Source organism: Capsella rubella, unplaced genomic scaffold (assembly GCF_000375325.1).
Source record: "Capsella rubella cultivar Monte Gargano unplaced genomic scaffold, Caprub1_0 scaffold_1, whole genome shotgun sequence".
In the NCBI taxonomy this organism is placed as follows: Eukaryota; Viridiplantae; Streptophyta; class Magnoliopsida; order Brassicales; family Brassicaceae; genus Capsella; species Capsella rubella.
The window spans coordinates 4,570,130-4,788,436 of record NW_006238923.1 but is presented as its reverse complement, the minus strand read 5'-3'; the positions used below and the strand labels follow the sequence as shown (position 1 = coordinate 4,788,436).

At 34.7% G+C, this 218,307-nt stretch overlaps 61 protein-coding genes, 1 non-coding gene and 1 pseudogene across 79 annotated transcripts; 38 read left to right on the top strand and 25 right to left on the bottom strand.

Annotated features, from left to right (window-relative positions):
• Positions 1–4,662: 4,662 nt before the first annotated feature.
• On the top strand, positions 4,663–6,537 carry LOC17898004 (probable 6-phosphogluconolactonase 1). 6 transcript variants are annotated; one of them, XM_006304048.2, is made up of 5 exons: positions 4,793–5,154; positions 5,258–5,289; positions 5,367–5,580; positions 5,670–5,805; positions 6,028–6,537. In XM_006304048.2, exons 3-5 carry the CDS (start codon positions 5,408–5,410, stop codon positions 6,511–6,513), a joined length of 795 nt encoding a protein of 264 aa, XP_006304110.1. In that variant the 5' UTR covers positions 4,793–5,154; positions 5,258–5,289; positions 5,367–5,407; the 3' UTR covers positions 6,514–6,537. The 6 variants fall into 6 exon arrangements, with proteins under 6 accessions (XP_023632791.1, XP_006304110.1, XP_023632790.1 ...); XM_023777023.1 differs by lacking the exons at positions 4,793–5,154; positions 5,258–5,289 and adding an exon at positions 4,663–4,777; XM_023777022.1 differs by lacking the exon at positions 5,258–5,289.
• A 70-nt stretch (positions 6,538–6,607) lies between these two features.
• LOC17898804 (peptidyl-prolyl cis-trans isomerase E) lies at positions 6,608–7,851 on the bottom strand. Its single transcript, XM_006304181.2, has 2 exons — positions 7,476–7,851; positions 6,608–7,036 (listed from the first exon to the last, which is right to left on the bottom strand). Exons 1-2 carry the CDS (start codon positions 7,789–7,791, stop codon positions 6,819–6,821), a joined length of 534 nt encoding a protein of 177 aa, XP_006304243.1. The 5' UTR covers positions 7,792–7,851; the 3' UTR covers positions 6,608–6,818.
• Positions 7,852–9,400: 1,549 nt separating this feature from the next.
• On the top strand, positions 9,401–10,987 carry LOC17897141 (F-box protein At1g11270). The gene is made up of 2 exons (XM_006305031.2): positions 9,401–9,523; positions 9,735–10,987. The coding sequence occupies exon 2, from the start codon at positions 9,797–9,799 to the stop codon at positions 10,928–10,930; it is 1,134 nt and encodes a 377-aa protein (XP_006305093.1). The 5' UTR covers positions 9,401–9,523; positions 9,735–9,796; the 3' UTR covers positions 10,931–10,987.
• Positions 10,988–11,352: 365 nt separating this feature from the next.
• Positions 11,353–13,380, bottom strand: LOC17897849 (PI-PLC X domain-containing protein At5g67130). Its single transcript, XM_006306111.2, has 7 exons — positions 13,288–13,380; positions 12,938–13,054; positions 12,726–12,842; positions 12,540–12,638; positions 12,056–12,359; positions 11,744–11,967; positions 11,353–11,622 (listed from the first exon to the last, which is right to left on the bottom strand). The coding sequence occupies exons 1-7, from the start codon at positions 13,378–13,380 to the stop codon at positions 11,530–11,532; spliced, it is 1,047 nt and encodes a 348-aa protein (XP_006306173.1). The 3' UTR covers positions 11,353–11,529.
• Positions 13,381–14,982: 1,602 nt separating this feature from the next.
• Positions 14,983–15,754, bottom strand: LOC17900848. The gene has a single exon (XM_006304099.2). It carries the CDS (start codon positions 15,750–15,752, stop codon positions 15,054–15,056), a length of 699 nt encoding a protein of 232 aa, XP_006304161.1. The 5' UTR covers positions 15,753–15,754; the 3' UTR covers positions 14,983–15,053.
• A 2,256-nt stretch (positions 15,755–18,010) lies between these two features.
• On the top strand, positions 18,011–19,016 carry LOC17899222 (cytosolic sulfotransferase 1). Its single transcript, XM_006303731.2, has one exon. The coding sequence runs from the start codon at positions 18,011–18,013 to the stop codon at positions 18,992–18,994; it is 984 nt and encodes a 327-aa protein (XP_006303793.1). The 3' UTR covers positions 18,995–19,016.
• Positions 19,017–20,744: 1,728 nt separating this feature from the next.
• Positions 20,745–22,210, top strand: LOC17900901. Its single transcript, XM_006305160.2, has 3 exons — positions 20,745–20,760; positions 20,851–21,775; positions 21,871–22,210. Exons 1-3 carry the CDS (start codon positions 20,745–20,747, stop codon positions 21,983–21,985), a joined length of 1,056 nt encoding a protein of 351 aa, XP_006305222.1. The 3' UTR covers positions 21,986–22,210.
• Positions 22,211–23,343: 1,133 nt separating this feature from the next.
• LOC17898451 (phosphatidylinositol 4-kinase gamma 6) lies at positions 23,344–26,338 on the top strand. 2 transcript variants are annotated; one of them, XM_023789258.1, is made up of 3 exons: positions 23,344–23,751; positions 23,926–24,029; positions 24,109–26,338. In XM_023789258.1, exon 3 carries the CDS (start codon positions 24,237–24,239, stop codon positions 26,097–26,099), a length of 1,863 nt encoding a protein of 620 aa, XP_023645026.1. In that variant the 5' UTR covers positions 23,344–23,751; positions 23,926–24,029; positions 24,109–24,236; the 3' UTR covers positions 26,100–26,338. The 2 variants fall into 2 exon arrangements, with proteins under 2 accessions (XP_023645026.1, XP_006307009.1); XM_006306947.2 differs by lacking the exon at positions 23,926–24,029.
• Positions 26,339–27,139: 801 nt separating this feature from the next.
• Positions 27,140–28,742, bottom strand: LOC17900758 (DNA-3-methyladenine glycosylase). Its single transcript, XM_006303972.2, has 5 exons — positions 28,340–28,742; positions 28,160–28,217; positions 27,927–28,010; positions 27,696–27,837; positions 27,140–27,609 (listed from the first exon to the last, which is right to left on the bottom strand). Exons 1-5 carry the CDS (start codon positions 28,719–28,721, stop codon positions 27,331–27,333), a joined length of 945 nt encoding a protein of 314 aa, XP_006304034.1. The 5' UTR covers positions 28,722–28,742; the 3' UTR covers positions 27,140–27,330.
• Positions 28,743–29,743: 1,001 nt separating this feature from the next.
• Positions 29,744–33,513, top strand: LOC17900161 (putative pentatricopeptide repeat-containing protein At1g13630). Its single transcript, XM_023777272.1, is given in 7 exon segments — positions 29,744–30,329; positions 30,542–32,454; positions 32,546–32,611; positions 32,613–32,650; positions 32,652–32,676; positions 32,781–32,850; positions 33,102–33,513. Coding segments are annotated over 7 exon segments (2,694 nt in total). The 5' UTR covers positions 29,744–29,872; the 3' UTR covers positions 33,227–33,513.
• A 401-nt stretch (positions 33,514–33,914) lies between these two features.
• Positions 33,915–34,674, bottom strand: LOC17899616 (root meristem growth factor 2). Its single transcript, XM_006303446.1, has 3 exons — positions 34,596–34,674; positions 34,297–34,343; positions 33,915–34,121 (listed from the first exon to the last, which is right to left on the bottom strand). Exons 1-3 carry the CDS (start codon positions 34,672–34,674, stop codon positions 33,915–33,917), a joined length of 333 nt encoding a protein of 110 aa, XP_006303508.1.
• Positions 34,675–36,874: 2,200 nt separating this feature from the next.
• On the top strand, positions 36,875–38,988 carry LOC17898392 (protein ABHD17B). Of its 2 annotated transcripts, none has more exons than XM_006305886.2 (6): positions 36,875–37,190; positions 37,543–37,579; positions 37,721–37,957; positions 38,146–38,193; positions 38,287–38,663; positions 38,784–38,988. In XM_006305886.2, the coding sequence occupies exons 1-6, from the start codon at positions 36,880–36,882 to the stop codon at positions 38,848–38,850; spliced, it is 1,077 nt and encodes a 358-aa protein (XP_006305948.1). In that variant the 5' UTR covers positions 36,875–36,879; the 3' UTR covers positions 38,851–38,988. The 2 variants fall into 2 exon arrangements, with proteins under 2 accessions (XP_006305948.1, XP_023646033.1); XM_023790265.1 differs by having other exon boundaries at positions 37,175–37,190; positions 37,726–37,957.
• Positions 38,989–39,251: 263 nt separating this feature from the next.
• LOC17899546 (zinc transporter 7) lies at positions 39,252–40,539 on the top strand. Its single transcript, XM_006303142.1, has 3 exons — positions 39,252–39,857; positions 39,964–40,113; positions 40,234–40,539. Exons 1-3 carry the CDS (start codon positions 39,252–39,254, stop codon positions 40,537–40,539), a joined length of 1,062 nt encoding a protein of 353 aa, XP_006303204.1.
• Positions 40,540–41,819: 1,280 nt separating this feature from the next.
• LOC17900720 (defensin-like protein 287) lies at positions 41,820–42,306 on the bottom strand. Its single transcript, XM_006304646.2, has 2 exons — positions 42,196–42,306; positions 41,820–42,083 (listed from the first exon to the last, which is right to left on the bottom strand). Exons 1-2 carry the CDS (start codon positions 42,257–42,259, stop codon positions 41,890–41,892), a joined length of 258 nt encoding a protein of 85 aa, XP_006304708.1. The 5' UTR covers positions 42,260–42,306; the 3' UTR covers positions 41,820–41,889.
• Positions 42,307–43,245: 939 nt separating this feature from the next.
• Positions 43,246–43,520, bottom strand: LOC111828668 (defensin-like protein 286). The gene has a single exon (XM_023777164.1). It carries the CDS (start codon positions 43,497–43,499, stop codon positions 43,344–43,346), a length of 156 nt encoding a protein of 51 aa, XP_023632932.1. The 5' UTR covers positions 43,500–43,520; the 3' UTR covers positions 43,246–43,343.
• Positions 43,521–44,181: 661 nt separating this feature from the next.
• Positions 44,182–44,657, bottom strand: LOC17899041 (defensin-like protein 268). The gene is made up of 2 exons (XM_006304650.2): positions 44,597–44,657; positions 44,182–44,482 (listed from the first exon to the last, which is right to left on the bottom strand). Exons 1-2 carry the CDS (start codon positions 44,643–44,645, stop codon positions 44,220–44,222), a joined length of 312 nt encoding a protein of 103 aa, XP_006304712.1. The 5' UTR covers positions 44,646–44,657; the 3' UTR covers positions 44,182–44,219.
• Positions 44,658–50,846: 6,189 nt separating this feature from the next.
• LOC17899167 (basic leucine zipper 43) lies at positions 50,847–51,619 on the top strand. Its single transcript, XM_006303655.2, has one exon. It carries the CDS (start codon positions 50,941–50,943, stop codon positions 51,532–51,534), a length of 594 nt encoding a protein of 197 aa, XP_006303717.1. The 5' UTR covers positions 50,847–50,940; the 3' UTR covers positions 51,535–51,619.
• A 1,770-nt stretch (positions 51,620–53,389) lies between these two features.
• LOC17899978 (phytosulfokines 1) lies at positions 53,390–54,123 on the bottom strand. The gene is made up of 2 exons (XM_006303593.2): positions 53,927–54,123; positions 53,390–53,616 (listed from the first exon to the last, which is right to left on the bottom strand). Exons 1-2 carry the CDS (start codon positions 54,050–54,052, stop codon positions 53,473–53,475), a joined length of 270 nt encoding a protein of 89 aa, XP_006303655.1. The 5' UTR covers positions 54,053–54,123; the 3' UTR covers positions 53,390–53,472.
• A 1,146-nt stretch (positions 54,124–55,269) lies between these two features.
• Positions 55,270–57,547, top strand: LOC17900825 (LAG1 longevity assurance homolog 3). Its single transcript, XM_006305801.2, has 6 exons — positions 55,270–55,594; positions 56,043–56,272; positions 56,365–56,520; positions 56,610–56,795; positions 56,876–57,060; positions 57,148–57,547. Exons 1-6 carry the CDS (start codon positions 55,457–55,459, stop codon positions 57,177–57,179), a joined length of 927 nt encoding a protein of 308 aa, XP_006305863.1. The 5' UTR covers positions 55,270–55,456; the 3' UTR covers positions 57,180–57,547.
• A 186-nt stretch (positions 57,548–57,733) lies between these two features.
• Positions 57,734–59,830, top strand: LOC17896760 (F-box/FBD/LRR-repeat protein At1g13570). Its single transcript, XM_006307588.2, has 4 exons — positions 57,734–57,895; positions 58,226–59,026; positions 59,104–59,262; positions 59,347–59,830. Exons 2-4 carry the CDS (start codon positions 58,226–58,228, stop codon positions 59,635–59,637), a joined length of 1,251 nt encoding a protein of 416 aa, XP_006307650.1. The 5' UTR covers positions 57,734–57,895; the 3' UTR covers positions 59,638–59,830.
• A 234-nt stretch (positions 59,831–60,064) lies between these two features.
• LOC17899158 (choline/ethanolaminephosphotransferase 1) lies at positions 60,065–63,696 on the top strand. 2 transcript variants are annotated; one of them, XM_023789383.1, is made up of 19 exons: positions 60,065–60,250; positions 60,519–60,664; positions 60,812–60,821; positions 60,928–60,978; positions 61,093–61,170; positions 61,268–61,343; positions 61,430–61,452; positions 61,537–61,637; positions 61,741–61,835; positions 61,976–62,044; positions 62,131–62,200; positions 62,421–62,484; positions 62,564–62,604; positions 62,696–62,780; positions 62,880–62,942; positions 63,022–63,080; positions 63,160–63,212; positions 63,294–63,366; positions 63,451–63,696. In XM_023789383.1, exons 2-19 carry the CDS (start codon positions 60,528–60,530, stop codon positions 63,470–63,472), a joined length of 1,170 nt encoding a protein of 389 aa, XP_023645151.1. In that variant the 5' UTR covers positions 60,065–60,250; positions 60,519–60,527; the 3' UTR covers positions 63,473–63,696. The 2 variants fall into 2 exon arrangements, with proteins under 2 accessions (XP_023645151.1, XP_023645150.1); XM_023789382.1 differs by having other exon boundaries at positions 60,516–60,664.
• A 272-nt stretch (positions 63,697–63,968) lies between these two features.
• Positions 63,969–65,361, top strand: LOC17898171. Its single transcript, XM_006303584.2, has 2 exons — positions 63,969–64,286; positions 64,414–65,361. The coding sequence occupies exons 1-2, from the start codon at positions 63,970–63,972 to the stop codon at positions 65,276–65,278; spliced, it is 1,182 nt and encodes a 393-aa protein (XP_006303646.1). The 5' UTR covers position 63,969; the 3' UTR covers positions 65,279–65,361.
• A 105-nt stretch (positions 65,362–65,466) lies between these two features.
• On the top strand, positions 65,467–67,909 carry LOC17897035. Of its 4 annotated transcripts, none has more exons than XM_023777305.1 (4): positions 65,467–66,113; positions 66,289–66,621; positions 66,716–67,604; positions 67,819–67,909. In XM_023777305.1, exons 2-3 carry the CDS (start codon positions 66,299–66,301, stop codon positions 67,578–67,580), a joined length of 1,188 nt encoding a protein of 395 aa, XP_023633073.1. In that variant the 5' UTR covers positions 65,467–66,113; positions 66,289–66,298; the 3' UTR covers positions 67,581–67,604; positions 67,819–67,909. The 4 variants fall into 4 exon arrangements, with proteins under 4 accessions (XP_023633073.1, XP_023633075.1, XP_023633074.1 ...); XM_023777307.1 differs by having other exon boundaries at positions 67,824–67,882; XM_023777306.1 differs by lacking the exon at positions 67,819–67,909 and having other exon boundaries at positions 65,467–65,695; positions 65,790–66,113; positions 66,716–67,670.
• On the top strand, positions 67,563–69,405 carry LOC17899828. The gene is made up of 4 exons (XM_006303568.2): positions 67,563–67,604; positions 67,824–68,060; positions 68,159–68,270; positions 68,419–69,405. Exons 2-4 carry the CDS (start codon positions 67,853–67,855, stop codon positions 69,254–69,256), a joined length of 1,158 nt encoding a protein of 385 aa, XP_006303630.1. The 5' UTR covers positions 67,563–67,604; positions 67,824–67,852; the 3' UTR covers positions 69,257–69,405.
• Positions 69,406–69,666: 261 nt separating this feature from the next.
• LOC17900859 lies at positions 69,667–70,927 on the top strand. Its single transcript, XM_023777103.1, is given in 3 exon segments — positions 69,667–69,977; positions 70,076–70,431; positions 70,434–70,927. Coding segments are annotated over 3 exon segments (1,149 nt in total). The 3' UTR covers positions 70,916–70,927.
• A 258-nt stretch (positions 70,928–71,185) lies between these two features.
• Positions 71,186–71,367, top strand: LOC111832649. The gene is given in 3 exon segments (XM_023790194.1): positions 71,186–71,223; positions 71,225–71,285; positions 71,287–71,367. Coding segments are annotated over 3 exon segments (180 nt in total).
• Positions 71,368–71,482: 115 nt separating this feature from the next.
• On the top strand, positions 71,483–72,844 carry LOC17899061. 4 transcript variants are annotated; one of them, XM_023776982.1, is made up of 3 exons: positions 71,483–71,684; positions 71,718–71,820; positions 72,004–72,844. In XM_023776982.1, exons 1-3 carry the CDS (start codon positions 71,483–71,485, stop codon positions 72,842–72,844), a joined length of 1,146 nt encoding a protein of 381 aa, XP_023632750.1. The 4 variants fall into 4 exon arrangements, with proteins under 4 accessions (XP_023632750.1, XP_023632751.1, XP_023632749.1 ...); XM_023776983.1 differs by having other exon boundaries at positions 71,715–71,820; positions 72,061–72,844; XM_023776981.1 differs by having other exon boundaries at positions 71,715–71,820.
• Positions 72,845–73,235: 391 nt separating this feature from the next.
• Positions 73,236–74,650, top strand: LOC17898980. The gene is made up of 2 exons (XM_006305015.2): positions 73,236–73,608; positions 73,732–74,650. The coding sequence occupies exons 1-2, from the start codon at positions 73,292–73,294 to the stop codon at positions 74,555–74,557; spliced, it is 1,143 nt and encodes a 380-aa protein (XP_006305077.1). The 5' UTR covers positions 73,236–73,291; the 3' UTR covers positions 74,558–74,650.
• A 1,494-nt stretch (positions 74,651–76,144) lies between these two features.
• LOC17899654 (putative F-box protein At1g12855) lies at positions 76,145–77,335 on the top strand. The gene has a single exon (XM_006306296.1). It carries the CDS (start codon positions 76,145–76,147, stop codon positions 77,333–77,335), a length of 1,191 nt encoding a protein of 396 aa, XP_006306358.1.
• Positions 77,336–77,524: 189 nt separating this feature from the next.
• LOC17897009 (serine/threonine protein phosphatase 2A 57 kDa regulatory subunit B' theta isoform) lies at positions 77,525–80,198 on the bottom strand. Its single transcript, XM_006307263.2, has 3 exons — positions 79,937–80,198; positions 78,303–79,545; positions 77,525–78,045 (listed from the first exon to the last, which is right to left on the bottom strand). The coding sequence occupies exons 2-3, from the start codon at positions 79,473–79,475 to the stop codon at positions 77,731–77,733; spliced, it is 1,488 nt and encodes a 495-aa protein (XP_006307325.1). The 5' UTR covers positions 79,476–79,545; positions 79,937–80,198; the 3' UTR covers positions 77,525–77,730.
• A 929-nt stretch (positions 80,199–81,127) lies between these two features.
• On the top strand, positions 81,128–83,689 carry LOC17899474 (trihelix transcription factor GT-1). 2 transcript variants are annotated; one of them, XM_006307625.2, is made up of 5 exons: positions 81,128–81,868; positions 82,164–82,202; positions 82,550–82,681; positions 82,896–83,126; positions 83,213–83,689. In XM_006307625.2, exons 1-5 carry the CDS (start codon positions 81,244–81,246, stop codon positions 83,410–83,412), a joined length of 1,227 nt encoding a protein of 408 aa, XP_006307687.1. In that variant the 5' UTR covers positions 81,128–81,243; the 3' UTR covers positions 83,413–83,689. The 2 variants fall into 2 exon arrangements, with proteins under 2 accessions (XP_006307687.1, XP_023645390.1); XM_023789622.1 differs by lacking the exon at positions 82,550–82,681.
• A 1,512-nt stretch (positions 83,690–85,201) lies between these two features.
• On the top strand, positions 85,202–87,720 carry LOC17899687 (glyceraldehyde-3-phosphate dehydrogenase GAPC2, cytosolic). The gene is made up of 11 exons (XM_006305225.2): positions 85,202–85,287; positions 85,410–85,439; positions 85,523–85,623; positions 85,897–86,012; positions 86,110–86,209; positions 86,301–86,447; positions 86,549–86,609; positions 86,712–86,809; positions 86,921–87,063; positions 87,151–87,234; positions 87,326–87,720. Exons 1-11 carry the CDS (start codon positions 85,284–85,286, stop codon positions 87,456–87,458), a joined length of 1,017 nt encoding a protein of 338 aa, XP_006305287.1. The 5' UTR covers positions 85,202–85,283; the 3' UTR covers positions 87,459–87,720.
• Positions 87,721–88,264: 544 nt separating this feature from the next.
• LOC17900898 (cytosolic sulfotransferase 9) lies at positions 88,265–89,366 on the bottom strand. Its single transcript, XM_006306345.2, has one exon. The coding sequence runs from the start codon at positions 89,357–89,359 to the stop codon at positions 88,334–88,336; it is 1,026 nt and encodes a 341-aa protein (XP_006306407.1). The 5' UTR covers positions 89,360–89,366; the 3' UTR covers positions 88,265–88,333.
• Positions 89,367–91,018: 1,652 nt separating this feature from the next.
• On the bottom strand, positions 91,019–93,202 carry LOC17898106 (pentatricopeptide repeat-containing protein At3g29230). Its single transcript, XM_023789621.1, has 2 exons — positions 92,813–93,202; positions 91,019–92,588 (listed from the first exon to the last, which is right to left on the bottom strand). The coding sequence occupies exons 1-2, from the start codon at positions 92,934–92,936 to the stop codon at positions 91,273–91,275; spliced, it is 1,440 nt and encodes a 479-aa protein (XP_023645389.1). The 5' UTR covers positions 92,937–93,202; the 3' UTR covers positions 91,019–91,272.
• Positions 93,203–95,685: 2,483 nt separating this feature from the next.
• Positions 95,686–97,006, bottom strand: LOC17898575 (zinc finger protein JAGGED-like). The gene is made up of 5 exons (XM_023790188.1): positions 96,900–97,006; positions 96,684–96,790; positions 96,339–96,452; positions 96,143–96,230; positions 95,686–96,043 (listed from the first exon to the last, which is right to left on the bottom strand). Coding segments are annotated over exons 1-5 (669 nt in total). The 5' UTR covers positions 96,902–97,006.
• A 3,511-nt stretch (positions 97,007–100,517) lies between these two features.
• Positions 100,518–102,603, top strand: LOC17897183. Its single transcript, XM_023789590.1, has 4 exons — positions 100,518–100,715; positions 101,312–101,482; positions 101,606–101,669; positions 101,772–102,603. The coding sequence occupies exons 2-4, from the start codon at positions 101,328–101,330 to the stop codon at positions 102,066–102,068; spliced, it is 516 nt and encodes a 171-aa protein (XP_023645358.1). The 5' UTR covers positions 100,518–100,715; positions 101,312–101,327; the 3' UTR covers positions 102,069–102,603.
• Positions 102,604–104,429: 1,826 nt separating this feature from the next.
• LOC17900077 lies at positions 104,430–105,842 on the top strand. Its single transcript, XM_006303293.2, has 3 exons — positions 104,430–104,609; positions 104,997–105,202; positions 105,358–105,842. Exons 1-3 carry the CDS (start codon positions 104,508–104,510, stop codon positions 105,617–105,619), a joined length of 570 nt encoding a protein of 189 aa, XP_006303355.2. The 5' UTR covers positions 104,430–104,507; the 3' UTR covers positions 105,620–105,842.
• Positions 105,843–114,214: 8,372 nt separating this feature from the next.
• On the top strand, positions 114,215–115,430 carry LOC17900019. Its single transcript, XM_006304155.2, has one exon. It carries the CDS (start codon positions 114,509–114,511, stop codon positions 115,109–115,111), a length of 603 nt encoding a protein of 200 aa, XP_006304217.1. The 5' UTR covers positions 114,215–114,508; the 3' UTR covers positions 115,112–115,430.
• Positions 115,431–117,228: 1,798 nt separating this feature from the next.
• On the top strand, positions 117,229–119,097 carry LOC17897367. Its single transcript, XM_006307606.2, has 3 exons — positions 117,229–117,909; positions 118,030–118,149; positions 118,233–119,097. Exons 1-3 carry the CDS (start codon positions 117,448–117,450, stop codon positions 118,890–118,892), a joined length of 1,242 nt encoding a protein of 413 aa, XP_006307668.1. The 5' UTR covers positions 117,229–117,447; the 3' UTR covers positions 118,893–119,097.
• On the bottom strand, positions 117,940–120,619 carry LOC17896818 (homologous-pairing protein 2 homolog). Its single transcript, XM_006306143.2, has 7 exons — positions 120,512–120,619; positions 120,332–120,357; positions 119,746–120,013; positions 119,564–119,634; positions 119,281–119,469; positions 119,091–119,196; positions 117,940–118,159 (listed from the first exon to the last, which is right to left on the bottom strand). The coding sequence occupies exons 1-6, from the start codon at positions 120,537–120,539 to the stop codon at positions 119,098–119,100; spliced, it is 681 nt and encodes a 226-aa protein (XP_006306205.1). The 5' UTR covers positions 120,540–120,619; the 3' UTR covers positions 117,940–118,159; positions 119,091–119,097.
• A 193-nt stretch (positions 120,620–120,812) lies between these two features.
• Positions 120,813–125,015, top strand: LOC17900845 (serine/threonine-protein phosphatase 2A 65 kDa regulatory subunit A gamma isoform). 2 transcript variants are annotated; one of them, XM_023789736.1, is made up of 13 exons: positions 120,813–120,909; positions 121,192–121,611; positions 122,018–122,264; positions 122,507–122,619; positions 122,745–122,824; positions 123,016–123,157; positions 123,261–123,341; positions 123,540–123,644; positions 123,796–123,978; positions 124,068–124,160; positions 124,261–124,400; positions 124,502–124,568; positions 124,711–125,015. In XM_023789736.1, the coding sequence occupies exons 2-13, from the start codon at positions 121,219–121,221 to the stop codon at positions 124,828–124,830; spliced, it is 1,764 nt and encodes a 587-aa protein (XP_023645504.1). In that variant the 5' UTR covers positions 120,813–120,909; positions 121,192–121,218; the 3' UTR covers positions 124,831–125,015. The 2 variants fall into 2 exon arrangements, with proteins under 2 accessions (XP_023645504.1, XP_023645505.1); XM_023789737.1 differs by having other exon boundaries at positions 120,814–120,909; positions 121,196–121,611.
• Positions 125,016–125,573: 558 nt separating this feature from the next.
• LOC17897809 lies at positions 125,574–127,754 on the top strand. The gene is made up of 6 exons (XM_006303728.2): positions 125,574–125,688; positions 125,852–126,019; positions 126,119–126,359; positions 126,443–126,609; positions 126,700–126,852; positions 127,186–127,754. The coding sequence occupies exons 1-6, from the start codon at positions 125,641–125,643 to the stop codon at positions 127,534–127,536; spliced, it is 1,128 nt and encodes a 375-aa protein (XP_006303790.1). The 5' UTR covers positions 125,574–125,640; the 3' UTR covers positions 127,537–127,754.
• A 3,074-nt stretch (positions 127,755–130,828) lies between these two features.
• On the bottom strand, positions 130,829–132,767 carry LOC17900726 (transcription factor HRS1). Its single transcript, XM_006303691.2, has 5 exons — positions 132,523–132,767; positions 132,112–132,398; positions 131,755–131,938; positions 131,563–131,639; positions 130,829–131,340 (listed from the first exon to the last, which is right to left on the bottom strand). The coding sequence occupies exons 1-5, from the start codon at positions 132,662–132,664 to the stop codon at positions 130,996–130,998; spliced, it is 1,035 nt and encodes a 344-aa protein (XP_006303753.1). The 5' UTR covers positions 132,665–132,767; the 3' UTR covers positions 130,829–130,995.
• A 4,889-nt stretch (positions 132,768–137,656) lies between these two features.
• On the top strand, positions 137,657–138,946 carry LOC17898923 (zinc finger protein WIP6). Its single transcript, XM_006304656.1, has 2 exons — positions 137,657–138,013; positions 138,386–138,946. The coding sequence occupies exons 1-2, from the start codon at positions 137,657–137,659 to the stop codon at positions 138,944–138,946; spliced, it is 918 nt and encodes a 305-aa protein (XP_006304718.1).
• Positions 138,947–140,482: 1,536 nt separating this feature from the next.
• LOC17897897 (allene oxide cyclase 4, chloroplastic) lies at positions 140,483–141,802 on the bottom strand. Its single transcript, XM_006304078.2, has 2 exons — positions 141,459–141,802; positions 140,483–141,201 (listed from the first exon to the last, which is right to left on the bottom strand). The coding sequence occupies exons 1-2, from the start codon at positions 141,664–141,666 to the stop codon at positions 140,672–140,674; spliced, it is 738 nt and encodes a 245-aa protein (XP_006304140.1). The 5' UTR covers positions 141,667–141,802; the 3' UTR covers positions 140,483–140,671.
• Positions 141,803–142,074: 272 nt separating this feature from the next.
• LOC17898045 (methionine aminopeptidase 1B, chloroplastic) lies at positions 142,075–144,816 on the bottom strand. Its single transcript, XM_006305066.2, has 11 exons — positions 144,633–144,816; positions 144,344–144,428; positions 144,004–144,241; positions 143,753–143,914; positions 143,622–143,663; positions 143,395–143,466; positions 143,216–143,295; positions 143,007–143,104; positions 142,734–142,781; positions 142,407–142,634; positions 142,075–142,315 (listed from the first exon to the last, which is right to left on the bottom strand). Exons 1-10 carry the CDS (start codon positions 144,769–144,771, stop codon positions 142,489–142,491), a joined length of 1,110 nt encoding a protein of 369 aa, XP_006305128.1. The 5' UTR covers positions 144,772–144,816; the 3' UTR covers positions 142,075–142,315; positions 142,407–142,488.
• A 1,610-nt stretch (positions 144,817–146,426) lies between these two features.
• Positions 146,427–147,701, bottom strand: LOC17899983 (AP2/ERF and B3 domain-containing transcription factor RAV1). The gene has a single exon (XM_006305181.2). It carries the CDS (start codon positions 147,533–147,535, stop codon positions 146,492–146,494), a length of 1,044 nt encoding a protein of 347 aa, XP_006305243.1. The 5' UTR covers positions 147,536–147,701; the 3' UTR covers positions 146,427–146,491.
• An 11,164-nt stretch (positions 147,702–158,865) lies between these two features.
• LOC17900202 (probable galacturonosyltransferase-like 3) lies at positions 158,866–160,501 on the top strand. Its single transcript, XM_006305806.2, has one exon. It carries the CDS (start codon positions 159,086–159,088, stop codon positions 160,130–160,132), a length of 1,047 nt encoding a protein of 348 aa, XP_006305868.1. The 5' UTR covers positions 158,866–159,085; the 3' UTR covers positions 160,133–160,501.
• A 2,752-nt stretch (positions 160,502–163,253) lies between these two features.
• Positions 163,254–163,907, top strand: LOC17898150. Its single transcript, XM_023789984.1, has one exon. The coding sequence runs from the start codon at positions 163,370–163,372 to the stop codon at positions 163,511–163,513; it is 144 nt and encodes a 47-aa protein (XP_023645752.1). The 5' UTR covers positions 163,254–163,369; the 3' UTR covers positions 163,514–163,907.
• A 2,592-nt stretch (positions 163,908–166,499) lies between these two features.
• On the top strand, positions 166,500–166,573 carry TRNAI-AAU. The gene has a single exon. It is a non-coding gene; the product is annotated as a tRNA-Ile (tRNA).
• A 63-nt stretch (positions 166,574–166,636) lies between these two features.
• Positions 166,637–168,611, bottom strand: LOC17900781 (piriformospora indica-insensitive protein 2). The gene is made up of 2 exons (XM_006307550.2): positions 168,351–168,611; positions 166,637–167,837 (listed from the first exon to the last, which is right to left on the bottom strand). The coding sequence occupies exons 1-2, from the start codon at positions 168,564–168,566 to the stop codon at positions 166,782–166,784; spliced, it is 1,272 nt and encodes a 423-aa protein (XP_006307612.1). The 5' UTR covers positions 168,567–168,611; the 3' UTR covers positions 166,637–166,781.
• Positions 168,612–168,942: 331 nt separating this feature from the next.
• LOC17897641 (protein CROWDED NUCLEI 2) lies at positions 168,943–174,001 on the bottom strand. The gene is made up of 8 exons (XM_006306073.2): positions 173,587–174,001; positions 173,064–173,273; positions 172,601–172,854; positions 172,246–172,516; positions 172,077–172,160; positions 170,014–171,929; positions 169,623–169,797; positions 168,943–169,495 (listed from the first exon to the last, which is right to left on the bottom strand). Exons 1-8 carry the CDS (start codon positions 173,911–173,913, stop codon positions 169,184–169,186), a joined length of 3,549 nt encoding a protein of 1,182 aa, XP_006306135.2. The 5' UTR covers positions 173,914–174,001; the 3' UTR covers positions 168,943–169,183.
• Positions 174,002–175,876: 1,875 nt separating this feature from the next.
• LOC17899421 (probable phospholipid-transporting ATPase 11) lies at positions 175,877–180,829 on the top strand. The gene is made up of 11 exons (XM_006303077.2): positions 175,877–176,457; positions 176,545–176,994; positions 177,080–177,978; positions 178,057–178,167; positions 178,254–178,530; positions 178,638–178,726; positions 178,822–178,930; positions 179,015–179,230; positions 179,317–179,541; positions 179,637–179,828; positions 179,922–180,829. The coding sequence occupies exons 1-11, from the start codon at positions 176,062–176,064 to the stop codon at positions 180,570–180,572; spliced, it is 3,615 nt and encodes a 1,204-aa protein (XP_006303139.1). The 5' UTR covers positions 175,877–176,061; the 3' UTR covers positions 180,573–180,829.
• A 4,121-nt stretch (positions 180,830–184,950) lies between these two features.
• LOC17897424 lies at positions 184,951–187,045 on the top strand. The gene is made up of 5 exons (XM_023789075.1): positions 184,951–185,333; positions 185,695–185,857; positions 185,992–186,058; positions 186,305–186,545; positions 186,638–187,045. Exons 1-5 carry the CDS (start codon positions 185,227–185,229, stop codon positions 186,852–186,854), a joined length of 795 nt encoding a protein of 264 aa, XP_023644843.1. The 5' UTR covers positions 184,951–185,226; the 3' UTR covers positions 186,855–187,045.
• Positions 187,046–187,107: 62 nt separating this feature from the next.
• On the bottom strand, positions 187,108–189,912 carry LOC17899103 (cleavage and polyadenylation specificity factor subunit 6). 2 transcript variants are annotated; one of them, XM_023789074.1, is made up of 2 exons: positions 189,674–189,912; positions 187,108–189,056 (listed from the first exon to the last, which is right to left on the bottom strand). In XM_023789074.1, the coding sequence occupies exon 2, from the start codon at positions 189,039–189,041 to the stop codon at positions 187,311–187,313; it is 1,731 nt and encodes a 576-aa protein (XP_023644842.1). In that variant the 5' UTR covers positions 189,042–189,056; positions 189,674–189,912; the 3' UTR covers positions 187,108–187,310. The 2 variants fall into 2 exon arrangements, with proteins under 2 accessions (XP_023644842.1, XP_006307110.1); XM_006307048.2 differs by having other exon boundaries at positions 189,684–189,912.
• Positions 189,913–190,040: 128 nt separating this feature from the next.
• LOC17900641 (actin-related protein 3) lies at positions 190,041–193,484 on the bottom strand. Its single transcript, XM_006307531.2, has 9 exons — positions 193,079–193,484; positions 192,501–192,960; positions 192,024–192,170; positions 191,667–191,759; positions 191,397–191,516; positions 190,912–191,022; positions 190,708–190,833; positions 190,521–190,619; positions 190,041–190,341 (listed from the first exon to the last, which is right to left on the bottom strand). Exons 1-9 carry the CDS (start codon positions 193,123–193,125, stop codon positions 190,261–190,263), a joined length of 1,284 nt encoding a protein of 427 aa, XP_006307593.1. The 5' UTR covers positions 193,126–193,484; the 3' UTR covers positions 190,041–190,260.
• A 1,216-nt stretch (positions 193,485–194,700) lies between these two features.
• Positions 194,701–198,652, top strand: LOC17899968 (oxysterol-binding protein-related protein 1D). Its single transcript, XM_006303091.2, has 8 exons — positions 194,701–195,653; positions 195,921–196,274; positions 196,369–196,453; positions 196,587–197,047; positions 197,121–197,276; positions 197,437–197,745; positions 197,820–198,164; positions 198,277–198,652. Exons 1-8 carry the CDS (start codon positions 195,087–195,089, stop codon positions 198,463–198,465), a joined length of 2,466 nt encoding a protein of 821 aa, XP_006303153.1. The 5' UTR covers positions 194,701–195,086; the 3' UTR covers positions 198,466–198,652.
• An 81-nt stretch (positions 198,653–198,733) lies between these two features.
• On the bottom strand, positions 198,734–202,746 carry LOC17899345 (protein SDA1 homolog). Its single transcript, XM_006306723.2, has 14 exons — positions 202,324–202,746; positions 202,011–202,178; positions 201,773–201,906; positions 201,549–201,687; positions 201,184–201,330; positions 201,044–201,106; positions 200,770–200,865; positions 200,637–200,696; positions 200,485–200,559; positions 200,356–200,409; positions 200,142–200,243; positions 199,445–200,059; positions 199,249–199,347; positions 198,734–199,150 (listed from the first exon to the last, which is right to left on the bottom strand). The coding sequence occupies exons 1-14, from the start codon at positions 202,717–202,719 to the stop codon at positions 198,893–198,895; spliced, it is 2,406 nt and encodes an 801-aa protein (XP_006306785.2). The 5' UTR covers positions 202,720–202,746; the 3' UTR covers positions 198,734–198,892.
• Positions 202,747–203,520: 774 nt separating this feature from the next.
• Positions 203,521–205,484, top strand: LOC111828676 (cytochrome P450 86B1-like). Its single transcript, XM_023777189.1, has one exon. It carries the CDS (start codon positions 203,685–203,687, stop codon positions 205,284–205,286), a length of 1,602 nt encoding a protein of 533 aa, XP_023632957.1. The 5' UTR covers positions 203,521–203,684; the 3' UTR covers positions 205,287–205,484.
• Positions 205,485–206,212: 728 nt separating this feature from the next.
• On the bottom strand, positions 206,213–210,049 carry LOC17896823 (major extracellular endoglucanase). Its single transcript, XM_006307106.2, has 4 exons — positions 209,602–210,049; positions 207,849–208,096; positions 206,811–207,331; positions 206,213–206,719 (listed from the first exon to the last, which is right to left on the bottom strand). Exons 1-4 carry the CDS (start codon positions 210,025–210,027, stop codon positions 206,256–206,258), a joined length of 1,659 nt encoding a protein of 552 aa, XP_006307168.1. The 5' UTR covers positions 210,028–210,049; the 3' UTR covers positions 206,213–206,255.
• A 1,965-nt stretch (positions 210,050–212,014) lies between these two features.
• On the top strand, positions 212,015–216,070 carry LOC17898638 (protein GLE1). The gene is made up of 15 exons (XM_006306973.2): positions 212,015–212,451; positions 212,532–212,702; positions 212,898–213,047; positions 213,148–213,259; positions 213,358–213,506; positions 213,634–213,796; positions 213,881–214,064; positions 214,183–214,292; positions 214,379–214,449; positions 214,710–214,791; positions 214,972–215,034; positions 215,129–215,212; positions 215,296–215,364; positions 215,452–215,583; positions 215,675–216,070. Coding segments are annotated over exons 1-15 (1,815 nt in total). The 5' UTR covers positions 212,015–212,449; the 3' UTR covers positions 215,948–216,070.
• Positions 216,071–216,538: 468 nt separating this feature from the next.
• LOC17898351 (putative defensin-like protein 119) lies at positions 216,539–216,938 on the top strand. The gene is made up of 2 exons (XM_006303936.2): positions 216,539–216,617; positions 216,718–216,938. Exons 1-2 carry the CDS (start codon positions 216,566–216,568, stop codon positions 216,879–216,881), a joined length of 216 nt encoding a protein of 71 aa, XP_006303998.1. The 5' UTR covers positions 216,539–216,565; the 3' UTR covers positions 216,882–216,938.
• Positions 216,939–217,191: 253 nt separating this feature from the next.
• LOC111832646 overlaps positions 217,192–218,307 on the bottom strand; it is a 6,016-nt pseudogene continuing 4,900 nt past the window's right edge.

The following is a 218,307-nucleotide window of genomic DNA, read 5'->3' as shown; positions in this document are numbered from 1 at the left end:
TGTTTGTTTAATATGAATGTGTTTTATGTTTAGTTAAAACACATTTTAATACGTTCATGTATTTGGTAATTCGTCTATTACTATTTTTTCAATTGTATTTGTTCGGTGGTTCAGCCGCATAATAACATTAGATAATATATACAACTATGATATTTAGAATCTAGACAAAATAAATTTGAGATAGATGATCTAAAACAACTGAATTGGAATATTAGGAGTGACGTGTTCGTATATCTTTTAAATCATTACAAGATTGAAAATTTTTGAGTATTTCTTAGCGTTCATTAAACGATTAAGTAGCCTTAAGGGTAGCTAGGGTTTATATGCTTTTGGCAAAAGAAAAAGATGTTTGCCTTTTTATGATAAATAAAAGTGTTACATAATTAGTTCAACATGTTTGGGTATATATAGTTTTAGCGGTCCTATATTTCAATTCGATAATAAAATTATGTTTCTGCTCTCTCAGACTAGCGTTACGATCACATGTATAATCAACGGCTGATATCGAACATATAAACAAACATTCTTATCGAAGGTGATAAACTTATCACACGACAAAACGATATGAATACACATTTTAGGGATTTAAGTATCCAACAAATAAAACTTTTCATTAGGCCAAAAATAAGTGCAAGTTGCTTTCTCACATCTCTTTCATTCTTTAAATTTTCCATATTCCCCTACATCGATTCTTGATATCTCTTTCATTATAGATATGATTGATCCATCACAAGCACATTAGAACCAAAGGATCAATGTGAGAAATATGAATAAATAAAATGAAAATTAATTATGTGGTCACAAAAAAATGTATGCTTTCTTATAAGATTCACTAGGTAATTAGCTAATATATTATATATAAGGTCTTACAATCGTCAGATAGATGCTTGATCAATATTTAGGTATATATCTATAGAAAATATATATTTGAAACATGATGCTTAGTTATGACCGCAAAACACATATGCAAAGGAAAAGTTTTAGACAAATTGTACAGTTAAATTGATTGTTGTTATATGTATATAATCATGTAAGTTATAGTCTCCATTTTCATTCCATTAATTACTACCACAGTACTTACTTTGTTTGTTATGTTTAGATTACTTTTTTGGATTGTTTGTTTTAATAGCATTATTTAACTTTCTCAAGAGAGCATGTAATTTATATTATCACTTAAAAGCATTCTAAATTATTTAGGAGAATCTGCCTATAAAAAAAATCACCCTATGTACGAGCATCTAGTATTTGATAGATGTTTTTTTTTGTCCAATGTTTAAATTAAGACTATTCAACTATGACTAGTCTATTTTTGAAATCTGCATTCATTCCAACAACTATCATAATATAAGATTGTATACTTAAGAGCTCTCTTGGATAATCTCTGCCTCTCATTGGACAAAAGAATTGGATCCTTTGTCTTAGGGTTGTAGACACTAATTAGATCATTAATCTTTATTTTATTTTTGCTTTGATGATCTTTCAAGTGGCTCAATTAATGATTACGATTCTTTTTTAAAAGCCGAATTTATATGCTTTTGTTAAAGCCAGATATTCACTTGCAACTTATAACAATCGATGATTACCAAATTTTTAATACTTCAAAGCCCAAAAAGGCTATGTATTTTTCTGCGCCACTCATTACTCAATAGCACTCTCAAGAATAAGTATATAAGTTGTATACAGTATATATATATGGCTAAGTACGTAATTAGAAATCTATAATTATTTAAGCCTTGTTTATCTTACAAACTTACTGTATTCTCGAAATAGATTTGGATTACTTCTCATTAGATTCGCCTCTAGTTCCATAGAGTACAACAAAAAAGTTATATTTAAGTAGTTAAACTTTAAAAAATTTAAAATAAAATAAAATGATGAGTACAGTTGCTAGTGTACATGAGTGTTATTTTTACTCTAAGAGGTTTCAAAGTTATATTTTATTTCATTGTTTTTACCCTAAAATGTTACAATTTCTCAAATTGCCCTTGCAAAAATTCGATGAAGAGTTGAAATGAAAAAGTGATACGGAAGAACCTAAAAAGACAACTTTTTATTTTGCAAGAAAAAATTGGGAAGTCGTCATTTTCCAAATATCATTAAATATAAAAATTGTACGATATATAACAGAATAAAATTTGTTAAGATGTTAATGGGCTCTCTTATGAAAATCAAGGCCTTCAATAAGAGACAATCCATATGCAGCCACATAGCCGATAAATAAACTAATCGAGGTCCTAGCACCTTGCATGGATCTAAGTAATTAATATTCCAGCCTAAGCTTTGTGATGACTTGAACTACAACAACCTTCGTAACGAGTAACGACGACACACTACATAAGACAATGTTTTATTTTTCCTTTAATAACTTTCATTGCGGCGCAATCACCAACATACATACGGAATGAAAAGAAAAATTATAAGTAATTTCTGGTCTTAAACTTGTGATAGGCCTCAATTAATGTGTCTAGAGCCCACTAAGACTATGATTGATCTACCAAAATGAAATTTATAAACTTTTCTAAAACAAATAGCCCTATATTTTCAGCTGCTATAACCAAGAATCCTAGTATTACTAAACGTATATAATATATATATATGTTGGATAGCTATTAAGGTCATGCTATTAAGATCACTATCATGACCTTAATGGTTTAGGTGTGGATCATTAAAAATCCAGATACGGAATGAGTGGTTATTTAAGATGGTTTTATAATTATTTCTTATGTATTCATCATGAATTCATAATCGGTGTTCATATGATTTTGATCTGACAATAACTTTTAAGTCTTTGCCAAAAAAACCATACATCATCACAATCAAATATACTTTTGGATCCATATGTTACCATATACTTTCGTTTACATATCATGTTGCGTCATGAATCTGATAGTATTTACTTATTATCTGAAAGATAATCATTACAGTTTTTTTTTCTTTTTTCAATTCAAAATGGAAAGCTCTAATGTAAGAAGGGGAAGTCATGTGTCCCACAACTTGGGAGTTTGTCTGGTCTCTTTAACATGTCAGGGAAGCAATGCGGTGTTGTTTCCATGTGCTACCAATTTTCTAACCATATTTTTACAATCATTGTACTTTCTTTTTCCTGTTTCCTATATTGTTTTCTTTATATATAAAAAAAAATTGTTATATTTTTCCTTGTTTAATTAGTATAATACTAAAAACAAAGTTATATGATTCATCTTCAATAATTTTAGTTATGCAGTTATGTCTCTAGGAATATAATTGGTTAAACACTTAAACCCATCGGTGAGTGACACAGCATGATTCATTTAGGTGTGTTATCACGACGTGATGGTGACAAGAAGAGTGTGTATTTTTCCCAAAAGATATGATCTTGCTGGTACTAGTCTCCATCTCGCTATCTCAATATTGAGTGGCTCTTTCACATTTGTTCCAAACCATATGTACACACATTTTATTGGGTTGGTTTCTCCTCTTTCAGAATGAACGAATACGGATGTCATACATTGATGAATATAAATATAAGACAAAACTAGGATCGTTGCATTAATTCTTCCTCAAAATTTCTAGATAATGTAAGTAGCAGAGTGGCTTACCCGTTAATATTCAATCCTTTATCACTTCGAAAAGAAAAAGAAAGAATAGTAAAACATTACATTTATGCTAGCATATAATTAATAAAGCTTTACTGGTCCTCTTGATGTAGTTCATACGTAACGATCACGAACTATTCATTTTAGTGGTTCATTAGATATGATTAATTATTATTATGTAAAGTTTAACTTTGATAAATATGGCTTATTATTGTCAACATAAGAAGTGATTGAGGTTCGTAATCACAAACTGACATGATAGAAAAGAAAATTTTAAAATTGAAGATATTGTAGTTTAAGAAGTATAGTGATCTCGATTAACTACTTTACTTTTCCACCAAAATTTTATGTATTACTTAAAATATGTCATTGGTGTTAACAAAAACAAAAGAAAAAGATAGCATAATATATATAATTAAACTATTTAAGCATTAACATGTGTGTTCTCTTGTTTGTTTTCACCAAACAGAAAATGGAATAGTGTAAAAAAAAACAAAGGATACATGGGTGACCTAAACATTACTAGTGCTTTTTGGGTCCTTCGTGTGATTTCAATTCCTAAAATGGTGTAAAATCCAATCCTCACCGGAAAAGATAGTTACCCATTTACCCTTATCAACCACATTCACATCAATCTATTATGGTGGTGTGCCTAAGATTCCTGAAAAGTGGGGCAGCTGATAAGGTTAGTGTTCATATATCAATTTTTGTGGAGCTTTCGATATGCCCGTAATTTCGTTTTTATCATTAGCTTACGTATAAAAATAATACTTCTCTTTATCAACTTTAGTAGGCTAGTAGTAGTCTTGAGTCTTGACGAATTAACTAAACTTGATAAGCGAGATAATTACTATCAGTAAGCAACTCTTAAAGTCTGAAAATTATAGAGAAAAAGAAAGAAGAAAAAACGAAGTTATCCACACAATTACTTTGCTTTTGGACAAGACATAAGAAGAGATTGGTCCATTTGTCTTTTTTATGGAACTGACAGTTGTTTGGTTACTTGTTTTGGATTTCTTATATTTATTGTATTCACATCTACTCTCCTTATTATTATTCCATGAAAAAAAACCCTCCAAAAAAAAAAAAAGAAGATAATATAATGGCACAACTAATCTTCGTCTCAACCCTTTAATTCTTTTAAATACCAAACCAAATCTTCTTCTTCTCAAAAACCTTAAAATTCATCAAAAATTTTGCAGGTAATTCCATTTTCTTAATTATCCTATTGTTTTTAACTAAACCTTTTGTTTTTCTATGTGTGTGTGTTTTTACTTTTATCACGATATGCACGTGGTAACCCAGAAGGTAAAATGAAATCTCTTGATCTCTCTGCTAATTCTTCTTCGCTCCCAAGAGGCATTTTCGTTATTAGTTTATATAAAAGTCCTTTGTTTACACACACAACCCAATATATATAATATCGTGCATATCTATATGAATGTATATAGAGATGTGGCCTATCTGTTGTTGATGATGGTGCAATTATATAATCATTATCATTTGGGTGCTTTTGTACAAATCTTATCTATCTATCATTAACCTGTTTCACTCATATCATCATCTCTCTCACTCCTTTGTAAGAATCCTCTCTTCCCTCTCTTTTTTCATCTTAGGGTTTATTTATTTATTTGAATTTTTACTATGATTTATTGAGTTGGATAGTTTCATTGTTTATGTAGAGCTTTGATGGTATCTCTGTTTCCTTAAAAATGTGAGTGTTAGTACTTCTTACAGTCCAAAGCTGATCTCTTTCTTTTCTTAAGAGTTTAGATTCTTGTTTACATGTAGAGTTGCTGAAAAAACTGAGGTGGAAAAACAGAGGAAGCATAATGGCACTTACTTGGACTCATAAAGACAGAGGAGAAATTAGGGTTCATGAGAATTTGGAGGAACTAAGTATTGACTTGGTAGATTATATAGCTGAGATATCAGAAGCATCAATTAAAGACCATGGTGCTTTCTGCATTGTGTTATCAGGAGGCTCTCTCATTAGCTTGATGGGGTATATATATATTCAATTTTACCTTACAGGTTTTTGAGATTTCATTTTCAGTCTCATTGATTTCATCTTCTTAATGGACTGTTCAACAGAAAATTGATCGAGCCGCCTTACGACAAGATTGTGGATTGGGCGAAATGGTATGTTTTTTGGGCGGATGAGCGCGTAGTAGCTAAGAGTCATGACGATAGCAACTACAAGCTCGCCAAAGACAATCTCCTCTCCAAGGTTAGATGTTTGGATAACTTCTAGGTGGAAGAATCGTGTGGTTATCTGCTTTTCTTGAATCTGCAATCTATTGACTTTTTTTGCACCAATCATCGCTTGTTTGAGAAGAAAACTAATCCAATCATGGTTTTGGTCAATGCAGCTTTGTGTGAGGTTTGTCTTGTTATAATCTTGACTTTGTTTGTTCTGAGAGTGTTCTAACTTTACTTCTTTTTTTTTCAGGTAAATGTGTTTCCAAGACATATATGTTCCATTAACGACACAGTTTCAGCAGAGGAAGCTGCAGCAGAGTATGAGTTCGCCATCAGGCAGATGGTGAGAACACGAACGGTGGCTGCGTCTGATAACAGTGATTGTCCCAAGTTTGATCTGATCTTGCTTGGGATGGGTTCAGATGGGCATGTAGCCTCGCTCTTCCCAAACCACCCTGCACTTGTGGTGAAGGACGATTGGGTCACATTCCTAACTGACTCTCCTAAACCGCCACCAGAGAGAATTACATTCACTTTGCCTGTCATTAACTCAGCTGCTAATGTTGTTGTAATAGCAACAGGCGAATCCAAAGCTAATGCTATCCACTTAGCTATCGATGATTTGCCCATATCAGAGAGCTCTTTGTCCCTGCCTGCAAGGCTAGTCCACCCAAGCAACGGGAATCTGATCTGGTTTATGGATAAACCAGCGGGGTCTAAACTTGACCAGGTTTAAATTTTCCGAGTAGGATTTAGATTTTCTTATTTGTTCCAAAAGAGAATGGTCCTTTTATATCAGTGATGACCCTTTTTGTATGAAGAGCATCCGGTTTAGAAAAATGGTTGTCTTTTTTTTTACTTTTCTAAAGAAGCAAGTTTCTCAGAACTACAAAATCTATTAACTATAACAATCACATGTTCAGCGAGAAACAATCTAACCTCAAAACTCTATGAGGTGATAGTGTGACACACTCAGGCGAAAACACACATCTTATCCTACAGGGCAAGGTGCATTAGAGAATCCGGTAATGCTTACTTTCATTAAGCATTGTCATTGCTTAGAGCATCAGCCTCGGCTCTAGCCATAGGATCGTCTTTGACATCTGTATCTTCTTCCATCTCCCCTTGTCGGTCTTGCGCTAATTTCTTCCTGTGAAGTTCCTCAGCAGTCTCCATGGCAGCCTTATTCTCAGCTTGGATCTTCAGCATTTCCTTTTCCTGTTGCTGCCTCTCAAACCATGTGTCTGCATCTGCCCAAACTGAAAAAAAAGCAACAAAACCAAGCAGTCACAATTGTTAGACAACAAGACTTAAATAAAGAAGTCTCTCTGCCTACCTCATTAGTTTTTTAAAAACGAACTATCAAGAAGCAAACAGATCAATCATGTTGTAAATTTTACATATAGCAAGTAAACCATCATAGACTTTCAAAACATGTGGAGTCATGAACGAAACTAACATCACAATCATAGACATGAAGCTCACCAACTTCTTAACATCGAAGAGCATATTACTAAATCTAATTTCAGAATCTACAAAAAAACAATAATTGCAAACCTAATTTTCAACAAGTCCCCCAATGCCAAACTCATTCATAAACCCCAACGAACACAAATCAAAATCACCAATAGCTCCAAATTTTCACAAAATCCAAGGAGAAATCAAAAGGAGAAGAGGAAAGAGTAATCAGAAACGTACGTGGATGTGCAGCCCAACCCTGTTCACCACCTTTGATTTTCTCAGGAAGAGCATAATTAACAGTGAGAACACGACCATAAAGCTCAGCTCCATCCATATTATCCATGGCAGCAGAAGCGTCTTCTCTCTCAAGAAAAGTAACGAATCCGAAGGATCTATGTTTCTGATTCGCCTGATCCAAAGGCGTCTTCACGTCTTTGATATCACCGAAAGGTATAAACGCAGCGTGAAGTATCGATTCGTTAACCTCATCAGCTAAACCTCCTACATACAACGTGTTCTTCTGCATCGCTTGCTGCTGTTGAACTGCCGCCATTGTTCAACCCTTTTTTCTCCGTAACCTTTTCAGAGAAATTGGAAAAAGTAGAAGACAACAACAATATCGATTTTTTTGTTTCTCTCTCTCTCTGTGATATAAATGGGCTTTTAGGTGGTTCGGCCCAATAATACAGCCCTTCGAGATCCTTGAATCTACAATCTATTGACTTTTTTTCCCCAAATCTTTGTGACGAAATCTAATGTATTGGTCAGTACAGCTTTGTGTGTTTTGTTTAGTTATAATGTTGACTTTGTTCTGAGAGTTGCAAACTGGGAACTTTTTCGGGTAAATTGTGCGTCCGAGACATATGTTCCACGGTTTTTTGTTTTTTACTTTTCTAACCAAGCAAGTTTCACAAAACTACCAAATCTAGTAAGTCTATTACGGTAAAACGGTTGATGTGGAGAAAAAAAAATAAAAAAACAATTCCAAGAAAGCTTCTTGTTATTATTCAACTGTCATCAACTTCAAGAAAAAATCTACCCTCAACCTCTATGAAGATAGCGAGAGGCTACATGCCCATCCCAAGCAAGATCAGAAGTTGGAGGATTGTCTTACTTGGTTAGATTGAAGTTTAATTAAACTAGAGGTTCTGTTCGTTTTGACATTTTGTCAAGCCGAAAGAGAAACTGAAAAAAAGAGGATTGCACATTATTTTCGTTAATTTATATCTTCTGTCTCTTCAAGCCCGCATATGTTTAGACACGTACTAAAATCTGTTTGCCCAACCAAAAAAAACGTATTAAAGAATCTAAAATTATTTGTCAAATATATGATCTGTAAAAATTAGAAAAAATATTATAACCAATCAGAAAGTAAATTCAAAATTCACACAAAAATTGGCACTGGTTCATTAAAAATTCTTATTTTCTTTATTTGTTAAATTTTAGTACTTTAAATAACTAGAAATTCCTAAAATTTACATATAGGGATAATAATTGTTAGGGAAAAAATCTATTTCACCAAAAATAAAGATCTATATAGGAATAATAATTAGGGAAAAACTAGATTAACCCAAATTTAGAAGTTAATTACTAAACTAACTCATAAAATGTATGGGTTAATTGAATTTTTTTCATGACTAAAATATTTTTTTTTTGCTTTGTTAGGAATTTTACCAAAATTATTATACAATATTTACTCTGTAAAAAATAGAAATATCTATATAGGTTTCGGAGGGGAGAAAAAATGCAGAATTTGTGGTTCGTTTCAATTTTTAAAGATATTTATTTTGCTTTATATACCAATTTTTTTTTTATATAGATTTGCTTCAATCCAGTATCCTTTTGATTTGAATCTAAAAATCTATGTTAAGCAAATCTAAAAAATATTGGATTGAAGCAAATCTAAAAAATATTTTGCCGACCAAGTTAATTACTTGTTTCCTCTGTTTTCCCTCTTTCATAAGAAAAAAGGTTTACAATTGTTTCGTAGCACTACATTTTTTGTAAATATAACTAATTTTTTTTATTTTTTTTTGTGTTTTTGTGAAGCCATAGCTATTGGTCTTCAGCCCAAATGCAAAGCAAAGCCCAAATGATAAAAAGGAATAAGACAATATAGGGTTGCAAGAGATGTGTCTGAGTTTCCCGGTAGATATCTCTGTATCTCTCCTCCGCCTCTAAGATCCTGCACCAACATCGAATACAGATTATTCTAATGAGAGGGGGAGAGCCCTCGGGATTGGAAAAGCTGGAGGAAGAAGAGTTTAATACAAACATTTCCTAAGGTACACTCAATGTGATTACAATTAAAATTTTGATTTGATTTGACGAAATCCGTATCATTTTTGCTTTGAGATATTTGAGTTTCGATTTATTTATTTTTAAAAAATAACGATTAAAATCTTCGATAGAGATAATAAAGAGTGGAGATTATATATATTCCTTTTTGAAAGACCAAAACTGACTTGGAAGTTTTCCCTTTTTTCCAATTTCAAGCTCGAGCTCACGTATAAATCCCTCGAGATCATCTCTTTTGATCAGTTAAGAGGCAAGAGACAATGCTGAAAAGACGTCGCTCAAGCTCGAGTTTTGTATTAAAAAGACATCGCTCTAGTGTGGAATTGCTACCACACGATGTTGTAGAGCTCATCCTCGAGAGACTTCCTGTGAAGTCTCTGCTGAGATTCAAGTCAGTATCCAAGCAGTGGAAGTCCACAATCGTATCCAACCGTTTTCAGGAACGACAGTTGATCCGTCGCAAGCAATCACGAGGTCCAGATGTCCTTTTCATCTCCCTTGAAGAAGGTGAACCTCCTAGGAGAATTGACTTTGGTCCGTCCATAGTTTCTACGGTCAAGCTCCCTACTAGTTGCAGTGCAGTTTGCTATGGTAGTTGTGACGGCCTCGTATGTCTCCATTGTGTCAACACACCGGGTGTTGTAATCAACCCTGCAACTAGATGGCAACAAAGTTTACCTCTTTCCAGCTTTCAACAGCTCAAGCTCGACAAGTTCATGAAAAAAGATTTCCCTATCCTACATCATAAGCTTGGATTTGGTAAAGACAAAGTCAGGGGCACATACAAACCCGTTTGGTTATATAATTCATCTGAATATGGCCTAGACAATGTTACTACTTGTGAAGTTTTCGACTTTAGCACCAAAGCTTGGAGGTACCTTTCCCCTGCTTCTCCTCTTCGGGTGCTTTCTTACCATAAACCCGTGTATTTGGATGGGTCACTTTATTGGTACACCGCCTGTGAAGAAGAAACCAAGATATTATCTCTGGATCTTCACACCGAAACTTTTCAAGTCATCTCTAAAACTCCTTTTCCCCATGTATCTAACCCACACAACTACACCATGTGCATCCTCGATAACCGCTTGTGCGTAACGGAGAAAAACTGGTCATCCCAAGTCATATGGTCGTTTGACTCTTCTTTAGGCACATGGAAGCAAATATGTTCGTTAGATCTCACCAAAACCTTTTCTTGGTTGGGGGAACCCGAATGCGCACTCATTCCAATAGCAATTCTGGAGAAGAATAAGCTATTACTTCATGGTCGTGAGAACTTGCAAGCAATGGTGATACATAATCTCCATACCAAATCTTATGATTTTGTCTTTAAACCTACCACTGGCGGAGACAGTGTTTATTATTTCCAAAGTTTATTTTCTGCTCTATCAAATTAATTTATTTAACCATTGTAATCTAACATTAGTGCAGTTTAATTTAAAGATAATTTTCTTCTCATGTTTTCCAAGGCTTCTTATTATATTCAGTTTTTCTTGTGTTTTGTTACTTGAGTAAGTTGCCAATCATACATGTCTTGTAGAGACCTTGTCCCTGTCCTATCTTGAAAACTTGAGGGCTTATGATAAATAACAATAGTATTGACACGATCCAGAAGAATCTCACTTTACTTCAATTCAACGGTCATGCTCTACAATTTTTGATTTAAGTATAACTATTTTTCTCGTATTTTATTATTTTTTTAAAAATCTTTAAAACAGAAAATATATTTTCAAATTGGAGTTTCAAACTTTTGGGGCTAATCTCTTCATTTAGCTAATATCATTTATTTTAATTTATTTTTAAAAATTTCCGCCAATGATAAAAAGATGGCCATACAATATCAAATGTATTATATTGTACATATAGAGATGTGAAAACATTTTATATTTTGAAAAAAAAACTTTGAAAAAAAAATCAAAAACATTTCATATTTTGTAATAGAGATAATCTGTAAACTAATGGGAGCTTAAGATTATTGCGTGTTGTTTAATTACTGTTAAAATGAACAAGCATGCACATCATCACGTCCACATAGAAGCTCTCCGTTTAGTTTATCAACTGCTTGAAATGTTCCTCCTCCATCACTCCTCTGTTTCAAACCCAAGCAAAAATAAAAACATAATTAAAATTCATAACTCCATTATGTTTTTGAACCATATTAATATTAATATATATATATATATATATATACTATAACTAATAACCTTTACCTTGTAAAAGTTGACGGCGACATAATTGGCCCATCGGTTCCCTGCGGCCACGTAACATGTCTTAATCATATCGAGAAGTTGTTCAGAGTTTTCCTCACAAGTCAACAACTTAACCGGAACTGTCTTGAAATGGTTTACCAAAACCAACGCTTTGGTTTTGTCGGTTAACAGTTTAGATTCTCCTCTATTGCTACATTCATCTGGTTTAACTCCATCGTCCCCATCTGACGACAAATAATATCACATTAGGATCAATCAACCGGTTATCTCTATAAAATTAAACCGGATATTTGGTATCTTCATCACACTTACATTGGTTTTCCACCACGTAATTCCACTGGTAAGCTATTCCTTCGGTCACTTGCTTTGATTCAGCTGAAGTAAAGACAATTAACCGGTGGTTATTGGCGACCATGTCTTTAACCAACGGCCAATCTCGGCCACCCAAAGCCATATTTTGAACCGGAAACCAAAATTTCTTCAAACCGGAATCGGTAAACACTTTGGTTAACCCGTTTGGCGATTTGACGTAATCTTCCAAGAACAAAGTCACAATCTCTGAGGGATTCGCTGTCAAGAATGCGAATAGCTCCTTGAATGTGTCTATCGCCCGATTCTATTAAAGTGACATAATAATAATAACAAAACAAATCATTTATACCAAAACATTGCATGTTACGATATTTTTTTCTCTTCCAATGAAAAGACAAATCTTAAAGCTACAATTGTTTTCAAAAGCAAATATATTTGTGTGCCTTCCCTTTTTTGGTTAATGAAATATAGAAATTGGACTTACAAACTTGGTGAGCTCAAAGCATTTTTCGTCAAACGAATGGCAAAACCATACATCTCCTTGGTAATCGTACGTATCTAACATCAATGCTCGAACACCACTCTAAATAAAAATAAACATTAAGATAACATTCACATTATAGAAGTATGATAATAATTAAGAAACAGACATTGAATTATAAAAACGCACGTTGAGTTGTTGAACTATAGTATCTTCTTGGGTCGCAACATGAAGTGGCTTCCCTTCAATGGCATATGAATTGTGGGTCGTCAAAAATGCATATTTATTAAACGGCATTGAATTGTTCTGTTACCCAACAAAAAAAAAGAAAAAAGTAGTGTGTAAATTTATATTGAAGGAAAAAAAAAAAAGCATTGGTCAAAAGTTGTGTGTTTACTTACCACAACGGAGAATGGATCAGTGATGTTTGATCTAACGCATGTTGCAATATCTATGCCGCATTTAAAACAACCAAGTCCAACTTTGCAATCTTCATCCGACGAGCATTGATCGCCGAGCTAAATTGAAGTAAAACCTTAAATTTTGTAGTAACATAAATGACAATATCCCTAGCTATATCCCTAAATTAAATGTGGATATAGATTATATTATGATGATGAATATCTCAGATTTTTTCAGAATTTGCATGACATCTTAGGATCTCAAGATTGATTATGAATCTGGGTGTGGGGGAAATAACCAGATTATTTTAAGAAAATTGTAAAGTAGATAAATATTTGCTATGCCTTACCTCCAATGAGCCACTGGAAGAAACAAAAGAGATTGCTGCCGGATGAACCATAACCAAAACTGCGACAGCGAAGACGAACTTGAAACTGGCCATTGTTACTGACTTTGAAGATTTGACCAAGAAGATAGATGAAACTTTCGTAGCGAAAAGCGTTGCTATAAATTTGACAAAAGAACTGATTAAATATATTTATTACAACTTTGGAAGTCTTTGTCAAAAATTTAGAATACTTTTCCTTAAGGTTTAATTTTTTTTTTGGTGAAATGTTTCCTTAAGGTTTAATAATTCTTCTTTCTTTCTTTCTTTGGGTAACCTCTTAAATAGTGACTAATGTGTTTTTCTCTAAATTGGAAATCAAAATACAATGATCACACTTAGTCAAATTTATCCTTAGAAGGAAATAAACCATATTTGACTAATTTTCAAATCACTGATGTGATAGAGTAAATGATAACAATATATTAATTCATATATAAACATTTTTAATTAGTCTTATAAATTAAATTTTAACTACAGATGATGATATAAAGTTGGTATCAAATACATTTATATTATATATATTTTCTTGCATATTTGTTGGTTTTATTATGGATAAAATTACGGATATAGTGGTATTTATTTAAGATGCAGTATTAATTTAATATATGAGTCCATGACTAAATGTTGAGTATATTTATTTACCAAAAGATTACCAAAAAGAGTAAAAGACGATGGAAAAATCGTAAACATATAGAATCATTTATGGCATCTATGTCATGAAATTCATTGCTTGATTTAGTCAAACTGATTATTATATGTTATACTATGAGTAAAAAAAATATCTCAATTTTTCAATAATGTTTTTTTGGACCATATACTATTATTTAACGCACTCATCAACCAAAAGAAAAAGAAAGCAATGCAATATTGTTTAGAAGTTAACAGTTCGTGGATATCTAAAGGGTTCTTTTCGGTTAATCTCTAAAAGTTGCATAAACCTTAATCAAGATTTTTCTTTTTTTTCTACCTTAAATAAATTACACATTCACAAATTAAGATTACCGAGGACAGAACAAATCCATACGTTTCATTCTTCAACCTTTTTTTTTACAACATGCTCTAAAGCTGCTTTTAAATTATTAGAAGCTATAGTGCTTTTTACAACGTGCTCTGACAACTGTTATGAATATTTAGTCATGTATATAAGAAACTGTTAGGACTACTCATTGCGTATTGTAGAATGTTAGCAGTGGGGATTGGGACATGATTGAATGAAGATTCATGGTTCGGGGAGGTGACCCATCAGCTTAATTCACTAAAAATTTATTTAAGAGTTAGAGAAATTGTATGGTTTATGGTGAAAATATGATTGCTAGGGCTTGAGTCTTTCAGAAAAAAAGAGATGTTGGGTGCCATTGAGTTGTTAGGGCTAAGTATAGAGTTGTAACTTATCTGCTATGTGTTTTTTGTTGACTATTAGTAGATTCCCAACTGACTAAAGTTTCAGAATAAAGTATCCCACGAGTGCTTCCACACGAATTCACCCCTAAAACATATGAATGGACTAATCTATAACTTTGTACTAAGGTGGAAAATAAAAGTGGTCGAGAGTGTTTTCACATAGAAAACACGATTACATTTTTTTTTTTTTGGTTTTCTATCGAGGAGCTAGCAGAAATGTGGTGTAAACTTTTTATTTTATGTCATATATTCTAGAATGAAGTTGTAATAACGATTCATAATAATGTTTTACATTAGAGGATTATTTTTCGGAGACCGTTCTTAATTTAAGGGTTTGATTTAGCAAACAAATCTAACTCAAAAAGATCAGATTCAGAACTTGAATCACTGTCGCAATCACCGTTTACATCAGTCTCATGATCTCCTACATTTCGATCTTTACTCTCACAAAGCCTTACGTTCAACTTCTCATCACTCTTCTTCAAAGCTTTCACGTGTTTCTCATCAAAGCTTCTCCTACGCGCGTTTAAACGCCACACGCCGTTACCTGGAATAGGAGAAGAAGCTACGACGTGTGTGGCCGTCACTACGCAGCTCTTCCTCCTCATCCTTTCTCCTCGTGGAGTCTCTACCTCCGTCGTTGACTTCGACTTTGACTTCTTTAGACCCGCTGAGCGAAGAAGAGAGTTCAAGAAACTTGTTAGCTTCCTAGCGCCGACACTTGTCATCTCCTTCTTCTGCGGCTTTGTGACGACAGCTCTAGGTTTCGAGAGCTCCTCCTCTGTCTCAGGATGTACTCTCTTCTGTCTGTTTTCAAGAACAATGCTTTGTTTCTGGATTTGGATTCTTGGGGACTCGATCGTAGTTGGTTCGTTGAAGTCGGAGAAATATCGAGTGGCTTCAAAGACGTCAAGTTCGCCGGAGACATTCCTCTCGCGGTTTGGTTTATTGATTTTCTCTTCTGATGGTGGAGAATCTCCGGCGATCTCGGACATTGTTGTTTCTTGAGTTTCAAGATTTGACATATATGTGTTTGGTTATTAGAAATTGTTGTTTGAGAAGAAAGATGGTGCGTCAGCTTTATAGAATGAAAGAAACCGGTTAACTGAACCGGTATAAACCCGGTTCATATCTTAGTTATTCATCATCCAAGAATTAGTATCTCACTTGTTTTTGTTCAAGTTATATCTTCAACTAATAGCATTTTTATCTATTTGGAAAATTTTACACCTAAACCAAGAAAACAAAATATCTCATACCATAGACTTATATATGTCCACGTTATAAATGTTAGAGTAAAGATTAACTATTATGAACGAATCATTCAGTTTCATATTAATGTTGTAACTCTTATCAATATTATATATGTTCTTATGTGTTCATAGTGATGCCACGTTACCATCAATGAATATTCACACCTTTTTGGGGGTGTCATGATGCAAATTCTCAAATCCTTTTATGGTCACAAAGGCAAAAGGGAAAAGGCGATAAAGATAAGAGTGACCCATTGATCAAATTTGGTGGGAGAATTTATATAATGATAAACAGTTGGTACCAAAAAAAAAGTAAAGGTCCTAAAATGAAGTTTTTAACGGACTCTATATATATAAATATATAACTCTCTATGCTAATATAGAAAAGAGCTTATGAAATAAATATTTAAAAGCATGCATTATAATATTGGTTCATTATTTCGTAATATCTAACATCCTAGTGTCAAGTTATATTATTTCGTCTATGTAAATATTTCTGAATTAGTTCTAAAATAATACAATGTAAGCTACTTACCAATATTATAACAAACTAATTCACAAACAAATATTATAACAAACTAATTCACAATCAAAGTGTGCATGTAAGTTATATATATATACTCACACACTGGTCACATTTATTATTGATGAACTAAAAACTTAATTATTATTTTATAGTACATGAAATTTTGAGAACAAAATATGTAGGTTCCTTTATCTAGTTGGATTTCAACTGTTTCGACAATTACGTCACAGGCCAACAAACATAAAAATGACCATAATTGATTGATCCAACGCCGTTGGTGTCCAAGTTCAAAGATTAGCAGTCAAAGAATTTATGGTGTACATGAACAAGTGGTGCTGGATCACTTACTTTTTTCTTCTACACTGACGACATCTCTCCAGTGTTTGCAAAAGAAGGAACAAGATGGAACTTGTATGTTTGTGGATTCTTTCTTATCCAAAAATGAAATTTAACCAATTAGAGAAAAACATTTACACACACGAGCGATACTCAATGGGTACGTTACGTAAGTACATACAATTATAGCAATATTTTAAATTAATAAGTTTATTTGTAGTACATGTGAATTATGTTAACACACTCCTTAAACTTAAAAGTATTACGATTTCTGACAATAAATTATAATCTTCCAAAATAAATATTCTTCAAGACGTCTTCTTTTGATGCTTTATTCTTCGATAGTATTACTTGGAGAGACAAAATATGATTGATAAGAGCAATATTATAGGGTATCTTGCACCCCCTATAATGGTGGTCTTACGATCATCTTTATGGACTATAGTCTAGATGGTCTTGAGAGGATGTGCATTATGTGCATACGTATATTTATTTAAATGTGGCGGAATCGTTGGTATTTTAACATCCAATGGGCTTGAGCATACATACCCATTCACCCTTATGGTACGTAGTGTGTGTTTTATTCCCAATAGTATGTTATATCATAATGAGATTTTTACAGAGAGGCCTCAAAGAGTTTTCGAAACTTATAAGAGTTACAAAAAGACAAGCAAACGAGTGATGAGAGGTAGTTGAAGCTTTAAGACAATCGATATCAGTTGAAAATATGAAGAGAATCAAACAGCTTGAACCAAGAAAGGGTTAAGGCTTCTTCCTACTTCGTTCAATCAATTGGCTAGTTTTAACTTGACGACACAATAACACATGATTAGGTTACATTCTTACCTGCAATATTATGATCTTCGATATGGATATCGAGAAACCGATTAGAATTATGGTTTGCCTATACTTTTTTAACTTGGAAAACGTTTACTTAATTAAACAGAAGGCAAATTATATTGTTACTTGGTTTGAAACTACTTTTTGGTGGTTTTATATATGTGTGATAATTTGAAGAGAAAACTTTGCTACTTTAATATAAAACATTCATCAGGTCCATATTACGACATGAAAAACTTGACCCACCACTGCAGAATTAAATAGCGACGTTCTCATATTAAATAGCGACGTTCTCATATTGTAACAAAACACAAAATTAACAAAGGAAATGGCTGAACTTCCAATGAACTTGAGAGATGACAACATAAGTGAAGAAACAAAGACTCTGATCTCCTCACTTCCTAGAGAAAGAGACTCTCAAGGGAAGCTCTGCAAGTACCAAGGATGTTGGTATTACTACAACACTCTCCAAGCACTCATCAATTTCCAGACAAACTTCCAGCCGCGAGACTCGGACATAGTCCTGGCTTCATTCCCCAAATCCGGAACCACTTGGCTCAAGGCACTCGCCATCGCAATCTTGGAGCGATCTAAACAGAATTCTGATGATCCTCTGACACATCCTTTACTATCCGACAATCCTCATGGCATAGTCCCCTTCTTCGAGATCGATATGTATCTCAAAACGGCAACACCAGACCTAACCAAGTTCTCTACGTCTTCTCCGAGTCTATTCTCGACTCACATGCCTTTGCACACCATGAAAGAGGGCCTCAAGGATTCTCCATGCAAGGTTGTGTACTTGTGCCGGGACGTCAAAGACGCGTTGATATCGCGTTGGTATTTCAGGTGCAAGTATCAGAATAAACAAGTGGCTGGAAGCATTCTCGAGTCAATGTTCGAGTCTTTCTGTAGCGGAGTTAGTTTCTACGATCCGTTTTGGGACCATGCTCTTAGCTATTGGAGTGGCAGCTTGGAAAACCCTAAGCAAGTCCTTTTCATGAGGTACGAGGAAATGAAGACAGAGCCTTATGTCCAGGTCAAGAGGCTTGCAGAGTTCCTGGGTTATCCTTTCACTAAGGAAGAAGAAGAGAGTGGATTGGTTAACAAAGTCTTGGAACTATGCTCTCTTCGTAATCTGAGCGGTTTGGAGGTTAACAAAACCGGGAAAACTTGGATGAACGTGGATAACAATAGCTATTTCCGCAAAGGTGAAGTTGGTGATTGGAAGAATTATCTAACTCCCGAGATGGAGACCAAAATCGACATGATCATTGAGGAGAAATTACAAGGTTCAGGCTTGAGACTATGATATAAAAAGTTATGTATGCGTAAGTGGGTTTTAGTTTTGCATCTTAATAAGACCGTTGGTTCTGTTCTGTTGTTATGTTCCTTTGATGCAATATTAATTAATGTGCTTCATTAACCAATGTAAGTTTAAAAACGAGTACAAGACAAGGCTGAATTGTACAAGGTAGTAGCCACATCAACAAGTGTCTCTAAGAAAGCTTTAACCTTGGGAGATTTTCTATCAATGGAGGATTCCCAAACAACGGCAACACTCATGGACTTGAAGAAAACATAGACCGTGAAACAAAACATGAGATAACAGAGGAACCAATGGAAGCAAACTTGAGACATTATCTGCTTTATAAGTGCCTTAAGAAACAATTTACATCACACACAAAAACCTCATATAGCCTTGATGATCAATAATCAGATTTATTATCAATAGAGATTAAACTCTGGAAATACGTAACAAACAGGAAAACCGATGGAGTAAGCATTGAAAGCAACATACAATATGATTTGGTTTCAAGACCATCATTGTTTGACCTAGCCCATGACAGTAAAACAACAACTTCTTCTTCCCATCGATAAACGGGAGCTATTGGTAAAACCATTGACAAGTTACATCCAAATCAATTAAACTCAGAGACACCTCTTCGAACCCTAACTTTGTTTTTTTTTTTTTTTTTTTTTTCTTGTGGGCTTTTGATTTTTTCTTAAGGCCGCTGTCAGAACCCAATACTCGAGTTTAAACCGACGGTCAGGATCTTAGCTTATGTGTTTTTTGTGACTAATTTCTATTTCCATCTTTGGTTCTTTACGAGGTTTCAACCTAATGATTTTTCCATTGTGCCATTTCTTATCAATCAAACCAATCTTTATTTTCATTTTTCACTAATTTATTTCACATATATGTCCTATACTCTTTTGTCCCAATAGACGTTTTAAAAACCATAGTTTAGGCATTCTCCAGACTCAAATTGTATGCATTTGTTGACTTTTGGGACATTACATAAACAAAGCTATGTTTTGTACTTGAAAAACCTGGCTGTTCTTATAGAAGTTGACTTTGTTTGTCTTCTTTTAAAAGTTTTAGGGATCATATGAAACGAACAAGTCAAATCCACACGATATCGTAAAGATCCGATTCTCCAAAAGTTTCTTCATCTGCCAGATTTTATTTCTTTACTTGAAACTTGGAAAGGCCTTGTTTAGCTTTCCCGAGAACTAAAACATATATACTTTCTTTTTTCCCTTCTCATTCAGAAATATTCATATCTATTCATCTGTTGACTTCTGAAGGTTTTAACAAATTTCCGAGAAATTGAAAAGGTAAGATGGAGCAAGATGCATGCTAGATATGATCAAATTCTAGGACTTAGAGACCTTTATATATGTGACTCCATCGTTTAGTATAATGTTTATAATTTAATTTTCTGAGATTCTTCAGTTGCTAGATTCATGGTAACCTTCATGTGAAGTATTTTGATGATTAAATGTTTCTCTGTGCATTTGTTTAATCAAACGGCTGTTTAATCTTTGCTAAAAATAATTGAAGTCACATTCCTTTCCTTAAGTCTTTGGGGCCATTCATCATTGGCTGGATATATCATGAGTTTTGTCATTTATACAGCTTCATTTTTACTCTGTTTCTCTCTCAACGACCCAACTCAGAAAATTCTCAATATACATTTCGTTTATTTTTCCCTGTAGACACCATTCAAATATAGTGGTGGCTGTTTGAAGATATTATAGCCTCTGCTCTGTGAAAGATGGCAATGAGATCAGGTTAGTCCATCCTATTTGTTGTTCAAACCTTTTGAATGTTTTGAAAAAATGAGTACACCAAGTAGTTTTCTTCTCAACTGTGACTGCCAGACAAAGATCAAGTTTTAAAAAACTATACTGAATCAAAGATCTTGGACAATGGGAAAGAAACTGGATGCGAGTGCTATGGCTCAATAAGTGAAGAACAGGACAAAGAGAAGGCTGGAAACATGTCAGGACATCAAAATTCATCTGAATGCAAGATTGGCCCTAAGAATGAGGCCATAAAAGACAACCGTGGTAGTCTAGACGATCATCCGGTTTTCTATATAGACAAGAATGTAATGGCTCGCGAATTGCCTGAGATCGTAGTTAGTAACTTCAAGGATGTTACTTATAATGTCTTCAAGGATGTATGTCAGGATGAGGGTATGCCTATGATGCAGGAGAAGTTATTATCCAACGAGAAAGACTCTGTCAACATCAACTCGAAACCTCAAGAATCCAAATCCTCAGAAGACAGCAAGTTTGAAGAATGTGTTGGCATTCAAGATTCTAGTAAACTCAATCAAGAAAATGTGATTGTGACAGAAAAAGAAGCTAAAGATGATTCAAAAGTGCCACCGTGGGATGTAACAGCTACATCAAGAAGTGTCTCTAAGGAAGCTATAACCTTGCGAGATATTATATTAATGGAGGATTCCCAAAGACCACCCAACACAAACAACATTAATGGACCTGAAGAAAACGTAGACCGTGAAACAGAACAGGAGAAAAAAGATGAACCAGTAGCAGAGAGCTTGAGATATCTTTCCTATGAAATGGCAGAATCAGAGAATCAACGACTAAACGATGTGCTTGAGGACGCTTATGATTACCATCTCTTCTCAAGCAACGGTATTAAGGAAAGGAGTTTCTCTGAAGCAGAGTCAGGTTTAGCTCATATTACTTACTTTGGACCAATCTCAGTCTCCGGAAGCATCTCTGTTCGATCTGAAGGAAGCACAGTCAGCGCAAGCTCCTTCGCTTTTCCAATGTATAGATATGCAGACATCTTCTCACATACATATATATCTTATCAAACTTATTATCTACAAACTCTATAAAACTTTTGTTAAAACTCTGTTTCAGCTTGCAATCGGAATGGAACACTAGTCCTGAACGAATGGTGAAATCTGATAAGACACAACTTCGAAAGGAGAAAGGATGGAGACAATACTCTCTTCTTCTCTGTTGTAGATTCTGATGGAGTACTCTGCCTTTCACAGAGGTTTTTTTTTTTTTTGATAAACTTTTTGGTTCTATTCAGTTTACAGATCATTGAAAAACACAGACGAGTGATTTTCTTTTTTGTGTATTTCAGTAAATAATTATATTGTAAGTTTCAATAACTTCATCGTGGGTTTGTATGTTGTGTTCTCAGTTCTACTTGTTGCTTCTGACACAAGGTACAAAACCTAAATACATTTTGTAATGTGACATTCAATTTAGTAATGGGCTTGAGTTCCAAGGCCCGTTTAGTTGCAACTTGTCTGTCACATACGTCAGTAAGTCGGTCTAAGTGGCCACACATCATCACTTAATCCCTCTACTTGTCATAACGTGGTACTTGTAGACACCCGCCACGTATCATGTAGTAATCAAACAGCTTTCGTTTCATGTAGAGGAGAATCTGTAGATCGGACGGTTCTCTTTGCTTGTTCTAGACCCTTCTCACTCAGAGTTATGGTAACATCTTTCAAATTTTACAATTTTATGTATTCTTTCTTTTTATTTTGTCAGCACTTAATTACAAAAAATTTCATAGATTCCTCGATAAATTTATATACTTTTTCGGTTCCAAATTAGTTTTTTTTTTTGATAAATTGATAATTTGGTATACTCAATTAATATATTAAATTTTTAACATTAATTAAAGAAAATAAAATAACAAAAGGACTTTTTTCTTGTAATATTTTTTTTATCTGACAGTGAAATTTTATGTCACAATCATCTATATATATAAAGTTAGATTTTTCTCTCTTCTCATAATGCCACCTAAGCATCCATATAAGCCACATTTTTTTTTAAAAATTAAAATAAATTTAAAATATTCATTTAGTGCATATTTATATTACTTATTTAATTAATAAAAAGTTTATATAAATAAAAATAAATTATGTAAAAAATATGAAATGTTAAAATAAGAAAAACAATACTTTAATTGTTTTTATTAGTGATAATAATATAATTCAACTGTCATTTTAAATTGATCGTAATTTAATATTTTAAATATGTTACTAAAACGGAAGTAAAATTTAAATTTATGCTAGACTAAAACAACATTTATGTAATTGTATATATAAAATTATAAAGAGGAAAAAAAAAGTGAAATATTAGTTTATAACATGATAAAAAATAAAAAAATGATATTTCATAAATTGAATCAAATGCTTTTAATCCAAATTTGAGTATTGAAAGATAATAATTAAAGAGAAAATAATTATAATATTTTTTGAAAATCAATTAAAATTTTTTTTATCACAATATAAATAAAAAATCAACGAAACAAAATTATAAACCTCCCGCGCGGAGCGTAGGTCAACTGCTAGTATTTCAATAAAATATCTATAATCTCACAAGAGATGGAAGGCAAAAGAAATATTATACCTCGAATTAACTAACATACAGAACATAATTAATGAATTGACAAACAAACAAAAAAAGAATTAAAACTGTAAGGTGACGTGGCACTGGTTAAAAAATGAGATAGCAATGGATATGATGTAACTTTTTTCGCTGAGAAAAAAAAAAGAGCGTCGTTGAGAGGTTGACGAAGGAGGCAGAGCGATAGAGAGATAGAGAGAGAGAGAGCGAGCGAGAGGCTAATGGATCAGTGACTCACTGAGTCAGATTTTTACCGATTCATTGCCCTCCATTGAAGCCTCTTTTCTAAGATTCTTCTACGCTTTCATTGTGTTCTTCTTTCTCTGTCTTCCATGTGCGTGTCTCCTCTTCAGATCTTGCTTTCCGGTGAGTTCTTCTTCAATTCGTTTTCTTCTCTTTCTTTCGAAAAATCTCTCAATCCATGTATTTGATTCATTGTTCGGTTTTGATCTCTTTAGTTTTTTTTTTCCGTTTGGTTTCTCGATTTTGTGTAAAGTGAATAAATTTGCTGTAATCATTTCTTCAAACGATTGTGTAAAGTTTCTTGGATCAAGATGTATGTTATCTCGTGGGAAGTGTGGAGAAAGAAGAAGTTTTTTTCCAAGTATTTTACGGATTCGTGTAAAAAGCCGAGAAAAAAGAAGGTTGCTTTATAAGTTACAACTGTATAAAGTAATCAAATCCTTCTAGATTTCTGATCTTTGTATCCATTTTTTAATGCAGATTTTAATCTTCTTTACTACCTACAAAGCATGGCTTACCTGATGTAGTGCTAAAGGATTAAAAAGTTTCTGTTTTTCACTTCTGCCTTGTTGAGCTTAACCGTGTTGGTTGGCGATTGAGTCTGGAAGATGGCCATGGCTGTGTTTAAGGCTCCTCTTAAAGGGGAATTTCATGGGGCTAGAAAGATGGAAGGGAAACAGTATAAGCATCCTTTGCTTCAACAACAGTCTTCAGGAAGAAGACGTGTTTTCGTGCAAACCGAAACTGGCTGTGTTTTGGGGGTTGAGTTAGACCGTAATGATAATGTTCACACTGTCAAAAAGAGGCTTCAGATAGCCTTTAACTTACCTACTGAGGAAAGCTCTTTGACCTTTGGGGATATGGTGTTGAAGAATGACTTGAGTGCTGTGAGGAATGACTCTCCGCTGCTCCTTAAGCGTAACTTAATGCACAGGAGCTCTTCTACTCCGTGTCTTTCACCTACTGGAAAGGACCTGCAGAGGAAAGATCTGAGTGGTCCTATTGAGATACTCAGTCACTCGTATTGCTTTCTGTCGCTGAAGCAGACGGCGAATGACATTGTCAAGGCGATGAAGATGGGTGTTGAACCAATCCCTGTCAATGGTGGGCTTGGAGGGGCTTACTACTTTAGGAATGAAAAGGGTCAAAGCGTTGTAATTGTCAAGCCTACGGATGAAGAACCATTTGCCCCTAACAATCCTAAAGGCTTCACAGGGAAAACACTTGGGCAGCCTGGTTTAAAGCCTTCTGTGCGAGTTGGGGAAACTGGGTATAGAGAAGTTGCAGCGTACCTTCTTGACTATGACCACTTTGCTAATGTTCCTCCCACGGCTCTTGTTAAGATGACACACTCTGTTTTCAATGTCAATGATGGAATGGACGGGAACAGATCTCGTGAGAAGAAAAAGTTGATCAGCAGCAAGATTGCTTCGTTCCAGAAGTTTGTACCGCATGATTTTGATGCCAGTGATCACGGGACGTCAAGCTTCCCAGTCTCTTCTGTGCACCGCATTGGGATATTGGACATAAGGATTCTCAACACAGATCGGCATGGTGGAAACCTTTTGGTGAAGAAGCTTGATAATGGTGGTGCTGGGAGGTTTGGTCAAGTTGAGCTTATTCCTATAGATCATGGACTTTGCTTGCCAGAAACACTAGAAGATCCTTACTTCGAATGGATTCATTGGCCACAGGCTTCAATACCTTTCTCTGAAGAAGAACTTGACTACATACGAAATCTTGATCCAGTGAAAGACTGTGAAATGCTGCGAAGAGAGCTTCCAATGATTCGAGAGGCTTGTCTCAGGGTCCTAGTTCTGTGCACGGTTTTCCTTAAAGAAGCTGCTGTTAGTGGACTTTGTCTTGCAGAGATTGGTGAGATGATGACTCGGGAATTCCGCGCAGGAGAAGAAGAGCCAAGTGAACTAGAAATGGTGTGTATTGAAGCAAAGAGATTAACAGCGAAACAAGACATTTTATCTCCCAAGTCAGAGTTTGAAGGAGACAGAGAGTTTCAGTTTGATCTCGACTATAGCGACATAGACATGGTCTTTGACTCTGATGAATTACTCATCAAAAACCCGTTTTCAAATGGACAATCTTCACTTGGAAAGCTCAAGGAGAGCATCATTGAAGAAGAGGAGGATGAAGGCGACGAAGAAGAGGCAATACTTACTCGATCTCTCACAAAGCTTTCAGTATCATTGAAGAACCACAATCTAAGCAACAACATGGGATCTGGATTCCTTATTCCTCCTAGAGACAAGACAGACAAAACATTGGTAAGTCACAAGAGTGCAAACGTGCAGCTCCCGGTGAGCGCAAACTTTGTGAAGTTAGCAGAAATGAAAGAAGTAGTATGGGTTGTGTTCTTGGAGAAGTTCCAGGAGCTGCTTGGCTCGGCTTTCACAGAACGTAAGACCATGACGTTGAGGAATAGACAGAGGCTTGGTACGTCGTGCAAGTTTTGAAAGATCATATAAGTAAAAACTTTTAAGAGTTCACATAATAGAAGATCAAAGATTTTACTTTTACGAGTTTGGAAACAGTGACTTGTTAACTACGTTAAGATTAAAGAAATGTTCTTTCGTTTTCTTCTCTGACCTGCTCTGTAAATATTCTTTTACCATTTTCTTTACATTTGTTGTTTTGATACGCTTTTGCCTTCTCTTTACAAGAATAAGCAGATTAAAGAGTAAGGTTTCTTTCATTCATTTGTTTTTTTCTTTTCAAATTGATTGGTCCATGATTTGCTAAAAGCCTAAAACTAGTAGTAGTACGTTCTTTTGCTATTCCTCCAGATTTAAGATTTTAACTTGGTTGATATTTTATATGAAATCGCGACGTATCAATGAAATTATTGTTATAAAAGTAGTATAAACAAGGGGGTATACAACAATCAACATGATGTTTTTTGCTTTTGTGAATTTTCTTTTCTTATGCCAACTTGTTCATCGTTTGGTCTGAAAAGATGAGATGTGTTTGTGATAAACTTATCATTTTAATGGACACCATTCATTCATCAGTGCTACATCAGTGACCCATTACATGTCTTGTTCTCAATGTCTTACATAATCATGCACAACTTGTAAAGCAACTTGTTGAACCTATCAGAAGCTTGGTAAGTTTCCGAAAAAACAATGTTTGTTTTTATCTTTACTTTAAATAATTTGAAGGTTTTTCTTTTTCTTTTTATATAGGCAATTAGGCATATTTGGAGTTACTTTGTTCCTCATTATGTCAGTAGCCGACGGCTTTACAATGATTGATACTTCACAATTTCACAAAAAAAAAAAAAACTTACAAAATTAAACTTGGATAGTCATCCCATAATCAAGAAGACAAGAATAACCATTTTATTGTAGTACTCATCCCTATGATCTAAAAAACTTGGAACAAAAAAAAATCAACTTGGTTTTATTTTTTACATTAGAAACCAAACCAAATCAAAAACAGAAATCGATTTACAAGATATTTGTTAAAATAAGTTAAATCCAAATCAAAACCTGAAAAATATCAAACTAAATAATCCAAAGAAATTTTGACTTCAAATCAAATATATCCTTTGTATAGTCGAAAAAGCACTCAAAAAGGGAAATTCTTAAGCTGAAAACCAAGTTTTGTTGTAAACCGAAAATACTCAAAAACCAGGATAAGAGGGTATGTATATGTTTAAGGATTAGACTTTCTCTCTTCACGTAATCATATATGCCTCCATGGCCTCTCAGCGAGGCTCACACAATCACCATGTCTAAAACAATCAACGAGATGATCGATTGTTAAACCTGCAGCCTGCATGAACGAATGTACGATCACTGGACCGACAAATCGAAACCCTCGTTTGATCATATCTTTGCTAATGATCTCAGCCTTGGGAGATCTCAATGGTACATTTCTTGGATACTTGAATTTGTTAATGATAGGTTTGTAATCCATAAACCCCCACATGAAGCTGCTGAATGATCCAAATTCATTGACCACCTGTAGGTATATATTTTTATTAGGATCCATATTTAGCATTTAATAGAAAATAAAAGTATAAGGAAGAAAAAAAGTTTAAAACTTGCCTTGATTATGCATTTGGCATTGTCGACTACACACCTGACTCTACTCTCTTGTAACATTATTGCTTTGTTTGATGCAATCTCTGTGATCTCTTTCTCTCCCATATTGGCCACCACATTTGGGTCGAACTCACAAAACACCTCTCTAAACAAGTTACATTATGATAACATCCATAAATTTTTATTTTCATGTATAATGTAACAAAATATGAATATTGGTATGAGAGATTTTACCTAAAGAGTTCTTTGCGTTTTAGAATCTCAGTCCAATTATAGTCCATTAACATCCCCGACATGGCAAGGAACTCAAATAGCAGGCTGTTTCAAATTATCAATCACCATGCAATTCGAATGACATTAAGCTAAATATATATAAGCATATATCTAGCATAACATGCATGAGGGTTATCATTTAGATGTATAAATTAATTATGTGGAGTTAATCTCATAAGGTTGCGTAATCATACTTATCATCATAGACAGGGACTCCCCATTGCTGGTCATGAAACTTTACGTAGACTTCATCTACAAACAAAAAATGCAAAAGAAGTTGTATATACTTAACTATATTGAGTTATTGACTATTTAACTTGTATAGATTCTACTTAGCTATAGTCTTATTTTAGGACAACGATCTTGCATCTTACCACTTTTCTTGGTGATCCAATTGCACCTCTTTGGTTCATCACTATTGAAATCCTGACATAGTTCTTGTTCTAGTTGTTGCGGGATACTTTTTGGAACAAATGTTTCTCTTCTGCGGGGAGATGAGATTAAACCAAGTGCTAGAGATATCTTTTGTTCCAACGTCGAGTTTGAATCCGTGGAAACAGAATCGGTTGAGTTCTGAGAGAGTGATAGAGATATAGAAGAGAGTGAGAATGAAGAAGAAGTACTTCGTTGAAGCGTGATTGGGTATATCCTCTTCAAGTGTTTGGCAAAGAAATTAGAGTTTTGCTTAGTCTCCTTTTCCCTTACACTCTTGCTTTTCTCCACAATTTCTCTTCTTTTAGGACTTGATTTGTACATCTTCGATTTTTTTGGGGTAAGCCAAAACAAAGAATAAACCACAAGTACTTATAGGAGAGCATACAATGAGAGGTTTTAAGTTAATTCATGTGGTTACTAGTGATAGAACTAATTATGCCTAAGTTGGTGAAATGTGGACTTCATGTTTGTGAAATTTTACCATATTTGAATAATATCCTTACTATATTACAAAGAAACTGCAAAAAATCATACATCGGTTTTTTTTTTTTTCCAAATATTGAAAAGCTTATTAAAGTTGAAAAGGACATACTACGATTTTGCTGATTAATTTAAGTTGTTTAAAGATCTAATGCATGTATCAAGAAAAGTGACAGATAACCAAATTGGTGAAGTGATGATCCATCTTATTACCTTTTCTAAATCGATTTGCTTTTAATATTCAATTTGTTGGAGTTCTCTTTCTGTACTTGATTTGAAATACTAATTGACAGATATGTATAATCAAATTTTGAGTATTATAACAAGGGCCTATGAATGATGCCCTTGGATTGAAAACCATATGTATATTAGTCCCTAGCTTGTTCGCACTCAACACAACGTTCTTTAGTGGAAAATATGATTACTGATATTGGTTACGATGAATTAAAATAATTGTTAAAACAGATTAGTCTTAGCTTCTACTCTTTGCTGCTGCATGAATGCTCATTTTAAATAGAGAAATGAACGTTTCTCCTATTTTAGACAAAGAACTCTCATCTTTCTTTATGCATGTATTTATCTTTTCTTACGACGTATGTGTTTACTTTGTTAAATTAGGTATTTGTGATGTATGTATACATATTTCAACATCATCAGAAATATTGATTAATTATGTTAACCGGCAAACAAGAAAATAAAAATTTGACACTAGTTTGAGAGTTTCTTCTACTCTTTACTAATTTTTGTAAACCGGTAAGAAAGTTGAACCGGAACAATTGATTTGCTATTTGAAAACCGGAGTTAGGTTTTATATCATAAACCCGAGAAGATTCCTAAAACCCTTTTCTTCTCCGTCTGTTTCTTCAAACTTGCCGGGAAAAGCAAACAAAATTATCTCTCCGACGACCCTCAATTCTCCGCCAATCTCTCAAATTGACGTCAAGGGCATCTCCAGAAATCCCTCAGTTGACAAACCCTAGTCCCCAAATTCCATGATCTGTAGATGGATTGCATCCAATTCAAGCAAAGTATCTCGTATCCTCTCTCCCTTTTCTTCTCTCTTATCCACTAAATCCTCCTTCTCCGTCGCCAAACTCGACGATGAGCCATTACCCACATCCAATTTCACTTCCGATCACAGAGACTTGCATCAAGAGATTCTCCTTGGAATGAAGAAGAATGGGTTCCGTGAGTTTCTTCACGGGAATCACTTTCGAGTTATGGTTTCGGAACTGAGACAGGTTCATGTAGAAGAGATCATGGCTGAATTGATGGCTGAAAGCTCGGATCTTTCGGTTTGGTTTTTCAAAGAGCTAAGAGATATTTATGGGTTTCGTCATTCCAGGTTTTCGACATTGTTGGTTTCACATATTTTTGCTGGTCAAAGACGTTTTAAAGAGCTTCAAGTGATTCTGGAACAACTGCTCCAAGAGAATGAACAATTGCAAGGCAAGTCTTTCTCTTTTCTTTTTTCTTCAGTGATTAAAAGAACAATTGGGATATGATTCTGTTTTACTGAGGGCTTAGAGGTATAACTGAAACTTGTGCCAATTACTTTTGAGGTTACGATATTCTTTGTTTTGTAGGAATATTGTTTTTGGTTTGATTTAGATATTCCTGAGTCTGATTTATTGCATCAATTTTCCACGATTTGCTTTTAGGCTCTGGTTCAGCTTCTTTGCTTTGTGAAGTTCTTTCTAGTAGCTTCAGAAAGTGGGATTCCACGGGAGTAGTTTGGGATATGTTGTTGTTTATTGCGTCGAGATCTAAAATGGTAGATGATTCTCTCTATATCTTGGAAAAGATGAAGGATCTCAACTTGAAAGTGTCAACACAGTCATACAACTCTGTTTTGTATAGTTTTAGAGAAACAGATAAGATGTGGGATGTGTACAAGGAAATCAATGATAAGAATGAGCACACGTACTCGACAGTTGTAGATGGTTTGTGTAGGCAGCAAAAGTTAGAGGATGCAGTTTCGTTCCTCCGAAATTCAGAGTGGAAGGATATTGGTCCCTCTGTAGTTTCTTTTAATAGTATAATGTCAGGTTACTGTAAATTGGGTTTTGTAGATATGGCCAAGTCGTTTATCTGTACAATTTTGAAATGTGGATTGGTTCCCAGTGTATATAGTCACAATATACTCATCAACGGACTCTGTCTAGCTGGTTCTATCACAGAAGCTTTAGCATTGGCTACTGACATGAATAAGCATGGAGTGGAACCTGATTCTGTAACATACCATATTCTTGCCAAAGGGTTTCATCTTCTCGGTATGATTGGTGGGGTTTGGGAGGTTATTCAAGAAATGCTAGATAAAGGTTTGAGTCCTGATGTTATTACATACACAATAGTACTATGTGGGCATTGTCAGTTAGGAAATATTGATATGGGTTTAAGATTGCTGAAGGATATGTTGTCGAGGGGATTTGAGTTTCACAGTATCATCCCCTGCAGTGTAATGCTCAGTGGTTTATGTAAAACAGGACGAATCAATGAAGCGTTGTCGTTATTCTATGATATGGAAGCCAATGGTCTGAGGGCTGATCTTGTGGCATATTCTATTGTGATTCACGGTCTCTGCAGGTTAGGGGAATTTAATATGGCTGTTTGGCTTTACGATGAGATGTGTACCAAAATTCTTCCGAATTCTAGGACAGATGGTGCTATTTTGCTTGGTTTATGTCAGAAAGGGATGTTGCTTGAGGCAAAAGCGCTTCTGGATTCTTTGAAATCAACTAGTAACACACTGGATATTATTCTGTACAATATCGTTATTGACGGGTATGCAAAGTCTGGTTGCATCGAGGAGGCACTAAAATTATTCAATGTAGTAATTGAGAGTGGGATACCTCCTAGCGTTGCAACTTTCAATTCTTTGATTTACGGGTATTGCAAAATCTGGAATATAGCTGAGGCTAGAAGAATCTTAGATGTCATCAAGTTATATGGATTGGTTCCAAGCGCTGTGAGTTATACAACATTGATGAATGCATACGCTAACTGTGGAGATACTGAAAGCATAGATGAATTGTGCTCGGAAATGAAAACAAAAGGAATCTCAGCAACCAATGTCACATACGCAGTGATTATTAAAGGACTTTGTAGCAACTGGAAACTCGAAAAATGCAACCAGTTACTCAGGGACAGGAAACTCGGAAAGTGCAACCAGGTGCTCAGAGACATGGATTCTGAAGGTATAACTCCAGATCAGATCACTTACAATACAATTATTCAGTATCTATGCAGAGTTAAACATTTATCCAAAGCATTTGAGTTATTGAAAGAAATGAAATCCCGACATCTTGATCCTACGCCTGCTACTTATAATATTCTAATCGACAGCCTTTGTGTCAACGGTTACATAAAGGAAGCTGACAGGTTTCTCTATTGGCTCCAGGAGCAGAATGTTAGTCTGTCCAAATTTGCTTATACCACACTGATCAAGGCACATTGTGTAAAGGGTGACCCAAAAATGGCAGAGAAGCTCTTTCATCAGCTGCTGGACAGTGGATTCGATGTTTCCATCAGGGATTACAGTGCAGTGATCAATCGTTTGTGTAGGAGACATTTAGTGAATGAGAGCAAATTCTTCTTCCGTCTAATGTTATGCCGGGGTATTTCGCCTGACTTAGATATTTGTGAAATGATGATCAAGTCATCAGATGAATTGCTTTCCTGGACAATCAAATCGGGTTTGTTGCCTGATTAGTAATCAGCAAATGCTTGTCGTTTTGTCACATCTTATCTGCTAACTGCAGAAGGCACACTTTCAGTAGAGAAACTGTCACATGAGGTAACTGTTGTTAGTATACTGTTACTGTAAAAAAGAATCCCATACAAGTTCCATAGTTAGTTATCTGGTGTTTTATTGTTGTTTCTCATTGTTCTAGTTAACAGATCAATCTTAGCTACTGGATGGTATCACCGGGCAACAGTTGTATCACATTAACTTCTTTGAAGGATCGCAGTAAGTGATGTTTCTTAACCATTTACAGAGTGTTTTTAAAGATACTTTCCATGGCTCCTCATTGTTGTCCATCTATATCACACAATGAGTGTGTTATAACCTTTGAAATCGATAATGTGAACTATGGGGATGTTTCGGTCAGATGGAAATCTGAACATGATATCTTACACTTTTTTGTCAAGCTTTTAGTTTCCCCAACCCAAACGCAAATGTCTTGGTCGTTTTGCTGCTTCAGTCTTACACTGTATTAGTTTTCGTCAGGTTCTTCTGGAAGATAAAGTCACTGGTTCTTGTACTTCCTCAGCTTGGTTCACAAATAAACGGGGAGGCAAAATGGTCCGGCCAGTGGCAACAACCCCCAATTATATGTTTATAACATGATTGGTAGTAAATAAGAGTAGTTGATGGAAGTGGACAAAAGGGTTACTTCAGCTTTCTGTGAGGGGCAAGGGAGTCGAAACCCATACAACTACAAACCAAGACTGGTGAAATAAAATCAAGCCTTTTCCTTTTTTAGACCAAATTTATATCCAAGATTCTTACTGTGACTTCTTGAAAGTTGTGTTGTTCTTGCTCATTTAAGAGCATATCTTGTCTGTCTGAAGCATCCTTTTGTATCAACACTTCTATTTTAAGATCAGCACATAATTTTTAGTGAAGGAATTTACATTCGTTCATTATGTTTTGGACCGGTAAGGAATTACAGTGTTCATAAGCAGAAAAAGAATATTCCGAAATTGAACTTGATGATAATAAATCACAAACATAGTTTGTCCAAAAAAAAAAAAAAAGAAAAAAAATCACAAACATAGTAAATTCTTTATTGTACAACATCATCGACTAATGATAACATTGAGAGAACAAAACTTGGTTGAAGACAAAAAAAAGAAAAAAAAAAAGAGAACAAAACTTGGTTATAACTTATACGTACCACTTTAGAAAATTTAGAACGATCGATGTTACAAACACAAAGCTTACAATCACTCATGACATATATGTATACTGATATCTTATATTATTGATATTGAATAATATATATAAGGAGCATTTTATATAAATATGGATCAGTTGTTCTTGGGAGGATGGTGTCTTGGTTTCCAGTAATCAGCAGTGTACGCAACGAGATCATCTTCTTCCTCAACAGTTGTCTCTTTCTTTGTTGGCTTCTTCATCGTCATCCTTGTTGTTTCCTTACGAAACTCGTCTCCACTTCTTCCTCGTATTTGCACCTTCTTCGTTGCATCACCATCATCATCAAGATGCTTCATAACCTGCTTATCATCAACCTTACTATATTATTTACATGTGTATTTGCCGAAACTCAAACTGAGATATATGTAATCGCTATGTAATATTCATAATTGGTGTGCCTAATATTGAACCCACAAGTATTCACTAATCAAGAGAACACATAAACGAGTATAGTCTAGGGAAATTTATTAATACCTTTGCATTTGAAACGTCGTCAACTCTTGACACTTCATCCTTATTTCCTGATGAAAAAAATGACATAGTTAATTTAACTGCATTTTTTATATACTATAAACAATGCATGAGCTATATATAATTCATGAAAAATGGGTGGGGGGAAGAAATGGATTTTAGGAAGTTCGATTCTCATAATGCAAGTTTTTACGTATAATTTCATAACACGTGAGTGATGAGTCAATTATTTCGAATATTCATGACCTTAAAAATGTAAAAATTAATATTGGAGAAAAAGAAGATAAAAGAGAGTTATCAACCATGAAGAGAATATCCAAAGGAGAGGCAAAACAAAAGAAGTATCAACAAACAAAAAAATCTCGAAGTGATATTGGTCATCTCAAATTTTCTTCTCTTCGATACGGAAATGTTTTCAAAATGAGTTATGAGATCAAATTGCGCAAGAATGATGAAAGATTAGAAGAAGATTAACTAGTGTTTATATAGGACAAGAAAAAAAGAAACCCAAGAGAATACCAAATCTAATCTATTTTTATTTTACCATAAGCCATGTGTCTCTATTGGGAATCTGCCATGCATAGACATTGGGACATGCGTAAAATTCCCGAAAGCTGTAAGAAACTGTGAACTACAACATGAGATCCAAGTTCACACCCATAACTAAAGTGAGCCAACCCAACTAGATAGATTAAAAAGTATATAAATCAAGTACTGAATGAACATATAGTCTATCAATCAATGCGTTATTAAAATCTAAATATACTGAATGAACATATAGTCTATCAATCAATGCGACATTAAAATCTAAATATATTTGTTTGGTTTAACGAAATAAGCTTACAATACTAAGGCACCGTTCATAAAAAACTTAAAGAAAAACATATTGTTGACCAAAATTTTCTGATCTCAATTTGTTTTTTTTTTCTTCTCTCACAAGGTATATACACTGAAAAAGCAAGAATTTACGTGGGGAATAGCCCAAAAACATCGAATAAGGAGAAGAACATAACGTAAAATGCAATTAACAGATGAGCATGTTTTGTGTTGGTCTCTTACTATATTACCACTTTTCTCAATTTCAAGAACAATAAAAGTAAAATTTGCTTAATAATCTATAATAAATCTTAACATATACTAGGTACATTCACAAATATTTAGTTGACCAAAAGCCACAAATGTTATTTAAATCATATATACCTATCAAAAATAAAATAATGATCGGGCAATCGGCAGATTGAAGGAAGTCGGTAAAAGATATGAGTTATTAATTTAGTTTTTTTTTTTTTTGTTATTAATTTAGTTAAATGGATCGTAAGAAACATACCATGATGAATCAGTGGGAGTAGGAATGTGTAACCTATGGTCTATATAACTTCCATAATTGGAATTTGTGTATCTTTGTTAGTATCAATATTGTGTATGCTATTTCTCCCACATTGCACCAAAATTTAAGTACTTAATTGCTTTACCCGATCATAGTTCATAAAATTATATATATATATATAATTATTAGTATCATTACTGTATCATATGGAGGTAATTCGATTAAACTACAAATCTATAATGTGTGAAACTGCATAAAAAGGGTTAATCCGTGGATATGTATATAACATATTTTTTCTTCTCTATATACTAGTAAAAATTTAAAGATCTCAAAATCATTATCAACCATTTTTTACTTAAGAGTTTCTCTGTGAATTTTCAAAATTAGTAGTGCAAGTGAGTTTTGTTAAACCTGATGAATTTACATGGCTCATAATGGGCTTTCCGTATGGATTATAGATATAGGCCCAATTATAGGGACACATCATGCCGTTAAGCATGCAGTGATGCAAAAATAAACAAAGTGTGAATTTTATTAATCATTAACCCCAAAAAGGTATTTTTGATCGTGTCATTCCAAAAGAGAGATTGATTTGAATTAATCCTTAAGTAATGATGAGACTAAACTTTATTTCCCTCCAAACGAATTAGATTACTAATTAATTTAGAGCCATTTCCCTTTATTCTCCACTACACATCATTGTTTCCCTTTTTATTTATTTATTGTCGTCATTGTTTGCCTTTATAAGTTTTAATTTTCTTTTTTTTTCATTAATTAATAATTTTCTTTTTTATAATGTAAGTAGCATCTAGAAGAATAAAACAATGATCAGTATGTGGTCGTGTGTAGTGTGTATCCTCATCTAGTCATCCATGTCTTTTTATACTGATAAGTAACATACTTCTTTAGTTCTTTATGTTTCTTACGATTTGAAACGTGATTATGAAGGACAAATGCATTTTTGTTATATAACTTGTAAGTTAATGAGAGAAACTTATATATAGAACAACAATGAAAAGAGGAACATATTGCACAGTTTGAGGGATTTAATACAGTATGTTAAGCCTTAATCTTAGCCATATATATTTAGAGGGAGACATTACATAAAAAGAAAGAGCATTTAAAGGAGAAATCTTAGAATTTAATTTCTAACCATATTATAAATAAATCAATAAATAATAGCTCTAAGTAAATATCAATACATTATAGCATCTATCATTATTGCGTTGGTCATTGTTTTCTTCTTACCAATAATTAAAATGGGAACTGCGACGTCGACGATGGCGGCGAAGTTTGCTTTCTTCCCACCAAATCCGCCGTCGTACACGGTGGTTACAGAGGAATCTACGGGGAAGATGAGGATATCGACGAACATGCAACATCACCTGAGAGATGAGGACATCGAAGTTGCGAAGATACGGACAAGAAGAGGGAATGAGATCGTGGCCATGTATGTGAAGAATCCAACCGCTAAACTCACCGTTTTGTTTTCTCACGGCAACGCCGCCGATCTTGCTCACATTTTCTACATCTTCGCCGAACTAATCCAACTCAATGTCAATCTCATGGGGTTAGTTTTTATATCTGCATGACATAATTGTATACAAAATTTTCACTTGTTTTGATTCTATGTTTTTGTTTCCATACTGTTTTTTTTTTTTTTGCTTTTGAAAAAAGAGACAATATTCTAGTTAATCATAAAACAAAAAAAAAATGTGATGTTAGTACATTAGTCATTGCAAAATTTATGAGTATGTTTTCACATTATTAGGAATTTAGGATTCAGCATAGGATTCCAAATTATACTATATTCAATAAGTAGTAAGTTTTTTAATTGAAAAAAAAAATCATTTCGCCAAATTTAGTTGTTTTTTGTTTGTTTGTTGGTAATTTTTGTATGTGTTCTGTGATAATAATTGCAGATACGATTACTCAGGGTATGGACAATCTTCTGGTAAGGTAATTCATTTATTCCGATTATTTTTAAGAACAAAGAAACTTAGTTGAGTACGTTGTATCATACTATATATGTATTTCCAAGGAGGCAAAAAAAAACACATGATTGTTAAATATATGATTTTGTATTCGTAATCTTGAAAGCCAAGCGAGCAAGAGACGTACGCAGACATAGAAGCAGCTTATAATTGGCTAAGAGAGACGTATGGTACAAAAGATGAACGTATCATTTTGTACGGACAATCCGTCGGAAGTGGACCGTCGCTTGAGCTTGCTTCTCGTCTTCCATGTCTCCGAGCACTTGTTCTTCATAGTCCTTTTCTGTCCGGTCTTCGCGTCATGTACCCTTTCAGACATTCATTCTCATTCGACATTTACAAGGTTTGATCGTTCTTATATATTTTCCTTTATGACCTAATATATATTTGAGTCTCTATTAGTGTAAGTTAAATATTCCATGGTGTGTAAAAAAAAAAATATAAGATATATTTGACTTTTACATATATACAGCCCAAAATAAGGATAATTTCATTGTTTTGGTGAAACTGATAAAAATTTCGTTATTGCAGAATATTGACAAAATTCATCTCGTGGATTGTCCTGTTCTTGTGATTCATGTAAGTCTATTTTAACATCACATTAAAGATATAGTCCTTGTCATTTATATAATTAATAACAACTTTGTATAATTCTCCTTGCGTGCAATGCAGGGAACAGATGACGATGTGGTGAATATTTCACATGGAAAGCAATTATGGGAACAGTGCAAAGAAAAATACGAACCCTTATGGGTTAAAGGAGGAGGCCATTGTGATCTTGAGACCTCCCCTGAGTACTTACCTCACTTAAGAAAATTCATCTCAGCCATTGAGAAGCTTCCAATTCCAAATTTTCAGCGCCAATCACTGGCTGATGACCACAAGAAAGAGAAATCAACGAAGAATAGTATTTGGATTGGATCTAGGCATAGCACGGAATGTGTTACTACTGCTAGAGACAGATCAAGAAAGATTAGTACACATCATCGGTTTAGTAAGGCCAGAAACAGCGTGGATAGCTCAGATCGGGCTAGGAATAGCTTCGACAGGTTAGTACTTAAGCCGTTAATGATAGAATGATGCCAATTATTAAATTTATTTTTTGTTGTTTGAAGTCAATTTGTATCATGTTATACAGGAGATCTTACTATATAAATCTTTGGTTGTAGGTTGGGTGAAATAGTGAGATCAGTTCGGTTGTGTAATGTTGGTTGTGTGAAGAATGCAGTTGCATAGGTTTAATGATTGTTGTCACAGTTTTTTTTCCTTCTAATTCGTTCGTTAGACTCTTTGGAAAAGAGAAACATCTATTGTATGAACATATCAAATTTTTTTTCTTCATTTTTTAGTTATCCAATAAAATTGTTAATCGCATCCTTAAAATCTAAATTTGATTATGCCTCAGCGCCACGTCATTAAAGCCACATCGGCGCCATGTCACAACTGGTAAGTTGATTGACTAAGCTCTGTTAAAGAAGTGTGTGTGCAGCGGAGACAGCAACACAAGCGAGACACAAGTTTCCAAAATCCAAGTCTACGCCACTCTCAGGAGATCTTCTGTTGCAAGCTATACTCGTTCTATATAAAAAATCCCTATAACCTCACAATACACTAAAATCAGAAAAAGAAGAAACAAGATGGCTTCTTCTCATCAAATGTACAAGCTAATGGCCATTGCAATTCTCTTAATCTCCTTCACATTAACTACTCTCGCTGAGAATGCTGAGCTCTCAAGCGTTACACAATGCAAATCCGGACCACAAGCATCGCTTTGCCACAACAACAAAGAATCGAAGAAACTCAAAATCATAGCAATTTTTTCGATCTTAGTGGCAAGTATAATTGGTGTTTCTTTACCCTTGTTTACCCAAGGGGTTCCGGCGTTAGGACCAGACCGAGATCTTTTCGTAATCGTCAAGGCATTGGCCTCTGGAGTGATCTTAGCCACAGGTTATATGCATGTATTACCTGACTCTTTTAACAATCTCAATTCCCCTTGCTTGCCAAGAAATCCATGGAAGAAGTTTCCATTCACAACTTTTATCGCTATGCTCTCTGCTTTGATGACGTTGATGGTGGATTCTTATGCCATGAGTTGGCATAAGAAGAGAATATTTCTTAAGTCCCAAGAAAATGTCGTTGAAACCCTAGAGAATGGATCAAAAGAATTGGAGAGAGAAAACGGAACTATAGTTGAGGAGGACGCAAACACTCAGCTTATTAGGCATCAAGTCATTGCTCAGGTAGGCGAATATATATAATTATATATCGCTGATTTCATTTCTTGAGATTTGTTACATTACAATATTTACTAAAATCCTAAATTTGAAACTAATAAAATTGGTGTAGGTTTTGGAGCTAGGAATTGTAGTGCACTCTGTTGTAATCGGTCTTGCAATGGGAGCTTCAGATAACAAATGTACCATACGCTCTCTCATCGCTGCTCTTTGCTTTCATCAGTTATTTGAAGGCATGGGACTTGGCGGTTGCATTCTTCAGGTAGCTAAAATTGTACTCATCCATCACTTAGCGGATCAAGTGATTGTACTAGTATACTTCTCATTGTACCAACTCTTTATAATAAGATTTTGTTCTAATTATTATTTTTTTGGTTTTAAGGCACAATATGGAAAAAAAACAAACTGGATAATGGTGGTTTTTTTCTCGGTGACGACACCATTAGGGATCGTTCTAGGGATGTTGTTACAAACTGTATATAGCCCGGCGAGTCCAACGGCATTGATTGTGGTTGGTGTTTTAAACGCGTGTTCGGCCGGTTTATTGAACTACATGGCACTTGTTGATCTATTGGCTGCTGATTTTTTGGGACCAAAGTTGCAAGGAAATATGAAGCTTCAGACACTGGCTTATGTTGCTGTTTTTCTTGGTGCCGGAGGAATGTCTTTGATGGCCAAGTGGGCTTAGAACTTTGAGATGATTATTTTCTTAGGTTTTTAGGTTATTGTAGCAAATCACCCCTTAGAAACTGTCTCATCAACATTTGTTTGAGTGATCCAATAAAATTTTGTTTTATAATTTCCAATTAATTTTCCTTCTATCCAATAAGCTAGCTAATATAAAAAAAAAAAAAAAAAAGCTCATGTGTCATGCCAAGAATCACAAGGTTACGTAAAAATCTCAACTAACTCCAAATATGTGGAAAATTGGAACGAACATTATTTCCTTTTAATTAACTCGATTGTTTTGATGATATAATAGTTCATAAATTTGTTAATAATTAAGCCGGTTTGTTGCACAAAAAATAAATTAATTAAGTCGGTAATGTTTGATACGCGTATAATTTCATATTGCACTTGGTGTGATTATATTCTCTTTTTTGGCCTCTACGATAAATATTTTGAAACTGTCACAAAGAAGAAAATGAAACAAAACTGAACTTTGTGTTTTATTTTCTTTTACATTCTAGAAAAAGAGAACATTTAATAAGGAGAAGGATCGATGAGTTAATTAAGCGATTAGATGGTTAGTTTCTGTACTGAAACCATGGCATTTACACCTTCCGTTATCGCATCGACAATCAAGACAAGCCTCACACGCAATGTTCGATATATAGGAGCATCATGAGGGGGATCAAAATGGTCTAACTGGATAGTGATTCTTTTCGTATGTTCGGAAAATATAAATCGTTATATGTTTTGGTCAAAAAGAAATATCCATATATGGTAATTAGTAAACATAAACGAATATGCCAGATCTTTTGTTGACCAAAATATACTACTAGCAAGTACTATTAATTTGGGATTATTTTTCTAGTAAAATGATTATCGAGTTATTAACTTTATACTTGTCATGTTTTAGACTACCATGAATACCATGTACGTAATTAAATGTATTAAATTACTTGTCATGTGCTTAGATAAATAAAAACAATATACAGTATTAGCATCCGGATTCCGGATGGCCATGAATGTAAAGTTAGGAAAAACTTTATCTTTTTTTTTGTTTGAACAAAAGGAAAAACTTTATCTTTTTTTTTTGTTTGAACAAAAGGAAAAACTTTATCAATCTGTATTTATAAACTTTAATTAAACCGTAAAATAATGATTAAATCTGGAAGTTCCAGGCAAACGCTACGGTTATATGGTGCTACATGCAGGCACATAATTTTCATTCATTGTTAGTTTGTTTTTTGTTTTTATCACCAAACTACATATAAATCAGAATTTTATTTAATCAATTATATGTATTTTTTAATTATTCTTTTGGATTACTAGAAAAAAGAGAAATATTGAAAAGAAAATAGAAAAATTAATATTAAGCAGTTAATGGCGCAGCTTTGGGATGTCCAGCTTGTCCACCATAACCATGGCATCTACATAATCCTTTATCACATCGGCAATCAGTACAAGCTTCACAAGCAATGTTTGTGAAACAATCCGATTTCTTTTTGCATTTGAATGTGATTGTGATCGTTTTCTTAGGCTTAGCCTCCACCACCGAGTTTGAAACTGTCAGAAAAAAAAAGAAAAAATCAAAATCAAAATACGGTTCTTGATATGAAATAAAAAAAATAAAAAAGAACTTTAGTTTAAGAAAGAAAAAAAAAAAACTAAAAGTTACAAGAAGCGGTGAAGACAAGAGCGGCCAAAAACAATGCAACGGTTACTACACGAAGATTGTTCATATTTTCTCCTAGCTCTGACCCGATTTCGTTTGTAACTTATTAGTTTAGTTTGTGATGGAATGATGGAAGACCATGGTTTTATGTGTATATTATTTATAGAGCATGAAGGGGTCTAGAAAGTTACTTCGTTGCCTAAAATGTTTTACTTTTTTGTCAATGTTTTTAATGAATAACCAATCCCTATGTCACAATATATGGTATGCTTGTAATTGTCTAATTAAATCAACATAATTGTTAAATAAAGTGTCCTTTAGAATCTATGGCTTTTAAAGGAATTAAATTTATCACAAAAATAATAAAGTGTGATAGAATAATGTAGGTTACGTTACGTGGTTAGAAAAGTCTATGGCGTTAAAAAAAAAAAAATAGAAAAACCATATTGTATTATATGTAATTTTGTTATTCAAAACATGAAAATTTTAATTTAGAGCAAAAAAAATAATAAAAATTACTACAGATGTTGTAGAAAATAAAAAGTGTAAATGAAGAGTTATTATTATTATTATTATTATTTGTTATTGGTCAAAGGAGAAATTATTAATTTTTAATTCATAAATTTAAGATAAAGGAAACAAAATCTCACAGCTCCTAAAAACACTTTTTTTTGTTGTTGCAAGAATTTAGAATTCTAAGATTTACAGAAAATGTAAAGATTATTTTTATTGGCTTTGAGATTTTTTTGGAAAACTAAAGCGTGACTGGTTTAACTTTGGGGTAGTCTTTTCTTTTATTTTTTTTTGGCTGTAACAAGTCTTTTTTAACTTTGGGGTAATCATCTTTATAAGTTAAAGTTTAAGTCTTTAATATTTTCAGCCATAGTATATGCTATCTAAACTCTAAATTAACTACTGATGAGTTGTTTCTAGTTTTATGTAATGGGATGAACCAGCCAGCCACAACATCACCAAGCAAAATCCTTTTGCTAGTCTCGGCCACAAAATGTGTCATTTAATATAAAACTGTTGACATAAACTCTTCATTACTAATTTTCGAAATTGAAAACATTGCCAGTTATTTTATTAATTTTTTCAATACAAAAAATGATTACAAGGGAGAAAGAGGAGTTCAAGATGTAAAAGGATCATTAGCTCGAGGGTGTAAAGGCAGTAGTGCCAAGGCATTTACAGTTTCCATGATGGCATTTGCAATCGTAATACGAACAATGCCTACATGCAATGTGGTTTAAACAGCCCCGGTCCAATTTGCATTTGTATTCTCCGAATTTAAATATGGTGTCCATTTTGGGTTCCTCCAAAGAATTCGTAACTGCCACATGAAAATAAAAATAAAACCAAAACGATGTTTTAGTTAAAGCGAACACGAACCGATGAACAAATGTATAGTATTAAATGTATATATAATGAAGCTAAATACCAATCGCGTTGAAGACAAAAAAAAGCCAAGAACGCAACGATGGTAACGCGAAGATTGTTCATCTTTCTCTCTGAGTTTTGAAAATGATTTAGTCTAATGAATGATTTGTTGATTTGTGAATAGTTATCATGAGCTCTAGATATATATACGTTAAAGTAATATGTTATATATATACGTGAAAGTAATATGTTGTGAAAAAAAGAAGTAATATGTTGTTTATTTTCTGTTTTAATGATTTTATTATATATCATTAAAAACCTACCATAAGATTTAATTTGACTAGATTTACCAAATCAATGTGTGTGTTTTTTTGTTCCAATTCATTTAAACTCGCATAATATAGTCAAACTTCTTTAATTTGTTGCCGTTTTCATGCTTCAAACACATACATTTTACGCTTTTATATATTTGTTTTATAAATGTAACCAACCTAATTTAATGCGAAATAATCATTTTGTATATTTGTAAAAACCATGTAATTAATTAGCTTGATATTTCTTCTTTAACTATGAATGAAGGGATCAGAGTATAAGGGAAGATCGGCTTTCTATACGCGTCCACCGAAGCTGCATTACTAATCACTTAATCAGCATAAATAGCACGAACATGTAGCGAAATCACATGCTCGATTGTATATACAGACTTTGTATTTGCACTTTGGCGGACATATTTTGTTACAAAAAGAGTTTTTGTGGCAACGCACACACTGTTTGATGTGAGGGCTAGGGGCAATCACTCTGGTAGTAAGAACGTGAAGATCATCGCCACAGTTGCAGTTAGGATCCGTAGAAGGACAAAAGCATGGTTCATGCAAGTCTCTTACGATCGCATCAGATACCGATGATAAATCTGCATCCCAAAAGATTAGAAAAAAATAGCAAACGTTGTTAGAAGGGTAAAATGGATATTATACATTCAAAGCTATGCATGGTATGTGTGTGTGTGTGTGTAATGTATTCTTACAAGATGCAATAATAAGAGCAAATACAAAGTGAAAGAAAAGTCTCGCCATAGATTTTTTAAGTCCTCGCAATGAGAAACTTTGTTAGTTTGATTGATGGAGAGTACTGCAAAAACTTTTACTATTTGTAGCCAACTTCAGAACTTTTCAAAACTAGTTTTGGTAAGAACATTAAGTAATTTCCTTTTACTAATTTCGTTTCCAATACGGTGAGATTTGGAAATAAAATGTTGCCTTTATTACTTGTTAGTATATAAGAGCCCGGAGTCAAAGTAGGAATCATATAATATTTGACATTTATTATTTGATTAATAATATATTGACCAAAGTACTTAGATCGATCAACAAAGGGTACAATTTACATGGTCGTAATTTGACTTTGCATGATTGGTCACATACTTTCTCACAATCAGAGTCTTTGTTGCAATGGCTAAACTGCGTAACAGTATATTGATGACCAATCCTTGAATCATATATTAAGGACTTGATCACGCTTGCAATTGCAGTCTTGAATTTGAGACTTGGAGGAAACACATTGTTCTTTGTGTTCTTTCTTCATCTCTCTCGCATCAGATATTGAGGATAAATCTACATTCCAAAATTTTACAATTAATTGTTAACAAAAAAGAAAAAAAAAATATTTCAACTTTAAAGCTATGATATATCGAATTGTGAGTATTCTTAAGAAAATGCAACAACAATAGTGAATACAAAGAAAAATGTATGTTTCCCCATAGAGATAATCAATATTAGCTGTCTTCAATGTGAATAAGAATATATTTGCTCTGAATAACTCTCGTTCAAGTATATATATAGGAAACTAGAGCATTTAAATTTTAATGAATATCTAGCTATAAAACTATTTGTTTATCTTTTTAATAAGTACATATATACATATATATATATGTATATATAATTGTTTTTTTGTGGTGGATATGAGTTCTTACCAGCCTTAAAGGGAAATTTAAAACAACCTAAAGGATCAGCCACATATCACATTGATTAAATAAGGAGAGACATCATCTACAATTAGATCGCATAAGTAAAGAACAATATAAAGGACTTTTAACCCACAAAAAGTTCATTTTCTGCCGGAAAAGGAACATTATAAAGTTATATTTATTAAAAATATATAAATAAATCAAGATATGTTCGTACATACCTCTGTAAACAGCAGAATATGAATGGATATGTATGCCTTGATCTAAAAATAGAGAGGCATGATTTGACCTAAGCATAATGTTATCAAGAAAATGATTCGAGCTCTTACCGTGGTGATTGGTGAAGTTGGCTTGCCTCGTAAAGGGAATAACATAACATAACATATTTAGAAGTATATTTTTTATTGTTCGATCATACTTTGTATCAACTCTTTCTTTTCTTTTTTTCGAATTTGTTTTACATATCTAGGCATATAGGTCCATGAACTCCTATTACAAAGAGACACACTAAGGATTTAAGACCTTAGAAATAGTGGTATGATAATTAAAGGGTTTAGGATCTAATCCACTTCCCCCCAAATTGCTATCATTTGGAACTTTTATTTTAAAACTATAAAGCATTACACAATACATATAAAAATGATGATTATTTTTATATTAAATAAATCTTCTAATTGAGAGAATGGAGTTTCCAACGTTTTGATGTTGACATCTGCTGACGCCAGTTCGCAGCAGTTAGGTTCAAAGGTGCCAATGATTTATTTACACTAATTAAATAAACACAAATCCTTGTCCCGATTTGTTTTCTCCTCCAAGATCACTCATCTTCTTAAATATATATTTTACATTTTCTTGTCGCTTACCAATTGGTTTCTTCGTGCGTGGGGTTCATCAGAGATAAATTATGTGGCTCTCCTTCGTTGAAATTGTTTTTTTAGTTTTTCACCTACCTTTTTTCAGAACTGTTTGAATAAAATATTTTAAATTTGTGGTTTGATATGTAATGGTTTGGAGCTTTGGATAATCTGCCTCTTCAAGTCAAATTCCATCACTCTAATATACTGCCTCTTCTCGCTAAACTAAACACCCACTCCAATTATACAATCTTAAATTAAGTACAAAACCAATGTGACAATGAGCTATTTAATAACAAAAAATAAAATAAAAATCTAGTAAGTAGACTGAGGATGAGTTTTAGCTATATGTTTGTGTAGCTAAAAAATATATATTTCTTTGAGAATGATGTATGTGTTTTTATTTATTTACTCACTGGTAAGAATTCAATGTTTTTAGTAAATTTTGTTATCAATTGGTAGTATTCTTTTATAACAAAAAAAAAGAAAAAAAAAACAACTAATATCTAATGAAGACTGAAGAGTTTCTTTCAACACTATAATTATCTAATTGAGATTATAATTAAAGAAAAGGTCAAATTAGATTTATATATCTTGAAAAGGTAAAAGGCCCAAGTCCTTCATATTATATAAAAATACGGATGGATAGAGACACGTTACGGTATAATCGCACGTCTTCTGGTTTACAATATGAGACAAAGGCATCTTAAATACTAGGTTTAGGTAACACACCTGACTTGACCGTGACCTATTATTTCATCTTTAATTAATTAAACTCCCTAGTAATATGTTAAAATGTCACATAGAAATATTTAATTAATTTGCTACGGCGGACACGTGTCGACAAAAACACAGAAAGAACTGGCGAAGTGTTTTACGTAATTTAAAAAGATAGGTTAAGCCGTTTAGCCCCCGTATAAATTAAATCAATTGAGCAATTGGTTAAATTAATTAGTGGCTGAAGTTTTAGTGGATCACTACTTAATTTTGATTGCCTAACCAAGAAGATTAGAAGTTAATCATCAACTAGATGAGGTGCCGTACGCAAAGGGGTTTTTTTTAGCTTATAAAACTTTAACGTTGTAGTTAAACGTTTGTATTATATATAAATATTTATTTATCTATTCGTTTGCTCTGAAAGTGTGTCTTGATACCAACAACGTCCTTCGTAAAAAAAAATTATAACAACGTCATAAATATTCTATTAGTGATTTCATTATAATCGTGGTATAATTGTGTAAATTGCAATATACATACGAGACTGTGTCTAAAATTTATGATTACTAGTTAAAACTATGACGAAGAAGACCAAGAAATATTAAGAAGAGAAAAAAGGTATGACTACTTGATTGATTAGGTGTGGCCAGATCGAAACAGTTGATTTGATATCAAATCTTTTTCCAAACAGAGAAAAACATAGTGATCTTTAGCGATTACTTTTTTTTTTTAGGGTTAGTGACATCTTCTAGAGTGATATTTGAGGCATACAACGAAGATGGGTCTAGATCAACACAGAACACAAGTTGTTTTTAGCATGGAGGAAAAAAAAAACAGGCTTATCCTCTTTAGTCCAATCAAAATATTTATAGGGAAACTTTATGTAAAAATGGGAGATGCTTTGTAGTGAAGTGGGGGAAGTGGAGACAGTCGTCATAATGTTATTTGCAAATTGGTACTCTTCAATAATCTACAATTGTACCATAGGCTCATAGGCTCTTCTCAATGTCTCTCTAATAAATGGTTATAGTTGAAACTTGAAAGTTACTAAAACAAACATGAAACTTTGTTTTCCATTAATTTTTTCATATAAAATTAGAGAAAATTATCCGGTGACGCGTGCTCAACACAGTCCCTACTTGTGTTGTCCTATCACATATAAACTTTATTTTTTTATCCCGTAATTTCGACGGGACTTTTTTTTGTTTTTTATTTTCTATATTATGCTACGAACAAATCTTTAAATGAACATATGGTCAATGAAAAATGAAAGTATGCATCTTACCAAAAAAAAATTGAAAGTATGCAACCTAAACAAAATTTTGTGAACTTAAATATATACGTTTATATTATAACGCTTAAATTTTCTATATGTGAAATTTATGATATATATAATGGACTGCAATATCAAAAAAAATCAACAACAACATATATATGATATCCACAAAATGACTAAACACTGAATTTTTACAGCGGTAAAAGTAAAAAACTCAGGTTGTAAATTTGTAGTCGACATGACACCAACAATTTTACCGCTGAATTCGCCAATAATGAAAGGAACACAATATCGTCGGCTAGGGTCAAATTAAAGTAGGCTGAAGTCTTTTAAAGTCAATGGAAAGTATTGCACCAATTTGTGTCTTCTTTTTTAATAAGAACTCAATTGTGGTATAGACTATGAAAGCATGTAAGCATGTTAGAAGTAAAATGTTTAAGTTGTGTCTCGGTGAATTGGTGCGCCGGCCATGAGGCGTCACTACAAAATGTTTGGACCCACTCGTAACAATTTCATTGTCTGATTTATCAAATCACATCTTATCTGTGTTCCCATTTGTCTCTTTTTTGCCAAATTTTGTTCGGACAATGAACTAACGTAATAGATCAAACATGTTTTGGAATCTATACTAACACTCAGAACACACAGGATGCGATTAGTATGGAATGGATTACATAACTTCGTTAAAATCGTTTATGAATATTAGAATAATGTACGTGTGATTGGAGTCTAATGTTGATGGACGAAGCTGTGCTGTTAAATGCTGAATGGTGAGTTTGGCTGTCAGCACTGTTGGAGTGGAAGCTGGATAAAAATACATAAACTAGTTTCACTGTTGATTTTTTCTGAAATTAGGGTTTTATTTGATTATGGTATTGCTACTATTGAACCGTTGTTTTTGAGTTTTTTTTTTTTTTTATCTACAATAATTATCCCATCTGACCGGACTAACGCGATGACTCTACGAACTTTGCTAACTCGTTTTTCGATCAGAATTAGAAAACATTGTAATATAGAAATGCATGAAAGTAATTTGATTTCCTTAGTTTCTTAAAAGATTTATATGATAATTATTAATATACTTTATTTATTTGATGGACATATCTATAGAGCGAGGGAGAGATGGATCTAGGGGTCTCTCTTGTCTTCTACTTGTTGTAAAACTTATCCTATCGTTGATTTAAAAACGAAAAAACGAAAGCATGTATTAGTTAAGTCCAATAGTGGGAAAAAACCAAATTAATTTTAAATTAACTTGATTAATGATTACTAGATAATTTAGGAAACATATATGCATTGAAAAAGTATGGAGTAGTTGTGGTCTTGTAGATTAGAGCTACATAACTCAAGTAACATATACTTCATTCAGTCAAGTCTATCATGATAACACAAACACAAAATCATATCTAATTATACTACTATTAATCATGAATGGGAGAAAAAAGTTATTGACCTTTCTAAGTTATAAGAAATTTTCAATATTGATGTTTTTTAACTACTGCATATATTACATGTTGATAGATACAAATTCTTAAAATTAATCTACATCTCGGTTTAATCTCCAATCATAAAAATAAAGACTTCTTGAAACAGGGTCGTAAGTGGAAACCCCACCATTTTTCTTTTTGTTTCTTAAATTTTTCACAAACAATGGTAAAAGTGATTGTAAAGTGTTTGTACTCGGTTTCGTAAAATAGGTACGTAAGAACTATACAACAATTACGGCAATACAATAGTATTGTCTTGTATCATGAATACATTTATTTGTTGGCTATGATCACCATTACTAAACAATTTCTCAAGGACTATGATTGCTATACACTAGCTTCCACAGTAATTTATCTAATACACGAAGAATATTTATGGTTGGTGATATGACATAAGACAATCATAGCTATAATTAGTAAGAATCTCTGTTTTGGGGAAAAATGAGTAAGAGCCTATATTTATCTAAACCCTAATATCTATCACACCAAAAAAAAAAAAAGTGCTTGTAATTTTGATTCTCTAGAGAAAAAATGAAGTCAGTAAATTTTCTTTTGCTAGAAACCCATATGCAACAAAATAAAATATAAATTGGCTGAATTTTAGAGACATCGTCTCACAATACCATCAAACCCACCCAAAAAACAAAAGTTAGTCCACCTAAACACAATTAACTTTGTTATTCTACAAAACAATCTCTAAAGAAACAATACGTTTGTCGTATATAACTATATATAATCAAATTGCTTTTTTTTTTATAACACCATATTAATTAATTATATTTCTTTCTAGGGTATTTACAAATCATGGTACTACAGCTTCCTTTTAAAATTAACTAATCTTTCTGTATCTAATATATATATTTATTATAATATGATTTATATTCAACACTATTTTCTACATAACTCTTCCTCCGGCCACGTCTATAAAACCCTTGGCTCTTCTCTTCCTCTCACTTCAAAACCACTTCACACAACACACAAATCTACCACTCTCTCTATCTCTCTAAAAAACCACACAAAGGATCTTACAACAACGCAAGGCAAATCTCGAAACAAATCAAAGCAAAGATCATGAATACAATTCCGGCGGAACTCACCGGATACTTCCATTATCTACCACCGGATAAATATAATAACCAAACACCAGTCATGGAGTCTGAGTACTTCAACATGCCCTCTTCTCCTACCTCTTCTTCCTCCTTCTACCACCTCAACGGTCTGATCAACAACAACAACAACTACTCGTCATCATCCAACGGTCAAGATCTAATGGCCAGCAACAACTCAACATCGGACGAAGATCACCAACAAAGCATGATCATCGATGAGAGGAAACAAAGAAGAATGATCTCTAACAGAGAATCCGCTCGTAGGTCAAGGATGAGAAAGCAGAGACATCTCGATGAGCTTTGGTCTCAAGTGATAAGACTTCGTACTGATAACCACTGTCTTATCGATAAGCTGAACCGCGTATCTGAAAGCCATGAGCTTGCCTTAAAAGAGAACGCTAAGCTTAAAGAAGAAACTTCTGATCTCAGACAGCTTATCTCTGAGATTAAGTCAAACAACGAAGAAGACAACAGTTTTCTAAGAGAGCTCGAAGATTCTATATCGAACTCTAGATCAGATTCGAGCCAAAGAGGCAGAGATTTTGAGTTGTGTTAATGATCTTGATCATTGTTCTGCTTTTCTCAAGAATGTAGATTTCATAAGGATCATATTGTGTTATATGATATAATAATATTATTAATATTATTCTCTATCGCAGAAACAAAAATCTTCTTCTATATCTTTTTCTTTTAGCCAACTTGAGTTAGTTAAGAATAATATTAATGATCATGCGCATACGATACAATACATATTATATTATTCTCAAATTTAAAACCCTTTTCAAATGATAAGCATCCACAAATATTCTATATAATTTCCTCAAAAACATTCAAAACTTACAATATCATTGTGTTAATTACAAATTTTAGGTTAACGATGTGAATTTTAATTCCACTGGGACGATAGGTTCCCCTGATGACATATATATATATATGTTTAATATTTTTAAAGTATTACTTATGTTTGGTCGACACGAAATCTCGATCAGTTGAATGTAACTTTCAAGAAAACTAAAGAAATATTTCTGTTATTTTATAGTTTGTCCGTACTTCTACTTTTATATGATATTGTAAGAATTAAAGTGTACACGTACGCCTTGGTTACCAATAAATTCGTCTGTACCAATATTTTGATAATACGATTATCAAATATACCAAATGTGCTTAATTAACAATTCTTCAAATTTTTTAACTTGAACCTACAAAAAAAAAAAAAAACCCTACTCACAAAAATTTCAGTTCGCCGCATAAATAGACTTACATCATTAAGGACAAAACATTCATGGCAAACAACGATATAAGATGAAGTTTGATTTGCTAAAAATGGTGGACCTTCTTCTTTTTAATTTTAATCAACGGTTTAATCATTACCATCTTTTTCTTATTTTCTTGTACTTTTTTTTTAATAAATTTTTTAGCCATTTACGCATCACCAATTCGAGTTTGACAAAGCCACCTAGAAATTGTTTTTTTTTTTCCCTCAAAATTTTCACCTGACGAATTAATGTTCTTCTGAACCCAAAACACATCAAATCAAAAGAGAGAGAGGGTCAATGTGTACATCATAAAACACTAAACACTACTGAAAAAATTTATATAAAATTATCTTCGACGTAGTTTTATACGTACTTTCTTTTTTTGGGTAAAGTGCTTGGTTTTATACGTACGTTCTTTTGCTTTCATAAACGTTGAAGATAGATTATTCTATGGCTACGCACTGTTATCTTTTTTAAAGTTGATTATTATTCTAACTTTGGAAGTATATTTGGATCGATATAATTGGCCGAATAAAAGAAAGTTCAGTTTTTGCGGGTTCGTTTATATCTGATGTATCATATATATATATATATAACGCAACATATTGCCAAGAAAATGCATATTATTTGTTGAATCAGCAATCTTGGTTTTTTTGTTGTTGTCAATGTTTGAATATAAGACTATAAATCTTGGTGGATGGTATTGGTAGTTGAATGAATTTAGACAAAGGGAGGTGGAGGCTCCTGGTGATAGTGCCTCTGCAAAAATAAAAAGTTCAAAACAAAATATATATATTCCAAATTTAAAATGAAAAGAATATTATAAAAAATATACAGAAAAACAATTTTTTTTTTTACATATGTGTAATCCTTTTTCCATATTAATAGTTTGTTACATATGTAATGATATCACTCAGCCTTTATATTGCCAGACTACCTTCTTTTATATTCTATCCATTTAACCTTCTGCATGTTTTATTACAGGATGGCTATAAGCTTTTATTTAGGCCTATAACAATAAAAAAAAAGCCCAAATTTTTTTGTTTTGTTTTCTAGTCCGAACAGCTAAAGTTTCTTGGTCATCTAGCCCAGTTAAACTTTGACCAACCTCGGAGAAACTAATGGAAGACTAGAATGAAAGAATAAAGAACATGAAGTCATGAAAACACATGGTCAAGGAGACCTTTGCTTACGTTTATAGTTTGTTAAATAAAAGACAAATAGTAATAGTTTTTGTTTCAAGGAGATTGGTTTAAGTCTTGTGTATAGATGTAATCGGTGTGAACAGCTACCGCTTTCTTCACAAGACATTCTTCTTCACTGTCTGAATCCTTGCACTCTATTACTCTATCTCCATCACCTTTACTGTTTCTTGATTCCTCCTAGATCCACCAAAAAAAAAAAACTAGAGAGATGCTGAAAGTAATAACTGAATACGTACATACAATAGTTCACAACTTAACATCATTCCAGCCCAAAACTATACAATTTTTCTCTTCCTTTTCGTTGTGAAACTAAACGTAATCTCTATCTCTTCACTAATCAGAATTGTATTCAAGGGAAGATAGATATTTGATTACTTTGATAGTTGACAGTCTCAGTTACATGAGAGTATACCATATAGTATCAAAACCCTTTAATTAACCCCATAGAGAAAAAGAGAAGAACAGATGATTGTATTCACGAACTTACATGTGCGGAGGGAGATGGTTTGGGAGGAGAAACACCATCTTCTCTTGAGATAACACGTGAAGCCATGCTTAGAAGCAATACTAGAGTGAATAAGAAGATCACCACTTCACTTTTCTTCTTCATCATTTCTTATCTTCTTTCTTCTTCTCTCTAATTAAGAGTTGAATAAAGTGTTCTTTTATACCCCATACATATTTTTTGTTTTGTTAAAAGGCCTTCTTATACTCCATACAGATAGCTTATTATGTATTGTACCCTATATACAGAGATATTTGACTTTAGTATATAACAGTTACTATAATATAGTAATAAAGATGCGGCTGGATAGATCATAAATGCTGTATAGAGAAATGGGCGTTTCATCATCATGAAGAAGGAGGAAAGATCGATGAAGCACAAAGAGAGAGAGAGAGGGAAGTCAAACTTTGGCATCTTGGTGTCAACGCTTTCATTTCTCCTTGGGAATGTCACCTCTTCTTCTTTCGATGTGACTTTCAATATATCGAAACATCATGCAACTTTTTTTTATACTATAGTTTAATATAGTTGTTTTGTACTATGTTTTTATATATCTTTCTTTTTCTTGTCTGATCGATTTTTTTTTTCTTTTTCTTGTCTTTTCTATTCTAATTTCAAGTTTTAAATTGTTTTCCAATGGTATGATATGATAATATAGTGTAACAAAAAAAACACTCGAACCTGCATTGTGACGATATGGCCACCAAAAACAAGGTTTTAAAGTAAAGTAGTATAATCACCGACTGAGTTAGGAGCATGTGTGGACAAAAAAGCTTTTAACGAGTGTGAAACACAATAATGAGCCGAATTAATTGAGATTCTCATACTACTATTCTTTTTTGAACGGGTGAAATTCTCATACTATATTCTAATCATCATCATCATCCTTAGTTATTTTCATTTTTTTTCATTATTCATAGATGATGATACCCAAACAAATATAGTTATATATATAAATATAGATATATCTAATTATGTTTGTAGTCAACATATTATTATATCAATCTCAGAAAAATAAACCAAAAACGAATCATTATTTTCACAAGGTGATTCCATGCAATAATGATCAATTGATTCAATTCTACTTTCAATTAACATAATTAGTATATCATCAATCTAGAAAAGAAAATAATAAACTTCATTATTGGCCAGCTAAAAAGAAACGAATTATTACATTACCAAAACTTTTTAAATATTTATTAACGCGTTGACAAATCAAAAAGTTGACAGTAGAGAAGACTCTAAACGTATCAGAAGGTTCAAGGAAGAAAGATTCATCTTTGAAAAAAAAACAGACTAGCACAAACTTTTCCTACTTGAGCAAAATTTGATTTACATAAGTTGGTAAGAATCAATCAATTTGGTAGAGGAGTTGGCGTAGTAGTAGTACTTGGAGTAGCATTACAACTCCCACCTGAATCAGAAATATAAAGGAGATCCCTTTTTCTCCGGAAGAAGTTTTCTGATTGATGTATCTCGACAAAATCGGGTTAAAGAGAGGAACTTTCGGAGATGGGTTTGTTCGAATCGGTGAAATCAATCAACTGGGAGCTCGAATCATCTCCGGTTTACCAGGATTTTCGTGTTCTTCCTCTTTTCGCTGTCTTCTTCCCTACGATTCGATTTCTCCTCGATAGATTCGTCTTCGAGGTAATAGTTAGATATCTTCTTTTACACTTGAGATCCGAGGCACTAATGAAGGTTTTGTGATAGTGTCTCTCTTTAAGATTGTTTTGTGATATCTCTCTTTTAGTTAGTGTCTTAAAAATGATTGCTTTGTTTCTGTAAGGCTTTTATGTGATTGTTGCTTCAGCTAAAAGTTTATAAAATAGCTTTACTAAGAAGAATGATTGTATCTGAAAGTGAAAGTGTATCTCTTTTTCGACTTTTGACAAATGTTCAGTGTATGTGAGGATGAATGTAGGTGTGTTAGTGATGTTGCTGACACTTGATTGTGTTGTATCCTCTCTTTTGTTCTGCATCATTCATGTGTGCCTTTTGGTTACTTTCAAGTAGTGATTTTTAGAAAGTTCCTTTTTTTTTTTGTGTGTGTGGGTTTCCTTTTTAACTTGAACTTTTGATGAATTGGTATTTGTAGAAATTGGCAAACCATTTGATCTATGGAAAACATAGGCAAGATATGGGAGATGACACAACCGAGAGAAAGAAGAAGATCAGAAAATTCAAAGAATCGGCATGGAAGTGTGTTTACTATCTATCAGCTGAGATTCTTGCTCTATCTGTGACTTACAATGAGCCTTGGTTTATGAACACTAAATACTTTTGGGTAGGTCCTGGAGATCAGACTTGGCCTGATCAACAAACGAAGTAAGAATGGTTCCCAAGGCCTTACTTTTTTATACCACAACTCTCTTTTTTGTGATTGCGTTTGGACATGATTGATATCTATTCTCATGCAGGTTAAAATTGAAGTTTTTGTATATGTTTGTGGCTGGTTTCTATACATATTCCATCTTTGCTCTGATTTTCTGGGAAACGAGGCGTTCTGATTTTGGAGTTTCAATGGGTCATCATATCGCCACTCTCATTCTTATTGTCCTCTCATACGTATGTAGGTATGCTTCCACTGTCACATCACTATGCGGAGAAACTAGATATAATTTCCTTTGGTCCACATTGTTTTGATCTTTCTTGTTTTGTATAGTTTCTCCCGTGTTGGTTCTGTTGTTCTGGCACTTCACGACGCTAGTGATGTGTTTCTTGAAGTGGGGAAAATGTCTAAATATAGTGGAGCAGAAAGCATTGCCAGCTTTTCATTCATTCTTTTTGTTTTGTCTTGGATCATTCTCCGCCTCATTTACTATCCCTTTTGGATCCTATGGAGCACAAGGTTTGTATATCTTGATATCCTTTTCATAGTTTTCCTCGAATTATATGTCCCCTTATGTATGTATTACATCTTTTTTTCAGCTATGAAGTAGTTTTGGAGCTTGATAAGGACAAGCACCCGATCGAAGGACCAATTTACTACTACATGTTCAACACTCTCCTTTATTGCTTGCTTGTTCTTCACATATATTGGTGGGTTTTGATGTATCGGATGCTTGTGAAACAAATACAAGATAGAGGCAAGCTTAGTGAAGATGTCAGATCTGGTAAGAATTGGATTACAGTAATAATACGGGTTTCTTTCGCGCCATCCAAATGAAGAATAAACCCTCAAAGTTGTATTTTCCTTACAGATTCTGAAGGCGAAGAAGAACACGAAGACTGATTTGATCACAAAGGTAGAAACTGGTTAATATGAAAAGTAAAAGCACGACGTTATCTCTTAACATGTTCAGATTCTTTTGTTCTGTTTCTGTGATTCTGATCACTAATGGAGGATAAGAGAGTACATAGACCGAGCAAGAGTCTCCAATCTCCAACATTGAACCAACTCATGGAACAGAATGGATTTAGGATCTCTCATTCTTAAAGATTTGGAAATCGGTTCGATGCGACCCTAATATTGTAGTTGTATTTACTTGTATGTATCCTGAACAAATTCCAAATCTTCCTTGATTGTATTTGTATTCATTTCTCGTTTTGTATCACTCACCGTTCATAATAGAATATCAAATTGATTCATGTTTCTTACAATGTTATCATTGGCTTCATGGCCCATTGCCATTTTTTATCTTCAACCTGAGTTTGTTCGCTAAGTATGGGATACTAAAATACTATATAATTATGTTATCGTCTAGGACAAAATAAATACATACATAAAATACTATATAATTATGTAATGTAACGCGCGGTCTTTGAGGCGAGATTAGAAAAATAACATATCGACCAAAACGGCAAACGCAACCTTTAATCGCGAAAGCAAGAAATGAAAATGTAGTAAAACGATGATGAGAGCAAAATCTGCGATCTTCTGCTAACTTGAACTCCACCGATCAAGTCAGTCACCCGCTCGACAAAACCAGATAAAGGAGACCCAAAAAGGTTGAGACTTTTTTCTCTTATTCTTTTTCTGGGTTATCAAAACTTGTAAATTTTGGTTTTGTTGCATTGCAAAATATCGCAATCTACAGTGTCCCTTTCATTGATCAAAGGTGGACTCTTTTTTTCCTATCTTATTGAGAAATGGTAAATTTTGAAAGATAGGTGATTAGGGTTTAGAGGTTTTGAAGGGTTTTTCTGGGGATTGGATTTGTTGAGGTTAATTTCTTCAATTTTCTGGGTTTGGAATCAAATGCAAGAACTTTTTTTGTTGTTCTGTTTTGCATGTAATGAGCATTGATGTGATTTTTTGTATGTGTTATCATGTTTTAGATGGGTGAATCACCAGATTTCATAAGCGATCTACCTCAAAGTATAATTGAGAATATCCTTACTCGTCTTTCTATTAGAGATGCGATAAGAACAAGTGTGTTGTCTAGCAAATGGAGATATAAATGGTCTACGGTCACTGATCTTGTCTTTGATGAGAAATGTGTTTCTCCTTCTAATGACCGTTGCGTTGTTGAGACCAATCTTGTCAGATTCGTAACTGGAGTGCTTCTCCTTCACCAAGGACCTATCCATAAGTTTCAGCTCTCTACTTCTTTCCTGCAATGCCGTCCGGATATTGATCAGTGGTTGCTTTTTCTTTCGAGGAATGGGATTAAGGAGCTTGTTCTTGAGTTAGGTGAAGGGGAATTCAGGGTTCCTTCGTGTCTCTTTAGCTGTTTGAAACTGACCCGTTTGGAGTTATGTCACTGCGAGTTCGATCCACCTCGGTATTTCAAAGGGTTTTCGTCTCTGAAGAGTTTGAACCTTCACCAAATCCTTGTTGCTCCTGAGGTGATTGAAAGTCTGATCTCGGGATGTCCGCTTCTGGAGTTCCTGTCTTTGTCTTACTTTGACAGTTTGGTTTTGAGTATATCAGCTCCGAATCTCATGTACTTGTATCTAGATGGTGAATTCAAAGACATTTTCCTTAGGAATACTCCCAAGCTAGTTGCAATATCTGTTTCAATGTACATGCATGAGGATGTTACTGATTTTGAGCAGAGTTCTGATTATAATCTCGTTAAGTTCCTTGGAGGTGTGCCCCTTCTTGAGAAGCTCGTTGGTTATATCTACTTTACAAAGGTAACTTCCCTTCATCTTAGTATTTTAAGACATTATCATTATCAAAAAATTTATGATTCTCCTTTCTTTGATTTCAGTACTTGAGCATAGGAGATGACCCGGGAAGGCTTCCAATTACTTACATTCATCTTAAGACTATAGAACTATACCAAGTAAGTTTTGAAGATGCTAACGAGGTACTAGTTCTTCTTCGTTTGGTGACTCACGCTCCCAACCTTAAAGAGCTCAAAATCTCGGTATGTTAATTCTCTTTCAGAGTTTCGTAATGTGGCCATAAATTGCTATTACCACCAATCCATCATCTTCTGTAATCTTTTCAGGCTTCACCCATCCAACTTTTTCCTCTTGAAGAAGAAGGTTTTGACCTTTTCGAAAGAGACTATTTCGACTACCAACTCCCAAGACTTGAAACTGTAAAGATGACGGATGTTTCTGGCATCAGAAATGAGTTGGAATTTATCAGATTCTTGCTGGGAACTTCTCCAGTTTTGGAGACAATCGTAGTATCATCGAGTTTAATAGACAAAGATGCGAAAATGGGTATGGTTGTCGAACTGCTCAGGTATCCGCGTGTTTCTCCTCGAGCCCAGTTCCTCTTCCTTCAAGATTGAATCAGACTCTCCTTCTCTCTCTCTTCCTATATGTTAATCATGTCAAACATGTTTTCGTGAGAATCTGTTGGCGAAAAATATATGATTGTGTGGATAAATGACAAAAACTGTTGGATCCACAAGAGTAACTTCAATGTAATTTGATCGAATATGGTAAATAAAGTTTGTAATAGTTTCGGAGACTTTGATATTACTTCTTTCTCATTTTTCATTTGCTCCAAAGATTACACAACTAACATTCAAGTTAGATGCGGGTTTAAAGGCGATAAACATCAACAACAACATTACATTGTCTGATACTCTGATCAATTTTTTGTATTATTATTTTGTTGTTGTCGGCTTTAGAAAGATATTTTTATTTGTAAATACTGAAATTGATAGTTAATAATCAAAATGGAAAAAGGAAATATCGTTAACACGTGTGGGAAACGCGGAAGAAACGCAAAGCCCTCTCCTTTGCTTCTGGTCCTCTCGTCCCGCTTCGCCGCTCTATAGGGCAATAGAGAGAGAGAGATTACGTCGCTCTCTTTGTCTCTTTCCACTCTCTTTTCAGACAACCGAGACGAGAAAGGCTCGTAATCTGATTTTGCCGCCAAGAACCGCCGGACCCGTCGTAAGTACTCTTCTCTGTAGCAAAAAGATCCTGAATTCAGATTCTACCCAAATCTCGAATGTACCGTCTCAGTTCGAGCAAAGTTTTGTTCTTTTGTAGATGGGTTATGCTCATTTTGTTGGTTTAGCGTTAGGGAATCTAAAAAAGTGCCAGTGAGACACTCGAGATCCATGCTTTAATAATGTCTTTTAGTTTGAATTTTGACAGTAAAATTTGATATCCATTTTGGGGATTAGAATTGAGGGAATCTTGTTTTATGAATCAGCAGTAGACAATAATGGGTTACATAGGAGCTCATGGTGTAGCAGCTCTTCATAGGTACAAATACAGTGGAGTGGATCACTCTTATCTTGCCAAGTACGTGCTTCAACCTTTTTGGACCCGATTTGTCAAAGTCTTCCCTCTATGGATGCCGTAAGTGTATCTCTTTGATGCTATTTCCTATATAAAAAGTCTCATTCCTTTTAGTTTTACTTATTGAGGTTATCTGCTGACTTGTGTTTTTACTATGCTTGTCTTTTCATGTGTGTTTCTCTGTTACTGCCTTTGAACCATATCCAGACCAAACATGGTAATAAGTAATTCCTTGTCTTCCCATTCTAGTTTATGTGGTATAGTCAGTATGTTCGAGTTAAGGACTTCTGACTTTTTGTTAATTTCTTTTTGTTGTTTCGCAGATAACGCTAATGGGGTTTATGTTTCTAGTCACATCTTCTCTGCTAGGCTATGTGAGTCATGGTTCTTTAGTCTCTTGAAGCGTTTGGTTGTTTTCTTGTTTGTAAACATTTCCTCCTTCTGCATATGGATATTGTTTTGAAGACTCTTTTCTTTATCTGTCTCAGATATATTCACCTCAGTTGGATTCTCCTCCTCCACGATGGGTTCACTTCGCACATGGTTTACTTCTTTTCCTGTATCAGGTCTGCGCCTCCCTCTTTTGAAAAGTCGAACTTGTTTTCTAGCTGCTTGTGAAGGTGGTTTAAGTTTTTTTCCTGGCACCTTTGGAGCTTTGATTAGACATTCGATGCGGTTGATGGGAAGCAAGCAAGAAGGACAAATTCCTCTAGCCCCCTAGGAGAGCTTTTCGATCATGGTGATTTATTTTTCCTATGTTCTTCCTTTGATTATCTGTCTTCAGTTTGTTTCTAGATTTTGCTGACATGTGTTCCAATATTGCAGGTTGTGATGCACTTGCTTGTGCGGTATGAAATTAACACTGCTGTTATCTTAATTATCCATATATTAGTCGTCTTGGAATCGTGCTGAAGGTTTTACAATGAAAACAGTTTGAAGCCATGGCATTTGGAAGCACCGCAATGTGTGGAAGAGATACTTTCTGGTTCTGGGTTATTTCAGCTATTCCGTTTTATGGAGCTACCTGGGAACAGTAAGTACTGCTTGCAACTTCCTGCTTATGTCTCCTAAAACATCTATATTCTGTGTAAATTTTTTTTTAGAGATTTCTTATACTTCTCCTTACCCTTCTCTAGCTATTTCACAAACACACTTATTCTTCCGGTTATCAATGGGCCTACAGAGGGTCTAGCACTTATATTTGTCAGCCACTTCTTCACAGCCATTGTTGGTATGCTTCTTTCTTGTCTGCAATCCTTAAAAGCTTCACCCCTATTGCAAATGCTTGGACAATCTTTGACCAAATTCTTTCTATACTTGGGTTTGGTCTTTCATCAACTTCATTCTTCTTCTTTTTTTTTCTGTCTTAAGGTGCTGAATGGTGGGCTCAGCAGCTGGGGCAGTCCATACCTTTGTTTGGTTGGGTGCCATTTGTGAATGGTAAGAAGATCTGTGGCATGCTTTCCCTACAACTTTTTTCCAGCGTTATTTCTTGATTTTGAGCTCTTCATTGTTCTATGTTTTAGAGATCCAAACTTCCCGAGCAGTGCTATACATGATGATCGCTTTTGCTGTTATACCGACCGTTGCGTTTAAGTGAGTCTTCCAAACTTAAAACAATATATATATAAAATTTTCCCTTTGCTAATGAAATAGATTCACAGACAATACATATATTATTTCACATGATCAGTATTTCTTTCTCAAAAGTGGCAGTAATAATATAACTGAAAAAGCATGAGTGTTCAACTAGAGTCGTTTCAAGTGGTGAATTTTGTGGTTACTAAGCTGTTTTATATGTGGTTGCGTTTGTCAGTGTGTCAAATGTTCGCAAAGTCGTTCAATCAAGAAACGGGAGCATGGTGTTGGCATTAGCTATGGTAATCTCCTATCTACCAGTTGATTTACAGTTACTTATTTATGAAACAAAATTAATGTCCTTTTGAATCTTGTTTTCAGTTGTATCCTTTTGTTGTCCTACTTGGAGGAGTTTTGATATGGTAAAGTCTTGTTTTCTTCTCTTTTGGAAAGACCACACAATCTTACTCTCTCATTTGTCATTGAAAATCACTTGGATCCTATTTCTTCCAGGGATTACTTGTCTCCAATAAATCTCATAGCAACATACCCTCACTTAGTTGTACTCGGAACTGGACTTGCATTTGGATTTCTAGTGGTATGTCTTGATCCAAACTCTTTAAATTAGATCAATATTACAATCATTACGAAAAAAGTTGTAATAGAACTTAAGTATCTGTATGTTATTCTTTTTCAGGGAAGAATGATTCTTGCTCACTTGTGTGATGAGCCAAAAGGACTGAAAACAAACATGTGCATGGTAAATCTGATAACTTTTCTCTCGCCAATTCTCCGTCTTATTTATTTCAGAAATGAAACCTTTTTTCTCAAAAATGCAGTCCCTACTCTATCTTCCTTTTGCGCTTGCAAATGCTCTAACCGCTAGATTGAATGCTGGGTATGTTTCTCTCTTTACATTTTCCCCACAAAGTTCATCTGTTTGTTGTCTTTGACATTCGAGAAACTTCATGTTACAGGGTTCCTCTAGTGGACGAATTATGGGTTCTTCTTGGCTACTGCATATTCACAGGTTTGCTCCTAAAAAGAAAAAACCTTCTTTAGCTATTGATTTTTCGCACTCATAAACCAACTTTGTATTGATGCGAAACAGTGGCTTTATACTTGCACTTTGCAACATCGGTCATTCATGAGATCACCGAGGCTCTTGGAATCTACTGCTTCAGGTGAAAATTTTGATGAAAAAGGTGAAAATTCTTGTTTGAAAACATAATGAATTAATATATCCATCTTGTCTTGCTAATCCACAGGATCACGCGTAAAGAAGCTTAAAAGAAACCTTAAGGGTAATGCGTTTTTTTGTGTGGACCGTTGGATCGATATGGACCAAGTTAGATCGGTGATGTATTTCTTCTTTATCAATTGTTGTCTTTGTTTGATCGGTGTTAGTTGAATTTATGTAGAACTTTTGTATAATGTTCTAGTTTTGGCTTTATGCATTGGGAAAATACGAAAACTATTTTTGAAATATTAAGTAAAGTATATTAGTTACTGAATTTGGTTTGCAAGCCCATGAGGAATTGGTTGACTTTTATGACTTTTGTAATACGACTACAACAAAGAGTTCTATAAGGCATATATGTGCTCGCAATTTAAAACCCTATAGAAATTACGCATTGAGTTCCTCCTCCTATTTCCTTTATTCAAAAACATTCTACTTAGGAATAGTCAGCGCATAGTTTTGACCAACCAAAAGTCAACATATTTCAGCAACCTATAATAATGTCCATTAATAATATATGTTTACACAAATCATAAAACACAACATCATGTATGTTACAAGGTGTTTATCGGAGTACCGGAAAAACCCGTCGGAACTTAAGAAGCCTCCACCGGAAGGTCCAAACTCTGGCATACTTGTGATTCAAGATGAAGAATCGTTGACCACTTGTTGCTTTGGTTTTTGCTACGAGACTTTCCTCAGAGGATTACCGTTTCCGCAGAACGCAGCGTTGACCGTGAGACGCGACGACGGTGGACAGAACAATACTGTTCATCGTGATCCGGTTGTGTTCATACCTGTTCTTGGTCAACCTCTATCTTCTAACCGTTATTACACATATGAACGGTGCGGGTATTACTCGAGGTATGACTATTTAGGATGGTTGCATGTGTAATTTGACAATCTTTCTTGATTTTCGTATTGAAACAAATATGCCAGATTAATATGCTTTGAAAATCTCAAAAAGCGCTTGTATTTTTTTTGCATGCAGAGAATCATCTAATAGTAATGAAAGAGAGGTGGAGAGAGTCACATGTTGCTTCTGCATTAGATTTAACCATGTTCATATGTATAAGAAGCCACAGCCAGATCCTTATGACATTCAACAGCAAGTCGTAATCACAACTACCTCATCGTATTTCCGTTGTTACTATTTCGCAAAGCCCGTTGATCCTAATGCGTTACTACCTGCGTTCCTAATGAGACAAGGCTGGGCAATAGAAAACTCGACTTCGACCCTACAAGACTTTGGTCTCATAGATGACGCAAAGGGTCTTGACGTAGAGCTTCGTTCTAAGCTCCCCGGTCTTGATATAAGCGTCGTCGTAGGGAAATGGTACGTGCCTTTCATATTTGTGAAGGAAGGAGACATAATAGAGCAAGTGAAGATATCAATGTATTACAACATGACGCTTCATCAAAGGTGGGAAGAGGTTTTCTTGTACGAGAATGTTGACAATGAAGATTGTGTTGAGGTTGTTGTCGACGTTGATGTCGAAGTTAAAGTGATTAACGTTGAGGGACAAAAGATCAATATAGAAACAACCAATGTGGATGGTAAAGGTTTAGTTTGGTTCCAAATTAAAGATCAAGAAGGACAAGACAAGAAGATAGGTTTAAGGTCAGTGGTTGTGGAGAGGATTGAAAGCTTAGAGGAGAGTTTTGGGTGGAAGAAGATAGACGGAAACAGAGCAAAGCTTAAGAGATTTGATCGGTTCGAATGCGGTTCATCGCATTGGAAGAGTTATAAATGTTATGTATTGGTTGAGAGATTTGAATTGAAGAGAATGGATGAGAGTTTGGTGTTGACGTATGAGTTTACACATGCTGATAAGTTGAGGACTATTCAATATTGACTTGAGCTTCATTTTTATTGTTTACACTTGCATTGAATTGATGAGATCGTAAAAGTGTAAACTCTATTTAAAACAAACATAAAAGAATTGAGTTTTATTTTTTGTAATAATTTTTTGGGTAGGAAATTGAGTGTTTTTAACACAAAACATAAAAAAAAGAGACCTTTATGGTTACACCCGCCGGAGGAGGTAACGATGTCTCTGCCGGAAGATTCATAGTTGAGCTCAATTGGCTCATGGGTTAGAGCCAGATTCGAAAACCCAAGGAACTGAAGAAGAATACAATGTCACTTCTCGCTCAGACGATACAAAAGCAAAAGCAGGCAGCTTTTGGTCCTAATTTGTCTTGGCAACTCGATGAAGAACGGTACAATCGATCTTGGATCTTAATTCTTCTTGGCTACTCTATCAAGAATGGTACTTTTATATAAATATGTTTTTTGAGTTCATGGATTGAGCAGCTGGTGAAAAATTGGATCGTTTTTAGTGATTTCAGAGTATGTTCTTGTAGGATTATTGCTGTTTCTGTCACAACGAGACTTTGCCACTTTTGTTATTCGTAACAGATGAAGGTTTGAGATGGTTGGGTTGCTTGACTTTTGGAACCCTTTGGTTTAAAAATTTATGGTTAATGCCTGGAATTGGCTACAATGGGAATTTAGTTAGAGTGATTGTAGTTTTGAATACTACTTGACTCCGGAAAGTTTTTGGTTTGAGTGATGATGCAAAAGGTGTGGACAGAATCTTCATGATGCAGAGTGGTGTCATGATACAGAGAGGCAAAGACCTTGCTTATCTTATTTTAAAGACACTTGATGAGGAGGTGACATTTAGGGTATGCCTAAGATCTTTATGATATCAAGTTAGTTTCCTTGAAGTTTCCTGCAACGAGCCATCATGAAAAGTCAAGTCATCTTGTCAAGTGCTGTTCGACAGAGTTGTTTTGTCTATAATATATGATCAAGTTTTCCTCTAAATCCCACAACTCGGTTTGGTTTACTTTTATACAGATAAGTGAAAATGTACATTACAAGGCGTTTGTCAGATTACCGGAGGAATCCAGCAGAGCTAACACGGCCCCCTCCTGAGGGTCCTAACTCTGGAATTTTGGTAATCCAAGACCAAGACTCATATATACAGGCTTCATGCTGCTTCAACTCGTGGTTGGTGGTGGACTCTCATCTAAATGGTTTGCCATTGCCGCAAAATCTTAAGCTAGCAGTCACATTTAATACCGGAGGGGATGACAGTACTCGTGACCCTGTTGTGTTCATTCCTGTTCTTGATAAGCCAATATCTTCAAATTGTTTTTATGCAATTAAACGACATGGGAAGCATTCAGGGTAAGAAAATTTGAATCCACAAAATCTAAAATTCTGGAATCTTTCCTTCTTATATATAACCTACAAAGTTTATAATTCTTTGGTTGCTTTGCAGTGAAGCGGCTGGTAGTGCGAAAGAGGAAGATATAGTTACCTCCTGCTTTTGTATTAAGGAAGTTGCTGAAGCTAAACATAAACAGCTTGATCCTTTTGACATATACCAACAATTTGAGATCCATCAAACGGATCCATCTTCACGTCCGCGTTATTACTACGCAACATCTGTTGCTCCTGACGGGGTCCCACCATGGTTTCTCAGGAAAAGAGAGTGGATGGCTGAATGCTTGAGGTCCCCAGAATTTAAACTGACAGATGATGCAAAAGGACTCAACACAGAGCTTCGTGCCGAGCTTCCGAAACTTGGTATGAGCATTGTGGTTGGGAAGTGGTATGTCCCTTTCATATTCGTGAAAGAAAGAGATGCTAAGGATCAGATCAAGAATTCGATATATTACAGCATGACTCTTGAACAAAGATGGGAAGAAGTTTTTTCTTGTGATAACGACAAAAGCGGGAAGCATGATGTTGTATTTGAAGTAGAAGGAGAAACAGAAGTTGTTAAGCTTGAGGGACAAGAGTTTGAAAGAGGTGTGGAGACAAACGGGTTTGTCTGGTTTGGGGTTGGAGACGAAAAGATTGGTTTAGGATCAGTTGTTGTTGAGAGGATGAAATGGGAAGAAGAGAGATTTGGGTGGACAAGCAAAGGTGACCAGGAGCCAGCAATGGCGGGTAAGAGATTGAAGAAATCAAAAGATGGTAGCTTTTGGACGAGTTATCAGTGTTATGTTCTGATAGAGAGCTTTGTGTTGAAGAGGATGGATGGAAGTTTGGTCTTAACATATGAGTTTACTCACGTCGATAAGGTCAAAACCAAATGGGATTCAGTTTCTCAAGCAACGAATCTCCCAAAGGTTTTGTAATCTCAATGACGTGAACTTCAATTGGTCAGTGTGGTTATTGTATTTGGTTATTATCTTAAGCTTTTCCAATAAAATATTGAGTTTTCTCTATGTTCTTAGTACTCATCCACAGGAGATTCTGACAAATGTTAAGTCAAACTTCAGATTGGGTCAAAGATCAGATTATATTTGTAAACAATAGCTTAGTAAACTTCCTTGCACGTTCTTAAGTTCCTTTGTTTTATATAAACTATGGCAGGTTAGATCTTAAGTAACAAAGAATCAAGGAGAAAATGTATGTGACAAAGCGTTTGTCTGAATACCAAAGAAACCCGTCAGAACTCACTTTGCTTCCAACGGATGGTCCAAACTCCGGCGTATTGGTGATTCAAGACGAAGAATCACAGCCTACGTGCTGTTTTGGCAAATGCTTTGATTGTGATCTGAATGGTTTGCCGTTTCCTCAGAACGCAAGAGTCAGTGTCAAATACCAAATTGGAAGTTAGTTTTCTGTTTAATTAAATATTTTTGCAAACTTCTTCCTTAACTCTGTTTCTATTTCTTCTCTGTTTATTATCTGAGCTTTGATTATAATATAGGTGGAGATGACAGAATTGTGTTGCTTGACTCGGTTGCCTTCATCCCTGTTCTTCATCAGCCTCCTTCCTCCAATCTTTACTACGTTATAAGGCGAAGAGGGAAACATGCAGGGTATGATTTTATTAGATAAATGTGCAAGTTTAAAGTTCTATAGATACTAATGTTATCACTTTAGTTTTAGTTAAGCTAGAAGTTCGGCGGCCTGCATTCATATAAGCTTAAATTCTTACACTTTTTTATACTTTGATTGGTATTGCAGAGAAGCATGTGTTAGTGCAAAGGAAGGGGACAGAGTTTCTTGTTGCCTTTGCTTTACTTATGTCTCTAATGCAACGCCAAGGCCTCTCGATCCTTTTGACATATACCAACAATTTGAGATTCATCAAAGAGGATCATCAACCCGAAAGTTTTTGGCTACATCTGTTGCTTCAGACGGAATACCACCTCGGTTCCTGAGGAGAAAAGGTTGGACGGTTCCTTTTTCGTCTTCCGAAGACTATGGTTTGAATGATGATGCAAAGGGCGTAGTTGATGCAAAGCTACGCTATGAGCTTCCTGATTTTGATAAGAGAGTTGTAGTTGGTAAATGGTATGTTCCATTCTTATTTGTAAAGGAAGGAGATGCAAAAAGTCAGATGATGAAATCAATGTATTACAGCATGACCCTTCACCAAAGATTTGAAGAGGTTTTCTTCTGCGAAAACGTCGGCAATAAACTTTGTGACGTTGTAGTTGATGTGGAGGTAGAAACAGAAGTGGTTAAGCTTGAAGGAGGGAAGATTGCAAGAGAGACAAAAGGTGTGGATTCAGATGGAGTTGTCTGGTTTAGTGTCTCAGGGACTGAGAAGATAGGTCTTGGTTCCGTAGTCTTGGAGAGAATGAAATGGGAAGAGGAGAGGTTCGGGTGGTCTAACAAAACCGATCAGATGAGGTCTAGCATTAAGAGATCTGAGAAATTTGAAGGCGGTGGACCACATTGGAAGAGTTATAGATGCTATGTACTGGTAGAGACCTTTGAATTGAAGAGAACTGATGAGAGTTTGGTATTGACGTATGAGTTTAGACATGTTGAGAAGTTGAAGAGCAAGTGGGATTGAGTTTATATAAGCTTCTAAGTGTGTTATGTGTGCAACTTATGGTTTGTTCATTTTAATGAACGGTTTATGCAACTTTTGTGTGTTATGTATGCAACTTATGGTGTGGTGTGGTGTGATCATTTAATGAAAGCTTTCTGCAAGTTCATGTGTTTGATTCTAGAACATCAATACCCCAATCATGTATGTCTTACCTAATATCGAATCTATAAATTGTTTGAATGATTCTCCATTATAGGTTTTCAAAACCAGGTCAAGGTCATAACTTTGGAATTCTAACTTGTAAAAGTCTTTAAACAATAACTTGTAAAATTTACTTACGACTTAATCCTCAAGACATGGTGCTATATATAAACATATCACATCTCTATATTTCTAATCAATTACCTTACCTTAAAGATTCTGAATTCAAGATGTATGTTACAAGGCATCTCTCGGAATACCAGAGAAACTCGACACAATCGTCCCCGGAAGGTCCAAACTCCGGCGTACTTGTGATTCAAGATGAAGAGTCAAAGCCGACTTGTTGCTTCGGTAATTGCTACGATGGTAAACTCAAAGGCCTACCGTTCCCACAGAACGCGAAGCTGACTGTGATTTACAGAACTGGAGCTGGTAACGACAGACGCAGTTACCATGATCCGGTTCTGTTCATTCCGGTTCTTGATCAGCCTTATTATTCGAACCGTTATTATGTCATTCATCGACGCGGGAAGCACTTAGGGTATGACCATAAATTTTCTAACTGAAATACCTAACTTGCCTAAAAAGGTGAATTCATAAAAGGAAACTAACATTTTTCTTGTGATGTTTGAATTGCAGAGGAGCTTCAGCAAGTGCAAAAGAGGAAGACAGAGCCCCTTGCTGCTTTTGCTTTAGCTATGTTCCTGAAGTTAAGCCACAAGAAGCAGATCCTTATGACATGTATCAGCAATTCCAGATCCATCAACGCCAAGGATCATCTCGGTATTACACTGCCACTTCTGTTGCTCCTGATGGGATACCACCAGAGTTCCTTAAGAGAAAGTATTGGACCGCTGGGTACTCTAATTCCCAAGACTTTGGTTTGACAGATGATGCCAAGGGGATTAACACTACGCTTCGTTCCGAGCTTCCCAACGATGTGAATACAAGCGTTGTGGTAGGGAAATGGTATGTCCCTTTCATATTCGTGAAAGAAAAGCAAAGGATCAGGTTAAGAGCTCCACTTATTACAGCATGACGCTTAAACAAAGATGGGAAGAGGTTTACTCATGTGAAAACGTTAACTACAACGAGAAAGGGGCAGAGGTTGTACTTGATGTTAATGTAGAAACAGAAGTGGTGAAGCTTGAGGGACAAGAAACTCATTTGAGAGAGAACAGAGGTGATGGAGTTGTTTGGTTTAGTGTCTTAGGGGATGAGATAGAATACAAGAAGATAGGTCTTGGGTCTGTTGTAGTGGAGAGGATGAAATGGGAAGAGGAAAGGTTTGGGTGGTTAAACAAAGGTGGAAGATCCAACATTAAGAGATCAGAGATATATGAAGATGGTTCATCGCATTGGAAGAATTATCGATGTTACGTATTGACAGAGAGCTTTGAATTGAAGAGAATGGATGGGAGTTTGGTGTTGACGTATGAGTTTAAACATGTTGACAAGGTAAAGAGCAAGTGGGATTGAGTTTCATTCATCTTTTGTTCTGTTTCATTGTTTGTCATCTAATCTTGTTTCAATAATTAATTTGGTAATTAAGTTTATGTAAGTTTATGCAATAATAATCTCAAGGTCGCATTTAATATCATGTATAAACTACATATAACTAAATATAAGTTTGGTTTGCTTGATACTACTCTTCATGATGGATTTGTTGACCTTCTTAGCAAAGAAAATATCACAAGTTCGAGAATCAGTCAAAACCTAAATCCTATAACATATCAAGTTTCGTAAACTATGTGATTAAAACCGGTACAAAACCTTGTCAATGAAGTTATCGTCACATACTCTGCATTACAGATTCTTGCATAAAGTCAAATCAAATACAAAGACTTCTGTTCATTTTAGTTTTATGCTATTGTATAAAGACACTAGATGAAATAACAACCTTCCAAGAAATTTGCCTGCAACGTGATTAGATTCTATCATCAAAAAGTCAAATCTATTCTACAAAGAAGTAGCTTAAGTATAAGCTTATATATATATCTATGATCTTTCTCCAAGTATCAGCATCACAAGAATTAAATTTAAATAATGTATGTAACAAGGCGTTTATCGGAATACCAGAGAAACCCATCGGAGCTGAAACTGCTTCCACCAGAAGGTCCAAACTCGGGCATAATGGTGATTCAAGATGAAGAATCACAACCAACTTGCTGCTTTGGTTCTTGCTACGAAGGTAGGCTTAAAGGCTTGCCGTTTCCACAAAACGTGAAGCTTGCAGCAACGTATAGCAGTGGAGGAGGAGGTGGAGCAGGATCAGGAGGAGGAAGCCAGACACATCATACCCCAGTTGTGTTCATCCCTGTTCTTGATCAGCCATTGTCTTCCAACCTTTACTATGTTATACAAAGACGTGGGAAGCATACTGGGTAATTATTACTTGTAATTTCAATATTTTCACTCTTTTTTATATGTTTTCTTCAAAATTTAGTAATGCTTAAGGTTTACATTTTTACACTTCTTAAATGTTTACTTAAAAAGACCAGACATTTTTTGTGATTTGCATAAGATAAAACACCATTTATCTAAGTTTTGCTTAACTGTGATCACAGGAAAGCATCTGCAAGTGCAAAAGAGGAAGAGAGAGTTTCAAGCTGCTGTTTCTCTAGCTATGTTCCTGAAGCTAAGCCACAACAAGCAGATCCGTATGATATATACCAACAATTCGAGATTCATTCAAGCCGACCATCATCTCTCTATTACTCTGCCACTTCAGTTGCTTCTGATGGTGTGCCACCATATTACCTGAAGAGAAAACATTGGTCGGTCAGTTACTCGACTTCACAAGACTTTGGTCTAGTAGATGATGCAAAAGGGATTATCACAAAGCTTCGCTTAGACTCAGACCTTACTAGTATAGGTAAGAGTGTTGTAGTAGGGAAATGGTATGTTCCTTTCATGTTTGTTATGGAAGGAGATGTAAAAGATCAAATGAAGAAATCAACGTTTTACAGCGTGACGCTTCAACAAAAGTGGGAAGAAGTTTTCTTCTGCGAAAACATCCGCGATGAACGTTTTGAGGTTGTAGTTGATGTTGATGTAGAAACAGAAGTGGTGAAGGTTGACGGACAAGAAACTCATTTGAGAGAGAACAAAGGTGATGGAGTTGTTTGGTTTAGTGTCTTAAGGGATGAGAAACAAGACAAGAAGATAGGTCTTGGGTCTGTGGTCGTGGAGAGGATGAAATGGGAAGAAGAAAAGTTTGGGTGGTTAAACAGAGGAGAAAGGTCTAAAATTAAGAGATCAGAGAGATTTGAAGGCGGTTCATCGCATTGGAAGAGTTATCGATGTTATGTATTGATAGAGAGCTTTGAATTGAAGAGGATGGATGGGAGTTTGGTGTTGACGTATGAGTTTAAACATGTTGATAAGGTAAACAGCAAGTGGGATTGAGTTTCATTCTGTGTTAGGTTTTTTATGTGTGTAATCTTTTGTGCAAATTTAAGAATAAGTTTTGTGCAAGTTCATGTAATAATAAACTTATGGTCTCATTTTATTTTATTTTCCTATCCATAATTTATATTAACGTGACTATTGGGTCACACAAGTCACAACGTTGTTCTCAATGAAGTATAAAGATAATAATACAACGTGAAGAGACTGACTTTTTAAATAATTGTGATGTTACTTAGAAACTGCCAGAAAATACAAGACTTCCCAAGTCAAGATCGTAGAATAGTCGTTAAAGTTTCATTTCTTTTTTCTTATTTGATTATATTTCGTTTTTGGGGTTGCAAAATTCTGTTTCTTCTTCTTATCCTACTATAAAGACCCAATCACACGACCTCACACGAATCACAAAAACCACTGAAATATCTCTACCGATTATAACAAAAAAACATGTACGTTACAAGGCGCTTGTCGGAATGCCAAAGAAACAGATCGGAGTTGTTGGAAAGTCCAAACTCCGGTGTGCTTGTGATTCAAGATGAAGAGTCAAGACCAACTTGTTGCTTCGGATCTTGCTACGAGGGTGGACTCAAAGGCTTACCATTCCCACAGAACGCTAAGCTGACTGTGAAATATACCACCGTAAGTGATCAATCTCCCGTCGTCGTTATAACTGATCGTGATCCGGTCATTTTCATTCCGGTACTTGATCAGCCGTTATCTTCAAACCGTTACTACACCATTATGCGAAGCGGGAAACACTCAGGGTATGACTTATAGATAATTTAAGCAATATTTTTCAACTTTCTTGATTTTTGATGTAATTCACAAGAAATTGCATACGAGGGTGTCTATTAGAAAATCTAAAGAAAAAATGTTTTGTGTTGTAGAGAAGCTTCCGCAAATGCGAAAGAGGAAGACAGAGTCCCAAGCTGCTTTTGCCTCAGCTATGTTCCTGAAGCTAAGCCACAACAACCAGATCCTAATGATATATACCAACAATTTGAGATCCATCAAAAGAAATCAGTGTCTGGAAAGTACTTTGCCACATCCGTTGCACCTGACGGGATACCACCAGAGTTTCTTAAGAGGAAGAATTGGACTGTTAAGTACTCAACATCAGAAGACTTTGGTCTAAGAGATGATGCGAAAGGTATTTACACTAATATTCGTTCTGAGCTACCAGGTGATTTTAGTGCAAGCGTTGTGGTAGGGAAATGGTATGTCCCTTTCATATTTGTCAAGGAAAGAGATGCAAAGCATCAGTTTAAGAATTCAACTTACTATAGCATGATTCTTATCCAAAGATGGGAAGAGGTTTACTCTTGCCAAAATGACGAAAAGCGCGAGGTTGTTGTTGATGTTGAAGTGGAAACACAAGTCGTGAAGCTTGAGGGACAAGATATTGGAAACAGGGCAAGAAGTGTGGACGACAATGGGGTTGTTTGGTTTGAGGTTGCTGACAAGAGGATTGGTTTGAGATCTGCGGTTACCGAGAAGATGAAATGGGAAGAGGAGAGATTCGGGTGGAAGAGTGAACCGAGAAGAGCAGTGGTTAAGAAATCTGAGAGAATTGATGGAAGCGGTTCGAATTGGAAAAGTTATAGATGTTATGTGTTGGTGGAGAGCTTTGAGTTGAGGAGAACGGCTGGGAGTTTAGTGTTGACATTTGAGTTTAAACATGTTGATAAGCTGAGAGCCAAGTGGGAATCATGAGAGATTGATTCTTATGTTAAACTATGTGTGTTAGTAATGATTTTCGTCAATTGTTCTTTGTGTGATAAGCTATTAAAAAAGTTTGAAGTTTAATTTCTTTCGTTTGCAAAAAATAATAATTAGCTGAATCTTGACGAATTACGCCACTAAGACATTGTAAGTTTGTAACTATGAAAAGAGGGAACCATCTTATTACATATTTCCGTAACATAATTAAGAAATTTATAATTTGTGCAAAATTATTTATTATTTTAATTAGAATTTAAATGAAATATGAATCAAAAACTATATGAAAAAGCTTAGCTTATATACTGTAATATGAATATAAAAGAATATTACATACGTACCATTCTTATTTAACAATACTTTTATATTTTAAAAAAAAGGTAAATGCTAAGATAAAAATAAGTAAAACATAAGGAAAACATAAGAATATAGGTGGAAAAAAATAACAAATGACAAAAAAATAAATAAGGTTTACGCTAAATAAAAGAAGAACGTATTACCGTCTTTGAATCTAGTGTATATGTCGTTATGCATGCATATGGCTTACTAGGAAAAACTTGTGCTATTAGGGCTGTGGCTTTCTTCCACACACCGTAATTAATCTATACCTAATTTAGAATTACGTGTATATATTAAAGTTTTCCATCGATATTGTGACTACTGACTAGGATTCTGTTATACTGTGACCTATTTCGATCATATACATTAACCAAGGTTTTAAAACTTTTTTCTTTTTAATCAACGAGTAAGCAATGCTACCATTGGGTTATAGTTTTTATTTGGTTTTTGGGATTTAATTTGGGTTTTAGTTTTTGGTTTTGGATTTTCGTATTTTTTCTAAAACTAAACAAACAATATAAATGGGTGAAATAATATTATCATGTCAATAAACTGTTTAGGAAAAGTGAAAACTCAAATAAGATGATGGTTTTCACATTGTCACTCAATTGTTTTTTCTAATTGGCAAACTGATCAATGGTTAAAATCTTCCAAATTTGGTTTTAGAGAAACCACTTGAGTTGGTACAAATGAGGTTTCTTTTCCAAAAACTAAAGCCAAAATTTTTTTACAATGTCTGGTAAAACATTCAAGGTCTTAAAATTGTTTGTGTTAAAATTTCCAGAAATGGTTAAAATTTCCAGAAATTGTCATATATATTTTATTTTTTTTTAATTTATAGGGGCTGGTGTAAGAAAACTGTCTGGACTGGGCTCTAGGTGAGATTTAGCTTTAATATCTGGGCCCAAATGGTCATTCATTTATATATGCTTTGAAAATATAGAATTTTTTTATATATTATAACTAGATTTAACAATTAATATATTTTAGTTATCTCATTCTATCTAAATTGTTGAAAAATAACAGTAAAAATATATGATGTGGATACAATATTGGGAATACCAAACTCTAATTCTATTTGACATGTGTTTTATAAAATCTAACTAAAATTTTAGTTTACTAATAATTTTCTGTATTTATTAATATATTTAGATATTATTCTCTATTTGGGTTCTTAATGAAATATATATATAAAGATGAGAAGGCATTCTCTTCATTGATTATCATAACAAGAAGTCAAGAATGGAGAAAGACAAGAGAGTTAATCACGATCAAGGAGTATGCGTACTACCATACGACGTCCTTGAGGAGATCCTCTTGAGGCTTCCGGTCAAATCAAACATTCGATTCAAAGTCGTTTCAAAACAATGGAAATCAACTATTGAGTCTCGATGTTTCGCGGAGAAACACTTAAGGCTCGTTGAACAATCCAAACATGATCATCCGAAATTCCTATTTGCCTCCACAAATGAACAATATAACGTGTTTAAGACACTTTGCTTGGAATCAAATCCTGTTCGAGTCTTCAATCTTCTCAACATCCCTCGACGACATTTAATCAAAATTTCTGAAAGCTGCAATGGTCTTGTTTGTATATACGCGGACAGGGAAGCCTATATATACGTAGTTAACCCGACAACTAGTTGGTTCCGCCAAATTCCTGAAGCTAGGTTTCAGATATTAATGCAAAAGGCAACATACACTCGGGAAACTATCACAGACGTTAAGCCAATCCCTTTACTAGCGTTTGCAAAGGCCATGCTGAGTGGTTATAAATTGGTGTGGTTATATAATTCCGATATATACAATTCTGACGCTATGAGTTTAAACGAAGGATTTACCAAGTGTGAGGTTTTCAGTTTTAGGGCAAATGTTTGGAGATACTTGACTTGCACTCCAAGGTACCGGATATTTAACGATCAATCGCCAGTGTCCACAAACGGATTAGTGTATTGGCTCACAGAACGATACAATGGCGAAACCAAAGTTATAGTTTTTGATCTTGAAAGTGAAACTTTTCGATTGTTGCCTAAGAATCCGGTTTCTCGCTCACATCCAGACCATATCGACCTTTGCATTTTGGATAATCGTCTGTGCATGTCCAAGAGAAAGCGCCGTACTATGATGCAAGAGATTTGGAGCTTGCAATTATCATCAGAAGAGACATGGATTAAGATTTATACTATAGATCTTCGATCTTGTTCTTCATGGTCCGTATCTGGAAGGGTTTGTTTTGCTTGGACCCGCATGAATGTGATTCGGCCATGCACACCGGCGGCGATATTGAAGAACAAGGAGATCCTACTGAGACATCGTTTTGGTAATGGTTTGGTGAAGTATGATCCACAAACAAAATCTTACTCCCTAATGTACGATCATCTTTCTTGTTATAGAGTTGTTCCTTATTTCCAGAGTTTAATATCTCATATCTAAAACCTTGCTTAATTACTCTCTTTGTTGTATTTGGAACTGGTGCATTTCTTAAGACTAAGTTTAAGACCATATTTAATTCACATTTGTCTTCAACATTACTGTTACATAGTTTTGCTATATCGGTAGTGACTACGTTTTATATGTTATGAATCAAAGTGGTCTCGAGAATAAATAGATTGGACAATGTTGTGATCGAGAACCCATTAGCAAGCTTTAACAAACAAAGAAAAAAGATCTTACATCTTCGCAGTCTCTTCAAAGAAGACGAATCTGAAACCTTTTCTCACTAAGTTGTCCGGAGAGAAAAAAACAAAAAAAAACAAAACAAATATTCCAATGTAATAAAAACGAGAAAAATACAGAACAAAAACCTCTCTCTCTACAACTAAAACATCTTACAACGAACTCTTTTGCTTTTGGTTCCCAATTTCTTCCAACCGTTTCCATGTGGCTTCACGTTTTGCCCCAATTTCAGCTTCTTTTGATTCATCTTCTCTAAACTTGCCAAGACAATCCTTAAACAACTCTGCATCAATGTCATTAAATATCTTCTGCACGTTCAGCGTTAAGCTATGAACAGCTTGGTTCCAATGCTTCTGAGTGTTTCTTTCCAATGCAGGGAAAATGATAGGAAGAATAACTTTACGGTTCTGCATTATTAGATTCTCGATATGATCGTTATTCCATAGAAACAAAGCTCTTTCTGCAACCTGCAAAAAAAATCAAAAAAGACTCAACCTTTTTGTTCTTTCTTGTATAAAGACTTGAGCTCTCATTACAACATTGACAATGAGCACGCAGGTACTAATTGATCTGTGCCTAACAGAAATAGTCACAAAGCTACTACGCTATCAAATATCACACAATTCAATCTTATGATGAAACTGTTCTCATCATTCTACTTTCTCGGAATTAGAAAACTGTAAATGCAATCCGGAAATATATGAAACATTATAAAGAAAATTACCTGAAAGTGCAGACTGTTCAAACACCGAGCAACTTGGCGAAACAATGGAACCATACACCGTTGGAATTCAGGTGGCTGAGTTGCTTCTAATACTTCCTCTAGCTCGTTTAGAAACATGACTTCTTTGGAACTATTAGTGACAGGCCAAGACTTCAGTAATCCCCTTATAACTGTATCAGCAAGTTTGCAATCTTTTTCCACAAACTGTGTGATACAATAAGACAATTGCTGATGATACATTTGTAAGCATTTCGGTTTGTGGAGAGGTACCAAAGCTCGAACAAGAAACACTTTATGCTCTTCTTTAAGCGGCAGAGCAAATCCATTGATGATACTTCCCAAAATCTCTAGAAACTCAGCAATCCCATTGTGTTTCTCAGTCTCGAAAACAAACCGATAGAAAATGTTGTTAATGGATTTCCTTATGAAAGGACGATGAACCATGAATTTACCATAGATGCGATGTAGAACGGTTTTAAGACAGTCTCTTTCTCTAGGATCCTCGGAATCAAATAAATCCAGTAACCGTGAGACAAAAGATTGGTCGATGTATTTCTTAGCCAGCTTTGTATCTGTCTCAGGTGAAGCAATAAGCCTCAGGAGGATCTCATAGACAAGTTGCAAGTGAGGCCAAGCAGGATCCATAGAAGGCTCCTCTTCCTCCAAATCTAAGGCATCAATAACCTTATTCTCTCGCGGTTGAGGATTCAAGGTTCTGAAAATGTTAACAGAAACCATTTTAACCACTTCTTGGATAGCCATTTCGCTAAACTTCCCACCCGGAGAAGCAACATAATCCACAAGATCAAGCAATGTCTGCCGCTTGATCTCCTTTTCCTTCACATTCTTAGTTGGATCCGAGAAATCAAACACTAGACAGCACAAGTTGAGTTTTCTCAAACACAAGTTCTGCTTCTCTGCATTTGGAACATCTTTAAAACTAGGCAAAGCTTCATACGGCGAGAAACCAGTCCCGTTTCCTTTCAAATTCCCGTCTTTAAACCCCGAATCAGCAGCAGCAGGTTTAACAGCAGGAGCGTTCTTGGCGTGAGAATTACCCGATTTCCCAGCGCCATTATCACTAGTTTTGGAAGTAGAAGCACTGGGAGTAGATGAAGAATGGTTCTTAGAAGAAGACTTCTTAGGAAGCTTACTTATAATCTGTTTCCACATAGTTTACAATACTCAGATTCTTCTCTGATCATTCCCCAAAACAAACAATCCCCTAGAAGAACAGATTCATCTGAAATAAAAATCACAATCCAGTAAAACTCAAGATATCCAAATAGTATACTATAAACACAATCAAGAAGCTGAAAAGGAGAAAAATCCCTAAATTTATTACAGGAAAAAACCATATTTTGTTCATTCTTCTTTACTCACTCTCCAAACACAGGAAATATAAAAATCGTCACTCCCCAAAACATTAAAAATCTAAACTTTCGATTCTAATCCTGAAACAATCGCAATCTAAAAACCCAAAATCAAATTTTAAAAACATACATTTACAACCAGAGATCAGAAACAAGATTACGAATTTATGGGGGAAGAAAAAAACCAACAAAATTCACCGATTGCAACAATTAAAAGGTCAACAAGAGATATAACGATGAATAAGAGAACAACAAACTTACCCAAAAAAAATAAAGAAAAATCACATTCAAGTTCTTCCAAAACCTCTCTTCGTTGTCGTTGTTGGTTTATTGACTTTCCCAGATATAAAAATAAAAGAATCGAGCTTTAGGATTTGGCTCAATACGAATTGTTAATTCTTCTTCTTAATTTTTGTTTTCTTTCTTCTTCTTTGTGATTTGTGTCTTCTCGTGATCCAGTTATCTATCATTCTCTCTTCTCTCCGATGCCTGATCAATCTTTTTTTTTTTTTTTTCTCAATTCTTTTTATTTTATTTTATTTTATTTTTATTCCCTTATTTTAATATTGTTTTCTTATAATGTGTTCGGTCTGGCCAGCCAGGTCCTCTCACTTGTATTATTAAATTTATTATACTTCAAAATGCGTTTAAAAATCCAAACTTTATCGCCGACCGTAACTCTATTATACGACACAGTTTGATGATGTCTGTAATAAAACCGGTTCATTATTTTCCTTTGGTTTTCCGGTTTTTTGGTTTGATCAACGATGATTTTAATTCCGGTTTAGAGTTTCGTCATTGTTTCGTTTCATACTCCTTTGATGAGGAAGCAAGTTACACCAAATACCAAGATGAGAAACTTTGATGCATCAAGATACATTTTATGTGAAACTTTATTTGTCAATGTTTTGGTTCTTCTAGTGACTGATGGACTGGAGAGTATTGGACTAAGAGGAAGACTCTCGTAATGTCGAGTGGTGCTCCTTCGGTCATAGAACATAAGGGTCCTAACGATGTAGTCAAATCTCATTTTCTTGCTTGGACTCTCTATCGAAAAGAGTAGTGCCATTTCCAAAAATTGTAGGTAGAATAAGAATTTCTAGCAAATTTGTTCATAAATTTAAAATTTTATTAAATACGGATTTTAAATTATGAATATGACGAGTTCACAGAATAATTTATTAATATTCGAACAATTTTTTCGGTAAAACATCAATTTATTATTTACTAATTATTATAAGGTAAAAAATGATTCGTTAATTTTGTATAATTATATCTTGTTATCATTTTTGAATAATTTTTTATATAATTTAAAGTTAATTTTGAGCTTATTATAATTGTTTTTTTTATCAATACCATTTTATATCACAGGGAACCCAAACATTTGTAATTTATCTTATCCAAAACTGGAAACCAAATCTTTAGACTAAAACAAAAACCTAAAAACTAAAATAAAAGTAAAAGCCTCTTTGGCTCCCCACATTTCATATTGTGCTCGGGGGCTGTGTTGTTGGCGGTGGTGGGAACAAAGGAACATCATATCCTATTGTCTCTCCGGAGACGCAGCAATGTTCATTTCGGACAAGTCTCGTCCTACTGATTTCTACAAAGACGACAATCCCAATTCTTCAACCGCCGCTACACGCGACATGATGATCGATGTCACCACTCCCAATGAAGCAGTAGTAGATCTACAGCCTCACCACCACCACCACCACCACCACCACAATCACAATCACCATCTCAACCAATCTCAGCCTCAACAGATTCTCCTTGGAGATAGCAGTAGTGAGGATCACGAAGTGAAAGCTCCGAAGAAACGAGCAGAGACATGGGTTCAAGACGAGACTCGTAGCTTAATCATGTTCCGTAGAGGTATGGATGGTTTGTTCAATACATCGAAATCGAATAAACATCTTTGGGAACAGATTTCGGCTAAGATGAGAGAGAAAGGGTTTGATCGATCTCCGACTATGTGTACTGATAAGTGGAGGAATCTATTGAAAGAGTTTAAGAAAGCCAAGTATCATGATAGAGGCAATGGATCGGCTAAGATGTCGTATTACAAGGAGATTGAAGATATTCTTAGAGAGAGGAGCAAGAAAGTGACCACCACCCAGTATAACAAGAGCCCTAGTACACCACCACCTACAACTGCTAAAGTTGATTCCTTTATGCAATTTAGTGATAAAGGTATAAACTTTGGCCATGAATTTGCAGGTTTCTTGATTTGGTTTGAGGAAATTTAACTGTGATTTAGTGTTTGTGTTGATGAGATATCTTTTTGTTACAATTTGGGAATTTCGTATCTGTAGGTTAGGCTGAGAAGAGATACTAGTTGAACTACAGTTTTAAAGTAGGTTTCTTAATGGGTTGTGCATTAATGTTTTAAGGAGATGATAGTTTTGGTAATGAATCTGGTTTTGTGGATTTTGTGCTTTTAGTTTCTTTTGCTTAAGTGGTAAGTGACTTTTACTTTTCATTGTAGGATTTGATGATACCAGCATTTCTTTTGGATCCGTTGAAGGTACTGATCTATATCACTTTTGTGTGTTTATTATACGTTGCTATCTATATATGAGGAGTCAATATTTGTTCGTCGATTGCCTCTTGTAGCTTGTCTTTAAGTCGTTGTAAATTTACTCCTTGAGTGAGCAATAGTAGAGGTGTTAACTTGCTACGTGAGCATTTGGTACTGGAAACAAAGAGTTTCATTTGCGAGGGGAAAGTTAGCTGTAATGTGATATCTCTGTAGTTGAAACAAAGTGGTGAACATGACTGCTGTGGAGTTCAGACAGTCCCTCTGTTAGAAGGTTTAGTTAAGTTTCTTAGAGGATGTGTGTGTTTTGATAAGTGTTTATATTTATGGTCCAGCTAATGGCAGGCCAGCCTTAAACCTTGAAAGGCGTCTTGATCATGATGGCCATCCTCTTGCAATCACTACAGTGGATGCTGTTGCTGCAAATGGAGTTACTCCTTGGAATTGGAGAGAGACTCCTGGAAACGGCAAGTCTCAGAAAAGCTTAGATAACTTGAGCCTCAAAGATATTTTTTTGTAACTTTGTGTTATATGCATGGTGTGTCTATGAATCAATGTTTTCTAATTATTGAGAACCAAAATCACTTTCATTTTGTGGTTGCTTCACAGCCTATGTTCCCTGCTTGATTGATTTTGGCTCTCTCTTATAACTGATTGGAGCTTTTTAATATTTATGACCAGGTGGTGACGGTCATGGTCAGCCTTTTGGTGGGAGGGTCATAACAGTGAAATTTGGGGACTATACAAGAAGAATCGGTATTGATGGTAGCTGTGAAGCAATCAAAGAGGCAATCAGATCTGCTTTTGGGTTAAGAACTCGGAGGGCTTTTTGGTTAGAAGATGAAGATCAGATTGTTCGTTCTCTTGACCGAGAGATGCCTTTAGGGAACTATCTACTCCATCTCGATGATGGTAAGATCAAACTAAATATCGTTTGGATTGTTTGACCCCAAATACAGAGTTTACTGAATCCTCAATATTCAAAACCCATCTTGCAGGACTAGCCATTAGGGTTTGCCATTATGACGAATCCAACCAGTTACCAGTCCATTCAGAAGAGAAAATCTTCTACACAGAAGAAGATTACCGCGATTTTCTGGCCCGACGGGGATGGACATGCCTGCAAGTTGATGGTTTTAGGAACATAGAAAACATGGATGATCTTCAACCTGGTGCTGTGTACCGAGGAGTGAGGTGAGAGCATGGGGATCGCAAAACTTCTTCTTCAAATTCATCAACAGCTTATCTAATCAGAAAACAGTCCCCTGTGAATATAAGCTCAGTCCCTTTGTACATTTCTTTCTTTTCTCCTTAGAGAAGAACAAAGAAAGTATTTGCTCAAACATGTATGACACCAATTTGCATTCACAGTACAGACCAATAAAACCTCAAAATAGTTTCTTTGGTCTCTTACGTTTGTAAGAACAGAACATAGGAGAAGAGAAGTGATCAATAAAGGATTCACATGTCATTCAGACAAGAGCGAGAATATGGTGTCACTGTGTCGGTTACTCCTCGTTGCATTCGTTGTTCTTGTAAGGAACGAGTGTGCCGACCTTGTGAATCTGCAAAGACAGAAAAATTCTGAGGTTTTACTACTGAGAAAATCCTAGAATGATTTGAGTTAATCGAGAATCAAGACAGCATAAACACCACAAACATAGAAATAAAAGAGTTTTTATTGATTTTTGTTGTGTGTGTATAAATAAACCAACTTATCAAAATCTAAAACCATCACGTAAGTGGACTAAAATTGGTTATAAGCATATCTCCATGGATAAGAAGATTCCATTCGTTAAAGTTGGCATCAATAAGTATTTTTGTCAAGAGGGTTTGCATTGCATGCATCACAATAATTACTTTCTTTCTCTAAGAATCGAAATTCTTATCATGTACTTTGATAATGATATATTTTGGTTCTTTTCCCTTCACGATTACTTAGAATATTGTTGAATCATTCAAAAAAAAAAAAGTTGTTTTTGAATCATTCTACATATCAGTTGAAGACAGTAGCTTGACACACTTGACGGGTCGATTAGAACTGTTGGTCTCTTGGATATGATCATGAGTTATAAAAAGGAGATCACAACTTCAAGTCTTCAATGTATGATGGATTTTAGTTAATTATTAGAAATAAATATCCATATGAATACGGAATGCCAAAATAAGTAGTTCTACTTCTATATGCATTCACCTAACACACATGAAAAAGAGAATGAATACAAAAAATGAAATAAAAAATAAGAGGAGGAGAAGAAGGAGACTTTTGGCAAAGCCAAGAGTCATACCTATAAACTATTAGGTTTTACCTATTACATAAGGTGTGATGTTTTTTTTTTTTGCTGTCACATTCATCTGACCTACCAAAGCTCTCAAAGTGGAGCATCTATGTGTGTCTTGGTATGAAGTCACGATTGGATTAATATATAACAACACCATATATGTTTTATCAATTTATAAATATTTTGATCGAGTAAGCAAAAATTATTCTGATTAAGACATCTACAAGAAGCTTCATATATGATGAATACAAAATTACAAATACACTCTAGTACTGTTTTTCACCTTGGTTATTCTGAAACAATGGTTGAAGTTAAAATTGGTTACTACACAAAGATTATGGAATAAACCAAAAAGGGGTTTAATTCAACCATAACAACATCCTACGTGGCATATGTTCATTGGCTATGGGAAAGAATATTTTCAGATCAGCCCATAGGATCTGAGTATAAACCTCGAATATTCCCACAAACCGGCACGTGAAGTGCAAGCGCCATTAGTTTCCTCTAATCGGTTCTTAATTAGTTAATCCTACTATAAACTGTGGGTAAAAAACAGTGGCAATAATGGTAAAAAAATGAAAAAGTAAAGTGCGATCTTGTAATAATAAATACTGAATCTAATCTTTCCCAAGAAATAATCTGAGCCACTCGATCATAAAATATTTGCTCATCATCATCACGTTCATCTTCTCTTTTAAATAACCCTAAAGCCTCACCAAACCCAAACCCCTCACTCACTATTTTCACATTTCTCATCTGTACACCTCTCTCGATCTCAATTTCTGCAATGGGTGAGCTCTTCGCTCCTTGATGATCATCTCCGTTTCTTTCTTCGATTTATTGTTTTCGTCGTTGATGCTCTTTTTTTTGAATCTGATCGTGATTTTGATTTTTTCCTTTTGTTTTTTTGTAGCTGACAAGAAGATTAAGATCGGAATCAACGGTGAGTGTTACCTTAATCGTGTTTCGTATGCTTCTCTGAATTGGATCTGTTGATTCTGAGTTTTTGATCTTTCCGTGATGAAGGTTTCGGAAGAATCGGTCGTTTGGTTGCTAGAGTTGTTCTTCAGAGGGATGATGTTGAACTCGTCGCTGTTAACGATCCGTTCATCACCACCGAGTACATGGTTCGTTTTTCGTTTCCCTTCGCTACTGGTTCGATCTGGATTGGTTTAGTATCGTTTTGATCTGGATATGACGCCAAGTCGTTTCAGATTTATTTGAACTGGAATATCGAATCAATTAAATTTTCAAGTAGTATACATAGATCTGACTCCGGTTTGATCCATACCTCGTCTATGCATGTTCATGTGTGACTTAGTTCGATAAGTTCGAGGATTAATTATGTATCGATAAGCGTTTCTAATTGATTATGTTTGTGGTATCGAATTTGGTTGCAGACATACATGTTTAAGTATGACAGTGTTCACGGTCAGTGGAAGCACCATGAACTTAAGATCAAGGATGACAAGACTCTTCTCTTTGGTGAGAAGCCAGTCACTGTTTTCGGCATCAGGTACATAATCATTGTCGATTTTTATATCCTGTGTGTGTGTGTCTGTTTTAGTATTGAAACTTGTGAAATTCCTATTGCTGATGTTTTACTTTTGAAGGAACCCTGAGGAGATCCCATGGGGTGAGGCTGGAGCTGACTTTGTTGTTGAGTCTACTGGTGTCTTCACTGACAAGGACAAGGCTGCTGCTCACTTGAAGGTTTGACTTTGGATTTTGTTCACCATATTATAAATTATTTGAGCACTTGTTTATGAGATCTTATATCATCATATTGTTCATTTTTACTCAGGGTGGTGCCAAGAAGGTTGTCATCTCTGCCCCAAGCAAAGATGCTCCCATGTTTGTTGTTGGTGTCAACGAGCATGAGTACAAGTCTGATCTTGACATTGTTTCCAACGCTAGTTGCACCACTAACTGCCTTGCTCCACTTGCCAAGGTTGCTTTTTCTCCTTTAACCTGTGAAATTATGAAATATGTTCTGACTTAAGTTAATTTATGCCTCGCACTGTATTGAAATTTGCAATTTTGTTTGTGTAGGTTATCAATGACAGGTTTGGAATTGTTGAGGGACTCATGACCACTGTCCACTCTATCACTGGTACGTATACATTACTTTGTTTCCATTTGGTTGGATCTTGAAAATGTATTGCCTTTTACTGTAACTTTGTCGCAATAACAACTGTTTGGTTTGGTTATTTAGCTACACAGAAGACTGTTGATGGTCCATCGATGAAGGACTGGAGAGGTGGAAGAGCTGCTTCCTTCAACATTATTCCTAGCAGCACTGGTGCCGCCAAGGTAAATTTCATCTTATGCTCTTGTGTGTGTTTACAAACAGTTTTTTTTTTTTTTTGTTAATTTTGACTGAAAAGTTGTTCTGAATCTAATTTGTATTGTGGTTGTTGTTAGGCTGTTGGCAAAGTGTTGCCATCCCTCAATGGAAAATTGACTGGAATGTCTTTCCGTGTTCCAACCGTTGATGTCTCAGTTGTTGATCTCACCGTTAGACTTGAGAAAGCTGCAACATACGACGAAATCAAGAAGGCCATCAAGTAAGAACCGTTGACTGACACTCACTCTAAGCAACATTTTATAAGTTGATTCAAGTACTTACTATGTTTCTGGTTAAATATTCTCAGGGAAGAATCTGAAGGCAAAATGAAGGGAATTTTGGGATACACTGAAGATGATGTTGTGTCTACCGACTTTGTCGGTGACAACAGGTAATGATTATCTACAGATTGATACAGTTTCACAGGGGTCTTGTAAATAGCAAGAGCAAAAAACATTGAACATTTTGGTTTGTGCGTTTAGGTCAAGCATATTCGATGCCAAGGCAGGGATTGCATTGAGCGACAAGTTTGTCAAGTTGGTGTCATGGTACGACAACGAGTGGGGTTACAGTTCTCGTGTGGTGGACCTTATCGTTCACATGTCGAAAGCCTAAGTTGACGCCAGAGAAGAGTTCGTGTGTGTTGAGTCGTTTCTAAATAAAAATGGGAAAAGGGAAAAAAACACTCTGGATTGTCCAAAAAGAGTTTGGTTTAATGTTCCTATGTTTTTTCACTGATTTCATGCTCAGTCATGAGAATTTGTAGCATCTTTTTTTGCTTTCTCTTAATGTTTCTTGCTTTTTAGCCAAATGGGTTTCTTCACTGAAAATACTGTTCTGGTTATTATGTTAGTTTGCGTTTAGTTATGGTTTCTTTTTTCCTGGTTTTATTCAATGTTACACTAGCTAATGCAATCGGCATTGGCAAATCAACACCTATTGGACTCGCTTATTGGAACATAAAACACCAAAGGCACACCAAATAATGGATAACTACGAAATTGGAAACAAATAATGTTTTCGCTTATGACATTTAGAATTCGATTGAACCCATAAAATTTGGGGAAAAAAATATTCCGTTGCCGGGCTTTGAACCCGGAAATTCGGCAATGAAGACGAAATTAACCATCGTAGTACAACGGATCTTTTGTTAAACCATAAACTTATATTATACAAAACCACCGAATTGGTAGGCTTTAAACTTAGAAGTTGATCAGTCCTCAATATAAATTTAACCGTGCAACAATTTTTTTTGTAAAATTTATATTTGCAAAAGGATAGTTTTCATATTTAGATATGGTTGCAGATTACAGGGTTGACACAAAAAGGTTAATAGATGGAACCACGTTAAAAGTATTAATTTCAGATTACATTCAAAATAGTAAAATACAAAGACTTTAAATCATACATCAAAATAACAATATAAGAATAACAATATAACTTTTATTCTTGAGTAATGCATTTAAGAGATACACAAACCAAACATAATTCTAGAAATTCAGACCGGAACCTTTGAGTTTCTCCTCGGTGATCATATCGATCTTGTTCTCCATTTCAGGAGTCACATAACTCTTCCAGCTACCTACTTCTCCTTTACGAAAATAAGTCTTGTAATCAACTCCACCCGACGCTCCGGTTTTGTTGATCTCCAAACTGCTTAGATTACTTAGAGAGCAAAGTTCCAAGATCTTGTCTACAGATCCGCTATCTTCCTCTTCCTTAGTGAATGGACAATCCAAGAAATCTGCTAGCCTCTTCAGCTGAGTACGAGGCTCCGCTTTCAGATCCTCGTACATCAGGAAAAGAACATGCTTAGGATCTTCCAAGCTGCCTCGCCAATAGCTCAGGGCATGGTCCCAAAAGGGGCCGTATAGGGTAACCCCATTACAGACTGACTCAAACATAGCCTCGAAAGAGTAATCCTCCACTCGAACGATCTTTTCCTTTTGGCTAAAATCATTCCATTCTACTCCCTTGTTGGCGTTGAGGAAATGCCAAAGAGACACCAGCACGTCTTTCAAGTTCCTGCACACGTACACGATCTTGCAAGGAGACTCTTTCAAGGGTACTTGAAGCACATGCAAAGGCATGTGAGTTGAGAACAATCTTGGAGATGATGATGATGATAAGAACTTGGTCAAGTCCGGTTTTGAGGTTTTGAGATACAGATCGAGCTCGAGATAAGGCATTACCTCATGAGGATTATGAGATAGCAGAGGATGATGATGATGATCTCCCAAAGGGTGTTTTGATCGTTGAACTAGTGCAAATGTGAGTGCCTTGAGCCAAGTCGTGCCACACTTGGGGAAAGAAGCGACAATTACATCGGTTTCTTGTGGCTTAAACCCGGTGTTGAGATTGGGGATTGATTGGAGAATGTCTTCGTAGTACCAATGTCCTTCGTATTTGAACAGCTTGTTCCCAATGTAATCTATCTCCCAAGAAAGTGAAGAGATCAAATCTTTGGTTTCTTCTTCTTCTTCCCTCAAGTTTCTTGGATTGTCTTTCTCATCCATTTTTTTTGCTGTCGTTTATTTATTTGGTCTTGCTTCGTATATTTTTGATATATTGCAACCGCAAAGTCATTATTTATAGTTGTGCTTGTGGCTTGAAAACTCCATTATAACGTTAATGATGGAAATAAATGGTTGGATTATTATATACTAATACATACGTATCTAACACTCCTAATATGCCTTTTCGTACATAAAAAAAGCCACAACGTCCATTTCAATGGTTGATCAGTTACGTTGGAAATTAATATCACTTCCCTTAATTATAGGAAAAAAAAAAAACATTTGTTGATCTATCATTAAGAAACTTTGGATTGATCATAATTATTTAAAAGTGTTCTTGGAGTTTAGCCCAAAATGAAAAACAAAGACTTATAATATTTAAAGGCTTTCTTACTACTAGTAGAAGTATATATATATCTATACCATAATTTATACAAACTAGTTTTTTTATATAGAGCTTTTTTGGGTGGTGTTTCACTCTTCATTACAATATGCACGATGCAAAGACAAGAAAAACATTTTTATGGTTGATCAGTTAGTTACGTAGGAAATTAATATCACTTCCCTTAATTATAGGGGAAAAAAACATTTGTTGACCTATCATCAAGAAACTTTGGAATCCAAAGTTTGGATTATCAATCATAATTATACAGATATCGATTAGAATACAATCCCACATCGGTTGGGATTGTGAATCCTTGGGTAATATATATGTGATGTAGCAATCATTTTCCCTTGAGCTAGCTTTTGAGATTAGTTAGCCACATTACTAATAATATCACCATTTTTTTAGTAGAAGAAGGGTAAAGAAGTACGTGCTACTCTAACTTATCCCAACAATGCTCATTGCTTCTCGGGGTTTTAGTAGACTCCTTTGAATCATCCACCCCCTCTAACTTAATGCATTGAGATTGATTCAGATAAACGATACGTTGTTGGCTCCTCTAATTTTAGTTTTCTTTTGTCCTGTGAGATGTTAAAAGGAAAACAAGACAATAGTTTCAGAGATTTGGCTTCGAAAACATTGCAAAATTTCAATACTTTCAAATAAATGGGAAAGAGAGAAATGCAACTTTTTTTTAATACTATTTATCAAAATACTTCGTCGTGGATGATGGACATATCAAATATCAAAAGCCTCCAGCTAAAAGAATCTCTAAAAACTCTATCATGTTATCTTCTATGGATTCCATGTTTGTTAGTGTTTTAAACGCAAGCTTTTCGCAGACTTTCTATGTGGACCTTTTGTTTTCTATCCAAGATATTATTATATAGATGAAATCAAGATGTTTTTCTTATTTTTCTCTTTGTTGTGTAAAACCTGGTCTACTTTTCCTTACTACGTACACAGGAAATATATTTTGATTGCGGTAAACCCTTTTAAACAACTATCGGATCTTTACAATGACACAATATAAAGGCTGAGCAGCCTTGGGAGAATTGAGTCCCCATCCATTTGCAGTTGCAGATGAAAGCTTACAGGTATCTGCTGCTATTCAGGTTTCAAGGTTGTTGAATTTTTTTCATCTTCCATTCATCATTGGTTGTTACCTGCTTGCACATTTTGTGGAGCAGGGAAGACTGAGACTGCTAAAATGCTTCTGAAATATCTGACCTTGTGGATTACTAATGGGTTGCTTTCTGATGTGGATTACTAACTATACAAACGATCTTTTTTATATGACCTGCTTTCTGTTGCCAAGCTTTTGAATCCGGAGTTACAGCAAAGAGACACCAACACTCAACATTGTCTTTCAAGTTCCTATAAAAGTACACAACCTTGCAAGGACAATTCTTGAGACTCTCTTGCACTTTGCAGTATATGCAATGGCATGCGGGAGAGGATAGCCTCGGATATTAATATGAAAACTAGGTTAAATAGTCCAATCTGGACAAAATCGCTTTCTATAAGATTATATAAACTGTTCTTGAAGTTCGTCTTCGTCATCAACAAGGATGTTGAAGCTCTTCAGGTCTCTCAAGATCATCTGTAGTTCCTCTGTTCGAGGATGCTTTTCTCCCGAAGAATAAAACTTCACTAAACCATCATCAGTCTCAATCCAGCTTACACCTGCTTCTTTCTTAAAGCCTGTGTCTCTCATTGCAACTTTTAGCCTTGCAACATCGTCAAATCTTCCTAGTTCTCCATATATGTTTGAGAGCATCACAAAATTAGCTGGGTTTCTTGGTTCAAGCTTGATCAACTCTACAAGAGCAAGTTCCCCAATGTCCACCTTCTTATAAACCTTTGAAGCTCCAAGTAGAGTAGCCCATATAACAGCATCAGCTTTTACCGGCATCTTGTTAATAAACTCAACAGCTTGTGTTAAAAATCCAGCCCGAGATAGTAAATCCACTACACAACCACAATGCTCAATCTGAGGCGTGACTGAGAAATCAGTAATCATGGAATTGAAATAAGCCAAGCCATCTTCAACCAAACCCATGTGTTTACAGGCACATAAAACACCGACGAATGTGACCTTGTCAGGTCTAATTCCGCAGTTTTTCATCTCATGGAATAAATCTAAGGCCTCCGTTCCATGTCCATGTGCAGCTAAACCATTGATCATCGTATTCCAGCTTATCAAATCTCTTCTCTTTATGCTTTTGAAGACTTCCATACCTAGCTCTATAGCTCCACATTTTGCATACATATCAATCAAAGCATTCTTAACGTTTACATCTACCTTATTATACCCAAGACTCTCTCCATGCTGATGTACCCATTTCCCGAAATCAAGAGCTCCTAACTTTGCACAAGCTGACAGTACTAAAGTCAATGTTGCGTCGTTAGGGACAACATCCTCTTCATCTACCATTCTCTTAAAATAATCCAACACTTCAGAAACCCTCCCATTTTGAGCCAGACCCTTGATCAAACCGTTCCAAGAGAACACATTTCTCTCTGGCATTTCATAAAAAACCCTTCCACATGCTTCCATATCTCCAATATTTGCATAACCCTCTAAAATCGTATTCCACGACATGACATCCCTACAGGGCATTTGATCAAAAAGACTCCTAGCGTCCACTATATTCCCCATTTCAATGTAACCAGATACCATAGTGTTCCACAACACAATGTCTCTCTCAGGCGACAAATCAAAAAAGCGTCGAGCAGAGACTAAGTCCTTCTTCAAAAGATATCCATTGATCATCAAAGTCCAAGTAACCACATTTTTCTCAACCATCTCACAAAACACCTTATTCGCCAATGCTATCACACCTGCACAGGAGTACATCTCAATCAACTTAGTTCCTAAATAAGCATTCGACCTAAACCCTGTTTTGATCGAAAAGCACTGTAACTCCTCTCCCTGTCTAAGATCCCTAACCATCACGCAAGCTTTTAAAACTACAGGGAGAGTAAAGCAATTGGGCATCACATCCAAGCTTCTCATTCTCTTGTACAACAGCAAAACTTCTTTGGACAAATCTCTTTGCGCATACCCATTGAACATAGCGTTCCAAACAGAAACATTCGGTTGAGAGATTCCGTCGAACACCTGGCGTGCGTAACCAATCCTCGTGATTCGGCAACAAGCGGCAACGATTCTCGGACCGACGTAATCATTATGTGCTAACTCGTGACTTACAGTTTGTGACTGGATTTGAAGAAGCTGTTTCTGGGTTTTACATGACTCCAAGAAAGATATGAGCTTCTCTTCCAAAAGCCTCTTTGGTGATTTATAAGCTGAAACTAGAGAAACCCTCGCAATTTTCGATATTTCAAGAACAGATTCTTCACGACTGAAATAATAAAGTATGAGTCTTTCTTGAGAAAGCTGAAACTGTTCCGATTTAGCGCCTTGAGTTCATCATCATAATCAGATTCCCAAAGCGGAGGACTTTAAGACAAAAGTCAATACCTTCTCAACGACTTCGAAGGTTAGATAACTAACTATGACTTATTTGTGTCGGCTGTACCGGTCATAACCGGATTTTATTTGATTTCAATTTTGTAAACCGCTCCTTAATTTCCGGTTCTGGTTAGTTAATATAATATATATATTTTTTCTTTTAAACAAAGAGATTTGCTAATAATAGTTTCGCGTATCTATGATCGCTCTTAATTATCGTAAACCAAAACTACGCAGCCTAAAATATTAGGAACGATGTAGCTATGAATGAACCTGCGTTGCATTACTTAATGAAAACATACCTAAAATAAACAAGCCTATATGATATCTATAACAGGTTAAAAGCAAAGTAAAGGCTTATAGAAATGTGTAAAGTAGAGATGGGCGGTGTCATTGTTTAGGAACAGAAGATGCATGCAGCAGCCGTATTCTAATATTGCAATCGGTAATTGAACCCTAGCTAGCTATATATGTTATGTATTCTAACTTTTGTATAATTTGCATAAATAGATAAAAGTTTTGCTTTCCATTTGGAAGCACTTCTGATTTTGTTTTCCCCAACTTACCATTTCCCTCTCAATTAATTATACAAGTCTCATGTTTTTTTTTCCCTTTTTTGTCATCTTTTCATGTAATTCTGAGTTTTAATATGAGTTGAGTTTGTACTCTATATAGATATATGTAGACGCCCACCTATCATCTAATGTTATGTCACTACTTCGAAAAGAAATATATATAAAATATATCTTTATGTGTACGTATGTAGATCTACAACCATGTATGCATATAAAGATGATCTACAACAAGAAACTTGCTAGAAATTACAGTGCACAACCTTGCTAGATATGGATGATTCGGTTTAGGAAGAAAAATGCACATTTACATGCATGTTAATTTAAATAGTTTTTTTCTCAAAAAGGAGACATTATGAGTGGTTCACAATATATGTGTGAATACACTTGTATATAGGAGTAGGGTAGAGTTGAAATTGAGGAGCAAAGCTATGAAATGGGTAAAAAGCTGATTTAAGGGAACGGGTTTGTAATCGACAGACTGAAACAAAAGAAACTTAACTGCATCAATGAGTCCTTCCACAGTTGTGTCTATGTCTCAGACCAACTAATAATTTTTTAATAAGCCTAACTTATTCGCATACACATATCTATATTGATCCACTCAATCTCTCTCCTTTCGCTTTCTCATTATATGTTTATTCTAAAGTATACATATACATACATAGATGCCTTTTGGGAAGACTGTAAATACAAATTTAGGGTTTTAGCCCTTCTTTCACAAATCCATGATATATTTCTTCTTTTCATGTGTACATAGCTCTTTTTCTCCTTTTATCATACAAACATGCTTGACCTTCAGATCATATGTTCTCTCTCTATCTCTTATTGATCACTACTTTTGACTGAGTTTTTAACAAGATACAAAATTTTACTTTTTATTTTCTAGACTTTCTTATTTTTGCAATGTAAGTTAATTTATACAAACTGTACCCTAGAGTAGCCGTATATATATGTACATACTGTAATGTTTGGAAAAAAACAAATCTGTCTACATGTCACTATTGAAGTATATAAGACAATGAATTATTCATCCCGAAGGTGGTAGATAAATTGAGTTAATAGCATTATCATCGGAGATGAGGTTTCATCGAGTCTGTTTGGTCATTGCAGTGTTGCAAAATAAAATAACGTAACTAATTACGAGTAGTCTAAAATATGTTATTGGTCACCGACAAGTAAAATAAGTACCGATTATTCTAAATTTCATTTAGAGAGATGTTCCAATAACGTTACTAATGAGAAAAAAGTAGCAAAAGAAGAAAAAATGATTAATTCAAATAATTTTCAGAAGACATATATACGTGTAGTCTATCGATAAATTGGCTAAGCGTGCAGACAAATAATTCAACTGTAAGAGAATAGAAGAAGAACAAAATTGCTTAACCAGAGGACGAATATTAGTTACAATTCAACTAGATGAGTTCCAAATCTAACTTATTTCATCTCTCCTCTCTCTCTCTCTCTCTCTCTCTCTAGCTAGTCACTCCAGTTCTGTTTCTTTTTTTGGTTCCTCCAGAAAGAAATATATATATATATATATATATATAACGATAAAACACCCGATGTGGTGTGGTCTCACAAAACAGCTCCAAGACAAGAGTAGATGATAAGGAAAAAAACAAAATGAAAATAGATAAAAGCTGCTCATTCATACAAAATACAATCTTCTTACATAACCCCAAACAACACTCCCGCTCCAATTTGCATTGCACTTTTTGTCGTTTTCATTTACTTTGTCACGTCTCTTTCAATATTCCAACAAAAACTATAGATAAAAATTTAAACACTTGATGGAGAGAGTTTAACATTCAATAAAAATCCAAATTTAGAAAAGGGAAAAACTAGAAAAAAAGGAATTACATTTGTTTTCATATTTAATATTAATATATCATAGACCATGATGTGGAGGTAGAGGTAGAGGTAGAGGTAGATGAAGTGAAGGAGCAACTCTAGAACCATTAGCCAATGGTGCACCCATGAAGGTGTAGCTCGAATCAGCTAGTGCACGACCACTGCAAACACTATTTGTTAGGGTTTGCTGACGCGTAGTGTTGTTGCTTAGGTAGTAGTCGTTAGTGTTATGTTGAGAAAACGATGAAGATGGTGGCGGAGGAGGATAAAGATATGGTGGCTGCAGCTGCCGAGACGGTAGGGCGGAGGAGGAGAGTGAGAAATGTCTTGGTGGATACATCATTGGTCTGAATGGTGTTATTACGTCTCCTATATGCACATCTCCTTGATGATAACTATATATAACAAATCAAACTGTGACACAACGCTGTTTCTAGTGAGGTAAAATGTAAAATGAGCTAAGACTTGTTCAAGAAAAGAGAAACTTAAAGTACCTAAACGATGAAGGTCCTTGGTGAGGAGGAAAGCTATCGTTGCGAAGAACAAGTTCACGAGCTTTGTTTAGTGACTCAGTCTCTCTTTCTAATTAATTATCCAAACACAAATCAATAAAATGGGAAATTTTATGAGTAGAGATATATGCAAACACATACATATACTTTTACTCTTTAGATAAGAATGGGATCTTGCCTTGACGGTGGCGGTTCATATGGCCACCGAGAGCTTGAGATTTGAAGAACTTGAGTGAACAAAATCTACATTCATACTCTTTCCCATCTTTGGTTTGCTTCTCCCTAAAACCTCCTACTCAATAATAAAATCGAATTCTGTAATTAGATTTTTACTGATTAACTAATATAGCCAATTATACTTCTAATGATTATAAGAACAAAACATTTTTGGTTTCCAAACCTTAATTAGTTGTTATTGTTTTTACTTACTCTAGCTAGTATCCATTATTACAAGAAAATCACCCAAGGCTAAAAGTGAAGAGATTACTTAGAAAATTATAGAAAAATCTAGAGTAATGTGTACCAGAAGAGGAAGAGGAAGATGAGCCTTCTTCAAAAAATGGGAAGCTGTCTCTACAAGGATCATTAGGTAAGTTATTGAGATCTAAAGTGTTATTATCTTCAGCCCTCCTGCAATTTTTTCACATTAGAAACTTTTTAGAATACCTATTTAGTTGGATAGAGATAATAAGAGAGATATAGAGAGAATGAAGCAAGGAGAGAGAGAGAGAGAACATACATGTTTAACAAGAAGACAGGAGAGAAGAAACTATCTAAGGATAAAGACCTGAGAGAGCGAAGATGGAGATAAAGAGAGCTTTGTCAAAAAAAAAGTTTATCACTTAATTTCCCTTTCTCTTTTTTTTTTCTCTCTCTCTCTCTTTAGAAATGAGAAAATTGAGCATGGAACTCAAAGTGGAGGGCTTTGTGACTTTTATGCAAGAGGACTATAGCTTGAGGGGACATTATGGGTCAAGGTATCCCTTACTATATATATATGTATATAACAACAAGATGTCCAATTTTAGATAAAATGATTGCTATCAATTTTGTGTTACTATTATATAGATTGATTTTTCATATTTAATTTATTTACCATCCTTTTTTAACTTTAACTATTTCTGCATTCTTCTAATTAAACAACTAATTAAACAATAATTACTAGGACCAAGAGTTTGGTTTGTTATAAGTTTCTTGACTAATTTTGAAACATAACGTATCTGTCATATAGGTTTTCGTGCAGATTTATTAACAAACAAAAAAATAACATATACGAAGACTAAATATAGGTACATGAACAAAACTAAAATATGCTAAGCATCATGAAATTGATATGTTAGTGAAAAGACCAGTTCCAAAACCTATTTTTTCTCAAGTCACTTTCGAATTTACATATCGTAACTGTAGAGTCAGTACGAGTTTGAATCAAAATCTCACAGTTCCAAAAAAAGAACAAAAGAAGCTTTTATTTTGATTAAACACTTTCAATTTTAGCAATTTTCTCCAAGTAATTTGGAAATATATATATAGTGCTGAAACACACCTTTTGTCTAGTACGAAAATTCATATTTCATTCAAAATATTATAATTAGGTTGATGTTGAAAACAATAGTCACGAAGGAACCTCTTTCCTAGAGGTTGACCGAAACATATATGATACGTAATATACTAGTAACATATCAACACACTGATGGCAAGTAGGAAACGAAAGAAGAGTGTGTACATACTCCAAAACTAGTTTTGATAGTAAATTCTTATTTTCTCTTCTGCTATTCAGAAAATAATTGGCCAAGATAGATATACCAAATTAGGCATTTTTTTTTTTGCAATATACTTCTACACAAATGAATTCACATTTATACCAAGAAAAGAAATATTCCTATATATAAATTCTCACTCCTTTAAATGCCGAAAAGAAGTTACAGAGAAATTTAAGAGAAGCCCTGAAATTTAGAGATGAGGCTGAAGGCAGCAGTCATTACTCTTATTCATTATGATCTCTGATCTGTAGGTAGCTGTTACATTGGTCCCCCTCAGAACATATTAAAACTTTACTAATTACAAGTATCAGCTTTGTAAATCGTATACATATCAATTACTATATTAGTATAAGTTGTAGAATTTCTTAGGTTTCGCTTATATAAGAAATTTAAGGATAAATACAAAGTTTAAGAACCAAAAAACATTTGCCTAACCAAAAGAATCAATTAAGAACATCACTCATCTTTGGATTCAGCTGAAAGTAGCAGGGAGAAAAGAAGCTATAAGTAAACTTGACTTATCGCTTCTTTTAGATTGTGCCGATACATCAAAGCTTCTTGTTGATATTTGGAACTTTTTTTTGTCTCCAAATTGCTTCAACGTAACGTTGGGATATATAAAATATACAATGTTCTACAAAGCCCATTGGCCCATAGCTACGTAGTCCCCAAAGTTAATTAATCTAGATCTAGTAGAACCAGAATACGACTCAAATTGAACAAGAGAACTAAGACCATGCAAACATCAGATTGGTCAAACAAACGAAGTAGAGTTAGAGGATCAATGTGCAGCCAAAGATTTGAATATTTCATATTTGAGAGAGGGACTTTTAGCTATAGAGTGATTACTTTTATTTCCTCAAAAGCAATTAATCCTACACACTGAAACGCACAATCCACAGATCAAAATTGCTAGACAACTCAAAATTACACAAACCTAACATTATGAGTTTACGGATTCATTACGGATTCCATAATTTTTACGCCCAGCCCGCCATCCTTTTATAAATCTAGTAAATATTGTCTATCGTTATTTTCACAAAAATTTTTAGTTATATGCCACCGTTGTTTTTTGTAAATCTAATAACTATTGTCATTGTTATTTTCTTAAATTTGTATCACGTACCATTGTCATCTTTATAATTTTAAGTTTCCTTTTATTTCATTTTTAATGTTTATAATTTTGTTTTTTCTTACTATCACCACTTTTATTAAATCTAATAAAGTCCCGCAATAAGCGGAAACAATTTATTTCCATAATTTTTAAATTTCTCACCGCCGTCATTTTTTAGCACGTGCTGCCTTCATTTTTATCATTTAAGTTGTTTTATATTATTTTATTTCCGTAATTCTGTCATTTTTCAACGCCGTCATCTTTATTACGCGCCGCCATCATCTTTATCATTTTATTTCAGTAATTTTGTCATTTCTCAACGATGTCATCTTTATTACGCGCCGCCATTATCTCATCTTTATCATTTTATTTCCATCATTTCTCACCGCTGCTATTTTTATTAAATTTTGTAATAAAAGTAATCCCGTGTTTAGTTGCCACTATTGGGGTTTGCAACCCTAATATTATCATTATTATTTCTCTAGTTTTTTAATTACACACCAAACAAATTTTACCATTGTTAATTTCACACCGATGTGAGTTTTATAACAATAAAACCTAAAATCTAAAGAATGTAAGGTATAATTTCCGAAAGTTTTTCAAAAAAAAGTGTTAGTTAACTTGCTAACCCTTGTAGTCAGATACTTAGAACACAAATATAGTTCAGTTATAAAACTAAATGTATCATGTAAGTTATTTCATAATACTTTTCTAAAGACATGATTGAAGATAAGTAGAAAACTTCATCTATAGTTAAGAAAAAATATATATAATATTGATAGGATACACTAAAAATTGATTATTGATGTAAATTCATGGTAAAGCTTGCAATATAATCCTGATTTTATTTCTATGCATAGAATAGAACAACTGTAAATATGTAATGTGTTTTTAGAAAGCTAAACTTTTCCAAAATACTTCATAAATTTCACAAGACAAATGGCGACATGCGGTAAACTAAAAAGAAGAAGAATCCATCTTTCTGTAAGAAAGATATCATCAATTTTTGTTAGAAAATAAAATCTAGAAATTTAATATTTTCAAGTATTCAACCATTTTACCCATTTTAAGGAAAATAAACAAGTTGTATGAAACCGTCTGTGGCTTATCTTTTTCATCAAAAACTCTCCAAATGTTGATTAGAGATTAGTGTAATAAAGTAAAAGAGATTTGTAAGTAAAAAAAATAAAAATTTGATATAATCTCGTCGGTGACATTAATAACCCCAATTGAAAGATATTTACGAGGACAGAGTCTGGTTAGGCACCGCCTTTTGTACCCAAAAAAAAAAAAGCCAAAATCTAAAATGAAACTGAAAGCTTTGTTGTAATCTTGTACAAATAAAACATAAGTGTATATGGTTTCATTAAATGTTTTTAAATAAAATTAAAGTAGTGAATTAAATGTTTTAAACTAAAACAAGCGTTTTGCTCTAAACACAAGACAATTTATTAATTGACACATACACAGACACACAAAAAGAAAGAAAGAAAATAAATATTATTTGCCTTGTAAGAAAATCAGGAAAATAAATAAATAAATACATGATTCCATAGCTTTGTTGTCTGCAGGTTTCTCTCTTTCATCTCTTCTCAGATCTCTCTCTCTCTCTTTGCTTCTTCTTCTTCTTCTGCTCAAGCTTCAAGCTTTCGAACGATCTCTCTTCTCTTTTCACCTCCAGGTATCTTTCTTGATTCGTTTTCATTTCGGATCAAGAATTGACCTAGATCTTGGATCTCTAACAATTCTTGATTCTTTTTGTTGTTCTTGTGTTTTGATCGTAAAACAAAACATCAAGTTTAGTTTCTGTTTCTTCTCGATCTATGCTAATTTTTGTCTAAATTTTCATAATTAATGAATTAATGAACGTATCACTGTTATAATTTAGACTTTTTCTCATGAATACTTTCTTTTTGTTTGTTTGAGTTTTACTTATTCTTAAAAAATTACAAAAAATCTGTCTCTCCACTATGATCTTGACATCATTCACTATAATGGCAAAAAAAATTAAAATAATATGGAATATTAGTCAAGTGGCTTATTCCTTCTTACCTTACCATTCTCTCTTTAATTAAATTTAATCAAACCTTAATTAAATCTGCTTATGACCAGATCTCCATAAAAAACACGTTACCATTTGACCACCTCTTCTCTTCTCTCTTCCCTTATCTTTTTTTCTTTTTTCCATTTATATATATCATTTTTTCTCAATCTTTCAATCTCTTTTTATTCTCCTTTGGTGTGTGTGTGGTTTTTGATTGATTCTTGTGAAAGCAGCAAGAAAAAGGAAAAGATGATGAACAGCTGTGGAGTCCAACAAAACGCTTTTGAAGAGATGAGGAGAAACGCCGCCGTGAATGATCGCAGAGACGCCGTGATTTGTCCCAAACCTCGCCGTGTCGGTGTTCTTAACCACCACTCTTCTCGATCTCTCCGTTGGCAACTCAAGTAAGAGACTTTTTTCTATGATAAAGTTCATCACTTTGTTTTCTATTATAAAGTTCATAACTTTTGGTTGAGAAAACATTTCAAAGTTCTGATTTTTATTTTGGGTTTGTGTTTTTGGTTTAGTCATCAGATGGAGTTATGTGAATCGAATTCAGGAAGCGAGATTTTGGATTTCATCCTCGCAAAGGTATATAATTCAATAACGATCCTTTTGCTTTTGTAGCTCTGTTGATTAATATCTAAAGTTTGGATTTTTATTCCTCTGTTTATGTGATGATGTGTTTTGCAGGGTGGTTGTGGTGATCAAGATCAGACGATGACGTCTCCTTTGTTCTTCACAGGGTCACCACCAAGTAGAGTTTCTAACCCACTAACAAAAGACTCACTTTTTCGACAAGAGCTTCTCGCGGTGGCTCCTCAGGCTCCGTCGACTCCTCGGGGTACCCAACCGCAGCCGCCGTCTTCTCCAAGGAACGGAAGCTGTGTCAGGGCAGCGGCGAGCTTCGGGAACAATCCACAGGTTCGTGTCGTGGGATTCGACTGTGACAGACGCAGCCGCAACCGTAGCATTTCGACTCTTGCATAAAGAGCAAGTCCAAGTATATATATATATATAACAACAGAGAAGGCTTAAAAAGAAAAGGATTAGGAATTGATTATGGATATTAATAATATATGATGGGATGGGTTTTTGTTGATTAAAATGTGTAAATATCTTGGATAAACAAAAGTTGGGGGAGGGATTGTTATAAAAAATTAGGGTTTTTGGGTGTCAAATTTCTAAGGAATTTTGTAATTAAGATAAAAAAGTTGGGTGGAGAGAAGAGAGAGTGGTTTAGTTTGGGTGTCTTTATTATTAGTGAAAAAAATAAGAGCATAGTGTTTCTTCCTTATTGTAACAAAAAGGAAAAAGCTCGAAAGAGTTTTGAAATGTGAAGATATCATTTCTACCCTCTCTTTTTTTTTTGTGTATCTTTGTCTCTCTCTCTTTTTTACAGATAGATGTGTAAATTTCCAAAGGAGTTGATCATTTTGCTAGGAGTATCTCTCTATGGACTACTAGTTCTTGTTTTGTGACAAACATTAAGGTGATGATGAAATTGTATATTATGGTTTCTTTACGTTCTTAGAGTTTCAATGTATGTGTTATCGATCGTGATCTCACTATCTTTTTACCATAAACGCTACGTTACTTACAAGTTTAAAGTTATCTTCATACTTTACCATATAAGCTATGTTACTTCAAGTTTTAAATATTCATTATACTTTACCTTTATACACGATGTTATTTAAAGTTAAAATGTTCTTTATACTTTACCACATACGCGATGAATTGTAAACTTATCGTTTTCACGTACTTAGAGTGTCAATGTATGTATTACCGTCATACTGTGTGATTTCACTAATTTCTACCATATACGAGATGTTACTTAGGTTTAAATCTTTTTATATACTTTACCACATACGCGATGTTACTTAAATCTATACACAATGTAAAATGATTCACTCAATGCTATATTGTTGAATCCAAAAGAATTGTACTTGTAATAGAGTTAAACTATTTTAGATAACGAAACAAAATACAAGTCAGCAACATTGTCCACAGTTCAACAGTTTTCTCTTCATGATTAATGTATTACTATATGTAAACGGAGTACTCACAATTGTTCAAGATTTGCATTAATTAGTGTATAAACATACTTTGTTCAACATATGTATTGAAAGTATTTTGGGAAGTTATTAAGTCGGGAAATGTTACTTAATTTCTCCTTCTGGTCATAGAGTTTTGCATCAATCAATAAACTATACAATCTCCTTTGGTCATACAATTTGCTTCAAATATATAGCGAATATAAGTCTATAAACTAAGCTGCCTTGCAAGAAACAAAAAGGAACATCAAATAAAATAAAATCAAATAAACGAAACTTTAGAAGAGAAAAATGTAAAGATACATGGGCAGTTGTTAGAGGTACGGACCAGCCAAGTGACATGAGGACAAGTCTTTTATTTTTCCTTGTCTCCTCACCCCACCCGGATGATCTATTTCGATTCCTTTGTTTACATTTCATTACAGCTTGCACAAATTATCCAATTATTATACTATTTTCTTTTGTTTCGCTTTTTAAATGTGTCAATCGAAAAACAAAAACAAAATTACAAAATAAAAAGATGTGTCAATCAAACCCGAAAGATTCGTCAAACTTTGTGGCCGGAAATCTCGCTTGCTTTATTTCAAAACTTCACTGATTTATTCTAAGTAGCGTATCAAAAATATAAAAAAAACTAGTAAAGACAAAAAAAAAAAAAAAAAAAAAAACTGATTAAAACTCAATTAAACATGACACATATGTAACTTTCACCTGAAGTAGACAAAAGATGTACTATGCCTAGATTGTATCAATCACAATTTAGCAAATATGAAACATGTTTTTTTCATTATTCATATTCATACAATGCATATGTCTAAGGCAAACTTAGCGTTTGGATTTAAACTCAATGCATAAATTTTATTTAAAGTATACTAAAAGAATTTATGAATTTATTTCAAATTTTGTATAAGTAAACCTAAACATAAACAAGAATTAAGTTTTTTACATATGATTTTCCAAAAATGGAAACTCACTTCTCCTAACCTTTCTTCCTACCACACTCTGAAATTTAGACGACCCTCTTATAACCCAAATATATCAGGCTTTACCGTAACTTAAAATTGGCAAGATTCGGGCTTTTTAGCCCATTAAGCCCAGCTTCTTATAAAAATACCTTTACCCTTTTTTCTAACTTTTCCAAAAAGGAGAAAACACAAATTTCAAAAAAGCTTCCTCACGCGTCTCACACTATACGTGAAGCTTTTATACAAATCAACGCTTCAACGTGACAAACACGCGCTGTCTCGATCGTGTTCTTCGTTTCAACGACACTCACAGCTCGTGTTTTTTTTTTTTTTTTTTTTCCACTTTACTTACTCGTACCCAGCTCTCTCTCACACTTCTCTCCTCCACACTTGGTTCGTCGCCGGAGATAATGGGAGAAGGGAAGGCCTCGACTCTTGTTTTTATCCTCGTCGTCGCTCTTAGTTTAGTCGCCTTCGGCTTCTCCATAGCCGCCGAACGCCGCCGCAGCATCGTAAGAATCACTCTTCTCTCTCCCTCCGCTAGGGTTTTTAGTTCTCTGAGCTTCGATTTCTTAAATAATAATAATCATTAGGATGGTGCAGCTGAATATTTCTATATCTGGATTAGTTTCGTGGTTACTTGCAATTTAGCTAACATGTCTTAGATTTAGTAATGATGCCTATAATTTGAGTTCTTGATTTTTCAAGAATCAATTCAGAATCAAGAGATTGGAGAAATCTTCTCAGAAAATAACCATTTCTGAAAGCTATGTTCATGTTCTTGTAGACTGAGACTAGAGAAACATCTTTGTAACGAAGCAAACATATATAAAACTGAGTTTATGCTCTGTTGTGGCACTTCTTTAAGGTCTCCTCTTTTCTCTGTTTTTGTGTGGCAGGGAAAATCTATCCAAGACCCAATAACAAACATAACGTTCTGCGTATATGACTCTGATGTAGCCACTGGATATGGCGTTGGAGCTTTTCTTTTCCTCCTCTCTAGTGAATCATTGCTTATGGGTGTTACCAAATGCATGTGTTTTGGTAGACCTTTATCCCCTGGAAGTGACCGTGCTTGGTCTATTATCTATTTTATCTCTTCTTGGTAAGTCCCCATTACCTTAAAGACTATTGAATCAATGTATCTTCAAATTTAGCTTTAGATTTATTTCTAGTTTTGAAGCTTTGAAATATCAATAGATCAGTAATGTTAATATAGAAAACCCCCATTGTTTAATAGTCCCAATTTGACAAGTGTAGGATGACATTTCTGGTAGCAGAAGCTTGTGTAATAGCAGGAGCGACCAAGAACGCATACCACACTAAGTACTTAAGCTCGCAAACTTTCTCGTGTGCATCGTTGCGTAAAGGAATTTTCATTGCAGGGGCAGTGTTTATAGTTGCTACCATGGTCCTTAATGTCTACTACTACATGTATTTTACCAAGTCAGTCTCTTCACCACCTGCTCACAAAGCAAACCGTTCTGGTTCCTCCCATATCGGTATGGCGGGTTATGCATAGATGTCAAAAAAAGAAAACTGGTTAGTCATTTGTAGATTTAAGAAAAGAAAAGAGGCTGTTGCATTGTTACAATACTATATAATTATTTCTGCTTAGTTATGAAAATTTCCTGTTATTCCTTTCAACTTATGAGGTAATTTTCATTCGTGAGTAATGCATGTTTGTAATCATATTCATTACTATTTTAACTACCATATATATTTGATTGAAGGTAGTTAAATTTTTGTTCTAATGTACCGTCAATCTAAAAATGATCAATTGTCTCATGCCTGTACTGTGCACGAGTCTAAAGGGCTTCATAGAAAGGCATTTTCATAATCAAGCCCACTTAGACGGCGTTGACGAGTGTCAAAGTATTGGAATGAGGTTTTTTGGTTGAACTTGAACCTCTTTGTATAGTCTTCGATTTGATGTCCTAGTTTTAAAGGATTAGACAAAAAAGGACAAACAAAAAAAAAAGTAATAGAGGAAAAATATTCTCAAATGACGTGTCTTATACATTTTCGATGTAAAAATTAAATTGCATCTTCTAAAATTAGATAAAATACATGTTCAAGATCATTTACTTCTTTGTCTACATTTTAGGCCTCTCAATGTGTCTTGATTGTTTTTGTCAAAAAAAGAAAAGAAAAGGGTTGTCTCTATTGTGGGGAAATTAAAAATAGATTGAAATAAAGTCAACATATCTTAATTCCTAATCTACAGTATTTATATTCATATGGAGTATAATATGGTGTAGTATGTTAAAATTTCCATTAAGCATATATATATGATGATGATGATGATGATAGTAAGGAAAAAACAAAACAAAAGAGAAATGATTTACGCGCTTTCAATGGAGGAGTAAATAAAACAATACGTGCCGTTTTGGTTAAACCTGCACTAATCAAAAACCCAAAAAAATAAAAGCTGATTACAGAAATAAAAATAGGTCTCTCGATAGGTTTAGTTGTGAAAGCAACATAATCCAATTTAATAGGCTTACGAAAACAATAACGTTGGGTGCCTTGCTGAGTTAGGTGTTAGGTCATGACATTTCTTACATATCCTTTATTTAAAGTAATAGTTCTTACAATCCATCCAAAAATATATATACCCCAGCACTGAAACATTAGATTTTTAAAACAAAATATATATGATTGCTTGGTATTAAAATTGCTTTACATGTGATAAAAGAGAATTCGTAAAAAATTAAGGAAAAAACTAATATTTTAATTAAGGGATAAGTAAGTTGATCAAAAAAAAAAAAAAAAAAAAAATTAAGGGATAAGTAAATGGGACCTTTCTCTGTGAATTGTTCTCTACTTTTCCAAATTGGATACAACCTCTTCCTCTTTATTTTTCCATATTTCCGTGAAAGCTAAAGCATCGATAGAGGCATAGAGAGCCTTATAAGTCAATATCGTATAATAAAACACGATAATTTATAACTATTTTGTGTATTCAATTTTCTCTTTTATCTTTAAACAATTTCCAGCCTAATCATGCAATCACTTTTGTATTAACGAGTTATATGTAATTACGTAAACATATTCGATTATATTATAATATCATGTATGATGTATATCACGTACGTAAAAAATGACTTTTTCTTCTTTTTTTCTGAAAAAAGCATGAAATAACTTCTTTGTTATATATTTTGCCGTTTTAGCTATTAAATTTTATATTTGATGTGAGACCATCTATGATCTATATAAGCAATTAATCAATATTTGGTTATAGTACGTGGATCCAACGGCGACTGTTACGATGACGTGGTTTGGCCGAGACAACTTAACGGTCAAGATTACTCTATAAGATGTTAGATGTGGTACACGTGGACGTTCATGTACACGTCGTCTGCCTCACGCTGTCGGCTTTGAACTTTACTACACAATTTCATTATTATTTTTTAATCAAAAATATCCTACAAAGCTGAATGAAAAATATCAAGAAAACGAATGTTAGAGTTGAGAAACTTGAAACTACATAATATACAATTTTTTTGGTTCTTGAAATAAATATTTTTTCTTTATAATTGTTTTGTGTTATCGGTACGAGAAAACTCATGAAAAATGTTTAATCAAAAAGAAACTTTTGGAAATTTTTGCAGACGAGAAAATCTGAAAATTTTATTTATCAATTTATACTATATGGTGTATGTGGAAAAAAAATTAATGGATACGGACACATAATTTTCTTTAAAAAAACATAAGTTTCATTGTTTTCCATGGTACCAATATTATTATTAAGTGAATAATCAAAAATTTGAAGAGAATATTATAAAACTGTAAGGTGGAGAAGCAGAGGATGACTCCTCAATAGACAATAATCGTGGCGCTGACTGAAGAAGACACATAACATTGAAAGGGACGCGCACCTTGTTAACTTAAACCGTCCTCCTTCTACCAAATTCTCTTATTAGAAAATTTTATTTCCAACATGGCTCCATGATAATATATTTATTACTATATATCTTTTCATAATTTTGATGATTCTTTTTTTTGCTGACACGATTGCGCAATTAGGGGGCTCACCAATATATTTATCAGCTTCAAAATATATATATATATATATGTAAATTCGAACGAGAGTAAAGTGGTAAATAATTTATTTACTATGCCATTTAGGCCGATTGGTTAGGAGTATACAAACATTATGCCCCTTGCATCGCATCTATGGTCCCTTGTTTAACTATTTATTTTTGTTCCCACCTTTTTTTAATGTCGACGATACATACGCTCGAATCTATATATTTAGGCTGTTGACACGAAAAAAGAAAAACAATAATCAATATATTCTTTTTATATTCATGTCTTATCTTATAATTTTATTTTTTACTATTTTCATATAACTAAAGAAACATTAATATGCCGATTTGATAAAGTTTAGAAAAACCTATGATAAAATAACTTAGTTTTTTTGACAAAAAAAATAACTTACTTTTTATAAAATAAGTATTCTGATTGTTTTCTTAATGCTATTTAAATTTGAGTTTCTAGGATATTTTATGTTCTATAAATTTTAAGTTATTCTGAATTAATTTGTGGTCACCAATATAGTTAGGTGATAACGTTTTTTTATAAAGAAAACACAACTTTAAAAATAGAATGAGAGGAGGCAGATTCTCAACATTTTATCCAAAATCTTTGAAAAGGGAACACTAAATAAACTCATATGCGCATTAAAAGAAAAAAAGAAACAAACTCGAAAGAAATGTCAAATACATACGGCGTAAATTTAAAGAAGCTGATAAATTTTGAAAGATAACATTTTTGTATAAATAAAATCTAAATAAAAGACCACAAAAGAATGAACTATACTTTTAGTGACTTCGCTTTTGATAACACGAAATCCTATTTTTATCAAACAGAGACCACTAATATATAAAGTTGCGCATATAGTATGTTTTAGACTCTACCATTAGACGAAGGGACTTTCACTTTATTTAGCAGCATATATATGCGTTTGTATAATATAATTGTTATGAGAAAATATATAACCATTTCCATATACATCTAAATTGTTATAAGATATATATAACTATGCGTTCTACCACACACACAAAATATATATATATATATATATATATATATATATTTTTTTTTTTATGCTATATATATATATATATATATATATATTTTATGCTAACTATGTCACATATGTGCACATGGTTTTAGAGATCGAATCGTGTCATGTGTTGCACTCGTTCTCTGAATCTCCTATAAACCACATAATAATATGAGCGTTTATTTTGTTGAATTGATTACCATAATCCATATCCATACTGATGTTACCTAAAACCAATGGCCAGAAATGAAAAATGCCAAATCGTTCTAAAACTTTCTTTGTGTGGTCACCCATAAAAAATATGGGACATTAATTTACCCATTAATCCATCTATATATAGTCACCCCATAAATCAATAAATTAGAAAACTATCTTTTTCTGTAGATTTTTATGGACCGAACATATTAGCAAACAATCTTTTTGTGTAGATCTTTATGGATCGAACATACATATATATATATATACTTAGCTATCATGTATTAGTAGTTTTAGTTGAAATATATCATGATAATAGTTCGTGTACAGCTGATTACTCTTTTATATCTCGCTAAAAGCATAAAACGAATTATTGAGAACGATAAGATCATCAGAACTGTTTAGATTAGAACTATAATAATAAGCTCGTTGAACACAAAGGGAAAAAAAGACTCTTATTTCGGATATGTCATATGATGGACTAAATTGGGTTTAGCTCAATCATTTAACAGAAGATTTTAATTAATACTATTTGATATGTAAAAATCCGCAATACTTCTATTATTATTATTATGATTACCCTATAAACATATCTACTTTTTTCCCAATTAATTAAAAACGAATACTTTAATATTGTGTTGGACAAACCTGTTTATGAGAAAGAGACATGTACTAGTAATAAGAAAGAAGAGAAAGGAGTATCAATGAGGAGAGGAAGAGATGTTGGGTAAGAGAGTAGCGTAATTCGACTTTTAAGCTTTGACGAGAACTAAAACGTCGTACGAGTTTAAGATTCTGTTAATAAGATTCGACGATGTTTTAAGATGATAGTTTATTACTTAGTTAGAGTTTTAGGATATTGGAAACGCATATCATCATGCTAATAACAACGCACAGCTAGGGCTAGCTAGTTTTCCTTAGTAGCATTTTTTAGTAGAGTCGTCCAATAATATAAGATCATAAATAAGTTACCCATATATAGTAAGTTTTTAAGATGCAGCTCTATACACAACGTACTGAATTTGGTGCGCACATGGAAATTTACCAACCACCACTCTTTTTATTTTCATTACTTTCTAAGTTTACCTAAATGCAAAATAAACCATTCAAATCCCTAATAGATTAAAGTCCACTTGAATTCGCACCCTTGAAATATGTAGTTATGTGCATCAACATATAATTCCCCCAATAAATAAAATATCCGGGGGAAAAAATAATGTCAATCCATAAAAAATTGAATGGGTTTATTTTGTTTTTGACTAAATACGACTCTAATAAAAAAATAATGTCGAATTCCAGAAAAGAAAAAGAAAAATAGAGAGAATAGATTGGGAAAGGGGACCACGTAATTTCACATTGTGCGGTTTGTGTACTTGATTGCTTTCTACTCACGTGATGCGTTGTTAATGGAACTTAGTACACTTTGTTTTTTATTTTTTATTTTTTTTGATAAGAAAATATATAAATCAAAATATACATCTATCTACTCGCCTGCTTTTTATATATTTATTTAAAAGATTAGAGAAAAAAATAAAAAATTAGAAAACCTTAGTATATGCTTTGGTATAATAGTTGGTATTGAAAAAACAAACATACGATAGATTTGAAACTGTCCCCAGTTTGATATCTGCGCATTACCCACTCACAAAACACAATTATGCTCCATCTCTACTTTTTAATTAGTTTTTTTTATAATTTTAATATATCTTCTCTTTTTTACAATTCACTAAGGTCATGCTGGGTGATCTATGCTGTATTAGAGAATTTTAGCTATTGACAAAATAATTCATTTTATAATCTGTCAAAATAATACATTAATTAATGAATGTTCACATAGTTTTTTTTTTTAAAGACACATAGTTTTAGTTTAGCGTTGACATTCAGTTTTATAGTTTTGAAACTAAATACTATATTCGGAAATCGTTTTGTATCGCATCCCCCTTCGATTTAAATGTCATTACATAGAAACACTAATTATATTTCAAGAAACAACAACACTTTTATTTTAAAAAAACAATCTGGACTACCAAACTCATGATAGTTATTAGTTTATCACATTACATATATACTATTATTATATACAAAAATCAAGTTCCTATACATACATGATATACATAATAGCAGAACAGTGTCATTCACGTGTATCCCATCCGTACGTCTACGCAAACGCCACCGAACAAACAAATTATAGACATATATAATTAAAATAGAAGATCAGTGTACCAATAATTGTTTCATTTTTACTTGTCTTTTTTTTTTTTTTTGTAAACTTCATTTGTACTTGTCAATTGTAATAAATTGAACAAAGAAACCATTGTACAAAAAAAAACTTTATGGTGGTTTTTAGTTGACAATTAAAAGCTTTTTTATATAATAAGTTTGAGAGAGATATGTAAATAAATACGTGTAGTGGACGTTCAATTTATTTTTATTTTAGTTAATTTTGTGAGAAAATGCCTTTGGTTTATTGAGATTTATTTTATCTTGATACGTGTATGATTTGCACGACGATGAGGCGAAACACCATGTAGGCCTACGTATACGCATACTTATTAATTTGATATATAGATTGGCGAGTAAATATAAATATAAATAAAATAGTAATTTTGAATAAAATAATTTAAAACCATCCAAATATCCGAAGAGGTACATTTTGTCTTTTGTACCTACTTTTGTTGTCATCTAACTTTTTTCTCAAAGCTAAAAACATTCAAATTCTTGAGCCTTTTTATTATAAGTATATAATCAGTACGTTTCCTTCAAAACAAAATCTATGCGCCTAAGTATGATGTATTTGATAAAAACAGTCAAATTTAAAGATTAGGATAGATTCGCTGCGCATTTGCTATCGTACTTCAATAGATAAGCTCGTTTTATAATCATAATATATATATATATATATATATATATATGTGTGTGTAATGAGTGCGATCATTCTAGAGTAAAAAGAAAAGTGTTAGAGGTAAAAAATATAAATTGATCTCAGTTTTGTTGTTATTGTCAAACTTACACGATTTTTCGAATGATTCAAAGTAACTTTTCCTTTTTAGCATTTAGAGTGATTGACACGATCATATATACAAATTTGATTCTTTTAAGTTAATTTCTTAGGTTAAGAAAATAATTTGGCGTTTCTAGAAATTATAAGTCGTATCCACATATACTTTAATGGGGATATAAACATTTTAGATAGGATAATCATATTAATTAAAAATACGAAAGTATTAGACATTCGAAAACATATAGAACTGACAAAATGATTTAATTATAAGGTATGAAACTCGAATTAAAACATAGTTCGTCGTGTGAATTCTGGCAACTCCTTAAAAGAGAAAGAAAAAACTATAGTGCGATTGAGATTCAATATAATGTTTACATGTTCTCGTTTGTATTGTAGATCTAGCAAATAATTATTGATTTTTAGGTCACTCACCACCAAATATCGTACCAATATGTTTTGATATGGACTACTCGAAATGTCATACCAATTTTTTTTATTTTAAAAAGAGAGAAGAAGAGGAGAAACGTGCATTTTTGATAATACAAATCGTATTCTTTTAAAAAAAAAGGAATGGTTCGATTAGAAAAGAAGAAGAAAGTAATGGATCGACAAAAATATGTAATGAAATAACCCAAAGAATCACAACTTTGCTTAAACCACGTATGTTGGCAACACTGAGATGCCTATTGTCCACCAAATCACCTTTTGTCTAAATCCACACCTTATTCCAAAAACTTATATATTTCTCAACATCACCTTACCTATATTTTTTTTTTTAGTAGAGAGGTTTCCTATAGAAATTAATATACTAATCTCGCAGGATGGTTAAACAATTAGCAAAACACAGTAGATTAAGGTTATTTTTAAACTTGGAAGTATATATGTTTACTATGGTATTATTATTGAATTAAAAATGGACCAATGAGATTATGAGACAATGGGAAACTCGTAGTGGAAATGTTGTCTGGATGCTATCATATCTAACTAAACATAAACATGGAAAAAAAAGTAAGTAAATTTGATTAATGCCCCAGAAAAGCTCTTTTTACGTTTACGTGTTAAATTTATCAAAAAGCATAGTACTAGACACATAGTAACTATATTGTAAGTATATATTCTCTCTTTTTTTGCCGTCGGGTACCAATGGTCGATGAAGTTGAATATAGACATTAAGATAGGGTGCTAAAAAAAGCCTAAAGGACCACCCTCAAAGTCTATGAGTTGACCACTGGACAAATACTAATCACTAAACATTATGCTGATGATAATCAAAAACATTTTCTTACGTGTTTACAGTGCTAATAAAGCTAATATGAATATATATGGATTTGCACCCATACAATGTGGTTACTGGTTAGCGAATAATGGACCTTTTAGCTCACAGAACAAGCAAATACAGCAGAGGGGAGTAGTTGAAAAAAAATTGTCTTCAGAAACGTTACTTCTAGTTCCTTCCTTCCATAAATTTTGTTTTCATTACATGACATACCAGTTTTGTCTATTGTTATTAAAATAATCAAAATATCACATATATTTTTTTGTCGCTATAATAAAATCAATGTTGTATGGTTTGTTATACATTAGATAATATGTTTTTATTCTAGAAAAAATCCAGTTTCTAAAAAAGGTGTTTTGAAAAAATCTAGAGGAGCCTCTTGTTTAATAAAAAAATAAAAGAAAAAGAAATATCCAGAGAGAGAGAGAGGGCGTAATTGACTCGGCATGTGCATCTGCAACGTGACCGGACTTCAACTCCCAATTCAAATCCATTTATTTTTTTTTATTTTTTATTTTTTTGCTTTTAAATTTAGATAGCGACTTCTTTTTTTTCTTTCTTTTCTAAAGATTAAATACTTTTCTTTTTCTTTCCTACAAACCAGAAAAACAAAAACAAAATAGAAAAAAGGCAAGGGATCCGTGATTCCAAAGGATTCGCTCTCCCCACGCGCCTCAGTATCCGTCACATCTCACGCGTTCCTTCTCTTTCTCTCCCCCTCTCTTCTTCTCTCCCCTACTATATAATCTCGTGTTCCCTTCTTCCCATTCTGCACCTCTATCTCCCACTAATTTCGATTTTGCCACTGAATTACAAAAAAAAAAAAACCCCACGAAACAAACCATAACAAAAACGTAATCGTTAAGCTATGGTGGAAGAAGACTTGTTGGCTACTAATTCCGATAAGCTAACTCCGGCTGACTCCTTTGATAAAAAACGTGTCAGAGACGAGTCTTCCAACGACGTTGTTCTTGACTCGCCGGAGGTTAAGAGGCTGAGAGATGATTTATTCGATGTTCTCGATGACTCGGATCCTGAACCGGTGAGTCAAGATCTCGACTCGGTTATGAAAAGTTTCGAAGACGAGTTATCGACGGTCACCACGACGGCGGCGCTAGGCGGAGGAGCCGGTGAAACTCAACCGGATCTCGGTTATCTTCTCGAAGCTTCTGATGACGAGCTCGGTTTACCACCGCCTCCGTCGGTTTCTCCCGTTCCCGTCTCGAAGGAGGAAGAGACGACGGAGACGCTAACGGATTTGGTGCGTGCTTCGTCTGATTCTTCTGGGATCGATGAGATTTGGGGATTTGAAGACCACGTTTCCAATTATGCTGATTTAGATTTTGGTTCCGTCGTCGGAGATTGTGGTGGAGATTACGTTGCGGTTGAAGGACTTTTCGAGTTTTCCGATGATTGTTTTGATTCCGGCGATCTATTTTCGTGGCGGTCGGAGTCGTTACCGGCGGAATGAATAACAAACTGTTTCGGAGTCTTTTTTTAATTAGGTGGGAAATGGAAACGATGCCGTTTTGTAAAGCGTTTTGGCTCTCTCCCTACCATTTCTTTTTTCTTTTACCGTATCAGTTTATGGTAGATAGTTAATATCTCCCTATTAATTAATTAAAATTATTAGGATGTAGGAAAAGTTAAATATTTTGTTAGTTGGGGTTAATCTGCTAGACTATTAATATAAACAAATTCGTTTGTTTGTTCTTCTCTGATCTTTCTTTCTTTTTTCTCATAGCTTTTGTTAATGTGAAATTTCAGTATGAAAAATACCTCTTTGGCTCTTTGTCAATTTCAATTTATATATGAAACGTCGGTAAGTCTGATATCACTCTCATTCAGACATAGGCCTATAATATGGCCCGTTAAGTATGTTGTGATAAGCCCCAAAGGCCCAAAACAAACAGCAACTACTACATTATCATCATGATGATACAGAACTACAGAAGAGTCTGGTTTACATTTCATCATGATGCTACATAAACTACATTTATCATCATGAAGAATCTCTATTTGTACCAGTACCCATCACTAATGTTTTAAAAATCGAACCATATATTATATCAAAGGAGTTGAACAATTGGACTAAAGGATTGGTCAAGTTGACTATCTAATCTGGTTCTTAGGTTCCTAACCAGGTAGGTGCCATATTAAGGTCATTAAAGTCTTGATAACCGGTCGAGTCAACTGGAAATAAGAGTAGACCGGGTATTTGTTACAAATTTATTTCCTCTCTTCTCTATCAATGCTTCCCCTCTCTTTGCTCCTACCATGGTCAGACTCGTATCTTTTCCTTTTTCCAGACAATAAAGAGAATGGTGGTACTCATAAAGATTTTGGTTCGGTAATTAGACGATAAGGATGACGATGCCAAGGAGGTGTTAGTTCATTTCAAGAATCTTTTGCACAAAATATAGTAACAAAAGTGTTAATGATCATGTTCTCAGTTACACAGTGATTTAGTCTTGACTATAGTTTGGTTGGTGGATTTCACATAATATCATTTTCATGTATGAGAGGAGGACTTGTGCAATGTACAAAAGATTAGGTAACATTAGAAGTTTGTTTTTTGCAAATCTATTATTACAAAAGATTTGTAATGTGTTTGGTTTACCTGAGATGAGTGTGGGGAAGTATGTCTAGAAGAAATAATCAGCTCTTTCCATTTTTTCGTACCTAACATAAGTAAAAAAAAGCTATAAAGTCTCTCTTTTATCATAATAACAACAACATTGTTGTTTCTATGTTTTTAAACGTGGAAAGTTGCGTGCAGGTGAGTTGAAGTAGTCTTTTGATCCTCTGCTGTTGAAATTTATACGTAGTCCACACCTAATAAAGAGGAAAATGGTGTGTGTTTTCTAATAATTCCTCTAAACCTGTCATTCTTAAATTAATTGCAATATTTAAGAGCCGTAACATTGACAGTTCTCTCTCCCGTATATCAATTTCACGACTCTGTCATGAGTGTTCCGTCCATAGCTTCGATGGAAAGTTGGAAAAAGCAAAAGGAATAAAGAAACCATGGAAGTTGGAAACTACACGAGATTTGATTTGACGAAGACGTTTTTTTCTTTCTGTTGTAAAAAGTAGAACAGCACGAACGTTCGTCCTTATGAATCAATAACTATGGGGTCTATAGTTCGTACCAAAATTAAAGACTGCAATTTATACGGGAAACCTGAGAATCTTCCATGCATTTTCATGTTTGAACACTGGTACAAGTAATGTCCTGTTCAGATGTGGATACAAGTATAGTAACGATGACTATTTATTCATTCAATCAAGTGTTGTATGTTTGAGACTGATTCAATCAACTTTTTCTAGGTAATATATTAAGAGAAAGAGAGTTATATTCACACGATTTTCTATACTAACTTTATGTAGACATAAAGACAATTCGAAAATAATACAGAGCAAGTAGTAACAATATATAAGATTTACTAATAACATCTCTTTAAATTGATATTGTTTATTAAAAAATGTCCAAAACATTTAATTAGGATAGCGTATTTGGATATGCTACCAATTTTTTTCAGCAACAATTCAAATTTGGTTTATCGTTTGGTCTTTAAATTTAATCCTCGCGCGTGATATTTCAAAGCGGTCCATTTTGGTTTTATTATTTGGTAATTGGTACCACATTTTCTTCCTAAAAAGGTCGTTTTTTCAAACTTCTGAAAACTTAGTTGCTAAGAAGTCTTTGTATGTCGTAACGCGTCATCTTCTTCGTCCTCTTATAACTCTTCCATTCAAAGAAAGACAACATAAACCCTATTCTCCATCTCCTCTTTCTCTCTCGCCATGGGGAAGAAGCTTGACGCTTTACTTGGTCGGACCTTCAAGACCAACAAGTTCAAGTCTCTTCTCAACTTAGCTCTCACTAGGCTCTCTATCCTCAAGAGCCAACGTCAAGTCAGGCTCTCTCAGGGCATCTCTGATGTCACTGAGCTTCTTAAGCTCGGCCACCACGAGCACGCTTACCATAGAGTCGACCAAGTTGTCAAAGAGCAAAACACCCTCGACGTTCTCTTCTTCATCCACGGCTACTTCACTATATGTCTCGACCGTATTCACCTTTTCGAACACAACAGAGACTGCCCTGAAGAGCTTCTAGAAGCTGTTTCTGGTTTGCTTTTTGCAGCTTCTAGAATAGGTGAATTTCCTGAGCTTCAAGAGATTCGTAATGTTTTGATTTCGCGTTTTGGCAAAGATCTCGCGGCTCGGTCTATTGAGTTGCGCAGTAATAGTGGGGTCGATCCCAAAGTAAGCAACTTTGATTCATCCCATACTATATATTATTCAATACATTATATTATATATATCTCTCTTCATAGAACAAAATACTTACCGAGTTTCATGTTTCTTTTGTGTTACTACTAATAGATAATTCAGAAGTTGTCGACAAGACATCCACTGAGAGAAGTTAGAATGAAGGCTTTGAAGGAGATTGCTGCGGAGAATAACATTGTTCTGAAACTAGAAGAAGCTTCTACGTCCACTGAGGTATGGAAATCTGCAATTAAACACACAGACGACAGAAAGTGAAAAATCATGTTCTAACCAAATCAAATGTATGGTATATGCAGGGAACAACAAGTATGCAGGGAACATCAGATGTTTCTAAGGTTAAGCTAGCTAGTGAAGATGGAGATGAAGAGATAGGAGAAGGCTATGGTTTATCAGATTCGGTCAAGAGAGGAAAGAAGAAGTACAAAGATGTGGCTGATGCTGCACAAGCAGCGTTTGAGTCAGCGGCTCTTGCAGCAGAGGCTGCACGAGCGGCTGTGGAGCTTTCTCAGTTTTCTCCTCGTCGACCAGACACTCCACGTAACATTGGAGGGGAAAATTCAATTAACTGTTCTGAAAACAAGGAACCAGAACAAGAACATGAAGGTAATGCTGATTATTCAGAACGTAAAGGGTATGTGAGGTCAGAATCTAAGAGTTCGATGTCGGATTCAGATGAAATTATTAATGAAGTCCCAGTGATGTCATTTAGAGAAGACCCTGTGAAGCTATTGGAGAAGGATACTGTTATCTACTATAGTGAAGAAGAAACCCAACATAGTGTTAAGAGTAATACTACAACTAAGGTTAAAGATGAGCCAAGTTGCATGGATGGTTCAAATAGAGCGGATACAGGACATGTGGATCAAATGCTTCATTCAATCAACGATCCTATTCTGCGTAAAGTAGGTTTGAAGAGTCCGATTTCAGTCAGGACCAGAGGAGTTCGTGGATACTAATAAGTATAAATATTTTATTTTTCAGATGCAGTCATGGTTTAGTGGCTGAGTTTTGTACAATCTTTCTATGTTCTCTGTTTTTTCAGTAATGGTGTAAGTTACTATATTTTTTTTTATGGATATAAGCTTTAAATATGTATGAACAGTTGTATATGCATGTGTTTTATTTAAGAATTGAAGCAATTTTGAAGAACTTACCTGGAAATTACTGTCCTCGACCCCTCTTCTTACCATGTTGAATTAGATCAGAATATGCCTGGAAACTAAGACCCACATCTTCATCATATTCAATTCCAAGCTCCTCCTGCCAAGTAACAGTAGTAAAACATTATGGCTAAGCTGAAGCAATCTGTAAAAAGAAACTTGAGCAAGATGTATGATTCTGCACCTTAAATTCCTTAATATCTCTGGGAAAATTCTCTGTTACAGTATCCCAAATGTCTCTGAACATCCTCTTACGCTTGCGCCACTGATTAATCTTATCCGAGTACATATCTTCAACAGCCTTTTTGTCTTCCGGCCTCACCAATGTAATTCCTTCACGTAGTTTGATCAGTTTCTCTTCCATTTCCTTAACCTGGTACACAGTTGAAATCACTTTTCAGTGCTATTTCCTATTACAAGCTTACTTAAGGAAAGACACAAGTCAAAAAGTAAGAAAGAACGCATACCTCTTTCCTTAGTTTGGTATCTTTCTCTTGTATCTCTTCTAGTGTTAAGTTGGACTGCAAGCTCTTGATTTCTGCGATAATATCACAGAAGATAAATGTTATCCAAGATGCTGTATCACAACATCAAATGACTAGCTATACTTCTTCAAAACTATGAACTGAGAAAAAATTAAGCTTCACACCTGACTCCACTTCACTGATTGTTTTCTTCTTCTCTTGGAGCTGTTCTTGAAGTTTGGCATTTTCTTCTTTCATTTGAGCAAGTTCTTCATTGTTCGGGATCTCATACTGGTCTTGTCTAGCAATGTATACCTTCTGCTTACCATACTCTTTGAATGTGATTTTCCCAGCATCAGCAAGGCTATCAAGTGCCTTTTGAACTGCAGTCTTCTTAAGGTTAAACTTTTGCAGAGCATCAGCTGCATTTTGTGTGTTCAAAGGTCGGTTTTGCTGCACCACAATGTAACAACAACAACAACAAAAGACTCATCAAAATCTATGATTAAGATAGCAAAAACAGATTAATATAGAAACCTGTATCTACCAATTTTGAAAAACCGAGTTGATCTCAATAGCTTCAATCGTATAGCAAGAGGAAAAGAAAAAAAAAAAAGCACAAGTGGTTGATTCCCAGATTCAAAATGATGTAAATTATCACTGAATGCCTTAACCTAGCCACAATTTCAAATTCACAGTCGTATCTGTTCTTGGTCCGTTTTAAAATTGGGTTTCCGATAAGAAAATAGTGAATCGAATAGAAGTGCTCACCTCATTCACAAAGTTGAGTACGATAGCTGCAGAATCGAAAAATCACAGGGAAAACAAGCAAATAAGTGAGAAATCAAAATGAGGAAGAAGAAACAAAACCAAAATTTAAAACCCAGATCGGATTAAGATGATGAACGAACAATCGAACAAGATCAAAGAGAATCATAAGGTAGATTATACCTTCTGTATTATCCGACTTAGGAGCCATTTTTGCCGGAAATAGTGCGCGGGAAAATAAAAATAACCAGCGAAAGAGAAAGCTACTTTTTTTCCTTTTCCGATATATTTTTATGAGGAAGAAGACACAATATCACGTTGAGAAGAAGTGTGAGAAGCTTCCTATATACGAGAGAGATTAAAACGGCGGCGTATAGATAAGCCCATTAAAACGGTTTCATTAGATATATGGGCCTTTATATACACTATAGATAAGCCCATATTGTTCTTTGACAGGCCCAATTCTATGGACACTGCCTGAGATCGGTAGCTGCTGAGAAAGACCTCTCCGGTTCTGATTGTCGTTCTTCTGAATCTCTATGATTGATAGATCGCTCGGAACTGGGAAAACAGCGTAATCGGTAAAGTCTCGATCATTTATTTCAATTAGAAACAATTTCGAATAAATCTGAAAATCCATTTATTCGTTTAGATCGTCAATGAATGGTTGTAGTCTCTCTAGGTCTTCTTTTCGTGTTTGATTCTGATGCTAATTTATTTTTTGGTTAAATGGCTTACCTTTGAATTTATCTCAGAGGCAGAATTGAGTTTAAAGTTTGTAACTTTATCATTTTTTGTATTGATGGTGTGTCTCTATACTTAGTGTTTAATTCTGACTTGTGTGTACATTTTGTTGTTTGAAGGTAGGGAGTGATTTGACTTTGGTCAGGATGTCTATGGTTGATGAGCCTCTATACCCGATTGCTGTGCTTATAGATGAGCTAAAAAACGATGATATTCAGCTTAGATTGAACTCAATTAGACGGCTTTCTATCATTGCTCGTGCTCTTGGAGAAGAGAGGACACGAAAAGAGTTGATCCCATTTCTTAGTGAAAACAATGACGATGATGATGAGGTTCTCCTGGCGATGGCGGAAGAGTTGGGTGTTTTTATTCCTTACGTTGGAGGCGTTGAGCATGCACATGTTTTGCTTCCACCGCTGGAGACTCTCTCGACCGTTGAGGAAACTTGCGTGAGGGAAAAGGCTGTAGAGTCACTTTGCAGAATTGGTTCTCAGATGAGGGAGACTGACTTGGTTGAGCATTTCTTTCCTCTGGCTAAGGTTAGCTAAGAATTACTACTCCTGTTATCAATCTCTTTGGTCAATTTATTTTTTCGCTTTTCATGCTCTCACTAACTTAACCAGCCTTGTAAAATTGAGCTAACCTAAAAGCAAAAGAACATAGTTTTTTTGGGTCCTTTGTCGCCCAAGTTTGGTAATTTGCTTTTGCCTCATGTTCAGTGTTCCTCTTTTAGTTGTTTAGGGGAATCGGTAGGTTGAAGTCGTTTACATCTATTTTGTTTGATCTAAGAGAACATCCATCATATTATTCTGGCTTCTGTAGCGTGCTTTTAGGTTGTATTTGTAGTTTTGTATGTGACCATGCACCTGTATAGGAACCAAAATGTTTGATATGCTCATAATGTATAAGCAACTAAGCTTACTGAACACCATCATTATTTAACAGCGACTTTCAGCTGGTGAATGGTTCACAGCCAGAGTATCAGCATGTGGGATTTTCCATATTGCATACCCAAGTGCTCCAGAACTGCTAAAGATGGAGCTAAGATCAGTATACAGTCAGCTTTGTCAAGATGACATGCCAATGGTGCGCAGAGCTGCAGCAACGAATTTGGGGAAGTTTGCTGCTACAATTGAATCAGCTCATTTGAAGACAGACATTATGTCCATGTTTGAGGATCTTACACAAGATGGTATGTTTTTTTATTTTATATGGTTTCATTTCGCCAGTATATTTCTCTTTAAAAATTTCATCAGGTCTGTTATAGGGGTGAGTGTGACTAATGTAAATAAAAGCAGTAATAGGGTTACTGCATTGAACACTGAGCATTAAATGAAGCTAAAACAGCACTAGTTTTGTTCACATATCAGTTTCAATGTCTTACTTGTATGATGATCATATAGCTTTTAACTATCTTATTGACATCAATATCAGATCAAGATTCAGTCAGATTATTGGCTGTTGAGGGATGTGCTGCTCTTGGGAAATTGTTGGAGCCCCAGGACTGTGTCACTCACATTCTTCCTGTAATTGTCAATTTCTCGCAGGTGAGTAAATGTGTAAATATGGTAGAATTTCATCTCTGAGCAGATATGATAGAGTATGACAGGTAAGTAAAGCTGTAAGCAGATAAGTATATGCTGCTTTATCTTGATATTTTGTCTCTGAATAGGATAAGTCCTGGCGTGTGCGTTATATGGTTGCAAATCAGCTCTATGAACTTTGTGAAGCTGTAGGACCAGAGCCAACTAGGTAAGCAATGATGGTTGAACTTAGCAATGGTTTTAATTTAATTGATGTCTTTTGTGGACCTCTATTTTTGCAATTCCATATCAAACTTTATAATACTGGCTTCAGAGGTATATGGTACTTGGAAGGTTATGTTTGTTGGAGCCATCTTCATAGTTTTTCTTAATCCTTGTCTATGTGCCTTGTATATGAAGGACGGATTTGGTGCCTGCATATGTTCGTCTACTTCGTGATAATGAGGCTGAAGTTCGGATAGCAGCTGCTGGAAAAGTTACTAAGTTTTGTCGCATTTTAAACCCTGAACTCGCGATCCAACATATCCTTCCCTGTGTAAAGGTATATGCTTATGAGTAGTTGATTGATCTCTTATTTCACAAAGGGCCAATATACAGTTGGTGTTTGCTTATTACTATTAACTTATCGTTAAACCTACCTGTAGGAATTATCATCAGACTCTTCTCAGCACGTCAGATCTGCATTGGCCTCAGTTATAATGGGGATGGCTCCAGTCTTGGGTAAGGTAAGTGGAATGAAAAGCCGATACAATGTGCCTCTCCTACCATGAATACTGTCATCTATACAAAAAAAAAATTGGCTCTGTAGTTTGGAGTCAAAATGCTCATAATACTGTACGCAGCTTTAGCATCTTTTAAGATAACGATGATTTCGTATGTTTGAAACCATGCATTTTTTAACTTAGCTTTGATATTCATTGCAGGACGCAACAATTGAACATCTTCTTCCAATCTTTCTTTCTCTGTTGAAGGACGAATTTCCTGATGTACGCTTAAACATTATCAGCAAACTTGACGAAGTGAACCAGGTTTGTTAGGATCAAGTTACGTATCTCTTTGCACAACATTGAGTTCAAGATTTCATGTTTTGGTCAAGTCAAAGATTACTTGACAGCAACGTCTTTGTCCATCCATTTTTCAGATGATGATGCGGGTTATTTGTTTTTTTAAAATTGGCAGGTTATTGGGATAGATCTACTATCACAATCTTTATTGCCAGCCATTGTAGAACTTGCCGAAGACAGGCACTGGAGGGTACGTCTGGCTATAATTGAGTATATTCCCTTGTTGGCCAGCCAATTAGGTGTAGGATTCTTTGACGATAAGCTTGGTGCTCTTTGCATGCAATGGTTACAAGACAAGGTCCCTCATTCTCTACCTCCATTGAATCATCAGAGAGTTAAATCCGTAATCTCTACCATTTCAAATTTTTGGAAACTTTATATTTTCAGGTTCACTCAATCCGCGAAGCTGCTGCGAACAATCTTAAGCGTCTTGCTGAAGAGTTTGGTCCTGAATGGGCAATGCAGCATATAGTTCCTCAGGTTTGTCTAGAAATCTTAAGCGTCTGGTATATTTTTCCTTCATTTTGATTCAAATCGATAATTTTTGCTATTGTTTATGTGAGTATATTTACTTGTGCAGGTTCTAGAGATGATTAACAACCCTCACTATCTATACCGGATGACGATTCTTCGTGCTGTTTCACTTCTTGCTCCAGTAATGGGATCCGAGATCACATGCTCCAAACTCTTGCCTGCGGTTATAACTGCATCTAAAGACAGGCAACTCTCTCTCTCTCTCTCTCTCTGAAAGTATGAAATATCATTGACTCATATCATTACTCCCAACGACTAACTTAAAAACCACTCTCTCCTCTTATCAGAGTTCCCAACATAAAATTTAACGTCGCCAAAATGATGCAATCTCTGATTCCAATAGTTGACCAATCGGTTAGTATCCATTCACACAGCATTGTCTTTTTGTGGTTCTCACAAGTAGAGAGAAAGAGCTTATGATTCCACATTGTCCTCATTAGGAAATCAAAACGTCCATATATTCAAATATTGTACTTTTTGTTGGTTGTGAAAAAAGGTTGTGGAGAGCATGATACGGCCATGCTTGGTGGAGCTAAGTGAAGACCCAGACGTTGATGTACGGTTTTTCGCAAATCAAGCCCTCCAATCTATTGACACTGTGATGATGTCTAGCTAAAATAAATAATGAAAACAGAAACACAATGTGTTTTTTTTTTTGGCTTTTCATGAGTGTTTTTGTAAACGATACTTTCTTACTACTGTGTTGTGTTTACTTTACACAGTAGGTAACCTTACGAGGTTTGTCCATTGTCTCTCTCTGCTACTAATGTAATGTTGGCTTCATGTTTTTTTGCTTCTTTATTGTTTTGGTCACTCGTGTCCAGAAACAGTTGCTTTCGAGATTCAAGATTTGGAAATTACATACTTGACTAAATTAAATTAGTAGATTCATCGCAAATAGTTTGGAATATTTTAATTGGTCAACTTGTAGAGTCGTCTGGTTACAAACCCATGGGCTTTTAGATTCAACATATCATTAGATTCAGCTTGGTGTCGTTATAACTTGGAAGACTATTTCATCAAAAGTCAAAACCTTGTCGTAGAAGGAAACACAATCACTTAATTTGACCTAGGAGGCTATAGCGAAACTTGAAACTACCTCGAAAAGTTCAAAAAAAAAGAAAAATATGTTGGATCAAAAGTTTTTTTATTGCATTTTTTGTTGATAATTTCCTAAAAATATACTTCTATTTGATTTGTTATGACTTGCAATAGGAATTATCTGAATATCTTTTAAAAAGAAAAAAAAAAAATACTCATAAACCCCACAGGAATTGCGTTTCCTGAGTTTTTTTATTTATTTAAACGACAACAAAAGTTGCTGAGTCTTCTCCTCCTGTTTCTCTCGGTTATGTCTATTTATTTTGTTTTTCACTCTGGCGTAATAGTTACGTAGTCATCATCGAGTGTTTATCGGAGAAGAAGTATGACGACGATGATGCAGTATGTAATTCCAGAACCAAAAACTAAAGAGGTAACCTTATTATTTTTCTTTGGTTCTGTTTCGTCGTCGATATCTCTCTGTTGGGATTCCACGTTCTGGTTTTAGGGTTTTTGTATATTTGTGTGATTTTAAGAAGAGTTTTGTATCGTTCTCAGTTTTGTAATATTTTTGCTTACCTTAAAAAAAAAAACAGATTGTGTTCGAGAAGACGTTACAAACTGATAGTGCAGTTACGCTGGTTGAATTTAAAGAGTTGACTGGTAGGCGTAAAGTAATCGAAGAATCCGTAAACAAAACCAGCAAACTCAGTGCTACAGCTGCAAGATTTACGACCGGAGGACTCACTTCTCCTTCCGACCAGGTAATATTACAATTTACAAACCTATTTATTTTGTAAGCTTTTTTTAAAAAAGCTTTTGACTTGCTGCTTAGAGAGATTGTTTTTGGATTATTTCATCAGGATCTCTATAGACTTGGGAAATACCTTCCGTTACTCTTAAACTTGGTGCATTACTTCGATAAGCTTAAACGTGTACCGAATCTTAAGATAAGATGGAGTAGTGGATTGGTCTCTCAGACCTTGATTCAGCGTACATGTCCTAAGTTCTTCCAAGTCGATAACATAATGTTTGAGGTTGCTATGGTTACTTTCGTTAACGGGATTAAGCTCCGTGAGAGAGCAATGGAACTAGCATCCACAGGTACGTACTTAGGCCTTCTTTTTTTCATTTTCTGTATTTGCTTTTTCATTAACTCATCATAATCTTGGTCCTTATTGCAACAGATTGTAAGAAATCGGTAACAATCTACCGAGAAGCATCTGGAGTTTTTCATCATCTGTCTAAGGAGCTTCTTCCTTCTTTACAAAACGTGGTTCCTCTAGGGAAGCTTCCGGAACTAACACCTCCGCTTTGCTCTTCTTTGAGTCTCCTCTGTTTAGCTGAAGGTCAGGTTAGTAGCCTCTTACCTCAGTTTTTTCACAAGAGCTCTTCATTTCATTTTACCACTCTTCATTTATATATATATTTTTTTATGTAATAGGCTGTAACTACAAAGAACGCTGAAGAAAGCGGCACAAGCACAAGCCTATTGTCAAAACTGCATTACGGAATATGTCAGTTGATTTCTGAAGCCTATGCTATTTTGTCATCTAGAGCTAAAGGAGAATATAAAGACCTATCGACCCGCTTTCTCGTAAGTCGCATATCCCTAAAACTTTTCTATATACGTGAAGAGCAACCAATTTTTGTTTCACTATTTAAATACACTCTCTGCCATACAAGAGATACAAATAAAAAAAAACATGTCTAGTTGGTATCTAGATACTCTTCTTATGTCTTTTTTGCATATAGAAGAAACCAAATCTTGGTCTGGAACTTATCTAGTTGGTGTACTTAGTTTACTTAAATGCCTTAATCCTCTGTTTCTTGAATGTAAAAAGATAACTTTGCTTTATATCTTCTTTAGAAGCTAAGATGAAGCAACAACTCTCTACTTGATTATTAATTTATTTGATTGATCATGTAGGAATATGTATCAACTCTGGGAGCTTTACACGAGCTAAAGAGCCAAAAACACTTGGCGAAATTGCTGGAATCCGAAGATCGAGTAGGCGAAGCGATTGGAGTTCTCCGGCGTGCCTTAGCAGCCGCGAAGAAGAGTACGCCCTCGAAAGACGACACATGGATATCGATATTCAAGACAGAGAGAGATGAAGCAGCTAAAACCATGTCTAAGTATGAGAAGTTAAACGATTCCATGATGTTACAGAAGATTCCAGTGAATAATGAGATACCTTTTCCAGAAGGTAAAAAGATTGTTGAACTCATCTCTTACACTCCCACTAGATTGGAACGAGAACTTCGATTCAAGTTGTAGAAGCAGATTCAACTACTGTACGATAACTTCTTTTTTTTTTTTTTTTGCTTCTTTTTAAGTTTGGAGAATAGATTAAGGTGTGTGATATGTGAGTGTGACACAATCCTTTGCCATCATTTAAAAAGTTATCTAATTGTGCAGTAATTACTCTGTTTTACAAAATCTGGTTTTATAGCTTGTACTTAATGCATAACATTATGAAACCATATACGGTTTTATATTTTGAAGTAGAGGTGATTTTAACACTCAGATACATACTTTCTTCTTTGATTCAAAATGCAATTTTTTGTCATCTAACATTAGGCATGTCAATTAGGGCTAAAGCCCGCGGGCTAGTTTGGCCCGGTCCTGAAAAACATCGGGCTCGGGCTTAAATATATATGTCCAGAAAAAACCGAGCCTTTTGGGCTAAGCCCATTCGGGCTAAAGGGCTTTTTGGGCTTAGCCCGGTCGGGCTCGGGCCGGCCCGAAAAGCCCTTATACAAATATATTTTGAATTTTTTGAATATTTTAGTTTGATTAAAAGATTTGATTAATGTTATAGTTTTCATATTTACTTACTAGTTTTACTTATTACTTTAAAAATCTTTATACAAAGCTAAAACTAAATATATATAAGTATCATGATTTTGAAATCATCAAAATATCTATTAAATTTTGACTCTATCTTATACTTTAAAATATTTTAGTTCCATGTTTTATTGGGTTAAAGTGTAAATAATTTATTTGGCTTTTATTTTTTCTCTTAAATTAAGTTAGTTTTATTGAATATTGATAAGTTATTTAAAATTTGATGCATTATTTTTATAGTAGACCTTTAAATATAGTTTTTAAAAAACTATTATGAACTTAGAAATTAATTTTTTTATCGGTAAATAAAGCCCAAAAAAGCCCGAAAAACCCTGTAGCCCTGTTAGGGCCGGGCCGGGCTTTGAAATATAGGCTCGGAAATTTTTCGGGCCGGACCGAACCGGACTCACATATATGAGGATTTTACGGGTTTCGGGCCGGGCCGGGCCGGGCTAGCCCGATTGACATGCCTATCTAACATTAGGCACTAGATATAGGATTAGCCCAAACTCAGATTAGCTCCAGCATAATTAAGCCCATTACTTAATCAAATGTCAATAAACCTTTCTCGTTGTCTCAATTACAAAATGTAATTTTTAGTCGTCAGAACTTAGAAGTTAGAAGACAGAACCAAGATAATATATAATAATGTATTTTGATATATATATCTCAAGGTAATGAATACGACCTTCGAATAATAAAGAGATATAGATCGTTTGAAGATGTGATGACAGTGCTTGTATCGTTTAAATTATAATAATACTCATTATTTGCTTGTATCGTTTAAATTATAATAATACTCATTATTTTCAAACATTCTTAGACATTTTTTTGCCGTTGTTTCTATCTAGTTTACTAGTCACGAAGAATCTTCGAAAATTTCAATATTGTATAGTGAAAGATAAATTTCACAATGTCAACCATTTTGCTGAGGATTTAAAACAAGATTAAATTTCACAAATGTCAAACACTATTTTGCTATAATGAAGGATTAAAAACAAAATTAGCACGTACTTAAGACATGTATGAATAGTGCAGAAGGTGATAATTGATAAAGGTAAGGTCGTATGCAAATTTATACTCTTCTCTTATTAGTTTAATATAACGACTTAATTAGGTCAATTCGAATATCCCATGTATCTGATTTTTTTAAGTGTTAAGAGATTAGACCAATAAAAGCCAATATTTTCCTTGTTTTAGTCATAATTACTGCTTCTTTAAATAAGTATCAAGAGCCAATATTGTCCTTTACATTGTGTGAAAGGCCACCTTAACTCATGCTTAAAGCTTAGCATATCCCTAATTATTTCAAACTTTATACCTAATGAATCCTAATCTGGTTCCTGGTCATTTGGATCTATCGTCAAAACACTCTGTATATATATCATATTATATTTCAAAGTAAAATACTTAACTAATTACATTAAATTTCTTTGTTTATTCTGCACATGGAATGACTAGCCAGATTGATCCGATCTTGAAAACGAAACCATCTTATTAGTGCGTTTGAAAAATCTGTCTCAAAACTATAGTATATTCTTAATAATTGACTCTATCTATGGGAGTAAATAAGAAATTTGAATCAAATAATATTGTCCTAAATAAAAATAATGATAGCTTAATATTATTCTAGTTATGCTTTGTTTATATTTCAGTATGAGTTCACTTCTACCTATCGTAGAAGCTGAAAACAAATTGAAATAACCAAAAGAAGAAGAAGAGAGCATTAAAATGGTTTATTGAGTAGGTATTACTATTTATATCATCAAAACCTCGTTTAAAACTATATTTGTTATAGTACATTATATCTAGATATCTTAGAGGAATTATTATATTGCACCCACCAATAATCTTGTAGAGAGGGACACATAAGTTTCTTAAAAAGGCCACATTAGCAACTAGAGCCACCTGTGAATGGCGAGAACCTAAATGGTAAGATCTGTACGGCTGATTAAACAAATATAATGAATAAAGGAATCTTTAGATTAGTATTCAAGATTCTTAGAGATACTGTCCAAATTTTGCAAATATTTAAAGTGACCTAACCCTATCTGTATAATGAATAAAAAGTCTTCGCTAAACCAAAGTTAGAGAATATACTTTGCGACAGGGACATTGCAGCTAACGTGCAATTTTGTATATTTAATTTTCAAGCAACATGAGAATCAAAACATTTAATATTATAGAGACAATTATATAAAATTGTGAAAATTATACTTATAGTAAGTTATGCTTTTCCGGATTCGAGCATATTCGTCCCATGAATGCAACCAATTCAATAACTTCTACTCCTGGTCTTATTATATTATAATCAAATCTGTCTCTCTCTTTTTTTTTTGTTATCATGTGGTTTTGTGCATATTTCTATAATATGATCGACAAATATTTAGTATATACTATGATGAATAAGATCCTTTTTGCTCGACTCTGGCCGCCATGTTCATACTAGCTGTATACACACATATGAATATAGAGACATATACCAAATGCGATCTAATATCAGCATATATTATGGATCATCTAATTAGTGCGGAAAACAGCAGCCACAATAATATATTTTAGTGTAAACTGATAAGATAATTAGTGTTAAATTATCATAATTTAATGTGATAAAACAAACCCTCATAAATTTATTTCAAATGCGAGCTTGCAAAGATCGAAAATCATTACAACAAGAAGTCAACAATGTTGAAAAATTAACAATGGTAAGATGAAACTAATAAACTGCAAAATAAATATGGAATAAATATCCTAAGTAAAAATATAAAGATTGGTTCGGTGCAAAACTCTATACACTCTTTTAATCACGGTATCAAATTCTAACATGGAGAGAACAAAACAAGTATATTAAATGACGACCCAAAACATTAGAGGCAGTAAAAAAACAAATTAATTATTAATCTTGACGTAATGGTTACGGGTAGAAGAAGACATCGCCGGGGAGCTACACCTGACCACCACTTCTTCACTATGACTTCCCGATCCTTCTTCCACAATAATCGACGGCCTAAAATTGGAATGGCTAGGCCACTGTGGCGGTGGAGGTGCGGCCATGGCTCCATAGATCCCGGTGGTGGTGGTGGTACTGCTGGCGGTGGTTCCTCCGGTGGTCTTTCCCGTAGAGTAGTCTGATTGTGGTACCCATAAACCTCCTACGACTACGAAATGTTGCGTTTGAGAGTTTTCGTTGTTAGAAACTGTTTGGCGTGGCCTTCTTGTATGCAGTCTATATTTCTATTATTATATATCCAAATAAGGAAAACAAGATTAACATCAAATTGGTACAGAATAGTGTATATTTTAAGTTATCATTAATATTGAAAAAAAAACTATAAATATATAATCAAATGAACAAAAATTACGATAAGCGTAAATATAATTTTCTGTTCTTTTTTCTATACGTCAATTATAGAAAGAAATAAAAAATAAATTTTTGCATGTGCTTAATGTAGTTACCTGTAAATGGCTTTTAACTTCATCATTGGTTAATCCATCAACTTTCATAAACTCCCTTATTTGCTTTGGCGTGGCTACTGCAAAATTCAATCATCAAAATCAGTATATAGTCTATACTAACTAAACCCTTGATAACAATAAATCGTTTAAAAAAAAAATTAACTCATAGAAAAGAAAGAAAAAAAAACGCACCATGAGGTCCACCTAAGTGTTGAAGAGCGTTCAAGAAGCGTCTATGCAATTGCGAAGACCAACACCTTCTTTGCTTTCTTCCTTCCGCCTCTCTCTTCCTTCCTTCGCCACCGTTCATCATCGGATCTTTTCTCATACTCTCATCTCTTTTCATTGTCTCCATCGTCTCTTGTTGCAACCGTTCCTGAAACACAAATCGCATATATAATTAGATCGTTAACTCTTTGAGATATTAACCAAGAAATTATATCCATAAATTTATCGGACCAAAGAAGATAACATGTTAAATTAGCTAATAGCTACGGTGGCATTTGTATACTAATTATAAGATAATAATGAAGACTAATATATAGTTACCTCTTTTGGAAGAAGAGGGTCGGGTTGATTCCAGAGTTGAACAGACTTAAGCCAATCAGATTTCGTGTTCTTGTCTTCGGAATCAGTTATGTCCGGATCATGATTACCGTGCTCATCGTCCATTAACTCTTCATCTTCTTCTTCGTTGGAGGTGGATGAGTCTTTAATGGTTAAAAACTGCTCCAAGACTGGGCCACATTCTCCGGTCGTCTGCTCCGAGCACTCTGGTTGTCCATACACATTCTCCGTCGTCATCTCCGGTATCTCCCTCTTACATGCCTCGATCGCTTCAGAAAAAAATAATAAGAAAATATCAAAATGTTATTATTAGATACTATGATTTTCACACGTATATTGTAGTTTTCATTTAATTCATGTAGTAAATACATGTTGTCATAGATAGATAGATACCTTGAGTTACAAGGTCCAAGCAAAGAGGAAGTTCACGTTGGAAAACATGAATCTTGCGACGTTCTTCTTCAAGGGCTTCGATGTATTGCCCACATCTCTCCCTTTTCTGATTGTAATCCATATTGCTTAAATTCTTTATCATGATGGACTAAACTAATCCACCTTTTTAATTTGAGATTTGGTTTGCTTTATAGAGAAGGATCAATACATATATATGGCTCTCTCTCTCTATTTATATAAGGTCTCCAGGATTAGTATTTTGAGAGATTAAAAAAAAAACATAAGTCGGGCCGTCGCATTACGTACAAGACGAATCTTGCGTTTCATAATTTAATATTTATGCACCTTGATTTGTGTTTATATATATGTAAATGTTTATAAGAAAACGAAACCAATTTGATTATATATATGTCTTGTTGCTAGCTAGCTAGTAGTAGATAAGGAGTGGTGAATATTCGGAAATGTGATTCTTCATTAGGTAATTTATTAATAATGTCAAAATGCATACAAGACGACAAAAAAAAAAGAGAAAAGGAAAAAAGATGAATGCTAATTTTACTTATATATTTATTCGATACATAATGGTCTAGAATCTAATCCATATAGTATGTGATTGGTGAGTTATGAACTTCTTAATGTTAAATAAACTTCCAGTTAGATTAGTGACTGGATTTATTCCTTAATCACTGCATGGATATTGCCGTATTTAATACGACAAGCTTTTACCATAAATGCTACGTTTTGTTTTCCAAACGAGAGAGTAAATTTAAATAAACCGTTTTGAGATATTTTTTCTTAGTTAGTTACCTCACACTTCATCTAATTTATAGTACAGTTCTTGTTAATTAGACAAGCTCGAAAGAAAACAAAAATAAAAATAGAATGCATCACCTATATTTAATATTATGTATTTTGCCCTTGTTACAATATGATCAAAATATGATGATATTTAAATTTTGTTAATGGAAAAGTGTTCACTACTAAATGACATTGAACTCAAAAGCCAAATGTCTCCTAATGAAGAAGCCAAAACAAGGGAGCAGAAAAACAAAACAAAAAAGGCCATACCTTCATCTACGTTTTTTTTTCCCTTTTCTATCCGTTTATTTCTTTTAGCCCTTTATCCATTAGGATTCACATATTTTTTTTTCAAGAAATTAAAATGTCACAGAATCTTGACTTTGTTGAATAAGTTCTACTGTATTATCCATACCGTATATAATAATTAGTTAGTTTATATATCTTATATATGTGTCGATGTCTTTGAGTGTTGGCCGGTAACATTAAGTACTTGTATTCTGATTATTTCCAAGTAAAACATGAAAAAACCATAACGTGTTGGACTGTATCATCAAAGATCCTCATGCCTCGCTCATTCCATCTCTCCAAGATAATGGTTTTCCAATGCCTTTCACAATCAAGAAATACTTAACTATATTTGAAAACTGATCTAATTATATATATACTATTTCCGCCCATTCAAGTTTCTACCTTATCGCTATAAAAAATTCGTACTTTTCTACAAATAAAAAGTAAAGAGTTTAATGAACATTATGTTGAATCCTTTTCAAAAATATGAAAACAGGACATTATAATAACAGGGAAAATAACAAAATAAATGACGCGTAAATAAATTGTCTAAAAGTTTTTACCGTTTTGATAGAACAAAATTTGTTATTGATGAATGGTGGTGTCTATCCTAAACCGAGTGGTGATCACAAATATACATATATATCATAAGTACAGATGTTAATTATTAGAATACTTCTAATGCATTTTGGACTATTCAATTAGTCAGATCTTACAAATTGGACGGTACTAATATATGTAGTTTTTATCCGATCCTCATTGACATGAAAAGGGAAGCAAATTAAAATCTAATTTGGTTTGACCTTGATGCATGGATATTTGTTTTGTTCTTGAATGCATGAAATGTTAAACAATATGCGAGGTATGACTTTGTGGTTGTACTATCTAGGAAAGGTTTCTTCTCAACCCAAAAAAAAAAAAAAACACTAATGTGTATGCATGTTCTAGTATTTATTTAAATAAACTATTTTGGTTGTCAGAAATTGATTATCACCAATAATATTCTTCACTTGTACATATTATATACATATTTGAATGTATCATTTTAAAATACAGTTAACAGTGTATATTATCTTAAAATTATTGCGTGACATTTCGAAAACGTGATTTGCATTGGTTCGAACCTAGTAACTTTCATGAATGGCTTTTTTACTGTTTAGAAGACTAAAATAATCAAAACAGATCAGGAAGATTTTGTGAATGATGTAGCTGTGTGTGACCTTTAATGATATAATTTTCAGTGATTATTGAGTCAAATTGTCGTTGATTAGATTGGAAATTTGAATGAGTTGGCACACTGTATATGTTATCCACCCTCTAATTGCCTTTCAATTGTCCCTAATTTGGCTTCTTACTGTCGAATTTTGTCTCTTCAGACACTGAGAGGTCATATTCACCGTTATATCAAAAGGCTCACATCAAACCACGTTCGACCAGATCGATAAAAGCACACTGTCTTTAACACCATTACCGGATTGCTTATCATTTTCAAGCCCTCTAGGCCCATAGTTTTGTTTCTTCTTGTCAACTTAGACCTGCCAGCTTAGTTTTGGCCTTTTCACAATATTTAGACTTTTTGCGACTGAAGTACAACACACTAACTTCTTAAAAGTTTCGAATGTGACAAAGAAAAAAAAAATCAAATAAATTGTCGGGACGTGAATGATTTCCAACAAGTAACCAAGTTTACAATTTTATTTTCTCACTTATCAGGAAAAATTACACTATTATATAGATAGTCATCTTAGACAAAAAAAAAAATAAGAAGTGAAAAGATTAAGAAAGTGTTGGGATTAGAGAAGAGGATTTGTGAGTGAGTCAACTTACAAGACAAATGAAAAGGAGGCTTTTACAAATTACATTCATGTGTTCGATTCCAAAAGTTGCATTTAAATACAAAAGAAAAATAGAAAAACAAAATAAATATTATTATAAAAAAAAAACATAACGTGACAGAGCAGAGAGAGAGACATAGGAGATGAGGGAGCTACAGTTTTGTTTCAGTCGTACTATTTTGTGCTCTTCTTCTTCGGACCCTTTAAAGCTTCAGAATCTAACTGCTTCAATCATCCAAAACAATGAAAAAACTTTGATCGGACCAAGATTTCATATAATATATGTTTGTGTGTTTCTTTGCTAACTTATTTTTCTTTCTCTACGACATTGTTTTAAGGTTTCTTTCGATATTTCTAATCAAAATAAAAAGTACCTCGGTTCAAAGCCTCGTGTGGACTATTACAAAGCAATACTTGAGGCTCGAAGATTCTGTTTGAACAGTCGTCACCTACAGTTAAGGATCATAGTATAATCTAGTCCTATATATATATTATATTCATTCATGTGGCATAAGTTTAAGAACCGCTTTAAAAGGGTGCGAATCCAACTATCTCAGTCTAGACTTATAGTAGCATAATTTCATAATTAACAAAAAAACACCACGCATTTGAGGATCGCAAGATCACATAAAGAACTGTCTAATTAAATGGATAAGTCTAAAATCCAAAAACTAGTTGCATTTGACCTAACTATCCTTTTTTTTTTATATAACTTTATATAGGAGATACCGTTAAAAAATTAGGTTTGTGAGATTCAACTTATTTTTATGTCAAGCGTATAATTTCTATGTAGGTTTTTGACAGTGTACTGAAGAGTGAAGATTAAAAAAAAAAACTGAAAATTAGAAAAGAGAAACCTATACGTTTTCTGAAATCCAAAATCTGAACGAACTTGACCTAAAATTATTCAAATTATTAATGATATAGGAAAGCCGGTCAAATAATTTCAGAAACGTATCTTTGATTGCAGCATACGATTTCTATATTTTAGTTTTATGAGCAAAACCTAAAAACCATATGCCTTTAGCATTAATTGAAGAATTGAAGCAAAGCAAAATGTGCACTTTCGTCCAACTTTTACATTCCAGTTCCATTAACAAGCAAATAAGCAAACTTCCACCACTCTCCTTAGATTTTAAACTAAAGTAAAAAAAGACTGAGAATAGATTATATGGGTAACTTTTGGCAGCAAAAGATTTGTATAGAAAATAAAATAAAATGGGAGCTTTAATAATATCATCATCACTCTGAGACTATCACTATCTCAGTAAGTTGTGCAGAACTCAGATGATGAAAGTGGAGAGAGAGAGAAGCTTTCGCATCTACAGTTAACGCCACGTTTCTCCATGTCTATTGCTTTTCTTTTGTATCAGAGTGTGTGTGTGTACTCTACTCTCGTCATCTTTTCTTATGGTTTATGAGGAGAGAGTAAATGATCACTCAGATATAATACAAGTTTCAATATTATAAAATATACAAGAAAAAATTTGAAAGAGAGTAGTCGTGAAACAAAGAATGGTTTTGAGATCCTAGAAAGGAGAGCGAGTTCCAAGTGAATAGTACATTCTTTGCTAATAATGACAGACGCCCACGTCAATCTTTTTTTATTTTTTTTTACATAGATTTTCTTCATAAGTTAAAGACCGATGTAGCCAATTATTTTAATATGAAAACGTTTTATGTCAAAAATGAATTTATCTAGTGCGTATATGATGATAAATCAATCAAACTGTTTTATTATAATATTTATAAGTACATGCATAAACTTTCATATGCTAATTATAGAAACTATTAATGGAAAGGTTTGTAAATAGAGTTTCCTTATGTTTGTAAATAAGGTTCCTTATAAATCATCTCATATTGATATACTCCAGTGGATTCTTTGTATGTTACGAAAATGATTAAATACCATTCATATATATTCAAAGGTAAAAACAAATTGTAGAAATATAAAACACTGTAGAAATATAAAACACTGTAGAAATATAAGTTATATATATATAACTATGAATAGATATATAGATATTTGGAACCAAACATGGGTTTGTCACTTGTAACACGTAAATTGACGAGGAAGAAATAAAAAAGCAAAAGCAAGTACAAAATAAAAAGAATCATTTATTAGTTACCAGTTCGTCCAGCCTCCATTGTCTTTCTCCACCATTTCCTCAAAACCCCATCCCTCTAGCATCTCTCTCTCTATCTCCTTAATGTATAACAATAACCAATATTGCATCTCCGGTGACGAAGACTCCGTCGTCCTCAGCCTTGGACCTCCTGGCCACCAATATAGTACTAGCCATAACAAAGCGGCTAGCACTAAACCTTCTTCTAACCATGAGTTTAATCTACCATCAACAAACCCTAGTGGCGTCACCGTTGCTCTTCATATCGGTCCTCCAAATTCAGACAAAGAAACCCTAGCCGGTGGGAACAATCAGGAGGCCGGTTTAACGGCGAGGCAGGGACAGTATTGGATCCCTTCGCTTTCTCAGATCCTCGTCGGTCCCACTCAGTTCTCTTGTTCTGTCTGTAACAAAACTTTCAACCGCTTCAACAACATGCAGGTTTGAAATGATTTACTTATTATCATCCACAGGAAGTTTTCTTGATTTAACTTTCCCTTCACTTCCACGTTAATTATTATGATATTGTCTACATAGTACATACTATGATAATTGTTGCTAGCTGATTTAGTGTCGTTAAAGAAAAGTTTTTTGTTGAATTAAATTGTCACGAATAAAAACTGTTGAATCAACTTTCAATTTCATGCGTATCAATCTAAAAAATTCTCGTATTATCTGCATAAATATTGTAAAATCATATATATGTAAGTTTTTCATGTTATCAAAAACGTTCATGATATGTAAATTTACGTGAAAGAGATGACCAAGTTTTATTCAAGTCACATCTTTTGTATAATGTTTTTTAATCTGTAGATGCATATGTGGGGTCATGGTTCGCAATACCGAAAGGGTCCAGAGTCACTGCGAGGGACGAAATCGTCATCTTCGATACTAAGGCTGCCATGTTACTGTTGTGCAGAAGGTTGTAAGAACAACATAGACCATCCAAGATCAAAGCCTCTCAAAGACTTTAGAACGCTTCAGACGCATTACAAGCGGAAGCACGGAGCAAAGCCTTTTCGTTGCCGCAAGAAATGTGAGAAAACGTTTGCTGTGAGAGGCGACTGGAGAACGCATGAGAAGAATTGTGGGAAGTTGTGGTTTTGCGTTTGTGGGTCAGATTTTAAGCATAAGAGGTCACTTAAGGATCACGTTAGGGCTTTCGGTGATGGTCATGCGGCTCACACTATAGGCGACCGTGTTGTATCTATTGGAGACGCTGAGGAAGATGATGAGGAGGAGGAAGAAGAGGAAGAAGATGATGATGAAGAAGAAGAAGAAGCTCATGAAGAAAATGTTCGTGGAGAGAAGAACTATGGGATTAGTTATGAACACTTTCGTCGTTATGGTCAGATTTCTGGTGACAATTACTAACTCAATGGCCCATTTTAATAACTATATGGGTGTTATTAGGGTTTATCAACGTGAGGTGTGTATATTCACGTTAACTAGTGAATTTTAAAAGTACTCTTTTTATTATAACATTCCAAAAATATATGTAGTGGTGGCTTTGGATTATACAAGTGCTTATAACCTTGTCTCCAATAAACAATTTATACATTTTTAGTAAATATTCTCACCGCAAAACATAAAACTAAATTAAACAATTGGTTGGATAATTTAATGCATATTTTCATTTGTAAACGGGAGATCTAAGATCAAGGTCCGACAATATGCTTTTAGTGAACTGAAGATATCAATGATTTAGCCTTGAAATTAGCATATCGTTGATGGAGACCAATTAACACACTCGCACATATTTTAGTCTCAAGCATGGTTGGGATTCACACAATATGATGACATATATAATCGATTTTACTTCAATTTTAGGATATATAAGAGCGCATCTGTGGTGATAAATAATGGAGGTAAAGTATAATGGTAATTAAATCGTCGAAAGTGGCAGTTCGATTTATCCAAAGACAGAAACTGTCTGTTGTCACTTTATGTAGTGATGTCTAACGTTACACACATTTGTCTATCTTACACTCGGAGAGAGAAATTTCACGACTCTTAGGTTACTTCAGTTTCTCTGCCACTGTCTCTCTCTATCTTCTCTTCTCTTAACTAGTCTTTTTCTTTTATTTTCATAGAATTTAATCTATAAGAAAATATGGCACTAATTATTTATACAGAGCTGAGTATTGAAATATTTTTATTCGCATTAAAGGTACAAAATGTCATGTTGCATATCAGTATGACAAAAGCAAAATCTTATAACATCGCTTATTATAAAGTGGAAGTAAGGAAGATAAATTTTGAATCTCTATGACCAACAAAATTTTACGTGAGCTAGGATAGCTAAATAGTGTAAATGTCAGACTACTTGTAATAATTCATACTAGCTATATCTCGATTTGAATATGAAAATAAACTATCGAGATAACATTTTCGTTTAACACTTTGAAAAATTTGGTCCTCGAAGGTGTACGGGAGCAATAAATGTCGTTTTGGAAATTGCAAACTGATACATATTGAAGGAGTGTTGGACTGATATTTCATTCAATATGACTTCATAATTCATATGCATTGAAGTACAAGTTTATGACCAAAGTCTTTGGATATATTCAAACAAGGAGTACATTATACAACTGTTAATTTTCCTTTTTATTTTGTTCTCAAAGGAACAAAAAATTATAAAGATCAAAGACTAACAATCTCGTCTAGCAATGTCCTTAACTGATACATATAGATCTTTTTCATTATACTAATAATACAAAATCGATTATCTTGTGGAAAAGGTTAACATCAGATGTATTACAATGTTTAAAACCAATTCTGATCGTGAAAAAATACATAATATAATGCATTCGGTGGAAAAAACATGATAAATATTCGTTTGTGAGTTTGAAGTTTGAACTCAAAAATAGGCTCACGACTTAATAAGCCAAACTTCCCAGCTATAGAAAGTCTACAAAACTCTTGGGTGGTGGAGTTCACGCACTTGAACGTTTAAAGCTTACAGAAGCAGCAACTCGAGTATAATACACATTAATATCCATTAAAAGCCCAATACAAAGGCCCATTATTAAAAATTTAACACAGTGAAACAGCCCATAAAAGGTCCATGACTAAGACGCACACAGTGATAAGTTGATTTCAATTAGTAAAGTTAGCGATCGTGGCACCGGGCTGAGTCGCCTGAGCTTCAGCCGCCGGCTTCACATCCTTCGACGGCTCAACATGTTTTCCGGTAAGCTCAACCGGCAAATCAGCAACAACACCTTTTAAGTAAAAAGTGTAAAACAGCTTCGTCGGATACACAAGCTGACGAAGTTTGACCTGTCCATAAGCTCCTTCGAAGACGCCGGAGCCACCAGTGATGGCTAGAAACGTGTCCTCGTAAGTGAGATAAGGTCCTTGTACTGAAATGTGACCGTAATCTCCGAAGTAGAAGCTGTAAGAAGCTTCAAAGCGATCACCTTTCTTCTCTGGAACGTGCTGGATCAAAACGCAGAGACCTGCGGTGATTCCTATGCGTTTCGTGAGATCTCCTGTGTAGAGTTTGTTTGTGAAGGGGACAAGATCGCCGAGACAAAGCTGATCTGGTTTTTTCCCGAGTTTTAGAACCGTTGGGCTGTTTCTATCTCCTTCGTTGAACTCATACACGTTCAGTTCTTGAATTTTAGCTGACAAGAGATAGTAAAATCTGTTTTTGTGACATTGGTTCTTGATTTTGAGAATAAAGGTCAACTCTTTTTTTATCCCAAGAACATTTCATAGGTGATTCTGATTTCTGAATCATAAAGGTCAAAATTTTAAGTACCCGTTTCCTTAAGAGTTTATCCTAGATTCCTCAGTTCATGAAATGGGTACTTAAATGTGAGGCAATTGAATTTGATACTACATGAAATGAGTACTTGATTGGATCATAACGTTTACTTACTTGGTCTGGAGTTCTCACTACTGCTGCTGCTGCAAAAGGTTCTGAAGAAACCTCTAGGGGAGGAACCTGGACCGTTAGATGAGATCCTTAGGTTATGGAATGATCTGGAGAGACCTAGGAGAGAGCTCTCGTGAGATTGATGATTGCGAGAGAAGTTCCTTAGAGTTAACATAGAGATCGATGCAGCAGCAGATGAAGCCATGATCATAGACTTGCCTGTGTTGGTGATTGTAATTAAACTCTTGTACAAAGAGAAACTGATTTTTGCGTTACTGATTGAAGTGATGAGCTTCTTTATTTAATAATGGATGCTTTTTGTACTATGGCATTTGATGAATGATGAGGACGCATGTGCCTAAATATGGGAAAGTGGGTCTCAGCTTTGTAATAAATTTTACCTTTTCAACTCTCAACAACAAGTAAGAGATATCTATAATTATAGTGAAATAAAAAAGGACTTGACTGAACATGTGGGGAATTTCAGATATCAAAACTAATCTTGAGATCTGAATTAAGGGGGAATGCATCATAAGATTGAGTTTGTGCTGTCGTCTGCTCTATAATTTAATCTTAAGGTTTTGAAAGGGAATGCACCATGTGGAAAACGCGATTACAATTTAAATGAATATATTTTCCCCCTTTTTTATAATTTTCTAAAGGTCTTTTACTTCGTTGATGCCAATGAGCTTTTCTTTCTTTCAGAAACATATGTTATATAATATGCTCTAACAGTTTTTTTTCTAAAGCATTTTCAAGTATTTCTAACCACAAAAGTGTATGCTGAGAGCAAATAGCTGTTCAATTGAAACACCAGCCTTTGTCTGGTTCATACTTCTTCTACTACTATCTCTCTTGAGCTGTGATCAAGAAAAGGATTAAGTGCATCAGTTCAGTCAATTGGTACTGTAACACACAAAAAACCGGGAAATTCTCAGAAGGAAAAGTCACCTTTTGGAAGCTTTAACTGTGGATCTTACAGGAGCGGCAATGGAAATCAAGGTGAAATGGAAAATGATCAATATGAATAGTTTCAGCATTTGGTAAGAATCTCTGAACCAGTTCTAGTAATCAGAATGGTGTGCTCAAACTGAGCAGCGACGCCACCATCTGCTGTCAGAGTAGTCCAGTTGTCTGGCCATGTTACACATTTCGTGGTTCCTATCGTGAGAATCGGTTCTGCAGCAGGTTGTATTCATCGGTTTTTTTTGTTATATAGTATTCAACTAATCACAAGCAAAAAAATGCCATGAAATGGAAGGGATAAAAATGGCTAACCAATTGTGAAAGTTTGTCCCTCAACCATAAGTCCAGGCTCATCATTTCCTGCAAATTGGATAGAAAATGAGTCACCAAAGATTAATTCTTGACTAAAGACGTGGCATTTACAGATACAATCATGATGCCAGAGCTGTTCATGTGCTTATGCTGCCAACTATTGTTTTTGATTGATGCTTCCAGGTTACATTACAGATTATAGAAAGAAAAAAACCTGAAACATTTTTGTTTTCCTAACATAAGAGCGATTTTGCTAAGAAAGAGATTACTTACGGTAATGATATATAAGGGGTTCGGAGTGGAATACTGGTCCAACACCATGCCCAACAAACCGCTCCACAACGTTGTAGCCATACTTTTCCGCATGCTCACTGTTGGAAATTGAAACCAGTGAGAATGTTTTGCCTAGCAGCATTGTTAAGGTCCTCAAATGATACATTTATGCACGTTTATACTAAATCAAGAATAGTTTTGGTTGCTACCTGATTCTTTTCCCGATTTTCTTAAAGCTTGCTCCTTCTTTACAAACGGCTATACCTTTCTCCAAGCATTCTTCCGTGACCTTACAGAACAAAAAACCAACACCAAACAGCATATTAAAACATTATCCGTTTATTGTGATTTTGAAAAGAGAAAATACAGTGGAGAAGAAGAATACTACCTTCACAAGTCGTTTGAAACTTTCGTCGACTTCTCCACAGAAGAAAGTTTTCGATGTATCGCCATGGTAACCCTGTTGAAGTTGCGAACCCCAAAAAGTGTTATATAATTCAATGTATACAAGATGTTTCAAGTTGTATGTAGAAATCAAACAAAGTGAAAGACAGAAAGTAATAGTGCCTAGTGCCTACAAATTATATGAAAAAAAAAGAATCCCAAATGACTTACATCCAAGTAAACCGTGACATCGATGTTTATTATATCCCCGCTCTGCAGTAAGAGGTAATAGTTAGTGATAAAACATATTTATTCCTTTAAAATCTACTCGGCTTAAAGCAGTAAAAATCACACTTGCGGACCTGTAGCTGGCGAGAATCCGGTATTCCGTGACACATACACTCATTAACTGATGTACACACACTTTTAGGAAATCCACCATATCCAAGAGGTGAAGGATAAGCACCAGCTTCAATAATCATATCATGCACAGCTTTGTCGATTTCATTAGTTGTAACAGATGGCTGCATAAACATATGAACAACAGCTCAGGCCACATATATGCATAATATAGAAGAAACAAGAGAGATCCACAAGGACCCTAAAATCTTACTTTAACCAAAGTTCCAGCATAGTTTAAAACCCGAGCAGCGAGCTCGCAAGCAGCTCTCATTTTGGCAATGCCTTCAGGACCAGGAATCTGGAATTCACTGGATATATCCGGTAACACACCAGACTCAACATATGGAGGCCTTGGAATGTGATCAGGTACAAGAAGACGAGGTGATACTCTTCCACGTCTTAGAGGTGGATTTCTCCTAACTTTTGTTTTGGTTTCAAGCTCTCTCATTCTAGAGAAATGTAAATCAAACAAAATGTATTGTTAGCTCTATGACCTAGAAATAAAAAGGACAAAGTCTTGAATTCAGTCAAGATTGCATTTTTCTTGATACCTTCTGATTCTAATGGCTTCCTCCAAACCAGAAACTTTCTTGGCAGAAACGTAGAACTTTCTCGGATAATATGAATTATTCTTACCTGCAGAGATATGTGAGAAGATAAGCTTCATACACCACAGTTCTTCAATTATACAACATTCAAAATTGGAACAACGGAGAAAGTTTCAATTTTTTATAATCATTCATTATCTTCCAATAAAACACGAAGCTACAATTCCCAGAAAGCTTTGAATCAAACGAACAGAGCAAAAGAAGAAACAGTGACTAAGTAAAAATGACAAACCGGAGAGTGATAGAGAAGAGGAAGTGACCGGAGCTCCGATAAAGCATCTCGACGGCGCTAAGTACTCTCCGTTAAAGGAAGAACAGAGTTGCAGTGAAGACGATGACGTGAAACTGGATAGAGAAACCGAAGACGCCATTTTCGCAACTTCACTGCTAAACCCAAAATATCAAAAATTTGCAGCGAATCGATAAATTAATGTTTCTTTGATTAATTAAAAAAAAATAAAAAAATGTTTCTTGATATTTTATCCGGTATTATTTACTGGATTAAGCCCATCAGGCCTGTAGATGATCGATTAAACATGGGCTACTTGAGGCCATATGAGGTTTATGAAGTTTCTGACAAAATCTAAAACATACATATAGCTTCTTCTTTTTCCGTCACATACATATTGCTAAATAGATTTTTTTTGTGAAACAATTTATGCATATATCTACTTTTATGTTAATCTATTTTATTAGCATGCTTTTGTAATAAGCCGAAATTATATAATAGAGATAAAGTGATTAAATTGTAAAGTTTAGTAACTATAAATTTATAGTTACTAAAGTATATATGTTTAACTTTTTTGGTCTTTAATTAGATTTTGATCGTATTATAGAAATTTTATAGATTTAAACTTATGTTGGTTAGGGATTCTAGCTAGTATTGTCCTTTTCATTGCTATACGAATGCAACTTGAATTATGTGTGGATGTGTGTATTTTAGACAAAAACATATGTAGAATTGCGTGGGCAGATTTAAATGTATAAAAGGATTTTTATGCTATTATGGAATATAATGTTTTAGTCCACCGAATTGTATTGAAAAGAAAGAAAAAAAAAAGTGCATATGAACGGAACATTCATAAGATCAACGGTCAATATATTCCTTTGTGTACGTTCATTCTATTTCTTATAACTAATGTTATGCAGCAGGTGTACTATTACGATCATCATCATCATATGATCAAACTTTAACTCATAACGTATAGAGGCCACATTTCTAAAAAAAGGTTGAAATATTAATCGTTTGAACCATTCATTTTCGTCCGAAATTAAATATATAGCGCTATTATTTACTAAGTTTGTAAAAGAAAAACACTTTTATAAACACTGCAGGTATCATTATTGAGAGAGTACGATTTAACAGTAACATAGATCTTTACCAACAAAAGATTTCTGAAACGTCTGTGTAAGCAACTACGATATGTGTGCATTGATTTTAAAAATATCTTTTTCTTTGTTATTTGGATCGGAGCATGGTCTATATAGTCTATACTCTATACTCTATAGTCTATCTTTACATATATGATATACGTTTGCAGCAGACCCTGCAAATTGTTTTACTTTCAGAAGAAAATAATCATTTGTTGGAAAGATTACGTTCTAACAAAACATCTCTAATCTTGGCATATATGATATACCAATAGCTCAACACTTTCTTAATTACTATACTAGTCGACTCATTGTTTAGAACCCATTTGTTATTTTAGTGTTCGTAGTATTCTCCATTAACAAAAGAGCAAAGAGCATAACCAGTTAGCTAACGCATATACATATATATTATAAACCAACACTCGTTCCCATACACATAAAATGAAAGAAACAAGGTAAAGATTTGATTTGGTAAAAACATTCTCATCATCATCTCATGCTAATATAAAAAACTCTTGAGACATCTCTAATAAGTAACCCTTTTAATTTAAATCCTATAAATAAAATTTACAGTTCATCAATACAACAAAAACAACTCATGAACCTTTGGTAAACAAGAAGAAATCGATGCAACAAAAGGAAGAAAAAACGAAAGTGGAGAGCTAAGAGTTTTTTTATTAAAAAAAAAAAGAAAAGAAAAGAAAGAAAGAAGAAGAGTTGTTACGAGGCGTGAAAGATGCGTTGCTTCTTACTACACACCAACGATAACATCTCAGTATCGTTCACTGATCTCTTGTTCCCTACGACGTCGTTCCTCGAACTCGCCGGCGAAATGTTAACTCCGAACAACCTCAAAACCTGACCGGGCTCTAAATCCGAACCGGATCTCGACTTCCACCCAATGTACAACTGCTGATCCTGACCGTTAGATCTGCTGAAACTAACCACATCGCCAGCACGTAGGTTCTTCTCCTTAACGAACCGGCTCCAACCTTTGGTCAAGACATAACTCTGACTACTGTTCCAGTACGAGTAACGGAACCTCCACACTTTCCCGTTAACATCCTCGAAGTTCAGCAACACACCTTTCACGGAGACGCTGGTCGACGGTAACGGGAAATGTTTCTCGGCGTGGTGCTTCGGTATAACCAAACGGTTAAGCTTCCCGACGTCGCTAGGCGTAACGGCTTTTTCAAAGAGTGGCTCAGCCGATCTGAACTCCGTCGTGGATGCACCATCATTGCTCAACCCGGAGGTTAACATCGTCCTGACGGTGTTCCCGCTACCGTTACGGCGCCGTTTGCTCTGCTCAAGCTCTTCGTTGTAAGTGTGTTTCCTCAACATATCGACGATCTCAGATTTCGAATGAGAATTCAAGAACTCGACCTCGTCGTCGTCCATCCTCACGTCTTTGAAATTGGTGACGGCGTCGCGGCCGCGGAAACGGTGGACGGCCACGTCGTAGGCACGAGCGGCTTCGTCTTCCTCGTTGAAAGTGCCGAGCCACACGCGCTGGTGCTTCTCGTAAATCTGAGCACCCCATCTCCCGTTTGGCTGCGGCACAACGCCCTTGTACTTGGAAGAAGGAAGCTTCCTAGACTCAGCTTCGATGCCGTTCTCGGAATCTAAGACGACGCTTGATCCGCTTCCCATCCGGTATAAGTTATTACCAACCGACGACGAGTTTTTCGCCGGAGATATCGCCGGAGTTTCACAGATAGAACCTGTACTTGTAGTACTCTCGTCTACGCTGCTCACTTCCATCTAATCTGAGTTTTTTCTTCTGTTTTATGTTTTGAGAAACAATGGAGAAAACAGAAATGTGTTGTGTTGTGTTGTGTTGTATATGTTGTATACGTGTGTGTGTGTATATATATATATAGAAAGAAGGAGAGAATACTACTGGGGAGGGAAATAAGAAACGGCAAGTGTCACTTCTGATTACTATTATTTTATTTTTCACTTTTTAAATTTGGGTAAGAACAAAATGAGAAAATATAAGAGTGTGTGTGTATTTTGGTAGAAGGCGTGTATGAGGGGGAGTAATTATAGTATATGGGTAAGGTGTATGGGAAGTAATATGGGTTTGTGTGATGTGTTTATGGGTCAACTCAACAACCCAAAAAGAAATAAAACCTAAAGGAAGCTTCGTCGTAGAAACATATAGAAAGATACCGCATTTAATTTTAGGTTACTATATAAGGTCAATTTCATGAACCTGTTTACTTGTGTACATGAAAGCAATAATAATAATATTTTTGGAATGTTATACGTTCGGTTTTTTTTTTTTTTTTTTAAATGTAAAAAAGAAACAAAAATGGAAATGAATATGTTGTGGGCAGTGTGCATGGGGAAGTAGGACCAACGTGTGGGTCAGGATTGGGGGATAAAGGGTCCACGTGAGAGATATTGAGATATCATTTTTAGTGAAGTTCATCCCCCCTGAGTTTTGATGCTTCTTCTTTCCATTATTATTGTATTATTATTTACTCTTAACCATAATAACTATATCCCAAAACTAAATTAATATCTTAGATTTTGATTACCATGTTTACATTATTATAATGATGCTAAATCTGGATGTGGTGTCTCTTTTACTTTTTTTCCCTCTTCCAAATCTGATTGTTATTCTTCAATCTTCAGTGATATGATTCATAAATAGTTTTTTCCTTTTTTGAAGTCATGGTATAAGCATAGTAGGTTAACACAATATTAAATTTTATTACCACGTTTAGATTACAATGATGCTAAGTGTTTGTTAGGCTTAGGATATGTAAACTTATATGATAACCATGTTAAAGATTTAGTCGTTATATAGTTAGGCTTAGGATATTTATGCTTTTTTATATATATTCTGTATGTCTTGGGATTTCTATTTTTTCTTCTCATTTTCCAAACGTTATATTATTCTTCTTTTATATCTTTCTTCAATATTATCCTACGAACCTACGTTTCTTTTTATAGGAAAAAAAAACATGTACAATATTTGCTATGGAGATTATTGTCCGTCCGTATTATATATATGCTCGATAGATTCCAAATTCATAAAACTATCGGCCTTCTTCTCTCTAGTTTGTTTCTTTTGTATAATACATCATATCCCATTTCTATTACGTTTTTTTTTTCAATTTGTATAAGTGAATGTAATGTATTTTAGTTGCATATATTTCGTATATATAGATATAATCAATATTTTTAGCCAGCAACCGACAACATCACAAATATTTCGTACTGGTAAAACATGAATCCTATTGAATTCGCTGCTTTCATCGTGTTTTTTACTTTTATTGACATACAAATAATTACATAAGCAGTTGATATATAAATATGTATATGCATTATATAGAGTAAGGTTTGCAAAATAAATAACACAAGTGATGATGTGGATAGGTTTACGATCTTATCCGATATATTTGTTGCTTTGCCAAAGTATTCTTCTTCTTCTATACCATTAGTTAGGTTTCATATTATTATTATTATGCAAAGAAGCACCCAATCAGACCACTGCGAAAATATCGTAAGATCCGAAAGTTTTATTGGCTCTCCCTTGCTCCAATAGAAATTTTGTTGACGATTTCCTTTCATTAATTGATTTTTGCCGGTTTCTATTTGAATTCTTGTAGGTTTAATATTTATATATTTATTTATTATTTAGTAGTATCAAATTGATCCACTAGGATGGGAAGTGGGGCAAATGACAAATCACTAGGAGGCATGGTCGTACGTGTCTTGTGTGGATGATTCATAATATGGGCATTTCTTGACAGCACCACTCTTTATTACCTTTTTTTTTTCTTCTCTTCTTCTTATTAAAAGAGATACATATATGGCTCAAAATATTTATATTGGTGGGCTATATCGTCTAGGCACACTAATTATTAATTAGTATTAAAATGCTTAATCATAATCTAACCAAATGTTTTTGAAAATTCAACCCGATTTTTTATGTGTACGACAGCTTCTATATATGACAAGGAGATGGTTGTTGAATCTTCCATAGAGAAATTTTGAGTATGGTGTCACGTGGCATTTTGTAGCTCAATTAGCTTTCTTATATCATGGAATTTGTCTCCGTAGGAGAGATTGGACTCAACTATGTTTCATGTTATGATTCTAGCTAAGTACTTTGAGTTCCAAATTTATTGTACATAAAAAATATGGTTTTAGTTCTTTCGAAAGTGATACATAATATATATAGTTAGTTTGTTCCTTCTCTATAATTGTTCTGTAGATATTACAAAGATAGTAAAGTTGTTTTCATATACGAAAAAATAATGACAGAACTTAGAATTATAAAAATAAAAGGCTAGAAAAACCATGGAAATTTAATGTGTGACTGGTAGAGAAACAAAATAGATAACAGTGCAAAAAAAAAAAAGAAAAAAAAAAGAGGAAAAGTATCTGATTTATTATGATGCTAAAAATAAAATAAAATAAAATGGAAACAACAAACATAGGTATAAATAGATATTATTAGTACGGACGAGTTGTTATTGGTCACCCTGGTGGACCCGATATTTCCTCAACTTGGTCCTTTAGCTTTTATTTTAGCTTTGCCAATTTCGTTTTTTTTTTTCAATTATATTTTTTTTTTTGTCGGTAAAATAAGTTTTCCATATGAGTCCCCTGTTTTGTCAACGTAAACACACGATATATCGATTAATAGAAAAAAAAAAAAAAGATTTTGAGAAATCTGTTTTGTTTTTTTTCACCTAAGAAACCTCGACTTGTCTTATTATTAAATTATAATGCGTTGGGATATTGTTAGCTTTCGTAGCTTTCACATTGAATGGAAAAAAACATACGTATTAGAGAATTCTTTTTAAGTATAATTTGCATTAGAAAAGACATGTAATTTTTAAAATTCACTACAAAATAAAATGATAACGCTACATAGTATACTACTACCAGCTGAAATAGTAACTTTCCTAATTACTAGTATCATAAAATACTATATATATCTCCATGTTGCTCTCATGCAATTTCAAACCTAATTATTTATATTCGGATTCCTACCTGTATCCAACTCAACGATTCCATTTCTTGTGCTGTCTTAAATTATTTTATTTTATCTTCCCTTGGGTTGGAGTATTCAATATATTCATCTGACTCAAAAACAGAAGACAAGAGTCCCTGGTTTATAGTCTTTCTTGGAGAGCCTCGACAAAAACGTGTTTTTGTAACTAGTTTAATGTTTTCGAGTTTTCTTACGTACTGAGTATTCTCTTAAACATGACTATATATCTGCATCTTTTCAACAATCCCATGAATTATATACTAATGAATTTATATCACTCTTTACGTTGGAAATGTTCTCAGTAACCTTGTACCATCGCTTTTTCTAAATCAAGTTATTTTTGAGCCAAAAAGAATATATTGTTACACAAATAAAATTATTTGGCGGAGAATATATATATGTTTATTGATGATTATTTTTCCTTTCCATATATGTGAGTGAGACCATGGAGCAACGTAGTCGTCCCTAATATTGAACGACTATATGATTTACAAAAATGAAGAAAAAACGAGAAAAAATATATGTTCATGGATGTGAGTTCATCTTTGACTTTCCGTATTTGGTAATCTGTTGATGGTTTATGTTTAGATTACGTTGTTGGTTTAGTAGTTACTAGTTGATCACGCAATTATTATTATTATTCACACAACCATATCTAAAAAATAAGAGAAATAATGACATTTGTATTCTACTTCCATTTCATTATAAAAATTAAATTCACTTTAAAGAAGAAAGGAAAAAAGAAACTACTATGTAATGTTTTCTTTTTGCGTCGCTAGGTTCCTATAAATCAGGCTTATATGTATAGAATACATATGTTATGAATTATAGATTGTCGTTTACAAGAAAGTTAAAACACATCATCAAATGATCGAGACAATGTAGTTGATAAGTTTTTAAAATAAAATATTTCTTCGTCTCGTCATGAATTGCAGTAGCGAGTGAGTGACAAATAATAGAGAAACGTGAAAATTCGATTCCTACCATCTAATCTTTTTATTATTCCACTAACCGAACTTTGGATGATGTCAAGTGGTTATCGGTTTAACAAAATTATATGGCTCTTTATTAAGATTTCCACATCATAATCTTACGAGAGCAGTCAACTAAGTATGTAACTTTCCGTTGGTGATGATGTGTTTAGGAACATTCTTTTTGGTTGATTAATTTTTTTAAAAAAACAAAAGAGTAAATCGTCGAATCATCAAAACGTTATTTATAATTTTTTAAAAGTAAAGAAATCCGAAAAGCGAGTGTGTTATCGATCTATATATAAATCTTTTTTTAGATTAGTTTAAATTTTAATATATTATAGCCATCGCGTTTATCGTTAGGAGATTATATGATAATGTTTTAAAATAAATAATCCATGTTTGGTGCCACAGAGAACTCACGCTTTCGGTTCGAGATTAACTAATAGAATAATTATACTTTTAATTAGAATGACTTAAGATTGCTCATGGCCCATGGCTGCGCCATCTTAATCCACCCATATCTCTACCAACGACATGCCACGTACTTAATTTTATTATAATTGTTCTTTCAAACCGGCCGGTTCAGGTATATTATTTGGCCGACACCGTTGGAATAAGTAAACTCAACAAAATTGACATGTCATACACACATGTAGACATCCAAATGTGTGTGTCTTTCTTTCAATATGTTTTTGTGGACATATCGATCGATACATAATGCAAGAACTTGTGATGTAGTTACAAGAATTTTTCGTTACTCTCAACTAGACTGATATTGTATAGGAAAAAATGTTTTATGTGTGTGGGATAAATACACAAAGATTATTTAGAAAAAAAATAAAATATGAAAATGAAACTATTAATTAATTAATAAGATAATAGCATATTGCTATTAAAAAGAAAACAATTGCAGACAGAAAAAGATTCGTGACAAAAGCGAATCTCTCGTTCTTATAAGGGTCGATCTCTGCACATGCATGAACGGATAATAGTTAGTGAAGTAAAATATCTGTATATATGTCTAAATATACAAATGGATAATAAGTAGAGTCATATAATATGTGCGTTATGTTCATTGTCCTCTTACTTTTCGTGACGTTTGAGATAACTCGATAAGTTCTTCTCGATCGGGATAGAAAATGCATAAAAGTTATGTTATCTTATGCAAATCAGATACCGATAATGATGACTATTGCCTAGTAGTGACAATCATACACACACTTAAAAGGGAAAAAAAAGGAAAAAAGAGTTTATAAGGGAAATCTTGCCAAACAATATATGTAATTTAGTGGCATATATATATTGTATGTGATATACTAAGTTTAAGATGTAGTATCGGTCTCAAATCAAGATTCAAGTAATACGTAAACCAAAAAGATCAAAGAAGACATGCAGGCCTCAAGATATATATATATATTTTTTACTACAGATATATATATATATATATATATATATATATATTTTACTACACTACTATAAAAACAAAACTCCGAAAATGACCACGATAATAAGTTCAATATAGAACTAAGACAAAAAAAAAAAAGAACTAAGACAAATAAACCCATAAATATAGTTTTGGAATTTAGTTGCACCACAAATACTTTCCTTGGTTTCAACGTCTCTGGCACAACAAGTGGCGGCCTAAAACGCATTATTATTATTATAAGATATTTTTTGTTGGTACATAAAAAAAAGAAATTAGAATTATGAGATACTATTTGGGATAGTTGAACTTGAAAAAGATATCTCTTATCGAATATAAGGCGTGGCAGCGCCTGGTGTATTTTGTATGTAATCATTATAAATCGTAATAATTAATTTCAAATTCTGCCTATATATCTTTCTGTCTAGGGGAAAATATCAGCGATTTATCTTCTTTTTAGTTTTCACGATACTTGAAATAAAGTGAAAAATAAAAGAAAGAAAGAAAGAAAGGAACCATCGAATTTTTATTTCTTATAAGAGAATAACAAAGTTTATTTTATTTGTCAAGGCAATAGAAACTTTATGACAAGTAGATGTCACGCGTTTTATGCGTTTTGATTGGCCAAGTTGTGTGTTTCTGTTCACACGTAACGAGACCACCTTATTATATTTTTATAATGCAAATCTCCTACGACTAATTTCATACTTTTTTTTTTTTTTGGACTAATTTCATACTACTACTTCAAACTGATTGTAATTGGACTTTAATTATTTATGTGGGATTTGAAAAAACATTGGCGTAGAAAGAAAGTTCGTTATCACCAAATAACAATGTCTACATGAGTGAAGTTCACATGCAATTTATAATTTTCCTATATCTTAATATATATATTTCCACGCACTAATTTTAAAGAAGAAAAAAAGAGATTAATAGACAAAATCAAATAAAAAATCATGGACTAAACAAAACCAAATCACGTCAATGAACAATTAGACTTAAAATAATAATATAGTCAAGTTCACGGGCTCGTTTCTTTTCTCATGTTAACTCGAAGTTGCTTTTGTTGACTACTAACTTAAAAATAAAAAATAAATAAATAAAAGAAAGATGTAGGGTTTACAATCTCTGTGTGCACATAACTCGTCCCATTGGTTGAGAAGGTGATGTCAAAAATGGGATTAGAAGAAAATGAAATACATTTTAGGAGCTAAACCGGTTATGTCTCTCTGATTGCGAGATTGTCCAGTGCAAACCGGCTGAGCCAGACATTATAATTTCGTAGAAACAGTTAATGCGACCAAGTCAACAAGAGAGAAGGGAGAAATATAAAAATATGTTGACTACTACTAATATTAAAAATAAGTCGTCAATGGCTCAGCGACTCAAAAATATTATAATCACTAATATGATTCAATCTTATAATTTGCTGCTATAAATAATTATATATACGTATTATTTTTATATATTTTGTATGTTGCAAAGATAGTTTAACTCAACATATATTAATGGGTACTAAACTATTAAGTTAAGCTCAACTTGGAGTTTGGAATTATAAGTAAATTTTACTCTATTACACCGTCAAATTAAGTGATACTCCTTTTATTTATTTTGTTTTGATACACAAAAACCAGTTATTGCATTGTATATTATAGAAAGTCAAACAAGTATATGTTCAGTATCACATGTATGTTGACGGAGAACACATTTTGTTGATTAATTCAATATTTTATAATACTGTTTATAATTTTATAATACACTTTGACATTTAAATCTGTATAGGTATATACAGTACATATGTATTCACGGACCGACAATTTTAAGACACCATATGATGTTACACATTCCGCCGGTGACTTTGACGGAGTCCAACATCACAAATCGCTGTTAAAACGACAATTATTTTTATAAAATGACAGTTAAGAAGTTTTATAAGTTTTTTTTTCCAATAATGGGTAGACTAACACAGTATACTTAAGGTTTTGGCTTCGTCTGATACATTTACGTACATTAACTTGTTTTAATAAGTTGTGTATTTCTAAAGTGCATAGCTATAACTTTATAAGCCTATAATAATAATAACTGCACGTGAGATTTTGAGGATATATTAATAATAGTTTGTAAGTGAAACATTTTAAACTAATTGATATTAGAATATAATTAAGCAAATAATTAACTTTATGTAGTGGAAGTAGTCGTGAGCAAAAGTAAAAAGTAAATAAGAAAAAACTTTTTTTTTCCTTATTTTTCTGTCTCGAGCTAAATAACCTTAGACCATCCTCATTAGGGGTATCTTATAAGGATTTTCTTTGGAAAAGTGGGGGTATCTTAGCCTCATAAGATATCCCTAACGAGGATGCCTTTATAATCTTCGAATAGTCAAACTTAGGGAAGAGGTCGGAGACGTCAAAAGCTAAAGTCGCGATGTTTTGTATTTATATGCGAGGTATACCCATGAAAACATTGAAAAGTAACGATCAAATAAATCAGAAATAGATTAAACATATAAATAGAAAGAAATAGAATTATATAACAAAGAGTTGACAAATTCATCCAAAGCACAACGAGTCAATAACTTGAAGAAGGTTCGATATTTTAACACTTTTACAAGTTACAACAATACAGCGGCGACGTTTTCGTGATGTAAGTAGATTTATGATAAATCTGTATTCTAATTGTCATTTTTAAAAAAGAACATAAATGTTAGGTTCTAACAGTTATACTGTTTTAACTAGGATTGACATTTTAATTTACAGGGGTTCTTTATTTTATTTTTAATATCTAGAGTTTTATTCAGTTTTTGATTGATTGATATAAACTTTGTTTTCTTATTCTTTCCTGTTTCGGTAGATCAACATGAATCTCAACAAATCTAAGACAGTTTTGGTTTTATTCATAAAGTTTTTTTTGACAATTCGAATATTGAATTAGCGACCTTATGAATTAGCTGCGGAAGCTTTCAATGCGTATAAATACATACACAAACTCACAGCCCACATACAGTGATAATGGTACATATTACATATAATAACAATGTAGTGTATAAATTACAATCAGGATCACTCATCAGAGATATCGTAATGTTACTATTTAATTATTTGGTAAGAAGAAATATCAGTACGATTAAGACACAGACTTTGGATAGAGATAATATAAATGCTATATGTTTAATACGTGATTTTAATTTGTTTTATAAACTTACAACGTAACAAAACAAAAATAAGAGGATGGGTCATTGGTCTTAAAAGAAAGTACCCACTTGCTACTTCTTTATAATTCTCACATAATAACAACACCAATCTCTATAAAAGTCTTCTCCTTCTAATCCATCAAAGTCTATCTGCCAGCTTTGCATATATAATTTTTTTTTGACTTTTTTTGCACCTTCCATCAATTCTCAATCATATATATAGTTCACTAATATAAAATTGTTATGTAATGTTTAGCATGTCCGTAAGGATAAATTTAAATACGTGTATGTGGAAAATTCTCATAGGTTTATCTGCTTTTTAACATCGGGCTGTAAAGTTCCAACAGAAGCGTTAGATAATATATTCTCAAGAAGAATAAAGAATAAAGTTGTTTGATATATAATATTTGTTTATCAAAACGTATTATGTTATCAATTACCGATTTAAACTCTACTTTGGGAGTCTACCATATCAATATAGATACTCGATTTTATGGTTAGAAAATCATGTAATAGAATAATTTTCAATTTTTAAAATTGAATAAACTGAAAAATATATATGTACGGTTGTAGCGGACACTAGATTTTGTCCAACTAAAGAATAAATATATATATATATATATATATATATATTATTTTTTAATTACTAAATACACGCAAGAATGAGTTGTACCGACTTGTATGTACGACGTACTACTCGGAGAGCTCCACGGTCGACCCAGTTCAAAAAAAAAAACTCTCATTCACTCAAGTCTTTTAAGTTTTAACTCTCTAAGTCGCTTTGTACTCTTGTAGACTTTTCAAATTTCGTCAGTTTTTTTTTTGGTTTTTTGGTTTTTTGGTTTTTTGTTTCTTTATTTTTTCTTCTTGTATTAAAGAATTTTCACATGGAGGATATTTCCTAGTATCATCATACATAGATGCTACAAAAATATTCAATTCTACTTCAACGAGACTACAATTCTCGATAAGACTACGTTCCTTATATTAATCGTGGAATGTTTCTTTTTTTTTTCCTCAAGTCAAAGAAAAAAAAAAGAAATATTTCGTACGTAGAACTCGGTTCGCATGGTTTCGTTCGCGTCCAACTGTTAACGACATTTTGTTTTCTACATTAAGAATACTTTTATCCTCGTCTCAATTTGCAACATCATAAATATATCTGAAACCATATCATAATAATGGGCCTGAGAATACTATCTAATTGGGCTTAGCAGATATTATAAGATTAGGCCTTAATTTAAGTTTTGGGTCGGACAACACACATAATCACATTATTACCCAAATGAAATCATGAAGGAAAAAGATATCATTTTACATATAAGAAACCCAAGCATTTTAAACAAAACAGTTTTCCAATTGTTGTTATGCAGTTTTGACTTTTGTTAAGAGTCGAACAAAATCGAGCTGAACACTAATCTTCTGTGTGTAAGTTCATTATACAGTTCGTCCATATCTTTTAAGAATCATTTTCCTTTTTACGTACTATTTGAACCCTTTGGTAAGGTTGTGTTAGCATGCCAAAATATAAAATGTTAAAATTTGAATATCATAAAGCTAATGAGACAGAAAATTGATAGGGTAGCCACTTTTGTCTGTCCATAGTTATTTATATATATGAAAAAATAATAATTGATGAGGCCTTTGTGTTTTTGTGTCGGTGGGATCTAACTTTTCTACAGCAGTCGATCGGGTTCGGGGGAGGATTTGAATTTTCGAAAATAATAATAATGGCACAATGGGTTTAAACAAAGTTCATAGAACCTCGATTTCAATTATGTGAAGATAGGATGAGGAGGCCGGACCATTCTACCTATATACTACTAATTTGTATTTACATGTTTTGGCTTAATCGATACAACATTATGCCTTGATGAAATATTATACTTATACTCAATATCTATATTTGAAAGAAAAAAAATCTAAGAATTCGTATCGTTATACTGTAGACATGTGATATCCAAAAACCATGATGACATTACAGTTTAAAGACAAATTTTTAGTGGATATGAAACTTGGAAAGAGTGAAAAAAAGAAAGAAAGAATCTAATGAAGTGTATATTAATATTCCTTTTAACAAATGGAAAACATCCAAACATCTGCGTTTACAACTTTCGTCTTTAGTTTTTGTATCATGGACCAATGTAGTAGTCTTGTGAATATGGCTTTACGGGTTCTGTAATAACCAAATTGGATTCGTTATCATTTATGGCATATTATAAGTAACTCACTAAGATAAATGCATTAATAATAGTCAAGTCTATAAGTAATTCTATAGTATCACATATTATTTGCCTTATATCTGATATAGAATAATAGAGTAATAATATCAACGTAAAAGAAATGATTAACATGAAATATGAATGCATTATTTTGGTGCAATGAATACGAATGTTCTTGGGATAGTAAACACTTAAAATTATATTTTACTTGACTCGAGCGTTATGAAAAAATTCCACGTCTGTCATTGGTGCGTGCACTTGAATCCCAACAAAAACATACTTAATTCATTAACTTTCATGATTATTATTATTACTCCATAAACAAGTAACGTCAAATTAAACAATTAAGCATTTTAACGAGAAAAACAAATGACTCGAAATATCGAAACTACCCCTGATCCGCCATTAACAACCGACACAACAAAAAGCCTTCTCTTTCACACTCTCTTGTCTCTCTACTCACTCACAGAACACACAAGCCTTAAACAATGTCATCACCGCGTCTGCGTTTGCGTTTATCTCTACTCCTACTCTTACCAATCACGATTAGCTGCGTCGCAGTCGCTCTCTCTGACGACCTCCCCGCGTTTCGCGAAGCTCCGGCGTTTCGGAACGGCATAGAATGCTCCAAAACGACATGGTCACCGTCGGATCGCGAGCACAACCCTTCGCTCATCCACATCGCAATGACTCTCGACGCCATTTACCTCCGTGGCTCAGTCGCCGGCGTCTTCTCCGTTCTACAGCACGCTTCTTGTCCTGAGAACGTTGTTTTCCACTTCATTGCCACTCACCGCCGCAGCGCCGATCTCCGCCGCATTATCTCCTCAACTTTCCCTTACCTAACCTACCAAATTTACCATTTTGACCCTAACCTCGTCCGCAGCAAAATCTCCTCCTCGATCCGTCGTGCTTTGGACCAGCCTTTGAACTACGCTCGGATCTACCTCGCCGATCTCCTCCCCGTCGCCGTACGCCGCGTAATCTACTTTGACTCCGATCTAGTAGTCGTCGACGACGTGGCCAAGCTCTGGGGAATCGATCTGCGTCGTCACGTCGTCGGAGCTCCGGAGTACTGTCACGCTAACTTCACCAACTACTTCACTTCAAGATTCTGGTCGAGCCAAGGCTACAAATCGGCGTTGAAGGGGCGTAAGCCGTGTTACTTCAACACCGGAGTGATGGTGATTGATCTCGGGAAATGGAGGGAACGGAGAGTTACGGTGAAGCTTGAGACGTGGATGAGGATACAGAAACGACATCGTATCTACGAGTTGGGGTCTTTGCCTCCGTTTCTGCTTGTTTTCGCCGGAGATGTTGAGCCGGTGGAGCATAGGTGGAACCAGCATGGTCTCGGCGGAGATAACTTGGAGGGACTTTGCCGGAATCTGCATCCAGGACCGGTGAGTTTGTTGCATTGGAGCGGGAAAGGGAAGCCATGGCTAAGGCTTGACTCGAGACGGCCTTGTCCGTTGGATTCGTTATGGGCGCCTTATGATCTGTTTCGTTACTCACCGTTGATCTCTGACAGCTGATCTGATGATGGCAATAAAATAATAACATCGGACGGTGGTGTTGAGAGAAGAGGGAGACGTGGCCGTGTTTTGCTGACGTGGAAGATACGTCTATGAAAGCCACGTGGCTGATGATCGAAGAGGTGTTGTGTTTTGATCTGACGGTGTTTAACCAATCACGTGATAAAAAGTTTTAAGCCAAGTGGAATCAAAGAGAAGAAAAGGTTAACGAAGTGAGTTAGTTAGATTTTGCAACAGTAGTTTGATGTGTTATGTAACAAAATGGGTTACAATAAGATGTATCTCTATTATTTGTTATTTACTTCAATTGATAATTCATTTTTGTAGTTCAAAGATCAAAACATTAATAAGAGTTTGGTGTTGACGACACTTAACAATATTGGTTTACAACTTTACATTACCAAAACACATATTTTCATTGAGAAACAAGAACCTCATCTTGTGGGAGACAAAAAAAAACATACGTGATATGTGCCGAAATGTTTGTTTAAAAAAAAAAAAAAAGATTGTACGGATCTAATTAACATGGCATAATTTACGGAAAAGTAACCACGTTTTTCAGTCGAATTGTCCGAGTTCACTACTTCACTTACGTTTTATTTATATTTTTGTGTATTTGGGCCAATGATTATATTTTTGAACATTAATTGGGGCTGATTCTGACCTTTAAAGGCTATATCAACTATCAAGAAGGTAAGAAGCCTTATAAGTGCATTCCGTTTTATCCACGAAGCCCACATGCCCTTCTAAATTTCTTTTTTTTTGCTGAGAGACTTCAACAATCTCTTTATTTTTTTTGTTTGTGCCTTTTAAACATTTTGTATATTTGAGTTTTTTTTTGTTTTAGAAATATGGACTAGATCGAATACTTTGATCGTAACTCCTCTACACATGGCCTTCCCACTCCAATCAAATCCACCTGAACTAAAAAGAATGATTCTTAGTTTCTTAATTAGTACTACTACTGTACTAACATGTGGAATTTGTAACGCTTGAAAGAATCGTACTAATATACTTTTACGATTCTTACACAGATTAAAAGAATATTTCTTAGTTAATACTATACACGTTTATATGTGTACGTGTGCGATCCTCAATACCAATATTTTCTTAAATTACTCCTCCATCCACATTTTTCGATGTATAATGTACTTAAGCTAACTAACAATGCATCAGAACTTAAATATATATCGTTATGTTAGGAGACAAAGAAAATTAAAAAATTAGTACTCATAGACGACTTAATTATTAAGCTTGAAACGTATATGCGCTATCATTTTCTTGGTATAATTATTCATAATTCGTACGTGCGCCACCCGAAGACCAAATTAGTTTACAAGTTATTATAGTAATCGTCACCTAATGCAACTAATCTTTGATTAATTATACATTATCACTATAAAACGAATCTCAACATGCATGCCACGTCATGGACATTTTACAAGAGTTGAAAAAAGACATTAAAAAAACCGAAGTCATAATTCAATAACGTTGGACAGTTTGTTTTGATAACAAGTTTGCGAAAACTGAATTTGCATTACCAATACTTCTAGAATCTAAATTAAATGAACTTTACTATAGACTATATAGTCAAATACGTACATCGGGACATGCATCTTCTTTAAACTATAATATTGTTGACTATAATACTAACTTTGTCAGGTAATGTCTTTGATAATAATACATTAATACAAGTCTAGAATGAATAAATAACTAAATCGTTCTGTGTGATTAAAGTAATTAAAAAAAAAAACATTAGCAAGTAAAGGGAATTTTACAATTCCTTTACATCACAGAACACAATAGAAACTGAAGTTGTGCGTGGAAGGTGTAGTAGATTAGTACACTGACGTGGATCCAACATGTTTACAAAAGAAAAATAAAATAAATAGTTGATAAACCCAACTATTCATATCATCCACAAAATTTGACTGTGGTCACAACGAATTAATATATTATCTCGTTGATATTTTTTTGTGTATTCATAATATCGTACGAGCTGATGTGATCAATCGGCGGCAAATTGTTTTTCTAGTCAACTTTACAAAATTTTGTTTTTATTGTTTAGAGAAGTCTGCTTCTTAGAAACTATCAATCATGAATGAGTTTTAGTAATACGAAATCCACAAATGAAGAAAATTCTACAGAAGAAAATATATATCAGATGCATGATTTTTAATTTAAGTACAGTACATGTAAGATCTGAGACCTGACCTGAGTTTGAAACTTTTCTCGGCTTCTTATCTTTTTTAGAAGCTTCTGTTCTGATATAACCGTTTATAATTCTAAAGAAATTATAATAGGCTGAAAAATATTTATTACAATAATAGGATAAAAATTAATGAAATTTCCCTATCGTTATGGTTTTCATAAAAAAAAATAGTTTTTCATTTCCTTCCTTTTTTTCCAAATTCATTTCAATTTTAGTTAAAATATTATTACAATTTCTTACTTAAATATTAGTACTACTAAAAAAAGATAATGGTTCGTCGTCGGCCACTCCATTTGTATCTCGAGAGAGAAAGAAAAAGTAAGGCGTCACTGAGAAAATCTATTTTCTATAACGACAAATCTGTGTATTGGCATATTGCGATCTGATAGTCTGATGTCAAAAACATGATAACACTAATAAAACCACTACTCTATTATGAGTGTTTGTTAACTTAAACCTCGTTTCGTTTGATTGGTTTAAACTATTGTTGAATCCTCGAATTTTACCACCTTAAGATCTAGAAGCAATATTATTTTTTTCCAACTGAACAATAATAATCTAGAAGCAATATTAACATCTAGAGGTTGAAGGAGATTAGCCATTTTCGTTTGTTTGACAAAAAGTAATTAAGAGAAGAATTACAACCAAAAAAAAGAGAGGAAAAAATCAATCCGCCACGTGGTATGCATGTGTGCAATGATACACAAACCAACAACGGGGACAAATAGGGCATAGATGTTTGGGGGTTTTGTGAAATTGTGGCCATGTAAATTAAACCATTCAATGATAATAATTAAATTGCAATAACGCAAACAAAACACACACAAGTGGGTAGTGAAAAAGAAGTGTGTAGGGTCTCATTTCAATCTTTCTCTTCTTCTATAAAACAAGAACTCATTTCTTCTTTGTATCCTCATTTTCATTACTTCTCCTTATATAACATATCTCTCGCAAAAGCCCTAAGAAACACTAAAGATAAACTTGTCTTTTTCTTGCCAAAGTCGTTCGATCGATATATATTGAAGATGAAGATGGGATCAAGTCAAAGAATGGGAGGTTCAAAGAGAAGGGTATCGAGTAAAGGACTTGGAGCTGTTCTTAAAGAACAGAGAGCTAAGCTTTACATCATCCGAAGATGTGTCGTCATGCTTCTCTGTTGGCACGACTGATCTCTCTCTCTTTATCAGATTCATCCACAATTCGTTATGTATAAAGACAAGCTTTCGTGTGGTGGAGAGAGACGAATCGTGATGTACATTGGAGCTTAACCGGGGAAGATCGGGTTTGATTAGAGGCGAGATATAGTGGATGAATCGGTTCAGGGTTTGAGAGTTGGTTTTGATTAGACCTCTCCATCGTTTAGCAAATTCTTGTTCTTTTTGAGCAAATATGGAAAATTCGATGAATTTAGTGGAGGAGAGGGCAGTATTGTAAATATTAGCCTGCATAATAGAGATAAGAGTTGACAAAATTTTGTAATGGCTTTTGGCTTTTTGTTCTATGACATTCGAAATATAAATGATTTACGCGTAATGTAAATAATGGTCGTTACCTTATACTCAAGTGTTTTCTCTTATTTAATACACTAATCACACGATTTTATTTGTATATTTTATGTGTAGTGAGATCATGCATGATCATATAAAAGTTTTTCCATATGGCAACAATATGATACTTAAAGATATCATATAAAGCAAGCATTTCTTGGGATTTTTTCTTCATAATACTTCTCTTCAACTAATTAAAGTATTAAACCCCTTATCTAGTCAAACTACCACCAACTCTCTCTTCCTGACTCAGATGTGGCAACAATATCATAACATTTTTTTTTTGCGGTTTAATAGTATCAAAATTCACCATTAAGGTATAATTAGTTAGTTAATTGGTGATTATTGCTGCCCCACGCATGCGGATGTGTTAAATTAATGCATTTTAATTCCGACACAACAAGAACTCTACTTTTAGTTTTAGTTCGTTGGGGAACTCTCACAATTTTCGATATGTCCCATGATCTGGCTCAAAATTTTATGATTTTGTGTTGATTAGTAAGTATCTGTTTAGTTCTCAAAGTAAGTTAAACAAATACTTGTTGATAGTACATTCTAAAATGAGCCTATAATTTCTTATAAAGCTAATCAAATTTAGATACATTGCTCAAAAATCGAAATACGTATGTAATGAGAGGGATGGAGTATTATATAATTTGAGTGCGACTATATATATAAACCAAGGGACACAAATATTTCAAAATCATTAGTTTTGTTGGTCCTTCTTACTTATCATAATTAGGTGCTAATATAATTATGATGGACGACCTTTCACGTCTAATTCTTTTCTTTAATCAGCCGTTTTCGATTTCTTAAAGGACAAATCGATTTAAGTATTACCATTTATCACTAATCCCTTAATAGTGAAACAAAAATAATCATTTGCAACATATATAGATGAAATAAAAAATTACACTTATAAACTATACGGATACAAAAAAAGCTCCCGCACAGTCGCACACTACTAACCAGGTTAAAAGTATTAAAATTGAGCCGCACCGAATAATAATTTAATTCTTTGAAATTCAAGAACAACACTGTCAAAACTCATAATCGGATTAAATCTGATAGTTCTGCTCTGAACTGAATCATAAAGCTTCATAATTAAAGCATCAGAACTGAATCATTAACTCATCGTAGCATCCTTAAGTATATTTAGATGAAAAAAGAGAGTCATGATAACAAAATGAAAATTTTAATTGAACAGCATATATTCATATATGTACTAAAGAAGATGGAGAAGGAACTCCAATAATTAAAGAGGCAAGTACGTTGACTGGTCAAAATGGAGAGACATAGGTAAGGCAGACCACGTGCGGCGGTCCTACCATCGTCGCCGTCGTGACCATCATCACCACCGGTCTCTTCTCTCTTGTCTCTTTCACTTCTTCTCGGGCTACGAATTTTGTGTTTTGCCCTAATAAATAAAGTTTGTAATAATTGAACCACTCACCACCTTTTCAAACCTTATGGTTTCCTTTTGTACTTGTGTATTTTCTGGAACTTATCTCCTTTTGTACTTCTTCTTACTCAAATGTCTTTTTTTTCTTCTTGGCCTAACATTCCTTCTTAATTGTCTTTAAGCCGTTCTCCATTGGTTTAGGGTGGGCAAACCAAAGTTAACACCATTTTTTTTTCCTTCCTTGATTAAATTTGTGATGGAAATGACAAATGAAATAGGACAAGATAGATTTTAAAAAAAAACAAAGATCATGTTTGAGATATCTTCCGAATTCAACTAAAGGTGGAAACCGAAACCTTTTTTTTGTTGTTTTAATAATGTATTACTATAATATGTAATAGCTAGCTGATACTTCAATTTTTTTTTAAATGGGTTTACTATTTTCTCAGGTGTAATTTTGAACACTTCTTTCCGACCTTGCTACATCCACAAACAAAGGTTTCTAACTTTTTACTAGATAAAACACACAAACAGAGATTTCTAACTGGTCTAACCAACAAGTATCGCCAAGTGGACTGATCCGATCCATACAGTTCGTCTTATTTCCAACTAGGAATTTCAAACACCACGAAGTCGATCCAAATGGTTGGGTTTAAACAAGTTCGGTGTACTGAAAAATGAACAAGAGATGGCCTACGATGTCTCAAACAACAAATCAACTATTTGATTTTTTTTATTTTATTTATATTCGGTGTTCTGCGACTTTTTTTCTTTGTTGACATTATCTCTGTGGAAGAAAAGAAACATTCAGACACTATTCGTCCCATTGAACCAACTAGTTATTAAATTTCCATATTTAGTTGTGTTCCTTTGTTTGGTTTTTGTTTTTGTCCACAAATCTAGAACATTTTGGGCTTCTTTCCAGGTGCCTTCACATTATGTGTTCTTCTTTCCCATAACACTGCATATGATTATCTTATCTCACGATTATTTTTATAATGTATATGTTATGATCGTCTCTTTATGAGACATGGCGATAGCAATTATTTGTGACTAGTCTAAATCTATATGTTGGCATCTTGCTCGTACTTTACTCCGTAGCACTGTATTAAATAGTTTCCTACAAAAAAAGTTTGTTTTTTCTTGTTTTGAGCTTCATAGTTTCATTATCGTCTTTTCACGAAAAACATACGAATTCATCAATATGGCCCATTAGCTCAGTTGGTTAGAGCGTCGTGCTAATAACGCGAAGGTCGCAGGTTCGAAACCTGCATGGGCCATTTTTTCATTTTTTATTGATTTAACACCTCAATTTCGGCCCATTAAGACTTTTGGCTGTTTCAAATTGTCATCATATTCATTTATGGGCCATGTAGTACAATAATAGAAATTTTCGACGAGATTAAATATTCTTACATATATACCAAAATGAAAAATAAAATAGATAGCTTGGTGATGATCACTTCAACTCCTCTCCACTTCCTTAGTCTAAGTGCATGGCTTCACCCCAAGAGGAAGCACATGTCTATGAGATTGTGAGCTCACCATCTCCAATGGTTGGCAAAGGTTTGGATTCCTTGAAGCTTTGAATCTTCTTCCCATCTTCTCATAGAAATTGTTAGAGAATCTAAGCTCACCTGTTAAGTTGTTTCCATTGATGTATAAAGCACCAAGACAAGGCAAAGCCTCAAGCTTCTTAGACGGAACATAACCGGTTAGATTGTTGTTGTTCAGACCAAGAAACCTCAAGTTTTTCATGTTGGTTAGAGCAGTGGGAATCTCACCTCTCAAACCCATTTTGGATAAATCCAAAACCACCAAATTGTTCATCTTTTCCCACTTTACTCCCATTAGATCCTCTTCACCCATTGGATTGTCTGATAGCACCAAATCTGTAAGAGATTGAATGTTTTCAATGTTATCGGACAGCCCACCAGAGATTCTGTTCTTCCTCAGATCCAAAAGTGTCAGGTTCTTCAAAAAACCAATTTCTTGAGGTAACTTCCCTTGTAAGAGGTTATTGCTTAGGTCAAGCTTGAGCAATGAAACCAAATCTCCAACAGATGAAGGCAATGTCCCTGATAAAGAGTTGCGGCTCAAATCCAAGATCAAGAGGTCTTGTAACCCATTGAAACAGTTTGGTATCATTCCCCCGAATGAGTTTCCTGAGAAAACAAGCCGCTTGAGACTCTTCAAGTTGCAGATACTCGCCGGTAGTTCTCCATTGAACCTATTTTCAAGAACCACTAAAGACTTCAGCTGTGTGAGATTGCCAATTGTATCAGGAAGCTTCCCTATGAGACCGGGATTGGATCTAAACTCGAGTGATTCTAAGTTGGATGCGAAGTTTAACCAGCCCTTATTAGCTATCACCATGGGAGAGATAAAGCAGTTGAAGAAGGAGAGAGATCTTAAGTGCTTGAGCTCAAATAACGCTGGCCTTATCTGAAGACTTGAGGAGCAAGCAAGAGAGTTTTCATAAACAGGCCCTAAACTCATATCTGTGACGTACCACAAGTCATTGTAGATGTCACATGAAACACCCTGAAACCAAAACAAAAACGTATTTTTATTTTGTTCTTTGTAAAATTTGGATTTTCGAAAGAGCACTTAGCTGCAAAATATAGGAATGATTGGTGGGCCAATGAGCATATAATTGTAACAACCATTGAAACATTTAAAGAAACCCTCAAAAAGAGATGTTATATGAAAATAGGATCCACTTTGTTGCTTTGAAGCTTTAAACTTCACTATCCGATTATGGAAAACTTTCAAAGGGGACAAAGCATTTTCAAGAATAATTTGCGACAGCTAGAAAACAAAAAAATCTTTACACATCATTTCACAAGCTTTTCTTGAAGTTAAGTTTGATTGATTCAACAACATGTAAAGGCTCAAAAGTTTCTACATCATCATCATCATCATCATCATCATAAGCTCAAGCTCTTTACTATCTTCAAGAGTCTATGACAATTAAGGACTTGACCTCAAACAAAATATGACAGTAGAGAGAAACTAAAAAGAGGGTTTAAAGAAAGAGAGTATTGTAAGAAAAACCTGAATTGGAGTCCAACCACAAGGATCAGGATAGAGAGCAGATCCGTTCCAAGAATGACCAACAAATCCTTGAATCGCAGAGTACAAGGCTTCTCGTTCTCTTTTGTCCATTGGAGCTTCTTCAGAATCAGTTACTTCAGGTAAAGATTCATCTCCGGCACACCTGAATAGCAGAGATAGTAAGAGAACAGAGTAAAAAAACGTTTGCCACAACATTGCTCACACAGAGAACAAGAACAGGTGAAACAGAGCGTGTGATGTATTTTGTCCTCTTTCTATTTGGGTTTTGGGTTGGCTCTTGCTACTATTTATTGAAGGGAGAGCGAGAGGTCGTTGGGAATCAATAGCTTTTCTCATTACAATTCAAATGGTTAAAAAAAGTAAAAGAAGAGAATTTGGTTACATGTTCCTCTTTTGTCACATAAAGTAAAGGGTTTCATTTGTTCCCATAACCATACATACATGCACATATGGAACTTTCAATACGTATACTAACATATATCTCTATGTAATAGAGCATGCAGAGAAGCACACATATCAAAGCGTTATTAAATTTAATGTTGACAAAGATTTTTCTTTTTTAATGTTCTGCTTTTCTGAAATTAATCCTTTGACATTTATTTTGTAATCAATAATATCCTTCCGGATTCTGGCTTTTATGTTCTGTCAATTCAAAGTACATCCATTAAAAACACACGCCTCTGTTTATAATTCTCTAACTTCACCCGTTTACCCCTATCAAAAGGGTTTTTTCTTTGGATCCAAGAAGCTATAAATGGTTTTACAAAATAAATGTTGAAAGTAACATCTCCTAGATCATCCACGTCAGATGGTTATGTTGTGAGAAAAGTCCAAAGCTTCTTACTTATGGATCCTTCACCGGGTCTTGGTGATTCATCATCATCACCATCATCATCACCATCATCATCATCATCATCATCATCATCACCATCACCATCACCTTGGACTTCAGCTTCTTCATCTCCATCCTCATGTTCCTCATTCATATCATCTTCATTTACTGTATTCTGCTTCTGGTCATCTTCAACAGAGGGGCTCGTCGTGATATTAGCTATTGGTTCTGCATTTGCCACCGAAACACCCCCATTGTTATCAGCAGTAACAAGATTTGCAATTGTTTCAACCTGCCAAAGAAATAACCATATTGTTAAGCATGTATGCTTGTTTTTTCTTGTGCTAAATTTTTATCAGCAAGGTTTTAATCATCCAGAGCGCACGTTGTAAACTCTAAAAAAGGGAAGTTTTTCTTACCATTACGACTCTCTCAACCCCAACTTCTGAAGTTTCTAATCTTCTGGCTCGAAGTGATTCCATCACTGATTCAGAAGTTTCTTCCACATTTTCCTTTGATGGCACAGAAGGAGAAATGTCTGCATCATCTTCACCACCAGCTGCATTATCTTCAACATCTGCTGGAACTTGGTCACTGTTCACTCATAAGATTTTAGGCAATCAATTAACAGAACTAAAACACAACAATGATAGGAAACTTGAATAATTACGGCTATACTACACTTAAATTATAATAGTGAAACTAAACTAATGCAAGGGACCTTTATTCTCTATCTCAACATATCCTAAGCAATCATGTGAAGCCATATTAAAGCCTTAAAACTCAATGTCACAATGTTAGGAAACTTACGTCTTGTTCCGCCTCAGATTGTATCGTCTTTGGCCAGGGGTCTGTGGTAAGACAGCAACTGTCTGTTGTCTCTTGCGATGTCCACCAGTAGCAGTATCTTCAATATGCTGTCTTTTCCTTCCACCTCCACCTGTTGTCTTCTTGCTAGTAACAGACACACGACCACTCAATTCATCTTTTGATGATTCTTCAGGGCCTGCATGCTTAACCAAACTTTTAGGATTCAAAGCAGGTTTCACTTTCCTAGGTCTGCCACGTCCGCGCCCGCGCCTCGCACTTTGAAGCTCAGACAGCTGAGAACCCTCAGAAGTTTCTTGTACTCTACTGTCTGTATATTCCTCATCCTCCTCCGGAATTGAGCTATTAGATGGACATGGTCGGAGATCAACTGGCAGAGGCTTTTCACCTATTTTTTCCATATTAACTGCCACTGAGGAGGATGGACGCTGGTCAGACTTGTCTGTGTTAATCCCATGTCCAGTTTTTTTACTTGGTGAGAAAAATATTGAAGTGCATTTCTGCAGTATCGACGTGTTGGGCCTCCTAGATCCCCCACTTCCAGAGGCATCTCCGTCCAGAGATTTCTTAATATTACAAGAGTCAGACTCGTCAGAGCTTCCTGGAAGATCACTTAAAACTCCAGTAGGAGGTAGTATAGCTTCTTCTTCATTAGATGGTAGTTGGAGATCAGAGAGTACAAACTCATTCGCCAGCTGCCCACAACTCCCACAGTCCTTGAGCTTTTGAACAAATGCTAGAAAACGAGCTCTTTCACGAGCAAACACTTCCCTACGTTTCTTGAGGTTGATGCTTAGTGTACTAAGTTCACCGATATCATTATGCATCTCTAATTGCTGCTCTTTCAGTTTCTCTTTGTGCTTTGCAATTTCTTCACTTTCCTTTTGGAGGGCACTCCTTTTGGACAACATTTCTTCCATCTCCCTATTCAAAGCCTGCTTCTGGTGATTGATATCACTAAGCTCGATCATTTTTTTGTCCTCAAAAAGAGCCACTCTAGTTTGTAGATCTTTCTCGTCTTGTTCTTTTCTTCTCTGAAGTTCAATTTCAAGATTCCTTCTCGTCATTTCAAGATCTTCAATCACCTTAGATTGCTCAAGTTTGGCTTTTTCGTGTAATGCTGAGCGTTCATGTTCCATACTGGCTTCGAATGATTCTCTCTGCAGTCTGATATCATCCAGTTCCTGCATTATTTGTACCCTCAAAGCACTCTCTTCTTTCTCCAATCTTTCTCCTTCCAACAGTTGAAACCTCTCAAACTTTGCTTTTTCTTCAGACATTTGTAGTCGCTCTTTATTGTATTCTGCTTGCTTCTCATCCAATATTTCCCACTCCTTTTCAAATCTCTCTTTCTCCTGTTTCAGATTGTCAACTTCCTTAGAAAGAAACTCCTCGTGGAGTCTAGATTTCTCTATCTGGGACTTGAGTTCAGACTGCAATCTCATGAATTCGTCCCTCTCTTCTTTCTTGATTTCAAGACTTTTGAATTCTTCCTGGATTAATTCCTCCTTTTTCATCATCTCAGATCGGATTTTTTCAAGTTCTTGCTGTAGGTCTTCGAGACTTTCTCTATCAGAAAGCAGCTGTTGCTTTTCCAAACTTACCTTTTTCTCCTCAGCTTGTAAGATCTTTTCTTTTTCTTTAATAGTTTTTGATTTTGCTTCAAGTTCCATTTCCTTTTCATTCACTCGGTCAAACTTCTTATTGATTGCTTGATTCCTTTTCTGCAATTTCTCCTCATTATGGTCAAGTTCAACTCTCTGTCGTTCAAGTTCTTCTATCTTCCTTAGGAGTTCCTTGTCCAAGGATTTTCTTCTTTCTTCACATTCCAGTTCAAATTCCAGCATCTTAGCAGCTAATGCCTCTTTCTGATCATCAATAAGCTTTTGAATTTCTGTCTGTTGAAAGAAACCAAACCAAGTGCTTTAATAATCAGATATCAGAAACAATGAAATCTATTTATATGATAATGATTCTTGATTCAAAGCGATAAGCTTAATAGGTGCATTGTCAAGTATGAAGATTAAATATACTTTTAAACTTACCCCTTCTCTAGCAATGAGCCTCTCTTCAAATGCTTGTAACTCCTTCTCCTTTTCTACTAGCCTGCTCTGGAGTGTGTGAGCTTCCTAGGGTAAACCACCATAAACAAGTCATATAAGGAGAATAATATATAAGTCTAAAGAAGCTATTTTCAAATTGCAATAAACTCACATTCTCTTTTGTAGTCAATTCTTCTAAACGTTTAGTTATGTCCTCTTCGGTTTCCTTACACTTTGACATAGCCAAATCAACTTTTCTATTCCATTCTTCAAGTTCCTTTTCTTTCAGCGTCAGTTTCTTTTCTTTTTCATTAACCTTTTCCTCTTTTTGATTCAGGCTTCTTTTTTGCTCAGGCATGGATTCTTCCTTTTCTTGAAGCTTTTTCTCCCATTCATGAAGGTACTCTCTTTGCTTGTGGAAAATCCCCTCATATGATTCTCGCCTGTGGTGCAATAGCAACAACATACACGTAAGACTAACAAAAAAGATTGAATTTTTCAGACATATAACTAATATCTGTAATTACTCTTTAGCAAATGAAAGCCGCTCTTGTTGCATGACGCTTTCACGAGTCTCCACTTCCTTTAATCTCATTTCCAACTCCGAGCTCTTTCTAGTTGCCTCTGCGAGTTTGCTTTCGGCAGAGTAAATCTTGTTTTCCACGTCTGAAGATCTCCCGTTCACACTAGCAACCAGGGCATTTGCTTCAGCTAATTTAGCTTCAGAAGTGAGCCTTACCTTGCTATTCTCCTCTTGAATGTCACGAAGAGCCTTTTCAAGCTGCAAAAAGAAAAGAAAAAAATTATATATGTAAGAAAATTCAGAACACAAACGTAGGAACACACTACCTAATACAGAAAAATCTAAGGAAGGTCAGCAGAAAAGAGGACACCCATAAATCAATGCATCACATAAGTAGATAAATTCTCATATTACTAAGAACAACACAATGTTAAGATATTTATAATGTCAAAGCTAAAATATGATACCTCTTCCACACATTGCTTTTCCAAACCCAAGGCTTTCCTCAAGTTTTCTTCGCGTTGTTCGACAGTCGTCAATGCATACAGATGTGATGACTGTTCCCTTTTAAGGATTTCTTGAGCTTCTTGGAATGCCTGATTTAGTTGTTCGTGCTTGGAAGCCCACTCTTTGTTCTCCATGAGAAGAAGACCCATATTGTGCTGGTAGCCATATAACTGCACAGGAGAATCAATAAGAAAATATTGAAGTTTGTACTTTCGTATTTATGAAAAAGTTGATAGAATAAAAAAGAGTCAAAACACTCATTTCAACACTCGGACAGCCAAAGGTTATCAATTGCCTCAAAAACCAATGAGAGCAGAATATGAAACCATATCAGCCTAAATTACACATGAGAGCTTCCAACCTAATCACATATCTACCTTATCAGTTTGAATCCAAAATGCAGCTATAGATTAATCAAAGAAATGAAGCTAAACCCGACAACAGAATAAGAAAATGCGACAATAATTTTCATAAAAAGGTTACCTCTTTTTCAAGCGTGGAGACCTTTTCAAGAAGAGCTTCTCTATCTTTCTTCTCCATAGAAGCCTCATCCAATAAACCCACCTCCCTAAACCTTCTCCAATCACCCATATCCGTATCGTCAGCCAGAACACGAGAAACGCCTTCTCCGGTGAGTGTACCAATCGGAGGCGGCGGAAGAGTCGAAATCACTAGGTCATCGCTGAAAGCAACAGCTTTTCCCTTTTTATCAGCGGTCCTAGGGTTAGTAACACCGCCGATTTTGTGGGTCTCGCTTCTCGGCGTCGTCATCGCCGGTGACATCCACGGTTTTCTCTGTGGCGTGAACATAGTTCGAAAGAAGAATCTCTGAATTGAATACAAATTGGAACCCTAATTTCCCAAATTGAAAAATCTCTCCTTTATTTCTCTCTGACAACACAACGGCTTTATCAACTTTAAAACTCCCGATTAAAAAAAATCGAATAGGGTGAAATTGGCAATAGTCGTCGGTAAATGGGTAAAAAGGTAATTACTACCACGAGGAAGACGGATTAATTAAACAGATACGGTTTAGATCCCGGATCGGACACTCTTTGTTATTGGGCTTTTAAAATAGAGTTATGTAAGCAAGAGCTAAAGCCCAATATAATCACTAGCCCGTTAGAGACTTAAAGTTAATAAAAAGTCAATTAAAGAAGATGTCTAATCACTTGACCACTGACGGGTGTGAAAGTGAAATTTTGTTTTTCTTTGTTACAACTTAAAACGAATCTTAAAATTAAAATATCTTCTTAATGGTAGCAAAAAAGCTAAAGTTTAATTTTCTTTTTACAAAACAAGGATTATTCAAAAAACCCTTCTTGTCCCATATGCATCATTACTGTGATGACGATAATGACTATTTATTAAATTACGTAGTATAATAATGAAATGTTCCGTTGCTGCTTACACACATGAGATGATGAGATGGTACGTTTTGAATAGTCGCGCAGCCCTGATAACGAGAGTAGGTGAGAGACGTATTCGCTGTGAGCATGTGTTGTGTCATTGTGTGACTTATAATAATAAGATTATTCACATGAATATATCGTGATCATATGTAATTAATTAACATCGTAATACTAAATATGATGTGTTAACCATGGTCAAGTAAGCAGCACTTTAAACTATGATTACTGATTAGAGATACATGATCTGTTACTTGAGTTAGAATTAAAGTGAGACTATGAAAAAAAAAAGTGAATTCTAGATCTAAAGAACATGAATAGAAATAATACTATATACTTTTTTTTTTATTAGTATCGTATAAATTACCACTAACTAGTCTAAAAACATGCAAAATAACTTAATTTAGAGTTGTCGTCGAGCTAAACAAGTTCGGCGATGGAGCTAGATTACAGATTCTGTAGCCAAACTTTAATATAGTAATATTCATTTTATATTTGAGCATTACCAAACTGGCAAATAAATTATGAGGTGGAAACTAATTATCACATGTGTTTAGCTAAAAAGAGTGTCAGAAGATTATTTTTTATAATCAGGAGATCGAGACAGAGACAGAGAGCCTTCTTGCCTGGCGAGGATCACTGGAGATCAATTATTTTTTGTTTGGTTGATAATTTATAAAAAAAAAAAAATAAGAGGATAAAATAATACTAATACTAAATACTAATCCTTACGTTTAGAATCAATCAAGTCAAAGTTAAAACTTAAAAACATAATTCATTGATTAACTAATTAATCTTATATACAAAGTATACTTCCCCTCTTGACTCTTCTCTTTTCCAAGAAATTTTCAAAACGAAATAATACTAGTAACCATCAACGACTCAAGACTTCTTCGACGGCTCGTTCCCATTCGTTTCTATATACTCCAGAACAATGAAAACAAAACATATAGATCATTGACAATGAGATTTTTTGTTCTTTCTCCATCTCAAGTGTCGATGACTTTTACATTCCCATTCAAAATTTTCTCTTGCTGTTCAAATTATTACACAACCTACTTTTTTCCCAACTATACATTTGTTACAAACCTAATTTCTTGTCGTTGAAATTACATTTTACAATCTCCTTCTTCTCCCTATCTCATTCGAAATTTCCCAAGAAATAAAAAATTACTCAATTTCTTCCGTACCAAGAAAACGTATTAAACAAAAAAAAAAAAAATCAGCGTCAAATAAAAGTAATAATCCGTTGAAACTTGAAAGTCGTCGTTCAAAGTTGGGTTTTAAATAAAATTCATAATAAAAAAATAAAAATAGAAATAAAAAACACTGGTTCCTCTTCCTTTCTGAGTTGCAAACTCAAAATAATATAACACATATGACATAACATATCTCTCTCAAAATTCTTCTTCATTCTATAGTTCCAAAAAACAAAAATCTTCATTCTTTCATTCTTTTTTTTTCTTTTTTTTTCTTTTCCCTCTCTTAAAAGTTTTCCCCATTTGCCAAAACTTAAAACAAAAGTAGTTTGTATTCAGACAGAGCAAAGATGACCAAGTGTCGGGGGAGAAGAAGATTACATCTAAGCAATATATACGCATTCAAAGGTCGTAAATCGAGTTTTCAAGATGACCATTCCAATATTGGAGGACCTGGTTTCTCACGTGTTGTCTACTGTAACGACCCTAATTCTCCGGCCGCTGAACGACGTAACTACGCCGGCAACTATGTCCGGTCTACTAAATATACTCTCGCTTCTTTCATACCCAAATCACTTTTCGAACAGTTCCGCCGCGTCGCTAACTTCTACTTCCTCGTCACCGGGATCTTATCGTTGACTCCTCTCTCTCCTTACGGCGCCGTTAGTGCTCTGTTACCTCTCGGCTTCGTCATCGCCGTCAGTATGGTTAAAGAAGCAATCGAAGATTGGGGTCGTAAAAAACAGGTCTGTTTTATCGAATCTTGAATCGAATTTGTCATTACTAAAGTTAGAATTTTTTAAAATAAAGTATTGTTTTTTATTTTATTTTAGGATATAGAAATGAATAACCGGAAAGTGAAGGTTCACGACGGAAATGGAATATTCCGGCAAGAAGAGTGGAGGAATCTTAAAGTCGGAGATATAGTAAGAGTTGAGAAAGACGAGTTTTTTCCGGCGGATCTTTTGCTTTTATCGTCGAGCTACGAAGATTCGATTTGTTATGTAGAGACGATGAATCTTGACGGAGAAACGAATCTGAAAGTGAAACAGGGCTTAGAAGCGACTTCATCGGCTTTACATGAAGATTCTGATTTCAAAGAGTTAAAAGCTGTTGTGAGATGCGAAGATCCAAATGCAGATCTCTATACGTATGTTGGGACTTTGCATTTGGAGGAACAGAGATTACCATTGTCGATTCAACAGCTTCTTCTTCGAGATTCCAAGCTTAGAAATACAGAGTATATCTATGGAGCTGTTGTCTTCACTGGACATGACACAAAGGTATAAACTTTAAAGATCTGTTTTTTTTACTATATATGCTTTAGAAATTGTGTTAAAAGTGTTGAAATTTGAAAATCTGAAACAGGTGATTCAAAACTCAACTGATCCACCATCGAAGAGAAGCAGAATCGAGAGGAAAATGGACAAAATCATCTACTTGATGTTCGGTGTTGTGTTTTTGATGTCGTTCATAGGCTCTATTGTTTTCGGTATTGAGACAAGAGAAGATAGAGTGAGAAATGGAGGAAGAACAGAGAGATGGTACTTAAGACCAGACGATGCAGATATCTTCTTTGATCCAGACAGAGCCCTAATGGCCGCGTTTTTCCATTTCTTCACGGCGGTTATGCTCTACAGTTACTTCATTCCGATTTCGCTTTATGTCTCTATCGAAATAGTTAAAGTTCTTCAAAGTGTTTTCATCAACAATGACATTCTTATGTACTACGAGGAGAATGATAAACCCGCACACGCTAGGACATCTAATCTCAATGAAGAGCTTGGCATGGTTGATACGATTCTATCTGATAAAACCGGAACCTTGACCTGCAACTCCATGGAGTTTATCAAATGTTCTATAGCGGGAACTGCGTATGGACGCGGTATAACTGAAGTTGAAAGATCTATGGCTATGAGAAGCAATGGTTCGAGTTTGGCTGGTGAAGATTTGGATGTTGTAGTGGACCGATCTGGTCCTAAGATCAAAGGTTTTAATTTTGAGGATGAGAGGGTTATGAAAGGGAATTGGGTTAAGCAGCGAGATGCAGCTGTTTTGCAGAAGTTTTTCAGGTTGTTAGCTGTTTGTCACACGGCTATACCCGAAACAGATGAAGCCACCGGGGCTGTCTCTTACGAAGCTGAGTCTCCTGATGAAGCTGCGTTTGTTGTTGCGGCTAGAGAGTTCGGGTTTGAGTTCTTTAGCAGGACGCAAAACGGAATATCTTTCCGTGAACTGGATCTTGCATCAGGGAAAACAGTTGAAAGGTTCGTTTGTTTCTTATTATCCGACTTCTTTACAATTTCTTGAGGTATAAAAACTAACATTTCCTCTGTTTTCTGCAGGGTATATAGGTTACTAAACGTTCTTGAGTTCAATAGCGCAAGGAAAAGAATGTCGGTTATTGTGCGTGATGAAGATGGGAAACTTCTGTTACTGTCCAAAGGAGCTGACAAGTAAGTTTAACTAGACAATCTTGACAGATTATACATTCTTAGGCTTTTTGTTGAGGTATATTGACTTTTCGGAATCTTGTGTGCAGTGTAATGTTTGAAAGACTTGCCAAGAACGGGCGTAACTTCGAAGAGAAAACCAGAGAACATGTTAACGAATATGCAGATGCAGGGCTAAGGACACTGATACTTGCATACCGCGAGGTTGATGAGAATGAGTATATAGAATTCAGCAAGAACTTCAATGAAGCTAAGAACTCGGTGACAGCGGATCGTGAGAGCTTAATCGATGAGATCACAGAACGGATGGAACGCGATTTAATTCTCCTCGGTGCTACTGCTGTTGAGGACAAACTTCAGAATGGGGTATGGCTCTTTTAAAGACTAAAATTCTTAACAGATTTTTAAAATGTTTTGGATCTGGATTTAGATCGAGTAGGGAGTATAACAGGTTTAACTTGATTGTGGTTTAGGTTCCGGATTGTATCGACAAGCTAGCTCAAGCAGGAATAAAGATATGGGTTCTAACCGGAGACAAAATGGAGACTGCAATCAATATCGGGTAAAAAACTTTTGTTTTTGTTCTTATGTCATCTATACATTGTTCTTAGTGGGTTTATTTCATAGTTTCTGACATATTTTTGGGAACCTCTGCAGATTTGCTTGTAGTTTACTAAGACAAGAGATGAAACAGATCATCATAAATCTTGAGACACCACATATAAAAGCATTGGAGAAGGCTGGAGAGAAAGATGCGATTGAACAGGTAACATTCTTTTTAATGTAACTCAAAACAATAATACATTTTCACAGATGAGATTTATATAGATGGACCGACTGATGTTTATAGGCATCGAGAGAAAGTGTGGTGAAGCAAATGGAAGAAGGGAAAGCTCTACTCACAGCATCAAGCAGCGCGAGTTCTCATGAGGCCTTTGCGTTGATCATTGACGGGAAGTCCCTAACGTACGCCCTTGAAGATGATTTCAAGAAAATGTTTCTTGATTTAGCCACTGGATGTGCCTCTGTCATTTGCTGCAGATCATCGCCTAAACAAAAAGCATTGGTAATGTCTTTTTCCCTCGGAAATGGGTTTTTACTTTCTCTAGTACTGCGGTTTCAGGATTTATAAATAGAAGATTTTGTTTTCAGGTCACGCGGCTGGTCAAATCTGGAACCGGGAAGACAACATTAGCTATTGGAGATGGAGCAAATGATGTCGGAATGCTTCAAGAAGCGGATATCGGTGTTGGAATCAGCGGTGTTGAGGGAATGCAAGCGGTTATGTCTAGCGATATAGCCATTGCTCAATTCCGTTACTTAGAGCGTCTCTTGCTTGTCCATGGTCACTGGTGTTACAGCAGAATCTCATCAATGGTATAAACTTTTCTCTCAGAAACATTCTCCAACTGAACTCTAATTAACCATTCATCTCATTTACTCTAACTCGGTTCTGTTTTTCGCTCTTGCAGATATGTTACTTCTTCTACAAGAATATCACTTTTGGTGTCACCGTTTTCTTATACGAAGCCTACACATCCTTCTCTGCTCAACCCGCATATAACGACTGGTTTTTATCGCTTTTCAACGTCTTCTTCTCTTCGCTTCCCGTCATTGCTCTCGGAGTTTTCGATCAAGACGTCTCAGCTCGCTATTCTTACAAGGTATCCAAACATTACCCTCCGTAAACCCTATACATAAAATCCAAGATTCCTCTGAATCGCTGAGTGAAGTTCGTTTTTTCTGTTTATTTGCAGTTCCCGTTGCTATACCAAGAAGGAGTTCAAAATCTTCTTTTCAGCTGGAAGAGAATCATCGGATGGATGTTCAACGGAGTCTTCACAGCCCTAGCCATTTTCTTCCTCTGCAAGGAATCTCTAAAACACCAAATCTATAACCCTAATGGCAAAACTGCCGGACGAGAAATCCTTGGCGGGACAATGTACACTTGCGTAGTCTGGGTCGTCAATCTCCAAATGGCTTTAGCCATAAGCTACTTCACTTGGGTCCAACATATTGTGATATGGGGCTCAGTTGCTTTCTGGTACATCTTCCTCATGATCTATGGAGCCATCGCTCCTAGCTTCTCCACAGATGCTTACAAAGTCTTTATCGAAGCCCTAGCTCCAGCTCCATCTTACTGGCTCACCACTCTCTTCGTGATGTTCTTCGCTTTGATCCCTTACTTCGTCTTCAAGTCAGTTCAGATGAGATTCTTCCCGGGATACCATCAAATGATTCAGTGGATCCGGTACGAGGGTCATTCTAATGATCCCGAGTTTGTGGAAATGGTTAGACAGAGATCGATTCGGCCCACGACTGTTGGTTTCACGGCGAGAAGAGCCGCTAGTGTACGGCGGTCCGGTAGATTTCATGATCAGCTCAACAAGAACTTCATCGCTTTCTGAAGAGAAGTGAAATAGAAGTGTCTCGGTGTTTGTGCATATGTACCTGTATATAAAGATATCATAGATATGGGGGAAGAGCCAGGGTTCTTTTTTTTTATCTGTTGTTGTAATTGCTTGCCTGAAAAGGCATCTAAAAGGGTTCGCTTAGCTTCACTCCTATATTTGTATGTAGCAATTTTATTCCTTCATGTAGATTATTGTTTGTTATACAAATTGTATTTATAATTGATAAATTATAAACTTTTTTGGAAGATGAATATCCTATATTTTTCTTTATATATAACACGTTTTTTTTTTAACAGGGATTTAGAAAAATAGCAAATGTAGAAGAACATAAATAGAGATAGCTTAGCAAAAACGCTCTCGCTTTTGTATATTTACTCTGTTTCTGATGAAATTAACATTTTCTTAATTTTAAAAAGTCACATAGGTATAGAGACAACATAAATTAAGGATTAATCCTTTAGAAAAATGAGATCCGTTTATATTGTTGTTTCAATATATTTGTTGGGATAGAAGGATTGATATAATATAATTTGTTACTAGGCATTATTAAAGAGCGCAAGGAAAATCTGGAAGTCGGTTAGTTATACGATTTGGGTAGAGGGATGAGTCATCATTTTGTTTCATATCATGAGAATTACCGAAGAGCTCAAGGTCTCAGAGAGTGAAGTGCAGAAAGAAGCTGATAAGATGAAATTGTGAAAGATAGAGTGAAAAATAACATTTCTATCGATTTTACATATTCTTTCATCAAATTTAAAGTTTGATAAAGCGAATTCAATTTGTAAAATAAAAAAAGAATTTGGTTAAAAAAAATAAAAAAATAAGCAATATTTAAGCAAAACATAAACACTTGTTTGTAGATACAAATTATAGATTTCCACAAACACTTTTCCGCATAGCTTAATAGCATCCTTCTGCACTTCAATGTTTTTAAAACATTAATTAAGGTGCTCACCAATCAATTTGATCATCATGTTTCCCTATATTTCGCATTGATACTTGATAGAACGAGGACATGTTATTTTGTTGCTGCTTTCAAATACGGTGAGACAATATTGGTCCTGATTGGTTATCTATGATTTGTATCTACAAACAAGTGTTTATGTTTTGCTCATATATTGATGATGTTTTGCTTATTTCTTTACTTAATTAACCAAATTGAATTCTTTTTTTTTTTAATCTAATTTTAGAATAAAAATATTAACGGAAACTAAAAGAAAACAAGGATAAGAATTAATAATGCAAAGCACAAATGTTTGTCTCTTCCAAGACCAAGAGTATAGGGTTCTTTTAGATATGAGAGATCAAACTCGGGAAATAAGTAACTTTGGCTCCAAATAAAATTGATCGCGACTCTCAACCCGAGGAGAAGGACAAGAAACCAAGTCTATGCTAAACATCTTCTCCCATGTGTCTTCTGATGGTTTCAACCTCCAAATCTCTTGGATCATCGTTTGGTGTTCTCTTTTCGACATACACAAACTAACCGAAATGGTTAGGCAGCAACCGAAATGTTTAGGCAGCAACCGAAATGTTTCGGTAGGTTTCATGAACAGCTCAACAAGAATTTCATCGCTCTCTGAAAAGAAGCGAAATAGAAGGGTCTCGGTGTTTGTGCATATGTGTATATAAAGCTATCATATGGGAGAAGAGCTAGGGTTCTTTTCTTTATTTGATGTAATTGCTAGCCTGAAAAGGGATCTAAAAGGGATCGCTTCACTCATATATTTTATTTGTATGTAGCATTTTTTCTTCATGTAGATTACGGGTTGTTATACAAAGTGTATTATAATTGATAAATAATAAACATTTTGGAAGATGAATATCCTCACTTTTTTCTACAGTCTTCAAAGGAGGTGGAGATTGCATGCATGTGTACTTTGTATGAACAAGATCAAAAAGTGATATTGAGGTTTAAATTAGGTCGAGATCATATAAATGTATATGAGACAATATTTTGCTTAGAGCCTTAGAGGGGTGAGTCATCACTCATCAAGCTAATGTTGAGTTTTGTTTTGGGTATATGGTTTTCTTGATCAAGGTATTATTCGTTTGACAATAATGAAAGCGATAAATGCATTCAGCTTCTTCCTTGTATACATGTTTCTCTCATTAATTCTAATTCGTCTATAAATGCATCCTTTCCTCTTTTAACTTCACATAATTTCATATTTTACTGCGGTAGGGAAACATGGAGAGAACAGCATTAAGAAGATTGTCAAAGAGTACTACAGATCTGATAAACACGGTGAGAACATGATACAATTGATCGCTCAAAAGCTCAACGTTCCCGAGAGTGAAGTTCAGCGTGAGGCACAAAAGAAGAGCAAGAGCAAAAAAAAATTAAGCTTGCATAACAAATAAGGCTTAATTATGAAGACTCACCATGTTATGCAATTATTATATTTGCTAACTATTGTATCATTCTATTTGTAATTAGTTTTTGTCCAAAAATATACATAGGTGCAAATAAACAAAATTTGTGTTTCTTTTTGTATTTTTCACCTTAGAGTTCTACTTATCATCAATTAATAAAACAATAATAGTAATAATAAATTTTAATATTTATGATACATATTAACTTAAAAAAATATATCGTGAAAGATCAAGTTAAAAATTCAAGAATGAATCGTGAAAATGTGAAATTGGAAGATCTATAATCTCTATTGATACATATTTGCTTGAAAATTTAATATTAGATAAAGGAATTAATTTTGATCAAATAAGTGAAGAAATGAGCAAAACATCATCAATATATAAGCAAAACATAGATACTTTTTCTAATATACAAATTATATAGAATTGAATTTGAGACATTAAACCAAAATAGTGTTTATTAGTTACGACTATATACCAGCAGATGAAAGAATATGAATATGACTCCTAGTATCCAGTTTAAATTGATTATGTTAATCAAATTTTTATCAGGTAAACAAATAAATTTTAAAATATGAAACTAATTATAAAGTGAAGAATAACTTATAATCTATTAAACCTCGAATATAGAGGTTTAAATTAGGTCGAGATCATATATATGAGACAATGACATACATGCGTATATGTTTAATATAGAAATATGGTATGTCTTACTCATAGTAATAGAGAAATAACAGCCATAATTCACCAAGACCAGACAGAGTTTACTATTTAAGGCAACTTAAAATGGTGTCTTAAATATCACAAAATAAAAATAAAGATATAACTACCAAACATAAAAGTACATAACGTGAACTAGTGGGATTTTATATAGAGAGCCAAATCTTCTCTCAATCTTTGACTTAGGCGTCATCGGTTTAGTTCTCGTCATAGTAATTTCAAGAATACAAAAGTGAATATATTCACGAAATAGTTAAACAATATTAGTGATATCATGATTCCATATTCGACTCTCGTTAAATAATATTCGACTCTCGTTAGCAATTTCACTTGTACTGAAAGCGACAAACGCAGCTTGCTTGTACATGTGTTTTTCTTTACCTTTCATCAATTCTCATTCGTCTATAAATGCCCTTATAAATTGAAAGATCTACAATCTCTATTGATACATATTTGTTTGAAAATTTAAAATTAGATAAAAGAATTAATTTTGATCAAATAAGTGAAGAAATAAGAAAAACATCAGCAATATATAAGCAAAACATAGATACTTGTTCTTTATATACAAATTATATAGAATTGAATTTGAGATACTAAAACCAAAATAGTGTTTATTAGTTACGACTATATACCAGCAGATGAAAGAATATGAATATGACTCCTAGTATCCAGTTTAAATTGATTATGTTAATCAATTTTTTATCAGGTAAACAAATAAATTTTAAAATATGAAACTAATTATAAAGTGAAGGATAACTTATAATCTATTAAAATTATCGTAAATAATAAAATTTTAACTGATGAAAATGTACTACGAAAAACATCATTCTTTTGTTTAGTTTTTGTTCAAAATTTTCAAAAAGATCAAGTAAAGGTTTAAATTTGTTATATAGATCGACCAAATTGGGGTTGATTCTTGGTTTAGGGAAAACATGTTTTATTAGTGAGGCAAAGTACACACACATACACACGCGTTGTTCCACTTTGGGTTTTTGTAATATTTGTTGTCTATATTCACTTAAGGTATTTATTCCCAAACCCATAACCAAAAAACTGTTACAATTGAAACGAAAGCGACTTCTTTATTAATTTATGTATATATTCATTCACATACAAAAAGCCATCTCAACTCAATGTTTTAATAATTAATTAAGTACATACCATTAATTGTTGTAATTAAGTAAGAAAGAATACGAATGATTCTTCTTCTTCTTCTTCAAAACCACAACAATATGATTAATATTTATATATTTAAATAAAGCAGCAACCGTGAAACAAAGAATCAAAAAGGCAAAACAAAAAAGCAAAGAGAGAGAGAGAGAAGAAGAAGTGAGACTTGTGTTCTTTGTTATTACGGTGTGTGTTTATAGCTTCTGTCTTTTGTCTTTTAGGTTCTTGCCTTTTTCCGATCAATTAGACCAATCAATCCCTTCTTTACTTTTAGCATCTTCTTCCTTCTTATTCCTCTTTCCCTGTCTTTATATCTTCTGGGTTTATTTTTCTTCAATCGGTTTCCTCTTTGTTGTAATCTTAGAGAGAGAGAGAGAGAGATATGTATAATCAGTTGGCAATATCTTCATCTTCTTCATCGTCATCTTCGTCTTCGTACTATGAATCTTTGAAGATTTTGGAAGCTGATGTTCAACACGCTAATTCTTTGTAAGTCCCTTTTCTGGGTTTCTCCTAAAGTTTCAGACTTTTTTTTGTTGTTGTTTTGATTAGTTGAGCTATTAGTTAGGTGAAATTTTGTAAAACCCAGCTCATGATTAGGTTTTTGTGTGTGTAATCTCTCTCTTTCTCTTCTATATCAAAATTGGGTTATTTTAGGAAACTTCGATAACTTTTTTGGTTTGGTTTTATAATAGCTATGTTTGAAGATTTTAGCTTTCTCAAATGGGGAATTCTGGAAATTTGTTGTGTTGGTTTGATATTTTCTTCGTCCAAGGTCACTAAACTAGTTATTGCATATATTGTGTTCGATGAATTGTGTCTGAGAACTTTGAGCTTATTATCTCTCCAGGGCAGAAGCTATTCCAATGGGGAAGAACAATGTGCGACTTCAGATGAAACTGGTTCATAGCAACTTTGCTTCTTTATTACTCATCTTGCTTCAGTGGATTGATCTTTCTTGCTCATGTCTTATTCCTCGCTACCTAAACCTCTTTCATGTTCTTGTCTACAAGGTTAGTTTTTAATGCCTACTTTGAACTCATTTTGTCTTCTTTTATTAGGGCTTTTGAATGTCTGAGTGTAAGCTTTTTCTTCTTCTTTGGTGACTGATTTTTTTTCACTTTGTTGTTATTTTTTGCTTGTATAGGTCCAGTCTGATGGACAACCTAAGCTTACCACGCATGGAAGGAAAGCAACTATTAGTGAGTTCTATGGTAAGCAAACCTGTAACCATTGATCACGTTTTATGTTATAATGTTCATGTTTTTGGCTTAAGCTTTTGGTGGACTTGGCCCTTCTTTCTAAAAGGTTTCTCATTTTCAGTTACTTAACATGATCAGTTTCATTGGGGGCATATAAAATGGAAACGCTGTTGAATGTTTGTTTATATGAGTCTTTTTGTGGATTTTTTTTTTTTTTTTGTGTCTTCATATATGGACCTAATCTCTTGTCTTTTGAAGGTGTGATATTACCATCACTTCAGCTATTGCACAGCAGCAACTTAGATGAGTTGCAATCCGCAGACATCGGGTTTGACCTTAAAAGACTCAGCAAGAAGATAACTAAAGAGGCTCGCAGTAGTAGATTCACCAGTGCTGGGTTAGAGCGTGAAGAAGAATGCGGAATCTGTTTAGAAACTTGTACCAAGATGGTGTTACCCAATTGCTGTCATTCTATGTGCATCAAATGCTACCGCAATTGGTACACACACACACACTTTAGTTTTAAGACCTTTTTGACTTGATGAAGGAGCTTTCGTTTACTAAATCTCCCATTGATCCTCAAATCTGCAGGAACTTGAAGTCTCAGTCATGCCCGTTTTGTCGTGGCAGCATGAAGAGAGTAAACTCAGAGGACTTGTGGGTGCTTGCGGGTGATAACGACGTGGTGGATGCAAGGACGGCTTCAAGGGAAGATTTGTTCAGATTTTATCTCTACATCAATAGCCTTCCCAAGGATTACCCAGAAGCTCTCTTCTTGGTTTATTACGAGTACTCAAATCTGCTATAGAGTCTGGACAAGCAAACTTTGTACAGATTTTTAGAAAGTAAATGTATTGTATAGAGTGTAAAACTGTGTTAAGGCTTTTGGATGATTTGATGCAAATGCCAAAGCGCTCAGCTTTTACATGCTTTATAATTGTGATATGTGACAAGAAGCTTGAATGCAGCAGAGAATAAAGAATAAAGATTTCCAATAAAGATCACTTTTCATCTTCTCCCTCTTAACCAACCGTCAATCTTGAATCAATAATGAATCACAATAACAAATGAAGAACCATCAATAAAACAAAACATAGTTTACATATATATGCTCGTCTCCAAAGACTGACTATTAGTAAAATAAGTGTAGAGAAACATTGTATCGAGTATTTGATGATATAAAGAGATAGATTTAGTAGGCAGAATAACTTAAAAATGGCATTGTTTAGATGCAGCGAGAGACAAGTACATGAGAGGTTCTTTCTCAGTCGCCTCGTCTCCTCTTTCCATAGTCTGCATCTCTTGACCTGGACCTATGATCATCGTCTGCCATTCTTGATCTGCTTCGAGATTTCATACTAGATTGTCCTCTATCGAACTCATCAGAATCACGGTCTCTCTGCTGCTTATACTCACGGTGACTATCTTTCTCTTCACGATGACTCTTGTGTCTCCTATCACCACTGTTCTCAGACCAGTCACGTTCTGTGGTAGCCCGTTCCTTATCTCGTGATGGCTTTTCTTCTTTCTCTTGGGTTTCATCTTCATACCCACCATATTCAGAACCACCCTCTTCACCACCACCTCCATTAGCCTCGCTCCACATCGCAGCTGCATGAACTCCATTCATCCCTGAGTTACCCATTGTTCCCATTCCTGTGCCAAAAAAGGCGGGATTGACATGAGGAGCAATCCCAACCATTCCCATCGCATTAACACCAGGATAAGAATGAGGCATCCCAGGGTAAGCAAGACCTGAATACCCTCCATAACCACCACCCCGACCCATGAACGTTGGATCAAACCCACCAGCTCCCATCATACCCTGTGGATGCATCATACCACCAAATGCAGGACCAGCTAGTCCAGGCCCATACGGTCCAGCACCAGAACCACTAGCCATGTTGTTTACCCCTCTACCTCTCATAGCACCACCCCAACCTCCACGATTGCCCATTCCTTGGCCACCACGCGCAAATCCACCTCTCCCATAGTTTCTTCCACCATCTCCGTTTTGTGTATTCATATTGTTGTTGTTGTTATTGTTATTACCTCTTCCCATTCCCTCATTCAGAGGCCTTCTGTTTTGAATTTGGTTTTGTCCTTGGTTCCTCCCAGTGAAATTAGCTCCCATCTGCTTCAGTGTTTCAGGAGAAGCAAAGGCAACAACACATGCTTTACCATTGAAAATGTAACCATTCATTCCTTCTTTGCAAGAGGCTGCAGCCGCTGAATCATAAAATTCAACCTGGCAATACCCTTTAGATTTGCCACTAACTCTCTCATCGAAAAACTTGATCTCTTTGACTCTTCCATACTGTGAAAGAACACTCTCAATCTCCGCATCTGTCGTCCACCAGTGTAACTCTCCAACGAAAAGCATGGTGTTTCCATTGTCCACAACAAATGACTGTGTAGGGCTTTTGTTCACCATTGCATTCGGATTTACATGCATCTGGCTAACAGGAATCTGCTGAGCTCCTTGGGGAGCAGCACCATAGGAGTTATGCACAGGCAGTTCAGGCACATTTACCGGATTCCCTGGGAATCCATGGTTGTTTAACACAATAGATGTTGATCCTTGTTGAACTATTTTGTTAGATTGGATATCAATATTCAACCCTTTAGCTCCGAAAGAAGATGCTTGTGCATAAACATCTGATCTTGAGTCTGGTCCATTGATTCCATTATGCCCCCCATCATTTCGATACTTCCCTTCAACAGTACCTCCAGATACAATTCCCATTCTCGGTTCAGCAGCAACACTAGTATTCTGAGCTTGAAGACTTGCAGTACCTGTACCACCTACTTGAGCTGGTGGTTGAGGTGGATTATGAGCTTGGTAGAAACTCTCACCAACATTAACATCGCTATACAGATCATCGTACTCATCATCGTCTCCCATGAGTTCTTCATCCGCTAGCGCAGGTATAGTTCCGCTTCCTTGATGTAGTATCTTCTGATTACCTCCATAGTCAATGTTTTCTTCAGTCATTGGATTTTATACAAACTGGCCAGAAAATACAAGAAGATTAAAAACGTATACAATACATCCTTTCACAGAAAATTACAAACAACATCCTACTATAGAACCTCCCTCGCCTGTTTTTTTACATGAAGAACTTCAAAATAATACATTCTTTCACAGAAATTACAAGTCTGCCTATTCCAATTAGGCTGAGACTCTTTACAAGCCATTGATGAACATCAATCAAAGTATACATGTGTCTGTGTACAATTACATCTTATCTACAAGTCAGGATTATAAAAAGAAAAAAAAAACAAGAACTTTAGCTTACGAGTTACAGATCTGGAATTTGGGATCTAGCTCAATTTGAACAAGGGTGATACAAGATTTCATATAATACATATGGAAGAGATCAAATTACATACATAAGTGTGATTTACAATGAAGGGGCTACACAAATTTTAACCCTTTCGGAAATTTATAAATCTAATAACATTAGGGTTCTTACAAAATCGGAAAGAGAAATAAACAGATCTACGAGAAAAGTTACAATTTCAAAGAGATAGTAATAAGAACATGGATTAAAAAGCTTACAAAGCCTCGAAATAGAATCGCCTCGTGAAATCGAGGATCGAAAGGTAAAAGAAATAAAAACCTACGCTTGCTTACTTTGACTCCTTGTTGCTCGACCTCTCGTCCGTCTACGGAAGTTGAGAATCCGACAAGCTCCGGAATTATTTTACACTGCAGAGCTTAAACGAAAGAGAGTTTTGATGAGATCGGAGGTAAGAGTCGCCTTCGTGTTCTTTCTTTATTTCTTATCCTAAAGAAGAAGAAGAAGAAGAAACAAAATGAAAAAGAAGACTTCACCGTGATGTCAACAGTATGTCCTAACAAACTTTTTTAATTTACATGTTTTTTTTATGCGTTATTACAAAATGTTATAGACCAAAATATTGGATATATTTATAAGAAAAAATGATTTGTTATTTTATTTCGTGTCAAATAAATAAAACACGCAATATAGGATAGGATAAACACTTTAATTAATCTGGAATATTCTATGGAATTTAATGTGTACAAGTTCACAGACAATACAAAAATTGACTTCTAAACATTTTTTCTTTTATTTGTCTGAAATTAATAATCGACTTCTAGATTACACTGTGTGTATTACTCATGACCCCTAAAATTTAAAGACAGACATTCACAGGATTGGCTGATGAATTATTTTTATGAAGCAGCTTCAATACATTCCCTTGAATACCGGATTCGTACGGCATATGCTTGCTCCATATTCCTCATACTCCTCTTTCGTTCTGCAACTCTGCAACAGCAACAAGACATTGATTGTTTCAAACCGATCAAGCCCTGAGTTTTGTTCTTGAATTTAGAGGTTCTCTAAACCTGTGGTTTCTACTTCTCTTATAAACAATTTCAGTTCAGCAAGAACAGCATAAACAGCTTGTTTCTGCAATTTTAAACCGGAAGAAGTTGTTTACTTACCGCAAAAAACTCTGGAGTTGATGAAAGCACTGAACCTCCAAACCAGACTGCAAATCTCTGGACAGGATGGCTCACGACATTAACCTCCACGGGTTGAGACTGTGGTTATAAAATGGAAACTGGTTTAGTATCAATGAAATATATCTGTTTACGTTTTTTCCGCAGAACATCTTACAAAAAACTTTACCGTAATTTCACCACCAGTACGAGCATTGTTGGCAAGAACACGAGCATCAACAATCTTCTTAAGATCCCTTTGTAACCTTCTTCCGAAATCTTTGAACATGGTTGAACCCCCAGACAACACTATATTCTGAAATAATTTCACAAATTCATCAGTACTATGGATTGGAAATTATCTTAAAACTCTGACCAGTCTTGTGTTTCAGACCTTATATAAAGCTCTTCGTGTGTCAATTGGTGCAGACTGTATACATTTGTCTATAACAGCTGGTAAAGCAGTTGTGAAGTCATTGCTGTATATCTCTGGATTAAAGAAGACCTGTAACACAATATCTCAACATTACTCATCGGTAGCAGCAGAAAAAAAAGGGCTTGAACACCATTCCAGCTACTCTCTCGGTTCATTCATATAACTCAGCTTCCAATGGGTCCAAGCAATGTCCTTGTAAGCTCAATCGGCCTAAGTCATTATCTATTTTTTAGTTTATTATAGAGTATCATTTTATATTAGCACTGTTTAGTAATCCGAACAAAGTACTGAAATCTGATAATCAATAACAAATCATGAACAGCTCACTCACATACCACTAACCCATCCTACTGGAAGTTCCTTATAATATGCATCAATATAGAACCCTGGTCTCCTGGCCATCTTATCAACCTAAGAATTAGAACAGAAAAATGATAACAAACCTCGGGTCCAAGGAATCGTTCATATCCCACGTCGCAAGTGTATGGTGCACCAGTTTTGGGCTTAACACCTTTCCATTGTTTAATATACTTTGCTGGTTCTTTGTCATGTTTATTAAACTCCTGCAACCATATGAATGTTCAGTGATCTGTATCAATTTTCCTGCCTAAATTCAATGTCAAGCGGTTCTTCACTTCATCATATACGCCAGTAAATTAATTATCTAAAAGAGTATATACTATCTGACTTAATTATTCACCACTAAGCATTACCTTTACAATGTCTGAACAAGTATAGCAGTACATTTCCTTCACTTTACGGGCTACATTGAATGAATCTTCTGGTGGTATGTTCTCACCTCTTTCCTATAGTAAACATTAAAATGAGAAGTTCATGAACTTTTAAAAGTTAACTTAAACCAATAAATACCCTCTCTTAGTATATGACCACAAAATCTAGCACAAAAGTAAAGAAAAAAAGGTGACGAGCTACCATACATCACAAAACTTGGTTTTTACTCATGTAACCACTTATGTACTTTTGAAAACTTAAAAGTTAAAACTTAAAGAAAAATATTGAAAACCAGCTAAAAAAGAAGACCAAGACTATATCAAGATATTAGAGCATACCCGCATGAGTTGCTGAATAAATAGGGTGACATCTTTTCCAGCAATTGGAATTGACTTGATACAGCTTCCGATAACATAACCTTCTGCAACAGGTACAACATGAGTTGCCCCATCTCCAACATCTACTACAACCCCTGTCATCTCACACTAAGAAGAACTGTAAGTCAAATTAAGAGGCGAGCATAAGCGGATAGAATATATAAAACAAAAGAGAGCATGTTTAATGTTTGCCAAATCCCATAAAGCTAAGAAATTGCCAAATATCAGAGGAGTTACACTAACATATTTTTGCAACTCAACTGAAATAGAGTATAATCCTTGAAGTATTGTCTACATGGAAACCAAACACACTGTCCAGCACCTCGAATTCAAAGATTCATACAGTGAACAGGAAAACTTAACAGCAGGTAGTCTAATACACATCTTACCCCAGCAAACAACTTAAACACTCAGAGAGAAAAGAAATGTGCGGCATACCTTTGATGTTGTGTACCCAGCAGCAAGTGCAAGAACTGAATTGACAGCAATGTAAAGCCCGGGAACATTGAAAGTCTCAAACAAAATTTCTCCAGTGTATTCTCTACTTTCAGGAGGAGTAAGAGGACTTTCAGTAAGAAGAAAATAATGATCCTCTGGATCACATCTCAAATAATTGAATATACACTGCTGCCAATATCTTTCCATAGCATCCCAATCCTCAACTTGACCATGCTCAATTGGATAATGAAGATTATGCGTACTACTAGACCGCGATTTCGCGAGGGCTTCATCTCCGATATAGAAATCCAGATCCGCAGCAACTCCGGCATTGTGTTGGGTTTGCCAAGTTGCCTTAGAAGAAGTCTTGGATTGATTCAAAAACGACTCGTTAACAGCAACTACTGTTGGTAGAATAAAACACGGCTCTACGTTACCCGCGAATCCCATTTTCGTATACCTGCAACACACAGACACACGCATAAATAAACACAAATGAATCTAGAAAAGAAGAAGATCTGGATGCAGCATTTCATCAAACACGTTGAGCGCATAAAAACGTATATAATTGAATGTACCCAGTTCCATTGTCGATGACAACAGCAGGTCGAGAAGTCGGATCCATTAGATGAGACTACGCCGTCGATCTCTAAAGCCAAAAACAGCTCACTAGACGGTGAAGGATCTGTGACTGTGGATCCAATTAAAGATCGAATTATCTCTACCCTTGAAACAATATAAACCCTAGAAAATTTCTCCCCGATCGAACCTGAGCTTGCTTCTTCTCTCTCCTTCCGATCAACGGAAGTTGAGTTTACGACAAGCTATAACACGTATAATGTTCTCACTCGTAGGCTAAGAGAAACAATGTAGGGGGAGAGAAAATTATAATCGGAGAGATTTCGTGTGAAATTCAGCGGAACCTCAGATCATAGACAAAGTCGCCGTCGTCGATTTGTACTTTATCGTCTGAGATTTTATTTTTTCAAAATAGAAAAAACAAAATGGTTCACTGTTTTAAATTTTGGCTTCGTCCTCTTTATCATGTATTGGCAGTGAACTCGGTTTAACTGAACCAAACCGACTCAATAACCAAGTCTGAGTTGAAAACCAAACAAGTTCGAATTAAAATTGAACCATGCTGATGACAATATACGCTAAAAAAAAACCAACACCGAACTAAAAGGTTGATACAATAATATGTTACGTAACTTTGAGTTTGATTCCACATAAATTATAATATTTGTAAAAGAAGAAAATCAAAATATGGACTGATTACAATTTTTTTTTTTTGACTCAATAATATGAGAGATACTATTTCATGCACACATAAGAGTTTTATAATTACGCGTTAATCCTATTGATTAAGGATGTGTAAAAGTCACAAATAAGACGAAAACAATCTTAGAGCTCAAGTGACAAACGACGTTTGAACTACCAGCAAAACCCATTGAGAACTTTCGATTGAATTGTTATAGTTTAATCACGTAAGAGAACTAAAATGGTTCCTAGTCATCAAAAAAAATGTGGTTATAAATGTGGTTACACATATTTTCTACGGTATAAATCCAATTAATTTTCTATAATCTTGATTAGATAGTTAAATAGATACTGGAAAATCAAAAGTTTTTCTACGGTATGAATCCATGCTCTGAAATAATTTCAAAAAATAAAAACTGAATAAAATTGTCCCTATATGAATAATTTCATTAGCAACCTTTGTATAAAAATTAAATGTCGGTAGAAAAATCAGAATTTTGTGTAATAAATATTAACGGTCTATATGATTAGACCCACATAGAGATACAGTAATAGGGATCCATATAGCCTTTGTTGTACTTTTATTTTATTTTTAAAAGTTCTCTGTATTCATTATTCCATTCAAAAATATACCACATATTTTCACTGACACCTTCTTTGTTTTCTTTTTTCTTCCAATTTCCATCTCCCATAGAATAAAACATCAATTGGTACGAATATTTTGGTTACTGAGACCAACAATAATTAAAATATATATATTTTAAAAAAGACAAGTACCATTTGGTAATTTTTTTTGTTTAGTTTCAAATAATTTATGAGATAGGTAAAATATACTCGACTAGGCATTGGTCCATAGATAAACACAATTATGTTGACTCAGAGCATTAATAGTAATTTAATAATTACCTTTTTTTTTTCTTCATGATTTTAAACGATTCAGAGAGATGCTCCCTCTTCTCTCTCTTCTCTCTCTTCTCTCTCTCTCTTTCTCCCTTTGCACTGTCTGCACACTGCACAAACACAAAAAATTACTGACCACTGCCTTAAATTGGATCTGTGAGCCCTCCTCCTCTTCTGACAATCTCCATTATACCTCTCTCCTCGTCCTCCTCTTCGTCTTCACCTTCATTGCTCTCTCTCTCTCTTTCTGCTCTTCCTTTTTCTAGTTATAGATTCTTCGATCCGCATCACCGGATCTCGTTTCTTCAGCTGGAGCTTGATCGCTGTTTTATGTTTTTTTCCTGAAGGATCTGGCTTCAATGTTCGATTCGTAGGAGCTTTTTTTGTTGAACCAATGTTGTTTTGATTTGATTGTTGTGAGAGAGTATGAATCCTCTTTGCTGCATTGCTCCGGTTTCGATTGATGACCGGACTAACCCTGTGGTAGCCAAATCATCGACGAATCATCAGTCTCAGTTAGGGTTTGAAGCTTTTTCTGCTGCGAAATCGGGTAGTAACCATGCTTCTAAGCCGTCGTTTTCGACTCAGGCTTCTTGGATCAGCCAAGATCAGCTTGAGAGGCTCTCTTCCGAAGTCGTCGACGACGTGAATCTCGAGGCGAAGGATGCTTCTTCTTCTTCTAAAGGAAGTTTCTTCTTCGGGAATGGCGTCGGTGCTGGAGCTGGGGTTGCTGGGATCATGTATAAGTGGGTTAACTATGGGAAAGGCTGGAGAGCTAGATGGTTTGAGCTCGAGGATGGTGTTTTGTCGTATTATAAGATCCATGGACCTGATAAGATCGTGATGAATCCGTCTAGAGAGAAGGGCGTTAGGGTCATCGGTGAGGAATCTGTTAGGTACATTAGGAAAGCTAGCTGTGGCAGTAGCAACCGGCTTGGAGCTTCTGCAGCTGCTTCAAGGCCTTGTAAACCATTTGGAGAAATACATTTGAAGGTCTTTTAACCATACCTTCTTGATATTTGTTTTTGCTTTCTAGTTATGGAGCTAAGGGAATTGTTGATATTTTATGATTTGCCTTTTGCTGCATTTGCTATTGGAAATTTGAATACTACTATGTAAAAGATAGATCTTCATTTTAGTCCAACTCATTGAATACTGTTTGTTTGTGCTTTGATGTTGCATGAAAATTATTTGGGGACTAGGGTTTACTCTGCATTCCATTTGACTGGTAGCTGAGTTTGTTGTAGTGCTTTATTGTAGGTTTCTTCGATTCGTGCAAGCAAGTCTGATGACAAAAGGCTTGCAATATTTACTGGTACTAAGACACTTCATTTACGTTGTGTATCGAGAGAAAATAGAGCAGTCTGGGTAGAAGCTTTGCAGGTGGCCAAGGATCTTTTTCCTAGAGTGGCCAGTGGTGACATCCTACCCTCAGAAGATGCGGTTGTTTCTACCGAGAAGTTGCGTGAAAAGTTACTGCAGGAAGGCATCGGTGAGTCAATAGTAAAAGATTGTGAAGCCATTATGCTTTCAGAAGTTTCTGTGCTGCAGAACCGGTTGAAGGTTCTCACACATAAACACGTTATACTACTGGATACACTGAGACAGTTAGAGGTATGTTCCTGTTTGTCGTCTGCTTCACTTGGTATATAGATTTTCAGCTTGGAAGTAGAATAATTGATGTCGTTTTCTAAAAATCATTTTGCAGTCAGAGAAAATAGAGCTGGAAACTACTGTTGTTGATGAAACAAAGGAGCATGACTCTTGCTGTGGACAGGGAAGACGATTTAGTGGTTAGTTACATTACATCATTTATGCAACTGCAAGTTTTAATTTATATATGGAATTGTAAGTCTCACTGATGGTAAGTTCTTCCTTGACTCAGTTGAGACAGTTTTACGTTCTAACATGATTGTTCTCCAACAGATTTCTATTCAGTCATGTCAGAAGTATCTGTTAGCGATTCTGAGGCAGACAATGAAAGTCAGGATGGAGCAGATGTTGAATCTGATGAAGATGATGTAGCTTTCTTTGACACAAATGATATCCTATCAGCCGACGCATTGAGAAGTGCTTCTTATCGTAGCAGAGAAGCTGAAGGAAATGGATCTATATACGATAAAGACCCCTTCTTTTCTGATCGATTGCAAGTTCCAGTTAGGATTCCGCAGTATCCATATGTCAGAAGAAGGGATAATTTACCAGAGCCAAAAGAGAAAGAAAAGCCAGTTGGATTGTGGTCAATCATCAAAGAAAACATTGGCAAAGACTTGTCTGGAGTTTGTCTACCCGTATATTTTAATGAACCACTCTCTTCTCTGCAGAAGTGCTTTGAAGATTTGGAGTACTCATACTTGATAGACAGAGCACTTGAGTGGGGGAAGCAGGTCAGGCCATTCAGCCTATTTCAAAATGCCCATAACAATATATTGCTGGCCTAACAGTCTTTACTCATTTCAGGGTAATGAGTTGATGAGGATTCTAAACATTGCAGCGTTTGCTGTATCTGGCTATGCATCCACGGAAGGCAGGCAATGCAAACCTTTTAATCCTCTACTTGGTGAGACCTATGAAGCTGATTATCCAGATAAAGGACTTCGTTTCTTCTCTGAGAAGGCAAGTCAACGCATTTGCCTCTTTTTACTACAAGAGTTGTATTAGAAAATCATGCATGAAATGTGAAAAAAAATGTTAGAATAGATTATCTTTTAAAATCTATTGAACATATATAATATCAACCTCTCACGTTTTCTGCCAACATAATTCTCTTAATCAGGTGAGTCATCATCCTATGATTGTTGCTTGCCATTGTGAAGGACAAGGTTGGAATTTCTGGGGAGACTCAAATATCAAAGGAAAATTTTGGGGACGGTCAATCCAGCTTGACCCAGTGGGTGTCTTGACATTAAGATTTGATGATGGTGAGATATATCAATGGAGCAAGGTTACCACTTCCATATACAACATCATCCTTGGTAAACTTTATTGCGACCATTATGGAACCATGCGGATCAAAGGTGGTGCGAATTATTCCTGCCGGTTAAAATTCAAAGAGCAGTCAGTCATAGATCGAAACCCTCGTCAGGTAGTAGAATGATTTTTTTTTTGTTTTCTTTTTCTGCAGTATGAACCGGCCTTTAATGGAATTTGGTAATGCAGGTTCATGGGTTTGTGCAAGACAACAGAACCGGGGAGAAAGTAGCTATACTGATAGGCAAATGGGATGAAGCAATGTACTATGTATTGGGAGATCCGACAACAAAACCAAAAGGATATGATCCAATGACAGAAGCGGTATTACTGTGGGAAAGAGACAAATCTCCTACAAAAACAAGATACAATCTCTCCCCCTTTGCAATCTCTCTCAATGAGATAACTCCTGGGATGTTAGACAAATTGCCTCCAACAGATTCAAGACTGAGACCAGACCAAAGACACTTAGAAAACGGTGAATATGAGTCAGCAAATGCCGAGAAACTGAGACTGGAACAGTTACAGAGACAGGTACAAAATCTATAAGAAAATTTGTTAATCTTGACTATATACGTAATTGTGCATTACCATGGTAAGTAGCATATGACTGAATGTAGAAGAGTGTAACGTTTGTGTGTTGCAGGCAAGGAGGCTGCAGGAGAAAGGATGGAAACCGAGATGGTTTGAGAAGGATGAAGAAGGGAATTATCGGTATCTGGGAGGTTACTGGGAAGCAAGAGAGAAGAAAAATTGGGATAGAATCACTGACATTTTCAAGAAGCAGCAACAGCGTAACACGCTATCATCTTCATCTTCATCTACCTTTCTTTAATCATCAATCATCACATGTTCTTTTGTTTTTTTGTTGCTCTGATGATAATTTAATACATATAGAAAGATCTTCACCATTCCCTCATTGTGCTTCTGTGAAAATTTGGCCGGAACCTTTGTTGGTGTGTGTGTGTATCTGTAGATGTCAAAGAGACTTATTATTGGAAATGAATGAACTTTTTTCCTTAGGGTTCCGTTTTACATTTTGGTGGTAAAAACCAACAAGTATCCAACCATAAAATATGGAAAATGAACAAAACATAGGGATCTATGAAACTATTACTCTCACTATAAATAACACGTTTGGTGACAGGAAACGACCTCAAGACCAAAACTGTAGACAGACAAAACATAATTATGCAAAAAGTAAACAAAATCAAAATTGTGTTCAGTTTTGAGACAGAAGAATTAAGAGCTATGGTCATTTTTCACTTCCAGGCTTTCCTTCCTCTAAACTGGCTTCCACTGAGGCTATTCTTCATCTTCTTGGTTCGCTTTGATTTCCCAGCCTTTGATCTTATTGCAGCAAGAGGCATATTCTTCCTGTGCTCCTTCTGTTTATTGCTTGATCCTCCAGTCTTCTTCTGTTTGATGGCAGCCCTGGCTTGGTATTTCCCTCGGTCCTCTCTTCCAGCTTTAACTAGTTCTAGTCTTTGCTCCTTTGTTAGCTTATGCCTTATGTGAGCCTGTTGAAAGAGTTAAAATCAGTTTGCATTAAATACCTCCCCCAGTATGCCATACATTTTTGTGACTACAATGGATCTTCTTATTAGCAACAACTTACTTCAAGCTTGGCTGGATCGACTCTCTTCTTACTTAGCTGATCCGAATCCGGAACCTTGAAACCTTTTCGAGCCAATGCAATTTTTGCTTCCTTCTTTGCCTGTATATGCGACACACAACAGTAACATTTAGTAAACACCAAACAGAATGAAGAACATCCAAAAAGAGAAAGGGCTCTAATATCTTGGGCAATATACCTGAAGTTCTTTGATTTTTCGGAAGTCCTCATTCGAAAGTATGCCATCATTTTCATCAAAAGATGGCTGTTCGGTCTTTGCTTCTGCGAATCTCTTGAGTGCTCGTAGGCTTGTATCAGCAGAGAGAAGATTCGCATCAAAATCTGCAATCTTCCTCTTTGTCCCCTTTGCTTTCTCTTTATTTCCACTATCTTCTCCACAAGAATCAGAAGCTTCTCCATCGTCATCTTCGCTTTCCATCACCTCATTTTCCGAATCTGTGTCAGCTTCATCACTATCATTCATCTCTTCGTCTTCACCACCTCCTATTGAAGTATCTATATCACTATCATCTTCAGCTATAGTCATATCATCACCATCATTAGAATCGTCTTCAGCTTCTTCCTCGCTACTACAATCATCAGTTATCAGCTCCTGCTCAACATCATCGCAGCTAGGCAACCCTGTGTCATCATCATCTTGATCACCATCAGAGCCACTCTCACGATCACTTTCTTGCAATAATTCAACGTTGGGAACATTGCTAAAGACATGAGCCTCTCCATATTGTTTAGGTTTGGCAACGGTAGCTCCAGGACGACCACGATCTTTTTTCACCAGAAGCGAAGGGTTGATCTGAAATTACAGAACACAATTCTCGATTAATCAGATACATCAATAACTTTGTTCAAACCAAAAAATTAAATGCTTCTGCTACCTCTCTGAACAATGCTATGAGGGAACGAGCTGCTGCTGAGATGGCTTTTTCATGGGACTTTTTATAAAGAGCAAGATCTTGTAGTAACTCTTCTTTCATCAACTGAAAACAACAAGAAGAAAAAAGAAACAAAAACGCAGTTCAGACCAAACAGGTTCGCTGCTGGACAACTACATTTATAGTAGACCAAGACACAGAGACAAGAACTAGTTACCTCGTGAATTCTAAGGCACATTTCTCGTACCACATTGAGTCCAACAGCAATAGCCTGGTTAAATAAATGAAACAATGAATTGAAAAGGAAACTTTATGTCCCTTATTGTAAGAAAAGTTGAAATGGCACCTCAGGACGTGAGCGGTCGTGTACAAACTGATTCACTATTTGCTTGAACAGTGGCTCCACGGCATCAGAAGGAACCTGCTCGAAATAATATAATTGGAAGGATTGATAAATGAGAAAGACAACCATGTTTTAAGGTGGAAATGTTTCAATACCCCATCGTGGCAAGACTGAACTGCTGCTGCAAGTATTTGTGTAATATCCTTAACATGCGGCTGCATTTTAAAACTGGTAATGATCAAATTTCAGTTAGCAGAAGAAATTATAAAGAGGGTAAGCAGATCATACCATAGCATAGTTTTGAAGAAAAGTATAGAAACTTAGTAAATGCAACTTGTGAAGACCAATTGTGCGAGCAATAACTTTAATCATCATCAACCTGGTCTGCAAATTTATTCAACAGAGGAAACATAATCAACTGAGATAATCAGAGAACGGGAAACCTAATCATCAGTTTGTTAAAACTAAAATTTCAGGGGAAAATCAAATGTAAACAGAAAACTATCAGTTAGAAAGACAAAGTTAAAGCTGGCTTTTTAACAATTAAAACAGGGAGGATTACCTCAGCACGTTCACCAGTGCCCTTTATGGTCTGAAGACGGGAAAACAATCTCTCCGCGAATTTCTGTAAAAGAAGTAAACATTCAATCATAGCCATTTCTATACCATTGTGATTGCACTACACAAAGCTAAGAAGTGAACCTGAGCATCGTTTAAATGATTAAGAGGTGAAAATGCTGAAGTGGTATTCTCAGACGACGAACGCTGCTTTTTTTTAATACTTTTCACTGCACGCTGCAGTTTTGCTTGCTTTTTCTTCTTGCTAGAGGATGTACCTTTGTTGTTTGCCTTACATCGAAAAGGGACAAATATTATACAAACTAACCCAAAACAGTTTTCTATATATTAATGCTCCATGATATAATATAAACATCACCTAATTTCATACTAGTTTGAAAAATGAAATGATATAGACAACGATAAAGTGGAAACTATCACCAACAACTAGAAAGTGTCTTCTTCCTACTCTCTGATAAAAATATCCATATATATGAAATGTTGTTTACCTTGTAAATAGCCTGTCGACTAATCACAACCTGAGATATTTTCTTTGCCTCCTCGTCATCATCGCTTTCAGCATCACTATCATCATCATCGTCAATGTTCTCATAGTCAAGAAGAAATCGAAGGGCGGAAATCATTATCCTGAACATATAAAAAAAGAAGTTAGCAAGTTGACCAACGAAAAATCATATCAAACATGCTCCAGAGTTAGAAAAAAAGGATATACCTAGGTGAAGTATGAAAGCAGGCTTCACAGATTGCAATTGCAACTCTTTCATTTTTATCACCAAGCCAGATCTTTTTCTTGTGTAGCTCACAAAGAGTAGCAAGTGCTCTCTTAGCCTTTGCTTCATCTTCTAGCTATAATCAAAAACGCACCAAGCTTAACTATCATCTAGTAAAAATCGCCACTAATAAGTCATTACGCAATCCAAAGAAACAGAGGGAAAGAGAACAGATTTTACCTCCAACATAGAGATTACAATCTTCTGAAGTGATTTGTGTTTGGGATCAGTGGCACTCATCTTACGAATGGTTTGAACAATATGAGAAAAGGCAAGAGTTCGCAGGTTTTTGTCACCAAGAGTCTGAATATCCAGAAATAAAGCCAGCAAGTCCTCGATGACAAGACTCTAATCACACCACAGTGAAAAACATTGAAAATCATTCTCAGACCAAAACAACCAATCATTTGAAAGTTTTAATCTTTAAACACACCTCAATCACAAATTCAGAAATGACACTTCTCTCCAATAAAATTCACAATAAAGCACAAACCTTTCGATTCATTAGAAGAATCAGAGCTTGTGCAACATGGTTTCGAAGGCCCGAGGGCATTGCCAAGGACGAAGTGCGGAGTAAATCAGTCAATTGAGCTGGAAACGCGGCGAGCTGCTTGGGGTAAAAGGGAGTAACATGAGCTAGAAACATGGCACGGTCACCAAGGTCTTTGGCAACAGAAGGGTCAGAGCCAACGGAGGAGAAACTGACAGCTGCTTGTTGCTGAAAGACATCGACGGAGGTTTTGAACTGTTTGTAAATCAATTGGAGCTCCGTTTCGTAACCGTCTGGGTCACGTTTGATTTTACCTTGAAGGATAAGAAGGCTGACACTCTCGGAGCTCCGGCCAGATGCCTTTAAGGATTCCGGCGTTAAGCCTAGAGATCCGACCATTATCGAAGGTTTTGGGAGAGATAGTGAAACCCTAGGAAATTAAAAGAAATTGAGACTTTTGAATTTATACTTTAGGTTTAGATATTTATTGAACCAGACCGGTTCAGGATTTGATAGTCTTTGGTTCTGTACGGTTTAAGATCTTTTTAAAAAAATGTTGTAACTGGTGTTGACAACTGAATAGTGTTTCACTCTCTGTAACATATTGAAGCTAAAGATGCAACACAGAATTTACAAATTCAACAGATCTTTTTTAGGGTTCATGTAGGAGTGAAGTAGAGTCTTGTTCACTGTGGTGTAAGCCTCCTCACCATTATTTTTGCCAGATTCTTGAAAAAAAAAGGTCAGGTTATGTAAATAATTGTGTTTGCAGAGTGCTACAAGTTTGGTTACGCAAACGTACCAACTCCTTACATCATGTCTTAAAGGATAACAAGATAGGTCTTTTTAACAATCAACCATATGGGCCCAAAATATTGGGGCAATGGATAATGACTTGGGTTTTGGTAATTTGAGGCCCATTCCCATTTCGTAGTATGAGAGCAATGAGTCGAAATTTTATTCGATTTTTTCAGAGTTTTGCTATTTTGGTGAGTAGAGTTAGATATTTATAAGGTGATGTGACCAAAGGCATGAACGCAAATTTTGCATCTTTCTTTGGGCGTTTGGTTGTAACGCATTTTGCCAAACATACAATTTGCATTAGCACGAACATTAACGTTTCGTGTCCCACAGGAAACTTCATCTCTTATTGAAATAGACTCTAATTCCTCAGAGCTAACTGTTTGTGCAAGAAGATTGCAGCAAAAGTGGAGTTCTTATGCCAAAACAGAAAACGCATGATAATAACGTTTATTCATATACTCTTTTGACTCTTCAGGTTCCTTGTACACTTTTACTCACATCAAACAATAACTTTCATCTGACCACATACAACAACAGAGATTTCACTGAGATAACTATCAATGTCTCAGACGACTTCCATGTCGTTGACAGAGAGAGTTTATAATCATCTTTGTCTTTCCGATGTTTCACTGGCGTTGTTTGGACTCCTTGTGTTCTGTTGCCTGCGTGAGAAGATTACCAAAAAGGAGGGCCCAACGATATGGCCAGTGTTGGGAATCACTCCAGAGTTCTTCTTTCACAGGAATGATGTGTATAGTTGGGTCACAAGGTGTTTAAAAAAATGCCGAGGTACATTTCTCTATAGCGGAATGTGGTTTAGTGGGTCTTCTGGAGCTGTGACTTGTGTCCCTGCGAATGTTGAGTACATGCTCAAGACTAATTTCAAGAACTTCCCCAAAGGTACCTTCTTTATAGAACGGTTCAGTGATCTGCTCGAGGATGGTATCTTCAATGCTGATGCTGAGTCTTGGAAGGAGCAACGACGGATCATCATAACCGAAATGCATTCAACCCGTTTCGTGGAGCATTCCTTCCAGACAACACAAGACTTGGTAAGGAAGAAGCTGTTGAAGGTGATGGAGAGTTTCGCAAAGTCACAAGAGGCTTTCGACCTCCAAGATGTGCTCTTGCGCTTGACATTTGACAACATCTGCATTGCGGGTCTAGGTGATGACCCTGGAACTCTGGATTCTGATCTTCCCCTTGTTCCATTTGCTCAAGCTTTTGAAGAAGCAACTGAATCTACGCTCTTTCGATTCATGATTCCTCCTTTTATATGGAAGTCCCTCAAGTTCTTGGACATCGGGTATGAGAAAGGTCTCAGGAAAGCTGTTGAGGTTGTTCATGAGTTTGTCAACAAGATAGTTGTGGATCGTATCTGCCAGCTCAAGGAGGATAAAACGTTAGGTAACAAATCCGATGTTCTCTCGAGGATTATTGAGATCGAAAGTCACAAGAAGACTGATGAAAAAGATCCTTCCACAATCAAATTCTTTAGACAATTCTGCACAAGTTTCATCTTAGCTGGAAGAGACACAAGTTCAGTTGCACTTACATGGTTCTTTTGGGTGATACAGAAACACCCAGAAGTTGAAAACACAATCATCAGTGAGATCAGAGAAATATTGAAAAAGCGAGAGGATCACGAAAGCAGAAAAAACGAGAGTCTCTTCACGGTCAAAGAACTAAACGACATGGTATATCTGCAAGCAGCACTTTCAGAAAGCATGAGACTTTACCCTCCAATTCCAATGGAAATGAAACAAGCCACTGAAGATGATGTTTTCCCCGATGGGACTTTCATACGTAAAGGTTCACGGATTTACTTTGCAACTTACACCATGGGAAGGACGGAATCCATTTGGGGGAAAGACTGTGAATCATTTAAACCAGAGAGGTGGATCCAAGCAGGGAATTTTGTGAGTGATGACCAATTCAAATACGTTGTGTTTAATGCTGGACCAAGGCTGTGTTTAGGGAAAACATTTGCTTACCTACAGATGAAGACAGTTGCTGCTTCAATCTTGTTGAGGTACTCAATCAAGGTTGTTAAAGATCATGTCGTTGTCCCCAGAGTTACTACAACCTTGTACATGAAGCACGGTCTGAAGGTGACTATCACGCCAAAGTCGCTGGAAAGGAAGATACACGTCCAAGATTAGAAAAAGTAAAGGTCCACAGATCAAAAACGAAGAGATTGTAGGAGAAGTTACTTGAGTCATGTCCCTAGTTAGAAGCATTACAAAAGATTAAGACTTTTAAGGGGAAAACTGCAATGTTTAACATCAAAACTGCAATGTAACATCTTCACCTTCTCCTACGTTACCTCAGTAAAATAGTATATACTAGTTTCTCAAGCAGCTAATTTTGAAGGCTGGAAATAATTCATATGCATTCAATTAAATCAGCATAAAAATTAACATACACTTTAACACTTGTAACCTTAAGAGTTAAAGATCATTCCACAAACTCATACTAACCCCATTTAACACAATAGCACAACATTGATGTCATTTTAATCAAGCCATTGATCTGAAGACCAAAGTTAAAAATGCATTGTCTCAGAAGTAAGCATTGGTTATCATTATGTAAGAACAGATGACAAATCGTAAGCAAAAATTGAAGGCGAGAGAGAGAGTGTATCAGAGTCATACAAGCGAAGCGAACGACTCATCGGGTGGCTAAACAGAAACAAAACTGAAGCGATTGCTTCCTGTAGCATCTTCGTCGGCTATTGATGCGCGTCGAATTCACGAGCCGCGCGTTGACCCGTCGTCGCCACCATCGTTCTGGCTTTTAATCGTCGTTGGATTTACAACAATGCCACGGCCGGCTCAACGGGTAATTTTAATTATCTTTTACTCCTCAATAATTTTGCTTTTTACGTATTTGCTCCGTTTCTTCAGTTACGTCAATTTTACTCCTCAATTAGTTTTCTTCTATATACGTGTCATTTTTATTTATATATTTCTCTATTAGATCAATTAACTGTAGATGATAAACATTACTTGAAGAAATGATACATTAAGAAATTATATTTTAACATTTTTATTTTATTTTCTAATTTTTAACAAAATATATGTTGCACTAATTAATTTTCTTTTAACAGGTTTATAGCAAGTCAAAATGCTTTACGACATAGACGAGATCTCTTTATGTAAACTCGAATGCTTCAGTGGCCTTGTGGCTTTAATGATCTTAAACCACTGGCTCATTGGCTCACACGTGCTGTCTTTGCTCAGACACTTGCAAGCATTAGCCACCACATTGTTGGTTGCATCTACGTCAAGGCAAAGAGAAGTCTTGTTGCTCGTTGTCGAAGATAAGTGCATCCTAGAGGCTGATACGGTCTGCCATATCGAACTGGATGTCGAGCAGCTCGTCCGAGTCAACGTAACCGGATTTTTTGGTCCGTTGCTCTGTAAACACAAAGGCTGGTCTTTGATTCTTATTGCTTTCTTAGTATAGCTCCATGGTTCAGAACTATTGCACGGTCCAAGAGTAAGCATCGTCGTGTCTTTGAGAGATCGTACTATGCAGAGTCCGGTTAAAGGATGAAAAACCAGATTGTAAGCATCGGTTTGAGGATGCGGTCCTAGTAAACCAATAGGTTAAAATAAAATTAAAAAGTTGTTGTAGCAAAATATTGTTTGAACCTTGTAATAATATTCACAATATATATGCACCTTGAAGTGGAGACTGAAGAAGAGAAAGCTTTTGCAAGAAACTTGAGTTCCGAACACTAATCCAATCCTTATCCAACACACCATAATACTCATTCAACCCAACCACGCCTTGTCTTAAGTAATAGCTTCCAGTAAGTGCCCAAAGCGACCAGTCGAGGTCATGTTCAGCGGCCCAACCGGTTAAACACCCAAAATAGCGGTCATCGTTAGCGTTTCCTCCTCTTTCATCTATACCGAATTCGCTTAGGAACAACGGGAAGCCTTGGTTAAGGAGAAAACCGCCACCGTTTCCTATCCGGTTTAGAACCCGACCGCATATATCATTAGGGTTATTGGTTGCCCACGAGTTTCCATCACTGAAAGAATACCAATGGAGCTCGAAGACGAGTTTACCGGTGAACGATACTTTTACCGGTCGAGACCTGACGAAGGAGAGATCGCAGTCGAAGCTGAGACCAGAGAGAATCACAAGTACATTCTTGTTTGCTGAATGAACTGCTTCAGCTCCTTGTTGCATATACCTACGCACATTAAGGGGGTGTTATTGGATGGAGAATTTTAAGGGATTTTAATTACGGGTGGATTTTAAAGTTCAATAGCCATTAAATACAATTAAGATGGATTTGGTATGAAAGAGATGAAATCCTTTGAAAAGTGTTAGGATTGTGTTTGTACGTGTTTTAGATGTAAAATACATTAAAATCTTAAAGAAAACAAAATCCATTGAAAATTGAATAACGCTTGTTTTAAAATACTTTAAAATACATCCAACAAATGTTAAATCCAATAACAGCAGATTTTATTGTGGTTTTTAAAATACATAGTTAAATAACGCTAGATTTTGAAATACATCCAAATCAATTAAAATACAAGGTTGAATAACACCCCCTAATGCAAAATCTTATTATTAATTTATAAACTATTTTCTCCAGTAACAATAAATAACGTGCCATTTAATTATATCAATTTCAAAAATTATAAAATAATATATGCATGTACGTACGCGCATAGATAGACTAGATAATAATGTTACCGTACTTGAACCAATCGTTAACGTTTTGTTTAGGACCTCTCAGTTCATTCCTTAGACTCATGCCAACGACGTTAGAGACACCGTCGAATGTGCCGGCCATTTTCTTCAAAGCGGCAACCCATACGGTGGGATCGAAGAACTGGTCACCGAAGAAACCGTTACCGTCGTTGTTGTCGCAGCACCACCCTGGTTTAGTTAGGTGGTTGTCTAATATCACCATCACATCGTTGTTTCCTAATGTAGTAACTACCATCTACATAAATTAAAAAAGGAATAAGAAGACTACATTTATATCATCATTGATTCACATTTCAAAAATACTTTTTCTATTAGAAGATTGCGGTTTCGGTTGAGATTGCTGATTTTAGTTTTATCACATGGGTTTTTATAACAGTTTCATGGCATGTGATCTATCCACCCTTGAAAATCAAGAACAAAGAGTCAATCGTTCACTAAATTAAATAAGTTACCAACTTTTTTGGTTACGAATGTGATTCATATATATACTTTCACAATCATAAGTGGTAGGTACGTCTTGTTCATTTGCAAAAAACAATCATGTATGCAATAAATATGGATTACACAAATGCATTTATATACCCATTAAGGAGAGAACAAGTCATTGAGACATAGACTTAGTTTATTCGAGCAGAAAATGAAAAATGCCAAACAAACGTCACGAGCCTTTTGTGTTCTGGTGTTAACATTAACTTCACATTTACCCACTACCAAACAATTCTTAATTAAGAATTTGACTAATGACATGTCTCAGCATATAGACCGTACCGGAATATATATAACAATGTTTCTCTCTTTTCAGGAATTTTGTTTAACTTAAGACCTTTTTTAATAACAATTCCCAACCAAACCCCAACTAATAATTCATTATGGATTTTGTATATGATGTTTTTTTTTCCCTTCAAGAGTTGACGTGTTCTTTAGTCAGATTGGTTCTTCTACATTTTCAATACGTGTAGTAGTTTGATAAGCAACATTGAAACTTGAAACATCGTTCTTCTATCAATTTATATTTATTTAAATGAATCTTAATTAAGAATTTATTTGGACTTACAAAAATTTGTTAAACAGATACATTTCAATATGTCAAAACATCTTTCCCCAAAAGTTTTAAACATAAGTCCACCTACCATGCACCTTAAATATATATGCCTGGCTAGTTTTAATTATTCTTATTTTTTAAACTTATAAATAACATATATATTTGATATTTTCTTGTAGATGATAAATGTTTAATCTTTAGGATTGAGGATGTAGTCGTCTAATTTAGTTTCATTTGAACGAAGTGTGAAGTCGAACGATATATCATGGGAATATAACTACTTTAAATATGTCAAAATATACAAAGTTGTATATAGTTTAAAATTTTATTCACTTTAATGAGAAAATTTGTTACATATTCACATGACACATGAAAATGATGTACTGACGTGCACGTGTATATCTATGCGTATATACTATACTTCTTTTCTTCTTTTGTCCAAATATCTATGCATATTGCATAAATATATCTCACAGGTGCAATAAATATTTAAATCACCTTCCTAAAACATAGATATTCAGAAACCGTGTTTTCACTATTTGCATGAGAATTTTAATCTTTACCTCCCTAAATCTCTTGTTGGTGTAATTCAAATGGCAATGTAAATGATCATGGCCAAGAAAAAACATAAATGAAACGCAACTAATTATTATATTTGGAATCAAGAAACTGAAGATGTTATAAGACTATAAGAGTACCTTGTAAGCTTCAATGAGGGAGAGATCAATGATGGAGGGGTTGTTAGTTTGGAAGCCAACAATATCATCATTAAGACCAAGGCTTTGAAAAGATTGTCTTACTGTGACATTATTAGCCAATGTCTCATTAGTCATCAAATCCAAAGGCCAAGTTAACCTAACACAGTTGAAACCCATGTCCACTATCTTCTTGGCCAGTGCATCCACCGGTTGCTTGCTCAGCCCTTCCGCTACAATGGGCTGGAGATGCGATGGCCAGTTCACGCACACGAGCTTTACCCGCTGACCTTTCTCATCAACGATCCAACGGGAGCTCGTGGAGAGGGGATGAGCCATGTTTGGGACGGTGTGTTGTGCAGTGAATGAGAAGAAGAAACAGAAGAATGTGAAAATGCAGAACATGCGTTTTGGCTCTTTTCTCGTCATTTCTTTTATGAAGTTAAGTTGTTCTTTTGTGTGTTGGAGAACCAAATTGACGATAGTCTTATTTATAAAGAGAGAGGGCTAGCTGAGGAGTAAATGTCTCTTTCATAAAAATTGTTCTTCCTTTACTATTCATCTATATATATAAAGTTAACTTTTTCTCTATTCTCATGATGCCACCTAAGCATCCACCTAAGCCACATTTTTGCTTAAACATTAAAATAAATTTAAAACATTCATTTATTGCATATTTATGTTACTTATTTAATAAATAGAAAGTTTATATAAATAAAAATAAACTATGTAAAAAAATTAAATGTTAAAATAAGAAAAACAATATTTTAATTTTTTTTATTAGTGGTAATAATATAATTAAACTTTCATTTTAAATTGATCATAATTTAATATTTTAAATATGTTACTGAGTTTTAGAATGGAAGTAAAATTTAAATTTATGGTAGACTAAAACAACATTTATGAAATTGTATATATAAAAATTATAAAGAGGAAAAATAAAATGAAAGTGAAATATTAGTTTATAACATGATCAAAAAGAAAGAAAAAATGATATTTCATAAATTGAATCAAATTCTTTTAATCCAAATTTGAGTATTAAAAGATAATAATTAAAGAGAAAATAATTATAATATTTTTTGAAAATCAATTAAAAATAATAATAAAATATCACAATATGAATAAAAAATCAACAAAACAAAATTATAAACCTCCCGCGCTCCACGCGGGTCAACTGCTAGTATATCATAAACTTATAAGGTATGATTTACTTTAATATTAGTTCCTCTCTATTACGTGTTAATTCAACGTTATGAAATATCCAAAGTCTTTTCACCCCTGTAAAAATATACTAGCTAGCTCACACCACAATTTTTTTTTGTTTGTGAACTGATCACACCATTAATATATTAAGAACTAAATCAGGATCAAAATTTAACGTTGGTAATTATATGAAGTTGTTGTTAATTGGCATCTAGAATGCTTGTCGAGTCGACATTTTTTTTTAATTCATTTTTCAAGTGGTGTATGTTATATTGTCAACTACGTAGTTGATATATGCGTTTAATGTGAACGTACCCAAAAAACCAAATGCGTTACCAACTATTATATCTGAAGTTATATACTTATTGAGAATAATTATAAATATAATTTAATGACAATTATTTACTTGAGCTGTTATACAATTATTATTTTACCTAAAAGCTGTTTAACGTCAAACAAAAAGAGCATTTGTACTTAATTAGCTACTTTGTAATAATGTTTCCCTTCTAGCTAGTGACGAGATCAATGATTCATTATAAATTGCAAGACCATCTTTTATGCTACTAATTAAATTGAGCGCAAAAAATATTTGCAACTATTATTCATAATTCCGTTAATCAACTTATCAACATGTGACCAAAAAAGGAAAAGTAAAAGAGTAAAAGAGACATGGGAAAAATGTACAAATTATAAATTATAAAGTCAAAATGTCTATATATCTTTGAATGTAAAATTCTTATTTCAAAGATACAATTACTCTCACTCGTAATTAATCATGAATTACACTACACTATTTCAGAAAATCACAAGTTAAGAGAGACTTAAAAGCGTTGGACACAAAACGACCGTTCAAGTTTAACCTATACGTCCAAGTAAAATACTCCTTTTTGGTGTTTGTCCTAACACACAACAACACAAGGTTTTCTTGGTTTCTATGAAAACTACTCCGATTTTTTATAAAGAAGAGAGTATTTATATGCTTACCTCCAAAGAAAACAAATAAATAGTGAGCTCAATTTTAATATATACACAGTAGAGACTTCTTGAAGCGATCTGATTAAAACCGACCGGTTCTCTAATATATACAGCAGAGACTTCTTGAAGCGATCTGATTTAAACCGACCGGTTCTCTTTAATCTAATTTATTTTGATAACGACGTCGTTTACAAGCCTAGGGTTATTTAGAAAGGAAACGACGCGAATTCTCTCCTCCGGTCTGGGTTTGTGATCTTCCGATTCACCGAACCTCAAGTTTCCCAATCCTTTTTCTTTCTGGGGGGGTTGGGTTAATGTTAAAATCGAAATTTAAACATACGAGCGTTGATTTTACGCTTTCGTCACTTTAGGGATAAAAAGTTCGCATTCGATTTAAGTTAAAGAAGGGTCGAGATTGACCACCGTCTGCAGGATTCTTCGATTCATAGAGTTTGGTTAAGGTAAGGCTGTTACGTGAATTTGTACAAAAAAAAGCAAAGGCATGAGTTCGTTTTTATCGCTCATCCGAGAGAGCAAGAAGAAGCCAGAGACGATCTCTTGTGGAGCAATCAATATAGTTCAAGGGAGTGAACCAACTTGTTTTGTGTTGTCTTGAAGCTTTTGTTCTGCTGCTTGAAGGATTGTGTTATTGGTTTTTTCGCCGATTTGTATAATGTAAGCTCTCTTATCATATTCGCAAAGTTTAGTTTTTTTTGGGGATTTTTATTTCAATATTGCTTGATTATCTTATGCAGGGGAATTGTTTTGTTGGAGCCTCGTTGTCCAAGAAGCGTTGATGGGATTAGCATTGATCCTGAGCCTAACTGGAATTTTGATAGCTTAGTATCTGAGATCGCTTCTGTTGAAAAGAAGCTCAATGCCTTTTCGAAGTTTCCTCAGCCAATTACTGACACAGCCTCCTCAAGGTATATATATATTTCTCTTTCGATCTATGTTTAGTTCATTCTGGAGTTCTGCATTGATTTGGGATTGATAACAATGTTACTTAGAAATAGAGTGGTAGAAGTCTTGATCATAGTCTCCTTAGAAGTCCTTATGATTATTATTTTTATAAATTTAGAAGCATATATCGTTTCTGATGTTCATTGGCGTGTTAAAAGGATGGGAAGGAGTAGTGGAGGCTTTGTAATGCATGTATCTGAAGATGAGATGGACAGTGATGATGAGGATGAAGAGAGTGAAGAAGAAGAAGAAGAATATAGTCAAATCTGTACAGTGGGGAAACGTTTTGCCTGTGATGAATACTTGAGGTGATCACCACCAACTCGTCCTTGCTAGCTTGTTTTAAAATTTAGAAAGCCGAATTGAGTGTTGTTTGATGTTTTAATTCGTTATTTTTTGTTCTTACAGTGATGAATCTGATGATGAGTTTGACAATGAACCTGAGTATATGATGAATAAGATGGGCCTGGCTGAGAGTGCCCTATATGATGTGATTAACAACCACCAAACCGAAATTAAGGTGGGTAGAATTTTTGTTGTTGTTAACAAGGTGCATATTGTTGAGTGTTTTATTTCGATTGGTGTACTTAACCAATTGATTGGGTCTCTTGATTACAGGACGACATTAGGAATCAAGTAACTGTTGTTGAAACGGAAATAATGAATGAGATTGAAACGTCTCGCTCTGCAATAGCCCGGGTTGAGAAGTACAGCGAAACTCGAAAAGAAGTAGAACGGAAACTTGATCTTCAATATCAGCGAAAAGTGTAAGATATTTTTCCTAGCATTCTAGTTTCAGGAATGCATTTTCTTGCCAGTTTAGTTCATACTGTGTTTTAATGTCTCCAATTTTTGGGAAATAATGTGTTTTTCTTGATACTGTTTTTTTGTTAGTGCTGAAGCACTTGATACCCATTTGACAGCAATCCAACGTGAACATGAAATTAAATCGCAAATAGAAGAAAGAAAAATAAGGAGCGAGGAGGAAGCCAGGAGGAGAGAAAGGGCTCATCAAGAAGAGAAAATACGCCAAGAAAAAGCTCGTGTAGAGGCTGAAGTATGTGTTTCTTGATTGAACAATATGGATGTTATCCTTCAGCTACTCAGTTTTCTTAAAAATTTTCTCTTTTGTTTCTATTAGATGCTAGCAAAACTCAGAGCTGAAGAAGCAAATAAAGAAATTGAGAGAAAGGCAGCAAAAGAAGTAGCTGAAAAGGAAGAAGCAGATCGCAAAGCTACTGAACAAAAACTTGCAGAAGAGAAAGCTGTGAAAGAGCGACTTAGTGTTGCTGCTAGTTCAGCTACATCGAATGCTCAAGCTGGGGGTGAGTGATCTGCTGTTTAGTACATATTTTTCTTCTACATTGCTGTGGTTGTTCTTTCTTTCTCATATCGAAGATTGTGATCTCAATTCTTGTACTGTTCATTATTATATCGTACAAGGTAAATCAATCCAAGCTGCAGAAAATGCTTTGACATTGGAGAAGCACAGATTGAAGAAGCTCGAAGAGTTGGAAGCAATGAACCAATCGCTAAAATCACGTTCAAATGATGTACGTATCCTTTTCTTACGTTTTTTAATCCGTACTATCATCCATATTTGCTCACAAGTTATGTGGTTTTTTTTAACTGTTTGTAGGATTTTAGCAGTTTTGAAAAGCGTATAGGAAGAGTGATAAGGCAAATAAGTGGGGTAAAAGATAATGTAAGGTATGGTTCATAGTTTCTGCCTGTAATCTGTCAGCTTTTCCCCAGACAAGGTTAAGAACCTTGCTTTTCTCCTCTGCTGGTATATGCCTGTCTGTTTTTTACATAATATTCTGGGAATCCTGGTCTTGTTTTACTTGTGAAAATGTCAATTTATAAGCCTTTAAGTGAAGAGGGTTTGGCCTAACCTTGCATAGGCGTCTCTCATGGAGTTGGTTCACTCTTTTTTTGTTTATAACTACTTCTGGCTTGGGATTTTGCAGTGCGAAAATCAATGAAATTATCAAAATATTCAAAGACCCTAGTTGTCCAGTATCCATCAGTATTGCAACTTTTGCAAAGAAGGTAACCTTTCATGTCCAGTTAAACATTCACCTGTTCATATTGTACTGCTGGATGTTGAAAATGACTAAAGTTGTTGAGCTTGGGTCTAATTGGTAAAGAACTCTTTGATATGTTCATATGTTTGATTATCTTCTGGACTCTGTGATTGACGGATGCTATTATTGTATTGCTGTTTCTTAGATGGTCTCCTCTAAGCAAAACCCATTTGCATGCAGCTACGTCATTGTTTACGTTACCTCGCAGGTATAAAACTCGCTTTTGAATTTTAATATGTGTGTACTTTGGCTTCTTGTTCCAGTTACTATTATTGAATATCATCTACCATTAATGCCCACAGTTTCCACAAGCTATGGATATTCTTCTTGCTGAATTCCACAGAGCGTGCATTTACACTGTCCCAAAGCATATAGTAAACTCACAGGTACATGACCTTCTTTAATAAATATTTTGACAAAATTATTAGAGACCATTGCTTTTCTTAATAATTATTCCAATTGAATTCAGTCAGCTTGGGATTCAGAAGCATATGAACGCCTAGGTTCTATAATGAGGCTCTATGGTGCGCTTGTCCAGGTTTTTGCCTCTTCTATGAACTATCTCTTATGCATTGCTATTTCCATAGTCCAGTAATGTGAGTCTTTTTTCTAATGGTAACTACAGACGGATATTCGAGGTGGCAATGCTACTAACATTCATGGGATAGAACATGGATGGGCTTGGTTAGCCCGGTTCCTTAACAAAATCTCAGCCAACAACAGAGTTACTGCAACAGCCTTAAACGCCTTCCTCCAGGTGCTTAGAAAAGCATCGATTTCAAATGCCGATTCTAAATTAAAAACCGTCTTCAAATCATAACTGTGATATCTGTTTGTGTGTGGTGTAGACGGCAGGGTTTGGTCTTCATCAGCGTTACAAATCTCAGTTTGTGAAAGTTGTGAATGTTGTGAAAGAGCATTTCTTGCAGAGATTGAGGGCGAAAAAGGACACATCGGATCTACAACTGATCATAGCCGATATCACGGCGTACTTAGATGACCGGATGTATCTCAAGGAACCTGAAGGAAGAACTATGAAGGCAAGTCTCTTGTCGACGGAGTTTACTGCTGAATTAGATCAGCAGAATAACAATCAGTCTTATTACAGAAACTACTATTGATCTGATGTATCATTGGCTAGATAACAACCTCTCTCAGTTTTCATTACACTGTTGTAACATTTAATCACATTTGTCACACCAATCTTTGAAATATCAAGATGCCAGAAGCGTTCTTCTTCTTTCCTTGTCTAGTTCTAGTTAAATGTTTAAAACATTAATTTTAGCTTATTTTACATCAATTTCCGAATTGTAGGATAATCACTTTGATTCTATTAAAATGCTGTTCTTTTCTATTAAAATGTTGCAATATATTTTTATGGACAAAAATAGAGAATGCATCTTGGACCATTTAATGTATACAAATATTTGTTACACGTTTCTAATTGTGTTCTTATTAGCTTTCATTATAATTGATTTTGTTGTATATATCCTTCCTATTCAGATATATTTTTTATGGTTTTGTTGTATATATCCTTCCTATTCAGATAAAATTTTTAAGATTTTGTTTCCATTCCCATCATTCCTATATCCTTCCTATTCTTTTCTATATATGCTGGGAAATAGATATGCTAGTAATAAATTCTTAATATATATATCTCTGCATGTGTGGATACATTGCCATTAACATTGCAGCTACAGTTTTCAACTTTCAATTTCTTTTGTACAAAAAATCAAACGATGACTAAAGCCACAGTTCTTCTTGCAATCTTTACGATCGTCCTCGTTTTTGGTTTGAATTACATCTACCATTCTCTAAACATATTAAACCATTTATAATTATTGTTTTTATTCTATGGGAATTTTTTTAATAAAATAAATATTTGTATCAGGGATGGTGACGGCAGAGATGTGTCATGATATTCTAATGAGAGGTCAAAACTGTGTCGCAGCCACCTGTGCCTCTCTCTGTAAGCAAAAATGGAATGGAACTGGCTTGTGCTTCCCAAACGTATCTATTCAGAGCTGCCTCTGCACCTTTCCTTGCAAATCTTGATTTTTTTTATTTTTTATTTTTTGCGTTTTTAAAATATTGTTATCTATAAACAATAATAATGGCATGAAATCAAACTAAAATATGTTACTGTTTTCAATCTTATATGAATTCTAATTTCACTTTTATATGAGCAATAAGCTACTATTTGATGAGCCGTTGAGCGTATGAGCAAATCTTATATGAAATCAAAAATAAAGTTTTGTCCCTTGAAATGGAAATCACTATCAACGTACCGCTCAGGCCTGAATTCTTCAGGGTTTTCCCAAATCTTGGATCCACGTCTTTGCAGGGATATCATAGCCTTGGATCGTTATTTGAGACATTGATTCTCTAGGTCTACATCATCTTTTCTTCCAGGCCTAAGATGGTCATCGAGCATGAAAAGAAAGTGTCAAGCTCAGAGAAAACATTGTTCAGTATCTTGTTCTGACCTGAGATCCGGTCGATAAGCCAACCCACTCCGGGGAAGAAATCAGTGAACGCAATACCAGCGACAAGCATCTCAAACTTGTGAACTAGATCCGCAACGTTGTCCTCGTCGACGAACTCGCAATTGTGGATATTTACCCCCGAATGCGAGCCTACAGACGATACTAGCAACTAGCGTGAAAAGGGTCTTCTTCAGATTCACGGGAGATTGCGCTAGAGCCGATTCGCTTAGTTTCTTGACCATCAAGTCATTCTCTTTGATAAGCCTATGCAAGTGTATACAAGGAGAAGAAATAGAACAAACATAACACGTGTAGAAGAAGAAGATGGCACGTGGGAGAAAGATACTTGTATAAAACTATAGCATTTGACATTTTATCATTCTTATGTTGTTGTATGTGTAAACAGAGACGTATGAGTCTTCTGAGGAGAGAGAGTAATGTCTAGCTGCGTCTAGAGACTCTTCTTCACATATATGTGGCTGTAATCGATTCTGTTTTGGGTTAATAAAGGGAAGGAGAGTTCTTTTCTTAACAAATGGTGCGATTGTGATCTCGGCTCGAATCTAACGCAACCGACGAGTTTGGGTTTCAAGATTTGGGAGAATTTTTCTCAATTGAAAGAATAGAAACGACGATGGGGAGAGCACCGGCGCAGGAGTTGTCGCCGATTCGAGAGTCGACGGCGGAGGAGCAAGCCGAAGCTTCAGCGATAGAGTTCTACAGCCAGTTAACGGAGATGAAGAATCAGATACGCACATCGGAAAATCGAACGGATTCAAAGCTTGAGTCCTTGAGGGTGGATTTGGATGCAACGAACGCACTCCATGATCGACGATTCTTGGAGCTGGGGCGCAAACTTGATTTGTTGATTCAAGCGTTACCTGGGAAAGCGACGATGCATGAGACTGGCGGTTCGAGTAAAGCTATCGCGAATGATTCGCAAGACCAACGCAATCAGGTACCAATTTCTTCTCAGGAACCATGCCTTAGTGAGA

Excerpts from the sequence above, each read along its gene's own strand:
- LOC17898004 (XM_023777023.1), top strand. The coding sequence starts at position 5,408 with ATGGCACTTACTTGGACTCATAAAGACAGAGGAGAAATTAGGGTTCAT. Across the intron at positions 5,581-5,669 it reads TCTCTCATTAGCTTGATGGG|AAAATTGATCGAGCCGCCTT; the intron begins GTATATATATAT and ends ACTGTTCAACAG. Across the intron at positions 5,806-6,027 it reads AAGACAATCTCCTCTCCAAG|GTAAATGTGTTTCCAAGACA; the intron begins GTTAGATGTTTG and ends TTTTTTTTTCAG.
- LOC17898804 (XM_006304181.2), bottom strand. The coding sequence starts at position 7,791 with ATGGCGGCAGTTCAACAGCAGCAAGCGATGCAGAAGAACACGTTGTAT. Across the intron at positions 7,037-7,475 it reads GGGTTGGGCTGCACATCCAC|TTTGGGCAGATGCAGACACA; the intron begins GTACGTTTCTGA and ends CTTTTTTTTCAG.
- LOC17897141 (XM_006305031.2), top strand. The coding sequence starts at position 9,797 with ATGCTGAAAAGACGTCGCTCAAGCTCGAGTTTTGTATTAAAAAGACAT.
- LOC17897849 (XM_006306111.2), bottom strand. The coding sequence starts at position 13,380 with ATGGCCAGTTTCAAGTTCGTCTTCGCTGTCGCAGTTTTGGTTATGGTT. Across the intron at positions 13,055-13,287 it reads CTTCCAGTGGCTCATTGGAG|CTCGGCGATCAATGCTCGTC; the intron begins GTAAGGCATAGC and ends ACTTCAATTTAG. Across the intron at positions 12,639-12,725 it reads CTATAGTTCAACAACTCAAC|AGTGGTGTTCGAGCATTGAT; the intron begins GTGCGTTTTTAT and ends ATTTTTATTTAG.
- LOC17900848 (XM_006304099.2), bottom strand. The coding sequence starts at position 15,752 with ATGTCAAATCTTGAAACTCAAGAAACAACAATGTCCGAGATCGCCGGA.
- LOC17899222 (XM_006303731.2), top strand. The coding sequence starts at position 18,011 with ATGGCTGAACTTCCAATGAACTTGAGAGATGACAACATAAGTGAAGAA.
- LOC17900901 (XM_006305160.2), top strand. Across the intron at positions 21,776-21,870 it reads AGCTCCTTCGCTTTTCCAAT|CTTGCAATCGGAATGGAACA; the intron begins GTATAGATATGC and ends ACTCTGTTTCAG.
- LOC17898451 (XM_006306947.2), top strand. The coding sequence starts at position 24,237 with ATGGCCATGGCTGTGTTTAAGGCTCCTCTTAAAGGGGAATTTCATGGG.
- LOC17900758 (XM_006303972.2), bottom strand. The coding sequence starts at position 28,721 with ATGTACAAATCAAGTCCTAAAAGAAGAGAAATTGTGGAGAAAAGCAAG. Across the intron at positions 28,011-28,159 it reads GTCCCTGTCTATGATGATAA|CCTGCTATTTGAGTTCCTTG; the intron begins GTATGATTACGC and ends AATTTGAAACAG. Across the intron at positions 27,838-27,926 it reads AAACGCAAAGAACTCTTTAG|AGAGGTGTTTTGTGAGTTCG; the intron begins GTAAAATCTCTC and ends TAACTTGTTTAG.
- LOC17899616 (XM_006303446.1), bottom strand. The coding sequence starts at position 34,674 with ATGACCAATATCACTTCGAGATTTTTTTGTTTGTTGATACTTCTTTTG. Across the intron at positions 34,344-34,595 it reads CTTTGGATATTCTCTTCATG|GAAATAAGGATGAAGTGTCA; the intron begins GTTGATAACTCT and ends TTTTTTCATCAG. Across the intron at positions 34,122-34,296 it reads ACGACGTTTCAAATGCAAAG|GTTATGAAGCATCTTGATGA; the intron begins GTATTAATAAAT and ends GATGATAAGCAG.
- LOC17898392 (XM_006305886.2), top strand. The coding sequence starts at position 36,880 with ATGGGAACTGCGACGTCGACGATGGCGGCGAAGTTTGCTTTCTTCCCA. Across the intron at positions 37,191-37,542 it reads CTCAATGTCAATCTCATGGG|ATACGATTACTCAGGGTATG; the intron begins GTTAGTTTTTAT and ends TAATAATTGCAG. Across the intron at positions 38,194-38,286 it reads GTCCTGTTCTTGTGATTCAT|GGAACAGATGACGATGTGGT; the intron begins GTAAGTCTATTT and ends CGTGCAATGCAG.
- LOC17899546 (XM_006303142.1), top strand. The coding sequence starts at position 39,252 with ATGGCTTCTTCTCATCAAATGTACAAGCTAATGGCCATTGCAATTCTC. Across the intron at positions 39,858-39,963 it reads GGCATCAAGTCATTGCTCAG|GTTTTGGAGCTAGGAATTGT; the intron begins GTAGGCGAATAT and ends AAATTGGTGTAG. Across the intron at positions 40,114-40,233 it reads TTGGCGGTTGCATTCTTCAG|GCACAATATGGAAAAAAAAC; the intron begins GTAGCTAAAATT and ends TTTGGTTTTAAG.
- LOC17900720 (XM_006304646.2), bottom strand. The coding sequence starts at position 42,259 with ATGAACAATCTTCGTGTAGTAACCGTTGCATTGTTTTTGGCCGCTCTT. Across the intron at positions 42,084-42,195 it reads TCTTGTCTTCACCGCTTCTT|TTTCAAACTCGGTGGTGGAG; the intron begins GTAACTTTTAGT and ends TTTTTCTGACAG.
- LOC111828668 (XM_023777164.1), bottom strand. The coding sequence starts at position 43,499 with ATGGACACCATATTTAAATTCGGAGAATACAAATGCAAATTGGACCGG.
- LOC17899041 (XM_006304650.2), bottom strand. The coding sequence starts at position 44,645 with ATGGCGAGACTTTTCTTTCACTTTGTATTTGCTCTTATTATTGCATCT. Across the intron at positions 44,483-44,596 it reads TGCTCTTATTATTGCATCTT|ATTTATCATCGGTATCTGAT; the intron begins GTAAGAATACAT and ends TTTGGGATGCAG.
- LOC17899167 (XM_006303655.2), top strand. The coding sequence starts at position 50,941 with ATGAATACAATTCCGGCGGAACTCACCGGATACTTCCATTATCTACCA.
- LOC17899978 (XM_006303593.2), bottom strand. The coding sequence starts at position 54,052 with ATGATGAAGAAGAAAAGTGAAGTGGTGATCTTCTTATTCACTCTAGTA. Across the intron at positions 53,617-53,926 it reads AACCATCTCCCTCCGCACAT|GAGGAATCAAGAAACAGTAA; the intron begins GTAAGTTCGTGA and ends TGGTGGATCTAG.
- LOC17900825 (XM_006305801.2), top strand. The coding sequence starts at position 55,457 with ATGGGTTTGTTCGAATCGGTGAAATCAATCAACTGGGAGCTCGAATCA. Across the intron at positions 55,595-56,042 it reads TCGATAGATTCGTCTTCGAG|AAATTGGCAAACCATTTGAT; the intron begins GTAATAGTTAGA and ends TGGTATTTGTAG. Across the intron at positions 57,061-57,147 it reads TAGTGAAGATGTCAGATCTG|ATTCTGAAGGCGAAGAAGAA; the intron begins GTAAGAATTGGA and ends TTTTCCTTACAG.
- LOC17896760 (XM_006307588.2), top strand. The coding sequence starts at position 58,226 with ATGGGTGAATCACCAGATTTCATAAGCGATCTACCTCAAAGTATAATT. Across the intron at positions 59,027-59,103 it reads GTTATATCTACTTTACAAAG|TACTTGAGCATAGGAGATGA; the intron begins GTAACTTCCCTT and ends CTTTGATTTCAG. Across the intron at positions 59,263-59,346 it reads TTAAAGAGCTCAAAATCTCG|GCTTCACCCATCCAACTTTT; the intron begins GTATGTTAATTC and ends TAATCTTTTCAG.
- LOC17899158 (XM_023789383.1), top strand. The coding sequence starts at position 60,528 with ATGGGTTACATAGGAGCTCATGGTGTAGCAGCTCTTCATAGGTACAAA. Across the intron at positions 62,485-62,563 it reads TGGTGTTGGCATTAGCTATG|TTGTATCCTTTTGTTGTCCT; the intron begins GTAATCTCCTAT and ends TCTTGTTTTCAG. Across the intron at positions 63,213-63,293 it reads TGGCTACTGCATATTCACAG|TGGCTTTATACTTGCACTTT; the intron begins GTTTGCTCCTAA and ends GATGCGAAACAG.
- LOC17898171 (XM_006303584.2), top strand. The coding sequence starts at position 63,970 with ATGTATGTTACAAGGTGTTTATCGGAGTACCGGAAAAACCCGTCGGAA. Across the intron at positions 64,287-64,413 it reads CGGTGCGGGTATTACTCGAG|AGAATCATCTAATAGTAATG; the intron begins GTATGACTATTT and ends TTTTGCATGCAG.
- LOC17897035 (XM_023777305.1), top strand. The coding sequence starts at position 66,299 with ATGTACATTACAAGGCGTTTGTCAGATTACCGGAGGAATCCAGCAGAG. Across the intron at positions 66,622-66,715 it reads CGACATGGGAAGCATTCAGG|TGAAGCGGCTGGTAGTGCGA; the intron begins GTAAGAAAATTT and ends GTTGCTTTGCAG.
- LOC17899828 (XM_006303568.2), top strand. The coding sequence starts at position 67,853 with ATGTATGTGACAAAGCGTTTGTCTGAATACCAAAGAAACCCGTCAGAA. Across the intron at positions 68,061-68,158 it reads TGTCAAATACCAAATTGGAA|GTGGAGATGACAGAATTGTG; the intron begins GTTAGTTTTCTG and ends ATTATAATATAG. Across the intron at positions 68,271-68,418 it reads CGAAGAGGGAAACATGCAGG|AGAAGCATGTGTTAGTGCAA; the intron begins GTATGATTTTAT and ends TTGGTATTGCAG.
- LOC17899061 (XM_006303742.1), top strand. The coding sequence starts at position 71,483 with ATGTATGTAACAAGGCGTTTATCGGAATACCAGAGAAACCCATCGGAG. Across the intron at positions 71,821-72,003 it reads AGACGTGGGAAGCATACTGG|GAAAGCATCTGCAAGTGCAA; the intron begins GTAATTATTACT and ends CTGTGATCACAG.
- LOC17898980 (XM_006305015.2), top strand. The coding sequence starts at position 73,292 with ATGTACGTTACAAGGCGCTTGTCGGAATGCCAAAGAAACAGATCGGAG. Across the intron at positions 73,609-73,731 it reads CGAAGCGGGAAACACTCAGG|AGAAGCTTCCGCAAATGCGA; the intron begins GTATGACTTATA and ends TTTGTGTTGTAG.
- LOC17899654 (XM_006306296.1), top strand. The coding sequence starts at position 76,145 with ATGGAGAAAGACAAGAGAGTTAATCACGATCAAGGAGTATGCGTACTA.
- LOC17897009 (XM_006307263.2), bottom strand. The coding sequence starts at position 79,475 with ATGTGGAAACAGATTATAAGTAAGCTTCCTAAGAAGTCTTCTTCTAAG. Across the intron at positions 78,046-78,302 it reads TGAACAGTCTGCACTTTCAG|GTTGCAGAAAGAGCTTTGTT; the intron begins GTAATTTTCTTT and ends TTTTTTTTGCAG.
- LOC17899474 (XM_006307625.2), top strand. The coding sequence starts at position 81,244 with ATGTTCATTTCGGACAAGTCTCGTCCTACTGATTTCTACAAAGACGAC. Across the intron at positions 81,869-82,163 it reads TATGCAATTTAGTGATAAAG|GATTTGATGATACCAGCATT; the intron begins GTATAAACTTTG and ends TTTTCATTGTAG. Across the intron at positions 83,127-83,212 it reads TCTACTCCATCTCGATGATG|GACTAGCCATTAGGGTTTGC; the intron begins GTAAGATCAAAC and ends CCCATCTTGCAG.
- LOC17899687 (XM_006305225.2), top strand. Across the intron at positions 85,440-85,522 it reads GATTAAGATCGGAATCAACG|GTTTCGGAAGAATCGGTCGT; the intron begins GTGAGTGTTACC and ends TCCGTGATGAAG. Across the intron at positions 87,235-87,325 it reads GACTTTGTCGGTGACAACAG|GTCAAGCATATTCGATGCCA; the intron begins GTAATGATTATC and ends TTGTGCGTTTAG.
- LOC17900898 (XM_006306345.2), bottom strand. The coding sequence starts at position 89,359 with ATGGATGAGAAAGACAATCCAAGAAACTTGAGGGAAGAAGAAGAAGAA.
- LOC17898106 (XM_023789621.1), bottom strand. The coding sequence starts at position 92,936 with ATGATTACGTCGGTCCGAGAATCGTTGCCGCTTGTTGCCGAATCACGA. Across the intron at positions 92,589-92,812 it reads TGGAACGCTATGTTCAATGG|GTGTGATAGCATTGGCGAAT; the intron begins GTATGCGCAAAG and ends ACTCCTGTGCAG.
- LOC17898575 (XM_023790188.1), bottom strand. Across the intron at positions 96,453-96,683 it reads ATCTTCCTCTTCCTCTTCTG|GAGGTTTTAGGGAGAAGCAA; the intron begins GTACACATTACT and ends ATTATTGAGTAG. Across the intron at positions 96,231-96,338 it reads TATGAACCGCCACCGTCAAG|AAAGAGAGACTGAGTCACTA; the intron begins GCAAGATCCCAT and ends ATAATTAATTAG.
- LOC17897183 (XM_023789590.1), top strand. The coding sequence starts at position 101,328 with ATGATGAACAGCTGTGGAGTCCAACAAAACGCTTTTGAAGAGATGAGG. Across the intron at positions 101,483-101,605 it reads TCTCTCCGTTGGCAACTCAA|TCATCAGATGGAGTTATGTG; the intron begins GTAAGAGACTTT and ends TTTTTGGTTTAG. Across the intron at positions 101,670-101,771 it reads TGGATTTCATCCTCGCAAAG|GGTGGTTGTGGTGATCAAGA; the intron begins GTATATAATTCA and ends TGTGTTTTGCAG.
- LOC17900077 (XM_006303293.2), top strand. The coding sequence starts at position 104,508 with ATGGGAGAAGGGAAGGCCTCGACTCTTGTTTTTATCCTCGTCGTCGCT. Across the intron at positions 104,610-104,996 it reads CCGAACGCCGCCGCAGCATC|GGAAAATCTATCCAAGACCC; the intron begins GTAAGAATCACT and ends TTTGTGTGGCAG. Across the intron at positions 105,203-105,357 it reads ATCTATTTTATCTCTTCTTG|GATGACATTTCTGGTAGCAG; the intron begins GTAAGTCCCCAT and ends TGACAAGTGTAG.
- LOC17900019 (XM_006304155.2), top strand. The coding sequence starts at position 114,509 with ATGGTGGAAGAAGACTTGTTGGCTACTAATTCCGATAAGCTAACTCCG.
- LOC17897367 (XM_006307606.2), top strand. The coding sequence starts at position 117,448 with ATGGGGAAGAAGCTTGACGCTTTACTTGGTCGGACCTTCAAGACCAAC. Across the intron at positions 117,910-118,029 it reads ATAGTGGGGTCGATCCCAAA|ATAATTCAGAAGTTGTCGAC; the intron begins GTAAGCAACTTT and ends TACTACTAATAG. Across the intron at positions 118,150-118,232 it reads AAGCTTCTACGTCCACTGAG|GGAACAACAAGTATGCAGGG; the intron begins GTATGGAAATCT and ends TGGTATATGCAG.
- LOC17896818 (XM_006306143.2), bottom strand. The coding sequence starts at position 120,539 with ATGGCTCCTAAGTCGGATAATACAGAAG. Across the intron at positions 120,014-120,331 it reads TACTCAACTTTGTGAATGAG|CAAAACCGACCTTTGAACAC; the intron begins GTGAGCACTTCT and ends ATTGTGGTGCAG. Across the intron at positions 119,197-119,280 it reads GAGATATTAAGGAATTTAAG|GAGGAGCTTGGAATTGAATA; the intron begins GTGCAGAATCAT and ends GTTACTTGGCAG.
- LOC17900845 (XM_023789736.1), top strand. The coding sequence starts at position 121,219 with ATGTCTATGGTTGATGAGCCTCTATACCCGATTGCTGTGCTTATAGAT. Across the intron at positions 121,612-122,017 it reads ATTTCTTTCCTCTGGCTAAG|CGACTTTCAGCTGGTGAATG; the intron begins GTTAGCTAAGAA and ends ATTATTTAACAG. Across the intron at positions 123,342-123,539 it reads TGGCTCCAGTCTTGGGTAAG|GACGCAACAATTGAACATCT; the intron begins GTAAGTGGAATG and ends TATTCATTGCAG.
- LOC17897809 (XM_006303728.2), top strand. The coding sequence starts at position 125,641 with ATGACGACGATGATGCAGTATGTAATTCCAGAACCAAAAACTAAAGAG. Across the intron at positions 126,020-126,118 it reads TCACTTCTCCTTCCGACCAG|GATCTCTATAGACTTGGGAA; the intron begins GTAATATTACAA and ends TTATTTCATCAG. Across the intron at positions 126,610-126,699 it reads TCTGTTTAGCTGAAGGTCAG|GCTGTAACTACAAAGAACGC; the intron begins GTTAGTAGCCTC and ends TTTATGTAATAG.
- LOC17900726 (XM_006303691.2), bottom strand. The coding sequence starts at position 132,664 with ATGATAAAGAATTTAAGCAATATGGATTACAATCAGAAAAGGGAGAGA. Across the intron at positions 131,939-132,111 it reads ACCCTCTTCTTCCAAAAGAG|GAACGGTTGCAACAAGAGAC; the intron begins GTAACTATATAT and ends TTTGTGTTTCAG. Across the intron at positions 131,640-131,754 it reads ACACTTAGGTGGACCTCATG|TAGCCACGCCAAAGCAAATA; the intron begins GTGCGTTTTTTT and ends TGAATTTTGCAG.
- LOC17898923 (XM_006304656.1), top strand. The coding sequence starts at position 137,657 with ATGTATAACAATAACCAATATTGCATCTCCGGTGACGAAGACTCCGTC. Across the intron at positions 138,014-138,385 it reads ACCGCTTCAACAACATGCAG|ATGCATATGTGGGGTCATGG; the intron begins GTTTGAAATGAT and ends TTTAATCTGTAG.
- LOC17897897 (XM_006304078.2), bottom strand. The coding sequence starts at position 141,666 with ATGATCATGGCTTCATCTGCTGCTGCATCGATCTCTATGTTAACTCTA. Across the intron at positions 141,202-141,458 it reads TAGTGAGAACTCCAGACCAA|CTAAAATTCAAGAACTGAAC; the intron begins GTAAGTAAACGT and ends ATCTCTTGTCAG.
- LOC17898045 (XM_006305066.2), bottom strand. The coding sequence starts at position 144,771 with ATGGCGTCTTCGGTTTCTCTATCCAGTTTCACGTCATCGTCTTCACTG. Across the intron at positions 143,296-143,394 it reads GTTTCAAACGACTTGTGAAG|GTCACGGAAGAATGCTTGGA; the intron begins GTAGTATTCTTC and ends TTGTTCTGTAAG. Across the intron at positions 143,105-143,215 it reads AAAATCGGGAAAAGAATCAG|TGAGCATGCGGAAAAGTATG; the intron begins GTAGCAACCAAA and ends AATTTCCAACAG.
- LOC17899983 (XM_006305181.2), bottom strand. The coding sequence starts at position 147,535 with ATGGAAGTGAGCAGCGTAGACGAGAGTACTACAAGTACAGGTTCTATC.
- LOC17900202 (XM_006305806.2), top strand. The coding sequence starts at position 159,086 with ATGTCATCACCGCGTCTGCGTTTGCGTTTATCTCTACTCCTACTCTTA.
- LOC17898150 (XM_023789984.1), top strand. The coding sequence starts at position 163,370 with ATGAAGATGGGATCAAGTCAAAGAATGGGAGGTTCAAAGAGAAGGGTA.
- LOC17900781 (XM_006307550.2), bottom strand. The coding sequence starts at position 168,566 with ATGTTGTGGCAAACGTTTTTTTACTCTGTTCTCTTACTATCTCTGCTA. Across the intron at positions 167,838-168,350 it reads GTGGTTGGACTCCAATTCAG|GGTGTTTCATGTGACATCTA; the intron begins GTTTTTCTTACA and ends TTTTGGTTTCAG.
- LOC17897641 (XM_006306073.2), bottom strand. The coding sequence starts at position 173,913 with ATGTTCACGCCACAGAGAAAACCGTGGATGTCACCGGCGATGACGACG. Across the intron at positions 172,855-173,063 it reads AAAAGCAATGTGTGGAAGAG|CTTGAAAAGGCTCTTCGTGA; the intron begins GTATCATATTTT and ends TTCTTTTTGCAG. Across the intron at positions 172,161-172,245 it reads AATTGACTACAAAAGAGAAT|GAAGCTCACACACTCCAGAG; the intron begins GTGAGTTTATTG and ends GGTTTACCCTAG.
- LOC17899421 (XM_006303077.2), top strand. The coding sequence starts at position 176,062 with ATGACCAAGTGTCGGGGGAGAAGAAGATTACATCTAAGCAATATATAC. Across the intron at positions 179,231-179,316 it reads CGCCTAAACAAAAAGCATTG|GTCACGCGGCTGGTCAAATC; the intron begins GTAATGTCTTTT and ends TTTTGTTTTCAG. Across the intron at positions 179,542-179,636 it reads ACAGCAGAATCTCATCAATG|ATATGTTACTTCTTCTACAA; the intron begins GTATAAACTTTT and ends TCGCTCTTGCAG.
- LOC17897424 (XM_023789075.1), top strand. The coding sequence starts at position 185,227 with ATGTATAATCAGTTGGCAATATCTTCATCTTCTTCATCGTCATCTTCG. Across the intron at positions 185,858-185,991 it reads TTCATGTTCTTGTCTACAAG|GTCCAGTCTGATGGACAACC; the intron begins GTTAGTTTTTAA and ends TTGCTTGTATAG. Across the intron at positions 186,546-186,637 it reads ATCAAATGCTACCGCAATTG|GAACTTGAAGTCTCAGTCAT; the intron begins GTACACACACAC and ends TCAAATCTGCAG.
- LOC17899103 (XM_023789074.1), bottom strand. The coding sequence starts at position 189,041 with ATGACTGAAGAAAACATTGACTATGGAGGTAATCAGAAGATACTACAT.
- LOC17900641 (XM_006307531.2), bottom strand. The coding sequence starts at position 193,125 with ATGGATCCGACTTCTCGACCTGCTGTTGTCATCGACAATGGAACTGG. Across the intron at positions 192,961-193,078 it reads GTCATCGACAATGGAACTGG|GTATACGAAAATGGGATTCG; the intron begins GTACATTCAATT and ends TGTGTGTTGCAG. Across the intron at positions 191,023-191,396 it reads AACGATTCCTTGGACCCGAG|GTCTTCTTTAATCCAGAGAT; the intron begins GTTTGTTATCAT and ends ATTGTGTTACAG.
- LOC17899968 (XM_006303091.2), top strand. The coding sequence starts at position 195,087 with ATGAATCCTCTTTGCTGCATTGCTCCGGTTTCGATTGATGACCGGACT. Across the intron at positions 196,275-196,368 it reads ATACACTGAGACAGTTAGAG|TCAGAGAAAATAGAGCTGGA; the intron begins GTATGTTCCTGT and ends ATCATTTTGCAG. Across the intron at positions 198,165-198,276 it reads TGGAACAGTTACAGAGACAG|GCAAGGAGGCTGCAGGAGAA; the intron begins GTACAAAATCTA and ends TGTGTGTTGCAG.
- LOC17899345 (XM_006306723.2), bottom strand. The coding sequence starts at position 202,719 with ATGGTCGGATCTCTAGGCTTAACGCCGGAATCCTTAAAGGCATCTGGC. Across the intron at positions 202,179-202,323 it reads TTCTTCTAATGAATCGAAAG|AGTCTTGTCATCGAGGACTT; the intron begins GTTTGTGCTTTA and ends TGGTGTGATTAG. Across the intron at positions 201,688-201,772 it reads TGCTTTCATACTTCACCTAG|GATAATGATTTCCGCCCTTC; the intron begins GTATATCCTTTT and ends TTATATGTTCAG.
- LOC111828676 (XM_023777189.1), top strand. The coding sequence starts at position 203,685 with ATGTCTCAGACGACTTCCATGTCGTTGACAGAGAGAGTTTATAATCAT.
- LOC17896823 (XM_006307106.2), bottom strand. The coding sequence starts at position 210,027 with ATGACGAGAAAAGAGCCAAAACGCATGTTCTGCATTTTCACATTCTTC. Across the intron at positions 208,097-209,601 it reads CCCTCATTGAAGCTTACAAG|ATGGTAGTTACTACATTAGG; the intron begins GTACTCTTATAG and ends TAATTTATGTAG. Across the intron at positions 206,720-206,810 it reads TCTTCAGTCTCCACTTCAAG|GACCGCATCCTCAAACCGAT; the intron begins GTGCATATATAT and ends TTGGTTTACTAG.
- LOC17898638 (XM_006306973.2), top strand. Across the intron at positions 214,450-214,709 it reads GGGGTAAAAGATAATGTAAG|TGCGAAAATCAATGAAATTA; the intron begins GTATGGTTCATA and ends GGGATTTTGCAG. Across the intron at positions 215,365-215,451 it reads TCTATGGTGCGCTTGTCCAG|ACGGATATTCGAGGTGGCAA; the intron begins GTTTTTGCCTCT and ends TGGTAACTACAG.
- LOC17898351 (XM_006303936.2), top strand. The coding sequence starts at position 216,566 with ATGACTAAAGCCACAGTTCTTCTTGCAATCTTTACGATCGTCCTCGTT. Across the intron at positions 216,618-216,717 it reads TACGATCGTCCTCGTTTTTG|GGATGGTGACGGCAGAGATG; the intron begins GTTTGAATTACA and ends TATTTGTATCAG.